The sequence below is a fragment of the Rhyacophila brunnea genome, unplaced genomic scaffold, assembly GCF_057557595.1.
Source record: "Rhyacophila brunnea isolate RB1 unplaced genomic scaffold, BYU_Rbru_1.0 scaffold_5, whole genome shotgun sequence".
Taxonomy (NCBI): Eukaryota; Metazoa; Arthropoda; class Insecta; order Trichoptera; family Rhyacophilidae; genus Rhyacophila; species Rhyacophila brunnea.
Window position 1 is genome coordinate 42,186,769 of NW_028233170.1, and position 227,702 is coordinate 42,414,470.

The 227,702-nt window shown below is 32.7% G+C and overlaps 2 protein-coding genes across 2 annotated transcripts; both read left to right on the forward strand.

The window, feature by feature from the left end:
• The first annotated feature begins 45,260 nt into the window (after positions 1-45,260).
• Positions 45,261-189,556, forward strand: Wnt10 (Wnt oncogene analog 10). The gene is made up of 6 exons (XM_085956200.1): positions 45,261-45,319; positions 46,102-46,325; positions 102,953-103,255; positions 167,903-167,915; positions 184,487-184,769; positions 189,236-189,556. The coding sequence occupies exons 1-6, from the start codon at positions 45,261-45,263 to the stop codon at positions 189,554-189,556; spliced, it is 1,203 nt and encodes a 400-aa protein (XP_085812326.1).
• Positions 153,176-160,054, forward strand: LOC147066434 (uncharacterized). The gene is given in 5 exon segments (XM_085955666.1): positions 153,176-153,361; positions 154,818-155,051; positions 155,054-156,068; positions 156,162-156,778; positions 159,998-160,054. Coding segments are annotated over 5 exon segments (2,109 nt in total).
• Positions 189,557-227,702: the final 38,146 nt, after the last annotated feature.

The window sequence follows — 227,702 nt, forward strand, 5'->3', positions numbered from 1 at the left end:
CCATTTAGAATACAAACTAAAAAGTAGATTGGATAGTGGTAGACGGAGAGAGTTGTTGAAGAAAGCCTGAACCCACACCGGGCAGTTGTACTCTTAATGATGATGATACTTGATATTATATTAAGCATACTTTACACAAACATTACAATACTATACATCGACCGCATAAATCTAAAGTCAACACAGATAATAATAAATTAGCTATCATTGAACAATTTGGTACGGTCCGACTAGTATTAGATATTCGTGTATTGTTATATTTCTTTATAAAGTAACCAGCTTGGCTGTCGAACAAACCGACTCTGAGGTGCTCTTTGGACAAAGGAAGACGTTGGTGCATTACCAGAGATGAGTCGACAAATTTCACCACTTACCAATTTGAACGTCAAGACCCACAAGTGAACATTTTATTGAGCCATATCAATAACAGTGTAATATTTTATCAATCCACCATTAAATGTATGATTATTAGCTTTTAACAATGCGGTAACACTTATTAGGTATTATTGATGTTGTATTTAACTTTCTATGAGAATTCTCATGGACTACCTGTAAACCTAATAATATAGAGAAGATAATAATTAGATAGGTAAATTGGAAGCAGTTTTTTTTTCAATATCTTTGGTTACCTACCTATATCTGATTCAAATAAGCAAATAGAGCAAAAATAAATAATAAAAAAAAACAGTAAAAATATAAAACTAAATTTATAGTGCTTCATATAGATTATAGAAGAAGATTAATTAGCATTATTTTTCAATGAAGTCATGATTTTGTATAATTGTAGGTAGGAATATTATAAAGGTAATATCAATCGAGTGTCGAGGGTCCCAGGTTCGAATCCTGAGTCTGGCAAGTACACATATTGTTTTTTAATTTGTGTATGAGTCAGAGTATGGACCTAATAGGTTGAGCAAGTGGCTGACATTCATTTCTCGTAAAAATAAAATCTGTTAATACAAACCTCTATTCTGTGGAGGCCCTTATGATGCTATTAGGATCGGACATGGTAAAAAAAATATATCAATTATTATAAGAGTTCTTTTCCATATAAAGCTTTTGGGATTTTTTTTCTCAGCCCGGAAAATATTTTTTTTTCAACTATGTGATTTTACCACATCAGACGATAGGTATCAAAAGGTAGAAAAAACATTTTGTTTCCGGTTTAGTACATGTTCAAACATGCGCGTTAACATGATATTACTCCTTACTTCAGTTATCGTTTGTCAACTTATGGCTACGGCCGTATGTTGTAGCTTAACCAATGGGAAATGGCGTATTTCAAAAAAATACTACCTTATTCTTAGGTCAATATATATTATGAAACAATCATTATTCCTAGGATGTTTTATCACATTTGAATGGTCAAATACATAGTTTATAATCAATATCTTTAGAATTATTATCTGCCCATTTTTTGAATAATAAAATGCCTAATTCTTGTCAAATTTGGGATCACAGAGATTATAAAATATAATTTTTTATCGTAAATATTTCACTATATAATGTTAACATTAATTTTACTAATGGTTTTATAAATGCGTATAAAAATTAATAAACCTAAAAAAATCTTAACACCACTGCACATGGATGTACTGAAATATGACTGTATTCTAAAACATTAGATCGAGAAGTTTAAAAGAATACTATTTTATTTATTAAAAATACTTTATGCAGTCATCAAATGTTCAAAATAAATATAAAGGATAAAAAGGCTTCAAAATTATATAAATAGATTATCTACAACGCTTAAAGAATGTCCAGGATTATGCTCTGAAAATACCATAAAGTCTCCATTTTCACCTACGTGGGGCATGTGGGTCCTTGAGTGAAAAGCTAACATTTACATCTCATGTATAAAATTCTGTTATAAAAACCTTTTCGTAAAACAGCAAAAATCAACATCGGTTTGTACTACCCATGTAAAATACTCCAACTTACTACACATTCACTCTCTGCGTCATCTTCTCTGTGGCCATTGCTTATTATATAATTATCAGGATCTTAGTTTAACTATTCGATAATACTTGAATAGATACAACAAATTTTCCCAGGCTGTGATGACTATTAAATATATTGTGAACATTTTCTGACGAGCATAATTTTAGGTTTCTTAAATTTAGAAGCCTCAAATTGAATCGAGAATATATTATTTGATACACTAAATAAAAAAAATATTATCATTCAGTTTGTGGCTTAATAATTCTCTGAATCAACTAGATTTAACACAAAATTAATTAATTTCAAATATTAGTCAAGTGTATTATGATTGATCATCATTTTTATTTTATTTTTGCATACATCAATCTATGAGTTATTTAATACTATGTACTACAATATTATTTTCAGTAAAATAACATCAGCGAAATATTATATGAAGTATTAATCATTAAAACTGTTTATATGGGCTACATGTAAATTGTAAGTAGAAAAAATTACCGTGGCACAGTTCGCCATGATCTTCCTATCGGAAAGAGATGACCGTATACTATACGGTCTCCAATTGTATTAGATTCAATATGAACATTAATTCATTTTTCATAGCTGATTTTGGCAAAATTCATGGAAAGAAGAATGAAAACCTAACCTAACCTAACATAATCTAACCTAACATATAATCCTGTATAGCTATCGGCTATTTTCAATTTTTTTTTGCTGTTGACTTCCTGTAAAGTGTAAACCGACAAAAACCGTGTTTTATTTAAACATGAATTTTATGTCATTACTAATACGACCCAAAGAGGTTGGACGGTCTTTAATATACGGCCATATATTTCCGATACATCATTTTACGGTGAAGTGTGATACGGCGAACTGCATACGTACAAGTTTCCGGACACGATTTATATGTAGGTGCATAATTCCGCGGATATTATGTATCGGAGTATGTAGGACCCATAGGACCAATTCGACTTAGTTGCCACAAAGCTAAATTGTATTCCTGTTATCTGTTCATATAGTTTTGTAGGCAGTTGTGTGTTAGTTTTTTTATAGTTTATTGTCTGTTTATTGGAAAGTCACTAAATATCGTCCACAGGCAGGCATGCCTTAGGAAAGCGCAGGATGATAAACAACCGACTGAGATTATTGGAAGTATCTGGCGGTGTCACTCCCAGGCTCTGTCAATTTGGCCTAAAATAGAATCCCCTACTTACTTATGTGATGAATTGCAGGATGCCGATCACATCCTCTGAGAGTGTCGGTTGAAAGAGAACGTTTTTCAAGTCGGTTCGACCCTATCTACGAGGAAAAAAATACAGAAGTAATATGGTCAATTCTCATCGAGGATTCATCGTAATATATTATTAGAATATGAATCGCACACACTCTTAGTAAAATCTAATCAAAGTCCTGTGGAAATTGCTCCTGGGACACTCTCAATACAAATATAAAGGGCATAACGGATGTGGCGCAGTGGCGCGTTTAGTGGCATATAGACCTGATGCACTGAATGATTTTGAGGCCCTCTACAATAAAAAATTACAATTTTTTTGATTAAAATATAAAATTACAAAATGGAAACCGACCATGAGAAATATATCGGTGAAGGTTTCAGATTAATAGCATCATTAACAACAAAGATAATCCATTTGTAGGAATATTGTATGAGGACTAGGAAATCCTGTCCTGAGTCAAAATCTTGATCCCGGGATTTCGGGTTTACAATTTGACGATGCCGGAACTGGTACCGGGATTGGCTTTTTTTTCAATAGTTAATATAAAATTTTTATATACACAAATAACGTTGATAAAATCGGTCAAAAATAAATCTAGTATAATTTATACTATTTAAGACATTTATTGTTAATATTGTGTAAGTTATTTGTACTTGCCAGACCTTGCCAGATCCACGACGTTATAGTCCAAGGGGCTGACATTCATTTCTCGTAAAAAACAAAATCTGTCAATACAAATCTCTACTCTGTGGAGGCCCATAATATGATCCTATTAGGATCGGACATGGTCGAAAGAAGAAAAAAAGTTCAATCTTGGAAATACGTAGGTTTAATGGAGTAAATAATATTGTTATATAAATAATAATGTGAAAATGTGAAAATAAAACAGTTTTATTTATTTATGAAAAGATAATATAATTAGATTATTTCTAATGTATTTATATGTAGTTTTTCTGTTATATTTTCGTTTTTATTTTATTTTCCATAAAAATTGATATTATATGATTGAAAGTTTCGGGATTATTTTTACCAATCCCGAGATTCATAGGTATTGAAAATAGTTCGGGATCCCGGGATTGGAATCCTTAATGAATACTCGTGTTTAGACCACTCTTCCAAATCGTTACCTACTAAAAATTTATTGTCAAGCTGTGGCAGTTTCAACAGTCATTATAGATAAATTTTATAAATCATCATTAAATTTATAAAATTATCACTTAGTAAGTACTGAATATATTGTTGGAAAGCACTGATCAAACAAATACAACAGGTTCTCACAGTTAACTGAATTTTTATTGTTTGTGGTCATTTTTATCTGAAATATTTGTTTTTAAGTATCTTAACTCCGGAAACCCGGTCAAATTAAATGCACATAAAATATAGACGAGTAGCTATAACTCTACAATCACAAATTGTACATAACGAGTGAGCTCATCCTGGTCATCCAAGTTAGAGTTCAAACAAGAATTAAAAAAAGGTTATTAGGTACTTAGTCACAACTTTCTATTATCAGTTATAATTAACAATTTTGTTGGCTGTTGAATTGGTAGATAATTATTAATTATTAATACATTAATAGAGATTAGTGGCGATTTTCTTCGACGTAAAAGAAGCAACAGATTCACAGTAAAATTTAAAATAGGACCTCCAAACACTTCAAATCAATCATAAAATTATTACACTAAGTATACCAAAATCAATAAAAAGATCCATATTTCTGACAAATTTATGATGTTATTTCTTTAATAATATCGATTTATATTTCACAGGACAAACGGTCGATTATCATTTAACAGTTTTCAAATCAGTGACGTCACATGTGGAAATATCATATGCCTATAACTTTTATAGTAGATTTTATGGACACCAAATTGTTAAATTTTTGTCGTATGGGAACTCAAAATCAATCGGTGCGTCCTGCATCTAGGTTACTGAATGCGCCACTGATAGAGACGACTCACAATCAGTTGCGGTCGCAAAAATTTAGAAGCTCCAATCCAAAAAAAATACTTATGCGATAAACCGCCATTATTACCAGTTTAGTTTTAGGCTTTAATGATGTTATGAACGCTCAAGGATAAATGCCATAGATGTATTAAATTAATAACCTAGAGGAGCAAGGAATCGGCTTTTTCATACAACTGAATGAAGTAGGCCAACAATTATAGCCGACAACTTACGAGAAATAGCAACGCGATAAAAAAAAATGCAGGAAATCACGGAGGATTTACTTTGGTCATTATAACGTACACATATAATATAATGTTAACGTGAAAATTTTGCCGCAAATTTATTACCAGCCTGCCTCACCATACTTGCCCACTTCACCATACTTTCATATAACCTGCCGCCCCTAGGTAAATGCGCATTTTTTTTTAAATTGTTGTACTGATGAAGCGTCTCCTGCTTCATATAAAACTGTCCACCGTAGTCACAAATAAAACGTATCAGTCATTCTTCAGCAGGATCATTCGGAAACGTGATCCAGGAGTGCGTCGAGCTGGGGAGTTAGTGGTGCAAAACACCCGGGCGGCAAGAGTTCGAAAAAACATTTATAATAATATTATAGAAAAGAAATATATGTTATTCATTTACATAACATGATATTTATGGTGAAAATAAACAAGCAATTTTCTACCGTATTATTAAATATTCTTTTATAAATTTTGCAGCTGTGCTTCATTCGATTTATATCCATCGATTTAAAATGCTCGACATTATAATTCAAAATGTCAGTGTGTAAAATATGACAACCTTTCGGCGCTACCTTACGGTTATCCTGGCTTATCAGTTCGTCTTAAAGCATAATCACTGATATTGTGATTAGCTCAGGTAGGTATTTCTTATTTTAACCCATATAGCTACACCTCAAAAGCCAGCTCACGCAGTCACATGTAGTGGCGTCCCCAAACGAGTGCAATCCCATCGCGAGTCGTCGGCCGCATCCGCGAAGGCCGCGAAGGACGCCGCGCTGGAATTCCACCAACAGTCGCCGCCGTCAAGGGTCCACTTTTGTTCCGATTGTTGCCTTGTCGTATGTCATCTGGCTCCTACAGCGGAATTCGCGCGGTCGCTTCATAGAGGTACGAATGTCTTTCGTCAGATTTTATCTATGGTAAGATTGGAATGTAATCATAAATATATTCCTTATAGTGTTTCAATGAAGGACCCGTAAGTTCCTTGGCAAACTACAGACAGGACAATGTGAGAGAGTAAAATATGATCATAAAAATCGAACAAACCATAACCAACGTAACAAAAAAAATGCTATTCTCTTTCAACGGAAATGGGAGAACTGGACGCCAGGACAATTGGGCGCCGCACTGTCAAATGAAATAAATTTTGTTCGTTACGTTTATACACTATGTGGACGAAGAATTTTAATCAGTTTCTATCTACTACTTAGTAGTTTTAATTAATTTTGCTCTTAACATAATGTTTTTTATTGCGGATTGAGAATTATCATGCCTGAGGCTTTATACAATAATAAAAGAACTCTCGTCTCGTTGGAACTTAAACATATGCACAATTAAATCATTATTTACTTGTGCATATTATTTAAATTCTCACCAGGTATTCAATAAGAATATAAATAATACGTGGCGCCCAGTTGTCCCGTCTTTCAACATAGCATTTTACCAATAATTCACTGGATAAATTAATATCAACCAGTATTTTGCGATATTCATCATCATCAGCCTGAATCCATCCGTTCCGTCGATCCAACGGCTTCTAAGTCTACTTTGCGGACTTTTGTCCCTCTTCGGTACCACTAGATGACTAAATGTGTCCAGTTCATTTCCATTTGAGGTTTTTAGCGAACTCTATTACATCGCAAACCCTTGTGTGTTTCCTTATCCAATCCTTTAGCGTTATGCCCAGCGTGCACCTCTACATACCACGCTGTTTTTCTAAGTTTCTGGATCTCGATTTTCGAAAATAATATTACCTATATTATATTGAAAATTTAGAAAAATCAACTTACAATTATTTAAATGAATAAGTATTTAATTGTAATAAATATGTATCATTTAAATGTCGTTTACTAAGTTTTCTCTAAAACATAGCTACAACAAAACTATTTTTGAAAAATAATTATAGTTTTTTTTTTTCGACCATGTCCGATCCTAATAGGATCATATGAGCCTCCACAGGGTAGTGGTTTGTATTAACAGATTTTGTTTTTTACGAGAAATGGATGTCAGCCACTTGCTCAACCTATTAGGTCCATATCCTGACTCATACACAAATTGAAAAATAATGTGTACTTGCCAGACCCAGGATTCGAACCTGAGACCCACGGCATGATAGTCCAACGCTTAAACCTTGCGGCCACCGTGGGTGGATTTTATAAAAAAATCGATATAAAAACTATATATATTTTCATATTGAAACAAATTTAGGAATTAAACATAAAAAGTATTGGAGCTCGGCTAGAAATTAAAAGTAGTATACAAATCGAATTCTACATATTGGACGTAAAAGCAGTAATAATTTGAATAATAATATAATTATGATATATTAATATTAATTTTATATTATGGTAACATCAACGAGCTTTATAGCTTGATATATAGTTTGATAATAAGTCCATATAAAAAATGTACCCAATACTTCACCGTAGTAGTAAACATATTATCAGGAGAGTGGGACATTACCTACTGGTTTTGCATTTAAAAGCTTCAATTACGTTAACACATTGGTACTTGATATCTTTCATAAATTGAATTAAAATATATTAAACCCAATATAAATACATCTGACATTCTTCCATGGGCTTTTTCATGCTGAAATGATTACATTTCAGGTATCGCATTGAATCGCGACGAATCGGAGTAAAAAATCCATTCTCGGCCTTGCCATTTGGCCGATATAATTAGGAGTCGGGCGCAGTACGCGGGAATGCGCCCCCGCGCCCCCTTTCGATGGGGCCCGTTGCAATTCCACTTGTCATTAAAAGTGGCAAATTTATGTTCGACCACTGAGACAAGAATCCACACGTCCGCGTCTCCGCAGCCCCGATTTCGCTATTCTTTGCAGTTATCAACGGATTTTTTTATCACCCTTAGACCGTTTAATGAGAATTCATTTCGAAATATTCAGAGCGCTTTTGAATGAGTTAAATGTCTGAGGTTTTTATGAGTGCGACCTGGAAAAATGAATGTTACGTTTAATTAGGTCTCATTTTTGTTTTTTAAAACAAGTTTTTTAAAGTTATCAAGGATTTTCAATGAGTATTAATTTTCTATGCTTAAATGCTTATTGTGATGCAAGGTTCCACCATAGTAAAAAAAAACCCATTTTCTGTTACAATATTGAACATAAAGACCTAAAGATATAGCGTACTTGTTACTAAATAATTATTAGATATTAATAATCGATTACATACTTACTTTGAAAAATACTTTTTAGTTACGATCAAAACAAGTGCAATCATCAGCACAAATTAATTATGTGGTATTCGGGTACTACCAATAATAAATCAATTTCGGTCGTAATTGAGATTTAAATGCCATTTAACAGCATTTTTCGAGGTTCGGTATGGTCACAATACCAATTATAGATTTGATAAACTACACATTTGTATTTTTTTAGAGATGGCAATTTTTTTAAATTAAATATAACAAAATTAAAAACAGTTCTTAATTGATTATTCATATATATTTTTATGGTCTCCGAAAAACTTATTAAACTATATTTTAATGAAAATAAAAATATATCAATAAATACGGAATGGATACCGCTAACTCGTTCTCTACCAAGGATGGGATATGTTTTATAATAATTATAGGATTATTTATAATACAAATAATAATATAAACATACATAATATTTAGTATCTACACATATTTTATCAATAATTTATTGTTTTTTTTTTCAAGATGGCATTGCTTAAACTTGTTTTTTCGTTAAGTCAAACAAAAGGACCAATCACACAAAAATACAATAAAACTAGTTAGTTAGTTAAGTATAAGTTATTAGATTGAAAATAAATGAAAAAATGATGGTCCCAATAATAGGCAGATACACAAATAATAGTTAAATCAAACAGTAAATATAGTTATGAAAAAATACAGTCGAACAGCTATTAAAAATTGATTAAAAGAGAAAAGCTGACTATGTGTAAAAATGGATATTGCGGAAATTATAATTGCAGTAAAATATTTACTGAGTTTGCCATAATTGGACACTACGGAAAAAGGATATTAAGGAATTTATAATTGCGGTCAGTTATTTAATATCACCGATCAATATGCTGACAAGAATTGAGTTGTTTATCCTCATAGATAGTAGCTGCTTGTAAATAAGTGATAAAATTTGGTTCGACATAATTTAAAAGAAGCAAGAGAACAAAACAGTTCCACTCGATCATTAAATAGAAATATATAAAATATACACTTATTGATTTGTATAATATATTGATTATAATGTATCGAAATTTTTACTTAGATAGCTGCCAATCAATGACATTATTAATGGACAACGCACTCAATACAGTAGCTAGCAAGTAAATTCACGCATAGCGATATTCGCACGTGTATAAGTAGACGTCACGCAATTTCCATTATGTGATATCACGCATCGGGAATTTATAGCAATATCACCTTTATTGTAATGGCGTTGGAACAGATTATGCCATTCGGCAGACCCGACAAAAAAAGTGAGTGTCATTATTTTTTCCAGATGCTTCGTCCATATTAATGCCATTGCTGCCAATAGAATAAACTTAAAAGGCAGGCAGACAAGAACTTACTATAATACCCGATATGATATTTAATATTAATTACAGTGAAATCAGTACTATAAATTAATAATAAATGGCAACATGCTGGACATATCGCTCGGTGATTTTATCACCGCTGGATAAATATTGTGATAGGTATCGAACAATATTATGGTGCCTTAAAATCCGCTGCATCGAAGAACTGACGAAACTCGGCGGATAGCCGTGATATAGGTATGTGATAGAAAAAAATATTAATTTAAGAAAGTGAAAAGAATCGAAGTAATATTTCATCAAACTATAACCGTAATTTTTAAGAATTCAAAACTGTACATCCTACTGTACTATATATTTTTTAGAATTACTATAATATTTTTTACAATTATATAATCGGCATTGAAAAAGATGTGCAGCATTGTTGTATTGACCCCCACAAGGGAGGGGCTGACAGGGTTCTAACCCAGGTTCCCAAGCTTAGGGGGGGCATCGTGGCGGATCGGTCAGATATGTGAGATTCAAACACACATCACAAATTTTCTCGTATAGTAAAAAAGTCGACTCCGGCGCTTTATACAAAGGAATATTAACATTTAAAAATTAGGTTGTAAATTTGAGTATTTTGTGTTAATACTCAACAACTCCATAATACATAAAATCGCTAAAAATAAACCGAAGGCCCTTACTTTTACCTCTAACACAATTTTAAAAACGCTTATGTTGTGCGTCACACATGCTAGTAAATTTAGCGATAGGTAGGGGGGCCGCTAAAGATTCTGGCCGGGAGACCCATTTTAGGATGTGGGGGCCATGATTGCAATAGCCACAACTTGATTAGAGCTCGTTTAGATTTTAGAAAGTCGTTTTTTATAAATTAATTGCTTATTTACAATGCATATCGTTCAACAAACAAACTTTATATTATTTTTAACAATTCATTTTTAAATTCTAACCGATGCATTTTCATATATTTTCACTGTATACCTACATATAAATAAGTATTGCGCTTATTCTATGTGAATTTATACGTATAATTATGACCTATACTCATGCACCTTTTATAAAGCGCAGCAGGGATTCTTAAGCCGTGAATCGGAACAATTAATTTAACAAAAAAATGAATCTAATATTGTCGGATTCTTTTATGTTTAATTCGAAGTTTTCTATAAAAAACCATATGATGTATCTATTAATAGCTAATGTTCTCTATTATATCTATATAATAATAAATACAAGATAAAAAGAACTTTTTATATACTTACAACGTTTTTAAAATTTCTGTTGAATCATATAAACTTGACTTGACTAGCAAAAAATTGTGTTTGATAGAAATAATACTGAAATGTCATTTTGACATATTGATTTCCATAGTAACGCACGTATATATTAATAATTTAGTTGTCAGGACCCTAGCAAATGGGGAACAGGGGACAGGCAAACAGGGAACTCAGAAATAATGATAACTGAAATAAATAACGGGTAAGAGCGGAATGCACAATCTGAGATTTCGTTCCTAAGGATAAGTCGCCGAAAAGCATGACTTAACTATAGACAATCCTGAGTATAGAGTTAAGGAATCCTTAACCATAGACTACTTTTGTTATGAACACGCCCCCTTCTGTATTACCATTTACCACTGACAGCTGCTGTCAAAATAAATTCGCATGTCTATAACACAGTCCATACACTCAAATTCATTTAACAATGTATCTCAATATGGATATTGATAGTGTTAATTCATTTGGCATGTACTTGCAGAATATTATTTTATTTTTATACGCCAGCCCGCAGAAATACAAAATACCAGATGAAGAATGACACTAGACGCTAGTGTTACCATGTTAAAAAAAAATCTTGTGGTGCCTGTGGAATCACGTATAATGACTTATAACGGAAACATAAGAGTATTATAATTAAATATTAATATGTATTTATAGTTATTGCATTTATAAAATGCAGTTGTCATATTTTTGTCATCGTTTAACAATTATAAAATAATTTACCTAATTTACCTAACGAGAATTTTTAAATATGGTATTATTTTCAATAGAAATGATCTTAACTAAGGACAGTGTTTCTGCATAGTGTTTTCTGCTAAGGAAATTTTAGTTATGACAAATGTTTCTGCATTCCGCTCTAAGGCGATAGCAGGTAACCGACGCGAGTAAGGAAGAATCCAGGTTAAACTTACACACGTGTCAAGAATACGTTTTACGTCTAATACTGAAAACTGCTCTCGGTTTATACATTTACGCTCATTTAATATTGGTGTATTACACACACTATTGTACATGCATAATGCGTGCTTCATTTTCGTAGGACACTCTCACATTCAAAACCCTGCATCAAAATGCAGCGTATTGAATATAGCCTATCGGTATTCTATTTATTATCTGTTCTGTGCTAGCAACCAATAATAGTGGATTGGATTACGGATTTCTTCCGAAATAACTTTTCACACAAAACAGAATTAACTGAAAATGAATTCAATTCTACTTAAAGATGGCTAAAAGTATTAAAAGAATGCATTGGCATCGTGTTTTGATCAATATTCTAAAAGTTTCAAATGTCTAGCTAGTCGGGAAGTTAGTTAAAAATCGATTGCAAGATTTTTACTGGATAAACAACCACCGGACAAACAAGAATACGGGCTAAGAAAAACGTGATAATAATATAACGTTCTTTTTATAAATCTATCACTCCATTCTATTCATATTTACAATTTAAACAGACCTTATGAAGAATTCAATTGTTTTTCGAGTAGGTATACTTGTAGGCTTGTAGGTAATATTACAACATGGCTTAAAGTGAACACGTTAGCAGAATACGTCGTAGATATGAACGCAAATATGTAGTATCATACTTAAATGCATAGGAAGAATTCATTTTTGTAAAACAAAAGCCTTGCATGTAACTAAAATCCGAACGAGTTAGAGCCAAGCTGAAAAGAAGGCTGTCAGATGGCCAAATAATTAGGTCATGATCCTCAGTCATGAGGCCCCGATGAAGAAGAAGAAGAATTTTCAAGATATTATGCGATGAGGTGCGGGTAAGGAAGGAAACGCTCGCCTAAAACTCGAACAATTCTTAATACGAATCAGAAGATAATAATATGTTTAATTTTATTGACTGTAACTGTCCACTTTGCATTTGCACATTTCGCTGGTGAATAATAAATCTAGCATTTTGATAAGTACCTGCATTATAATTACGTAAGAATAAATTTATATTGACGTTATTTTATGAATTCCCAGCATTAAGGTTAATCAGTAGATTTTTCAAGCCATAAGTTTGACTTTATGTTCTTTCTGTGTTTGTAGGTGTAATATACTTCTTAAATATATGAGTGAATATTGTTTTTATTATTGAGTACTGAATATAAATATATAAGGATTAAGAATAATAATAAAATACAATCAACACAAACAAGACACACCAATCCAATCCGCCTTGCACCACACTCGGCTTAATCGAGCGTATATAAGTCACCTAAGACTAAGGTCACCACGCTCTCAAGTATGCTTTGACTGAGTTTAAATTGACTTCTTTAATAAAAGTGCTCATGAGAGAGAGCAGCACGGAGACCTAACAAAAATTAAAAATATATAAGTCGATTCTATATACTATTGTAAAACTTCAGAAACATAAATATAAATTAGAAAACTAAGTTGGGTCGAATGGGACTCAAACTCGCGGCTTAACGCAGTTATGAGAAATGATTCACAGTAATCATAGAAGGATCGATAGAGGTGAAAAGAGTCACCTATAAAGTGAAAGACGTGAGTTCGAGTCAAACTCGGTCCAACTTTTTTTTCAACGGTCCAAGATTTTCTTCTAATACTTACGTATGTTTTTGAGGTTTTTCAAAATTATACTTTTTATATGGCTACGTATATAATATATATTTTTAGTAAATGCTGATTTTACTGACTAACGTTTAACTTGACACTGGAACAACTGGGCGCCAGGACAAGTGGGCGCCGTACTGCCGAATAAAGACGTTCCATACGATTTGATACAGAAAGTAGATTATGAAGTTTAATAAGTTTCTGTCTACTATTTAGTAGTTTTAATTTATTTTGCTCTTAACAGAATGTGTTTTATTGCTGATTGAGAATTACTATGCCTGACGCTGCATATAAAATTAAAATAACTCTCTTCTCGTTGGAACTTAAACATAATATGCACAATCAAATCATTATTTATGTGTGAATATATAAATTCTCACCAACTATTAAATAATATATTATTATATTACTATTAAATATATATTTTAAAAGTACCTACAATTATTCACGAACTTCTATTTATTATTCAATTTTATTCAATTGCGTAGCGCCCAATTGTCCCGGTGCCGAATCATTCTAGACCCCTTAACTTCATTTGAGTTGCCTAGAATCATAACTCACATATTCCAAAAATCGAGTCTTGGGATAATCGCAAAAAACTACCAGAGCACTGGTTTTGTAATTAGAAAAAGAAAGTATTGAACTCCCTTGAATATTAATGAGTGCGTGAGTCGATTTACATTTTTTAAATATATTATATATATATATATATATAATACTCCTAAGGCTGCAGACAGCACACTTTGAAAAATTGAGCTACCTGATTGGTTAGAAAGGCCTTGATGACAGAACTCACATTATTCTTTGAAAAATGTGAGTTATGACACCAACAATCTACTTTTTCAACAATTTTCACATGGTTTAAAGATTTTTGAAAGAATTTTTGATAGCCAACTATTTTTCTTGAAAAGATTAATGTCTTTAGAATCACTTGGTATATTTAACACAAAAATGACAAAATTGCAAAATGTGAGTTATGACTCTAGGCGACTCACTTAGGTACATTAATTATTAAAAACTTCATATATTTATATAGATATCGAAGAATGTTTTGCTTACATTTTACATCTTCATATAAATTGAAATACGATTGATTTTAGTATCTTCTGCAAACGAACAAATTGCCGCGATGAATCTGTTTCTCAGCGGAAAATGTCATTTATAATGAAACGCCACGCAAGCTGTACTTATTGTCGATGGTATTGCCAATTTATAAAGCATTATTTGATGTTGGCGAATAATGTGGCTTGCTGTGACGTGAATAGCGGTCGCTCGCTCCGACGATTCAATGCAAATGTCTTCTAAAGGGACATGGTGGCACGCGGCTGCTAAAGTCCATAGAGAATTGATGACGCGCGGCAATAAATCTGCCCGCCGGTACAGGAACCAACGGCCCGCAATGCAACGCGCAGTGCCGCGAGTCGCGACGACAGTCGACAGACGACACGCAAATGAGCACGTCACGCACCTGACTGCGTGCGGTCCTTGATTGACCAACACTGCTACCTTATCTATACGCTTATATCTTATTCTTTTCCATATCGAGAGGAACATTTATCCTCCGACGTACCTATACATCTTGGCTTTCAATTATTGCATACTGTAATTATTAGGGTTACCAACATTTTGTATTAATACTATCGACCGAAGGTACTTGATAGAATTTGAATTTAAATTCTAATGGATTTATGTTGGGTACTATTCCATTTGAGTGAATTTATTTGGCTTTTGGTGAGTGTACACAGTACCTGAGATGCCGAACAGTGAAACCCGGGTCACAAAGAACGACTCAAATGGAGTACAAAACTTAAATCCATTAGAATTCAAATCAATATTATCTTTATTTTATTGTGTCTGTGCGAGAGATATGACCACATTTTCTAGTCCCTAGCCGCGTATTGCCATGCCCTACTAATCAGAAAGCAAGGGAAAAGTAATTTTCGTGCTTACGTTGATGTAGCTTTTGGCGACTGCATTTTAACGTCGTTCACACAGACTACAGAACCAAAACCTATGTACTTTTCGGAAATCAGTATATCTCAGTAACCTTAAACCGCCCCTATATAATTGAATGCTTGCCAAGTCAATTGTCATTTTAACATATTTTTACATTACAAAATACAGTCGAACATGGTTATAACGAGGAAGATGGGACCGACTGAATTTGCTCGTTATAAGCATTACTCGGTAAATCGTTATATAAAAATATTCGCGCCACGCTCTATTTAAGCATAGAACATAAAACATCTGAAAACCATCGTAAAATCCCAGAAACAAGCATGGCATTCATAAACCACAAAAGAAGTTGTTTATTGTAATGAACGCTGGTAGGTACCTACTGACTTGACAAAGCTTGGATTTTTACATGCAATTTCAACCATAGCGTGGATACTTTTTCAATGTTGTCTGCGAAAACACCAATTTGGTACTTAGACACTTAACTAGTGTCATAAATGTAATCCGATCCCGGCGGCATTCTGCCCGGTCGGATTTTATTGCTTAGGGTCGAAAATGTTTTTAACGATCGACACATTAACAGTTTTAAGAAAAATTTTGACGATATTTTTGCTCGGTATATCCCATAAGTAGCTCGTTATAAAATAAAATAAATGTTTGGAGAAAATCATAAACTAAAATGTCAACGAATGTTTCCTCATTACATCCGAGATCTCGCTATTTCCGTAATCGTAATAACCGAGTTCGACTGTATATAAAAACGGTAAGTTATTTTTAATATATCTCCTGAACCCTTTTGAAGAAATATAAAAATTGTCAATTTTATCAATCCTTACACATGGGGCCGGACCATGATCTTCAGTTAGCATCTTCAATAAATGAAAAATAACCCAAAGTTCCACGGAGCACTTACTTTAAGACAGTGTTTCCCAGATTTTCATCATTATTGATTTATTTATTTATTTAAAACAAAACATCGTTTTGTGTACTTATATTCTCTAGGGTGAGAATGATTAATATATTCTATTTTTTTTACATATATTATCTGTTAAAATTTACCAATTAAAATTTTTTCTTTAAAATTTAATTTGATTGGTACCAACCTACGTTTTTAAATATTTTGTAATATATTAACGTATATAAATTTGAATCTAAGATATATGCGCTGTTTATAAACCAATCAAAAATTTAATTTAAAAAAAATCAACGTGGCAACCCTGTTGTAAGTCTATAATCAAACAACTTATGGAAGTTAGATGTAGTAGAACTGCGCATTATTTAATCTCCGGCCTGCGTATAATATGTGAGTAATCTGCAGATTAATTCACATGAGAATACTCGCCACTCCATAGTTGGGCACTAAAAGCAATTAGCACTCTTTGAGTACTGTTAGACAATACGCAGATGTTGAGTGACTGACATTGTAAATACGTGATTTCGAAATATTTAAATGATATCGGTACATAATGTATTCAATTAGGATTCATATTTACATACAATGCATCAAATGTGTACTTTTATCTAATGAGCTTATAAAATTATACGATCTCTCTACAATAACTCTCATAACACTCTCACAAATCTCTACTAACTACAATACCTCGACCACATTATGAGAGGACAAAAATACAGCATTCCCCAACTTTTTATTCAAGGAAAGATCAATGGGAAGCGTAGCAGAGGACGGCGCCGCATTTCGTGGCTTAAGAACCTCCGTGATTGGTACGAGTGCAGCTCCACCGAACTGTTCCGGGTAGCAGACGACAAAGACAAGATCGCCTTGTTGGTGGCCGACCTCCACTAGGGGATGGCACAATAAGAAGAAGATCTCTCTAAGACCTAAGTATTCCATCCCAATATATAAAAGTAGTGGGTCATCCATAAATGCATGTCCGGAAATTTGTACGTATGCAGTTCACCGTATCAACATCACCGTGAAATGTTGTATCGGAAATTTATATAGTCATATATTAAATACCGTCCTGCCTCTTTGGGTCGTATAGCACTGAGATAAAATTCATGTCTAAATAAAACACGGTTCTTGTCGATTTACAGGAAGCCAGCGGCAAATAAATTTTGAAAATAGCCGATATATTGGACTATTTGTTAGGTTAGGTTAGGTTTTCATTCTTGAAGGAACATTATAGTCTGCAATTATCCACGAACAACGCGTATTTTTTTCATGTCGGTGCTATAGAGATGACCGTATAGTAAGTATACGGTCATCTCTTTTCGATAAGAAAACTCACGGCGGACTGTGCTACGGTGAAATGTAATACGTACAATTTACATGTAGGTAACCCCATAAACGACGTCACATAATTTTCGGTATTTTGAACCCCTCCTTATTGTCACACAAAATTGTTCACACCCTGTCTGGATTACGATATCTATAAGGATATCTTCGATTAACGTGTGCCCCACATATGAATCGGATGCATGGACCTTGGCAACCAGCTTTGAGCAGAAATTACAACTAGCACAGCGAGTGATGGAATAATCAACGTTCTAAATTTAAGTTAGGTGCGCATGAAACCAGAAATAAAGATATCTGCCATCGAACAAAATCCATAGACATTTCCCTTCTTATCGCAAAGGTCTTACAGTGAGCCAGCTAAGTCTACCGGTGGGGAAGAAAGTTTCTAGAATGAAGACATTGCACGGGTTATCGAAATATCGATAGACCATAACTAGATGAACTGATGACATCAGAAAACCACGGGACTGTGTTGGAAACAGAATATACCGGAATCAACGCATTGGATGTCGAATTTCCAATTATTTCACAAATGTATGACTCCCTTATAGTACCTACTTTTACAATAATTCATAGGGCATCTTGGAGTATGTTGAGAGAATTGATATACTACTGGATGAATCATAGTATGCTTCTTAAAATGACGCCCGATTTTCAGCGACTCGGCCAGTGTTAAAACTTACTGTTTTAATATCAGCGGACTTAACTCGATATAAGTTCACTTAAGGGGCCGCTGAAGAGCTCGCCGTTCAAATATAATTCATTATGAAAAGGACCTCGGCGTCGTAACTACGTTAATTTAAATCGATCTTTTCGCAAAAATCACTAATCATCCGAGATTTTATTTCAAGAAATATTATTATTATTACTGAACACCTGCTAGATGTAAAGCCGATCAGAAAACAGGGCTGTCAAAATAATATTAAGCATTCATATTTTTTAAATGTTAATTTCATCATAGTTTTTAATCAAACCTGTGCAAGTACGTACTGATAACTTGTGGTGGATTTTGTAGCAAACATACTATTGATATATATATATATATATATATATATATATATATATAAGTATACGGGTATATTATTATTATAACCCAATTCAAATTGAACATAGGTTGATACTCAAATACTATTATAGTATGTTTATGATTTCGAGAAAATAATACGATGGTATAATTAATCCATATCAATTATTTGAAAACATTACATTCGCACTTTGCACAAAATTACAAACACATTCGAAGTTTGCCGCACACGTACAGACCACGTGATATTTGTTTACGCAAAATCGTCGCTTTTCAAAATGGCGAATTTGATTACCAGATTTTACTGCGATGAATCAGTATGTTCCTTTTTGTCTTTTTTTATTCGTAGGTTTGTTCACTATGTACACCGAGAAATTTCCATTTATAAACTCGGAAACGATTTTTACAGAAGAGTTTTGGAATAAAATGCAACCAAAACTGGAAAAAATTCTATCATGGGTGTTGACTTCCTGAATTAGCTAACCCCAGGTCCATGCCACTACGTGAACCACAGTGGATATTAAGCCATTTCCACACTGGCAACAAGTTGCTGGCAACCTCATTAAATTTTACGATACTTACCATAATTGCTTAAGAAATTTTACAATAATTATCGTAAAATCTAACGAGGTTGCCAGCAAATTAACTTGTTGCCAGTGTGGACCCGGAATTAGATGCACAAAACTTAAATAATATATATTATAAATAAAAATTAAAAATTATAAATTATTATGATTTATGTCTTCGACAGCCCTGATGAAATAAATGTGAAATATGAGTCGGATCAGTCATAGAGCAAATTTATTGACACAAACAACTTTCACACGACCTTTTTATATTAACTAGTAGACCAGATATTATGGACCACATGTTAAAAAATCATATTTTCAATTCTCAAGGCCAATTCTGTAGAACGTCCTCTTAATATTTGTCTCGAAAACAACCTGGCAATAATTATGAGTAAGCCCGATCTATCTTGCATCTTACTCAACTAATAGTCAGCGCATGACGACTTGCTCTGTCCGCTCAGACATTAATTTTTGGTAGCTTGCAAGCTTTGGGTTGCAGACACCCTTAGGGTCACTATTCCAAGAACGCAAATTTAGTTTTACAGCCAGGGCAATACAGGAAATCCATGTTAATGGTCTTAACGCATTATACCTACAAGGAAATATTATAAGACGATATTCGTAACATCTTCTTTTGTGGTACATTTTTAAAATGACACTTGTATGGGAACTCCTCATCTAGTAGTATATCAATGGTTGAGAGAGATTAGAACACTCTTATCTTGTTACATGAGTCATATTTTCGAATCTCGTAGCGTAGAAGAATTAATTTCATATGAATATTGTATGCTATCTTCAAAATGTGTATTTGTATCCGGTGTATGGAACCAGCTATTTAAATGAATGGCCAATAACCAGTAAACGATAATTATTATAAATCTTGATACTTCCTATGTCCATAAACTTCAGATACGAGGTATACGACCAATATAATTTATTAACTGTTGGTTGGACCAATTATGGTGGCCCTCCTTCCTTTTTTATTACACACCAAAAATCCCAGTTATTGTCGCAATACTAGGTGACCTGCAGTCATGGGTCATGGGTCAACCATGATTAAGTTACACTAAGACAGCAGACGCGCCTAGGCTTGTTAAAGCTAAGCCGTCGTTAACCACAGAGTGACTCATCTAAAATGCATCTGTTCAACCTTCGTTGCGCTAAACGTGATATGCTTTGAGTGAACGTCGCGTCTATCATCCATCTTAAACTTGTCATTATCATGTAACCCAAAACCTAAGTGAAACCGTGAGAGTGACATTCCGAACCGTCCGTTTACCAGTGCGTGAGTGCGTACAAGCTCCAGTATGCGCCAGCCCTCTCAAAATAAAAGGTCAGTGTCTGGCATCCTGTTTAATCCACCATTACCTTCAAATTACAGTCCACTGCAAAAATCTCAACCAACTTTACTGTACTTCAGTGTTTTTCTTCATAATTCAGATGATATAAATTTATATCCAGGATGGATTAGAGATAAAGGCAGATCGGGCATCACTAAACCTGTGGGTGCGTATTCGAATGATGTGCTTTCAATCTGTTTTGGATGTGTGAATGGTTAGGTGAACTACAATGAATCATTCCTAGCAAATAATATTATAATCGCTGTAGATACTTGCCTATGTATACTGCATAAAATTTAAAATGGTAATTTACACTGATATTACGTACCTTTATATGAAGAAGATTACATGATCGATTTTGTTTATAATAAAAAAAAACGTAGACATAATATTATCAAAATACCAAGGCTATGCGACGATTGCAAGTCATTCATTTAATAATAATTAATTACGAAGACTGTGAAATGATTTTATTTATTTATTTTATGAAATCAATGTAATTGTTTAAACACTATAGGTACCTAGGCACTGTCAAAATATTACGTAGGTACTACAAATCTTACAATAATAATGTAAACTTATTTGACATTAACATTAACCTTCGGAAACTCCTGACTTGAGGTCGCGGTAATATGTATAAATATTTATATTAGGGGAGACCAAGGTGGGTTGACACAATTTTACATTTTGTGGTTATAACTTGCTCCGTTTTACCACTAAGATACTTTTTGACAGCATATTTGCATTTAAAAGCAGTACAGTAGCAGTTAATTACTTATTAGTGAAAAATCCTTTTTAAGGGAAGCGTTCTTACTATTTCAACCCTCATAGTACCAGGGTCAGTTGAAACAGCAAGGAAGGTGGGTTGAAAATTAAGGGCCCACATGCCCAACGAAGGCCAACATGGAGATTTTATGGTATCTTCAAAGCATTAGCCTGAACATTCCTTAAACGTTGTAGATAATCTATTTATATAATTTTGAAGCCTTATAATCTTTTATATTTATTTTAAACATTTGATGATTGCATAAAGTATTTTTATTACATAAAATAGTATTCTTTTAAACCTCTCTATCTAATGTTTTAGAATATAGTCATATTTCAGTACATCCATGTGCAGTGGTGTTAGGATTTTTTAAATTTATTAATTTTTAAACGCATTTATAAAACCATTAGTAAAATTTATGTTGACATTGTTATAGTGAAATATTTACGATAAAAAAATATATTTATAATCTCTGTGATCCCAAATTTGACAAAAATTAGGCATTTTATTATTCAAAAAATGGGCAAGATTACCACATTTGAAGATAATTCTAAAGATACTGATTATAAGCTACGACCACTCAAATGTGATAAAACATCCTACGAATAATGATTGTTTTATAATAATTATTGACCGAAGAATAAGGTAGTATTTTTATGAAACACGCCATTTCTATTGGCATTTTCCAGTGGTTAAGCTACAACATACGGCCGTAGCCATAAGTTGACAAACGATAACTGAAGTAGGGAGTAAGATCTAGGTACATGTTTGAACATGTACCTAAATGAAAAAAACGATTTTTTTTTTCCGGTTCGGTAATATCTATCACAAAGAGTAGGTACCAACCTAAACTAGAAAATATTGCAAATTTAATTTTGTTGTCATGGTTTTTAGATTTTTGTATGCTACTCATTGTACTGTCCATATTTAATTTTAGCTCTGTTATATGTTCGATTAATCTTAAGAATAATATATACCTATTTATATCTGTGTATACAACGAATTGTGAAGTATAGAAAATGGACTAATCAATAGTTGCAGGAACGGTAAATTTACGTATTGATATGTTTATTTTTTTGTTTATATTTTTGCCAATGATTTTTTTTTATATATTACAATCTCAATAGTGAAGTCTTCAGTATCTTTGAATCGCTGAAAAAATACTGAGAAATTTTCAACTAAGTGAAAACTCTGAGTGAATATTGTATAGCGTTGTAAAATGCTGGATAATAAAATTAATACGAGCAAAGATAAATTATGCTTTTATCGAAGACTTAATATTTTAAAATTAAATAATATTTTTAAATAAATAAAATACGATTGCAAGATAATGCATGTATATATATATTTTAGATCGAAAATAAATTATTTTTGGTAAATTTGCTCCAATTCATACGTCTGTCTGCCTTTGATGATTTTTTTTCTTGTAAATTAAATAGAAAAAAAACACTAAAAAAGTTGAACCCAGTAATATTTGAACCCACCTCATTCAGCATCTCGTTAGGGAGGTGTTCTTATTAAATGAGCTATAACATGACTAATTATTTTGTTATATTATTGAATACGAGGTACCTACTTCTATAAGAAATAGTATTGTACTTTGCTTAAAACTCTCTCTTCTACGTCGTAACCCTCATGACTAAAGCTACTGGCCGACATAACCACAAGATTTTGCGTTTTCACCCTGTATCACGCAGTTCTCACCCACCGGCTGGCTTCCACACTTCGTACGGGGAAAATTTTCAGGGAGTCAAATGCAACAACTAGACGTTTTAGTGGGCGTAGTCAGAGACTCTAGATCACCCTTCTCCAACTTTTCTTAGCTAAATGTTTTTCAGTAAATTCCTTCACGGGCTCACTCCAGCTCATAGGTGTTCCCCGTCTGCCACTTTTAGCATGTGAGTAGTTTATATAAAACAACATTAATATTTCATACTTAAAAAACTTTTAATCAATAATAACTATCAAATAAATACAGATTTTTTGCAACAATCGATTCGAGTCGCGTATCTACTTGATTATAAAAGTTATTCCATAAATATAATTTATTACATACGGATGGTATTATTCAATATCAGTGGTGTAGATAATTTAAAATTATTTCCATACAAAACTGTTTCTATTTTTTGTAACTATTTTAAAGTGTTTTATTGGCGTATTCATATGACACACTTGCTATCGTCTAACAAAATTATAATTTACATTACAAATCGTATTACCTAATATATTCGTGCTGTTAGTTACCTTATATTTAAACGTTTTTTCTTAGGTCGTATTCTTATTTGTCGGGTATAAATCTTGCAATCGATTTTTAACTAACTTCCCGACTAGCGAGACATTTAAAATTTTTATAATATATCAGAACACGATACCAATGCATTTTTTTAATACTTTCCGCCATCTTTAAGTAGAATTGAATTAATTTTCAGTTAATTCTGTTTTGTATGAAAAGTTATTTTGGAAGAAATCCGTAAAAAGTAAAACTATTATTGGTTGCTAAATGGGTCCTAGCAACTAAATTATTAATATTAATATACACGTGCATTACTATGGAAATCAATATGACATTTCAGTATTATTTCTATGAAGTACAATTTTTTTTGATCGTTTAAGCTAGTCAATTCAAGTTTATATGATTCAACAGAAAATTTAAAAACGTTTTAAGTATATAAAAAGTTATTTTTATCTTGTAATTATTTTTAAATAATCTACTTTTCTCATAATATTGGAAGGCAACTTTGTCATGTTAGCATGCTATTATGTAATATTATATATTCCACTTTTATACATGTATGGGGTATATAATTAGTTAGTTCTACACATTATAGAAATTAGATGCATTTGTAGAAAGAAATTTAACAAAAAAATACTTATATCTGTAATAACAATAATTTCAGTGTAAAACAAAATGCATGCCGTGCAAAATAAAATTTTGTATTAAGACATGCTGCGACGGTGCTGAGGTTTACGGAGTTTCCTCTTCGAATTCCGGTACGGCACTGCGGAGGCGCTGGCCCCCGACCCCCCGACCCCGCGATATTCATCGCCCTCCGACATACTTAAACGCCCCCCGGGGAGCGGTACCGCCCACGATGCCTACCACTGGATTATATTAACTAATGATTGTAGTGTAATTTAATGAAGATTCGCACGATTCCGTTCAAATTGCTCTCTTAGGCCATGGGAACTACGTACAGATTGTATTACACGGATGACAGTTTTATCGTTATTCAAGAAAGTCCGTACGTATTTGCTTATTTATGCTCATACAAATATAAATGTTCGGTAAAATTTACCATATCGAGCTTTTGTGGGGTATAATACTAAAGCTCGATATAAATATAAAGGATTTCAAATTATACACATTTTCTAGAAAAATCTGTTTCTTAAATTTTAAAAAATAATTACAGAGATAAAAAGAACTTCTTATACCTATATAACGTTTATAAATTTTCTGTTCAATTATTATACTTAATATGCTCAAACATGTACTTGATATGAAGAAAATAAAAAACAAACAAATATAGAATACTGAAATGTCATTTTGATTTCCATAGTAACGCACGTATATATTAATAATTTAGTTGCTAGGACCACCCCCTAGCAACCAATAATAGTGGATTGGATTACGGATTTCTTCCGAAATAACTTTTCATGCAAAACAGAATTAACTGAAAATGAATTCAATACTACTTAAAGATGGCTAAAAGTATTAAAAGAATGCATTGGCATCGTGTTCTGATATATTCTAAAAGTTTCAAATGTCTAGCTAGTCGGGAAGTTAGTTAAAAATCGATTGCAAGATTTGTACTGGATAAACAACTACCGGACAAATAAAAATACGAGCTAATAAACGTTGTACTAAAAAATACAAAAAATGATAATATATACATATACTTAGATGATATAAAGATGAATTCATTAAAAGAACGTTAATTGTACCCTTGTGACACAGCGTCAAGGGTTCCGTGGCCGACCCTTCCTCACCCCGCAGCGGTGCTACAATAGCAATCTACGCACTGCAAGTCGCACGTGGCGGGAAGCGCGAGGCATGGCGATGGACTGAGAGAAGTGGCACAATTTTGTGTTTGCCTTATGACATAGCACAGGGTGTGACAGGGAAAAGTGTGATAGTAGGGGAAAAAATATAACAGTTTTTTTTTAATATAAATTTATTTGTTTTAGTGCACACGACATAGCTTGTCACCTCGCGTAATCGAATATCATTGTTTCTTTTTGTCTACGAATTGTGCGACATAATATTTCACGGACCGTAAAACTTTATGTCGCACATTTAGTAGACGGAAAGAAACGCTTATATTTGGTTTTGTGATGTGACAAGCTACGTTATGGATACTATTAATTACAGTATCTACTTATTAATAATATTCTGTCGTTAGAGGCATTCTTGATATGAAAATTTCAGAGGAAATTGCAATTCCATGCGTCGCGACCGAGGTGATTTCTACGAGGTCGTAACTTACTATTAAATTCTAATGAAAAGTAACATTTTCACACACTTTTCTTCAAACCAAATGCGCCCGCACCAGTGCTCGCCAATACCGCGCGGACACATTCGCCTAGACAAAACCGCCCGCAAAAAATACAAAAATATATAAAACAGTGTTTTTGGTTTTTCGAATTGCGTATCGATAGAAATTTACATACCAATATACGTATTTCCGATAATCAGTTTATTTGAGATTTAATTCCTTGCAGCTGTTAGTGGAGTACCTACTTAATACCTATCTTAAAATCATCAGTTATTTTGTAGTACTTATTCCACTTTTAATCAATAAATTAGGACCGGTTTCATCCGCCTCAGAGGGACATTTTCAACTGAATACAGTTTAGTTGAAATATATTCAGTTGAAAATGTCCCTCTGAGGCGAACGAAACCGGTCCTAATTTATTGATTAAAAGTGGAATAAGTACTACAAAAAAATTCGTTTTATTAAATTAAAACAACAATACAATGCAGTTCCACCATGAATTGACAGTTAACAAAATTAAATTAAATAAAATCATCAGCTTTTAACACTACTTTTAATACCTTTGTATGGTAGTATTTCTAATTTAGAATATTTAAGAAGGTTTAATTTTAAATAATTAATATGTTTCGTATATTTTTTATTTGTGTATCTAAAATAAAATATTATGTAAAATTTAAAAAAATGTCTCATTTCTAAATTGTTTTGGCGGTAATGTCAGAGCGGCAATGTCCGAGCGGTTTTGGTTCAGGCGGTTTTGTCGGGACCCCGCGAAATCTTTCTGGTTCATTGTGTTTTTTTGTGATGTCTATGCATTATACCCGCACTTCAACATACTGAAACATAGAGTTGAATATGTTCGCCGAAAATATGATACAGTTAAACATTAAGAACTTTGAGGGGTTAAGACCCGTATCAGACGGGACACCGGTGTCGCGCTCGATATAATATAAGAGGCCTTTACAAGTGCAATAAAAACAAGTGTATCGGCGGCTTGAGAATGTAGCGGCCGACGGAAAAGTTTACCGGACACGCGTTGCCTCATTAGCTCTGAGGCGTTAATAAACATAATAAAAAGGCCTCTTTATTCGAATACAGAGGCCTCCTATAATATATCGAGCGCGACACCGGTGTCCCGTCTGAAACGAGCCGAAGGGAACTAGTGGAGTCTTTTGGAACAGTAGATTGACCGATATTAAAAATATCTTTAATTTAATGTGACGAAAAGATTGAAAAATAGTGATTTAGGTAGACAAAGTCTGAGGAAACTCGTGAATAGAGACCAACCACGGTATTATTATTGTTCAATACCCATTAGAGAGTTATCAAAGCAATTAGCGAGTTGTGTGAAATGCCCATATTACCACCATCATTTAAAATGGGTCGTTAAAATCGTGGCCGACATGCATCGCACATGTTAACACGACATTAACGAATGCGAGAGTCGACCGGCGATTTACATCCCGATCTGCGAACTTCATTATTATCTTTGCTTACTTGCTCTTGGGTCTTGGTACTGCCAAGCACAAATCATTGATTATTTGGTTTCAAAATACTGTGTTTATTCATGCATACATTGTAAGAAGTGAATGGCCGCACCAAGCCACACCCACACCATACTACATTCAACCTTAATCAGGCATATCACGGGACCGAGGATGTTTCAGGAGCAGTTACTTAAGACTAGGATCACCACGCCACGCACTACAGTATACTCTGACTAAGTTTAAAAATATTTGAAATAAGAGGATAAACAACTAAATAAATTTTTAATTAACTATTCTTTTTATTCAACGAATAGTTCACAAGATTTAAGAATGTAACATTCTAATTATTTAACATACATAATTTTGAAAACACTTCTGAGAAAATATATTATAACCAATAGAAAAAAAATGAAAAAAGTAAGACACCCCACAGGCATCGAACCTGTATCTCTCGGGTATCGCGCCCACGTACATAGTCCACTATGTTAAATGAGTCATACTTAATTACGACAAATTTTAACTAGTGAGAGATGCAGTATGTTCAACAAAATAAATAGTAAAACAATAGCTAATAATATAAAACTACTCGATAATATAAGTGAAGAGATCATAAATATGGTTTATAGTATGATAGTGTAAATTTTCTTAATGCTACAAAATGTTCCTTTGTGGCGACCAAACTGGATAGACCTAACAGTTAGTTTGACTGACTTAGGGAGCTTTTCCATAGGTAATATAAATAAGGACAATCTATGAATACTCACTCAACTCATCGAGTTCGTCACGAGACGTGCTGCTATTGTCACGAGTTCTTTACTCGACATAGTACATCAATTAGTCCACTCGAATCAAGTCTCTCAGTGCGTTCTTATAATTAATCCCTTGTGCATATCGATCTCTCCAGTACATCATTACCTCGCGATTATAATTTCACGTCATCATCCTTATTATTGTATTCAGTGTATTATTGTATCAACCAATAAACTCTCATCTCAACAACCAAGCAACAACGACTCTTCATCTACCTCAACCCTCATCGAGGATAGTTTATCATAGTTGTGTATTAAAGTATTATAATTGTTACAATAAGCTAGCTGTCTAAATTATCAAAACTGTATGTCTTACACTAAAAGTTAATACAGCCAAGAGAGGTTCTGTTAAAACACTTTTATAAATATGACAAAATACCCTTGATAGTCACCGAAAGAGCTGATAGTAGCCTTGTATATATAAGATGCGCATGAATCTATTATAAATGGGCTGAAAATGTGAATTCGCTCTTCAAAATATGATTACTATGTACGTAGGAAAATACACCGCACTCTTTTCTAGGCATAGATTTTAGAGTGACTAATTCTGTACCTAATAATGTATATAATGAAAAGGGTATCCGACTACTGTTAATTATTTTAAGGAATGATATCCTTGTACAAAGTAGTAGAGTATGGGTTAAATAATCGTTTCAAAGAAAACCCGGCGGAAAAAACCATGGGTGTGAAACGAATCGCCAAAATGACTCATTTAGTGGAAAATGACCCACGTCTCCAACTACTTAGTCGTCGGCAGACAATCCGGATGAGAGTTCAGCAGTGAACATGGAATAACAAAGGAGATACAAGCGGACTGAGGGTTAGACATAACACGAAGATCGCGAAGCAATTAATAACAGGCAAATGTGTTTCCTGGGAGGTCCGCTATTATTTTGTTTTGCCTCCAGGTTGTATATTGGATCGCAAAAACAAAAAAAAAAATACTTCTCCGAGCTGCAAATATTTATAGTGGTGATATTAATGGAGGTCAATACAATATACCCACTCACCATGAATTGGTGGCATTTTTCGTGCCTTCGTTTTTATGATTTCGCAAATCGTAAAATTCGTTGTCTTAATTTCGTGAAAATGGGTTAAAATTTGACCGTTGCCCAAGACTTTTTTTGTTTATTTGTCATATTTTAATATTTATGCATCCTTTATTCAGTTTGTGGCTTAAGCTTTAAAGACCACCAATGATTCTTAATTATTGACATCGTCCGGTTAATTTGATTATTAGATATCCATTATGGTTTCAAAATCAACCGCAATATATGCAACTGATTGATGTTATAATAAATTCTTTTATACAGAACAAAACGTTCGTAGAAAACAAAAACTAACTCAAGGTCACTTGCATTGCAATTTCACGTCATTTCCTTTTTTTGCTTCGTAAGAATATCAACACATAAAACATTAGTAAATAATTAAAATAATATATTATATAAAGTCATTAGTGCCTTATCTAGTTTTTTAAGTTCAAGTGAATATACTTTTTTTTTAATTTTAAACATCTAAACTGCAGGGTTTAAAATGACCAGAGCGCACCGGAGCACCGTTCCGGTTCATAGCACACTTATTTCTATAATATACCCAAAATATTAGATAAATTTTCGTAAAATTATCGAACGCTTCGGTTCGTGTAATTTTTCATTTCGTGCCTTACCCAATAGAAAAAAGTCGCATTGCTATAACCTCAGAAAAATATTGTAACGAAACCGTACGGAAATACGTAATGTGCAGCAAGAAAGGAAATATTCGAATTTCTCCGTAGAGTGATCGTGTGAAACAGTGAAATTATGACAAACAGTACGCACGAGTAAAGGCGTCTTTTCAAACTGTCGCGTGCCGCTGTATAGCATGAAAACAGCGTCTTTAGTTCATTATTGTGGTATTTGATTGACTACATACGAGGTAATAAGCTATCTTTACAAGTAATGCAAAGATTTATTCTTAATAATTAACGGCATTTTTAACACGTTTTTATTAGTTCGTATTCTTGTTTCTCCGGTACAGATTTTTTCTTGTTTGTCCAATCTTGCAATCGATTTTAAACTAACTTCCCGATTAGCTAGACATTTGAAACTTTTAGAATATATGTACAAATATATGAACAATGCATTTTTTTAATACTTTTAGCCATATTTAAACAGAATTGAATTCATTTTCAGTTAATTCTGTTTTGTATGGAAAGTTATTTCGGAAAAAATGTGTTGCTAAGGGGGTCCTAGCAACTAAATTATTAATATATACGTGCGTTACTATGGAAACCAATATGAAATGTCAAAATGACATTTCAGTATTCTATATTTATTTATACATAGAATTGTCAAGTTTATATGATTCAATAGAAAATTTAAAAACGTGGTATATAAAAAGTTCTTTTTATCTTCGCAAAATAACTTATCATTATGTTAACTGTAGCTTATCATTAGAATACTAATTTCAATATGTTTTCATGATTTGTTTATCATTTTTTATTAAATACCTAATTATTTAATAGTCCCGTGGTTTTAGGAGGGACCAGCAAATCTTATCAAAATATCGTAAACGCTTCTATGGCAAACAATATTTTCTTTATTTGTCAAGCAATATAAGTATAGTTCTACCAATAATACTGATAATAAAACATATCGTTGACAGTCACACATTTCTAATGAACGATTAATGTGATGACGCTAGACCCATTCTTTATTTTAAGGTTTTTGACATTATATTCTAAATATATTTAAGGCTATATCTCAGCTGAGGCATGGTCTAAAAATATCGTGACTAGGCGATGTGCGGATTGTGCAAATGACGCGAGCCGAACGAAATATAATTTGTCATAAAAATTCAGCATGCGTCCTTTTTATGTTATGTTTATTATTATATTCGTAATATTAATAGTATATTCATTGACGTTTTCTTTTTCAAGTATATGCGGAACGTTTTTAGTCATCTTTACACGATTTAAGAATATATTCCTCCGTCGCCATCACAAAACAAATTGACGTGCAAACAGGTCGACTGCAATAGCAACGCGGCCGAAATTTCGTTCCACATACAACTGAAAATTATTTGCCGTTACACTTATGTTCGCCCTTAAGTATTCATCGATTGGCTGCGCTCGAAATGAACAATTTTACGAACCGGAACGCTCTCAAATTGGCAAAATTAAACACTTACAAAATATGTAATAAAACCCACCGGAATACAAAGTAAATGTAGAGGTGTTTGTAGGTAAATTATTATAAATACAGTTATATCGTATACTTTATTAAAAATGACGGTAGGTGTTCGTAAATATAATATCAAATATCTGACATTAATAACACCGTTATTATCAGATAGTTTGATACCAATCAATATCAAATTTATTAATTTGAATCTAACAAAATTGGAACATTACTGTCAGCAATGCTCCACGAACAACATGTATTTTTTTATGTCAATGCTATACAGCCATCTATTTTCGATAAGACAGCTCACGGCAAACTATGATATGGTAAATTTTTATAAAGAAACTGCTTTGGATATTGATATATTCCTCAAACAAGAATCCAACTTACGTCATTTGGTAAATTTTCACATAATATCCATTTTTTTCTAATTAACTCTTGTGCTTACGCTATTTTTTTTAAACATATATAGTGTTGATACTGTTGGCTATAGCAGTGTTATAAACATTTTCAATTTATACCATTACGTATATAAACTTCAACTCCACACCTGGAACAGTGACATCGAACGCCTTCTGCTCTTCCCTATTTTAAATTAAGGTCTTTCTTTAGTACAGGTGACATTATATTATAGTTAGCTATCAATTGCCATAATTCGATAGTATGCGAATATAGGGAATTTAATTGATAAGAATACCATGAATTGATTTATTATACAATCCATAAGTAATGAAATTAGAATGTGAGAAACCAGGGATTCATTTCAATAAGAAATTGTTGGGTCTGTATTGTAAGTAATAATATGTTTAATTGGTAGTTAAGTCAAATATGATTGATTTCTTTTATTTTGTTAACTGTCAATTCATGGTGGAACTGCATTGTATTGTTGTTTTAATTTAATAAAACGCATTTTTTTTTTGTAGTACTTATTCCACTTTTAATCAATAAATTAGGACCGGTTTCGTCCGCCTTTGAAAGCGAATCCGCGAGTTGAAAATGTCCCTCAGAGGCGGACGAAACCGGTCCAGATTTATTGATTAAAAATGGAATAAGTACTAAAAAAAATATGTTTTATTAAATTAAATCAATAATACAATACATTTCCACCATAAATTGACAGTTAACACAATAAAAGAAATTATGTAAACTTCAGTAGGTAGGCCTACATATATTATATAAAATAAATCAATTTGAATTGTAATTGTTAGTAACCGACGAAATGGTATCGCGACAGAGTTAATAACTACTACTTATATTATCTATATAATATATATTTATATATAAGCGGAAACATAGCTTTGAGATAATGCTTTTTAAATGTTTTAAAGTGTATTAAAAATCAAGGTTTATCATGTTTGTTTTCTAATAGGCCATGTTCACTAAATTGTCTGTTTAATGACCATGGCCCATTTAAAGTGTGAATTATCATTAAGACATTGGCTAAAGTGACTAATTAACAACTGACATTTTTGCTAATTAATAGTGATTTTTGTCTGACGATTTATCAATAATTAACAAGATTATTCTTCCGTGCCATACCGATATCATTGTGGGCTGTGGCCCCCTGACAATTAGGTGGCCATTGGCTATTGATTTGCCTCCATTATCTTTCTGATGAATTCAAGCCTGCTTACGTATAAAAATATGTATGGAATAAACACGCAGATGACGCAATCGGTTCGTCAGAATATTTCAAAGGAGGCCTCAAACAGTTCGAACCAATTATTAAATTATACCAAAACCTTAAATATATGGATATTTCTTATAAATTTAGTATAAAATAGGCATATGTTTTTAATTAACTATTTTTTTTATTCAATGAATAATTCACAAGATTTAAGAATGTAACATTATAACTATTGAACATACATAATTTTACAAGAAATGAAAATATAATTAATATTAAATTCTACAGGTTTTTAAAAGGTTTGTCGATAGCTATTTCGGTTGTAACACCATTATAAAGACTATTCAGATAGGCCGTTTGCCTTTGCTTAAATACTATATGTGTATAGATAGAGACAGAATACCTTTTCTGATTCGTTCCAACAATATTATGAATTTGTACACTTATTATTAATTGTAATATTATTAATACTTTGAAAACCCTAAGTGGGTTTTTTAAATGGATATCAAAATTTACAAAATTTATCAAAATTACAGTGTTTGAGTACTTTGGTTATTTATTGACGTTTTTAATCAATTAAAATCTTATTAGTATAATTGTCTTAATCGTAAACAAATAAGTTACATTCTTAAATCTTGTGAATTATTCGTTGAATAAAAAAATTGTTAATTATAAATTAATAGCAAGTTCAAGTAAGTTACAACAAAAACTCTTGGAGTGATCCGTGACGTCGGTTAGTAATTAACATAATACCCACACACACAAGGCTTCAAAATTATATAAATAAATTATCTACAACGTTTAAGAAATGTCCAGGATCATGCTTTGAAAATATAATAAAAGATCCATTTTGACCTACGATGAGCATGTCCCCCCTTAAAATACAAAAGCTCAGTCTAGAAAATACTTCAGAGAGTATTAAAACCTGTTACTTAAAAATTGTCGCAATTAAGTATGACGCCTTTAGCATAGTGGTATATGCGCATGAGCGCGATACCCGAGGGATGCAGGTTCGGTCCTGCGGGGTGGGGTGTCTTACTTTTTTTAAAAAGATTCTTTCTATCGGTTATTAAATATTATCTCAGAAGTAAACTATGTATATTCAATTACATGTGTACTTGTAATTATTTGTTTAATTTCAGTACATATATTATAATTCTAGGAAAAAGATACAGATATATATTCTAGGTACCTTCTTTGGTGGTTGGAATTTATAGTTTTTATTTTATTTTTTCATCGTGGGGGTTTCAAAATCAGTCAGTACCTCGGGAATCCACGTATTTAAACCCGCCACTGATTCTCTCCAACAACTAGTAGCTAACTTCACTACAGTAATCCGAGCCACCGTATTTGTGTTCATATGAGATGAGCGTCCCATGAAACAACGCCTCTGCGATACCTACCCCTCGAACAATAATTCGCAATCAGTAAAGGATCGTCAAAGCTCATACAAGAGGGATGTTGTGGGGTGGTGCGGCGCTATGCGATATCATGATGTGATGTGGCAATACCTCAATGGAAATTGGAGATCCATCCGATCCTCTTGAGTTCCATTGATTGAATAGCGAGCAATGGAGGGGCCACTCCAGCCGCCTCCAAAGGCGCCGCGCCGCTCTTCAGCCAGAGAGACTGAACCATGAATTCAATATATTACGAGTGTATATTTCTTGAACATTACATTTTTATTATTTTGATGCTATAAACAAAATAATCAAATAATATATTGTATACACGTAGACAATGTCAGTAAGAGAGAATCATAAAGATCAGTTTTCTCCAGGTCCCATTATTTTGGAGGCTTCAATTTTAAACTACGTTTAAAAAAAAAAGAACCATTAATACAAAGCATTAATTATTGTGTTTTGCGGTATTTTATTTAATGATTGGCTCCGATGGATAGTATGCCTAAAACATTTGCGTATTGTCTATGACTGCAGTTTTGTCCAAAAATAAATAATAATTAGATAATTTAAAAAAAAATCTACCGCATTCAATCACATATAAATAAATATAGACTGTTTTTAAAAATATAAATTATTTAATGTGTACCTATAAATGTTTTGTATAATATATAATTTAAACTCATCGCTCAATTTTATGTCGCCAGCAAGCTGTTAAGATTTAATCGATGTAGTGTGTCGTTGTCATTTCAGTGTATACCTATCTATCAGTAGTAATATCGTATTATCTTCTTATTTCCCGTAAGTATACTTGAGAAATGTGATCTTTTTCTCTGTTCTCCACAGCCTATCTCTTTCCAAAAGTCACCCTTCACAACTGAAATCGCACATATTTTGTGTCAATTTGTTTGTGTTTATTTTAATAACTGTAATGATCACGCGTTTTATTCATTATTTACTAATAGTGTATATTATTATGCTAATATTTGTTGTCAGTGAAGCTTGCAGAATAATAAAATCTGTTATCAACATTGGATATTATCTGTATATTGGTAATTCAATAATTTAATTACGATGTCCTTGGCATTGCCAGCTACTTTCAATGCATTCAGCATTCATTTTATATTAATCTATTTAGGAAATGAAATTGATATGTCAGATCAATACAATCAATTTACATAGGTATTCAAATGTTTACTGGAGACTAATTATTAATGAATCATTCTATTTTAAACGTTTACATTTGTATTCTTTTGTTTTAATTAATTGACATGACATTTGATTAAATATTTAACTTGATAAAATTCTCAATGATCTAAAACATCATTGGCAACATATCATATATTTAATTATGTTTGCATTTGCTCAAATTGGTAAATAATAAATTAAAATAAAATCTTTAAAGACTTGAACTATTTTGACGTAGGCGACTCTTGTGGTGCAGTGCGTAAGGCGCTTGCCTTCCACCCGAGAGATCCTGGGTTCGATTCCCGGTCAGGACACACAGTATGTATGTGTTTTTCTCAAAGCCTGGGTGTTTACCTTGTACGAAAAAGCAAGGATATGGTTATTAATAATCCTAAAAAAAAACTATTTTGACGTGCACATTATTATCAAATATATTTTTTAAATCCAAAAATATGTAGAACTAATTCAATTTTATTATGAAACTTCATATTGTATGACAAAATTTGATGATGGCGGAAAAATAGAGGGGATAAAAATACTGAAAATGATATATCGTCATATATGGACGACCCCTAATAGCAGAATTAAATCGGGTAAATAATGCTAATATTTCAAATTATTCCACTTAACAATGACAAATTATGTACTATATATATAACAAAACAGCTATCAAGATATTGTAAATCAAAATACTATCATTATGATATCTCACAATGAGTGTATAACCATAGTAAGTGCAAAATTTTCGATTACGAAATTTAAATTTAAAACATTATTATTTAAATTTGCAAAAATATGCAAATTAATTAAACGAATGTCTAAAACTCTACGAACTAGTGGCGTTTTTTTTTAGAAACTCTATTTTCCCTGACTAAATAAAATCTTTAAGCCACAATAGTATGGAACTATGCCATTTGCACTTAATATGATTTTAAACTCACGGTGCAAATTATGTTTACAGTTGGCGATCCCTTTCTGTGATAATAAAGAGTGATCGCAATATGCGTTGCGTACGAAGGGTGGGGGTAAGAGGTAAATCGCGATCGCAATAATTTCAAACATGCACAAAGATTATACCAGCCCCAATAGCGATGTCAATTTTGATCTGTTCGGGGATATTAGTATTTGTATCCGACTGGCAACACCCGCAGGCCAGACTCGACATAATATTAAACTCGCTAATTGCACGGTAAATACACGGATTTTAATAAGCTTGCTCGGATCGTGTATTTGCTCTCTAGTAAAGTTGTTTGTTTGGTACGCGTATTAAGTACCAAATTTGATAAAGTTTTCGTGTAAACAAGGACTTTGTGATGTTTCACGTTTATATTATGTATTTTTAGTTGTTCTTAATTCAAATAATTATATCTAATTAAACATATTATTATAGATACCTAGGCTATACAACTTTTTACTGTAATACTTTGGAATTTCTATTTTTTTAATAGGAGAGACCGAGGTGGGTTGTCACAATTTTTACATTGTTTGTCATAACTTTGCTCAGTTTAATTACTAAAACTATGAAAATGTACTTTTTGCAGAGCATATTTTATCATATGCTTACATTTAAAGCAGTACCGTATCAATTAATTACTTATTAGTGAAAAATCCATTTTAAGGGAAGCGTTCCAACTGTTTCAACCCACCTAGTACCGAGGTAAGTTGAAACAATAAATTTGATATAGATTTACACCATAATACAAGGCCTTTCAACGGAAAAAAAAACTGTTGTAGTGACAAAATAAAGTTTAATTATAAAACTGAAAAAAGTATGGTACAAAAATATTACTAAATACTTTACAGAAAAATAAACAAAGTTCATCAAAAAAGTGGCCGAATATTGGTCGAATTTGCAGCACATAAGTTATATTATCAAAACCACTTGTCACACAGCCTTGGCATGTACCAACAGGTCGGTGTACTTGTGAAAAGAGTTTAAACTGCAATATTGCTATATTCTTAACAGTTATAGATTTTGAGATATCGTCGTTGTATCAACTCACCTCTGTGTCAACCTACCTCGGTCTCCCCTACTAACATTTTTTTACTCTACAAAAAATGTAATACGTATTTATTATTTTTAATTTTTTTTAAGGGAAGTGTAATTCTATGTTATTAGTGGAATCCAGCGACAGGATGGGAAGCATACAATGTTATACGATTCTCTGATAATCTACATTGTAAAATGGTTTAAATAACCAATAATATGTAAAAATTGTACAGAAAGATTAGCTAAAATAGCCATTATAAAGTTTTCGTTCGTTGAAAATCCGATCATACAGTAGTGCCTACGTAGTATTTTAATCAGTAAAACGTAGTTTAATTAGGTAGTTTTTTGAAATATCACATTGATTTTTTTAAAAATGTGTATATATTATTTGAAATATTTTTTCTTTATTTTGAATTGTCTTTCACTATATACTTAGGTACTGAAGATAGAAAAAAATATTAAATTTCATTTTCGTATTTTGACGCTAGATGCCTACAGGTAATCAATAGACACTACCATGGTATCCCCCTTCAATAACTCTATTAAATGTCCACCATATGATAATTTAGTATAGATTTGTAAAGGATTGGGTGGTTAGGCTTTATAGATTTTTGTTACTCTAAAAATAAATACAAAGTTTTATTTTTGACAAAAAAAATATTTTAATATTTAAAATAAAATACTTTTTCCGGTTTTATTAAGATATTTTGATTTTTTCATCAAAAAATTAAGCTTAAAAATTTTACAAAAACATTACCAAATATTCATTCGCCGATTTTTATATGAGATTTTATTATTATTCAGATACCGAATATAATCTATCCCACAACCTGATACCCGAACGAATTTCAATTACTTAATAAATGAAATTGATGCTGCTTACAAATCCTCGACGGATAATTAGCATGGACCCTGGACAAGCCCTCCCTCCCTATTAGTCTTTGTCGGCGAAAAAAAATCCTTCCCTTTAAAAATCCTCACAATGCCACCCTTTATTTATTTGTATGGGGTGCCAGCCCTATTAATGTACCATCCAATAAACTGGCATAAATTGGATGCCATCGAATTAACAATAATTATTATTGGGTGATACCATCATAGTATAGGCATCAGGACTTAAAACATTATTCACTAACTGCAAAAATGAATATGTGGCCTGTCTTTGTTTTTATATCATTATATTTTAAATTAGTCTTCTCCAAAATACCTAGAACATTTCTATTTCTAAAAGTAAATTACCATGTCAATATTACTTCCACTTTGTGGACGCCCATATGTTTCGCTTAGTATTAAAAATGTTATTTTCGTTACAATATTTGTGTAGCCCAAAGTAATCGTTTCAATTTTACTTTATTATTTTATTTCTCAACTTGTTCACTTTCATCTTATTACATCCATGATTATTTTCGATTATCAGCTGTGTCACAATCTCTAAATGACCAAATTATAATGCGTAGTTTTTCGTTATGTTAATTTGGTATTTTTTTTTGATTAATGATAACCATGTCCTTGCTTTTACGTACAAGGTGGTTGTTAGTAATCTTGGTAAACAAGCACACAGGCTTTGAGGAAATCACATAAATATTGTATCCTTACTGGGAATCGAACCCAGAACTCTCGGGTGGAAGGCCTGCGCCTTATGCACTGCACCACGAGAGGTGCCTTTTTACAACGTTTTTCTTAGCTCGTATTCTTATTTGTCCGGTGGTTCTTTGTCCGTTACAAATCTTGCAATCGATTTTTAACTAACTTCCCGACTAGCTAGACATTTGATACTTTTAGAATATATCAGAGCACGATGCCAATGCATTTTTTTAATACTTTTAGCCATCTTTAAGTAGAATTGAATTAATTTTCAGTTAATTCTGTTTTGTATGAAAAGTTATTAGTTATTTCGACACCATTATTGGTTGCTAGGGGTCTGGGGTCCTAGCAACTAAATTATTAATATATACGTGCGTTACTATGGAAATCAAAATGACATTTCAGTATTATTTATATCAAGTACAATTTTTTTTGATCGTTTAAACTAGCAAGTCAAGTCTATATGATTCAACAGAAAATTTAAAAACGTGGTATATAAAAAGCTTTTTTTTATCTTGTAATTATTTTTATGCCTGTGCTTGACGCGGACTATCACTAGTAAATAATTACTCAATTTATAGAAAATAAAAATAATGGTAGGTATATTAAATGTAAAACGGTTCATAGACCATAATATTAAAAGTTAGTCTTACCTAACGAATTACATAATACAGTAAAAAGATACTGTGTAACACGATTTCAATATCGTGTAAAAAGTGCGTATAAAACAACAGTAATCCGTCGTTTTTACACCGACATAAATTGTATATAAAAAGTTCTTTTTATCTTGTAATTATTTTTGCTATTACATCCAACTACTAAGTATTGTTTTTATATATATGGATAAATAATTATTTAATAAACATAAAACTGTTTTATAGTTCTTTATTGTTTCAAAATTACACGATAGTATGGTTTTATTATTTTGACAGTTGTATGTATATTGCAGACAGACACATTATACGAGAAACGATTATTCAATTATTGAGATATTATTAATTGTGAACTGCTTGTTTGAAAGGTTTGATATCGACTGACGTCGTTAGTTCTATTATATGTCAATATATGTGACTATAAAATGTGTAGTATTAGTTTTATTGGTAATGTTTGATAGTTTGCAAATTTATTCCAGTTTACATTGCTGGGCCAATCGACTGCCAAATTATCAAGTCCTCAATATGAAGTAGGTAATATAAATATTTGTATACGTATATCTCAAATATCCTGTTTCATCATCGCATAAAATACATATAAATAGGTAAGTTCATGTTGTATAGCATGACTATTGAAAATAATAATTATCAAAAAGAGACATTCAATACCGTGTGTATTTATAACCAGTCTGCATAAATGACCGGTTATTATTGATTGCTGATATTTTTATAACTTTAAAAAAATTTATTAGGTGGCACGTGCTAGATAACACGCCATGTTTAATATTATGAATCGCTATAGAAAAAAATATAACCAGATCGAGAAAAGTTGAATTTAACATTTTAATAATATTAAAGCTCCAAACATATTTATGAGACAAAAAAATATTATAGCACTCTGATTCAAATTCATTAAATACCTGATAAAGTAGTAAGCATAATATGTTCAAAGTTAAAATCTATTTTTTAAACACATACAAATGAATATAATATTAAGTATTTAGAAACACCCACATTTTGCCGGTATCTGAATAATATAAAATATTCATTAAAAAATCCTTGCATCTATTCATTAAAAAAATTACCTTGGAATTATTATTAAAAATTAAAAAAAATACATTTAATTTTAAAATAAGTGAAATACTATTTTCGTTTCAAATCGAACACAAGCCTACATGGCCCAAAGGTTATTTTATATTAGAATTTATTATTTTGAGTCAATCTCCCAAACCATTCAAGCTTTACCTTGAATCAAATGCACATAAGGATAAAAATAAATTAATTATGTAGACGCGGTAATGGAACCCGCAACCCAAGGCTCCAAATGCGGGCACTCCACCAATAAGCCTCCGCCAGTTTCTGCGACCTGTTCATCATATTATTCTAGACACAGTTACAGCCCTAGATAGAAAGTGCTGCTCTTGGCAGACGTAGAATGCCAACCCCTTTCATTTTTCGTCTCAAATTGTACGCAAAATTGCTAGGTTACCTATTTGATTATCTTAATTTCATAAATATATGAATGCAATAAAAATCTCGAATCATCTGTTGTAGATTAGACCATTTATACGAAACTTACTCTCAAACAGTAGTGGTTTTAAGCACATGGATGCCTAAGGCACTACCATATTTGAAAGATCTCTTTTGATTTTACAACGTTTTTATTAGCTCGTATTCTTGTTTTTCCGGTGGTTGTTTGTCCAGTGCAAATCTTGCAATCGATTTTTAACTAATTTCCCGACTAACTAGACATTTGAAACTTTTAGAATATATCAGAACACGATGCCAATGCATTTTTTTAATACTTTTAGCCATCTTTAAGCTGAATTGAATTAATTTTCAGTTAATGCTGTTTTGTATAGAAAGTCATTTCAGAAAAATCCGTAAAAAGTAAAATACTATTGTTGGTTGCTAAGGAAGTGGTCCTAGCAACTAAATTATTAATATACACGTGCGTTACTATGGAAATCAAAATGAAATGACATTTCTGTATTTGTATATTTGTTTGTTTGTTTTTTATTTACTTCATATCAAGTACACGTTTGAGCATATTGAGCATAATAATTCAACAGAAAATTTAAAAACGCTGTATATAAAAAGTTATTTTTATCTTGTAATTATTTAAAGATGAAGATCTCGGTACTTTCTCACGAAACGACCGCATCGCCCGCTTTATGAAAAACTTTAAAAGCATTCAAAAGTTTTAATAATCATATTCGTCCCTTCATTTGCCGCCCCTAAACAACGCATATCTTTCCTTACCCCAAAAGACGTCACAGTTTATACTCATATATCATACAATAATGTCTCTATATTGCTGGGTAAAAATGTAGCTCTTTTACAGTTAATAATATTATATTGCATATTGTGTTTTTTTTTAACTTCTGACAAAATTTTATCTAATAATTTGTCAATGCTGTATACTAAAAAATCATCCTTTCCACGAAACCTATTCTCAAAAATTGAACCTACATAATACCATTACCAGTATTTATTATTAATTGCCTCCACTTAGAATATGCCATCATTGCTACCCATTTGCTGTACATGGCCTGTATTATACAGATTGCAGTTCACATGACAATTAATTGACAGATAATTAATATTTTTAAATATTTCAGATATTTTAAACACTTTATAATGCTTTTTTAACCATGCCCGATCCTAATAAGATCATAATATGGGCCTCTACATTGTGGAGGTTTGTATTAACAAATTATTTTTATGCTTAAATTAACATGCTTAGTTCCATTAAATTAGAACATAAACCTGCAAATATTATTTGAGATTGAATAAGCATTTTTTATTCAATATATTAACGAACCTGCGTTTGCTACTGATCTTTAATTATTAAACTATTGTTTATTCAATGAATATAACGCAAGATTCAAAAATACAGCATTCGTTATTATGTATGTTCACATACATAATTTTGAGCACCTTAAAAATATTTTATATACCTAATATATATATTTTTGAGCGAGACTTTTCTTATAACGAATGCTGCATTATTTAATCTTGAATTAAATTTCATTTAAAAAATCTAGTAAGTACGTTAAAACTTAAATTTTGATAGATTGCTATCCAGCCTATTTTCTGTTAATAATTCAATTCAAAATTTTAAAAAGTTTTCGCCAACATTAACGGAATTACAAATAACACCTCAGAAGCATTAACACATAGTAAATTTCGGCGTGATTCGTATTGCACCGATTGCCTAATTGGTAAGACTAAGACACATTGTCCGGAATGCGATGGATGTCCTACTCGTTAGTAGGTATAGGTATTATATGAGAATTAAGCGCGAACCAAATTGAGGTGCATGTCGACTTCTGTCACGCTGTCGCAGCGAAAATTTAGTCTATGATTTCGTCATTTTGCAGAATAATTTAAACGTGCACCATCTCCGTAAATTCACTGAAGAATGACACTGATGAAGAGTGCCTACCATAATGTATTAGTAATTTGAATTATTATTAATTATTCATGCTAATTTCAGTTAATTTTAACAGTTTCTAAGCATGCATACGTTAAAATCCTTGCGGCATGACATCAATAGATAATATTTTGAACAAAACCCAACCTGCAGGCCATAGATAATATACAACATTTATATAGAAAGTACAGTGCCAACCGCTAAAAACAAAAAAACGTGATTTTGACATGACATTCGAAAAGTATAGGCATGTGGAATATGATAAAAACGTTAAAAACGTCATGCAGGTGCCGATGCAGTGCAGTTCAACGTGAGGTGACCTCATTGTCGTTTTAGTGATTTTCAGATTTTGCCAACTGACAATGTTCGTTCAAAGGTTCAAAATGTGCTACGGGATGGTAGCATCAGTCTGATAACATTTTAAACACCAAGAATAACAACATTACAAACTTTTTTCCCGTATCGACAGCTTACTGTGACATCACGTGATAGTACGCGACATGCACATCAATTATTTGGATCGCGCTTCAGACACACTATTCGGAATGCGAAGGATGTCCCGCTCGTTAGTAGGTTTATTATATGAGAATTTATTGACGACAGAAGAATGAAAATAATAAATATGCTTCATCAATGAATGAATAATGTATGTATGCGTGGTACGCGTCGCTTTTGAGGCAGACGCCGCGACGCTGAAGAGATAGATGGCTGTTGCGCGGGGTAATAAAGAGCTGCGGGTCGAAGGGAGGGCGCGGACTGTCAAAGCTTAGTGACAAATCTCATTGCCGGAAGTGACAGTGCCACGGCACGCGCCGAATTTACATTTTATTCGCGATTTTTTAAAACACATCGGTAATTATTCGTAATAATACACACATCTCTTTATCGCGTAATTAGCGCCGAAAAGTAATTATCGCATTAATTTAATTTTCAATTAAAGCAATTATTAACTTTTTTTAATAATAATATTTTACAACTCACGGTTTATTAATGTAGGTGACAGAATTTTTTCTATTTATTTCACTAATTACTTATATCAAAATCAAATAACATACATACACATTAAGGACCTGCTAGTAAGTATAATGTGAAAATATTTTTCTTGTCGATTTTACAGTATTTATGTTAAAAATTGCGTCGTATTTCCATACTTTAAATTATCAAATTATAACGCGTATAGCTCAAATAAACCATCAAGACAAACAACTCAAGTTTTGTAGAATTAACAATTATGTATTACACATATGTTACTTAGTTAATAATTATCATGAATATATAACGCGAATTTAATCAAAAGATGGTTGCATATTTTTTTGTTTAAATTCTGTGAAATCTTTCTATTACCGATTATAATGTTTGCTACAACATAATAATGAAATAATGATTTTCAAAACCTGCATACTAATATTTAAGATCCGGGAAATGATTCTTTTTTTAAAATGAATTAATGGTGGTATTTTTCTGTTATTGGTGATTTAAATATATATATATATATACAATAATTCATTATGCAATTATATGGACAAGTTACGCCATGCAAAATTGTACGGTAATCATCTTTATATCTGAGAAAACTAATATACTTAGTAAAAAGTGTTCATGTGAATTTACCTGTCTGAAAATTAATGAAAGTAATCTACAAAGTTTAATAATATAGTGTTTATGTTGAATATTTTTCATATCAGTTACAATTCAAGAACTTTGTAAATAGAGTGAGTAATGATAATGTTAAGGAAGGGTATTGTGATTTTGGTTGAAATAAAAATGTTGCTTCGAAAATGTTCGGCCGGTTTGTAGTGGCAATAGTTTTCCTGTACGTCCTCACCGCACGGATATGGTAAGTAATATTTTCCTTGACTTTACAACGTATTAGGACAAAATTCAGTGCTACTGTACTGATAATATAGATATCTAGTAACAGAATCGCGAAAAACTGCATTTAAAAATTAAATCTAGTTTCTGTATTATGTCTATATGACTGATTAAATATAAATAAATAAAAAGAATTTCAAGGTAAACTCATTTTGATGTTTAGTAAAAAAATATATATATTTTTTTTAATTTAATGAAATATGCATTTAAACTATGAATTATTATTCAATAATCACTTCTACACATTATAAGTATAGCTCTTTCAAACTAGAATGACGAGTTTAGTAACGTAGAAGCCCGACGCACTGACTGATCACAATTAAATAACATGTTAGGATTTTGGTATAATTTAATAAGTATATGACTGGTTTGAACAGTTTCGAGGCCCCCTTTAAAATGTAATAGCGAATTTATTGCATCATCTGCGTTAAATAAAATTGCCGCAGTTAAACTTCATTAAATTAATAATAATATAATCATTATGAATCATCATCTGCTACCATATGTTGTTTTTTTATATAAACGATTTTTAAAATACTGGTCAACAATAGAGAAAGGCGTTAATGCAGGCCTTCATCCAGAAGTGAAAAATTCCATAGAAAAAAAATCTTTTCATAGAATTGTTCTCCGCACAGGAAACAAGTCTTGTGGCGTATATACATTTTAATTTCATTTAAGGGTTGATTGGTTACTAATCTCACTCGCGATACTTAAATGCTGACAAATTATATCTATATTATCTTACAGGGCATTCGGGATGCATCCAGAAGGCGTGTGCGTGGGGGTGAAAGGGCTGGTGCAAGCACAGCGGAAGCTTTGCACACTGGCTCCAGCTGCCACTTTAGCGGCCTTACAAGGCTTTCAGGATTCCATCCAGGAGTGCCATCATCAACTTCGTTGGCATCGCTGGAACTGTTCAACGCTCTTCCAAAAATCTTCTAATCCACATGTATCTGCGATGCTTCAAAGAGGTGAGGATAGACAAATAAAATGTTTGATCTTGTGATAAAAGTATGATTACATTTTAGTAGATGTCTACGATGAAACTGTCCTTAAATTAATTAGATAATATCAATATACAATTACAGATATCCTTAAGTCTGGCATAACAATACACCATGACGGATTATATGAATATCTATAATAATCTTAAAAGTATGCAATACACGACATATTATACAATTTGCTTAAGGGCGGACGTGCTCAGCGTGGGTCAAAATGGAGCTTTTTTATATTTCCAAAGCATGATCCTGGACATACCTTAAACGTTGTAGATAATCTATTTATCTAATTTTGAAGCCTTATTATCCTTTATATTTATTTTAAACATTTGATGACTGCATAAAGTATTTTTATTACATTAAATAGTATTCTTTTAAACCTCTCGCTCTAATGTTTTAGAATATAGTCATATTCCTGTACATAAATGTGCAGTGGTGTTAAGATTTTTTACATTTATTAATTTTTAAACGCATTTATAAAACAATTAGTTTAATTTATATTGCCATTATTATAGTGAAATATGTACAATAAAAAATTATATTGATAATCTCTGTGATCCCAAATTTGACAAGAATTAGGCATTTTATTATTCAAAAAATGAACAAGATTAACACATTTGAAGATAATTCTAAAGATACTTATTATAAGCTATGTCTTTATCCATTCAATTGTGATAAACATCTTACGAATAATGATGGCTTTATAATAATTATTGACCTAAGAATAGGGTAGTGTTTTTTTGAAATACGCCATTTCTTTTGGCATTCCCCAGTGGTTAAGCTACAACATACGCCGTAGCCATAAATTGGCAAACTATAATTGAAGTAGGGAGTAAAATGATGTTAACGCGCGTGTTTGAACATGTACCTAACCGATTTTTTTTAACGGTACATGTTCAAACACGCGCGTTTGCTATTTGCTTTGTTTTTAATATACCTATGCTCTTTATACATGCAAATTGACAATAATAAATTAAATATTATGGGGGCCGTTACCACAGAAATAAAAATATATTATTTATATAGGTAGTATTTTGTTTATTAGTAATTTTTTATGATATATTTTAACAAACATCACAGTCTGATTGCGAATACAAAAAATATATAAAATTAAAATTCTATTGCTAATTGAAATAATCAGAAACCGATCAAGTATATTATAATAAATTTTAGATTTTCTGGAATTTCGATAAAGCAATAAATATTTTATTTAAAACAGAATCGAAATTTTCTGCTTCATCTTTGTTAGAATAGTTGAAAATCGTGGCTTCAGTGTTGTTTCGGAGAGACGAAGTGCTGCTTGATATCCATTTGGTTTCTCTATTTCGTTATTAATGTTGACGTGGTCGAAAAAATCTTGTAACATGAATAGATACCTACTCAAAAATGCGGACAATAGTTTAATAAGTTTTTTTAAACTTAGAGATGGATGATTTTCATTATTTTAAATGGGCGACAACTACTTTTACCGGCAGAAAACTTTCTGCGGACCAGCGTTTGGAAAACATTGCTCTTGATGAAAATATGTACTGTATAAACAAAAAAATAATATATAACAGACGTGGATATTTTATCAGTTGCCGACCATGGGCGGTTGGACGGAACCACAGTGTCATGGCCCTGGTAGTCCAATGCGAAAGGCACTGGTTTACCATCCGAGGACTCCAGGCTTGATTCCCGATCAGGCCATAATAAACTTTGTGATTTTCTATGTTTCTATGATTATTTCTTGCTACTACTGCACTACTATTATAAACTGTCATTGAATCTCATGGCATATTATGGTGTCAAAATGAACAAACTAATTCTTTTCTTTCTACATTTTCCACATAGCTATTTCAAACTATGAAATAATTATATATTTCAAACTATGAAATAATTATATTCTAAATTCAAAAATATTGTTAAAAAATTGTAAACAAAAGTTTTTCTCGCTAACATTGATAAAATAGGTAATACTTAATACGTACAAGTTAGTTACTTTACCATTTTTGATCCTTTTATTTTTAATCCAGCAAGTCAATATACAAATGCCCAACAAAGGGATAAAAACTTTTGTTGTGTATATTCAAACTCTTAGCAAATTAACAATTTTATTGTAAATATTTTACTAAAACATGTTTTTTCCCAATCCCCTAATTTTTCGTAGAAGCGAACTAAGCCTACTTATTTTGGACGGTGGATTACTCACTCAAAGCTATTGATAATAGTATGCCACCCATTTTTGCAGATAGTATATTTAAGTATCTACATATTAACATTAAAATGTTAGGTGAAGTTACCTGCATGTTTCTCTATTTTATTTTATGGGGAATTATTCCTCACATGCTATGTTATACCTTTAAATATTTCCACTGAAATCATTCATCATATCCATATGTCATCGTTCTAATGATGTGACACTTGAGACTGATTTTTATTGTTGAAATGTGAATGTGATTGATTGATAAATAATTTTGATGACACTATAATAAATTATAATGAAATACATATATATGATAAATCCGTATTTGTACATTATGAACCGTGTCAGAAAAATACTATAATAAATCAGATAGGTTAACTTTACTTTAAGCCATGCCCTATATTTTATAATAATATATTTAGGGATTGCAATACCGGTATTTCAAAATCGGTATCTCAGTATTTTTCGATACTGAAATACCGGTTTTAAAAATCAGACAATATACTTTACATCTTATCGATAAAATAAACATTATACATAAAATGATTACTAAATTTGTAACCTGAATTAATTTTTAATTTTATGACTTCTTATATTCGTTGTAAAATACTGAAATACGAAATCCCTCTTTGATTTTTATTCTTGTAAAAAAGGTGTTAATAATTTTGACATATTTTTTTAAAATGTAAGTTTCAAGATACTTTCTGAATATTGTAAATAAATTCTAGTATTTTTTCAACTAGCTTGTTTTCTTACCCCCTAACTAGCATATTTTGTGAATGACAGTTAGCAACAATGAATGTATGTTTTATTACCATCCACCAATGTAATTATTAATTTAACAACGCGACTTTGACAATAATACACACTTTTGGCTATAAATTACACTTTAAATAAGTTTTCTTGTCTCTTCTTACTGCATTTAAATTTATTTTAAAGTTTTTTTTTAATCAATTTTCACTTTGTTATTATCGATGCTATACCAACCACGAAAACAAAACGTCATCGTATTTTTATAATTTTTAATGATATAATGTCGATGAATGACTATTGGTGCTTTCTTTATTTAACCAGTTGAAAAATAATACGGCAAAATGTTTGACAATCTCTGAGTTTTTATGTGGTTATCAGTTATATTTTTTTCATGTTCATATTAAAAATGGCAAAATACACTCGCATCTCGGTAAACATGGTCATTATGATACTGTCAATCACTGCAGTATTGTAAATGAACGGCAGATACAACCGGAAAACGCGATCGTGTATGTCATGGCTTATGTAACCAAATTAGTATAATATAAACCTAACATTATAAATAGTCAAAAACATTCTATAAAGCTGCTTCGATGTATGCCCAGATCCAAATGAAGTTGGTATACATTTAGCTTACACAAAACTCAAAGGTAATAAATAAGTAGATACTTCATCGCATCTATTAGTCTGTAATGCCATTGTTACAACTAGATGAAGGAAGATGTTTTTGAATTTATTTAACCAGCAAATGCTGTTATATTCAAAAATTCAAAAGAAGATAATAATTTAGTGCTTTCTTTGGACAGAGCTTTCATTGTGAAAAAGCACATTCCTTGATTTTTCATGGACCCAACGGTAGGTGGGTAGTATTGTACATAAGTAATAGGGTTACCCACAGGCATGAGTGCACAAACCCCACAGCGAATGGAGATAAACTTATAAGTATATGTATGTACATAACATACTTAATATAGAATTATTTTGAACATAATTAAAAAAATATATATTGTTATACAATGGAACCTAAAAACTAATTCCAACTAAAATAATAATTAAGTAGGTATGTACGTACTTCAAGCAAATATCATTTAATACTTTTGTATTTCATATTGTCAATTATATATACATATTACAATAATTTACACTACCATACCATTTCTACTTGTCAGTAAGTAGATACCAAAATAATCACTATAAATAGTCCCGTGTGCATAAGCAGGTCAAGCGTTGCATAGGACGGGATATTATAAAGGACGGTGAATGAAGGAACAAACACAAATATTACAACTATCGAGAGCAATGGCAGTTTTCCATGATACAAGTGATGCGTTCGTTTCTTTAGAAAGTATCGACAGTTTAGTTTAAAAAATAATCGAAGCATAATAAATCCTCACATAATAGGTAACTATTGTTTTATTGTAATGGCGATTTATTGCACAGAACGAAAAATTTGCACTGGGGTCTCCAAACATGCCAGCGCTACATACCTCCGACTAGTTGTTGCGCACATCGGACCGGCCGACATGCTCGCCTCAAAAGCCATTTTTTGCATTTAGAAAATTTGCGGCGTCATATTATTGTCAACGTGAAGATCTCTTCACTTAAATTATTGTTGTTTACTGTTCTTTGCTTCCTTTGTCTCACGTGCTCCTCTTTCCCATGGATTGGAGTAAATTTAATTCAGTCAAAGCATATTTCAGTACATTGCGACCTCAGTCTTATATAACTGCTACTGATACATTCCCAGCCATAAAAAAAAATGAAAAAATCCATATCCAAACGTAGTCACGTGATATACCCGATTAAGACCGGGTTTGATGCGGGGCGGTGTGGTTTGGTATGGCTATTAGCTTCAATGTCCATTTTATTATAGGTAAATAGGTAGGTACCTACCTAACAATTTTTCAGACAATTTGAAACATAACCTATATTACCTACATAAACTATATTATGTAATAACTGGGCATTCTTGGTGGAAACCAAATTTAATCATGGTCTAAAATTAAATTAAACAATACGTCGTTAATAAATTGTGTTTACACCTGACACCAACTGTAATCATCTGAGTAATATAATTATTTTAATTGAAATCGGTTTGCCTTTCCATTAGTAAAATTTGAAAACCTCAAATAACGTAGTTCTTGGAATTAATATGCATAACTCACAGATAGATCGATAGCTTACTGAGTAAGAGCACAACCGGAATGTGAATTCGATGTCCGCTTAATCAATTTTTTCCATGATTTTTACTAATAGGATGAATGATGTGTTTTTATACTTAATATTATTTTAATTCAATCATCGACACCAAGGCAACTGAAATACGTTGATCTTGGCTTCATCCAGGAAACGTCTCCACTCTTCTATGACTGCAGTAACTTCATCCACTGCCACCGCATCATAAATGCTTTGTCTCTTAAGGTTTATACACAGTCCAACCGGCAACCACCTTGTATAATTATGTTTTCTATATGAGTGTTTCATAAGCATAGTGAACCAAGTCCATTCTGGTTATTCTTGAGTAAGCTAAGTTCAAACATAATATTTGAGTATTTCTTATTCTGTAAGGGTATGATTTCCCTTGCAACTTAAATGTACTCAAAGTAACATACAATTACAATACAAGTTGCAATCATACCCTTACAGAATTAGAAATACTTAAGATGGTACTTCATTGAAACGGCAAATAATTTTCAACTACAGGTGCGACGAAATTTCGGAATGGCTGGCCATCGGAGAGCGAAAGTCAAGCTGTGAACACGTAATTTTTTTTTGTGATGGCGTTGGGGGAATTAATTCTTAAATCGTGTAAAGATGACTAAAAAACGTTACCCATTTACTTGAAAAAGAAAACATGTCAATGAATATATTATTATTATTAGTAATAGAATAATAAACATAACATTAAATGGACGCATGTTGACTTTTTATGACAAATTATGTTTTGTTCTGCACGCGTCATTTGCACAATCTTCGCGTCGCTTAGTAACGATCGTTTTAGATCGTACCCCAGCAGAAGTATAGCCTTAAATATTATGTTTGAACCCAGCTTACTTAAAAATGACCAGAATGAACTTGGTTCACTATTCTTGTGAAAAACTCATATATTGAAAAGAAGATTCGTAATTATTGGTTAGAGATGTTTTGACGAAGTACAGTAAGATAAATATATCCTTGAATTCTGTGCACGGTATGTACTTAATTATTTTTAAATCTGCCACTTTTCTCAAAATTGTCGCTAATATGTGGCGACGCTAGTTACTAACCGCCCGATTTCAACAACGTTAAGAGGCACGTGAGGCCACTAATTATTTACACATGTTCGAATATGTATTTGATCAAATTAGTTTTTGATCTTTTCATAAATATGTTATTATTGTATTTTTATGTAATTTAAAATTGTACCAAATAATTATCTCGCTTATTTTTATCGCGTTATTGAATAAACATATTAGAGGATAGTTTATTAATCATTTATTGCTTCACTATGAAATAAATAATTATTAATACTCTATCGAAGCGTGATAAATTTACCTTACTTCATGCTCTCTTGGTGGTCTGGTTCAAACACCAAATTAAATATGCCTTGGGTCAGGATCCCTTACAGGTCCGGATTGAGATATAGGCTTTGTGTGCTAGAGGTATGAATTATATTTGCCATTGCAAACCTATGGTACACGTGCCTTTTGTGGCACTCGCCAAAGTTCTGTTGACACGCGGAAGAATTGTATATTAAATAAATTTCATACTTAGTCATAGGTACTAAATAATATTAGTTTGCCTTCGTCACACTTTTAATGCTAGACTCCTTCATTGACGACCGAGCATATGCTATAAGTTTTCACTAGTAAAACTTTGATTTTGAGTTTTAATTCATTTTACTCTTAACATAATGTATTCTTCATTGCGAATTGAGAATTACCATGCCTAAGGCTTTATATAAAATAAAAAAACTCTTTTTTCGTTGGAACTTAAACATATGCACGATTAAATCATTGTTTACGTCTGCATATCTACATTCTCACCAACTATTAAATCATAATATAATCATTTAAATATAAATAATAATATTATTTTTTTTAAAGTACCTATAAGTACCTAACGTCTATTTATTTTCGAATTCCGTGGCGTCCAGTTGCCCCGGTGCCAAATCGTCCTAGACTCTCTTCTACGTCTTGTAAATACAATTAGGTATATCGCACTTTTGTAGTTTTTTCCCAGATTTTATGTTTGTAAACATTTTAAGCGAATAATCTACATGTATATGTACAGACATTACGTTTCAATATAAGTATTTTAACTGGTCAAATAGTCTGATTGCATAATATGTATTGCAAAAACATTTTACAATTGTATTAATTATTTTCATTATTATGTTCTATACTGTATCATCTATATCAGTGTTCCCCAACCTTTTTACACTTGCGGACCGGTCAAAAAAGGGAAAAAAATTCGCGGACCACTAATACTGAAATAAAAATGGTTTTTTACGTAATATTTTTTTAATCTTATATTGTGACAGATGGACATGACTATAACTAATAAATATACATATAACAGTCTGATACAATTAAAATTTAACAAAAACAATGGGTTTTTTTCAACAAACTAATGCGAAACCTGCTGTTGCATCTTTGCTAATAATATATTGGATATTCTTGGCTGCAGTGCTGTCTCTGCATTCACGTCCAGTCTATTCCTTTATTTCGATTTTATTGACGACATGGATGAAAATGTTTTTTCGCATGAATAGGTTGTTGAAAATGACATTAATAAATTTATAGCTTTAAAGCTTAAAGATGGATATTCATCTTCCACTGATATCCAAAACTATGGAAATAATTTAATGTTCCTTGGGCGGCCAGGTACCATTTGATCCACGGACCGGGGGTTAGGGAGCAATGATCTATATCACTTATAGGGGGGGGGGTTAGTAAAATATTGTACATTTGCAATGATCCATCAATATATTATTGTGTATATAATGCTGTTCTTAATTTTAAATTTTCTTTAATATACATTTACTCTTTGTAATACCACCCGTTATAAAAAAGTTTTTGGCACGTTCACGTAAAAAGGTTCGCCACCGTTGAACTAGGTCATATTTTTTTATAATCTTGCGCTGTAGCATAAATCACATTTGCGCATTATGTAGGTATTTAAAACGATGTTCTAGAGAACTAACAATATATTTATGTTTCAAATAAATTTGTGATGAAAAAATTAAACAACGTATTTTTTTAATTTTAGTTTTTGTTAGTATTAGTTTAAAATATATTTTTATTTTGCTGAAGTATGCTCACAGTAATATGTACTGTGGGCCAACAAAATTCTTAATGAGACCCTGATCCCTGGCTCGCGATATAGTTACATCTTATTTTAAAAGCATTGCGAATCGCGAAGAATCGTATCTTATTTAGATAGCTTTGTAATATATGCCCACTTATTATTTATCTAATCTAGTATTTTGAATACAAACAATATATTTTATTTTAGGTACCTTCTCACATCGTGACGAAGCATTTTTAAGTGCAGCATTAAACATAATTAACTATTAAGTATACGTCTTATAATATTCACATTAATATTGTTAACTGTCAATACTGATGAATTATTATCGTTCCCTCCACCGCCTTAGCTTTGACTTTTGAGGATGCTGTGTCTCTTTGTACCAGTAGCGAAAGGTACAGGTAGACTGTTAAGATTCGCCATAAATAGTGCACGTTAAACTTTGTTTGTCATACGTATTTGGTTTTATTGAACTAATAGTACAATTTATAGAAAGTTTTCAATTAAGCCCTGCCTACGCCAAACCATAATAGTTATGGTATACTTTCGGCGATATGACAAAATTGTGTACACTTTTTCATTCATACTCATTTGTTTTCGTAGAATTTAGAATACATTTATTACACCAACCTATATACCACCAAAATATTATTCTATTTATAAAATATCTAAAGTTATGTATCATTTAATTGCATAGTTTTTTGATATTTTATAGATAGACGAGTATTTTTTGACTATTACCTATTATGGCTTGATTTTCGCAGGGCTTAATTGAATTTTAAAAACTATCCAACACCTTCTCTAAATTGTGGTCTTATTTCAATGAAAATAAATGCGAATGACTGACAAAGTTTAGTCTGCACTATTTATGGCGGATCTTAACAGCCTACCTCCACCCTTCGCCACTGCTCTAATCTTTGTACATAGTTCAACAACCGCAGTCTAGGTTTCCCGACCCTTCTTTTTCATTCTGGCCTGTCGAAGAAGAGCCTATTTTGGTGGCTAGTAGTCTTCAATCCTTGACATATGAGCTCCCTAACGTAGTCACCCCAATTTCACAACGCACATACACACTCGTAGTTTGGTATAACGAATTAAATAAAACAACATTTAATAATAGTTTAGTTAGGTAGATACATAGGTATAGGTAAATCATTCTACAGTGGCACCGTGGATACGGAAAAAGCGACTTGCAGTTGTAGTGGTATTGTTTCTTAGCATTAAATCAGGCATTGCAGCAAACAATTCCAATACATACGCGAAACGCCTATGGTGCCACTGTAGAATGATTTACCTATACACTATATAACAACGATCAGTTTGGTACTCCTTTTAAGCTGTTATCCTGATATTTTATTTCATTTTACCTAGTGTAATATAATGCTTACGATAGCCGAGCGGTAACGTATCGGTTTATAATATTGTGGGTCCCGGATTCAAGATGTTTGGCAAATTCACATGTCATTTTTTCAGAGTTTGGCGGAACTCAATACGTTGAGAAAGTGGTTAACATCAATTTCTCATAAAAAAACAAGAAACTTTTAATTCAACTCTCATTCCATTGAGGCTCATAATATGATCCTCTCATGATCGAACTTGGTGATATATGTGGATGTCATGTTGATTCATTTAGATCATGGCAATAAATAGGCCATGGTTAAACAAAATGATGTGTACCCATAGTCGTCGTCCAAGGTTAGGAGCTGAAATTTGGCAGCAATGTAACCCTCAGAATCCCGAATTCAAAACATCCTATGCGACTACACGATTTGCTTTCAATAATGCATATTAATTTCTCAGCCGGCACTTTTTTCTTCTAAAATAGCAACGAGGAAAGTAATTTGACTTCTCAAAGAAATCTTGATATTGAACACAATAAAGAAATCCTCAGGTATCTCGGACCAAAAATTATCATCGATCTGTGGATTTTTATAGGGTAGTCCAGTTCCTTATTTCGATGGTTACGAAGTCTGGTTTAGTATATAAGTGTCTTATATTAACGTTATTTTAACATAAAGTGACAGTTTACAACGATTAATATCAACTTCCAGTACCTACATTAAAAACAGTAGCTGTCATTAATTCTACTCTTGCCCATTTAATTTAGGTAAAAAACAGCAGAAACATTATAAAATTATATATTTTTATAGTATAGTTAACCTTGTAAGCACGACAAGAAATACAGAAAATATATTTACCTAATAAATTATCTAGGTACTTACCCTTAGGTATAAATCAATTGCCACTGACCCTTAAAATGATTGTAACTTGTGAAAACCGTTATTTTTTCATTATCAGTTTATGTACTACTGTGGATTAAATTAACCCTCTTGCCATTGTATGTGCTATTTTAATAATAATAATTGTTTGGCCAATTCCAATTACAACCATTGATTACAGGTAGCACCTATTAATTTTTATTACCATTTTTTGTGGGGTTATTTAAGTATTGAGATTATTGCTTACTTAGAATTTGTGTGACCCGCGTATTTATGACAGTTAATTTAGAGATAATATTTATTGTCATTTTATTTATATTCTTATTTAAAAAAAAAAAAACTTTTAGTTCAATATTACTAGCCTATCAAATTTTGTACCTGAATAAATTAATCTTATTCTATATCATTAATATTAATTATTAAGCACTAAATTCTGATCAAACATACATAATACAAGGTACATTATGTACCTACTTACCTATGGAATTAATGTAGATACATAGGAGCTGGGTTAGATTTTTCTCTCTTGACAAAAATAATCCCTATCAAACTATGGACTCGGGGTAGAGCAATCATAAGGTGCCACCATTTTCCACCGCCAACATCAGATTCCGCACCTTTTTCCATCTCAACTATAAATGGCATCAATCGTTCTTGTAGCGTCGTTACAGAGCGAGGGATAGTCGGTGATTACAGCGAATTGAATATTTAAATTTTTCGTAAAAATATTTTTTATAAAAATTGTCAATAAATAAATATTATATAGGTATCACATAGGTACCTTATGATGTTTCTGAAACTTTCGTATATAATAATTATAATATCAACTTCACTAAGATGTATAATGATGTAAATGATACCTAATAATAAAATTGTCTCAAGAATATAATATTGTATTATGTATGTACCTATACAGTAACTCGTCATTTGGCCCAGTTGCAGAGTATGCTTCATTGCGACTATCATAATATAATTTGTACCTATTTAGGTATATTAAACTTTTTCGCACTATAGCCCTATTTTAGACCATATATTTTATAAGAATCCGGTTGTTATAATTATAGTACCTACTTAGTTACATACATAACGTAGTACCACTTAAAAGTAGGTATGTAAATCACACTTATGAGTAAACACTATTTAAAGAACATTAGTATGTATTCATATACCAATAAGCAGACATTTGATTACCTTCTTAAAAACCCATCAAATTACACATGATTGCTGAAAACCGTCTTATAAATGCACAAAACCATATGAGTTCAGAGCATTTAAAATTATTCACACCATACCCGTTCTTCATCAAACGTATCATGGACCCCTGTCTTTTGATGTGAAACATCAGTAATTTTTGTATAAAAAATATATAATTGGGTAGATCTCAGGAACAGTTACCCAAGCCACGTACTGTAGTATGTTCTAGCAGAATATAAAAAGACTTATAACTAAGTTTGCCCATGGGAGAGAGGACCACGAAGAATAAACTCAGTTCTTTTTTAATGGTTTAGAGTCTCCTTTCTGCCCTCATTGTCTTCCAACGTGCCTCTATCGTCTTATTTTCTTCCAGCGCCAACAAGTGACATGCATGTCACGACTCGAATTCATCATTGGCACTACAACCTAATGTGGGTCTTGGCCGCCTCCAGGAAACGTCTCCACTCCCTTCTTTCTGCCGCAAGCTTCCTCCACCACCTTAGTCTTAGGGATGCTGTGTCTCTTCCTATACAGTCCAGCCACCGCAGTCTAGATCCCCCAACCCTCCTTTTCTCTTCTGGTCTGTTGAAGAGAAGCCTCTTTGGTGGTTGGGTGTCTTCCATCCTTGAGACATGGCCTGCCCAACAAAGTCGCCCCACTTTCACGTGTGAGACTACAGTGAGATCTTCATACAACGCATATAATTCATGGTTGTACTTTCTTCGCCACGTGCCATCCTCCTCACATACAGCTCCGAAGACTCTTCTTAATATATTTATTTCAAAGATATCCAGCTTCCTCTCATCGGCTCGAATTATTTAATCAAAAATTCAAATACATTTACAGTTACAAATGAAATTTTTATTCCCAATACATCATTTTAATTCTGGATAAATGAATGTCTACCAGTAGCGAAGGGTGGAGGTAGGCTGTAAAGATCCACCATGAATAGTGCATACTAAACTTTTATCAGTCATACGTACATATTTATTTTATTGAACTAAGACTACAATTTACAGATGGTGTTGGCTAGTTTAATATAGTAAATCAATTAAATCCTGCCTAAAGCAAAACATATTACTTTTGGTATATTTTAGGCGATACGACAAAATTTTGCATACTTTTTCATTCATAGGTACGTATTTGTTTTCGTTGGATTAAGAAAACATAATATTACATATTATTATTGTTGGCTTATTTTTTTAAATTCATCAAGCCCTGCCTAAACCAAACTATAATAGATAAAAAACATTATTTTATCTATAAAATATATAAATTTGTGTATGATTTAATTGCTTAATTTTAGATATTTCATATATAGACAAGTATATTTTGACTACTGTCTATGATGAGTTGGTTTTCGCAGGGTTCAATTGAATTTTAAAAACTAACCAGCGCATCTGTAAATTGTAGTCTTATTTAAATGAAAACAAATACGTATGACTGACAGTTTAGTGTGCACTATTTATGGCGGATCCTAACAGTCTACCTCCACCCTTCGCCACTGATGTCTACTGAATATATTTGTATATCTACCGAATTTCTTGTGGCATAATTGATTAATATGACGTATACGTTCTTGATTGTTGCACTAGAGTGGTCAGAAAATTAATGAAAGCTCACACATGAAATAAATCTAATTTACAAGTCATCTATCCAAAAAAAGAACAAACCTGCCGAGTGTTGAATGGAAAAAACTCTCAAGCATTTTATTTTGGTTACTTTTAAAGCTAATGTTCCCAAGAGGTATACACATCGTAAAACTCGAATTTGAAAAGGGGTGTTAAGTGGGTGTGTTTCTAGGCTCAATATAGACATCGATACCTGGGTGTTTGTAAAAAATGAGTGTGGAAAAGGGCGGAAATTTAGCAAATGTTCAATTACACTAAAGTTGTTCGTCATATTATTATTGTGGGGCAATAAACATTACAGGTAATGAAATTGCCGCTGGGAACTCGAAACGTTGGTGGGCCGAACAATATTTAAGTGCAACGCGGCCAGTGGCGTCCCAACTCACCTGAATTATTTTCACAAAAAATACAAATTAAACTGTACCTACTATTGAAATGAACCGCCTATTGAAATTAGAGTAGCTACTTCTTAATACCTACTTTAAATATATATCTGTAGTTACATAACTTATTATTAATTGCCTATAATAATATTGTTTATTGAATCATTGGTAAGTATATGTAATACATTCATAAAATGTGACTCAAAGCATTATATTTTGTGCCTTACAATAATACATTTCCTTACTTTTACGACGTAACTAACATTGTCTCCAAGATTGCGTCTAAAGTGTCAAAGGAGTGACTTCCCCAAACCTTAGTTGTCAATTTTGTCGTGTACTAAAGTCTTCACGATTTTATCATAGGCAAGCTTCGGTAAGAAGGAGACGTTTTCGCTCGCTGTAAGACTACTAGCCTACTAAACTACTTTAAAACTAATAAATGTATAAAACAAGACATGCGAAACAAACTATTTTATACGGTATTTATATATTTTTAATAAATCGTATATTTTTTTTAAAACATAAGTAGGCATTTAAAATATATATTGTTTAATAGGTAGTCGTCAATAGTATATCTATCAATATAGTATAGTAATGTCAATAGTATATCTAAAGTAATCTAATCTATCTTACGAGCTCAGACGATAATGAAGTACTCGTCATTCGAACTTATACCTATTAATTAGTCGATATCAAACCTTTAAATTAAGCAGTTCAAAATATACCTCTCAATTAAATAGTCGTTCCACGCATAATGTGTGTATCCTTATATGACATATAACATATAACTATTAATATTATCTAATTAATATATACATACTCAAACAACCATTATAAATATTTCTGTCTATCAATCAATTATGTACAGGTACACCAGGGAAATGAATTACCTAACGGATGTGCAGTAACAAACAATAGATCTTGAGTGTGGAAGAATATGGGATAAACTTAAACACGTGTTAAGAATACGCTTGTTTTTCGTTTTGACAACTACTCTCAGTTTATGCACTGACGCTTATTGAATATTGGTGTATTTGAAAGTTGCAATACACACTATTGCACGTCTATAATGTGTGGTTCATTTTCGTAGGACACTCGCATATTCAAAACCCTGTATCAAAATATAGTGTATTATAACCATCGGAATTCTATTTATTCTGTGGTAATTCTTTAAATGGATAAACAACTGCGATAGCTATAAAATTATATTTCAATCATATTATTCGCGTAATTACGATATAACTATAAATAAACTAATTACATACCATTGTTCAATTTATAAACATTATCTAATAGTATTATATACAAAAATAAAAAAAAATCCTAATACATATATGTATTATACAAAAAATATAAAAGAATAATAATAATTCATAATATATAAACTAAAAAATAAGTAGATAATACAACCATAGATAGATATATATACATAATAGATATATTAATAGGTTGTATAATATATATATATATATTCATTAGATATAGTCATTTAACTGTCATTTACTTTTGTCTGTAAGAAATAAAAAGGCTTTTTATTTTATTTATTTATATAAAATAATTTGTACGATTCAAGCAAAAAAATTGATTTCATCTATAATAGTAACGCATGTAATTTTGCTGGCGCCTAAAAAATACTTTCACGCCTTGGCATGGCGCCAATTCTCAATACGCCACTGTCAAACAACCACTGTTTCTTTGTTTACTACAATCGTATTAAAATTTAGTTGGCAGGTAAATAAATAGTTTAAAAGCTGCGCCTAGATTAAAAGGCAAGGACAAAGCCGTTTATAGCAAGTGCAGTATAATTTTATTACACTAAATAGTCAATGGAGAGATTTGTTTTTACGGCTTAACTTTCAGAAGTGCTTAAAGCACGGTAATGGAGATTCTACCTGTAATAGTGATAGAATACTAATAGCTTTAGCAGGTTTAAAAAATATTAGTATTAAAATGACAAAATTACTTCCATCTTTCATAGTAAAATATTATTATTATCACAACTGATCACCTTGAAAATTTCAAAACCGTATCCTGTACCTACTGAAGAAAACTCATCATAATAATAAATGACGAAAATCTTTAACTACTTCTTCGTAAAAAGATACGTAAATAGAGTAAAAAATTAAAATTCTGAAAAATATATAGGAATTTGAAGAAGTAATAAATTGTTATGAATATTCGAATATTCTGAAAATTTTCATTACGTAATTTTTATTAGGTTAAAGTCCAATTTTGAAGAATGTTTCATTGGATTATTATAATATACCTACTACTTACTCATCGGCACGGTTCGAACTTTATACCAGCACTATTGAAGTAAAAATTTATGGATTCCTACATTTTATTTAAATATTTTTTTTTTAGCCTAAAGTGCATAAGGAAGATATTTTTTCAACGACTAAGCTGTCTTTTTGTAAAGGCAATATCAACCTAAATAAACTGAAATAAATGAAAATATAATTAATATTAAATTCTATTATATTTTCATTTATTTTAAAATGGAATTCTACCAAGTAAATGCTAACTCAATTAATAAAATATACTGTTTCAATCACACTGCCTATGCCCTATTCCGTCATTGTTCAGTGCTCACTTTTAATTAAAAATATAAATACCTCTTGTTCTTCCTAAGATTGTGTCCTAGGGAAAGATTTTTTAAACTTTCTCATAATTTATTTGTACCTAGTCGCAGAACGTATTCGACATTTTTTTTAAGTTAAGAGATATGTAAATTTAATACGTAACGCTTGTAAAGATTTAAATAATTTTATACACCTACCGCAGAATCTTAACACCTCAACACCTGGATAAGATCACATAATATATTTAATTAAGTTTAAACATTATTTCCAAATGTTGGGACAAATAACACTACTCTACCATTTTCATTTAGCAGTGTTTTCCAAAGCTTTTACAATGTATTTATTTTCAACAAAGAATAATTATATAAAATTATTATCTTAGACATTGGATATAATTGGCTATTGATGGCTAAGAATATTGGCTATTTTTTTTCAATTACAAGGATGTAATACAACATTTTTAATAATCCAAACCAGTCTATGATTTATTTTATTAATCTCATTTTTGTTCTTGTTCTTTTTGTTACAACCCTGTGTGATTCTTGGTCTCCTCCAGCATCTACCTCTATCCATATCTGTCCAAAGCCTAAGGTCTTTAAATAAAACTCAACACTATTCCTCCAACTTGTACGTCGATCAGTTCTTCGTTTGCCTTACGGCTTACCGAATGTCAGTTTTTTCATCATGTTTAATTTAAATTACAATGACGATAAAAATCATAGCTGTAATAATACCATATGTACAGTGTTAAAATCTTCTGCCAGCGAGTGAAAAACGTGTATTGGAGTCTTATTAGATCATAAAAAATTTAATGTATTTTTAATAAATATGTTTCAGATACTTACTTTTCAATCATATTATGTATTTTCAATCAAGAATTCTACGTTTATAAATCTTGTATTTATTTAGATTTGAATAGCAAATAACTAAATTGATAATTATTACATAAAGCAGTTCCTACAACTTTTTACAATTACTATTGAAGGTAATACACTGTATAAGTTTACCAAATCTAAAAATATATTAAAATATACAGATACACTATAGTATACCTCTAGCTAGATGTAATGAATATCTAGCTAACTATATTTTCATGAATAAGCTGTCTGATTAAAGGCTGACTGAGAAGTTTTGACGAGATCGTGAACACTCAGGATTGTGTGAATTGTTTCGCAAGGAAATTTAAAAAAGACATTATTATCTCGGAAGGATTTTCAGGACGAATCAAAAATAGAAGAAGGCGTTCTTATTTTTCAGTATGCCTACATAATATTTATAGATAGTATAACTACATTAAATTCGGTCCGATGCTGGTGTTCAGCAATCTTCAGTTTTGAAGGTTGGGCGGGCCTAGAAAAAACACTCTGTCCCTCCCACCCGCATTATAATGTATCTTAATACAATAATGACACTGATAGAATTGTTAATTGGTGGTTGAAAATTCATCTGTTTCCGAAATTACCCGAATACCATGATAAATGTGTGATTATAATATTGACGATTTTAAAAACGTATTTTATGACAATAATTTATAGATTCTTGTTGGTTTACAGGAAGCCAGCGACAAAAAAAATTTGAAAATAGACGATATATTAGATTATTTGTTAGGTTAGGTTAGGTTTTCATTCATAAATTCATGAATTTTGTCAAAATCGGCTATTAAAATTGGCGTGATTTCCGCCTAGCTTCCTGTAAACCGACTTGTACCAATTTATATTGTATAATCTTCATAATTTAAATGAATAATCGAATATTTATTTTAGTTAGGTACTGACTTTAGTGACTGAGTTTAGTGATTTTCGATATATTTAGCAACTCATGGAATGTGCCTTAAAAATTCAGCGCTTAGTAATTTGTCAATATGGCCTGTCAGCAAAATATCTGAATATAAAGAAAACCCAACGGAAGCTAGGAAAAATTGTTACAATAGTAATAATGACATCGCTTCTGTAATCATTAAGGTAATATTGAACAATATAAGTAATAAATAAAAGCAGTGGCCATTGTTAACATTGAAAGGTACCCACCACGACTGAATGGTGATGAAAAGTCGTAATATATCTATTTCCTTTTCCTGGCGCAGCAGACGAGAGCAGAAGGTGAGGAGTCTACAGCAGGCAGCAGCTGTTGACGTGTAAATTTACGACACCCAACAGTCCCAATAATTCCACGTCCAACTAATCTTTTATGTTTCAATTTCACGCTCTTCGCTGTGGGTCCCTCGCACCTCGAATAGATATTATGCTCGAGGATTCTTGTCTTGAGAATTTGTTTAGAAAAAAAAAAACACAACAATCGCCCCGATGCAGTGGGCATTGTGATCCTCGCTCGAACACTGGGCACATAACCCTCACAAAGAGCAAGTAGGTTGTCTTTCTTGTCGGCCCGTTGTCATGAATATCGTTCACCTATTGAGGGGATATTTGTGCTTTTGGATGAATGGAAATGAGAAATTGACAAAGGTATAAGCTGTCATTAAGCTATGTGTTATGCGTTAATGATCGTAATGAATACATTCGATTCGATAATCCTCATTTTTTTGCATTAACGCATGGATTGATACTGCTGATTACTGCAGAATTTTGAAGATTGAAAATCCAAGAATAATTTGTCTACCGTGAAATAGGTTTATCTTTAGCTCTTCAGGATCATTTAAACAAAAATAGTAGGTATCCTTACAAAATACTGATAATCTACTTGTACTGTACACAAAAACAATGTTAAACGTTAGTAATAATATCATTTTTAAAGTTCAGGATGACTAATAACGTAGAATTAATTGATTTTTAAAAATATTGTTTTAATGCGAATCATAAATTGAATGCTGTATTTTTCTATAATCTAAGGCTGTATTACAAGTGACTATTATGTTTTAGTCAAAATAGTGAAAAAATTTTATCTAAAATATATTATTTTATAGTAAGTCTTCAAAAAACTACAAAAAATTACCTTACATTTGTGTATTTTGGTAATATGAATATTTTTGTAACTTATGTCACTCTTTTTTTAAATATTACATATTTTAACGTTTTCGAAATACAGAATTCAATTAATTTCACTATTATTTGAATAGTCTGATGATCATAGTATTTTTTTCTTATTGGTGATTATAATTATTTACTACCACAACGACAATTATTTACATTTAAGTACAGTTTCTAATTATCGTATCATGCACCTTATCAATTAATAAGCTATTTTTCATTCAATAAAGAAAACATTAGATTTAGAATTTAAAATCATACTTGGTCGAAATCTGGTGGACGCAGGTTAGTAGATCGGTAGGTACATTTTTTTCTCATATGTATGTTCATGAGATGTTCCAAATTATTTTATTATTAATGAGTGGAATAATTAATTTTTAAAACAATAAATAAATACTTAGCTACCTACGGAATAACAGAAAATTAATATCATTCAATTATATTACATTTCTTGTAGCGTTGTGTGCATGAAAATATTGACTCGAAATTAATTATTTATCGTTTAAAAGTATAATGTAATCTTGAACATAATTGTATCTGACTTTTGTTCCTACATTTATTATTCTTTAAATCCACTTTTTATTAAATCGTGGTAAGCATAAATTTTCCTGGTAAAAAACATTACTTTGTATTATATTGATGTCATCCAAAGCACTCTTACGGGCAAACTCAAACCGGTCGCTGAATTTACCCTTCGCTGACAACTATACATTCGTCCTACTTATACTAATATAATCAATTTTAAACGTACCTACCTACTTTTCAATTTTCAGTACAACTGCAACAATGAAGAAATTCTGTTTTATATTTACTTATATAACAATTTATTTATCTCCTGTATTTTCAATCGAGGTCACATCAAAAAGTTTAAAGAAAAAACTTTTGTACAACCCGTAGATGAATATTCCTTAATTTGGGTATAAAATATTGTGCTTTATTTAACTTAATTATACTTAGGTGTATTCATTTAGTAAAGAAATGATAATAAACTCTAATCTTGACGGTTATATTATATTATTTACCATATATATATAGAAGAATAGCGATGGCGAAGACTCCATACTACGCAATTATTTAAAGCCTACCTTGTTAAGAAAAACTTGAACTTGAAAAAAGAATCACTTGATTATTTCATATTCTATTAAAATAATTTAATTTACCAACAACAGATTTCTTATATGTATAGGAATGTATTATACACATTGTAAACAATCTGAAAAGATTTAAAAATATATATTTACCACAGCGCGCTAACTTTCTTGGCGTAAATAAAGGTTGGATTATGTGTGAATCAATTGTGATTTTTTTTCGTATGAACTTTACGTCACGTAACCTCAGTCACTCTATCGAATTGTATGAAATATGGTAGGCTCCTATCGCAGAAAACCTTCGTGCAAAATATTGTTGTCATGACTGGATTTTGTCAAAAATAATTAATATTAATTTTAAAAAAATATTTCTATGCCGTTAAATCGCATATTAATATAGATTGTTTTTAAAACTAAAAATAAATTTTATCTAATGATTTTTGATGTAGGTATATAAATATTTTGAAAAATACGTAAGTACCTAATTTAAACTCATCCCCCAATGTTATGTCTTCAGTGAATTTTTGAAGTTTCATTGAATTAGTGTGTCGTTATTCGTATGTACCATTATGTACGTGATGAACATAATGTATGTTACTTAATTATATTACTACTAATGAACGTATGTTCATTAGTAGTAATATTGTATCATCTTCCTATGTCTCGTAACTATACCTGACAAGTGTCAGTATGTCTCCACAGCCTACCTCTTTTCAAAAGTCACCCTTCGCCACTGAGAGCCTCAAGATGTCGACTACTTCTACCCGATCTCTATAGAATAGTCAGAATAGTGCAAAAGTTCCTTAAAATAAAATAAAAATACAAACTCTTTCAAATAATCCCAGTCGATTGGAAAATCTGTTATATTTTCTCTGGGATTGCGGTAAGTAGATAAAGTCAACGTTTATTTTAATTGTCTATGTCCACTTTGGAAATAATACAGATCTGTCATTCTCTATAAGGCTGACCAACTTGAAGCGAATTAATACATTTTTAAGATTGCATAAGAAAATCATTTCATACGGTTGCTGTCAGAAAATCGAATTCCAATGTTTAAAAAAAGAAATCCATACATGTTATTCTTTTCTTCTGGGGCATTCAATAACTGAATTTATTCTTGCGATAAACTCTTCATTGGTATGAGAGTAAATGAGAAAAATATAGAGCGAAATATGGTAGCAATCAGAAGGCTGACAAATTTACAATTCATTCGTCTTTTGCAATTTATCGATTCTGACCAATTTGATCGATGGCCGTTCGATCGGAATACGTCTGGCGTAAAAAACGACCGCACCCGACCACCTCATATCGAATTCCCTGCCATGCGTTGCTTACAAATGTTTTGATTATCTCGCAAATAAGGCATCTTGGAATTAAAGTAGTCCGCGGTGGCTGGCGATGACGAAAACGAGAATCCATTCGGTCTTGGCTCCGCGTCGGGAATGCGGTATCGATGACAGCTCTTAAATTCCTATTTACACGCCATCTTTTTTGCGCGGGAAAGAGGGCGCCAGCGTGCAACCGATCGAATCGAATGCCATTTTTATCGAACAAATAAATGCAGACGTGAATGCACACGGCCAGTAACGCACTCAGAAGGATGGGCACACAAAGCGTTAAATTGCTTGCGTATCCCCTCCCTCATATATTTACGAATTACAATAAAAGAGGTGGAAGGTGAAAATGATTTTTCGACCATTGTTTATATAAATACACATATCTACATGTACCTATCCTTAGGTGAATGGTGACAACTAAAAGCCTTCATTGTAGGTGTTCCATTGGAGTTTTATATTTATTAATTATGAATGATAGTGGCCAAAATTGTATGGTACCATGCAAACTTAATTCAACAAATTAATAATAAATAGCTACAACAGCTACTTCTTGCCACCATTAATTAGGTCTACAATCCGGTGTGACTCTTGGTGGCACATGATAATATTATCTTGCCATGCTTGCCTGTGATGCATTTCTGCAGTTTTAAATGATCTTTAATTAATTGATTTTTTTTACTAAAAAGCTGAAATAAATTCGATTGAAGTATCACGTATGAATTTTCTAGACCCAGTATTCGATCCCGAGATCCACGACTTCATAAGCTAACATTTTACCGCACGACTATAATAGGCATCTCAATTTCGGAGGTCCACTATGCTTTCTTCCCTCCAAATTAAATCGTTGTTCATAACTTAGCCTCGGCATTTACTCCCAGCAACGTGTCCCATCCAGTGACGTTCCGTAGGGATAAGCAGTTTGAGCATCGCTTGGGGTCGGCAGTTACTCCAAGGGCGGCAAATCGAGGAAAATCATTTGGAATATATAGAAATAGCTACCTAAACTTAGTAATAACGAAAATATCTTTCCAATAAAAAATTAGCTCATTGGTTTTGTCGGGTTTGCGATATCTAGTTTACTTACGTTGCCCTTCGGCGTCCTTGGTAACCAGAAACGACACGTGCAGATTTGCGAATAATTAATCTGATATTTTGTCAGTAAAGTATACATACAACACATTTTTTAGATATTGGACTTGTATAAACAAATGAGGCGGCATTTTGGCGCTGCCTAGGGGCAGCATTTTATCTAGGGACGTCACTGGTCCCAAACATCACAAATCACAAGCGTACTACCTTATTAAAATGTGCTATTCTTAACTTTGCAACAGGTGGTAAAGCTCTAAAATTCAAAAAAAGAGATAAATTCTTAATCTTCATATATTGTCGTTAGACGTATCATCCTGAAAAATATCATCCGTAAAAGAGTTGGCAGTATATTCCAGTTGGTATCTCATTAAAAAATTAGTAAATTATTATTATTATTATTATTATTATTAGAAAATAAGTAAATTAGTAAATTAGTAAATCAGCAAATTAGTTGGTATCTCATTAACTTTTACACTCCAAAATTGGAGCATAATATATGTATAATACGGCTCGTATATCGATATATAATTAATCGTACGGGTTTCAGGGATGTAGAAGCCCGACAAACTGACTGATTTTGAGGCTTTCCAAGATCAAAACAATAAATCAAATCATTTAACTTAAAATAATTATTATTGAGAATGACAGTTATGATGACACATCATAATATTAGTGGGTTATGTATACAAGTACATACTTGTTTGTTTGAGTGGTTATGTTATGGATCCATTTGGTGTTATTTCATATGCTTTGATTAATATGTTATACTTAGTCAATTTGTGAGAAATATATAGATAGAAGATTTGAAGATTTTGGTGCTTCTAATTTAATATATATTTTATGACTGGCTTGAACTGTGTCTCGGACCTCTTTTAAATCTTTTGATAAATTGACTGCGTCATCTACGTCGACGAAAATAGCCGCATCAACCTAAATGCAGATTTATATAATTAAATACAATTTTAAATAACATTACGTTATGTATGTAAAAATATAATTACATATCACCCTCTTAAGCAGAGCATTTGGACCTACGAATCGCCAGTTTGAATTTTTAAGTCTCATGGTTGTTAGAGAAAACTATTTATGTCAACGGTGAAATTTGAAACAGCGACTCATGGTTTCAAAGGTAGACACAGCTATCTACTAAATAAGGTCTTCTTGTTTTGTAAACGTATATAATTTATTGCTATTTATATTAAAATTTCAGAAAATGTACTCACTGCCTCAATATAGCACCCCTTCTTCTCAAGTACTGACGAGCAGTGCACCGCGATACCCTTAATGCGACACTGCGCATACGTATCTACCATTTTTTTCCATTTACCAACGATTAAACGTCATATTTAACCGCCTCATTCTTGTTATGACAGCTTTTATGGTTTTATAGTAATCGACATGTTATGTTAAGCATGATGTATCGGCGTTACAGCAAAAAAATCGTCATGAAAATGATACCAAATTAAGAGATTACCTTGACGTGTGGTAAACAGAAATAACACGCCATTATTGAAGGCTTTTAGTCAGACACGTATGAAATTATTTTTGAAAATAGAATGAAAAGTATTATCGAAGAATGCCAACATAAGCGCGAATCAAATTGAGGTGCATGTCGCCTACTGTCGCTGTTGCGGCGACAAATTTAGTCTATGGTTTCGTCATTTGCAGAATATTTTGAACGATCACCATCTCTGTCAATTCACTGAAGAATGACACTGATGCAGAGTACCAAACCAACTATAATGTATTACATAGTAATTTGAATTATTATTAATTATTCATCCTTATTTCAATTCATTTGAACAATTTCTACGTGTGCGTACGTTAAAATTACTTGCTACATGTCATCCATAGATAATGTTTTAAGCAGAACCCAACCTGCAGACCATAGATAATAGACAACATTCTTATAGAAAATACATTGTGCCAACCGCCAAAAACCAAAAAAAAACGTGATTTTGACATGACAATCGAAAAGTGTAGGCATGTAGAAGATGATAAAAACAATCATTGAGTCATGCAGGTGTCGATGCAGTGCGGTTCGACGTGAGATGACCTCATTATTGTTCTGGTGATTTCGGCAGATTTTGCCAACTGACAAGGTTAGTTTAAATGTTCAAAATGTGCAGCGTAATGGGAGCATCAGTCTGATAACATTTTAAACATCAAGAAAAACAATTTTACAAACATTTTTCCCGTAGCGGCAGTTTACTGTGACGTCACGAGATGGTCAGCGACATGCACCATAATATAATTCGCGCTTCACTCGGATATGTACTGGATTTTTCTTCTTCTCTGGCACTACAGCACGGGATGGACCTCGTCCACCTCACACTAGTCAAAAAGCTCGCAAATCTTTCTGTAAGTCATTAAGTCATTAAAGGTACCAAAGTTGTAGTGTTCCCAGATTCCATTTCCCTTTTGGACCAGTAATCTTGAAGCGCTTTGTCAGTACTTGTCAATTACTAACCCATCGAGGAGGTTTTGGTAAATGTGATGATCTCAAGCTCATCAAAGAGCTTGCAGAGCTCATGCGTGTGGCTATTTCACCAGATGCCACTCCTATAAATGCGGACAAAGATTTTTCACAATTTTCTACGCTAAAACCGGTTCAGTTTCGGGAATCACTGATACTAGTTTATAGATAGATAGAACGTTTATATATAATACAGGTCTCAATAATGTTTGAAATAGATAAATTTTCGTTTTTTTTTTTTTGTTAATCTTCATGTTGTAAGGTGCATTTAGAGACCATTATAACATCTAAAATGAATTACTATTTACACTATAGTCATAAGTAAGTGGAAAAAATTACCAAAATCACATACAAAAAAGTTTTCACAGCCTAGTGCTCATGAATAAAATTATCTCACATTTAAGTAATCAATCAGACATGCAAGACACATTTTGATCATTGACCCTCAGCCTAAATCACTCCACAGCTGAATGAAAACCTCTCTAAAGCTCAAATTTTATTGGCAGATTCTCGGGTCAACCGTCTGGCCCGAGAGTCTGCCACGATCGCACCCGTTCGTAAAAAGCCACTTTTCAGTCGTTCTCTAGCGTCTCGACCGAATTGGAAAAATTCCTATTTTTCGGCACGATCGTATCGAAGATTACCGAGAACGTGCGAAAATATCCGAATTAACCTAGAGCTCCCAAGTATGGCCACACGATCGTGTTCTTTCTTGTGTTTGAGATAACGTACAATACTAAACATACACAAAACTTAAGAATGTGCGATTCTTTATTATACATAATTTTGAAAAACCTCAGAAACAGGCATATTAGAAAAAATCATAGAAAAACTGAAGAGATTACAGCACTCATCCGGAAAATGAAAGATGTGAGTTACAACACTACTCAGTCTTACTTAATTTTATATTTTTTTCTAATAGACATGATTCTGTGGTTTATGTTTGCTATTCCAATATACCTATTACCTATGTCCTAAGGATTACTTTACAATATTCAAAGTACTTTTTTTTTCAAATACATACATACATACTCATACTGAACTCAGACATATTTTTAGAAGGCAAGTTTGTTTTTACAATAAGTTAAATAACATACTACCAAGCTACAAATAATACATAAGTAGTGATGTCCATCAAAATAAATCTAATCTGAAATATGTGTTAATAAAAATACCCACTGTAACTATTGCATCACCAAGATGCAATTATTTAAAATAACAATTGAGAATAATTAATAGTAGATACAAATATAAGCTTACCTAAAATAGACGTAATTTAATTTAATGCATTCATAATGCACATATTATATATTTTTAATTAGACATGAATGTGTATAGTAACCAATTCATAAATATATTTTTTTTCAACCATATCCGATCCTAATAAGATCATAATATGGGCCTCCACAGAGTGGAGGTTTGAATTAACAGATTTTTGTCTTTTTACAAAAAATGGATGTCAGCCAATTGCTCAACCTATTAGGTCCACACTCTGACTCAAATTGAAAAACAATATGTATACTTGTCAGACCCAGGATCCGAACCTGGGACCCACGACGCTATAGGCCGACGCTTAAGCCGCGCGGCCATTGTGGTACTAGGAATACAAATATTATGATAATGAACCACATGTATACAATTAACATCTCAGGTTGGAGGATGATACCAGATAACCAGAATTCCTCACAGACTGTTGCACTACGAGTGACAACGATGATTTTATAAATGATGCCATTTCTATCAAAAATTGTAATATATGTTCAAGCTCATCTAGTTAACGTATTTTATTTATAAACCATGTATCCAGGGCTTGATGTGGACCAAAGAGCCGTTCCGGTTCATAAAATCCCCAAGATTATCGCTCCGTCTCGTGGAAAAAATAAATTGACCGTCTGAGATAGATAGACCATATAACGAAAAATCCAACACACTTATTTTTATAAAATACCTATAAAATTAGGTAACTATGTTGATATTTTTGTAAAATTATCAAGCACTCTAGTTCGTGAAATTTTCTATTTCGAGCACTCCATTGTCGCTCGGGCGGAATTCATTATGTGAAAATGATATTGTTATAACACAAAACTAATTCAATCAGTAACTTGTTACTTTCTCAAACCGTAGGTATGTCCAATTGTTTACGATAACATATTTTAAAATATAATATGACAAATCAAAGAAAGGTGAAACACTATTTTGCTGACCAACAGATATTTTGTTCTCCGTTTATATATTTTTAAACTAGTTACAACAGATCCAATTGGTATGTGCATTATTGCCGTGGCAGTCGGCGTGAATCTGCGACTCATCGAGACTGTCGTGTAATTAAGCCATTAGAATATGATATTAGTTTTATTACTAATCTACAGGACTAGATTAAATAGTTTTATTAAATAAATACTTGATCAAGTGGATCGTTCGATCCGGTAGATATAAGAACATCTCAGCTCGCAGGTATTTTATGAATGATGTCAGTTTTATGATGAATCACACACGTCGTAGCACGCCACCCACAAGACACCTGAGGCGATTTCCCTTTCGGCAAGGATCGAGATTAGTGGTTAACCCATAATTATGACGTTCTCGGCGAGAATTTACTCGAGAATAGGTCTTAATTCGGGACCATTCGACACACATATTACACGTTTTTTTGTGTCCGGCTGGGATGCGAGGCACACCTCTAATTACTAATATCACACCGTTAGCAGTCTACTGCAGTTTTTATTCCGATGGAATTTAAAGCGAATTAGTCACAAAAACGTTTTAATGCTATACTTAGTCGATTTATGACTGGTCGTTTTTTATTTATTCTGCTGTTTACAGAATTAAATATTATTTAGTTTTGTTGTTTATATTACATTGCTTATAGCTTATAAGTAATGTATTTTTTAATTAATTATTAACGGCACCAATAATTTATCAGGGATTATAATCCAGAACAGAATTTTTGGTAACCGGACAAAACAGAACATGACAAAACAGAACATCCAGGGGAAAAATGAAACATTAATTTTTGTGGAATCAATTTAGGTTAGGTTAGGTTAGGTCTATATTTCGTTGTACCTAGTCACCCAATCATTTTGAACATATTACATTGATCAAGATGGGATATCCTAAGCTTGCCGGCAACACCGAGTCAAGTCCCGCTTATTTGAGGCTTTCTAGCGATCAGGAATGCAGAAGTTAGGTATATAATTTGATTTCTTATGGCGTATTGAAAATCTGCTATTAAAAATCTATCAACGTAATAGAGATAGAGATAGGACAATTTCAATATTAAATTTATATTTTTCCTGAAAGTTCGTAGTTTTATTTATCGTTGTTCTGTTTTGTCACTGTTCTGTTTTGTCACTGTTCTGTTTTGTCATGATCTGTTTTGTCATGTTCTGTTTTGTCACTGTTCTGTTTTGTCATGCTCTGTTTTGTCATGTTCTGTTTTGTCACTGTTCTGTTTTGTCATGGAACCGAATTTTTAATCTTCAGATGTAGAGAAGTAGAGAAGTCTAGTATCCTTTCCAGTCGTTAATCGGACTAATATCAAAATACGAATTACGAGTCAAAGTATTGGACTTTCAACAAGGTCGGTGAGCATGCCCTCGATGTATTCAAAATACAGGGATTGCGTAAAATATAATTATGGTCGCATACTAGACGAAGGCGAATTGCATATATGACATAACCTGGAACTCTTCGGACGTCTTCCATGACGAATGTCTCTACATTCTTTAAACTTGGTGGATTCAGATGAGCGGGCCATGTAACAAGAATCGACTATGCCCAACCCAAGGATGCTAAAGCAACCAGTGCAGACATATGAAGGACACTGGCCCAAGACAGGATAATATGAAAGAAGTTCTTGGACCTGAATTATAAGTCCACTGATAATTTTAATGATATAAGATGTATGGACAAATTTTTCCAATCTCGGGATTGAAATATGTAAGAAATTTATTTGTAAAACTATATTTTTTGTACTCACGTACCGCTGGTGATAGTAGTTATGTACAGTACCGATAGGAATGGAATCATCTTTCACTTAGTAGTAGATTGATTCAATAAAGATAATTATAACCTTCTCTTAATCCGTGTTATGAAAAAATCAATATAATTATTACGAAAAGCGCAACGTGGCATAGAAAGGTGCACGTACCGTAAGCACTCTGCAGTGATGGCATAACACGCAAAAAAAACAATGAATGTGAAACCAGACAAGAGTAAGCGATGTGATATAGGTCGCTAAGCAGGTGAAATGGCTATAGGCTGGACATGTCGCTCGGCGAGTGGACAACCGCTGCAAGGGGTACTAAACGCTCACAGGGACGCCCTTAAACCCGCTGGATAGACGACCTCATAAAATTCGGTAAATGTACGTGGCAGAAAACAACAGAAAACAACAGTGGATCGACCGCGGCTGACGATGATTAGGTATATATTATATTATACTATGCATAATACTGTATGAGTAGGTATATTTGATTCTAAATTTACTAATTATTGGTGAATTATTTATTTTAGACAACCTCTTCTGATGCCTTTTCTATTGTGTTGAAATTGTACTATAGTTTTTAAAATTGTGAAAATATACACGTTAGCATAATCGTTTAAATAAATCAATCGAGTTAAATCACAACTTCTGTAATTATGTCTATATGTCTATGTCGTTTTATTTATGAATTTAGGTTGTTCATTTACAAACATACTTTATTTTAGATAACAATCATTAAAAATTCATCCCAAAATCAAACGAGATTTTAGAATATCAGTATAAAAATAGTAATCATAACAATTCAGGTCGATATATAGATTTGTTTTCTATTTATTTGTTTTCTTATTCTTATTGAAGCTTTATTTTCAGAAACTTAATTCGTCGCCTCAATACTACAACTAGATAACTTAAATTTGGTCATCATTTGGAAAAATGAAATTTAAACTTTACTTGATTAACATAAATTTAGGCTATAATTATTCTTTAAAATAAAAATGGAAAATTGTGCTTGTCTAATAATTGTGAAAAATTAATAATGTTCAATTGTATAAAACAATATTGTAGATAATATATTATTTTATTTATTTAATGCATTTATGATTTTAAAGTTAAGTATCTAATATTTTCAAACACAAAATTAATACAGTTCCCATTAACTGACTTACCTAGTTTATTCATTTTGTAGAGAAGGAAATGTAGAATCATATTCAATAGCTATCTCAAAAACAGTGAATATCAAGTTATCTAGTTGTAGTATTGAAGTGACGTTATGCAAATCTAGCACGATCACAGTATTATAATATCAGAACAACAAGAATTTATATTATGAATATTTTTTCACTGCAGAAATGTGCTTTTTGTCTTTGAATTTACGGTTGTCGTACGTTTTTGCCATTCACATAATCTGTCTTGCAGTTTCTGCGTTTGTGTATGTATACGTAGTTTGTTTTTGGTAGAGTGTGTTTGTTCGTATTTAAATGTATGTATATTGTTTTTGTGTGTGTATGAGTTGGTACACTTGACGTGATTCTGTGCATTTTATTGTAGAAATGCATTGAATGCAAGACGATGTGAGTAGGTAGGCTGACGCTGCCGCAGCAAATCGACTTTTATTACTGAATTTTAATGGACAGGTCGCGATGTCAGGGAAACCAAACTCGACATAGAAAACCTTGAACATTCCTTCGCTATGTATATAATCATCAAGCGCGAATTCCTTCTTCTCCTTATTATTAGTCTAAACTCTAGATTCTAAACTGATAGGTCTATTTTATTCAGATTTTGTGAAATTAAATCTCATTTATATTTCCATTTTTTGGAAGATCTTCCGAATAAATGACGACCAGTAGGCCTTCGGTGCAACACAATTTGTATAATTATAGTTTCAGTCATTCTTTCTACTTGTGTATTCTAGAATTTTCTTCGTTGTCTACCTTATTTGTATTTTTTTCGGGTTATATCTCGGGGTTTGGTTTGCGCTGCATCAGAGTGTCCTCATTTAAAGGCTCCACAACACACATTTGGTTTAACCTGTTAACTCTCACCTCGATCCTATATTTCATAATAAAATTTGTCTTACGCACATTTTATAAATTTAACTGTTTTCCTAAAAACTATTCCACAGTTTTTTTATTCTTCCAATATCTTCTCCAAATTTTCTTGTAAACAACCTGCAATTTTATTTAATTGCAATTTATTTCACTACTAGCAAATATTACCCCACATACCCACCCCACGGTGGCCGTGCGGCTTAAGCATTAGACAATCACGCCGTGGATCTCAGGTTCGAATCCTGGGTCTGGCAACTGGCAAGTACACATATTGTTTTTCAATTTGTGTGTGAGTCGGGGTATGGACCTAATAGGTTGAGCAAGTGGCTGACATCCATTTCTCGTAAAAAACAAAAAATCTGTTAATACAAACCTCTACTCTGTGGAGGCCCATATAATCCTATTAGGATCGGACATGGTTGGAGAAATATTACCAGGTAGCAGTACCACCTGTTTCCGTCTCTTATACGTTTACGTGTACTGTCTTACTGTTTTTGTTCCGGAACTTCTTCATTTGTCAAACGAAAATGCTTATCTGATGGTTCTTCTTCATCCATCGCTTTCTCTCCATACTGTTAGCGTCTGTCAAATTATTATAAGCGTCACTTGTTTTCTTTCACGACCCAATTAAAATAAACGATTCCTCGCATTTTTCAAAATCATCATTTGCGTTTATACATGTATTTTTAATACGTTTTCTCTTTCTCTCACACTCTCTTACATATTTTTATACTTATGTTTTCTCTCACGCATTCTAGATAATTTAAGACAAATATAATATAAAGTAATTGAGAAATTGGTAACTAACTAAGTGGTACAAATTCTTTAAAAATAACAAAGTTTTTGTCATTTAATATTTATATAATTACTAGCTGAAGTACCCGGCTTCGCACAGGGTTGCTTCGTGGTTATATTTATCTTAGATATTTGAAAAATAATAAGAGGTAATTATTTTTTAATATTAAAATATCTGTGTAATACAATATGGCAATATAAAAATAATTCTAATAGGAGTAAAGGTCAAACATAAGAACACTAAATTAAAATCGAATCCAAAATATGAAAACGTTATTAATGTTAGTAGTAGTTTGTAGTAAAAAAAAATCAAAATTGGATGAAACAAACAAACAACAAACTTTGTATTTTATATAATAATAATTTAAAAACCTTCGCAGGTGTGCGCACAACAACTGACAAAAGTTTCATCGCAATCGGATGAATGGTATAGGAACGCATACGAATAGTAGAAGAAGATGATTTTCTAATTCATAAATCTTCGTTGGCATGCGCATGACAACTCACCAAAGTTTCATTGCAATCGGATTAATGGTATAGGAACGCATACAAATAGAAGAAGAAGAAGATGGTTGTACTAATTCAAAAACCTTTGCGGGCGTGCGTACAACAACTGGTCAAAATTTCATCACAATCGGATGAATAGCATAAGAACGCATACAAATAGAAGAAGAAAAAGATGATTTTACTAATTCAGAAACCTTTGCGGGCAAGGGCACAACACTTGATCAAAATGTCATTGCAATCGGATGAATGGTATAGGAACGCATAAGAATAGAAGAAGAAGATGATTTTCTAATTCAGAAATCTTCGTGGGCATGCGCACGACAACTCACCAAAGTTTCATTGCAATCGGATGAATGGTGTAGGTACGCATTCGAATAGAAGAAGAAGATGATAGTTTTACTAATTCAGAAACCTTCGCAGGCGTGCGCACGACAACTCACCAAAGTTTCATTGCAATCGGATGAATGGTATAGGAACGCATACGAATAGAAGAAGATGGTTGTACTAATTCAGAAACCTTCGCGGGCTTGCGCACAACAACTGGTCAAATTTTCATCGCAATTGGATGAATGGTATAAGAACGCATACGAATAGAAGAAGATAGAATGAAGAAAAAGAAGAAAAAGATGATTTTACTAATTCAGAAACCTTTGCGGGCAAGGGCACAACACTTGATCAAAATGTCATTGCAATCGGATGAATGGTATAGGAACGCATAAGAATAGAAGAAGAAGATGATTTTCTAATTCAGAAATCTTCGTGGGCATGCGCACGACAACTCACCAAAGTTTCATTGCAATCGGATGAATGGTGTAGGTACGCATTCGAATAGAAGAAGAAGATGATAGTTTTACTAATTCAGAAACCTTCGCAGGCGTGCGCACGACAACTCACCAAAGTTTCATTGCAATCGGATGAATGGTATAGGAACGCATACGAATAGAAGAAGATGGTTGTACTAATTCAGAAACCTTCGCGGGCTTGCGCACAACAACTGGTCAAATTTTCATCGCAATTGGATGAATGGTATAAGAACGCATACGAATAGAAGAAGATAGAATGAAGAAAAAGAAGAAAATGATAATTTTTCTAATTCAGAAACCTTCATGGATCTGCATACAACCATTTACCAAAATTTCATTGCAATCGGATGAATGGTATAGGAACCAAGGAAGAAGAAGAAGATACTTGTACTAATTCAAAAACCATTGCGGGTGTTACCACAATAACTGACGAAGGTTTCATCGCAATCGGATGAATGGTATAGGGACCATACGAATAAAAGAAGATAGAATGAAGAAGAAGGAGAAGATGGTTGTACTAATTCAGAAACCTTCGCGGGTGTTGGCACAATTATTGACGAAAATTTTATTGCAATCGGATGAATGGAATAGGAACGCATACAAATAGAAGAATATATAATAGAAGAAAAAGAAGAAGAAGAAGATGGTTGTACTAATTCAAAAACCATTGCGGGTGTTACCACAACAACTGGCGAAGGTTTTATTGCAATCGGATGAATGGTATAGGGACCATACGAATAAAAGAAGATAAAATGAAGAAGAAGAAGAAGATGGTTGTACTATTTCAGAAACCTTTGCGGGTGTTAACACAACAACTGACGAAGGTTTCATCGCAATCGGATGAACGGTATAAGAACCATACGAATAAAAGAAAATAGAATGAAGAAGAAGATGATGATTTTTCTAATTCAGAAACCTTCATGGGCGTACATACAACCACTTACCAAAATTTCATTGCAATCGGATGAATGGTATAGGAACCATACGAATAAAAGAAAATAGAATGAAGAAGAAGAAGAAGATGATAATTTTTCTAATTCAGAAACCTTCATGAGTGTGCATACAACCACTTACCAAAATTTCATTGCAATCGGATGAATGGTATAGGAACGCATACGGGACAGACACACAGACAGACAGACATTCATTTTTATATATTAGTATAGCCTATACTCTTCCCGCAAGTGCAAGCAATAAGTTTACAAAGTTTTATCGCAATCGGATGAACGGTATGGCTGCGCATTAAATACGAACAAACAAACACACAAATATTAATTTTTATATATTAGATTAATGAAACATAATTTACATCAAGATTAGTGAACTGCTTTATTAACACCTCTCAAAGCTGATTCTATTAATCACATTCCTATGCGTTGGGTAATCGCATACTTCAACATGGCTATCCCATTATTACAGCCGCCTTTAGATCAGACGCTTTCTTCTTCTTGAGTACCTACTACTGTATGACTAAATTTTTCTAACAATTTTCTATTTCTTGTATTTTAATTTTAGGTTTTTATCGAAATCGGTTACATTACATATTGTCTACTTGTTTTCAAATGCTTCGATAATTACCATTCTTACTCATTATGTCCTCCATACGCCTTTCCGTACGATGCTGTGCTCCTATAAGTTTCTGGACCAATCTTTTATTAGGGAATCCATATTTCGCATGTATGTCATTTTAATGACTAGATCATGTTGGCTGAATATTTTTAATTTCAGGCACAGTGTGAGATCTCTTTGTAAGACATCATTTTGACGGACAAAGGCGCAACTTTCGAACAAGTTTATCAACCATAAATATATTAGTCTAATAAATGGGTATTTACAAAAATCTCAGTACTATGTTTAGGTATCACGTGAAATATACCTACATACATATGCAAAAAGCAATATAAACCAATAACAATTATTCTACAGTAGCTCTGCTTTATGAAAGCTTTTTAGCTGAACTAAAAATATAGAATATTTACTAAATATATAGGTACCTACCTCATTCAAATGTCTTCAATCAATATAAAAATGTAATCTTTTCAAGAGATTCCGCGTTGACTTAGTGGTAATTCATGATATTTTAAATGAGTTTATCACTTGGCTTTCGTCGTATATTGCTTCACGACATATGTTTTGTTCATATGGTGAGATTTGTGATTGAAACATGTGTCTTAAAACAATATGTGGTGAATATCAAGTGATAGACTTATTTTATTAATTTTATAATAAATATCATAGGTACACGTATTCCCTCGTGTCTTTTTCATTTCGGAAGCTTATTTTTTGGTAAACAATTATTGTACCCAGTTACATTATCACTCTTATTTTATTTAAGTGTTCGGGCATTTTTCTATAATCTAAGGATTGGGCAGAATATATTTAAAACATATCTTGTTCACTTGCTCTCACTAGGGCTGTTTTCCGATACTGATGTCCTAAAGAATTTTAACTTATATGCGCCCTTCATTTACCTACGTAGTCGCAACCATGACCATGTCTGGTTTAGAACTGTTTCCTCGTGCCAGGCTTATCAGGCACAATTAGCGAGGGGTGCAAGACTTATCAATGCGCTCCTTACAGAGATGTACTGTGTATTTCGTTTTTAAAATTTTATTTTATTGTTTAACATTGTTTATGTTTTTACTCCTTCTCTCCTCTCTTCTGAGGGTAATTTTTGCAATGTGTTTGTATTTAACTCGTTTGATTAGAACCAGTTCTTTTTTATTTTAAATCTCATATAGTAAACGTCCTGAATTCTGATTTGTCTTGGGTATGTACAATGTTTAGTTATTTAATAAATAAATTTATATATTACTTATATAAACTGAAGTAAATTATTAAAACAAACAAAAATAATAACAATATACACTAATACAGTGACCAATCTTTTATAATTTACAAGCAGTATGTAGGTATATAATATGGTAATGTCAAGTAATGCGTGGCTTGACTTAACTACCAGTTAAACATATTACTTACAATTACAGACCCAATAATTTCTTATTTAAAGGAATCCCTAGTTTCTCACGTTCTAATTTCATTACTTAAGGATTAATAATAAATCATTTCATGGTATTCTTATCAATTAAATTCCTTTTATTCGCTTACTATCGAAGTATGGCAATTGATAGCTAACTACAATATAATGTCACCTGTACTAAAGAAAGTTCTTAATTTAAAATAGGGATGAGCAGAAGGCGTTTGATGTCACTGTTCCAGGTGTGGAGTTGTAAAATATAATCACTGGCGAATTGTCAAGATTGATTACATAAATGTTAAAAAAGCAAGTAATTATGGGAAGTCGTATAGGAATTTGATGCGAATCGTAAGTCTGTGACCACTGTCGAACAAAGAGCTTGTCCGTTTACAGCGGTCGCGTTCGTAAATTAAGTAGACTCACGTACGAAATGTCCCCAGTCATATAAGGCATTCGAGCCAACTATAAACATTTCGTGGACATGCGCTCTTTATATGGGCCAGTGAGGACCGTGCTTTATTATGTATCAACCGAGAAACCATAAATCGCTTTGCTGTCTGGATGTGAAGCTTCGCCTGGATAACCATTCTCCAATGCGACTTGCGACTTTACTTGCAAATCCACTTGCACTCAATCGTAGTGCTTTCCTTATTCCAACTTTTCTTGGCTTGATTATAACTTTTCAATTTTCGCGATAACACGTATTATATCTCACGTATTCATTAGATACTTTCTTCCAATAGTCCAACATTATTCATACACGATGCAGTTGTTATTCAACAAATCAAATTCAACCTTATCAAATTCAAGAATACTAATCTGTTTCTTAGGATCACAGGGACCTAACTACAAAAATGCATGTTTTAAGTTAGCCTCAATTGTAATCATTATTTATTTGCGACACAAAGCTATATGTCGTACATATATCCGTTTACAAGATATAGTTGAGCAAAGTGTGCTTTATATTAGTAGCAAAATCTTTATTTAAGTGTATCTCAAAACTGTGTTACTGTAAATAAAACCCTATGATCCTAAACCCCCGACTTTTTATCTGCAATACATATTGCAAAGAGTTATCTAAATTCTGGTACGAATTTGTTTTTCGCATGTAATAAAGATTTTCCACTTTCATAGTATGATTGTATGATTTTTGTGCATTTTCCGGTGGAGAAATGATCCATTGTGTTAACAGGTAGACTTTCAACTGACGATAGGTATGTCAAAAAATAAATATTTGGCAAGTAACAAATGACGAATGACACCCACGGTGGCCGCGCGGCTTAAGCGTTGGACTATCAAGCCATGGGTCCCAGGTTCGAATCCTGGGTCTGGCAATTATACACATATTGTTTTTCAATTTGTGTGTGAGTCAGTGAGTAGAGGTTTGTATTAACAGGTTTTTTTTACGAGAAATGGATGTCAGCCACTTGCTCAACCTATTAGGTCCATACCCTGACTCACACACATATTGAAAAACAATATGTGTACTTGCCAGACCCAGGATTCGAACCTGGGACCCACGGCATGATAGTCCAACGCTTATGCCGCGCGGCCACCGTGGGCGTTTAAATGTGTTTAAATAATTCCCGTAGGTAATCCTGATTATAAATTACAACTAGTGTCAACAGGATTTTAAGATTAACTACCCATATTTGCTACTTCTGTCAACCGTAACTCAACGTGTAACATTGCAAATCTACTATATGCTTTTATCGCACTGTAACCAGATAAAATTCGAACCGTACAATAGAAAATGAGATTCGCTAATAATTATGATAAGAAAGAGACGCTAATATTCTGGAGTCAATTTTGAATGAGACCAAAGACAATGAAAAAATTAACGCTACTGTTTACAGTCAACAAATGGATGCTGAATCAGTCACTAAAGTGGTGTCATTACATAATATTCTACTCTTGTGCTCTCAGAAAGAGATACTCTTTTAGATTCATGCAGATTCCAATCGAGCGTTCAGATCGAAGAGTTAATATTTGTTGATTAAGATAAAGTTTGCTTGGTAAGACAGGTGTCTCATTCACATTTGAATTCGTATCTAGTTTATGTTTTTGTTTTTGCTTTAGTTAATTTTATAGCATTTTTTTAACTTTTCTTCATCTTCTCAATTGTAAATTTCAAAACCCAGTGTTTTGTTTGAATTATACGTCATTTATATATTTTAATGGCCAAATGCAGAGATTTCGACGTTAAATTAGTTTTAACTAAGATGTTGTAATAATAATAACGTCGCTCGTATTGTCAACTTCCACTAAGTTGCCGATGCCGGCTATATTAAGCGTAGCTTAACACGCAACCCACATTGAGGTGCATGTCGCCTACTGTCACGCTTTCGCGGCGAAAATTTAATATATGGTTTCGTTTGCAGAATATTTTTAACGTGCACCATCTCGTAAATTCACTGAAAAATGACACTAATGAAGAGTGCCCACTAGAATTCATTAGTAATTTGAGTAATTATTAATTATTCATACGAATTTCAATTAATTTTAATAGTTTCTACGTGTACGTGCGTTAAAATACATGCGGCATGACATCCATAGATAAAAAAAAAACCCAACCTGCAGACCATAGATTATAAAGAACATTCTTATCAAAAATACATAGTGCCAACCGCTAAAATTAAAATAACGTGATTTTGACATAACATTCAAAAAGTGCAGGCATGTGGAATATGATAAAAACGTTTAAAACGTCATGCAGGTGCCGATGCAGTGCAGTTCAACGTGAAGTGACCTCATTGTTGTTTTAGTAATTACGGAAGATTTTGCTAACTGACAATGTTCGTTTAAAGGTTCAAAATGTGCTACGGGATAGGAGCATCAGTCTGATAACATTTTAAACACCAAGAACAGTGACATTACACACTTTTTTCCCGTAACGGCAGCCCATGTTATGGGCTGCCGTTGTAGGAGACAAGCACCGTGGCATGCACCTCAATCTGGGTTGCGCTTTAAAGCCACCTAAGCATCTATGTATGACTATGAATTTGGCCATAATCATATCATTTAAAAGGTTACACTCGAAGGGCGAAAAAGAATAGAATTTTAAAAAGCCGCTACAGGTTTTCATGGGGAAATATAACAAACGTTTGAGAATCATTTTTCCTTACGGCAAGCCCACCGAGGAGACCCAGTCGCAAGAGATAAATACGAGTGCAATTTTCGAGCAAGACAAGAAGATGTCGCGGCTGGACCGGCTGTCACTGTCACTGTTGCTGTCGCCCCTTACAATATGTCAGCGCGGTGACGGACGCCGCGAGGTGTCACATACACCACCGCTGCTTCCACCGTGCACCAACCAGCCGCTCACTTCGCGGCGGATCAAGTCGCCCGGGGACAATACGCAGACACCACGCACTAAACAATGCAGATCGGAGATGACGCTGGGATTGTTTATGATGGAGAAAATTTGCATGCGGATACTTGTTCCATATTTAAATTTCTTCTTCGTATTTTTTCGTGTCTATTAAATACGTGCAACACTATCGATTGGTGTTTGAAAATAGAACGTATTGCAATAATGACAGTTTCATAATTTTAGCGAGTGTGAATATTTGGGCATAGCTATCAGATATTAATTGTGGATGTACTTGAACCACTGCCAATTATAAATTACCTCGTCGTAGTTAACCTACGGGTGGAATCACAATAAATGCTCCCATTTATCCATAGGATTAGAAATAATATTAAAATTTGTCTAATATTTGATTGTTATAAACCACGGAAACTAACATAGTAAATACGTAATAATCGTTACAATGTTATAATATATTAGTCTAGGTAAAATATTAATTGTTTACACAAACAAAAAGGAAAAAAAATCGGTGCGTGTACTTATGTACGCGCGTTAGAAGTTATAGTTCTTTGGCGTAACAAAACAAAAACAAAACTAGACTAGCTTTTAATTATCCTGTTAAATTACACACTCAAGAAAAGGGCCGCTTATTGGAGCGCCGTTGATTTTTTTATATGTTATATCAGTATTATACGACCCAAAGAGGTTGGACGGTCTTTAATACACGGTCATATATTTCCGATACAACATTATTTCACGGTGACGTGTGATACGGCGAACTGCATACGTACAAGTTTCCGGACACGTGCCAGGCCAAGCGACATTATCAATAAAGCGGATGAATTAACAGTAATTGAATCAAGAATGTTGGAATTCTAGATGGAAAAAGGTTGTTGGTAACGTCTATGATTTCAGTTGTCATCATTTTCAAGGCTTTATTACATTGCCAGACGCGCAGATCCAACGATCCACGCCGACCGTCGTGACCAACGTCTTTACACTATAAGCAATTACATGCAACGATTCGATCGCGTTAGTCATTGCATTTGACTTTTTTTAAATAAACATAGTGCTGCTATTATTAAAAATATAGGTGGACCGGAAACTATTTTTTCGTTAGATTGGTGGCTACACTGAACAGTTTTCCCGCGCAATTTTACGTCAAAACTCAGCTTTCAAACCTAGCGGGCGCGTGTTTGGATATTTTCGTACGTTCTCGACAATCTTCGCTTGCTAATGAATCTATCGTGACAGACGGAAATAGAATTTGTTCCAATTTGCTAACTATCGTTCACGATCCCGGAAAACCATAGATAATAGATTTTGGCAATCGTGGCAGACGATCGGGCCAAACGCAATCTGCCAATGTAATTTGAGCATCAGAAATGATAAAATTTGAGTCTTCGCCACTGGAGTGCATGCATTTCTATACAATACGTGTACCTGCATGTAACAGTACAAACATCTGCAAATATTGTTCATATTAGACAAGTAATATAAGGAACTGCTTTCGATATTCATACATAGGCGAATAAATAAAATAAACCTGTCCACCTGCAGAAAATATTATGGGAATTGAATCCATCGCTGGCCGGTGAGTGGCGCTGCAGTGCTACGGCAGAAAATAATATAATAATATTTTCTCTCGACGTTGAGGCAATAAATAAAATTATTTCCGTATACGCGTCTAGCGTGGCATCCATAAATACCTAGGACACAACATATTCACGATTTCAAATAATATTTTATCGGATACTAATATATTTTTGATTATAAATAAATTCAATGTAAACAAATACAAGCGTAATACTTCCAACGTAAAGTATATGCTTCATAACTTTGCACTCCGGCTCTAGGATAAAAATGATGTAATATAGGTATATATTCTAAAAATATTACAATTATATTTACAAATATTATCTATTTTTTTTATTTTTTTATTATTACATAATATATTAATACAAATGAATATCATTTGAACTAATTTTATGTGAGGTTATCAGGCAACGAGGCATATCACTTATACGAGGTATAAATGAGAACTCTGCCATTCTGGGCAATGTTGACCTGTGTGTACCTGATAACTATCTTAGAAATAGAGACCATCAGTTATTTATTCTCCCAAGGTGCAGAACCAACCTGCCACTGGTAATGCCAATTGGGAGGGCGATAACTATGTCCAACAAAATTGCTTCGGGTGTTGATATATTCCACCTACGTGAGATGAGTATAGGTGGACGTTGTTTTATAAACTCTTAAAATAGGGTCTGCTTAACTCATCCGGTGTACTTCCTTGTACCTATCTAATTTATATTTTTTGTATTTACACATTTCTATTGTTTAACAACATACTATCTATCTCTAATACTGATCTATCTCTTTTTTATGTAATACTGTTTTATATTTCTTTCGTGAACGTCTTAAACTTATAATTTGTAATGTCCACAATATGTTAAAAATAAATAAATTGAAATTGAAATTGAAAATCAGTGCAGCAAAAAGTGCAAAAAAGTGAAAAGTTATAAAACGTGTACTCTACTGAAGGATACAAACATTCATTCAATGTCCATTTTATTTGGATGGATAAATAAATAATTATTTATATTTCCCATACGTGTTCTTCTCGGTGTGCTGTCAATGCAACCCCTGTCCACCCGATGAACGATTTTTCTTTTGTTTTTTTTTATTATTTTTCTCGTTGAGTTTTAATTTTCTTATACCCACCGAAGGCATTTTTCACTCTAGTATTCATGATAATTATACTCCACTGCAGGCTGGATGTTATGTTTCATAATGCTGTCTATTGTGCGGTTAACCAATTTGCTAATACTATTAAGTTTGATCTGTATTTTCGATAGTTATTCTTTGTGTATATATAATATATTTGATATATTTTTCTTTCATAGTTAAGTACTTATATGCTTTTTCTGTTCTGAATTTATGTTGAATGATGGACATAGGTAAGTACATCACGCCACTCGCATATCTTTTTTATTTTGATCGATCTGAAATATTTGCCATTCGATTCCTTGTAGTCAGTTTCCAGATATAAATGTAAAAAAATCCATCAATTAAGTCCAAATAATTAAGACCAAATATTTCACTAGTAATTCTCCACAAAATTAACCTGTGTGGTAGCATCATCTTATCGTATGTAAGCCCCTCGGATATTTCACATCCCGTCACGCCGCCTTATGATTGTTTTCTGTCTAGATAGGACATTATTATCCAATAGGCGGCTAAAACCCATATCGGTTTCATAATTAATATTACATACCTGTATAGGTTTTCATATAAATATAATATTATTTACCTTTTTTTATTATATATTTCCTTACCTAGCCATACAAATTGTCTTATATGTACTCATTCTAAATTCAATGTTGATAATCTGTTTTCATTAATTGAGTCGCCTAGAGTCATAACTCACATTTTGTAATTTTGTCATTAAGTTAAATAAACCAAGTGATTCTAAAAACAATAATCTATAGGTATAAAGAAAAATAGTTGCCTATCAAAAGTCGCTTTATCCGTGTGAGAATTGTTGACAAAATTGACTGTTGGTGTCATAACTCACATTTTTCAATTAAGAATGTGAGTTCTGTCATCAAGGCCAATCAGGGAGCTCTATTTCCCATAGTGTGCTGTGTCTGCAGCCTTAGGAGTAATATATATATATATATATATTTTTAAAATACTTAATGTAAATCGACTCACTCACTCACTCATTAATATTCAAGGGAGTTCAATACTTTTTTTTAACTTAGGCAACTCAATTGCGAAATCAGACAATATCTATAAACGTTCATTAATTCAAATACTATTTTGATTGTCGATTTTACTTAGGTACTGAGAAATATTTTTTTTTAGTTCAAATTTACACAGACTCTGCGTTAAATTAATTACCATTATTGCAAGATTGATTTTCCTTACAGCTTGCATTAGAAAAATCTTAAAATCGTTCAACCGAAGACGGTAATTTCGGTAATTTCCTGTCTTTAGTGAAAAACTGTAGCCCATTAATTATTTTTGTAAATTCACAAATTGTTAAACCTCTTTTGAATACATTATATTGTGTGAACCGAAGAATTCATTTGCGTATAAAACGAACATAGTATAAATTAAGCAATCAATCACTATTTTAGCTATAAAATCGATGGAATATTTATTACCACTTGGGGAAATCTTCGTAATTTAACAAATGTTGTTCCTACAGAATTATACACATACTTGATTAAATTTTATCAAATAGCCGGATGCTTTAGGTACACAAATGTATTCTTATCAATTACTTATTTATATATCTACAAAACTATGAAATAATTAATAGATTTACTATACTATTGATCTTATCTTTCTATTTTACTACCAGAATATTTCCGTGTATTGCGTATTTTACTGCCAACTTTATAAGCATGGGTAGAGTATACGTTTATAACTTTGCACTTTTTACTACACTGATACGCCTATTTGCCTAATTACTACGCATAAAATTAGATCAAATTATATTCACTTGTATTAATATATGCAGGAATAAGAAAATAAATAGATAATATATCTAAAAACAATATTTTTAGAATATATTACATCATTTTCATCCTAGACCCGGAGTGCAAAGTTATGAAAAAGCAACTCTATATAAGGAATGGGACCAGTTTTAATAAATAAATACAATAATGGAGAATGGAGAATAAAAAGTGCATTTCTCAAAATACGGCACCTTGTTAAATTGAAACCTTAAGGTGAAGCCTTTATTGAGCCGTTTTTAAAGAGGCACCTAGCGGAAAAATACTAGGCTTGCAATTTGAGATTTTTTTTTTGATAATTTACAATTTCAACTGTATTAATTAATAAATATGTATCTGAAAACAATAACAAGGATTTCAAGTTATACACAGTCAAAAAATCTCTTAGGTGATACTTAGAAAACTTAATAAACTAAATTTTAACAATAAATATGACCATAAAATATAATATGTAATAATAGGGTGCGGTCCGATTTAACAAATTCACATTTTATTACTTAACCTTAATAATTGTTAATAGTTTATCTTTGACTTAAAATAAAAAATATTTTTCTTTTTAATGTTTTCAAATACATATTTATTAATTAATTAAATAAATTGTAAATTATCAAAAAAAAATCTCAAATTGCAAGCTTCGTATTTTTCCGCTAGGTGTCTCTTTAAAAAAGGCTCAGTAAAGGCTTCACCTTAATATAGACCTGAGACTGCGTATTGTTCGCTGTTATATTATCCCAATTATTTTCTATGACGTAAAGATATGGCCGCTAAACCAAGAAATGTCACAGATAATTGAAGGTTTCGAGATGATGCTGTATTCATGTATCTCCAACACTTCTTGGGCTAACAAATCGATAGAATGTACACATTCTCCAATAAATTTCTGCGTAGTACCAAATACAAAAAATTACAGTACCTCATTCAAATTATGAGACGATGAAAATATAGTATTTCCCTACTTGTAATCCAACGGGAAACATACTTTAAAACCTCTGTGATTCATCTGTGAAGATCACCGTGATGGTGGCCGATATAAGGAAGTGCTTAAGAAGAAGCTTAAAAATACGCGCTTAGATAGAAGATTTATTCTTCTTCTTTGTCTACCTACGATCAACGTTGACGTTTCCGATGAGGTAATTATTCAAAGGAATGTCTATCGTGTTTTATGTGAAACAGTTCCAAGATGCTTCTAATTCCTGCCCAGTACAGATGGCCCTCAACTAAATCTAAGATGTTTGTATTTTACAAATCATAAATATGTTCAGTATGCAGTGTTGAAGATTGTTAGTTAAATACCTAAATCAGAAAAATAGTTTACGCGTGGCGGAACTAACGATTGAAGAGGGTTGGGCTAATATATTATATTTGGGGTCGAAAAAAACTCACTTAAATATTATTTACAAACAAATAATATTTCCTATACGAAGTTTGCTTTTTTGTCACAAATGAATTGACTGATGCATACAATTTGGATATGTCTTGAGTCTCCTTACTTCTAACGCATGAAAATAGGAAAGTTTCTAATATATTCTGATATATTATTTCTTACGGTATCATCATATTTTTTCAATTGATTTCAATAACATTACCTATACATTCTAATCATAAATCATCCCCAGTACTATGTTGCACCATTTCACCTCAAAAATCAATTCTATTCCCTCACCTCTTTGAAAAACTGCTATGTTGGTGACCATATCATAATATTATCTTGTCCGTGTAAAACACCACTATCTCCGATGCTACGATACTATAAAAACTTTCAGATGAATTATTACATCATTCCTGTTGAGTCTTGATGGTCCTTGTTTTGAAGCAATAAATTAACAAATACCATAGATAGCACATTATCAGTTTTTGCCTCATTTCATTTTCAAAGAATCTTACAGCTTGCCAAATTTAATGTTAATGATAATGTTAATACTATCGACTGAAGGTACTTGATTGAATTTGTATTTAAATTCTAAGGGATTTAATGAAAAACGTTTAAATAAAAGATTTTTTTTATTTTTAATTTTTAAGTTGTCGTTGTTGACAGGTGTTTCAGATTCATCTTCAAAGCAATCAAATTTTATTTATAAAGTTAAAAGTATGATCTTTATATGGTTAACAATTAACTGATGAGGTTAAAGGTCGTTGTTGATGCAGAATAATTCTCTCCAGGTGGATGAACCAAATAAAGACAAATATTGATAAATGAAATGAGATGAAAGATAAATATATATTGTCAAAAAATATGGTGCCGAGAAGACTATTTGCTTTATTTAAATTACAGTTTTTACTATTTACTAAATAAAACTATTATTTTAATTGAACATACATAAGTTGAAAACACTTATATAAATACCAGAAAAATATTTTTGAAAAAAATATGACGTCCTGCAGAACTCAAACCCGCATCCACTGAATTCACGCCAATAGCAAGTGTAAGCGTGTTACAACTAAATTATGAAAAGATCCTGTCACCAGTTGGTAATTAAGATAATTGATACTTTGATTTAAAAACACAAAAACTGACTGCCATAAATTAACACAACGCAAAAACTACTCTTTATTTCATCGTAGTTAGATAGGACGCATGTGACTCAATCGGTATAGCACTTTGGCGGAAGTCCAGTGGGTGTGGGTCTGAGTTTCGAAGGGCATCTTATTTTTTTCAAAAAAAAAATTCTAGTGCGTAAGTAGGTATATTATATCTGAGAAATTTTTAGTTTTTTTGCATGACTTGAAATAATTAATTATTATTTTTTAGTCATCAATAAGTTGACAGTGACCTTTCAACCGAATGAAAACGGGCTAGATCATTATTATGTAGATATCATGTTTATTACTATAGTCACACGTACCTTGATTTAGTGTACGTACTGTCATACTATCAATACATTTTACAAACTGTAGATATAATTCGAATTAGATAATATATTAAATTTTACCTGTTTTAATCGATATTAGTTGACATAATTATCATTATAAATAAGTATATATAGGTAAATAAAATATATATATTGGTATTCTTGTTCAGAAATTTATTCAGAAGTATATATTTATTTAGTTCGTGTAATATAAACTCCACTTTCATGCACGATAATCAGTGTACATACATCTTGATGGTGAGTATATCAGAAAATTCTTCAAGTAGGTACACAAAGCAAGATTTTCTTCGTGACAGTAAGGCAGTCTTTCTGGTGAATACCATCTCCGCAGAAATCAGCTGATGAGGACGAGGATTGCAGGCTGCATGTGTTAAATGCGAAATCTGCAATTCACATACTGAGCCAGCGTGATGGCTGAGATAAGTACGTCCGAGGGCCACACGTCAGTGGTGATCGCCCAATAAACTGACAAGCGGTTCGTTTAATATACACGTAGACTTCGAATTTCAAATGTATATAATATGTTCCTATTTCGAAATATTTTTTTCAGTAGGTACATACGAGTATTATACATTTTATTATTGATTAAGGCCACGGAATAAAGCTTTACGCTTTACATTTATAATTGGTGAGAGATAACCGATACTTATATATAATTTATTCTGTCATATTCTGTCAATTCGTATTAATTACATTTGGGGTTCCAAGTTCAAAAAATCTCTAATCCCTAAATTTTTGAACGACAAAGATATTTCCATTTTAACATTTCATTTGGGTCTTGGACTATTGCATGAAGATCTTAAAATTCAAAAAAATATATAAAATATAGATAATTATATGTCGTATTTTTTTAAATATTAACATCTTCACGCAATATTTCAAGACCCAAATGAAATCTTAAAATGAGAATATCTCTGTTGTTCAAAAACAGACTTGGGGATTTTTTGAACTTGGACACCCATTTGAAACCTGGGCATATGAGCTTTTATGAGTTTAGATCAGACATATCGTAGGTTTCGATCGCGGGATAGATTTTAGACGATCGCATCATAGGCCCAGCCCATATGAATCTATTTTTGCAACGATAGAAAGCATGTACATTCCGGTGTAGTAGAAATAGTTTATTTGATTTTGTAAAAAACATTAACCATCCTATTTCTATTTCCTTGACCAGCTTAAGTGAATATTTATTTCAAATTAACTATAATGAAACCCAAGTGATTTCTTCATATCACTTGATTTGTATTCAATCACTTACAACCTGCCGCAGGAGTGAGAGAAAGAGAATATGTGAATCATTGCGCTTTAAACTAAGGCGTAGTTTCTCATTATCGTCATGCAGTAGGGGAATAGTTTGACGATGAGTGCAATGAGTACACAAAAGAAGACGAAAATATATAATATATTATATAAAAATATATTCACGACAAATGTGAAACTAAGTATTTCTTTATTATAATAAAAAAGGCAAGTGTTGATGTTTAAATTGTAACACTTCAGTGTTCTCAGTCAAATATAATACATGTTTTTAAGTTAAATAATTACAATGGTAGAGTGGGGTAGATCTTAGGTAGTTTAGCAAGCCTATTCTCACATACCACTTAGGTAACATCAAAAGAAAGCTAATTGCGATAAATATATCACATTTATCACTTTACGTATTCTGGCGGTTAATTATGTAAAAAAGTTAGCCGTCTAAACTGTCAAAAGTCAATATCTTTTAACAGTCCCTCTCTTGGCCGTGCGATTAACTTTGAGAATGAGACAGTAGCTACGTCAATTTTACATAATATTGAGAATTGAGACGCAAGATCTGACTGTTTTGCTGCAATCGCAATGACATGACTAATAAAATTGGAGGTTATATTGACATGTCTCAAATGGCGCTGGTTCGGCTTTATCCGCTTGTGTTCAGCCTTATCCATTTGGGTTCGGTCCCACAAATATATCTGAATTTGACCGACATGTCTACCAACCTAAATTTTTGCCGTATTACGAATTAGAGATAGCCGCCGATAACTGTTTTGTGTATAGAATACTTTCCGTGTTAATTTGGAACAATGAAAATAACGGAAACGTGCTAAAGTGATAACCGTTAAGAATAAACTTCTAGATGACCCGAAGCAGCCTGCAATAGAAGAGGTGAAAGGCATATGCTTCGTCTTAGCTATAGTTGGTTTCAAATAGAATTGGGTAGTTTTAAAAAAAAAATGCTGGCATGAATTATTAAAACTTTGACTTTGATATTTTCAGCAAACGGTTCAGAATGCGGTCATCAAATTTTAACGAGCGTCTCACGCGAACCGGTGCGAGCCCCCAGTAAAGAAACGTCCCTAGCCCAGACTTCATAGGCATCCGGCTAATTAGGCTGCTACATTTCTTACAAAGAAAAACAACATGCTTATCTTGCGGCCGCGGGACTTCACATTCAGAAGAGAGTCAGCCGATTACGGCGGCTCGACGGCCGGCCGGGCCGTGGGAACATTTCCAATGTGTCACTCTCGTCGATATTTATTTATACGGCAGTCAAATCGCAACGATTAAAAGCTCCGATCTTATAGGGATGTCGCAGTATTTCAATACTCGCGAATACTTTTCATGTATGTTCTAAAACTCTAAAGAAAAATTGAGACAGTACAGTTAAGCGCCCTCCGCCGAAATCCGCCTCGCACCACACTCGGTCTTAATCGAGCGTATCGCGGAACCCTACAATTGGCGATGTGAAGCATCTGAAACAATTGGACTGGGAGTGTCGTGGGAGAAGATGCCCAAGATATTTCTTATACGGCTCTGAATAACATTAACAAGGTGTCTTACTATTACCCCGATGGCCAAATTTTACAAAACATCATGCTGGTATCAACAGATATATTCTATTGATAATCGGAAAAGGAGAGGATAGCGCCAATTTTCATTGATGCAGATTACGCAATCAATTCATAATATTATTTAAAAGGGGCCTCGAAACAGTTCAAACTTGAAAAAAATACCGAAACCTTAAGAAAATTTGTAATTATTTTAGACAAATTGGATATAAAATTACTCAAAACATCCCTACAACTAATATGAAAAGGCTCCATAAGTCAATAAGATCCACTCAAAATGATAATAAAAAATATACCATCAATATTAGGTATTATGCGCCATCACTGTCATCGTTAATAATATGGCCTAAATCCGCCACTGGGAAAGGAATAGTACATATGTATTAACCAGTGTATATTATCTGCATAAGACTGGTTTTGAAAATCTAAGTGATGGATTATTTCATGTTTCCTGGTTTCCATAATAACATAAGCGACTCTCGTGGTGTAAGGCGCTGGCCTTCCGCCCGAGAGTTCCGGGTTCGATTCCTGGTGAGGATACAATATTTATGTGTTTTTCTCAAAGCCTGGGTGTTAGTGATTGTTCAAAATTACTAACAACTACCTTGTACGAAAAAGCAAAGACATGGTTATTAATAATTTAAAAAAAAACATTTATTATAATTTTTTTGCGATTTGTAGTCGAGTTTTTTCCCGTGGTTAAAGAAATGTCACATAGGACTGATATTCTGAGCTTATACTTATCCTATCTTATATGATTGCAGTCACTGGATCTGAAAGGCATGAATCATCATTAAATGTCACCATTTATTATTTTTATTCTTTTTATTACATCAATACAGAAATTAAAAAGTGCATCTCTTCCGGTCTCGTTTGCCATGGTCCCAAGTGACATAAATAATTTAAATAAAAATCAAAATATCGATTCTAATTATCTATAGGCCGACTAGCTGTCACATCTCTAGTAGCCTGAAATCTGACATGTATGAACAAATGAGTGAAAGCGCTGTTCACTTTTGGATGCACTGACGTCGAGCGACAGTGCGGAAGATGTAGGTACTGCGGATAATCGATCGCCCTACAGTCGATTACCGGTCGACGTAACACATCACTAATTTTATTAACGTCACAACTCTTCACAATAATTAGTAGGTACAGACAAAAAAAAATTGGTCTACACCTAAATGAAGTTTTTATTAGCAAAACCCTTGATGGTGATTCTGCAACCCTTTGGTTTCGTTGAATTGGTATCTAGTCATAGAAAAAAATAATATTATGAAGGTAAATCTGCGGCTTTAAACTTTTATATAATACGTATATATGTTACCATTGTTCCCATAATGGACGATTTTACACCGCTTGAGTACATATAGTATTTTTATTGTTTATAATTAATTACTAATGATCTATTATTATGTTTTGACGATTTATATGCTTATCAAGTGTATTATTAGTGATAAGGTAGGGGTTTTTTACAAACTCTTTAAATATATTCATAATTTGTTATTTTTATTCTGATCCTTGACTTAATAACATACATAAGTGAAACGGCAAATAATTTTCAACAATAGGTGGGACGAAATTTCGCATTTGTCGCCAATAGCCGAGCGGCATTCGAGGTCGTCCTAAGAATATATTTTTATATCGTGTAAAGATGACTAAAAAACGTTACACCTGTACTCGAAAAAGAAAACATGCAATGAATATACTATTATTACTAATATAACAATAAACATAACACTAAATGGACGCATGTTGAATTTTTATGACAAATTATGTTCCGTTCGGCACGCGTCATTAGCACAATTCGCGCGTCGCATAGTTACGATCTTTTTAGACCATGTCTCAGCTGAGGTATAGCCTTAATAGGTAGGTAATACAGTTTTTACCTATTATTGTATTAATTTGTTATATAAGTTAGAGTTAACTGTATTCGTTGTCAGCGTCAGTATCAGTGCCGAAAGGCGAAACCCGGGTCGCAAAAAACGACTCAAATGGAATAGTACAAAACTTAAATCCATTAGATTTTTATATAACCGCCAGATTTGGCAGTTATTTTGACAATTATTATGTATTATGTACGTATGACATTCGGACGGCAGAGCGAGTCAAGATTCTTTTTTATTTTCTAAAATTTTCCTTTAAGCACCAAGGTGTATGGTTGTTACATCAGTTCCATGCAGCTTCGTTTCGGGACAGTAAAATCTTTTCATTCTGATACATTTACAGCATCATGAAAGGCGGCCGTGCACAAATCGTGGTTGCATACATATGATGGGCGGAGATGGGGTAGCTAAAATCTCTAAAACCTCTGGTTCTTGATTATGTTAATAATTTACCTATATTCGAGGGCTTAGTGTCAAACAACACTATCTACAAAAGTGCAACTTTACAGGAGAGCCAAAAATCGTTATTTTAGATTCTTGTAACTCAACAAGGGAAATGTTTATTTAAAACCTAATGTTAATATTTTATAATTTATTGTGTATTGTACATTTATCTTGCTTACGATGATGTTAAAATTTATAGGGATAGTTTTAAAAAAATATGAAAATGAGGGTAACTTATGTAGTTAGCGTTATACTTTACTGACGATTTAATAAGAAATTAGAAAAGATTGACATAACGTTGTTTGACTATCATATAGCTGTGAATGTAAAATAACGTTATCTCAAAAAAAAAAAAAAAAAAACACTTTTTTGTAGATAACGTTGTCTGACTTTAAGCACTCGTATTGAGAATGTTAAGATAGATATTAAATAATATTAAAGTTTATGACACAAACTGCAATGGACACTTACATTAAAATTACAAGATAAAAAGAACTTTTTATATACAACGTTTTTAAATTTTCTGTTGAATTATTATGCTCAATATGCTCAAACTTGTACTTCATAGTATGAAGTAAATAAAAAACAAACAAACAAATATAGAATACTGAAATGTCATTTTGATTTCCAAAGTGACGCACGTATATATTAATAATTTAGTTGCTAGGACCACCCCCTTAGCAGCCAATAATAGTGGATTCGATTAAGGATTTCTTCCGAAATAACTTTTCATACAAAACAGAATTAACTGAAAATGAATTCAATTCTGCTTAAAGATGGCAAAATAATGCATTGGCATCGTTTTCTGATATATTCTAAAAGTTTCAAATGTCTAGCTAATCCTGAAGTTAGTTAAAAATCGATTTCAAGATTTGTACCGGACAAAGAACTACCGGACAAATAAGAATACGAGCTAATAAAAACGTTGTAAAATAATATTATTTATATAAAATTCAACATGTTTGTTTATAATTGACATACAATAATAAATAACGTTCCTCAAATTTTGTTAATATTTTCGACTAACTTTTGTGGTTTCAACCATGTACCAATAATAGGATTCCTTGATTACAAGCCAACGTCATTGCATTTGCTAATAATTTAATAAAAGACATTTTTATGAGAAACGCTTCAGTCGGATGACTAATAGTTAATTTCGTAATAATTAGGTAGTGTGCAGATAGCTGAATTGGTAAAACACATTGGCCATAATCCAATGGATATGAGTTATGTTTAATATTCGAATTATGTTTATTCAATAAATAATATTTTAGTACTTATAGCTTTTACACCCTTAAGTATTGACTAAAAATACCCTTTTGAAATCAGAAATGGACCTATTAGTATTTCAGTTGTTTTGCACAATTATTATTTATTTTAATCTCATTATTTACATACTGAACATAAAATTTTCGACTTGGTGAAAATAAAAAAAATGATAACCATTAAATCAGTAAATTTAATCAAGTAAGAAGCTCATTATATGCTCGGTCACTATGTTTATTACATTATAATTGCTCTGAAATGCAATCTTTCCATTAAAAAGTCAAGCGATAACTTACTGTCCCGCAGCTTTTTATCAGTCTTCCAAGAAACCGTGCTGAGTCTCAGTTAAGATCTTAAACTTTAAACTAAATCAATTAAAATTCTCATTATATTATATATTTTTTTAATTAATTATAAAACGTTGACTATCTACATTAAACTTGAGGTCACTAGATTACAATTTGCAGTCCGTGAAATTGATTTATCATAATAATAGAGTTTCATTACAAAAACAATTAAAAACTGTGTACAAGAGGAAAGTCCATTGCATTAGAAAATTTTACACAGAAACATAGAAATTCACAGAAAGTCTAAAACTCAATTTTATTTTATTATAGTTATTTTTATTTTGTTTTCGTAGCAGATGTGGGCTTAGAGACTTGCAGGCCCCGTGATAAAAAAAATAAAATAAAAACATCAATTCAAATTATAATTATAATAGAATTACACCTGTAACTAAAATTAAATTTTATTGAAAATTATAGTGACGACACATATTTATGTATTAGTGGTTTTTTTGTTTTTCAGGGATTTATATACTTACAATAATAGATACAGATAGATACAATAATAAGAGTAATATTTTATATACGATCAATGATAAATACGAATAAGTATTTTTAAGAATTTGGTTTCGTTTAATTATTGCATAATTGGTTTGAACTGTTTCGAGCCCCCTTTTACATATTCTAACGAATTCGTTTCGTCAACTGTGTCATAGAAAATCGCTGCTGTTTCGTACCAGGAAAATATTGAAATTATTTTGGAATAAATACTTTAATAGGTACTATGTCATTTTGTCAACAGAGCATGCGTGGCGTGACGTTATTTATTGCGTATTTTAGTCTAACGCTTTTAGCGCCTTTTGCCCTCTCATCTCTTAGCGCATAGATCCTTCTTGTAGTATTATTGCTAGATAGGAAGGTCACTCAAAACGACTAAATATGTATTCCATAATTAATTATTGATAATATACAATTCTCTCAGTATTTGTCAAAGTTTCAAAATTCATATTTTATTTGATACCGTAGTATGATAATACATAATATAAGTGAAACAATTACAATACTCAAATTTTGGTAAAATTATAAAAATGTAGTATTTTTTTTTAATTTATTTAGGTCAACCAACAGGATCAATCATAGAAGATGGATATGAATATAATATAGAAAAAATAATATGTGATGGTATCAATAACAGGCGGACACAAAAAGCAAAATTAATCAAATTAAATTAGATCAAATATTATGTACAGCTGTAATGAATATAATTTTAGTATTAAGAGAGAAAACAAAAAAACATAAAAAAGTATATAGGTACATAGATAAGACAGGCAATGCTAGAAAAGGAAAATACAATTTAAAAAATACAATAAAATAAATTATTTTTATGAAATGATTTTAAATAAGAGAAAAAGCAGTTTAAAACTTGAGTTCTCCTTTCACTAAAATCAAAAATACTGTCTTTTTACTTCGCAGGGCAGCATACGCATGAACAAATATCTGATGATGATTTCAAAATATTGAAATCATTCACGCGTAGTCACGTGATCGAAGCTGATCGAATCAGACATGTTTTCCAGAATTTTGTAGACACTAACTTAATTTGAAGTCGCATTGTGAATTGTCATCGCATGATCCACGAAACTGACTCGATTCGGTAAAAGACTAAGAGAGTCAGACTCACGACTCAATTTGAGGCGTGGGATTGATTCCGACAAAGGCTCTTTTTTACGATTGTTTACACTGTTTTGGCTTCCGTAGAAAATTCATTTTCGTCTATTCATATGCCCATTGGGAATGCTTCTATGTTTTACTCAAAGATTCAGTTAAAAGTTAATCGATTGAATTCAGCTATAATTAATTTTGAAAAGCGCATCCGAGTCTTTGTAATAATGTATCACTCAATCCGTCAAAATGCACTGTTAAGCTTTGCACAAGTTTTAATCTTATAGCGGATCCCACTTTGATGTAGAAATTGAAAAATGAAAAATTTATCCATAATATTAATGTTAATAAAAAGATTTTATCTCATAGGTATATATTAGTATCTAAGGTTTTTTGAAATTATGTGTATTCAATATAATATAGAATGTGACATATTCAAATATTGTCAATTAATTATTCGTTGAACAAAATAAATAGTTTATTAAATTATTATCAAGTGCAGGTACGCTATAACTGAAATTTGGAGTGATCCTGGCGTATTAAGGCACATTAACACAAAATCGTAATTCCATAAATATTTAATGTAAAAACTACTACATATTTAATTTCGTCGTAATTAGATAGAGTAGCCGTAGCTTAATTGGTAAACTCCAATGGCGCGAATCCAATGGTTACCGGTTCAAATCCCGTTGGGCTTCGTATCATTTTCATAAAGTTTTTTTATAGTATGTAGGTATATAGCTCATGTGTTTCCAAATTATATGTTCAATTAATTGTGAATTCGCAGACCTAGTCAGACAAGTGTATAAGTAAATAATTGTGAAATATTCCCACAACTGGTGTATTTATGAAATATTCATGCTCAAGATGTGAAATTATTCGCCGCCCTCACCATTTAATAATATAATATAATAATACAATAAAACAGCCGTCGTCCAGATACAATTAGTCGTGAACTTTGGAGCAACTTAATTTGAAAGAGGCAAGAGAACAAAACAGATCCACTCGATCATTGTGAAAATTCAAGGTTCTGCAGAGTCGAGCATTAATAGTGTAATAAAAACTCAACTCAACACGAAAACATAATATCTATCTGCTTCTTATTATTCAAATGAATATTTTTTTCATCTAATTGCCTTAACATTTTCATATTATATTATGTAGCTAACTAATACTGTTTTTTGGTTTTGTTTCAGGTTTTCCAGAAAGTGCATTCGCCATGTCGCTGATATCTGCAGGAGTAGCTTTATCAGTCTCCAGAGCCTGCTCCCGCGGAGAAGTGGAAGGCTGCACCTGTGAACCTTCGCCATCACCACTGCAACCATTTCCATCGAATACGTCGGGTCCCCGAAGAAGCAACCGTTGGAAGTGGAGCGGCTGCTCCAATAATATCGATTTCGGAATTCGTTTCTCCGAAATGTTTCTTGACTCGAGAGAATCTGCTGGAGATCTGAGATCGAAGATTAATCTTCATAATAATAGAGCCGGAAGATTGGTAAGTGTAATATTTATTTAAAGTAACATAATTAATTATTATTGATATTTCCATGTTCCAGATTCATTTCCATGTTGTATAGAGAATTCAATTTTATAATACCCAACATATATTATATATTATATTAAAATATTTAGCTTGGAAAATTTCTAAATGAATGTAATGATGGTGATTGGTGACCATATTTTTTCGCTACCCTTTGCAATTTTTACTCCTATATCAAAGGAAATATTTATGCGTATACTGTGACTAAATATGTGAATTATGCAGCAATTTATGATCACGTCACGCATTGTCACATGCTGGTACGGCCACAAATTTAGTCTCTGGTTTCGTCTCTGGTTTTCGCAGAATATTTTGAATGATTACTATCTCTATATTTTCAATGATAGAGAGCTTCAACACTAATGTATTAGTATTTTGAATTATTATTCATTATTAATGCTAATTTTGATTAGTTTTAACAGTTTCTACGTATTTGTGCGCTAAAATTACATACGATATTGCATCCATAGATAATAGTTTGAACAGAACCCAACTTGAAGACTACAGATAATAGATCAAAAAAATATATAGAAAAGCCATAGAGAAAACCACCAAAAACAAAGAACACGTGATGTTGACATGAGTCGAAAATGTGTAAACATGTAGAAAATGATAAAAAAATGTTCATTGAGTCAAGTGGGTGTCAATGCAGCACGGTACGCGTGAGGTAACCTCATTTTTGTTCTGGTGATTTCGGCAGATTTTGCTAATTGGCAATGTTCGTTTAAATTTTCACAATGTGCTACCGAATGGGAGCATCAGTTTGATAAAATTTTAAATAAGTACCAATACCCGTAGCGCCAGCTTAATGTGACAGAACGTGACAGCACATAACGTGATCATAATATATTTGAACCTTTAGTCTACAATAATTTTACGTAGTTACGATAACTTTAAAGAGGTGATTTTTGGTTGAGAAACGCTGTTCAGATTTAGACACTGTAGCCAAATAAAAACACATTTAAAATTATAGGCATTTCCATAAATTCTTTTAACAAAAAATATACGGAGAAAATTGTTAAAAATAACTACAAAAATTTCTTCGAGGAAACCAATAACATAGTTGTAGTGTGACAGGCCACCGATTTGAATAACATCAAAAACAAAAGAAGAACGAAAAATTTTGTCCGTGAGAAAAAAAATCAGCATTGTACAGTTATGGGGTTAAACCGGTTCCGAATCTCCGGCGAGCTTCTTTGTTCTTGATTATTTAAAATATTTAAATCAAATCCACGTCATTTCGATGCCTGCCCAATAACACTTCATTCGGACAATAAAATCGCTCTTTCGTACATCGCCCATCGCTTTGCAATTTGTTGTTGATTTTTTTTTGTCTTTCGTAATAATGAGAAAACTTATAAGTAGGGCCCGGATTTATATGCTAGTGTATGCACAGCTATGTGAGTTGCACAGAAATCTGTTTTGAAAGACACAGAATCCAAAAATATTTTTTTTTTGTGCATATAAATGCATATTTCAGACGTCAGAGCATATTTGAGATATTAGTACATATTTCATAAATAAATGCATATTTAGAGCTTTTAAAAAAAGCTTTTAATTATTTTATCGAAATTTAACTAAGTTAGGAAGGTAGATAGTTTAGTTGCACTTGCATTTTTAATGCCATCTCCGAGCTGTGTATTTATCAGAAAAAGTGAAGTCAACTCGGGAACTTTTATTTAAAGTTTGCCCAATCACCTCTGTGGACGTTAAGAGGTCGTTTTCAGCATATAAACAAAATACTGACAGATACATATGCGGAAAAATTTTATGCCAGAGCATAATATTGAAAAATTATGGTAATATTTGTTTCGAGCAAAACCCAGAAAATAGTATTTAGGAATAGTTAAGTGTGTCGTTTTTGTTTTTTAAGTTATGTTTGGTTTACATTGCATTTATTTTAACTTTATATTCATTGTTTGTGTTTTTTTGTTCTGCTATCGTATTATGTTGAAAAATTATTAACTAATTATTCGATTTTTTGTCAGTAATATTGGGTAAAGTGGGTATTAACAATTTTTTCCCACAAAAAAATTCAATTTTTAATTGCATATTTCTTCGGTTTTAGTGCATATTTTATTGATTTTAAGTGCATACGTGCATGTATATAATCATGTTTTTTGTTGCATATAAATCCGCTCCCTACTTATCAGACATAGGTATTGAAAGCTTTGATTTCACCAGTTTCTTGATAAAATAATAGATCAGTTGGTTCTGGTATCTTACAGATCATCAAATATAAATTATACCGATTTTTAAAATCTTAAAAATTGTTATCGTTGTTTTATTGTATTATATTTCAATGTACAATAACACGGTTGTTTATCAATATTTTCGAAAAGACAACTATTGTAACCTTCTTTGATTAAAATTAAGTCCAAACTCACTACTTTTCATGAGAGTCTAAAGAAGGTTAAGTTTTGGAAAACTTACTAATGGAACTTTATAATTCTCTATGAAATTGATTAATTCAAAAGCGATTCGCCCTTTTATGGTTAAGGGGGAGAAGCACACCAGCAGAGAACCTAGCGGAAAAATTCGAACCTTGCATTTTGAGATTTTTTTTTGATAATTTACAATTTCAACAGTATTAATTAAGTAATATGTATCTGAAAACATTAAAAAGATTTTTTATTTTTATTTTAATTTAAAGATAAATAATTTACAATTGTAAAAAAATGTAATAAAATGTGAATTCGTTGCAGGGTCACATCTTATTATTACATTATATGTTATGGTCATGTATATTTTTAAAATTTAGTTTACTAATTTTTCAAGTTTTCGTCGTTTATATTTTTGACTAATTCATCGTTTTAATATTTATTTTAAAAAACATCGACTTTTATAAAATATAAATGTGTATAACTTGAAATTTTAATAATAAATATGACCATAAAATATAATGTAATAATAAGATGTGACCCTGCAACGAATTCACATTTTATTACATTTTTTTACAATTGTAAGTTTAACTTTAAATTAAAAAAAAATCTTTTTAATGTTTTCAGATACATATTTATTAATTAATACAGTTGAAATTGTAAATTATCAAAAAAAATCTCAAATTGCAAGCTTCGTATTTTTCCTCTAGGTTCTCTGTTAGCATGCCTCTCCCCCTTAATTTGGCATTTTTAACAGTTTTTTTTTAATATTTCTTTCATCCCACAAAAATATATTTAATCTAACTTAGTGTGTTTTGACCTTTTTAGGTTAGCGGTGTAGTTTATTATATTAGGATTTTGCGATACACCAATACTGTTAAATTAAAAAAGTAGTATGTCACTGTTGGAAAATACTGATCTAACTTATTAAGACATTACCAGGGCTCTAAATGGACCGGAGCGCACCGGAGCGCCGTTCCGGCTCGTGAAATCGGTAAAGTTATCGCTCCGTCTCGTGGAAAAAATATGTTGACAGCCTGAGTTAGATAGGTTATATAATAGAAAATCTATGACACTTATTTTTATAAAATACACATACAATTTGATAACTACGTAAATATCTTCAGGAAATTGTCGAGCGCTCCGGTTCGTAAACTTTTCCATTTCGAGCGCTGGACATTACTATTGTTACGGAAGTTATTATCGACTGTACTTATATCAAGTCTACTGAATCACTTTCTACCACTTCCGACTATGTAGTATTGTTTCGTGTCAAAAATATTGAACCTCACAATAATGTGGGACTTATGTTTTATTATGATTGGGAGAGGTAGCAAATACAACAATATTTTGATGGCTGAGAGGTATTTATTTAAAAATTGGGACAATAATTACAATGTATTACAATAATTATTATAGAAATAAATTTATAAATGCAGCCAGTTTGCTAAGGGCAGGATCGGACTGACTTCTCATCTGCCCGACGCTAGGTGAGCGGCAAGTGACAATCAATGTTATCATCACCACCTCTCAACGTTGGCTTTCACTTTTCTTGAATGCCGTCGCTGGCTGACTTCCGTATGACCTTTCAAATATTTGCACAACACACGATGGTACCTACTTTTTGAGTGAATTTAGCGACTGGCCGATCGAAGGTGACAAACAAGGACTCCTACAGAAACGCCCAAATTGTCATACCAAACAATATCTCAATGGTGATGCCAACGGTACATGTAGCTTAGGGGCGTACAATATCGTAATCTGGTACTATGTAATTTGCAGGGTTGCTTTATAAATTTAATGGCAGTGGTATTTTTATCATCTTAATATTTACAACATCCACTGGGTAAATATAAAAAACCAAAATATTTATTTTGTACCTATATGATGCTGGAAAATACCACCTTTTTCGCAAGCATATTTTTATCGCATCAGGGTATAATCTGCTTGTAATGTACCTAATAATTAAAAATCCAAGCTCTTCAATGCAAGTAAAATGTAATCTTATTATAACGCTCAGTGATACGTTTTTATTATCAATAAAGATCAATAAAGATCAGAGTCCGTGCTCATAACTGAACTCAGATGTATAGTTTATGGTTTATAAAAGACCGTAAGAGCCCCCCCAAGAAGGAGCTTCATCGCCCCTATAGAGAAAGTTGTAAACAACAATTTAAAAGTGGTATGTGTGTGCAGTGATGGCATTTTCATTTTCTAACAACCAGTTCGCAATTTATGATAGCATAAATATTACTATTCCTTATCCCAAGTTCGAATCCTGGGTCTGGCAAGTATACATATTGTTTTTACAATTTGTGTATGAGTCATGCAAAGGACCTAATAGGTTGAGCAAGTGGCTGACATCCATTTCTAATAAAAACTAAATCTGTTAATACAAACCTCCGCTCTATGGAGGCCCATATGATCTTATATTAGGATCGGACATGTTCGGAAATATTACTATACATCATTGGGAAGGGGTGGAGGTAGGCTGTTAAGATTCGACATTAATCGTGCACACTAAACTTTGTTAGTCATACTTATTTGTTTTCATTGAATTTAGACTACAATTTAAATGTGGTGCTCGTTAGTTTTTAAAATTCAATTAAACCATGCCTAATCTAAATTCACATAATCTTATGTTCCAAACACTTTTTTTTAATCTAACAGATCTTACCTAGACTTAATCTAACCTAACTTAATTAAAAAATCATTTTCTTTTCCTAAACATTATAACAGTTTTCTGCAAATGCTATTAAAATTAAAGCTATAAATTAGCAAGGTAACTCAAATAATATGAAACGGTGCCGCAGGCAAAATATCGGTTGCTACGTAGGTCAGACAAAAGTAACGAGTTTACAGAAATCTTAGTCTTCTCTCAAAAGAGGTTACAAAATAATAACAAAAACTTGTAAAATAATAACAATAACTTGTGAACTGTGAACCGGGTTCGATCCCAGTGAGGTTTCAATTTATTTCTGTGATAAAAATTGTGTGATTATGTGCATCGGCTTATAATCGTGGATCCTAGGTTCGAATCCTAGGTATAATAAGTTGAGCAAAACGTAAAAACAAAAATCTGTTAATACAACCTCCACTCTATGGAGGCCCATGATTATGATCATTCGAATCCAACATGGTTAAAAGAAAAACAATAAGTTTAAATGATCGGTGCATCTCTATTACCACACTACTGCTTCATTGCACTACTATTTGGTTTCGGAGTAAAAGTGCTTAAGGCAGTCTGGTTATTTCTTTTACAATATTTATGTAAGTGTATTAATAAATTTTTTGAAAGTGTCTTATATTATATTTTGAATATGCAATTTTTCTAAAAGTTAAAAATTATTTTCTCAATTTAAGCTATTTCTACGAATTAAAATATGTATTTATTTTGCTTACATGTGACATAATATGTGATTAAAAAAGAGCACAATTCTTTAAACACATTGGCATTAATATCTTAATTTCGTAAAAATGTGACATAAAAACTTTTACCTTGCAACCACAGTCAGCATATCAGTCTGATATTGGGCTCATGGCTTATTATATAATAGTATTCTATAACATATGACAACCCGTTCGTATATTTAAAAAAACGGTACAAGTCGGTTATGGGGAATCCAGCGGCAAACACATTTTGAAAATAGCCGATATACTGGATTATTTGTTAGGTTGGGTTAGTTTAGGTAAGGTTAAGTTAGGTTAGGTTTTCATTCTTGAATTCATGAATTTTTCCAAAATCGGCTATGATAATTAGCGCGGTTCCCGCCTGGCTTCCCCATAACCGACTTATACCAAAAAAATATTTGCAATTTGGAACAATAGCTTAACAACCTGTTCGCTTGAACCGGCTAAATCCCACCACCGTAGTGAGTGTACCTTTTTCTGGACCAAGATTCATAAGGTTGTAATACGAGCGTATATTTCAAAACCAGCGACAGCTTTGATTAAAATGTATTCAATTCGTGAGAAAGATTTAGCTCTGATGAGTCTAATTAATTATTTCCAAACTGGTTTTTTATGCTGCCCCGTTTTTATGCTTTACCAGCTATGAGACGCTCTTAAAACAGGAAGTCGAAAGGAAATTATTTATATACAAATAGGTTTTCGTAATTTAATATTATGTATTATGATTTGTATAAATCAAAGTGTTGAGCGCGCAGCATGTGAGATTTTATCGTTTTCAGACTCTTGGATATAACTGTCAAATCAACGTCAGACATGTAATCAAAACATAAATTATTATTAGCTCCATAATTGCCAATATTATAAATATTATAATGTCATTCAAGAGAAGTAACGGTTGCTATTAAATTAATATTTTAATAGGAAAGTGATTATAAACTTTTTATAATTCTAGACGCAGATGGGAATTTATCATAAGTTATCAAAGGTTTTTTTTTTCATATTGTATATTAAAAAAAGTACTTTATCATTTTCGATCCAAAGCAAAAGATATGGGTTTACAACGAGTGGAGGTTAAATTGACAGTTTTTTTTACAGGGAATGATTATTTACCATTCCAACAACGCATTTCGACTGGTTAATCTGCAAACCGACTGGGAACCATTTAGGCAAATTGTTCAGGAAGAAGAAAAAACTTAATAAATTAACTATGGAGCGCAATTTAACAATTCCAAAAATACACTTGAAAATTATTTTTTTTACAAATGCACTCACTATGAATTAATATAGGTACTATTTTAGCTTCCCTTTTATATATAAAGAAAATTGTTATAAAGAGCAGAGATGTTTCATATACAATATTGGAAATTTGGCACCTGCAGTTGGCTGTTTTGTGTGAAGAACAATAACGCATTTATTTATAGGTTTAGGAGTTTGAAATTTTTTGTGAGCACAGAAAATATGCTTTATAACAAAATAACATCTCATTTTTGTCAAAAGTAAAGTTAGCTGGTTTGCAGATTAAGTGGTCGATTTGGTCCTTGCACTGAATCAAATACATTTTTTGCCCATACACATGGTTTAAACCCGTAATCCAACGGTTTCATTTGCGGCCACTCTACCAACTCGGATACCATGGGTGCTAATCATAACATTATATAGGTAATGTACTTTCAACAATATTTTTTTGCGGCTTAAAGAATGTAGAACAATTTTTAGTGTGCACTATTTATGTCGAATCTTAACTAGCCACTAGCATTCACCATTATTATTGTAATTTCATGGTTTTGTTACAAGTTTCCTTAACACTATGATTTTTTACGTGTTCGTAATTTTACACTATAAATTACGAATATGTATAATATTAATACTACTGACCGATGGTACGTGATGGAATTTGAATTTAAATTCTAATTGATTTAAGTTTTGTACCTACTACATATTCCATTTGAGTCGTATTTGGCGACCCAGGTTTCGCCTTTAACTAATACTTCGTGGTCAGTGTTTATTTGCCTTTTGGTAAGTGTACTCAGTGCCTGAAGATGCCGAAAGGCGAAATCCGGGTCGCCAAAAACGACTCAAATGGAATAGTATAAAACTTAATTCCATTAGAATATGTTTAAACTACAACGACTGCCAAATGTTTAATTGCATTGGAAAGATACTCACTAATTATTAAATTGAACGACATAAAATACGTATGTAGCGAGTCAGAAACGTCAGGTCGTACCAATATAAAGATTTTATTACCAGGCTAGGAAACTGTTTTGTTTCTATTCAAACTACACGACCGATAGACATATTAATACACGTGTAGGTAAGTGTTGTTAGTTGTTTATGGTCAATAGATAGAGGTGGGCATCCAATAAAGCTTATAAAAAACATCAACATGCACGGCTTAGTGTTAATGAAAAAAAAACTCGCCAATTAGACATTTCCTATTTTGTCTATGGCATGCCCATTTTCAGTTCCTCAATGGGGGCCTCAGTATAAAAATACAAGCATTTTATCTTCATATGTTTTGGATGTAATATGCAGTTGTGTCGATGTCAATTAATGGTAGGATAAATCTTTAACCAGTGTGGCAAGGTGACCTAATTGAAAAACACATTTTTTTCAGTCAAGGCAAAAAAAATATATTTTGACATTATTTAGTTCACAATTCGCTTACTTGACAATAAATATTGTTGAGTAATCTGTTTAAATATTCATACTGTTCAAACATCTAAAACTCAGCATTGCATTCTAAATCTTAAATTAGAGTGGACACGTTAGCAAAATAGGTCAAGGACAACAACTCAAATTTGTAATATTTATTTATTTATTTATTTAAGATAACAAAACATTGTGGATACAACAAATCTAACTTCAAGACGTACACAACATGAGATTAACATTATAACAAATATTACCCTCACAAGAGAGAAGAAGAGAATTATATAAAATAATAATCAAAATAATAAAATTAAAAAAAAACATAAGTACTTAAGTACAATTTTATACAGAAAAATTAAACTTTGATAACAAAAAACATACAATTGTTATACAGAAAAATATCAAGATTCCATCTACATACAATATTTTTTGTTCATACATTGAAGTTAATGGGCTACCAAGCCACACCCGGTCTTAATCGGGCATATCATGGAACTCTTCGTTTGGATGTGAAGCATCATTTTTTATGACTGGGAATGTATCAGGAGCAGTTACTCAAGACTAAGGTCACCATGCACTCAAATGTGCTTTGACTGAATTTACATAACTTTAAGTTAAGAGTACCTATGTGAGAGATGAGTACGTAGAGGTGATATTAAAAATTGTATTTAGTAACAAAAGCTAATACAAAACTATGTTTGTTCTTCACTTCGTTCATCACCAGTTATCTTTCTGATATCTGAAAATTGTGTGAAAATACCCAGATGTCTATGAGCAAGGTTGTTATGAAAAACTGAATCCAGTGTTTTAATAATTTAGATAATTTTGTTTGTTTTCTAAACAAGTAGATTTTTTTCTTATTTATGTCACTTTATCTCTCAGTTCAAGAATTTAATACTTAGGTTAGTTGTTATATTAGTGGGCAGTCCAATCAACATTACTTACTACTAAGACATTAATATATACCCACCTTTTGTATGATATTATGACACATTTCATCATCATCATCAGCCTGAATCTATCCACTGCTGGATGAAGGCCTCTTCAAGCTGCTTCCACTTCTCTCGGTCCTGTGCATTGCGTTGCCACGTACTTGTGCTTCTTGGATACCACTGGATGACTAGATTTGTCCAACGATTGTCTCTTCTTCGAGCTATGTGTCCAGCCCACCTCCATTTAAGGCTTTTAATACATTTACCTACTTAATATTGATACATACAGCGTTTTAACTCGAGTAGCGAAATGAAATAATATTTATTATTACAGTCGTAAGAAAATATGATACCATGAAAAATGATTATTCGGCTAACACACCGTAATGATATAATGTGCTGTGATATGATGTAATAATATACCGTATCTAATATTGCCAATCAACTTGCTGATCCTAGCTAAGAGTTGTTTGCTGGAAATTGATTCGCTGGGAATATATTACTGCAGAGTAATTTGATACATTAAACAATAGATATCTGATCGCTATTATTCTGCAGCTACACATATGTTTTTAAACTTTTCTTTTTTAAGTATCGTTGGTCACCATAATTAATAATTGTTAATTACTACTTTCCTCTAAAAACAAATACGCAATCAAAATACAGGCATATCTGAAAAATCTACACATGCTAAAATGTGACAATAGACATAATACTCCACTGTGGTTTCTTATGAAATATGTAGATAGGTATTACCTTTACATCGCGTAATAATATAATTTATTTAAAACGTGAATAATTATTCAAACATTAGATAGTTCACCAAGATTACGATAAGAAACCTCAACGATAAAAGTCTAATGGTTTTATCTTTACAATAAATATTTTTATATTTGAATTTGGAATTCATTTACTACCTTTATTTGTTTTTAAACGTCAAACCAATTAATGACATTCCAAACTCATGTACGAAATCAATTCGAAAAATTCTTTGTCTTCCTTCATTTGTTTCTTTTTTATTCAAATGATTTTTTCGACGACAAATTTGAATAAAATCTTCATAAAGATATGTTATACCTACGGATTATGCGGCTTATATTGGATGGTATTGGTAGCTAAATTACGTTTTATATGATCACTTAAATGGTGAGATGCGGTCCGCGAGATCACAATATATCAGAGAGTTTTGTTGGCTTCGGATGCCTTTTTTCTACCTCCGTCGACATTTACAACAATTTAATGCCTGTGGTTTTTTATTATTTTATTGCTATGCGCAGACATGTTATTACACTAATCGCCGAATTAGTGACAAAATGAAATATCTTATTTTGCCTCCATACAAAAACCATGAATGCGAGCGCAAATATTATAAATTCAATTGAAAACCTTTACAAATACTTATGTGCACGTTTCCAAGTACCTTATAATTGAATATTACTGTATTAATACAGTTATCATCATCATCAACGTGACTTATCGACTACTAGATGAAGGTCCCCCTAAGCTCTGTCCACTCTTCTCGTTTCGTCTATGAACTTGGTTTTTAAATGACCATGAAGCCGTATATAATATGTATGCGCCTTGGCAACAACTTTACTGTACGAATGCATTTGTATCCACCAGTCGTCCAGCCCAACGCTATTTCAATATTTTGGTATCACCTATCATATCGCATTGGCACTTTTTCTACATCTTCCCAGCTGTCGAAATGGAAAATTTTACTCACCGGAGCGCTCGATAAATTTACGAAAATATTAAGGTGCTTACATAGTTATCTAATTTTATGTGTTTTTTCCAAAAAAAGTGTGTTTTATTTTTTGTTATATGGCCTATCTAGCTCAAGCGGTCAAATTAATTTTTCCACGAGAATTTTTGAGAATTTTATGAACCGGAACGGTGCGTTCCGGTCCATTTTGAGCCCTGCATTTTCCATTGGTTTTTTGTGGTACGAGTATTTCTGAATTATATCCAAGCTATTCTTTCTTTCTAGATTTCTTTTTACATTAATTCCTTAGGATTATTATCACACATTAGTTGCCAGGCTCAACGGGTGGTCATTTTTGAAGGTACTATTCAGTCGCCCGAATCCAGTCGTTGCCAGTTTGATTCTGCAAACAATCTTATAATACGACATATCTTGTAATATAATTGTGATACATTATGAGTTCTCACAAATATACATAGTTGTTGACTCTATCGATTTAAATATCATTGCTGAGGATCATTTTTTGATCAGAAAACTAGCTTATGCTCACTTATGCATACATAATATTATCATCTCACGGTGTTTGCTACGACAATATGTAAATTCTTGTTCATTATTAGAAATTATCTTGTGTTGCCAACTTTATTGTCAATTCGGTTTAAAGGAACCACCACAATATATTAATATTATAATATGCACGTTTACATTAACAAATAACTATTTTTCAGTGCATATTGCGAACAACAACGACATCTTTGTTTTTTTCATCTGTCATGCACTTAAAAATAATGTTTTAAAAATTTGAAAAATGTAAAATGTATGTAATGTATCTAAATACTTAATACTTAAATTTTATATTCTATAATATACCATTGGTTAAAACTGTCAGCATATTACGTACGAGTTATTCGAAATTCTATTAATATAATATTATTATAACTCACAATGCTATTTTGTCTCACTGGTTATTACTTCCTTCCACTAATTTCTTCCACGAAACAGAATTTATTGTATTTTATATTCTCTCACTGACAAAAGTTATTGAGCTAATAAAAACTATACTTTTGAATATTTATATGCTATACAAACCAGTGGCAAAGGGTGGAGGTAGGTTATTAAGATCCGCCATAAATAGTGCACAACATTGTTAGTCATCCGTATTTGTTTTTATTGAACTAAGACTACAATTTACAGATGATATTGGTTAGTTTTTAAAAATCAATTAAACCCTGCCTAACCAAACCATAATAGTTTTGGTATACTTTGAGCGATACGACAAAATTTTGCACACTTTTTCATTCATATTTATTTGTTTTAGTTGGATTAAGAATACATATTACACATATTGTTGGTTATATTTCTTTAAATTCATTAAGCCCTGCCTAAACCAAACTATTATTTTTATCGAATATTTTTTGATTATTATCTATTGTGGCTTGGTTTTAGCAGGGTTTAATTGTATTTTAAAAACTAATGAACACCATCAGTAGATTGTAGTATTAGTTCAATAAAAACAAATACGGATGACTAACAAAGTTTAATGTGCACTATTTATGGCGGATCTTAACAGCCTACATCCACCCTTCGCCAATGATACAAAATGTAACTATGTATTGTGTGTAGCTTTTATGTACATATATGGATATATTTATGACCGAGAGTTTTAATATTGCCAAGAGTAAGTGCATATTCGGTTCTGACTTTCAACTTTTAAGAAATTCGACGGCCCAAGAGGTCAGCGTAAAACTTTTAAAAATGTAATTAAAAAATGTCGCATTGGCCCCGAGAAATCGGAGATAATTTACTTTCTCGAAAATTTGGTCGTCGAAAAAAGTTTATCTCCACGAGATCCTTTCGGAGTTGGAATAAAATAAACATTCCTGGGGCTGGCTCTCATCTGGCGCAATCGGAGAATTTTTCAATTAGTTCGAGATTCTTATGAAACATCCACACGAAAATAAGCTCAATAAGTCAGTTACTAATACCAACCCGACACAGGTGCAGACTAAGGAAACCAAATTTTAAATTTAAACACAATTAAATACTTGGTGGTAGTTATTAATACCCTAATGGACCTAATGTATCAGATTAATCTATGAATTGCGATACTCTTATTTGCGGTTGTCCTTATCATACGTACATCTTTCCATTACCAATGACGGATTAGGGCACGTGGAGGCCACAGTCGCAAACAGATTTTGAGACTACATAATAAATGATACACATCATTGTATACTTAATTAAGTAAATAATTGTATGTCTTTATCGTTTTATCAATTGATTTATTATAGCAATAAGACAACCTCAACTCAGAATTTAAATTGGTTTATATAAATATAAAACATTTATTTTGCTCTTGCTTTAGAAGATAAAAATAAACAGGGCCACCACGAGGGGTATAGCTGCCAGTATGAAGAAAAATGCCTGTCTCTCATTTATCAGCGACATGGCTCCCACAAAGGGGGGGCTGACAGGGCTCTAGCCTGGGGGCCCGGCATGTCGAGTAGACCAGATAAATGATATAAACACACATCACAAATCCTCTCTAATTGTAAATAAGTCGCCTGCGGCGCAATTTTCCTTCAATCATGTTCTAATTTAAAACTATCTGGTTGTACGATACAATTTTAAATTGTGTATCGATACCCCACAACTTCTTAATTCAAATGGATATATTAAAATACTTAAACAAAAAAACACTAAATATACACATTAATTTTATCGCGTACACCGTTTGGAAAACGCCACTATAGAGCATCACACTGCCTTTATCTTTAGCGATAGGTAGGGGGGGCGCCAAAGATCCTAGCCTTGGGGCCCACTTCATATGATGTGGGGGCCATGATCAACGATATATATGCGTATCCAATCCAGCTTTGCACACTACTATTACACATCTGCATATACTTACTAAATTTACAACGAAAATTATAGCTAATTATTATCTAATCGATATATTATTGAATATTCAATAGTTAATACAGAACTGATCTATACACAATATGGGTAAACCCACGTGTGACACCGGCGAAAAAAATATCATTTATTATTTGAGCCGATACATAAATAAAAATCATAAATTTAGTTACCAATCATCAACGTCGCGTTATATAAAAATTCAAATTTTGTTTATATTCAGACTAACAGTCAAATACGTCAAAATAACATCTCTGTATATTATGATAAATTACATAAAGGTGTATTAGTTAAACGTTAATTTGAATAAAGAATAAAAAGTAAGTACCAAATTATTGTCTAAAATTGACTTTGCATTCACTTTTGTTTGCATAATACCTAATTATCGTAGATAAGAGAAGACCTTATCTAAACTCAATAATTACGAATGTATCACTCGTTAAAACCGCCGTATCAAGGGGCGGCCAGTGCAGATACACACGTATTGTACATAAGGGTGCGGTGCCTGATAATAAAAATACAGTCAGTAATACCTACTACGATGCTTAACAAATGTTTTGTGATTGATTGTAGGTTACTACCGACATTTTTTTTTAAATTTTTTGCTTATAAAATAATATTATTTAAATAGGAACGGATTACCTAATAGCTGTGATTAGATAATTAAGAATTATTACTCGTTGATTGGCTTGTATAATAAAATTATGCTCTATTCATTTTCCACAGGAAACATCTAATTAATAAAACAAAATATGAATCTTTTGAACGATAGACATCATAATATTTCTGCGAACAAAAGCTAAATACGTTTTTTATTTTAATTTTATTTATCAAACGTTGAAAAGTTTTTTTTCAAATCCATGTCAACCGAAATATGCAAAATTTGCATCGAAATATTTAATAAATAAAACGGTAATCGTGTGTTTTACTTACACTCACTTTATCGTAATAATATTTGTATATTATTTATAATTGTTTTTTTTGTTTAGAAATTAAATCACTGAGACATTATTAATTGAAATACGACAGCAACATTTTATCTTTTGCGTAAATGCTGCCGTATTTTCAGAAACTATAATTATGCTTGCACTGAAAAATTAAACCATTTTAATCAATAATAATTATTCTAGCACAAAAGTGACAATGGAAAATTACGTTATGTATAGAAGTTACGATGTCACATAACGATTGTCTAAATTCTTAGATTCGCGCACTTTTGTCGACCATGTCTTAAGCCGCATTTAGACCAAGCAAATGAATGTTTGTTCTTCCCCCACTCCAGCAAAATTCTCTTGACTTAAACGCTTTTTGTTGAGCAAGCATAAAAATTTCGCTGGAGTGGGGGAAGAATAAACATTCGCTCGCTTTGTCTAAATGCAGCTTAACGGATCATTCGCGACTATTGGATAGCCTTAAGTAAGTAATATATATTATAGTATGTTATTATAGACTTCATATTGTCACGTTTTATTGTCACCGGCACGTATTTTACAGTGCGGCTGTTATTAGGAATACAACACCACTTCATAAAACTTTCTGTGTTCGTACAATATAAACAAACACGTTTCAACACGAGAGATACAGATTTACCTGTCCATTACCTTTGCTAATCTGTAAAAACGGGATACAAGAAGCTACCTTCAATGGCTTTTATAAAAAAAATCTATGCGCCACAAAAATATGTTACCTCCCAGGATTTAAGCGGCGTCTTCTTTATATGAAAATTTTATTGCCCCAATATAATGGTGAGCTTCGTGTTCTTTCGTTTTCATGAATGTAAGTGAGTACTTCTGTACTTTTGCCAAATATATCCGCTCTTTCACACAATGCTGCATTTTATGACACAAAAGTAAGCACGCATTACGCCTTAGTGCACTTTTACTTAAATGTATCTCTTCAAAACGAAGGTGGTATCTGTTTACCTGTGTCTGAATCTATTACCATTTCGGGTACAAAAGCCCATACCGACTTTCATGAATGATAATAATTTTCTTATCGGTTTGTTTACTTACAACAAAAAAAAACGCAACTAAACAGAATACCTACTAATTAAATGCTGCTTATTTCTTATTTAAATTACTTCTAACGAAAAGTGTTTATGATCCTTCATTCATGTTGGCTGCATTCATTTGAAATTTTAACAAAAACTATAAGAACCTACCTAGCGATTACAATAGTCTTCCAAGGAACTCGGAAACTCAAATTCAAATATATGTATATAGGTAAATGAATTTAACATTACAAATTATAAATTCAAGACGTTCACAATACGGCAAGAAAAAACAAAGGAAAATCCGATCATGAATTAGCTATTGGGAAGCAGATATATACGTACCTATGCATTTAGCTTAATAAAAGGGTGAATAAAATGTTGAGAAGTATTATGATTTCAAATTTTGTGTGAAAATACTATGAAAAATTAGTGTATTTGAGTGTCATAATAGATTCAAAATAGATAATAAAATATTACCTATACCAGATGACCCCAGAAACGGAAATCGAAAAACAACAATTATGAACATATTATTATGAGACTGTGAAGAATTTCTGATTACCGGAAAAACAGTTAAATAATACGGTAATAATTAACGTTGGGCTCCATGGCCCCCACAAAGAAGGGCTGACAGGGCTCTAGCCAAGGGGGCACGGGATTTGGGGGGCCCGGCGTGAGGGGTAGTCCTGATAAGTTAGATAAACATTCATCACAAATTTGCTCTAATGGGAAAAAGTCGCGGCGCTATTTTACTTGGCGAATATTAACATTTCAAAATATCTACTTCTGAGTTATAATTTTTGATTATTGTATATTGATAATTGACAACTTCATAATTAAAGTGACAAATACCCTAAATTCTAGCTGAAACACCATTAAGAAATCGCTTCTGTAGAGCGTTCCACTGCCTTTAAGCCTAGCGATGGGTAGGGGGGGCGCCAAATATCCTGACCTGGGGGCCGCTTCAAGATGTGGGGGCCATGGTCAGCTCACTGTGTGAGATTTTCTGTCCAAAAAATCGAATACGTACCCGATTAGATCATTTTGTATATTCATTTGGCATAGTTTCGTATAACATACATGCACAAGGTGTTTAATTTTAAAACCATTTACAGTTCCACGTGTATATTTTTTTATAAAGTTGCGTTTCTGGAAATAATTTATAACATAAAGATAAAAGGTAACTAACAGTTAATTAATTTTGTTTCACTTATTGAATTACCAATGCGCTCCTGTTGAGTGATTGATTTTTGCTGAAGCCAGTTATCAGATCAATTGGCCGCGGGCGTATCTTTAAATTAATACCGATGTTGCCTAAAAATGTTTAAATACATATCTCTTCTTTTACATCTACCTACTTATTTACTTTGATTACAAATTGCATTACTTATAATACCTTCATCTTTGGGCCCGTTCACAATTCCTCTTTTATCTTTGATAAATTAATCACAAATTGAGATCATTCTCACGTCAAACCTGTTTTCGTGCATGAGCTGCTGCAGCACTATGAGAAGTCTAATTTAGTTATTTGTTTCGAATAAACTATCCGAACTTATCCAAAAGGCAAGGTGACTGAAATGAAAAACCCCGCTTATTCAATCGAGCAAAATTAATAATGTTATTATAATCTCGTTCAATATCCAATCATTCATTTAAACAAACGATTAACATCACTATGGTAATTTTAATATCTTAAAGGAAACAAATATTGTTATTAAATGCTCACATGCGCCACGTAGGTCAAAATAGAGTTTTTATGGTATTTTCAGAGCATAATCCTGGACATTCCTTAAACGTTGTAGATAATTTATTTATATAATTTTGAAGCCGTATTATCCTTTATATTTATTTTAAACATTTAATACACATAAAAATACTTTATGCAGTCATCAAATGTTTAAAATAAATATACCTAAAGGATAATAAGGCTTTAAAATTATATAAATAGATTATCTACAATATTTAAGGAATGTCCAGGCTTATGCTCTGAAAATATCATAAAACCTCCATTTTGACCTACGTTGCGCATGGGGGCCGAAACAAGTGCATTTTAAATAGGAAAAATGAGGCAAAGTCTATTTTCTTTGACGCAGTTGATTCAATCGATTGGGAAAATATTATATTAAGTAGGTATATTTGATCAAAATCTATTATTTTTAATATTTAAAACCAGGGATCACAAATTAATCGGGACTGGCTTAACCTACTGCCCCTGGTGCGCATCTCGATTGTGAAAAAAATCAGTATTAAGTTATTAAACGAAAGGTGTAAATACAAAAATTATAAATTACAAAATTATAGTGCAGTATTGTGCAAATATAGTATATAGCGGCTTAAGCGTCGGTCTATAACGACGTGGGTCCCAGGTTCGAATCCTGGGTCTGGCCAGTACACATATTGTTTTTCAATTTGTGTAGAGTCAGAGTATGGACCTAATCAGTTGGATTATTTGTTAGGTTAGGTTAGGTTTTCATTCTTCAATTCATAAATTTTGCCAAAATTTAAATAAATTATCAATTAAAATTGGAGACCCTACAGTATACCGATAAGAAAGCTCACGACGAACTGTACCACGGTGAAATGTTTTACGTACAATTTACATGTAACCATGATGGTACGTATTATAATCTATACGTTTATAACCCATTTTCGTAAAAAAACGAATACCCGACCTTTCACTGGTGATGTACAAAACTATAAACTAATTTATACAGATATACTAGGTAGTTCCAATTAGGGATTCCAATCCTGAGATCCCGAGCTATTTTTGATACCTATGAATCCCGGGATTGATAAACATAATCCCAAAACTTTCGGGATTGATTTTTTTTATCATTTTTAAGGAAAATAAAATAAAAACGAAAATATTACAGAAAAAATACTTTTAATAACAAATAACTACATTAGAAATAAACTGAGTTTGAATGAAGTTTGATTTATAACAATGTGTAAGTTGCCGATTCATTTTATTTTTTCACATAAATTAATAAAATTGAGAAAGATTGAAAAAAAACAATGCTTAGCACTATTAACAAAGTAATTCCACCATGATCTCATACATTTTACGGCAGTTTCATATTTGGCTGACTAATTAGATTTATGAAGCGGAAAGGCCATAAGTACACCATGATATGCTTTACTATTTTAAATGTCGCTAACCCATTCATTAAGTCTTTACTATCAGAAACAGCAATCTCATATTATTATTATTATAATACTATTATTTATTATTATTATATTATTATTATATTAATAAATTCACATTATTATTTATATTAGAATATTATTTACTCCATTAAACGTATGTATTTCCAAGATTGAACGTATACAAAATTAACAATAAAATGTCTTACATAGTATAAATTTACTAGATTTATTTTTGACCGATTTTATCAATGTTATTTGTAAACATAAAAATTTTATATGAACAATGGAAAAAAGTGCCAATCCCAGGATTGTCAAATTGTAATCCCGAAATCCCGGGATCAGAATTTTGGCTCGGGATTGAATTACCTAGTCTCAATCAATAATATTTGTAAATATCTAATAAACATATCTGAAGGTGCCAAAATTTCACAGTATTACTTAAACATATAGATACTAGTTTATTATAATTATATAATCAACTAATTAGTAAATCGCATGCATAGACAACCAGTAAACATCAAGTAATTAATTCGATACATATTTAATTATGTAAACGGATTGGCCACGACATGATTGTACAAGAAATCAATTTTGATTATTTTATTTACACGAATCTTTGTTTATTCAAAAATCTAAATTATGCTTAAAACTCGATCTGATTATAATTCTATTCGTACGGATGGATCAGTACCTGCAATCCGTTCCAGTGGCAGCCACATAAAAAAATACTTATTAGCAATCATTTTTTTATTACTTATTTGCTATCAAATAACATAGTATAATCAATAAATAGTGTAGTTGTTCTTTATTTTAATTTGGTATTACGTCCAACTACTAAGCTTAGTTTTTTTAATGGATATTTACATATTTAACAAACATGATTTTGAAAATACTTCTGATAAAATTTATTAAGTATAATAAATAGAAAAATGTTTTCTTGAAAAAAATAAGATGCCCAGCAGGAATCAAACCTGCATCTCTCGGGTTTCGCGCATAGACTACTATCCTATTTTTGGCGTCATACTTAATTGAGACAAATTTTGACTAGTGGCTCTTAACACAATGCTTACGGGCCCTTTTAATTAATTTTGTAATTAACGTGTTAATTTGCATTTGAAAAGTAATTAGCAAAAACACAATTTTGTGCCGCCCATAAGCTATGGGTTAATACTCTCTGAAGCGCTTTCCAAATCGAGCTACTATTGGCGATCGGCTTTTAAATTTCAAATAAAAGTAGATAGATATTACTTTAATTACTAACCGATGTCACGGATCACTCAAAGATTTTGTGGTATAACTTACTTGAACTTGCTAATATTATTTTAAATAACTATTTCACATGAACATATTTGATTCATAAACACAGAACTGTTTTTATAGTTGTTTATTGTTTCATGTATATTTTAATATTACATGATAGTATGGCATTATTTTGGTAGTTTTATGTATATTGCTGACAAACACAGTATGCGAGGAATGATTATTCAATTGGGAGATTATTTATGAACTGCTTGATTGAAAGGTTTGATATCGACTACCCTTTATAATCTATATATTTTATGAAAGTTCGCTTATCAACTTTTTCTATGACGAGTACTTCATTATCGACTGAGATCGTTAGTTCTATTTTAGACTGAAATAGAGTCTTAAAAAAAATATATGTCGGAGTATAAGTACTACTAGCTCAAGGGTTTCTTGACATCAAGAATTAATTAATCATATTAATATAGGTATGGTAGAATATAACTCATGCATGCTCAAGACTCAAGCAGTGATTTCATAGTGCTAACGTACCTATTAGATTCTATTATATTCTTATTTTTAGGAGAAAGGCTAAAAAAGACACATAAACCTAAAAGATATAACAATATATTTTTAATTCCTGTTTGGAAAACATAAAACATCGTTAGTCTATTAAGAGCAGGGAACTCAGAAATAATGGTAACTGAAATACCTAACGGGTATTTCAGGGTAGGAAAAGCAGGATAGAATAAAAATAATAAATGGTGACATGTAATAATGATTCATGCCTTTCAGATCCTGTGACTGCAGTCATATAATATAAGATAAGTATATGCTCAGAATATCAGTCCTATGCGATATTTCTTTTACCACGGGAAAAACTCGGCTATAAATCGCAGTCAGTTCCCAATGAATACGACAAAATATTCATCAGAATCACCACCGCCTTGCGCCACAAAGAATTTTCCAGGGTTTTTGCAAGGCGGTTTCATAGACCCTGGCCGAATTCTAATTAGCAATACCCAATGCGGGTAGAAGAATAGTTTTCAATAAGGCATATTCTCTCAGCAGGCACAATTTTCATTTGACTAGCATCAAGTAGAGTAGTTTGCGTGCCAAAGTCCTTAAAGAAACCTCGATAGTAAATACGAGGTATCCATAAAGGCATCTAGATAAAAAAAGGAGTAGCAGGCAACCGATCTCGAGTAAGGAAGAATACGGGATAAATTTAAACACGCGTCAAGAATACGTCATACGTCGAATACTGACAACTGCTATCGGTTTATGCATTGAAGCTAATATAATATTGGTGTATTACACACACTATTGCACGTCTATAATGCGTGGTTCATTTTCGTAGGACACTCACACATTCAAACCCCTGAATCAAATTTTACTGTATTGGTATATATATTATATACCCTATAGAAATTCTGTTTATTATCTGTTCTGTGATTAATACCTATAGGTAACAGTTTGTTGTAGCTATGCCGGGAAGATATACGCAAGATACACGCTATCGCAAATACTTAGAATAACCAAGAGAAACCTCTGTAATAGATATCCTCCCTGTGATGTTAGATGCGCCACTGGGCAATATGATGATGGTGAATCTCTGTAAAACTCCATTGGCTCTAATGACTTGACAATAATAACTGAACGGCCGGAATGCCGCTAACGTCATTTGACGCGCTGAGAAAAAACTCACATTTAATGACGAGCGTTCCGGACATTTTCTAAAGTGTCTGTTACATTATTTAAAAGATAAAAAAGCGAACTGTAATTCACTGCCATTAGTAACTCTCGCGGAATTCTCGGAAACCTGGAGGTACACTCACAAATTTTGCCGAATTGTGTTTTGTAACATTTCCGACCGCGATACAAAAGTTTATGACAATTTGTTTCCTATGAAAAGCTTTGAGTAAAAGGATTTCACACCTCCGTGTAACAATACGGTGGTCTTTCAACAAAATCGTGATTGGCCAAATCTTTTCAAATAAAATGGTCGGTACACTTTTCCGATAGAGAGAGACAACATGGTTTCCGATAAAAAAAAAACGTAGCGCCATAGCTTTTCTTTGGCTTTTATGATTCAATATAAAAATACTTAGGTAACTAAATAACTGAATTTAGTCATTGTGTATTTTTAAAGCAATCGTGGGGCCACTGAGAAAAATCAAAACGTAGCTTTTTATTTATACAATTACAATACCTAATAGACTAAACATTGACAGTTACTTATCAGTTGAGTATCAGTAGTATTAGTATCATCATCAGCCTGCATCTATCCACTGCTGGATAAAGGCCTCTCCAAACTGATTCCACTTCTTTCGGTCTTGTGCGTTGCCTTGCCACGGACTTTCGCAGAACCATTTCATCAATCCAGCGGCCTCTAGATCTACCTTGCGGACGTTTTTTTCCTCTTGGATACCACTGGATGACTAGATTTGTCCCTTCTTCGAGGTATGTGTCAAGTCCATTTCCATTTGAGGTTTTTAGCGAACTCTATTACATCGCAAACCCTTGTCTGTTTTCTTATCCAATCATGACGCTTTTTGTCCTTTCGCGTTATGCCCAGCGTGCACCTCTCCATACCACGCAAGAATCTCTCTTTTACTTAAGGTCCATGTTTCACACGCATATATGATTACGGGAAACACACACTAGTTGAAGACTTTGCGCTTTAGGCACAGTGAGAGGTCACTTTTGAAGACATTATTCACCGGTCAAAAGCACTCCATCCCAGTTTTACTCTGTATTAGTATAACCTCATAACGTAATATCTGACAATTTTATTCCAAGGGGTGAAACTAAGAAAAAATAAATATCAATATTGTCGTCTAAAATATTTTTTTACTTTCACGCATCAGTGTTGTGGCATAGGGCAAGCACGAGGTCGCGCCACTACCTTCGTTCCATCGCCACGTCACACCCCTCCCGCCATGTGATACCTGCAGCACATATCCCAATCAAGTGAAGCGTCTCTTTGTGATTACTTCAATCATCAAGGACTCCTGTGTCTGCTCACGAACTCGAGTGTTTGTAATGATATTTAGTTAAAGCTATACCTCAGCTGAGGCATGGTCTAAAAAGATCGTGACTAGGCGATGCGTGGATTGTGCAAATAACGCGAGGCGAACGAAATATAATTTGTCATAAAAAATCAACATGCGTCCTTGTAATGTTATGTTTATTAATATATTCGTAATAATAATAGTATATTCATTGACATGTTTTCTTTTTCAAGTACATGCGGAACGTTTTTTAGTCATCTTTACACGATTTAAGAATATATTCCTCCGACGCCATTACAAAACAAATTGACGTGCTCACAGGTCAACTATCGGTCTCCGACTGGCAACGCGGCCGAAATTACGTCCCACATACTGTTGAAAATTATTTGCCGTTTCACTTATGTACGCTCTTAAATGTTAATATAAAGAAAGACTCGATACGTTACGATATGTTTCCAAAACAGTGTGAAAACACAAGCAGATGATGTAGGCCGTAGGTAAAAGATCTTGCATCTAAAGTTCTAAGCATACCAACATATGCGTATTTATTAAAAATTAAAAGTCAAGATTAAAGGCATCAATGTACATACGGTGACCCCAGTGAGAAAATTTCAATGTTAATGTTGTCAAGTGCTCTTCCTAATTGTATTTGTCATTCTATATTATGTTTATAAGTTTTCATACAATGCAGTTACGTCATAATCTTTTGATGGCTATATGGTGACATGAACTTTAATCGTTCATCTGTATTAATTTTCAAGAATTTATAATCAAATACATATATACTTAGTAAATCTCAAAATACCTGAAAATAAATATGAGTAACTTCAGAACGTACGCTTTTCACAATTGAGTACGTCCTCAAATAATTGATGAGTTAGTTATGTAGGTGTTTTGTGTAGTCATTAATTTATATTAATGAACAACAAATCTGGACAGACAAGCTTTTATATTTTACAGGTCTTGTTAGATATCCAAAGCCAAAGGTCTTCCATCGATGATCCCTTTTAACCTTTCTACAAATCAAATCAAATTCCAACTGACATTCTCGGTAATGGCATCCTAAAAAGACTTGGCACAATCAAACATGATCATTATACTCATAGGAATGTTCCAACTTTTGATTTTTTTACATGACGTTATTGTTTCTGATTGGTTCCATGTTACATACATATTATTTATCTGTGGTGATCGGGAAAATTACGCAAATCAATTATTTATTAAGGGGGGACATGCTCAGCGTAGGTCAAAATGTAGCTTTTATTCTATTTTCAAAGCATGATCCTGAATATTCCTTAAACGTTGTAGATAATATATTTATATAATTTTAAAGCCTTATTATCCTATATATTTATTTTAAACATTTTATGACCGAAAAAAACTCTTTTTTTTAAACGGTACATTTTCAAACACGCACGTTATCATGATCTTACTTCCTACATCAGTTTTAGTTTGTCAATTTATGACTACGGCCGTATGTTGTAGCTTAACTACCGGGGAATGCCAAAAAAACACTACCTTATTCTTAGGTCAATAATTATTATATGGCAATCATTATTCGTAGGATGTTTATCACACTTGAATGGCCAAAAACATAGATTATAATTAGTATCTTTAAAATTATCTTCATATGTGTTAATCTTGCCCATTTTTTTAATAATAAAATGACTAATTCTTGTCAAATTTGGGATCACAGAGATTATCAATATGATTTTTATCGTAAATATTTCACTATAATAATGTCGACATAAATTATACTGATGGTTTTATAAATGCGTTTAAAAATTAATAAATGTAAAAAATCTTAACACCACTGCACGTTTATGTACTGAAATATGACTATATTCTAAAACATTAGAGCGAGAGGTTTAAAAAAATACTATTTTATGTAATAAAAATACTTTATGCAGTCATCAAATGTTTAAAATAAATATAAAAGATAATAAAGCTTCAAAATTATATAAATAGATTATCTGCAACGTTTAAGGAATGTCCAGGACCATGCATTTAAAATAGAATAAAAGCTCCGTTTTGACCCACGCTGAGCACGTTCGCCCTTAAGTACATTTTTAAACAGAGCATTTTTTTAAATAACCAGCTTTTGAATATTATTATTAAATTAGATATAATTGTTTAAAACTAAAGTAAATTCAACCATACCTAAATTAAACGCAATTGGAAATTTTGTTTATATTAGTAAGTCAATTGTATCAGTTATATATTGTACTTTTGCAGTATTTCAAAACGTTTTTCAAAACCTAAAGATTTACTGATAACTTCCGTATTTTTACTCAAATGAGGTCTTCATGTTATTGAAACTAATTTGCAGCTTTATTGGAACATCACAGATAGTATTATATAATATTATAATAATATGATAATAATCGCCATTGATTCGAGGTGGAAATACTCGTAAATTATACAAATTTGGAAGAACAACATATTTTGAACTTTTATTGTGTAAATTATTTTACAACGTTTTTCTTAGCTCGTATTCTTATTTGTCCGGTGGTTCTTTGTCCGGCACAAATCTTGCAATCGATTTTAAACTAACTTCCCGACTAGCTAGACATTTGAAACTTTTGGAATATATCAGAACAAGATGCCAATGCATTTTTTAATACTTTTAGCCATCTTTAAGTAGAATTGAATTCATGCTCAGTTAATTCTGTTTTGTATGAAAAGTTATTTCGACACCATCATTGGTTGCTAGGGGTCTGGGTCCTAGAAACTAAATTATTAATATATACGTGCGTTAATATGGAAATCAATATATAACATTACAGTATTATTTCCATCAAGTACAATTTTTTTTAATCGTTTAAGCTAGTCAAGTCAAGTTTATATGATTCAACAGAAAATTTAAAAACGTTGTATATAAAAAGTTCTTTTTATCTTGTAATTATTATTGTTTAATTGTGTGAATATTTTATTTGATTTATTCTGATGAGTTCTTTTTTTATCTTTCTATAAATAGTTGTGAAATGTACCTACATAAATCTGTATCAATTCAAAATGTGATTTATCGCACGAAACATCATGTAGGTACGTATAAATACACTATATAGAATATATTGTGTTAAATAAACATATAATCAGAATTATTTTGAAGAAAAACAACCTTTAATGAGAGCATATTATAAATGTGACAAAATAAGAAGTTTTTTAGGCAATATAAAAATTTGCTCCATAGTCTATGGCTAAATGATTAACCATAATAAATACATGATCGTCATGTTTATTTTCTCTTTACATCGCGTTGCCTGATTTCCAGGTTGTTCTATGTCACTTTCAGTAAAATGTTCAGGAGAGCAATTTGAAAGTTCACATTGAAATAATAAATTGCATCACCAATATATATCGCTGTCTGATTCCCAGGTTGTTCTATGTCATTTTCTGTAAAATTCTCAAGAGAGCAATTTGATAGTTCATATTGAAATAATTGCCCAACCTATATAATATATATTAAACACTGTGTTCTGCATAAATTATTTTCGAGATTATCGACAAATGCGTTCATAATTTTTATATTCTAACTAATGGGTTAAACAGAGTTCTGGAAATAGAACAAAATGGCATTAAAAAGTAATTTTTCTTAAAAATGTGAAATAGAACAACCTGGAAATCAGGAAGCGTAATCATTCGGTGTGTCATCTTGTACATATACGAGATACCTAACTTTTTTATAAAATTCAAAATTTATCGAAAATTTATTCACTATCACTCGACCCAACAGATAGATTTCCGATTGGTAATCAATAAAATGATTGTTTTTATTTAGAAGTATATTCCGTAGAGTCTCAGAACCGGACCGCCCCCAAATTACAGTTTATAGTCATTGCATTAAAATCTTTGACCTGGAAAATTGGTGGCAACCTAACTGGAAAATTTTCTGTTAAGTATTAAGTGAAGATAAATTGATGAAGTTAACATTAAGTACTAATTTTTAGATATTAATTTTTATTTTATATACATATTTAGTCCACACTCCGCCCATGCCAATTGCTATATTTTTGTATCGATTGATACCTAATATCATTTTGTTTTCATAAAACACTCGATAAATCTACAGTATTATACATGTTAACTGTGCATTAAGCGTGGATTATCGTCCATGAATAGCGTTTGAGGCTATAACACGAGCAGACTACCTACTGAGTAAGTATCAATAACAGCAGAGGAAGGAAATCTTTGCAGCATTTATAATATTTAATAAAAAATATTCTATAATTATAATAGTACAAAGGTTCCATTATATATCGTCAAAATCATGAAGTCTCATATCGATATTGAGATGTTCGAGATTTTGAGAATTTCATGAAGAATCAATTCAAATAACAATTTTTTTATTCAACTAATAATTCACAAGATTTAAGAATGTAACAATCTTTATATTGAACATACATCATTTTGAAAACACTTGATAAAATGTATAAACAAAAGAAAAAATCTTTTAAAAAAGCCCAGCAGAATCGAACCTGCTTCTCTCGGGATTCGCGCCCATGCACATCGACCACTCAGCTATAGGTATCCTATCTTATTGCGACAAACTTTAGCTAATGGCTCTTACAATACTCTCTGAAGCGCTTTCTAAATTGAGTTACTATTGGCAACCGGCTTTTGTATTTTAAATCATAGTAGGTATTAACAACTATAATTACCAACCGACGACACGGATCACACCAAGATAGATGCGGTTTTTTTTTATTCGTTTTGGCTAGCCCCGTGTATGGTGTCACCTGTGCGCACGGAAGAGAATTGCAACATTTCGAGACGATCTTCCAACTTTATTTAATTTACAAAATAACTTTAAATCGCAATAAAGATGAAACAAAATCAAAATGCGTGGCAATCTATTTGGTTCTGTCTATGGGCTCTGTGTTTATGGCAAGTGATTCTCTAGGTAGAATAAAAACGGTAGAAAAAGAGAAAAAAGGTAGACGGGCTATGCATGATTATGGACGGCACGTTTTTTGAAGGAACTCCAAATAAAGGAAATATTGTATGAATCTTTTGATAGCGATTTTGTGGTAGGTAATGAGATTTTTAACCCGCGGCGCTAAAATATCGTAGGTACGTCCTGGAAACGTCAGTGAACTTAGATTCCAGAATATTTAGGATTGTTATTGAATTCTTCCGTTTAATACAGGTTGAAAAAAAACTAATATAATTATAGTCAGTATTGAATTTATAGGTACTGTCAGACAACAAGATATCGTCGATAACAGGACGTCACTGTAGTCGCATTTATAGAATACTTCTCAGTGATGTAGCTGTCATGGCGGCAACGCGTATTTAAATAATGTATCGGCTCTCTTTTTAGATGCGACTCCTTTTCTTCTTCGCAATAAACCAAAAGTTTTCTAATAATAATTCTAACATCACCCCTGATCGTTTTAGATTTTTATTCAAGAAAGTATCACAATGCGTAAATTGATAGATCCGTACACCACGGAAGCGTAAAATGAAATAATAAATTTCTGGGCGTTCTTCATTTGAAAACGGAAGTGCGATTAACTGCACAGGAGGGGCTTGTTAGTTCACAGTTTGAACACGTGGACAAGAAGTTCTTGTTTGACAATATACGATGGAAGAGGGCCGCATATATTTCACCGTCCACTAGGTACTTCAGGGCTCGAAATAGACCGGAACGCACCGGAGCGCCGTTCCCGTTCGTGAAATTCTAAAAGATACCGTTCCGGCTCGTGGCTTTTTTGAAAATTGCGTTCCGTTTCATATTATTGAGATAATATTGCATGTAGGTATGTAGTTTTTAAAGTTGTAAGAACTGATTCGTGGGAAAAAATTCGCCTGCGGCGCTGACAAAATGTGTGTATTATTTATTCATGATTAGTCCTATAATATAATATAAGCTGTTCGGACTTCAGATGTGTTTGCAAAAAGGGCTAAAGGGGCTACAGGTCCAGGACCTTAAATTAGTAGGTCTCCGGAACCTGAAAAATAATTTCAAATTACAAAAGAACCTTGCAGCGAAGGAATACACGAATGTACGAGCTTCTAGAATTTTGAAGATAAGAGCCCACTTCTAAGAAAATTTACGAAAAATAAGTGATTTTGTAAAAATGAGTAGGTAACCATTTAAAAAAACTACATTTTAATGTTGTATTGGGGGGGGGGGGTAATGTGTATTAGCGCAGAGCCCCTTCAAGTATAAATGAAACCCTGATTATTGGCATATCGCCCTTATGATATCCGAAAAATATTTAACATAAGTTGATATTTTTGAATGATTATTCAGCGCTCCGGTTCGTAAGATTTTCTATTTCGAGCACTGGTACTTGAAGGCCTTCCCTATGAACATTCTTTTGCTGCCGCGTAATATTATCAATTCGCCCTTTTATCACTTCAAGTGACTCACTTAAAAACTTAGGGTAAAGGATATTACCATCAAAATCAGAGTTGTACGATTATTTTATGTTATACGGAAAAACAGCGTTAAATTTGTTACCGTATATTTTATTATAAACATGGTGGTTTATCCAATATAGTTTTTTTGTTTAATAAACCGTGTTCTCAATTACTCAAACTATTTTTATTCATCAGAATTAAATATTTTTGATAACGGATATCTCCACAACAACCAATTACTGAAATGTTTAACTGCCAATATCTCAGAACGCCGTTTTCAGGATAACGCTCGTTTTCCGGATATGGGCTCAATTGTTATTATATCGACGGCACGCGTGCCATGTTTGTGCGTTGCTGAATTAACTACGTACTCGAATCGATTTCCATATTGCCGCAAGTGAAGAAACACAATTTGATAGAGCCCATTGCACGGTTCTACGTTTCTAAAGGCCTCTCTATCGCGGTAATAAATCTGTGAATAGTGAAAGGCAATAAAGCGAGGTGCCGCCCGCGTCTGAGACTCGGAATAGGCATATCGGATGAAATAATTAGCCGGTGTAAGAGCTCTTTAGGTATTCGACACGCTCTCATTGGCCTGCTCAACCGATTCAATGCCATCTCTTGACGGAGAAAACAGGCTTTGGCGCATTCACTGAAAACTACGCTACAAAGGTATAGCCATAGATGGTGCTTTCTTTTTCTCTCCCTTTTCTTTCAAAGTCTATCTCGATCCTAAAACAGATTCAACTAAGAATTCTACTCATTTCCACATTCACATTAATTTATAATCATTATAATTCCATTAAAAACAAATAAATATATGTTTTATCAATTTATATTTTATACATTACATTATTTATTATTTAAATTTAACAATAATATTTAAATGAGACAAATAATGCTATAATTTATGTAAAACTGGTAGAATCTTTCTGTGAAGTAGATGGCTACATTGTAGTTTGTATGGTACAATCGGTAGAATCAACAAACCTTTTCTCACCGAACTATCGATGTATCAACGCCCAAACGCACGAACCACGTACCTGTAAATAATCGATTAGGTACACAGGTTTTTTGCTGTTGTTTAATTTTCGATTGGGAACCGGTATTGTGTTGTCTATAAAGAATAATTATGACGTAGCATTAGCTTCAGTGTGCGCTGTTTTTTTTTTGTTTTGTTTGGGAAATACGTGGTGAATAGTATTTCAATGCAATTTACAAAAGCCATCAAAATACGACAGAAACTGAATGTTTTCAGTGAAATATGTTTACATACCTGGTACCTACACATTTTTTTAGAGATCATCTCGTAAATTCAATTTTGTATGAACAGGACTATAATTTGATTGTATTTTATAATAGTTACTTTATCATGTCATACTTCATCTCCTTTCATACAATTCGTTAGAAGATTTAAAGGGGCCTCGTAACAGTTCATACCAGTCATGCAATTATTAAATAATACAAAAATCGAAAAAAAATATAAATTTCTCACAGATTGAGTATAAAATAAATATGTACATAAGGTTTACATTAAAATGATAAACATTACCTTAATTCGACATATTCAGTGTCCATTATTTCGTCGACATTCTCAACGATATCCGCAATTCAGAGCTGTACTCTGTGTTGTTCATATTTAGGGCACTGTACCTACAGGTATAAGCACCGTGAGTGTAAAACCAAAGCATCTGCAAATTTTTCAATTTCGAGATTAAATGCAAAACAACTGCAAAAGTCGTGAACTTGATAATGTAAAAGTGAAGTAACTGAAACAAGATGCAATATAATGTAGATATAAACCAAATATTATGGTTTTTTTTAACTCTATTTCTCTTAACAAAACGAAAACTTCAAACCCTAATATATCCAAAATATGTCTTCTGCAGATGCCTTGGTTTTACACTCACGGTGCGATGTACAATGTCCTCCAAAACACCACATTCATCGAAGAGTTGCGAATTGCTTCTTCCCATGAGGACATCAAATCTTTTACCCATTGTGTGTCTCTTGTGTTCTTCGCCTCAGTATCAGCTTAAGCTCATTTCATGGTTTCTCTTAATTCAACATCTTCCTGTTTTTAGACGTTTCAGTGGTCGCTTTATAGTTTGTACGGTTGGTGTTACTAAAAAAAATTATTTTGCAATATTAACAAAGATACATTGGAGATATAAGACTTTTGATTTATAGCGATAGGGATGTATGTATTATTGTATTATAATATTCGATACAAAATTGAATCATATTATGTGCACGGTATATTATTAGGTCGAATAATATTTAAGAAATTCCGACCATTAAATCTATTAATCACAAAGACACTTAGTCATTCAATTCCCACAGCAGCATCAGTGGGTTAATGTGCAAAGAATTCGAAAACCATTCTTCACGGTCCGATTCAGTAATTTGTACTCTGGACTCCGGGAAGGGTCAACTTTATTTTGAAGAGATGCATTTAAAATTAGTAAAAATAAAATAAAATAACATCTCCGCATATATCTTTATTATCTCCCAACGCGCCTACAGTGGCGTTACGCTGTTACCTCTCCACAATTAGGAATGTATGATAAATCAATTTTAATATTTTTATCTTTATTTTTTTTAAATCATTTTCAATGATTTTATTATATTTTACAGATTATATGTACTGTCTCTTTCAGACTGTTTGTTTCGGACGTCTGAATAGTATCTTCATAGTGACCTACCGTTATGTCTTAAGCGTAGGGTGTTCAACCAATGTGTGCTACCTGTGCTCACGTATGGCTGACGTGGACCGTCAACAGAAAGATGTCCAAAGGCTAAGAGTCGCACAGCGAGGCATGGAGAGGTGTATGTTGGGCATCACGCGAAAGGACCGTAAGAGAAACGAATGGGTTAGGAAGCAGACAGGAGTGCGGGATGTAATAGACGTTGCCAAACAGCTGAAATAGAGATGGGCGGGGACATTGCTCACCGAAAGGACGGCCGCTGGACAAATGCCGTCATCCAGTGGTACCCAAGGGGCACGAAACGGCCACAGGGTCGCCCTAAAAGCCGCTGGATTGACGAACTGGTAAAGTTCGGAGGAAATACGTGGCAGCGAATGACACAGGACCGAGAGAGTTGGAAGAAGCTTGAGGAGGCATCCAGCAGTGGATTGACCCCGGCTGATGATGATGATATGTACTGTCTATCTATGTAGATACCTATCGCGAAAGTTAATGACGGTGTGACTTTCTACAGTAGTGTTCCCCAAGTGGTTTCCAAGGAACCCCGGGGTTAAGGGTATTCCGTGTATTTTTAGCGATTTTTAAATAAATCCAGTTGATTTATTGAATTGTCGGTACTTAGCATATTATGAAGCACAAATCACGACTTCCTTTTGTGGTAACCAAGTAACATGCAACCCTTCGCCATATTGAATAAGATGAGAGAAAATGTGTGGTTCTTCTTACCTAACTGGTTGACCCGCCACGCCGGACCTCCAGGCTAGAACTTTGTCAGCCCCCTCTTATGGGAGCCATGATAATAATGAATCCGTATACCTATCTTGATTGCAGAAAAGATGGTTATTACCATGTTTTTATTAGCTCGTATTCTTGTTTGTCCAAGATTTTTAACTAACTTCCCGACTAGCTAGACATTTTAAACTTTTAGAATATATCAGAACACGACGGGAATGCATTTTTTTAATACTCTTGGACATCTTTAAGCAGAATTGAATTCATTATCAGTTAATTCTGTTTTGTATGTCAGAAAAAATTCGTTAAAAGTAATATTTACTACTCATTATTATTGGTTGCTAAGTGGGTCCTAGCAACTAAATTATTAATATATACGTGCGTTACTATGGAAATCAATATGTAATGTCAAAATGACATTTCAGTATTCTATATTTATTAATACATAGAATAATTGTCAAGTTTATAATATGATTCAACAGAAAATTTAAAAACGTGGTGTATAAAAAGTTCCTTTTATCTTGTAATTATTTTTTCACAAGTCCCATTTCAATTCTGATCTCAAGCTCATGATCACTGCACTAGCTTGTGAAGACAGCAACCAAAGAACCTATTTTATAACAAACAGTATATTTTATACAATAGATTATTAAAATACCAAAAATATGATTCATATTAATTTATACATAAGTTTCTTTCTGTGTAGTATATACCATATTATCGTAGTGTTGTTTTTATAATTATTAACAATCTTCTCGGTTCAAGGCAACGACAAAACAATAATTATTATTAAATATGTTTCCGCTACATAACGCTTGAATGAACGAGTAAACCTTGCTAAAATAACTGTCTTTAAATTAACCTTGTCTAGTTTATATTTGACGTTTTATAATTTTCCAGTATTAAATTTATGAATGAGATGTAATCTTTTATTTAACTTTTTTAATATAATAAAATAACCATAACTGATTTGCGTGTTTATAAATTATTTTAATTCCACTCGTCTTCGCTTTTTTATATTAAAATTAATATAGTGTGTAGTATGAATGAATGAGATGTTATCTTTAATCACGTCATTATGATTTTTATAATATTTATACGGATTCGCCTAGTTTTGGTGCATCTTTTTTGTTTCAACCTGTTTAATTTTATGCTTTATTACACATGAGTTATAATCTGTTTTTCTAATAATTATTATACTAAGTATAATAGTACTAATAACAGAGTAAGTGGTTTTAATTCCGCATACGACCACCAAGAATCAGTCATTATAAAAATATTACATTGTATAGAATTATTATATTAACAAATGAGGTAGGTAGGAAGAGAACCCGTTCTTGGTGCCGATTGGCCCCGAAATGTCTGCCGTCAGCTCGTCGCGACCGGTTTCGGAACATAATATCCACTTCTTCGTCAGGATTATCTCAAGATAAACATCTCGACTTACAAAGCGACCACTTATTGAAACCTCTTCAATGAAATTCATACAAATATCACCTGATTGCACAAATATAAAACTTTTTTTAAACTGTATCCTGGCAAGGGAAAAACTAGCCAAGTCTGCTCACCTTTCAGTTGGGCCGATTGGCTTTTGCGACTTGATTTCCACTAGAGACAAGTAATAAGAATGTAGTACATTTATGACGTCATACTTGACATAACAAGAACAGGCCCACCCCGTTCATATGAGAGAAATGTGCATTGGACGAGGGTGGCCGAATTTAAAGGGCGGCCACAATTATTTTAATTTTATTGTTTATGTATGTCAGATATTAAAATACTATATATATATACATAGGTATACCATTCAATTCTTTTATGCTATCTCTCCGTGCTTTTCTCTCCCATTGTACTTTTTATTCAATTATGTCAATTAGTAAACTCAGTTCAAGCTCACTTAAGAGCGTGGCTACCTCAGTCTTGGGTATCTGTTCCTGAGACATTACCAGGTGTAAAAAACCCGCTGATGCTTCATATTCAAACGTAGGGAATTGTCGTATCCGGAAATTTGTACGTAAACAGTTCACCGTAAGACACTAATTCGTGCGCCGCAGTACGTGAAACATGAGTTCGTGTAACATTTAATCAAATGACGAGTTCTTCGTTGAACATTTCACCGTGGAGTATATTTGTACGTATGCTACAACATGTGGAGATGTCTTTTTAATAGGTTAGGTTAGGTTAGGTTACGTTAGGTTAGGGTTAATCTAATTGGAACAGTACTATTTGCAAACTTTCGCCGCATTTTGTAAGACACGTACAAATGTATTCCACGGTGAAATGTTCAACGAAGAACTCGTCATTTGATAAAATGTTATACGAACTCATGTTTCACATACTGCAGCGTACGAATAAGTGTCCCACGATGAACTGCATACGTACAACTTACATGTAACCGGAAATTGTGATACGCTCAATTAAGACCGAGTGTGGTTGCGGGGCGGTTGGTTTGGAGGGATCTATGTTTCTGTTGTCAGCTTTTACTACAGAACAGATTAATTATGAGTTCCCTGGCTTTTACAAAGATATTTTTTAGCCAAACAAAAATTAACAGAAACTACCATAAACTACCTACCTACTACTTATGCAAGTAAATGCACCAAACGTAAAATATATCCTTTAACGAAGTCATTTCGTACCTAATCAATATTACAATCAACAATCAAAAATAATTAAAAAAAATTAAATCTCCCTCGATTTTTTAATCCAAAAATATTTTATTGTATCTCTGATTATACTATATTATATTATAAGATTCTGAGAAGACTGAAATTTGAACACAAATAAAAAAAATACCTCACACGAAACCCAAAGTTAAATTTGAATTCTAGTTTTTTTAATCATTGATTTGTTTACCTACTTTATAATTGACAATGAATTCTCCAACTAGTTTTCTTCTGGGTATGCTATCAATGCAATTCCTGTCCACCCGAAGAGTGATGGCTCTTTTAAAGCATTTCTTTTAACTTCTTCGTGGGTTCATTTACAATCCGCATATACTGGAAAATATTAATTTTCATGTTCCCACCAATATCACTCGTAACTCTACGGTCTTCATGATACCTCGTCGCAAAACAGATGTTATGTTTCATGATGCTGATTAACTTATTTGATGGCACCATAACCCTTTATAGGTCATAAGCGAAAAACGGATAGTTTTTAGACCGGCAACATTAAGGTCTATATTTCTATAATTTTACAAGTTATAATCACCCTTATGGGTTTTAATCATTCTCAGATAACGCACAGAGGTCTTGAATCTGACCAATCGTCCTGAAGTTTGCACATATTGAGTAGATTACGAAAAATGTGTCCCGGTCAGTTATCTGACCGGTGTCCATTTAGCGACATGATAGCTTCAGTTTTTCAACAAAAGTGTTTTTAAGTTCTTGTTTTTCGAAAATTGTGACTTGTTTACTGAAAACAAAGTATGTACATTTATACTATAGGTACATAAAAATATATAATTTTTTGTATTTCACCTATAAATTGTATGTGTTATAGTAAAATCATATCAAATTATTGAGTGGCATGTCGAGAATCTAACCTCAAATTGTATAATTTGGACCCTTTTTGATTTACATAATATAGACACTAAAAATAATTTCTAAACCACAATACATCTAATTTCATATAACAATATAGTGAACTTTCACAATTACTAGTTATTTTTTGTGGATAATTAGTCGCTATCGAGTTATTTGATGATATGTGTCATTCTTTGAAAAAATGATTTCCATAAAAATCGCAGGTAAAAATAATTGTTTTTGTTTTCATTCAAACTGTAATAATTTTTTGAAATACATATCTCAGAATGAAATAAAATAGTTATGGAATGTTATATGTATAAGTAGAAGCCTATATTGCAGAACATTTTTTTTTTTATTGTCTGAGTATGGAAAATGGGAGAAGCGGAGGTTTTAGTGCGAAAGACCTTGAAGACATGGGTAAAGACGCATTCCTGAGATTATTTGAAGGAATTACAGAATACCAAGCTGTGTTGGATAATGAAAAAAAAAACTATTACACATCTTCACTTTAGAAACAAGTTGGCTGATCAGCTGATAGGATCTTTTACTTCACGAAAAAGGGTTGGTCGACCTCCATTTCCTGACGATATCAATTCAAATCATTATCCTGAAAAATGTTCACTTCGTAGATGTGGTTATTGCAGCACTACGCTGAAAGTGATACGAAGCTCAGCACAGAAAAGAATTATTTCTGAGTTCCCTGAAGCTCAGTAACGAATTGCAAAGTATCCTTTTGCATACCGTGTTTTATGCCGTACCAATTATCTGAACAAAAGAAAAAGCCAACAAGGCCTTAGAAATGTTTATTATTTTGAGAAACTTCTATAAAATTAATAAAGCAATTATTATTGTTACAGAAATAAATGAAATTATAATTTTTTCCTAAAAAACCTGTGTTTTTATTATTAAAAAAAAAATCCGAGAACAAATATTTTTTTACATAAATGGACACCGGTCAGAAAACTGACCGCTGGGAAATCGATAATTACGAAAAAACTATATATTTTTCAAAAAAAAAAATATTTTTTCTGTTCATCAAAATGAATATAGAATACATAAAAAAAATAATTCAGCACATATCTTTGAAAAAAAAAGTTGTCCTATAAAGGGATAAAGGATGATTTATTTTTTATTAAGTATATAATGTTTGTGGACATGTTAAATAGAACTCCTTACTTCAATTATAGTTTGTCAATTTATGGCTATGGCCGTATGTTGTAGCTTAACCACTGGGGGATGACAAAAGAAATGGCGTATTTCAAAAAAACACTACCTTATTCTTAGGTCAATAATTATTATAAAGCAATCATTATTCGTAAAATATTTATAACACTTGAATGGTCAAAAACATAGCTTATAATAAATATAATATTATCTTCAAATATGTAAATCTTGCCAATTTTTTGAATAATAAAATGCCTAATTCTTGTAAAATTTGGGATCACAGAGATTATCAATATAATTTTTTATCGTAAATATTTTACTAAAATTAACTCGTCATAAATTATACTAATGGTTTTATAAATGCGTTTAAAAATTAATAAACGTAAAAATCTTAACACCACTGCACATTCATGTACCGAAATATGACTATATTCTAAGACATTAGAGCGAGAGGTTTAAAAGAATACTATTTTTTCAAAATTATATAAATAGATTATCTACAACGTTTAAGGAATGTCCAGGATCATGATTTGAAAATACAAAAAAAAAACTCAATTTTGACCTACGACGAGCATGTCCCCCCTTAAGACGTTTTTATAATTTTGTATTTATTATGTATTATGGGGCATTGGCCAATCACTGTAATGCCGTAATACTCTTTTTCTAAATACATAAATAAAGTAATTAATAAATAAATAAATGATAAATGATAAAATGATAAAGGAAAAACAAAGGGTGTAATCGATTTCGATTCATTCGAATTATTCAAAAATATTAAATATGAAAAAAAGCCTTCTAATCCGTATTGCATTAAAACAAATTGATACATACAAAAATATTGTTTTTTTTAATATTGTATTGATCATTATTTATCTTCAATATCGTAGTAATAATTAAATAGTTTTTTTATTAAGCTTGCAAATCTAGCCGCGCGTGTCTGTAGAGTGTAGTGCATCAAACCAGTGGCCCGCCGAGATTGTTTCTAATGCCCCGACAACTTTATCCGGCCCTGACATCACGAATAAAATAAATTGAGCACATTAATTTTTGAGACAGGAAATTATATTAATTTGTAACGTGAATAAATGATTGACGCATATCGAGCATCTAACTTGACATGTCTTTACAATTTTACAGTTATGTACCTACCATTTTAATTTATGATAATTTTCATTCACCAATAAATAATACATAACATGTTTATGTTTCTGTAATATAATTTAACGGTACATACACATAAATATATATTTATTAAAATTAACTACAATAATGAAAACAATCGTCTTATAAAAATAGTGAATTAGTGTACTGTCTTCTAAGGGTCGTATCCACGAGATTCCCAAATACTTTATAGGCTAAATACTGCTCATTTGTACGCATGAGTGCAAATTTAATGTAACCCGTTGGTTGGCGACGTCACGATGTGATGTCATAATGTATCATGGCGTCCATATAATGGCAAACTTAAAAAATTTCATTCCCCGATCATTAATTTAAAATTTTGAAATTGTAAATGTGTCTGAAAGTGTGCGAACGGTACCATATAAATTTAATAATTATAAATGAATAATTATTATGAACTTTAAATAATTTATCAGTTATTTTATCACATTTATTTTATAATTCCACTGTACGAAATGATAAAGTATTCCCAGTAAACATTTCCATTTGGTGGAAATACATACAGTTATATTCTAACTAACTTCACATCAATCACTTCTATTATGAGATGTCAAAACGGAATAAGAATAAATGAATGAATGAAATGATTAAACAGCACGACTAGGAACTGTTTTTAAAGTTCGCAAATGTTTTACAGAGTCTATAAAATGAACGAGGGCCTCAAGCAAACGTTTACGTAGTAATGAATGCATTATTAAAATGACATTTGAAAGTGACATATAAAGCAGCCATTTTGAATGACGTGTGACGTCAGATTGATTACGTCACAAACAGTGCTATACGCTATATGGTGGAAAATCGGTTAAATAGCTTATAAAGAATTTCGGAATCTCATACATACGGCCCTAAGACACTAGAAATTTCTTTTGAGGTATTAGGAATTAATAGAAAAATATTCCAACAGTATTCTATAAGTTGTACAAGTTTCATCAATATTGCCCTATTATTTTTCTAACTATAAGTAAACCAATGGACAGCAGTGGCGAGTTTATAAAGTTAGATGCACTGTTTTTGAGTTACCTACTCTTCCCAATCCAATTATTATTAAAATATAGTGATGAGTCATGACACCTCAGAGTAATAATATAAAGAGAGTGGATATTGTTCTTCAAAATGAAACCGTGTTTCTTGCGTATAACGCACAGTAGAACCTCAATTTTTTACAACGTTGTTCTTAGCTCGTATACTTATTTGTCCGGTGGTTCTTTGTCTGGTACAATTCTTGCAATTGATTTTTAACTAACTTCCCGACTAGCTAAACATTTGAAACTTTTAGAATGCCAATGCATTCTTTTAATACTTTTAGCCATCTTTAAGTAGACTTGAATTTATTTTCAGTTAATTCTGTTTCATATGAAAAGTTATTTTGACACCATTATTGGTTGCTAGGGGTCTAAAGGGTAAACTAAATTATTAATATATACGTGCGTTACTATGGAAATCAATATGACATGCCAATTACAATTTTTTTTGATCGTTTAAGCTAGTCAAGTCAAGTTTATATGGTTCAACAGAAAATTTAAAAACGTTGTATATACAAAGTTCTATTTATCTTGTAATTATTATTATTATTAATTTAACTATGTAACGTTATATCTACCATCATATTGCTTTTCAGTACGGCTACAAAATTTAAACACAACATAGTTAACCATATTTTCTACTAAATTAACTAACAATAATTTCCACTAACTTTATATTAAATTTAACATAAAAACAATAAATTTCAGCATCGCGTGCTCGCAGTTTTTAAATGAATAGGTATAGTCATTCAAATCAATATTTACCGTCGACGATTACCAAAAATATCTAATTCAGCCGTAGGAATTCTACTCTAACGCATATTGCCGAGATATAATCGTGCCGAATGCTTTCTCACTCACACTTGTCTTGTGGTTCGTTTTTGATTTAGGCCTTGGATGGACAAGTACGTATCTTAGTTTGTTGGCGGGATTTGTGGGAAAAATCATATTAATAAGATTTTCTTATACAGTCTTCTCATACTTTTACTCATGTTTTGAGGCCCTTTTTATTTTTAACCACGAATCCATTGCATCATCTGCGTTACAAATAATCGTCGCTCAAGTTGTCTTATTAATATGATTTAATAATATTATTATATTAGTACACAATACTCGTAACAGTGACATAATGAAGTAACTTATTAACACATTCTACTGCACTTAAAAAATATACTTCTACGTCTTGTTGTAGGTACCATATCTGTTACTAGACGCTGATGACGATTTTGGCAATATTTACCTTGTAAGACGATCTTCAAGGCCGAACTCAACTGAACCCAGTCTCTCAGATTTCTGACCACATAAAGATTTCTTCTCACAAGGCATAGCGAAAATTTCAAACGCACGTCTATCGCGATCCGTGCGAGTGCTCTACTAATAAAAATATCAAAGAATACCAACTTGCTTAATATTCATTATTGTACCTATCTAAATGGAAATTTTCATTTTCGCGAAAATTCGCTCAAAAATCGGTTTTTCAATTTACTTTCTTTGTCGGTTTTTCGGCGCGTCTGTCGGCGTCACGGTTTGTCGGCATGTCACTGAGCGCACCGTGTGAAAGGTTCCCACCGCACCGTTCACACCTGAAACCGTTAACACGTTCCCGTCCGACGCTGTGGGAGATATTTTATTTTATCCCAGGGGTCGAACTATTATAATAATGTTTAAGGACGCGACCACATAATGGATCTACCCGTGTAAATTATTGATTTGCTGGAGTAAGGCTATATTACACAACACGACTGCGTTCTACTATCCGGGCGATCAAAAAATAAAATCTAGAATTCTCAGTAACAATAAAACAATATTGTTTTTGAAACTCGAAATAACAACATACTATTAAACTACAATCTATACCTTCTAAACAATTACTAATCATTAACATGCATTATATTAATTTAATTTGCGGCCGTCTATGAAATCAACTAGTTAAAAAAATGCACAATCGTGTTATCCCTTGCAAGGTTCCGTTACCCTAGTCCAGGGGTCAGCAAACCGTGGCTCGCGAGCCACATGCGGCTCTTTGGGTATTGACGTGCGGCTCATTGCCTAATTCCCAATTCAGATTTTTTACAAAAAAAAGGAATGATTGTTGTCGTTTTAAATCCGCCCATTGCAAAAGTCGACAAATTAAATTTTTCTCCATTTCATATTGACACGAGTACTTTTGAAATAGATTTTTTTTGGTGGATTTAACAAGCAAAGAGTTATTCAGCTCCAAATTTGTTGGTCTTGCCACTAAAATTGAGGATTCGGAGAGAGAAAATGCAATTTAATTTCACAACACAGCAAAGCGCTTTAATAGATCTACATAATAAGGTAGATACTACGATGAACAATATAAATAGCACTTAGAGAAGCCAAATAACCGATGAGAATTTGAAATCACGCCTAAAATTGAAAACTACAAGTTACATACCAAACATACACATTCTCCAAAGAAATGCAAGGAAGGTCATTGTTCATATTAGTTTTAAAGAATGCGTGAAAATTGTATGTAACTCATTTTCTGTAAAAATTATATTTATAATGTCAACAATAAAAAAACTTATATTTGCGTTAGTTTTATTCGTAAAATCTTCATCACTTGATAAGTAAACAATAACATTCACTGAAATAAATCATATTTATAAAAATATATGTATAGCTCTCGAAAAAAATTTTAACCGTTGTGATACTCATATTTGGCTCTTTTGGTCCAAGAGTTTGCCGACCCCTGCCCTAGTCGCACATTGAAAATCGTCTCGACTGGGATAATAATCATAAATCAAAACTGAGCGCAACATGCAACTTTCTTATCTGCGTATCTAGCCCGTTCGGGGACAGTGACGTCACTCGGTAAGTCAACATGAGTGACGAAGTGCGACATTTCGGAATTATACCTACCTGCGCTCCATGTCGGGTGAAAATAGTTGCATGTGCCTCCAGGTGCTTTTTTTAACTATTTTTTTATTCCAGCCTTCGATTATAGAAAAATATAGATAGAGCTATTGCAAGTATTTGTCCTTCAAAACATGACGAACTTTTTCACGCACTTGCCTCGCCCCCTTCACGCTTTCTCCGCGGCCCTTTCCTGGGTTATTCGAAAATATGTGTGACTGTGTGCGTGTCGTAGTGTTGCCAGATATCGAATATTTATTCCAATGTTATAATTTTACAAGCGATGTTTTTATAAATTATATTATGGCAACACTTGCGTGTTGGCTATGCACTTGGTAAAACATTACTCACTAAAATCGGCTCGTGCGGAAGGCTTGATTCCAGCAGTGTGCGAAGGTCCATTCCATAAGATAACGTGTGTTTGATAAAAAACTATGACGTCATAACGACGTATTCAATACGTTGCAGACGAGACGAATTTTGATGTGTGAACCGGCTTAGGGAAATGGCTGATTGCATAAAAATTTTAATATTTTAGCATCGTTTACTTTACAACCATCTTGTGTCATATTATTTAAACACCTCCATTGACTTTACTCAAAAGATGTTTCTTTATTTAGAGAACCTACCATAGATAAGATAGATAACTTTGTACTTTTTATATACGTCTCCCAAATTTCTTTAATTTCTGGTCTATAAAAAAATGGTGATAATACGAGTATCATCTATTTCTTTTGACAGCTTCTCAAACGAGTATTTCCGACTAACTTTCTTCAAGGCATGCTCGCCTTTCATTCTCTTGAAGCTCGTAGGTCACTTCTGCTCTTAATCATTTTCCCTGCTCGTGGTATAGTTTCCAATCCCGATATTCTAGAAAATTTGAATTTTTATGCACCCGTCAATTGAAAGCTGTTTCCTCATGTCAGGCTCACCAGGTACCAACAGCGAAGGCTGTGCGGCTGGTCAATGCACTCCCTAGAGATGTAGATATTTTTAGCGACGCATTATATATTCTGTTTTTTTAATTCTATTTTATTGTTTAATTTGTATTTTTTTTGAAATGTTGTTTTTTTATTTTATTTCTTTTGTATAAAACTATTTTTTGCTTTGTTTTATTTCTCTGCCTTGTTTTTTCTCTAACTGATTATTTGTACTTTTTATTCTAAATATCATATTGTGAACGTCTTTATTTAATAATTTGTTATGTACTCAACGTGTCTTTTTTTAATAAATAAATAAATCATGGACAAATGGCGTTGCCAATAAAATTATTGTAGTCCGGCTTTCAAATGTGTTTATTTATCATGGTTATACTATCGAAGACATATAGGTATATTAAATTTGTTCTCTACTTACGATGACAGTTTAATATTACTGAAAATACGTATATTATGATGTATTATATTATGTACGTGTCATAAAGAGTAAAACCTCGATTACACATATTTTCGATTACACATATTTTCGATTACCTAGGTTTCTATAGTAATATCTATAATTATAAAACGTACAATTTTACATATTATGATATAAATTGCTATGGACACAATCTATTCCTGAATATAAATAGATTGTTTATATTTTTTTTCAATTATCTGATTTTAGCATAATCCAGGTTATGTTGATTTCTTTTTAGTCCGAGTACCTAATCGAGATTCTACTGCATTATAAAATGCAATAAAATCACCATATGTTGCTACGTAATGTATATTAATTACTGACGATCATTTCTGCATCGATGGTCCTTTCACAAATAATTCAAAATCACACGTTTCTCGAGTCTGGTTATATTGATCTGGGTTTTTCAGTGTAATATGTCCATCAGAAGTATGAAAATTACTTTTGGGACAGGGGCAGCCCAGCTCGGAGTGTGGTATCTTAGTAGTTCGCATTTTCATTGAGCCCCCCACCGCAATCCCCCTGGCTGTCTCGCTGGCGGCACTGCCCTGTGAATACCACACGAGGATTTCGTGTGATGATCACTGATCAAGTGATCACACTGCACACGTCAGGGTTGTCACAACATATTATAATATAAATGAATATTTTAACAATTTCTTATCCAATTGAGTTGAGAAGGTAAGTAAGGTATGTATCGATCACTCCTTCATTCACCAAATATTTATATTTTATTTTATGGTGATTATCTGTTAAATATTTTTGAATATTAATATTTTTAGAATTATCGAATACAAAATATACCTATGTTATCATCATCATCACTAGATTATAAAGTCCACTAGCTGAGTATGAATTATACGTAGTATCATTTTTCTCCATTAAACTACTTCAGTTTAAATCTCTCGACCCTTTTTTCCCTACCAATCTTTCGAGGAGTACCTAGCCACTTATAGCTATAATTGGATTTCTTTTGTCTTTAACATAATATATCCTGCTCAACGGAGTCATCCCACTTTCCCATTATGAAATGTATAACACATACCGTAAAACAGCACATAGCCTATGGATACAGATATGGGTATTAAAACAAAACAAGGATTTAGTTTTACAAAGTTTATTCTCATATTACCTTACATCATTTAAAGTATTAAATAATAAATGAATTAATGAACGCGGGAGGTATTATCTGACAATTTTAAGCCAAGTTATATCAGACCACTAAGTAGTAAATCAAAGATGTACCTAAGTTGATATTGATTTTCAAGATACCTGTGTAGGATCCATTTCCACTAACATCACCAAAACCATAATTCAAGTATTCATTAAGTAGGTACCCACTGCTAACTAACTACCAATTAAACTATCCTAATTATTAAACTATATGTAATCACAATCGATTGCGACTTTATTAATTAGTGAGCCCCAATTGATAATATTGTAAAACGAAATCGTTCTTGAGTTAATATACGTATGTGAAAAAAAAATGTACCCTCCCAGTTCAAAAGTCAGTCCCTGGTTGGCCTCGGTACTGTCAATTGTACAATCACAAGTTGTCCCACATTACAGCGCGAAACTTCATAAATATCACTTTTAATATCGTCTTATTTGAGTTGATTAGGGAACTTGTCACTGTGTTGTTGATAGTGGCCAAGGCCTGCCAAAGACTGACTTACGCTGGGACGGACTACAGGACCCTAATAAAATATTTAACAAAATAATTGGTAATAAATGTATTATTATTTGTTTTCTCCTGTATTTCCAAATAAAATGAATACCTAAGCGTTAAAAGTTTTTGACACTTCCTCTATATGTATTGGTACCTACCTACATAATATTTGATTTTCTTTAAATGCCATTAGTCAGAGATACAAACACTTAGGTTGACAAATTAATTATTGGTAACTTGTTGTCGGGTGACCACGCTATCAGGCGATTGTCCGGTTTTAATGGGTTATTTTTGCCAACCCTCACAGTACCCTGAGGGTGTCGCGGTAAGGTGCGGTGCGGCGGTTGGGGTGTACGGACGGTGCGGGCGGCCACATTCCACCTCTTAATAGCTTAATAGTGATAGCCCGTCCAATATCATCCTCACCTCACAGCTACAACTCCATAACTCTAAAATTGATAACATTTTTTTTTCATTTTTGACAAAAAAATAGTCAGTTAAACAGTAAAATGTATAATTTTTATTGTAATTGTTATGTATTAAAATCTTAATAATAATCGTTCAGGATATAACATTCTTTATTGAAAATAATTAATGTTGAAAAATCTCAGAAACCTAATCACAACATCATAATGAGAAAAATCATATACCTACAAGTCTTTCGTAATCCGGTCTAGTGCTTTTGCCGATAAATATTACGTATAAACTAGGTATCTACACCATCTGGACGTTTTAAGTGTATTTAAAAAAATCCTTTTTTATTCTGATATAGAAGTAATAAAAGATGATTTTATTGTCCATTAGGTATAGTTACTCAGTGGCGTGTTGATTGACGTAGAGGCCCGACGCATTGACTGACCACATTAAAATAAAATTGAAGATTTAGGTACCTATACTTTAATAATTATATGACTCGTTTGAATTGTGTCGAGGCCTCTTTTTAAATTTTCTGACGAATCGATTGCATCACATACGTCAAAGAACGTAACTCGATTCAGCGATTTTAGCACGAAAATATCACCATCATGTAGGCATAATATGACTTTTAATATTTATTTTAAATAAAACTTAAAAATAAAAGAACAAAGAGACCTTGAAATAAGTTTGAAATAAAAAATAGTTAAGTATCTGTTAAATCTTTATAGTTAAAAAATCTGCTATAAAATGCTAGATACCTAGAAGATAAATAGACCTCACATTAATCAAAAGATGTTTCAATTTATTATGAACCATTCCCTTGTTTTTTTTTTTACACAGTGTGGTTCTATTATAATATGGAGATTTTATATGGAGGCTGTATTGAGTACTAAGCTCAGAGTAATAATATAAAGAGAGTGGGTATTGTTCCGCAAAATGAAACCGTGTTTCTTACGTATAACGCCCAGTAAAATCTCAATTTTAATTTTATTAATTTAACTATGAAAGGTTATACCATCATGCTTCTTCTCAGAACGGCTACACAAATTTAAACATAGTTAACCATATGTTCTACTTAATTAACTAAAAATAATTTCCACTAACTTTATATTCAACACAAAAACAATAAATTTCAGCAACACGTACTCACAGTTTTTAAATGACTGTAGTCATCAATATCAATATTTACCGGCAATGTGTACCTACAAAAATATTTAATTCAGCCGTAGAAATTATATCCAACTCTAACGCATATTGCGGAGATATATACTATAAGCGTACTGAATTCTTTCTCACTCGCACTTATGGTTCGTTTTTGTTCAGGCATTGATACCATGTCATTGTTATTTGTATTTTCTAATGGCCAGATATAGACATAATAACAAGAAGGTTGGTGATAGGTGTGAATTGTGGATATAATAAATAAAGGATGACTTTGGTATGTTTATGGTTCAATAGTTTACCTAAATGGGTACAATAGCTCCATGGAAGTTTACCCAGGTGATAAAAGCTGGAAACCTCTAAGTGCTGAATGACCTGTTTGTATTGCGATAAGAAGAATAAAAAGTGAGAATAGCTCCTGGTAGAAAAAATGTATACAAATATCTGATGTGCTTTTTCATCTGAGACCCAGTGTCATCGCCGAAGGAATTCAGAAGGGGGCATCAATAAAAAAGATAACACAAACCCCACCTTTAATTATAACACCATCGAAAAAATATAAATTTCATTTAATTCGGCCAATTTCGGAGGCGCCGTGTGCGGTAAGCCGTTGAATTTCACACACACACCGAGGCTTACCGAAAATAATTATAATATTAAGTATTACTAAGGTGTTTTTTTATTTATTTTTTTTAAACTACGCTCGATATATTTCTGTCATTTCCGGCAATCGTAAAGATAACTGGCAGAAAAGTTAACTGACGCACCGGAGGTCAGGCTTATTATAAAAAAAAATAATTAACGTTTTAATGATGTCATTGAAGCTTTTTGAAGTTTGTGTAGAACTTTACGTCAGTGAATTTAAAGCATAACATTATTACAATCCAGTAAGCTTTGAAACTGCAACTTTAAATAGCGGTGTTTTCGAAATTATTATTGTATCTCAAAGAAAAAAATTTTTTTAACTTAGTAATTGATATTTATCATTTTTTTCGTGTCTTGTACCTATATATTTTGCAGTATATAGGTATGTACCTAAAATTACAGTAAAGAATCACTAATCCAGTACCTACAATATAAAACCTTATGGTGTCTTATTACTGGAATGTATGGAAGAAAAAAAGAAAATAATTTAAAAAATCAGTAGATATAGTAAGTTTATGGGCAGCAGCTAAAGGTAATAAATGTATATTTTTTTGTTGTTTACCAAATAATTTCTTAACGAATATAATTTCCTGACATACAAATCTTATTTAATAACTCTCCCCAGTACTTTACGTAAAATCAAAATATCTTACCCCTGAAATTCCGAATCAGTGAGATTTTATTGTATTCATGCTCAGATATATAGTGTTTTAAATATTGTATCAAATTATCCAAATAAGTAGCAAAAATCCCTTGAATAACATTTGTACAACTCTCTCCTAGGTTGTAAAATGTATAGTTTGTTAATCAACTATAATTATGTGTACCTGGAACTTGACAAGTGCACGATGGTCGTATATTATTTATGTATTTTTATTACAACGTTTTTCTTAGCTCGTATTCTTATTTGTCCAGTAGTTCTTTGTCCGGTAAAAATCTTGCAATCGATTTTGAACTAACTTCCCGACTAGCTAGACATTTGAAACTTTTAGAATATATCAGAACACGATGCCAATGCATTTTTTAATATTTTTAGCCATCTTTATTAGAATTGAATTCATTTTCAGTTAATTCTGTTTTGTATGAAAAGTTATTTCGACACCATTATCGGTTGCTAGGGGGTCTGGGGTCCTCGCAACTAAATTATGAATATATACGTGCGTTACTATGGAAATCAATATGACATGTCAAGTACAATTTTTTTGATCATTTAAGCTAGTCAAGTCAAGTTTATATGGTTCAACAAAATTTAAAAACGTTGTATATAAAAAGTTCTTTTTATCTTGCAGTTATCGATGGTTAAGCCACTAAAATCCTTCATGAGATATCATCTTCGTATTCAAAATAAATCAATAATTATTATTCTATTTGATATTTGATGTAAGTATTCAATAAGTTTTTACGATTTAATTTATTATAAAATGGATTACCGCAAATTAAATGCTTGGTATGTTATAAATAGGCCAATTTCGAAGATTTTTTTGAAAAATATTATTAATATATTATGATTTTTTCATCGCGTAAATAGGGTAACCAGAGTGTGGCTGGACGCGGTAAACGTTCCCCGAATGGATGCATATTTCGCCTCTGAGGTTCCCCGAGATGTGAAATGGGCGGGTACGCAACGTGTGTCGGTGTGTGGCGGACCGTCCGCGGGCTCGGCCGGAGGAGCGCGGCGGGGCGGGGGGCCGCCGAGGTGTTTGCCTCGCGTGCTGTGGCGCTAATTAAGGGCTACCTGCCGGAGCCCGGGCCGACCACCCGCGAACAACAAAGGCCCGACTCTCGCCTCCCTTTCGTACCGTACGTCTCATTTTCGTACCATTACCTGCCAAATTTTACGATAATATTTTTTAATAGCCTCCTCCTCCGCCCGTATAAAATTTAATGATAGCAAATAACCGATTGTTACGCCGTGGCGAGTCTATTAAATGTTAGATGCGGCCGGCGACGAAAGCGGCCTCGAGGAAATTGGTGCGAATTAATAAATACAGAACACTGCCATCTCCGTAATCCATCTTATCTGACCCACCTGAGATACCCAACATGAACACATGTCATAATACAATAACTTTTATTCCAAATATAACAGATGTTATACCGAAGGGAATATGCAGCAATGTCATTCTAATTTTCCAAAACGGGTCTAGAACTATTCGGCGCCGCTGATTGGACGCTGCCGACTGGACATGAGAATAACTGGACGATAGATAACTGGGTGCCGTAAAGATTAATGAAATGCGAGAAAAAAGACACATTTGTAGGACAGCTTTAAACCAGAAAATAGACATGCAAGTCTATTGTAAAATTTCTTCGATACAAGTCGGTTATGGGGAAGCCAGGCGGGAACCGAGCTAATTGTCATTGCCGATTTTGACAATATTCATGAATTCAAGAATGAAAACCTAACATAACTTAATCTAACCTCAACTAACCCAACCTAACAAATAATCCAGTGTATCGGCTATTTTCAAAATGTGTTTGCCGCTGGCTTCCTCATAACCGACTTAGGTATACCATTTCTTCCTATAATAAAAGGAGGTTCGTACTTGTTGTAAACTGTAAAGACATTCATCCCAATCTTGCAGTCAACTGCAATCATATTTACAAAGGTAGGGTGACGCACCCAATTGTTGGCACTCCACCAATTATCAGCACCCTTCAAGTTAACGTAAAAATATAAGATATGTAAGCATAGTTAAGTTTGCCAAGTATAAAAAATGTGTTTAGCAATTAATATTGTTTACGACAAGCAACATTCATCACACCAGGATTAACAAAATAGCGAGAAAATAGTGCGTCAAAAGTGCTCCGTTGTGTTTTGTGATTTTTTCCGCCATTTTCTTTCTGCCACGCTAAGAAAATGTTTCAATAGCCTTGCTATTTTGTCTACATCTAAGTGTTTATCAATAAACTGACGATTTAAATGATTGCGGGATAGAGCCAGGCATTTGAATTTAAAATTTAATTTAAGGTTAATTGTTCGTTGTCTATGTTTAAAGGGTGCCAACATTTGGTATCGTGATTGAGTAGTTTTCCTATTATTGGCACATGTGCTAATAATTGGTTATTTTGATAAAGTATTATTTTTAACAGATTTTAATTTCTATAGCCTATATCATTAAGGCTCTAAGTAATTCCATTGATAAAAATATGTTACACTCGTTTTTTCCAAATGTTAGCCCCATGCTAATAATTGGTTTTGGCTTGTGCCAATAATAGGGTTAAATTATAGCTTGTGTCTTTATTTTCAGACTGAAGTATTCAAAATGGATCCAGTTAATGTGAAAAAGAGGAAAGAGAAGAAGAAGACTCTCGACAACACAATAATAAAAAGAAAAATATACAACCATGATAACTTGGTAAGAGCACTTGAGGCTGTAAAGTGCGGTATGAGTAAAAAACTGGCCGCAAAAACCTTTCATGTACCGAGAGGAACTATTCAGTTCAGGTTACGGAAAGTAGATCATCAAGACCTTCCAGGACCAAAAGTACAGTATTAACCAAAAACGAGGAAGAGACTTTGGTGAAATGGATTAAAGACTGTTGCCGCAAAGGATTCCCTAGAAGAAAACTAGATGTTCAATTGAGTGTTGCACATTTCATAAAGAAAGCAAATAGAAAGAATCCATTCAAAGATGGAATACCTGGTAATAAATGGTACCAACTCTTTTTGTATCGTCATCCCGGATTAAGTATACGTACACCTGAGGCAGTCACAGCATCAAGTGCGGCAGTGTCAGAGCAAGATATAAGAAACTGGTTCATTGGAATTGAAACCTACTTAAAAGACAACAGTTACTTTACCATTCTCTCGGATCCAAGTCGCGTGTTCAACGGTGACGAGTCAAACTTTCAGCTATGCCCAAAAAGTGGAAAGGTTATTGCAATGAGAGGTGAGAAGGATGTTTATGAAGTAGACCATGCATCTGCCAAATCTGCTCTAACAGTTCTATTCACGTTTTCTGCCAATGGAGATACCACGCCTCCAATGATCATATTTCCGAATAAAAGGTTGCCTAAGGATATAACATTAAATGTGCCAGGAGACTGGGGTATTGGTTTGAGCGATTCGGGATGGATGAAGGCAGAGGTATTTTATGATTATATAAAAAACGTTTTACATCCTTATCTATTGAAAACAAAAAGACAACTCCCCGTTTTACTTTTTGTTGACGGACACAAAACGCACCTCTCTCTGGAAGTGAGTGAACTGTGTAAAAGATTGGACATAGTTCTGGTAGCTTTATATCCAAACGCAACAAGATTGTTGCAGCCAGCCGATGTTTCAGCATTCAGGCCACTTAAGCAAGCTTGGAAAGAAAGTGTATTGAAGTGGAGGCGTGAAAACCCCTTAGCTGCACTCACAAAAACAGATTTTGTTCCTGTGCTCAAGGAAGCTGTCGTAAACGGCATTAAGCCTTCTACTGTTATAAATGGTTTTAGAACCACCGGTTTATGTCCATGGAATTGTGATGCAATCAATTTTAACAAATGCCTAGCACGTCAGAAAACTGTTGAAAATTAAAATACCGAAGAGAAGAACAATGACAATTTCAAAGAAAAGTCTCTATCAAAAGATACGTTTTATAACATAGTGGGAGAGAAAAAATTGAATGCCTTACAAACTCTTACCGAAGACTTTCTAATAGACAGTGACAAAATCCTGAAAAAGCTTTTGAACTATTTCCAACATGATGAAAAGCACCAAGAATCAGAAATATTACACGAGGACAACCTTACAGAAGAAATCACTATAGAAGAGATGCCAATTTTATTTATGGATATCCTTGATAACTCACAGTTTGATTTAGTTACTGTGCAGAAATCTATTGAAGAAATGGGAAAAAACAAATTTGAAAGAAAAGAACACAAAACTTTGCTTGAAAGTGACTTAGTTACTTTAGATAAAAACGAAATGGAGATTCCAGAAAGTGGTTTAATAGCAACGTGCAAAGAACATGTAGTTAAAGAATGCGAGATTATGGATATTATTAGTCAACAGAAAGAATATTTAACCCCTGTAAAATTAAGTGACGTTTTAGTAAAACCGAAAACACCTCAAAGAAAAGGCGTTAAACAAAGTGAAAGAGTTTCCTTTGTCTTAACTTCAGACGAATGGCAAAGCAAGGAAACCCAGAAACGGAGAGAAAAAAGTCTTAAAGAAGAACAAGTCAAGAAAAGAAAAGAGGAGAGAATCCAAAAACAAAAAGAAGTGAAAACTAAACAAGGAGAAAAGAAAAACCTTACAAAAAAAAACAGCAGCAACGTTAATAAATAAACAGAGTAAGAAAGTGCAGTTCGGACCTGTGCAAAATACAACTAAAAGAGAATGTCAAGTGGAAAGAGAACCTAATGTAAAAAAAAGAGAATATGATACCCGAAACGAAAAGAATCAAAGTACTGGCCGATATAAGATTGAACAAGCCTCTGGTGCCAATAGTTAACCAACAAGTCTCGAATCCCATAGTTGATGAAGACAAGAAAAATGATGGGATTAGAGATCCTTTTGATAAAATTTTAAGCAGTCGTAAGAAATCATACACGGTGGAAGAACTTGAAGCCATTTTAAATGATGATGATTAAATATTTAAACGGTTAACATCATAAGAACTTACGTAATTTATTTTAGACACCTAAATATTTTTTGAGAATTTTTGATCTCAATTAGTTCCTGAATTTATTTAAATATAATCATTATTTCTTTTGAGGTTTTTTAAAAATAATGTTACCTAATAATAAATGTATGAATACTAGTGTAAAACGTGTTTAATTTGCATGATTAATACACTTTTTTGGATCTCTATTAACTGTGCCAATAATTGGAAAAGGTTGTGTCAATAATAGGAAAAAGTATGCCAATAATTGGAGTAAGGGCCAAACTCAGGAAATATCACAATTGTGTGCATATGCACAATACAAAAGTGTTATTGGAAGTATTCAAATAAAAGTTAAGTAAACATATTATTTAAATCAGAAACATAGGAACTTAGAAAGATAATTGATAGAATACTGTGCGAACTTGAACTGCTCAGTTCCCTTAAAGTGCCAATAATTGGGTGCTTCACCCTATTAATATTTCACAATTTTGTGAAATTTAAGTGAAATTGTTTCGGCGCTCAGTTATCCGTCGACAAGTTGTTCTGTCGTCCAGTTCTCGTAGTGTCCAGTTAGCGTCGTTCAGTCGGCGGCGTCCAGTCCAGAATCGTCAAAATTCTTCTAAAACCAAAAATTGCAGTTTAACTTAACCCAAATAGGAAGCAATATGTGAGTAATTACTAAAGATTTCAACCCTAGCAGAAGTTTTAATGCGGGGATTAAGAAAATCATATTTTTTCAATCCCGGGGCTTTAAGAATTAACATGTTTGTACCTAGTAGCCAGAGGTGGATTGGCCTGGTCGAAGAGTCTCAAGTGCAATAAAAACAAATGGTGACCATTTTTATTGCAAATCGTGTAGATTGCAAATACTACCTACGAATAGTATTACATTTTAAACTGTTAAATAACAATTATTTCTGGCATCTTGCTGCTGTGTTGTGTTTATTACATTTTATTATTTTCCAAGCCGTTCAATATTTGGCAATAGAATTTTTGAACCCTTATTAAAAATTCCTCAATCCTCAAGTCGGTATTGCACCAAACTATCCTGCTGATACTGACACAATAAAAATAAATTATATTAACAAAAAATCTTTCCCAACATATTCAGTCCGCGATTTTTGGATATAAATCCCAGTAAGTACTTAAATATGCACACATTAGAATAACAACTGTAAATGCACACATTCACTTAATACTTATATAAGTATATATTTTAAAAAAAGTTTGCTAATAATTACACTTTATAATATGGATATATTAATAAATCAAATAATAGCGCCGTGCCTATTGCAATTACTTAGCCATAATAATTTCAAATACAAAATATTTTTACTACGCAAATCAATAAATTAAAATACTCATGATTATTATTAATTTCTTACTACCTCGATAGACGCCATCAACCGGTTCGTAAACAGGCGTGTATCATTAACAACGGGTTCGGCGAACGACTGGGATTCAAAAAATATAGAAATTAGAGAGCCAATAACATGCTAGTAAAAAAACAATTGAATTCACATAGGCACAGAACAGATATCAAATATTAACCAATACAATTATTAATATTGCGAATTAAATTGTATACATAATAGCTATTAAAATATTGAAATTAAATATCGTATCATACCATGTCATTATTTTAAATCCTGAGCTTGGCTAGACGTCTATTATTTTTTTTTTCAATATTATTTTAACAGGAAATTACATGATGTTTTTATTCTATACGGTCACAATAAAAAAAATGTTTTACATTTATTTATTTGGAAAATAATTTCGATGGTAGACACATATGGATGTCTATCACGTGTGAGCAGCCATCACTATCATAATGACGTCGATGTTTCGAGGATTGATTGTTAGTCTCAAGGCTTCGAACCAGAACTGAACTGAATACGGAAAACCGTTATTTTTGTCGGAACGAAAACCGGAAGCGAACCGAAATAATAAATATCGGGTTTTTCGGTTCGTTACATGTTCAAACACGCGCGTTAACATGAGCTTACTCCCCAGTCCCCACTTCATCTGTCGTTCTAAATGGTTCTTAATCATTTCCAAAGTATTAACCTATTAAGCGGCATTTAGAACAAGCGAGCAAATGTTTGTTCTTCCCCCACTCCAGCGAAATTCTTATGCTCGCTCAACAAAAATCGTTTACGTCAAGAGAAGAGAATTTCGCTGGAGTGGGGGAAGAACAAACATTCACTCGCTTGGTCTAAATGCGGCGTAAGGCAATGGATATAACAAAGTTGAGCAGCTCTTCTCTTTCAGTACACATATCGTACCATACAATGTAAGTACCGTACAAACAGTATATTAAATCCAGTCCGCAGTGTTTTATTACCACCGGTCGTTATGTATGGCCTATCTACATTGATATTTATACTAGGTATCTTAATAGACAATTTGTTGGACAATTGGAATTTATGGTTTTATTTTTTTAATCATGGGGAGCCTAAAAATCAGTCAGTGTCTCGGGCATCCAAGTCCCTAAGCCCGCCACTGGTTAGGTGACTTGTAAAACATCTTATCGATCCGCAAATCAAAGTGTCTCTTGATTATGATATTAGAGGGTATTAGTAACAAAATTCGATACTCATTAAATAGTGAGTGGGCACTAAACGATGTTGGCGCGAACGTTTTGCGGTCAGAACCTGAGGTGGGTTTTGTGATAGACGTCATGTTCTTTGGGTCGATTTTCTCGGAAATATAAACATTATTATAATGATTCAGGTGTATGTGTGGCATATTAATTTCATTCACAGTCCGCGAACGTAGGATATTATTACCTCACTCATTTGGCCAAATTATGATTGATAATGGTTATATTTAAGTCTGCCGAAGCCGTTTCTGCACCAGCCGCTGTCAATTCGGGCCTGATTGCTGTATGAAGACATTACAAAAAGTTTTTTTTTTTTTTAAATAAAAACCACTAACGACCTTCACCCATACTCTATTACATTAATAGCAGCTGATGATGATGATGCTACATTTTATTACAATGTATTGAGTGAAATCCTTCCTGCTACTGGGTATTCGTCATGCAACTCATCTTAAAAAATAATTGTAAACACAAATTTAAATATTTTTTTTAATATTTTAGCTAACATTAAAATTATGATTATAAGACGTTCACAAAATGACAGGAATAAGTACAAAGAAAAATGAATCTCATTATTAATTAAATAATCTTACTTATAAAAAAATAGTTTGATAACATTTTACACATAAGTGCAAGAAAGTACACCAAAGTACCCTAACCTAAAAATATATAAATAAGTTGAATATATCCAGAGGTAGGTACTTATAGTGCGCCAGGTTAGCGACCCGAAACATTTTTTTACTCTGAGAGTGCTCTCCGGTAATTATTCTCTAGACCAGTGGTTCTTAACCAGTGCACCGCGGAGCACTGGTGCACCGCTAGCTTGTTGCAAGTGCACCGCGAAAAGTATAAAAGCAGAAAAATCCGCGAAATTATGAAAATGTAGGTACCAAGAAGAAGAAGAACTGGTCACCTTAACAGATCGTACTCTAAAAATTAAATTGTCTGAAATAACTATGGAAAATTTTGGATTTCTGTCCAGCTAATGAAGGCACTTGAAAATCTTGATACAGTTTTCAACATCATAATATTTGTGTGAGCTCGGTTTCTCAACAATAACTAATATAAAAACTAAAAAACGAGAAAGACTTACGAATTTAGACGAAGAAATTGAGGGTAGCTAGGTATATCAAATATTTGACCTAATATTTCTGAAATCTGCAAAATCCGACAAGCTCAGGCACATTAATTGATTTTCATATCAAATAAACTCCATTTTGTGAAAAGTTATTTTAGTTACAGTTTTTCATTTATATACCTTTTCTTTAATATTTTTTTTCTTTGACTGTTATGTAATCTGTTTAATTTGTAATAAAAGTTATGTCCGCATTTTTTTCTTATGATCAAAAGTGCACTGTGACTTCGAAAAGGTTAAGAACCACTGCTTTAGACAGTTAATGTTAACATTATCCAGTTCAATTTCGAAGCGATTATATGAAAATGTATTGCCTATTTTACTTGATCCGGTTGCTTCGATTTTTCGACCACCCCAGGAACGAATAAAATTTAAATTGAAATTATTTAAGTGAATGTAATATTAATTCTGTTTCGTCAGGACCTCATGACTGAGGATCTCGAGCTGAATGATTAGGCTGATAACGTGAATGTGCCCGGAAACAGTGTTCGATGGGGGGTCCGTGGTTGAAGTGACGAGACGATTAAATAATACGGAAGTAAGTGGCACCTGCTGGTTTTTGTTAACCCCGCCCTCTCCCACCGCCTTAAAAATGAATAATATAATAGGCACTATCATAGGTATTTTTTCGAAATGGACCTTTCTCCCTCTATAACATTTTTTTTGTGCGCGCCTGAATACGGTCCTTCACCATCAGTGACCTCCCGTGGGGGTAGGCAGATTGAGCGTAGCTTGGGGGCAGCAGTTACTCGAAGGGCGGCAAATCGAGTAGAATCATTTGTTATATTATGCCTATAGAAATAGCCACCTAAACTTAGTACTTAATAACGAAAATATCTTTCCATTAAAAAATCGGCTCACTGGTTGTAAACAAAATGTATTAATTAACATAAAAGGTTTAACAGGCCTGTAATTTTTTGTCGTTTTTGCGATGTCTAGTTAACTTCCGTTGCCCTTCGACGTCCATGGTCACCAGAAACGACATGTATACAAAATACTGTATAAAAAAATGGGGCGACATTTTGGCTTTGCCCAGCACCGCGATTTCCTAACTATCGACTCGTGTGTCAGCCGACGACATGACGTAATTGTGACGTCAGCCAATACAGGCTCGAGGCATGCCGCCCAGCACACTGTACTCACCATAGATATTACTATAATGAAACACCTATATGTGTATGGTGACAATGAATAACGCCACTGTCTGACCAGCGTTATTTTCTCGAGTGCTATTATCACTCCGGTAGTACGTTACAATGATGTCATATGACGTCATGTCGACCGGGCGGCTTGCACTCGCAAGTTCTAACATAGGGCCCCAGGAGCGGCATTTTGTCTAGGGACGTCACTGTCCATTGTCGAGATGATAATAACTGCATAAAGGCTGATTTTTCTCGAACAACTTTGAAAATAACGTAATAATTATTATTGTCGGTCTTGTTGAATATTATAATATAAACGAACACGCGACATCAGAATACATAATACTGTATCCATTAAAAGGTGGCAAATCCCAATCCGTTAGAGGACGTCCCGTTGACATTGTATGTAAATAAAATAATTGTAAGTGCCGACTGACATTATTACATCAAGGCTCAAAGGCGAGACTTCAAGAGCGTTTGTCAGTGCCAGGGACTGCGGCTCGACCAACACTCAGTGTGGTCACATACCTAATTATGATGGATGAATTTTACGCCGCGCACAGGCTCCATCAATCAGCCGCGTCTGTTTTCGTTTATGAAATTTTATCCTAATATTTACCCATTATTCAAACAAATTAGATTCAGACACGGGAGTTACCGCATCGCATTTACATCTCATTTGTAAGGTTTTGAATATATCACTGTCGTCTCGTCGCTTCTCGATGCCCCCCTCCCTAGACCCCCCTGCTTCTTTCAAATGTGGTCCATTCCACGGGGTGATTCACACATGCGAATTAATTCTTATATTTACTTAGCAATATTAGATTTAATTCACACAGTCATAGTTAGACAGACAGCTCAAAGTATAAAGGCACTCATCGGGAAAGTGAAGTGTAAGATTCGAGAATCACATGGTCTCCTTTTTTATGTGTTTAAAAATTGCGAATTTTCAATAATATTATTAATCTGACAATATAAGGTTAGTAATAATAAAGCATGTGTATCACATAAATAAGATGATTTTTCATTTATACACTCCATTACAAAAAAACCAATAAACAACAGATGATACTTAAATTAACTATTTCTTTTATGCAACGAATAATTCACAAGATTTAAGAATGTACCATTATAATTATTGAACATACATAATTCTGAAAACACTCATTTAAAAATATAACTAATAGAAACCCAAGAGACTTAGGTTCGATTCCTGCCGGGGTGTCTTACTTTTTTCGAAAAAGATTTTTTCTATTGACTATATTTTCTCATGAGTGTTTCAGAATTATGTATGTTTAAAAGATAATACATCAGTGGCGAAGGGTGGAGGTAGGCTGTTAAGATCCAACATACATTGGGTATAATAAGTCAGTCACACGTATTTGTTTTCATTGAACTAAGACGACAATTTACAGCTGATGATGTTGGTTAGTTTTTAAAATTTAATTAAACTCTGCCTAAGCCAAACCGTAATAATGTTGGTATGCTATGGATGATCCGACAAAATAGTGCACGTTTTTTCATTCATACTTCTTATTTGTTTTCGTTTAGCGTGTGCTATTTATGTCGCATATTAACAGCCTACCTCCACCCTTCGCCACTGTGATACATGTAATATAGGTACAACTCAAAGATCATTTAATTCAATTTTCGTGCAATATAATATAATAATAATTATTAATTGATATATTTTTTGGTGGTGCATAAAGAATATTCTAGAACTAAGTCCACTAAATTATAATATATCATAATATATTATAAATTATATTTTTTTCTTTTATGGTCTTAACTGCCAATTCATGGTGGAAATGCACAGTATTATTAAATTAATAAAACGCAATTATATAATACTTACTCTACACTTTTATTAAATGGGGGTTTATTTAATTAATAACACAATTTATATTCCTACCTAAAATAACTGCGTATTTTTTTTAAATCCCATTTTATTTTCTTTGACAAATATGTAGGTACCTTAATCCATGAAAAAACTGTGTGAGTTGTAATTTCATTGTCATTGTGGGAGATCGGCGGATCACTTAGGCCACCATGGTTTGAGTTTTAGCGGTTAAAACAGTGGTGGAAATTGAGTGTCAGTCGGGTGAGTATCTGAGGCAACGGATTGCCAGATAGTGGACGTTGTCTTGAATATATTCTACTGTAAAAAGAAATTCTTTCAATTTTAATAGGAAAGCTACTAATTAAAACGCATGTAGATGTTTTGACAAATCAACACGGATATAAATGAATGGCCGGAATCCTTACGTGGACCACTCTCTATTTGGATGAAAGATTTTATGATTACCCCTGAGAGGATATTAAATTTACGAGTCGACTTTATATGCGGTAACGTTATTAATTGACTCGCCGTTTATTCTCTAGAGCTTCATTATAAACAAATAAGTACTCTTTTAATAATCATTTTTAACGTAGCAACTTTGCTACGGCGTAGAGAGGCTACGATAACGTAGCGATACTTTCAATGAACACGTAGATAATATTATTATCTGCAATTCTGTTTTTTATTTTTGTTTTACGAAAGTACACCCGATCCTTTTTTGCACGGGGTATACGTACCAAAGACTACCGTGCAAAACAAACCCGTGTAAAAAAAGATAAGGAGCCCATACAAAAATGGTAGATAGGTTCCATTACTTAAAATCAACTCAAAATACGAAATTCTTGAACTCAAAAATAAATCGAATTTATTTATTATTTATAAATAAAAACGTGTATGTACTTAGGTATACTTACATAGTTTTCGATTTAAATTAAATTTAGCATAGCGAAAAATATTCATTCAGTGTCGCTACTTGACAATAAACGTGCCCGTTTACTGCTGTTTTTCGCTGGCGAAAAATCACTCTCATCGCTGGAAATATTTAATGACGCTGACGCCGAAGCAAGCGACGCGTCTCTCGTGTCGAAGCCGAAGTGACTGACCAGTGGCGCCATGTATGTACGTATGTACCTACTTATATCTGGGCGGCATCCGTTGACAACATACGTATGCAAAAGTGGTGTGCAGTCCATTGCAACACATTTTTTGATAAATATATACATACATATAAACCTTGTTAAAGCAAAAAATCAGTCTAAATAAAAAATAATCGCTACTTGTTTAAACCGTGTTATTTCGAAACAGTGCAAATCGGGCGTATTTATAATACAGTATATTCTTCGCTTTATAGTACAATCAATTTTAGTCTATTCGACCTTATTGGAAGGATCGGCTATTGTTACTTGATTTCCAAAAGGACATTAATTGTTAAGCTTTTAGTAAATTTTCAGTAGGTAACTATCATAATATGATTAAATTTAATAGAATGTCTCTTTACCTTTACTAGGCTCAACACAATAAAGCAATCTTGTAAACGACCAGGATTTTCATAAATTCTACATGATACCTTTTCAGAAAAACTCGTTCGTTACAACATGTTAAGCATCTAGTATGACGTTCCGGAAGTCATAATATTATGTATGTGAGATTACTTACTTGCACACTTTATCACTAGGGATTCCAATCCAATCCCGAACTATTTTCGATACCTATGAATCCCGGGATTGGTAAACATGATCCCGAAACTTTCGGGATTGATTTTTTTCATCAATTTTTATGGAAAATCAAATAAAAACGCAAATATAACAGAAAAAATACTTTTAATAACATATAACTACATTAGAAATAAACTGAGTTCGAAGGAAGTTTAATTTATTAGCCATGTGTTGCCAATTCATTTTATTTTTTCACGTAAATTAATAAAAATGAGAAAGATTGGAAAAAACAATGCTTCGCACTTTTAACAAAGTGATTCCACCATGATCTCATACGTTTTACGACAGCTTCATATTTGGCTGACTAATTATATTTATGAAGCGGAAGCATTAAACCTATGTATTTCCAAGATTGAACGTACACAATACTAACAATAAATGTCTTAAATTATATAAATTATACTAGATTTTTGACGACTTTATCAACGTTATTTGTATATAAAAAAAATAATATTAACTATTGAAAAAATGCCAATCCCGGGATCGTCAAATTGTAATCCCGAAATCCCGGGATAAAGATTTTGACTCGGGATTGGATTCTCTACTTATCACTATAGCAATAAACGACCATAATAAATATGGTTCCACTAGCTCCTTCAATTTTGTGTAAATCGTCATTGTAGCAATGCTGCATGGTAAATACCGTTTGGTTATGACGCCGGTATCTATGTAACTGTGGCACAATGACAAATAGCACCTCTTCGTGATCACATCCATTACCAAGGACTGGCGTCCCGCGGGAGTGGGTAGCGTTTAGTCAAAGCACATTTTAGGGATTGGTAACGAATTATTTGTTATCAATTTTGAAATATGTTTCTATTAAAATGCGTGGTTTTTACACATATATACATTTTTTTGATTTTTGCACTTTTTCAACACTCGAAAGGAAATATGTACTTCGTTCTTGGTAGAATAAGTAATTTTACTTGCAATTTTATTTTCACAAAATCTAGCACTGTAAAGAATATGTAATTTTCAATAGTTACATCGGTAATTAACATTGAAGATGGTCATGTCAAAAAAACGCGCATTCAATATTGGTAATGAATATAACCGAGCAGCTACGGGTTGTATTTCTTGCTATTTATGACCTGAGTAATAATCCGAGCCCATTTACAAAACACTGGTCTATCTCTATACTATTTGCCGCTTATGGCGACTGAATACTTTTATCATTCTCTTCTCATTCTGCGATAACTACAATATTGTATAATTTATTTGGATATATTTTTCAAGCTTTTTATTAAAATATTTAACTACAAAATACCGTTATAGCTTTGTAATAGATAAATCTGTGATTCAATTCAATTCAATTCAATTTATTTATTTTTACATATTGTGGACATTACAAATTATAAGTTTAAGACGTTCACAACATGATATAAAAAAGAGATAGATAGTATGTTATTAAACAGTAGAAATATGTACATACAAAAATATTAATTATATAGGTACATGGAAATACACCGGATGAATTAAGCAGACCCTATTTTAAAAATTTATAAAATAACGTCCACCTATACTCATCCTCACGTAGGTAGAATATATCAACACCCGAAGCAATTTCGTTGAACATAGTTATCGCCCTCCCAATTGGCATTACCAGTGGCAGGTTGGTTCTGCACCTTGGGAGAATAAACAACTGATGTTCTCTATTTCTAAGATAGTTATCAGGGACACACAGGTCAACACTGCCCAGAATGGCAGAATTCTCATTTATACCTCGTATAAGTCGAAAAAAATACATAGCTAAATAAAGATTTCTTCTAAATTGCAAACTGCAGTATGTAAGCATGCCTAAGAGAAAGTCAGTTGGATAAAGCCACGGATAGTATCAGTACAACCTCAAATAAAGGAGTCTCAAGAATTTCTTCTGAACCCTCTCCACCATAAGGCCATACTTCAACTGATGCGGTGCCCAAACAATAGAGCCACTCTCAAGTCTGCTTCGAACTAAAGAATTAAATAAAAGTTTTAATACCGTAACATCCGAAAGGACCCGGGAAGCACGCATGACGAAGCCCAACATTTTAAGCGCCTTGTTACAAATGGTAACTATATGGCTAATAAATGTCAGTTTACTCTCAAACGTAATGCCAAGATCCCTTACAGATGATATTCGTGACAGAACTCTGCCATGCATCGAGTATTGGAAAAACAACACTTTTGAGGCTCTGGTAAACTACAAAAGATTGCATTTATCAATATTGAATTCTAGTTTGTTACGCCTGCCCCAATGTAATATATTATCTATATCAAGTTGGAGCTGACGACAATCGTCCAAGGTGACAACTTCCAAAAAGAGTTTCAAGTCATCAGCGAACAACAAAAACATAGCATTTTTTATTACCAATGCTATGTCATTTATAAAAATCGTGAACAGCAACGGCCCTAAGTTTGAGCCCTGAGGGACACCAGAAAATGTGTAAAAAGTCTGTGACTGATAAAGGCCGTACGATACGTATTGTTGACGGTTCCTAAAATAACTCCCGAATAGTTTCAAAAATCGATCAGACAATCCAATAAGTTGGAGTTTTTCCATCAGGACATCATGATCGACTTTGTCAAATGCTTTCGAGAAGTCATTGTAAGAACAGTCAACCTGGTGCCCTGTATATAATTCAATATTTCCGTTCGCCAAGAACGACTGCAAATAAATTGTAGTAGCATCGACTGCAACTTGACGACCTCGTGATTTGGCTATTTTTGACCGTGTCCGAACTAATTGTACGTATGCAATTCGCCGTATCATACTTTACCGTGAAATGTTGTATCGGATATATATGGCCATAAGTATATTAAAGACCGTCCAACCTCTTTGGGTCCTATAGTCTTCTTCTTCTTCTTCTTTCACCCTGTCACGTCTCAACATTGGGGCATAGGGCAAGCACAAGTTGGCGCCACTTCCCTCGGTCCATCGCCAACTCCTGTGCCTCCCGCCATGTCAGACCTGCAGCACGTAGGTCGCTTTTGTAGCATCGCTGCAGGGTGAGGGAGGGCCGGCCACGGCGACGGAACCCTTGAGGCTGTGCCACAAGGGTACGAAGTGCCGCACTCTTTGGCGGCATTCGGAATACATGTCCCAGCCACGTAATTCGTCTCTTTGTGATAACTTCAATCACCGAAGGCTTTTGTGTCTGCTCACGAACTCGGGTGTTTGTAACGCGGTCGTACCAATGTACCCCTAAGATTCTGCGGAGACATCGATTCTCAAAGCTCAAAAGCCGAGATTCTTGAAGCTTAGTAAGATGCCATGTCTCACAGCCATACAAGAGCACAGGTAGCACGCACGCGTTAAACAAACGACATTTGGTCCTCACAGAATACAGCCTTGACCTCCATGCGACTCCAAGTTGGTTGAACGCAGAGCCCGCCACACCCATGCAGATTCCAAGCTCACTAGAAATACCACCATCATCGGCAACCGTGGCACCCAAGTATTTGAATCTGGACACCAGCTCGACGGGCAGACCAGAAACCCGCAGAGGAGTGTCAGCATCGATGCACTGCACATGGATTTGGTCTTAGCGGCATTCAGATGAAGACCCACACGCATCAAGTTCGCGGCTAGCCTGTTCACGGTCACCTCCAACCTTTCGATCGTCGAGTCAAACACGACTGCGTCGTCTACATACTCCAAGTCGCACAGTCTTTCTTCGCATAGATCGCTTGTGTCATCATGATGTAGGCGTATCCCACTGTCGGGGCAAACCGTCTTACGTGGGTCCTATAGTACTGACATAAAATCCATGTCTAAATAAAATACGGTTCTTGTCGGTTTACACTTTACAGGAAGCCAGCAGCAAACAAATTTTGAAAATAATCGATATACTGGATTATTTGTTAGGTTAGCTTAGGTTCTCATTCTGGAATTCATGAATTTTTCCAAAATCAGCTATGATGAATCTTATAAAATTGGAGACCGTATAGTATACGGTCATCTCTCCGATAAGAAAGCTCACGGCGAACTGTGACACGGTGAAATGTTTTACGTACAATTTACATGTAACCATTTTTGACATTAATAATATAAATAAAATAAAAAGCCTTTTTATTTCTTACAAACAAAAGTAAATGACAGTTAAATGACTATATCTAATGAATAAATATATAACCTGTGAATATATTTATTATGTATATATATCTATCTATGGTTGTATTATCTACTTATTTTCTAGTCTGTATACTTATTAATTATTATTATTTTTTTATATATATTTTGTATAATACATATATATTTTATATTATATTATTATATTTATATTTTATATATATTTTGTATAATATTATTAAGATTTTTTATTTTTGTATATAATACTATTAGATAATGTTTATAAATTGAACAATGGTATATAATTAGTTTGTTTGGTTTGTAAGAACCCCTCTTCGGGTGAAAGCCTGCTCCAAAGTGTTAATCTCTGGCCTCTCTGGTTTCTTTCTCCATACCCGTTTGATTTCGTAGCTAAGTATTCGTCTTGTCTGGGTTGGCCTATTTTTACATTTAGGTCGCCCATTATTATAAAAGTTTTATGTGATTGGTTAATAGCTTTGTTTACATTTGTATAAAAAGTATCAATTTCTTCTTCTTTAGCTATTTCTGTGGGTGCGTATACTTGTATGAGAGATAATTCGTTTCCTTGTATTTTTAAATTCAATAGTGCTACTCTATCTGTTATACCTATGAAGTTTTCTATGTTGTTCTCTTGAGTTCTTATGTATTAAGAATCCGGCGCCATACTTTCCAGGTGTAAGTCCTATCTGTGTATTTTTGACATTATAACAAATAAATTCTCACGTAATGTTTTGCTGTTATAAAAGGCGTTTAGTGTGATTCATACGCAAATGGACTAAACATAATTTCAATGCTTGATCCAATTAGACACAAGGTGTGTGGATCAAATTTCTCGAATTCATTTGGTCCTCTTTAGGTCGAACCGGTCTGCTGGCATGTTTCGTGTTAATTCATTTTGAGCAATAAAAGCGGAGTTATAATAAATTTAAGTCGCGACCTTAATAAAAATTTGGGATGACACTCAAGGTGATTGTATTAAGGACCTGTTGGGTAGGTACTACACTCAAATATTGACAGATCACTGATATGGGTATAATGACTCGTAAAGCAGGATTGATTTCAATTTAAATTACATTGGCTACTACTTAGGTAGGACGTAGATAGAGGTACAAATTAAGAATTTAATAAAAGACGGCCCATTAAAAATCATCTATCGCAGAGTTCGGCAACCTTATTCCCGTATTGGGCATAATACACTATTTGAACATGTGCCTTCATACATTACTAATTATTATATTTATATTTATTTACACTCCTATTAGGTAATTAAAATCAAAATAAAAACCATCAATTAGCAAGTGCACGGACGAGAAACCCAAAATTTATTGTCAAACAAGAACTTCTTGTTAAAACTGTGAAATAACAATCCCCTCCAGTGCAGCTAATAGCACTTCCGTTTCAAAATTAGGAACGCCCCCAAATGTAATATTTCATTTTACTTTCCCGTGGTGTACGGATGTTACGTACAATGTACGTAATTTAAAGCTTTCTAAAATAAAAATATGTCTAAAACGATCTGGAGTGATGTTAGAATTATTATTTAGTTTATTGCTAAGAATAAAAAGAGTCACATCTAAAAGGATATGTGATATATTATTTAAATACCCCTCTAGCGTGCGTTACCGCAATGACAGGTACGTCACTGAGAAGTCTTCTATATATACGACTACAGCGACTTCCTGTTATCGCTGATTTTTTGTTGTCGGACAGTAGTTTTACATAATATTATGATACTTACAAGGTTACAAGTAACTAATTTCATTTTTAAACTGTGGTTCGCAAATTCGGTGCTGCAGCTGGGCAAATAAAATTGATGTTATATTTTTTCTTCAATTAGTGTTTTCGGTGGGTTGGGTAAATTTATAACAATCATTCCTCGTAAAAAATGTAAATATAGGCTCAAAGAGTTAGGAAGCAAAAATGTATGTTACTTTTTTTGTAGAACAGATTACATAATAATTAGTATTACGTCTTACGATATCTTAACACTAGATAAAAATATCGAGTGACAATTCCATCTGTCAACATTCTTGTCGATGTACTCAATGTGTTCAATGCGTATACAGAGAGAGGGGGTGTATGCTGTGCTGTGTTGCGCTTAAGGCCGTCATATCAAAAGAAAAAGTGTCAATACCAAACTATCAGCGCCTGTACAATATGTGCATGGATATACTTGCACCAATAGTGTGTATTTTAAACTATCGCAATAATAACTGTTTACGCGTAAAAGTGCTAGCTGTCTCACCAATCTCATTCGTCAAGAGTAAGCGAGGTGCGATGTTGTCATTGTATGGTACTCTTTGATAGGTCGTGAAAACCGGTTAACCTCATGATGAGTCTCTGCGCGGTGTAGTTAGTTTTTTTACTCCCAGGTTCGCCACTATTATTCTACTGCGCAGCGCAGATATCGCGTAGTCCAATAATTGTCACGTGAAAATTCAAAAGGCTCTGAACTTTTTTAATCCATGCATACAATCTTGCAATTTGCACGATAATACGCGTTTACACGTGTCAACAGTAAATCCATGTACGTGTAAACGGGGTATATTGATGTTTCAGTTGAAATGTATCAATACTCCCAAGCATGGCCCCCACATCCTGAAGCGGGCCCCCAGGCCAGGATCTTTGGCGGGCCTCCGTAACTATCTCTAAGGTTAAAGGCAGTCTGACACTCTATAGTGACTTTTCTAAATGGGGTTCGAGGTCAAAATACAAATTCACTGTATTTTTAGCGAAACACATCGAATTATGGAGTAGTCGAGTCTCAACACACAATAACCAAAAATAGCATCGCACAACCATATATTTTTATATGGTAATATTCTCAAAGTAAGCGACTTTTTTAACTATTAGAGCATATTAATTAAGATGTGTGTTTATCTCAATTATTTGGTTGACCCGCCACGCCGGGCCCTTGTACCCGGGAGCTCTGACACCCCCCCCCCCCCCTTGTGGAGGCCATGCTCCCAAGTAACGATATCAAATAATAAATGTAGTTGAGGGATTTATTTCTAAAAATGCTGGTATTCTGTTGGTATAAACATCCCCCTTAAGGGCGGACGTGCTCAGCGTAGGTCAAAATGGAACTTTTATTGTATTTTCCTTATTATCCTTTATATTTATTTTAAGCATTTGATGACTGCATAATCTGCAATAAATACATCCATGTGCAGTGGTGTTAAGATTTTTTACATTTATAAATTTTTAAACGCATTTATAAAACCATTAGTATAATTTATGTCGACATTATTATAGTGAAATATTTACGATAAAAAATTATATTGATAATCTCTGTGATCCCAAATTTGACAAGAATTATGCATTTTATTATTCAAAAAATGGGCAAGATTAACACATTCGAAGATAATTCTAAAGATATTAATTATAAGCTATGTCTTTGACCATTCAAGTGTAATAAACATCCTACGAATAATGATTGCTTTCTAATAGTTATTGACCTAAGAATAAGGTAGTGTTTTTTTGAAATACACCATTTTTTTGGCATTCCCCAGTGGTTAAGCTACAACATACGGCCGTAGCCATAAATTGACAAACTAAAATTGAAGTGGGGAGTAAGATCATGCTAACACGCGTGTTTGAACATGTACCGTTTAAAAAAAATCGGTTAGGTACATGTTCAAACACGCAAGTTAACATGATCTTACTTTGAAAATGCAATAAAAGCTCCATTTTGACCTACGCTGAGCATGTCCTCCCTTAAGTAACATTTTGAAATGTTTTTAATTTCGATTTGTTGCTTAAATATTTAAAGCTTCGCATTTCGATAAAATTGAGACCGAAAAATAATAATTAGTGTGAATTGAAATGGCATTCATATGTTACGTATTTTATTATTGAAATAAAAACGTAAACCAGTGGAGGCAAGTGGTTAGAGGTCCCATAAAAACCATAAAGGCAAGACAAAGCATTTAAGATAGCGTTGTTAATCGACACGACTGCACTGATGCTGACAAAAGAAAAACCTTAAATATTTCCAGTACCTGATGAAGATATTACTATAATCGACTGATCGATTAAAAAAACAGAGTCTTTTTATCGAGAAATTGTTAAAGCTTCCTATCTAAAAAAAAAACATAAGGCGGTGTGTAAAAACTAAAAACCGGTCGTACTAAAAAAAGGTTTGAGCATGGATAAACAGTTATTTTTAGTAATAAATTTCAAAATGCACTAACACAAAGCTTAACGCTTATTTAATTATTCATTTATGTCGATAACAGTTTGTTTAAAGCTTTAAATTAATAAAAAGAGGCATTATCCGTCATAAAAGTGATTAAAACTGTTCAAATAAGGCTACAAAGCTCCGGGCTATAAAGTGATAATGTAATACATATGATTAATGAAGGATGGGTACCTTGATTAGAAGTTATATGGCCTAAGATATAATTTATATCCATATCGACATATAGGTGCATACCTAAAAATAACCATTTATCTATTAATATTATTTTAATCCTACCGACACCGCGATAACTTATTTTTATGTATCTACCTATCCTTTGAATTTCTAAGTTAATCTCTAAGCTTCACGTTAAGGATGAGTATACAGTGTATCGATAATTTTTATTTTAAATTAAAATAATTAATTGCCCACCATAAAAATAACACAATTATTTTTTTTAATTCAAACAAATTCCTCCATCTTATTATATTTTTTGATCTATTATGAGTATATTCTTTTTTGATCATTTTTATCATTAAACTAGCTAAGACCGGTACTAGTCGGTCATCCCGGATACAGCGGCAAACACATTTTTAATATAGCTGATATACTGGATTATTTGTTAGTTTGGGTTAGTTTAGGTTAGGTTACGTAATGTTAGGTTAGGTTGGGTTAGGTTAGGTTAGGTTATCCTAACAAATAATCCAGTATAGTGGCTATTTTAGAATGTGTTTGCCGCTGTATCCGGGAAAACCGACTAGTACCCTATAACCATTGACTGAAACCAAATGTGGTTTTAAACCGTGTGCCATTCTAAACCTATGATTTTTGTTCATGAAAATACAGTTTCAATAGCTACCGTGTATAATATGTAGGTACTTCATGTAAACGGCTACGGTCAGGCTATTATATAGTTAGTGATATTTCCATGAACATAAATCATAACTTAATACCTTGGACGCTGAAGACGCACATGCGCGTAATGACCAGGCGGCCGATCGATGTAATTAACGTGCATTTTAAAGGTACTAATTAAAAAATCATTATATAGTCAGCAGAGAATGCTACAAAACCACATACAGATTCTGTCCCTGGATAGCCTCTAAGTCAGTGGCGGGTTCCGGGACGTGGAGGCTCGACGCACTGACGGGTTTTAAGACCCCCACGATAAAAATAGAATAAACACTATAAAATATATCCTTTGATCAAAATTAATTATTATTGAGGATGACAGCGATACATCATTAATCTCTAGTGGTTTACGCATTTATATACAAGTTAGGCATGTTATGGGCCCGTTTATTAGTTAAAATAATTTTGTTATACTTTGGATATAATATATCATATCATATTCAATTTGTGAGAAATACACATATTTTGAAGATTTTAGTTTAATTTAGTAGGCCCCCTTTTAAATCTTCTGATAAATCTATTCTGTTTTTTGCCTCGACCCTGAATTTAGTATATTTTAATAACCTCTCTCAAAAGTTGTAGAAATATTTTTAAATGGTAGATATTCATAGTTTTAATGTATTTTTTTTTCATTTATTGAAGTTATACTTCTTTTGGCACGTTTGGGAAATCAGATCAGAGTGTAATTTTGGAGTGTGACATGTAACACATAATTTATTTTTTCACACGAAAAAAAACGCACTCGATTGGATTCGAACCACCGATTGTTCGGTTATCAGCCGAACGCACTACCTTTACGCCACAGTATGATACTGCAATCGTGACGATTATACAGTATAATATTATAGTTTAGAATTGTTCCGTTGCCTAGGCAGCGAATTTATTATTGTCGGCCATATGCAATTCCTTATGTAAACAAACGATTAAACGTCAGAGTCAAACGACAGTTGGTACTTTAAAAATAGAAACAACGAGAAACCATTATATAATTTAGTAATATAAGTTAAAGTGTATAGAAATAAACCAACGGCGTTTTAAGGGGGGACGTGCTCGTCGAAGGTCAAAATTGAGTTTTTATTGTATTTTCAAACCATGATCCTGGACACTCCTTAAACGTTGTAGATAATCTATTTATATAATTTTGAAGCCTTATTATCCTTTATAGTTATTTTAAACATTTGATGACTGCATGAAGTATTTTTGTTACATAAAATAGTATTCTTTTAAACCTCTCGCTCTAATGTTTTAGAATATAGTCATATTTCAGTACATAACTGTGCAGTGGTGTTAAGATTTTTTACATTTGTTAATTTTTAAACGCATTTATAAAACCATTAGCATAATTTATTACGAGATAATTTTTGTAAAATATTCACGATAAAAAATTATATTGATAATCTCTGTGATCCCAAATTTGACAAGAATTAGACATTTTATTATTCAAAAAATCGGCAATATTAACACATTTGAAGATGATTCTAAAGATACTTATTATAAGCTATGTCTTTGACCATTCAAGTGTGATAAACATCTTATGAATAATGATTGCTTTATAATAATTATTGACCTAAGAATAAGGTAGTGTTTTTTTGAAATACGCCATTTCTTTTGTCATTCCCTAGTAGTTAAGCTACAACATACGGCCGTAGCCATAAATTGACAAACTTTAATTAAAGTAGGGAGTAAAATTATGTTAACGCGCGTGTTTGAACATGTACCTAACTGAATTTTTTTTATTTTTTTTTTAAACGGTACATGTTCAAACACGCGCGTCAATATCATTTGACTCCCTACTTCAATTATAGTTTGTCAATTTATGGCTACGGCCGTATGTTGTAGCTTAACCACTGGGGAATGACAAAAGAAATGGCGTATTTCAAAAAAACACTACCTTATTCTTAGGTCAATAATTATTATAAAGCAATCATTATTCATAAGATGTTTATCACACTTGAATAGTCAAAGACATAGCTTATAATAAATATCTTTAAAATCATCTTCAAATGTGTTAATCTTGCCGATTTTTTGAATAATAAAATGCCTAATTCTTGTCAAATTTGGGATCACAGAGATTATCAATATATTTTTTTATCGTGAATATTTTACAAAAATTATTTCGTAATAAATTATGCTAATGGTTTTATAAATGCGTTTAAAAATTAATAAATGTAAAAAATCTTAACAACATTGCACAGTTATGTACCGAAATATGACTATATTCTAAAACATTAGAGCGAGAGGTTTAAAAGAATACTATTTTATGTAACAAAAATACTTCATGCAGTCATCAAATGTTTAAAATAACTATAAAGGATAATAAGGCTTCAAAATTGTGTAAATAGATTATCTACAACGTTTAAGGAGTGTCCAGGATCATGGTTTGAAAATACAATAAAAACTCAATTTTGACCTTCGACGAGCATGTCCCCCCTTAATAAGCGGTCCTTTTTCTTGAATGTGTGATTTAACAAGATAATTAAAAGCTTGTCAAAGAATCTAGTTTATCACATTTTTTTTTGTTTTGTTATGCCAAAGAAGTATAACTTCCAACGCGTGTACATAAGTACAGTACACACACCGATTTTTTTAAAATACATCAATTCTCCCAAATAAAACTTGAAAGTCTTTTTATTTATATCGAATCCAGCTTTAGTGCGGTCATAGTACGTACGCTTATAAATAAAAAACCTCTATCTCTAAGACTTAGGTCCATGGCGAACACCACAACCTTCATCCATGGCCGCTCTCCCGAGCTTACTATCTTTAATAAGTCAGTCAGTCTCTCTGCATCCCTCTTGACATCGTCCATCTATTTTCACCGGGGGTTAACTAGGGACCGTGTCCCTACTGAGGTTCCTTCATAATCCCTAGATCCAATGCATCCAACGAGATAATAAATCTATAATACGAGTCTTTACGTCGGCGTCGTGAAGATTTATGATATAGGTATATTACACATTTTATTAATAATTATCCTCGCATTTTTCAGAAATAAAAATATTTTTTTTATTGCTTCAATACTTACACTAGGGATTGCAATACCGAATGAAAATATCAATACCGGTTTTTCGGTATTTCTTATTGTATACCGGTATTAAAATCGGTATTTTTTAAACAAAAAAAAAACAGAAGTAGGTGCTTATCAATAAATATAGCTATTAAAATCTTTTTAAAATAATATTTTATAGCAAAAACCTACAGTTATTTACATTTAAAAATATGTATTGATCATAATGGTAGAACTAATGATTTTTTACAAATAATTTGAATATATTGATAATTTTAACTAAAGCCCTCAAAAGTTCATCAAGTGCAAATAAGTCCGGCTGCAGGAAAATCTTCTTAAATTCAACGCTTATAGAATAATTGTCATTTACATTAAATAACATTTTTGTCACGTATGTTTTCTATTTCGAAATAATATTATGATAATTCATCGCGACAATTACTTATATAAATATATTTGATAAAATTTTTAATTGTTTTATTATTTTTTCATCTATGTTGGATTCACTCAATATATTTGCATTTTAGCAGCAGATACTTATAATTCATCTTCAAAAACATAAACGAGTGTGCTTTCTTAATACCAAAATTTCTGGTATTTTGAATTAAAAAAACCGGTATTTAGGTATTGATAAATACTGGAATACCGGTTTTTAAATACCGGTATTGCAATGCAATCTCTAACTTACACATCATCGCTCAAAAATATATTATATATAAAAATACCTAATTTAAAATATACTCTATTAATCCAAAAATCATTCTATGTGGTCCTTTCCGTGTCGAAACACTTTATCGCGATAAATTAAGTAGGTAAATTATTATTGACATTAATTGCAGTGAATTTTGTCTTACTATTAATAATTAACGTAGGGTTATTACTTAGGTACTTACACGTAGATGTAAAATAAGAGTGTAAGAACTTTCATCGGGTCCTTGGTCTCTTGGGTGTCATCTTGGGTGGGCAATGGCCACCTCAACCAAAAGTCTGCAGGGCTTTTGCCTTTTCCATCGCTTTTAACATCTCTCGCAGTGGCGTAGATAAATATAGAAATATTAGATGCATAAATAATACACAATTCACCCAAGTATCTGTATTGTATTACTTAGCATTTAAAGTCTCAAATCCGTATTTAATTATGTACTATTTACCGACCTTGAAGCTTTTATATTGCTAAAATAATGTCTACTACCATAAATTCGTGACTAAATTTACTACATGGCGAAAAAAGTACTAATTATCGAGTAGGAAAGTCAAATTTTAATGAATTAAAAATACCAGCGCCACATCTCAAGGTCAATCATGTTAACTTATTCTAATTTTAAGTCTGAAACATTATGTTTAATACATTTTGAAGGGATTTTCGAAACAATTCATTGAGTACCCTTGATTACCAGTTGATTCATTGGTTGCTTTCGTGGTCTTTCAGCAATGTGTCTAATATCTATTTATCTACGTTTCTGTTGGCATTAATTTTGACATACTGAGGGCAGTTAGTAGCAGAGGGCTGCCACCTGGATGCCTATCCAAAATATACTTATGAAAAAAGCCATGAAATTATCATTTGTTTTTATATACCCACATACGTATTAAAGGATATAATATCCTTCTGATTCAAAAACTTGTCTAATTATTATAAGGTAAATCGATTTGAAACTATCGATGTGTATCAATAGGGGGTCAATGGAGTTGGCCGGGTATCTTGGTACCTACATATGCACAATTAAAAAAAAAATAGTAACAAGAAACAAAATTGCGCCGCAGGCAACTTTTATTCATAAACCAATTCATGAGAAAAATTACATTTTCTTTGAATTTTATAGCTTCGCACAGTCTTTTTGTTGGCGCCCTTTGCTATACAAAGAATTTTATATTTGCAGAAACGTTTTATTTATTATGCAAAGACACTAGCCTCTACTATTACCTAATACTACGAGAGAATACTTTTTCAGAATTTTTGTGTACAACTACTGTGATGCATTAAGGGGGAGAGACATACCAGCAGAGGCACCTAGCGTAAAAATACGAAGCTTGCAATTTGAGACATTTTTTTGATAATTTACAATTTCAACTGTATTAATTAATAAATATGTATCTGAAAACATTAAAAAGAAAAAGAAAGAAAAAAACTTGTCAAAGATAAACTTACAATAATTGTAAAAAAATGTTATAAAGTGTGAATTTGTCACAGAACCACATCTTATTATTACATTATATTTTACATAAAATAATTAGATAACTATGTTAACATCCACGAAAAATTATCAAGCGCTCCGGTTCGTAAACTTTTCCATTTCGAGCGCTGAAATGCCAAATTAAATCTACAACATTCTCTAACTTGTCATCCAATAAAAATCAATAGTACACTAGACTTGTCACATTTCATGGCTTAAGAATCTTCGTAATTGGTAAGATAGCAGTTCCACTGAACTGTCCCGGGTAGCTGACGAAAAGCAAAGATCGCCCTGGTGGTGGTCGAACCCTATTAGGGGATGGCAAGATAAGAAGAAGAAGACCTATTGATTTATTTATTTTATTTAATTAGTAAAACACGATTTCAAAATGAAATATTCTTTGATGTTTTTAATTTAAGTAGGTATATATTATATGTTTCTGAGGTTATTCCATATTATGTATGTTCACAAATTACCTTATAAATTTGACACCGCACAGGACGTAGTGCCACTGCAACAGAGGTAAAACCTCCAGAAGATGCCCGATATAAATTAAAAATTCTTTTTCAAATAAAAGCGAAGGTGATTCTTCAAATATTTCCCTCCATTCAATTATTCCGGTGGTCGGACGAATTCGTCACGTAATGACGTGTACGAGTAAATACGGCCTAACCCATGTTCACAGTGACTGACTGCTTTTTCATAGTAATTGATAGATAAATCCTAATCTAATGTGGCCGTTTTCTTTGTCTGCTTTAATATCTGACTCACTGCATGTGATGTCATATCACGTTAAACGTTTTAGATTTTAATTAAAGATATCACTTGTTAAACTGGCTAAGATTTTTTGTGATTTTTATCACACATTCTTGATTTCTCTTAAAAACTAAACAATTTATTCTGATTTTTTTTATTAAAATCGATTTTAAATGTTGTTTATATTTACCATAATATCTATTATTCTATTGATTAGTTCAATATGATTTTAATACATGTCGGACTGTTAGAGTTTTCTTCCTCTAATATCATTTCATTTCACTTCAAACAATTTGTCGCTGATATTAAATATTAAGTCCTTATTGGAAAACCATAAATAAGTCAATGTTTATTGCTTGCGAATTTTTAGTACCTAATTTAGTACCCACGGTGGCCGCGCGGCTTAAGCGTTGGACTATCACGCCGTGGATCCCAGGTTCGAATCCTTTGTCTGGCAAGTACACATATGTATGGACCTAATAGGTTGAGCAAGTGGCTGACATCCATTTCTCGTAAAAATAAAAAAATTAAATCTGTTAATACAAACCTCTACTCTGTAGAGGCCCATACGATCATATTAGGATCGGACATGGTCGAAACAAAAAATTAATAGTATAATATCCATAAATGCTTTTAATATTTTAAAAAAAAGTTCATCTAACTTTATTGTAATGAAAACCTAACACAACTTAGAGTAGGTATATTGTATTCGTTTAAATATCAGAATCTCGGTTTTATCCAATTACCTACATATTATTGAATAAAAACAGATGGAGCATAAACATATGAAAACGAGATGTAGGGACTTATACTTTATGATATTATATATTACTTGTCATATTTACATATAGGTATACCTATACAATTTGGTAAAAAATAGTTGTTTATGGAAGATTAGATTGTCAAGATTATTTTTAAAAAATCAGCGATAATTTTTCCAGTAGCAGTAGAAAAAAATTTGACGACACCATTAATTTTTTTTATAAATTAGTCTCCTGTAAAGTTACAAATAATCATTAACGTCATTAAAACCGTAAAATTATATATAATATGTGAGAATCATTATTTAATACAATACGTATTTCATCAATATAAACGGTATACGTACTTACCTACCTACATATGAGTGATGGGGTAAATAAACTTTATAAAATATTACGAATTCCCTACTATCAAGTAAACGCTAAATTTATTTAAAAGATTAATTATGGTTAACAAGGTATAATAATATGTATTTACTAGTTACCTATTATATAGGTATAATCCCTATGAATTAAAACCTTCCTAACCGGATGTGTCATCTTGAATATTGTAAAATTAATCATGGATCGTGGCTTTTTAATGTATAGTATAATTGAAAACAATAATAATTACGTATTATTTATTACTCAATTGAAATCATACAACAAACTTATTTTTAATATTAATACTATCGACCGAAGGTACTTGATGGAATTTGAATTTAAATTCTAATGGATTCAAGCTCTGTACTATTCCATTTAAGTCGTTTTCAGGCGTCGTGTACACTCACCAAAGGTAAACACACACTGACAACGAACACTCTTAAGAGGGTTCGCACATCAGAACTCGCCGCATGCGTCTTACGACGAATTCGTTGATGTGACGTCATCGTAAACCAAGAAACAAACGTTATCAAATGGAGCTTTGCAGATTGGCCGATGCAACTGCAACGCTGCGACATGCGTCGAGTTGAGTTGGCCAGAACCTGCATGTCGAAATCAGCCAATGTCGACTCCGCGCATGCGCACAGCTGCACAATCGGCCATTTCTCTCCAGACTGTCGCCGCGTTCGGAGCAGCCACGATGCGGTGAATGTCGATATCGCTAGGCAGATGTGCGAGGTTGTATCAAGAAACACCGGCTGCCCGTTCTCAGAAGTTTTGATTTATGGCGGTCAGGCACACGAAGCGAGTTGTGATGTGCGAGCCGGCTAACTCTACCTTATATAGTAAATCAATACAATAAAGTAGGTAAAAACTCAATTCATAATTTGTTTATTGTATTTTTTTTAACCTCTGACTAGATAGGTAGGTAATTGAGTATTTACCTACTTTATTGTATTGATTTACTATATAAGGTAGAGTTAAGAGTGTTCGTTGTCAGTGTGTGTTTACCTTTGGTGAGTGTACACGACGCCTGAAGATGCCGAAAGGCGAAACCGGGTCGCAAAAAAACAACTTAAATGGAATAGTACAGAGCTTGAATCCATTAGAATCTTATTTTTATTATTATAATCACAGCAACTATGTCATGTATTCCACTAAGCTGCAGAAAAACGAGTCAGTTTTTTTATCTACTAATTAATCAATTAACTAAAAGTGTGACTCATTCATTTTCTTTGACTTATTCAATATTTAAAATACAACAGTCTGATTATGAAACCGAATTAATCACTTGACTGTATTCAAATTTTTACGCGGCGTGAGAACGTGGAAAGAGGTTGGTCTTTTCTGCTACGAAAATTAATGGCAATTACAGAAACGAAGTGGGTGTATAACATATTAACGTTAAATAATTAGCAGTGTTGAAATTCCTCGGAATAGATTGTTCGTAGGATATATTCGACATTTTTTTATCCGATTTAATCATCCACGATGACATTCATCAACCTGACTAATGAGTTTATCTTTTTGCGCGTCTAGCAATTAGTTTTTTTTTCAAACAAACTAATAGGACCTCGATTTGAATTATCACTTTGGATTTGATTTATTTGTATAATTATGGAGGTTTGGAATTTTAAAATGATGAAATGTTTTAATTGTTCAAATTAAAAATATTAATTTTGTAAATATATCGTACATATTTATAGATTTTTAAGTTTTCACTGCGTGTAGGTAGGTAGGTACTTCTTCCTTCTGTCCTCGGCGTTTCAGGCTCTTTACAGAGGTCAAGGAAACGTCAAGGAAAGAAGAAATAAGTAGGTTTACGCGGTGAAAACCTAAAAATCTCTAAATACGATAATAAACAACAAAAAGAAAATCTCAAAAATTATATCTGTAGAAATAAATTCTAGTAGGTAAAATCAGTGGATATATTAATATAATAATCGTAAAATGTGAGACAAAAACCTCTAATCACAAACACTAAGATAGATTTTCAATTTTCAGTCTAAATGATTTGATTCATCTTTAAATTTTCACTATATTATGCGATCTAATATAACTAAACGTACGGATTTTTTTAAACCAATTTTGACAAAATTGACACTTATTTTACAGATTTAACATAATATCAACGATGATAATAATACTTATAAAATAAATTGAATACCAGTGAAAATACATTTTATAAATATCACCAAATCTATTTAGGTACATTTTCTAAAAGGCTCGATGCTATCAAATAATCTGCCCTTGATGTCAATATCATTGGGTATTATGATTTCGATCTTAATTATCTTATATTTCAGACATATAGATATAATACGAAAAACATAGGTTCGAAATTACACTATTTGGTTGTTGAATTAATTATTTTCTGCAAAAATGTAAAGATATTTTTTAATGTAGATAATCCAATTCCATGAATGAAATATACCTATGTATTTTGTGCATAGCATCAAAAATTAGCTTCACATATACATAGGTACCTAGCCTTTCTTCCTAGTTCTTCATCTATAGTTATCAGAAAACCGCTAATTTAAAATGCTCCGATTATTTTCAACAAATTGTCTCATCCATGGTTTTTGAAACAGTTTATTTTATTGGCCCTATCTAAACGTGAATTCATGCTGTATTCGTCTTTTCCCAGGCAATGATCGCGCTGAGCAGGACGCAGTGCAAATGCCACGGCATGTCGGGCAGCTGCCAGGTGCGAACCTGCTGGCGCGCGGCCCCCGCCATGCGGCCGGTGGGGCGGCATCTCGGCAAGCGGCTCCGCTCCGCCGCCCCTGCGCTGCGGTCCAATCTGGTCACCCGCCCCCGCCTGCAGGCCAGCCCACTCCGCCCACCGCGGGCGCAGCGCTCTCGCCGCCCGCGACGCAGGCATCGTCCGACGCCGCGCACCAGGGACAACAACGCGTCGGACGAGGTACGGGTACCGTTCACCATGGTATAACGAAAGAGTTTTAAATTGACTGTGTCGCATTCGTCTGAAAGAGAACCAATATTAAAAGCACCCCGTGACCAACGTTCCCTCTTATTTTTCTATTGTTTGTGCGGATCATCAACGCATCTGAGTAGTGGCGTAACTAGGGTTGGTGTCACTCGTTGCGGTAAATTTACACCCCCCCCCCCATTTAAAGTAAATAAAAAAATAGGAAATAATGAAAAAAAGTATTCATTTATAAAATATAATATTAAATACTAAGCTTACAGAACGTTTTTTTTAATATTTATATTAAATCTATATATTTGTATTTTGGGTTGATTTTGTTCAATATAAACACTTCTATGAAAAATAAACATTTACAAAAAATGTTTCTTTTCACCCTGATGAATGGGATGATGCAACAAATATTTTTCTTCCGTGAAAGTCGAAGAATTGTGCATGTGATGGTTTCGCGCATTCGAGCAAAACTAAAATCTGGCAAAGGAAACTTTCTTTTACAATATTTTTGTGTGAGAACTGTGCGGGGGATGAAAACATGTGAGCGTACACATTGTCGTAGGTGTGCGCGCGCACACCTTACACTTTACAGGGAACATTGCCCGTGACTCGTTGGTATCTTGAAGATTATCAACGGCGCCAGATCAAAAGGGCATTAGGGAAACTTTGCAAAAATAATATTTCTAAATTGTTTAGAATCAGTGGCGGCTTTCGGTACGTGAAGGGCCGAGGCGTTGACAGGTTCAGAGACCCCATGTGCAAAAATGTTGCCTATACGATAAACAATTCAATGTTAAAAACACAACAATAGCATCTTTTTAATATTTGCTAGGTACTTTCTGACAAAGTTATTGTCTCATCTTCGTCATGAAAAACCCACACTGTTTGTATGTTAAGTACCTATCTTCAGTGTCACAAAAGTGTGTTGGCAAGAATTATTCCGTGACGACAACTATTTTCTGGTAGGATATCAAAAACAAATCTTATTTCACATCGATTTCGTTAAAATTTACATATTGTCACTCACGTGCTGTATGATGATTCCCCCATCGTCTCACATGTCAGGTGACTTCATTGGGCAGGCCATTTGTTAAGAATGAAAGACACCCACCGACCGAAGAAGCTTCTCTTTGACAGACCAGAAGGGAAAAGAAGGCTCAGAAGATCTAGACTGCGTTCGACGATATAGGAAGAGATATAAAAACTCTGAGTTTAAGGCGGTAAAAGTAGCTTGCAAGTAGGAATGGAGATGTTTTATAAGGCAACCAAAAATGACTTTAGTTAGTAGTCACAGTGATGATCATGACATTCTTAAATTGTATGCCTATACTTGCTCATGGCCCCCACATAGTGGGAGGCTGACAGGGCTCTTGCCTAGGGGCCCGGGGTCAGGGGGGGGGCGGCATGGTGATTCGGCCAGATAAGTGAGTTAATCACACATCACAACAATTGTGCTCTACTAGTAACGGAAAGTTGACTGTAGCGCTATTTTCTTCCAAAAGTAATAACATTTTAAAATATGCGATTGTATCATGAATTTTTTGATTATTGTATGTCGATACTTGATGACTCCATAATTCAAGTGGGTGTATTAAATATCTAATAAAAACGCTACAAATACACTGATTACCTACTCTTAATTTTACGTACATCATTTGGAAAATTATACTGTAGAGCGTCATATTGCCTTTAACATTAGCGATAGGTAGGGAGGCCCGCCAAAGATTCTGGCCTGGGGTCCCGCTTCAGGATGTGGGGGCCATGCCTATATTCAGTATTGAATAAACATGTAGGTATTTAATATGTAGAAACGTTTATAGGTACATTTATTTATATTATATACGATTTTAATGAAACATATAAAACGGCAGATTTCCAATACCTAAAGGTATTTTTATATTTTAATTGTTTAATAACATAGACGCAAGTAAGATTCAAAACCTATGTTTTGCAGATTTTAGCTTTTTATAAAAAAAATATTGGTATCGAACAATAATTGTTGATGTAAAAAACTACTGTGAAAAAATTAATAATAGCGTTGGCACCTATTCATTTTTCTTTTTCAAATAGGCGCACATCAAAGATTGTTATCTAGCTAGATCTAATATTTATTCTTAAGGGTGCTCAGTTTACGAAACGTAACGTGCGAAAAAATCTAACAGATCAACCCCCTAATTATATTTCCCTCACCTATGTATTCGCCAAGCGCCAATACAATAGTTCCATTATGTAGGTATTCTGTGTTTTTGCTTAAAAGCCTCTCAATTAAGCCGGCACCGAACCCGATGGCATGAGAACTGAAAATCAATCCAAGAGAACACACAGAAACACAGGACCACATTGTAATACTTGGACACCATAAATCATTTTACTCACTGACAGTAAGAAACATTAATTTTTATTGTATAAAGGAAAATGAATTAGTGTTGCTATTGAAGACAATAATAATGATTTTCGATACAATGCAACATAACTTACTACCTGAGTTTTAGTATAAAGCTTAGCAAATTGTATCACCATAGCCTACACTAGGTTATATTTTCATTAATAATGTCATAGAAAATACATCAACCATCTACCATTTATGTAAGTAGGTACCTACATGTAACGCTAAAAATGAATAAGTATTTGTTATGCCATCCTTTATCGGTGGTCGGCCACCATCAAAGTGAACAGATCCAAGGGGCTGACCATGCAGGTCTCCAAGGCCACCCCCTTGAACGAATTTCTTTTTAAATATATATGTACATGTTACGCCGAATGTGTAAAATTGCGTATTACATGAAATCGGCCAAATTTCATGTTACATCGAATGCGTGAAATTGCGTATTACATGAAATCGGCAAAGTTTTGCCTAATTCATGAAAAATGCAAGCTTGTTGCCTTATTCATGAGTAAGGCAAAATATCTGCCGACTGCGTGAATTCGGCAGTAATTTTTCTGCCTAGTTCATATTGTGCAAATTAGATAGTGGCGCTCCGGTGGTGTTTTTTGCAACTAATCAAACTAACCAAATGTGTCAAATGTCATTGATTATATAAAAATATATCAATCAATAACTACAATGACTTGCATTTCCATTTACTATGCCCAATAAAATCTAGAACTATAATATTATGATAACGGAAGAATTTTATTAAAAGGTGTTTCCGCGATTTGATTCGTGCTTGGGTATCAATCGAGCAATGGTTGATTGTTTGTTTGTGATAGTATGATTTGATAGTTTGTTGACTGTTGTTACCTAACCGTAAAATGGACATTTAGTTGAATTTAGAATTACAAAACCTAACCTAACCTAACCTTATATTATGTTATAATTATATTATGTCCAATAATTATAACTAATAAAACCATCCGTATTAAATTTACTTTTTCTACTGTCATGTTGAGAGTTTAAGAATTCCATACCCTGCCGAATTCACGCACTCATTAGATAATTTGCCTAATTCACGAATAAGGCAACAAGCTTGCATTTTTCATGAATTAGGCAAAACTTTGCCGATTTCATGTAATACGCAATTTCACGCATTCGATGTAACATATTATATATCAATATTTCACAATTGACTAATGTTATTCACATGAGATTATTATCTGTACAAGTGTACACATGTATTTTTAGATTCACTTAACCATCACCACGCAATATTAAATTGATCATTCACGCTATTTATCACGGGGAAGCTTAATATTATATTTTCCTATGCGTTAAAGTTAAACCTAGGTCAATATTAATAACATTAACACAAAACATAACACAAAAATTATAAAATGTCGCCTGTGGAACAATATAGTGTTCTCGCGCAGTGATAAATGTTTTCTATTAACTATTAGGTACCTAGATGCTTGTAATAAAGAGGGACTACTCGGATTTAAATTATCTAAATTAAAATTATCCTAAATGGTTGAATATCCTAACTTACCATTTTCTGAATCCATCAGTACTGAAACAGTTCGGTAGAGCTACACTCATATCAATCATGGTGGTTCTTAAGCAATGAAATGCGGCTTTTCCTGTACTAAGTATAGGTACCTACCGTTCATCTTTCTTTGGATAATGAGTTGAGTAGTGTTGTAATTCTGTTCTCTCACAATGAAGCTGAGTTTTCCAGTTCATTTAATTCTACGTAGACCTTCTCAGTTCTTTATTTGAGGACGTCAATATTATTTAGTTACCCCTGTCAAGTGTCTGACCCAGGATTTTTGAACATACGTCGTGTATAATATGATTTACCTAGATCCGGGTTCGAGAAAGTTTTTGGGTTGGTATCTATTACCTAAAATACATTTAATGATTAAAATATTATATTAATTTATATACTTACTTACATAGTTAGGTTAGGTGACCACCGTTTTTTGTAATGCAGTCTTATGTAACATAATGTGGCTTTCCAACGTGCAAATGTTCGTTACCTCTAGCAAGCTGTTTCTATTAATGTTTACCTAATTACAAACATTTAATTTTCCAGCCCACTAATTATCCTCAGGAGCCAGAATCTTCAGCAAGCAGACTTCTGTACTACGAGCGCAGTCCGAGCTTCTGCGAGAGAGACCCATCCTTGGAAACATGGGGCACATCAGGCCGACGATGCTCCGTCTCCCAGCCGAGGTCCATCAGAGAAAACTCGTCCAAGGATGACGAGGGCACGTGCGGGTCTTTGTGCTGCGGCAGAGGACACTCGCTGAGACGTGAGACCCGTGCCGCGCCATGTCGGTGTCGCTTTCGGTGGTGCTGTGCGGTTGATTGTGACACCTGCCGCTCTGACAGATGGATCGCCATCTGTAAATGAGGGCCCACTATTTTTATTGATCAATATAATATTCTACATTTTTATATACATACGTGTTATTTATGAATGCTTTATCCACATTGAATATTAAGCCAAGCAATAGTTTTTGAAGTTTCAAATAAATCAGGGAAAGATAACATTTTTCGTATAAACTGCAATAATTTATAATCCATAATATTTGGATACCCGGAAAAAGGAAAGGATACTTTGATAATATATTATCACTTTCAATTGCTGTTATTTTTAACTGATTTTCATTTTTTATCACTTATTTGTTATATTAAACCATTTTACCATACGTTTCTTAAATGGCCTCTAGAAATACTGTTAACATTATTATTTAAACGAAACACTACTGTCTTCTTCTCACACTTCGGGTCATCCATATATAACATCACGCCCTAATGAAGAAGGGGCATGTTAATACATAATGATGATTTATAATGTAAAAAATGTCACGCCATATTAATAACTGTAGGTGTATTTAATGACTGTTAACTGTAAGGTATAGCGTGACAAGACGCCTTTACGCATGACGGAGGTCATTCGGTAGTTTGTCTCTATTTCCACGCGATCACTCCACGGATAAATTCACCTTTCCTCTATAGCAAAGATTGCAAACCTGTGAAACGCACGTGACTAGAGTTGGGTTTCGGGAATTTCCCGACGGGAATTCTCGAGAAATTTTCAAGATTTTCTATCCCGAATCTCGAGATGAAATTTTTAACATTTCAGGAAACCCCGGATCTCGAGAATCTTTTCTCGGGATTTAGGATTTCTTTATTATTAAATATTCATTAAAAAACGATTTTCTATATGAAAAAAGTGGACAGAAACACAAAACGTTCAAAGACTGATCGGGGCATTTAATACAATTAAGCTAACGTCGACTCAAAATGAGCGCAATGTTTGCAACATCAGGGAATTTTGTGTCTCAAAAGCGTACGCGATTGTCAGACGAAACGATTGACAGTCTGTGTTTTTTTTTAATTCTATTTTAATAAATAATGGTTTGAATTATTTTTGTTTTCCTACTTCTATTTTGTTTGTCTTCTTACATAAATAAAAAAACATAGTTTTTTGGAATTTGTCTGATTTTACACAGGTTTTTTTTTTAAATTTCCTGATATCTCGAGAATTCTCGAGAATTCTTTTTTGGAAATCCCGAATCTCGAGATTGAGATTTTCTCGGGAAATACCCAACCCTACATGTGACTTAATGCTACGCAGACAATTTTGTGTTATTTGTGGATAAAGCTTGATGTATAGTTGAATAGTTTTTTTTATACCTAAGTAATAATTATTTATCTAAGATCACTGTATTTTTTAAATTTACTCTATCATTCGACACGCTTGTTTGATCATGTATTCAAAACACAGATTATGCGATAATTTTAATATAATTTTTATCAATATACTTTGAGCAATACGTAGGTAGGTACTTATGTGATTAATAAAAGAAATATTATTATAATTATATTACACATATGTTGATACATCCGAAATATACCACTATAGTTACCTATATGCAAATAAACTCGCACGAAGCTAAGGACGCCACTGACTAAACTAGTGAACTGAACATATCTTTTGTTTTTATCTACATAACAAAATGTTACAACCAATAAAGGTAACGTACCTTTGATGTTTCTATCAATGTCGAATCAATAATTTCCTAAATTATCCTTCCGATCGAAATAAAAATATTTCATAGCTATGCCACCATGCCACCCGCGGTATTCAGGGGCATTACTAATATCCAACCCCGACCCTGTTGCATTATTTTAATGTCCGCTACATAAAATATTTGACATTCCCTATCAGTGTGTCATGGTTTTTAATCGCTGGGCCCGTGAGATGTATAATAGAGACCGGTGCATATAAAGATTCTGGTCAATAACACTGACTACACCTACATAATGTGTGACCAAATAATATTATTAATACATATAGGGGAGAGCACTGATGGAGCGGACAATTTTTTCAAGTCTACCAATTAATTAATAGTAATCTGTTTTTAAGTAATTTAGAAATTAATTTAACTACCTAAGTTCAATCTGTTTAAATACAATACAAAAAAAGGTGGAAAATGTATATTTCATCGTAGGTACATATTTTATTATTTAAATGTATATAAGATATTACGTAACAGCTAAAACACAATTAAATAAAAACAAAAAGCACTATTGTCACAATTTAATTTAAGGGTAGGGTACCCAATGTTTACACTTATAGAATCATAAAAAACACGAGAATTAAAAAAAGGATAATTAGTGTCAACTAATATCTAACAAAAATACAACGTAATTGTAATCAATGATTATTTTATTAAAATAATAAATAATATCAGCAAATCCATAAAAAACAAAATAATTTTTAAAAAGGGGACCTTGAATTCTAATTCTTTCTTTTCTTTTCTGAATCAATATACTTAAATATAAGCCGCATGTGTCACCTTGCAAGTGGACTTGACTAGCATACCTATATTAATGGTAGTGACACTACAAAGCAAATGGGTTTCTCTCCATATTTTTTAAATACACAGCAATCACTCTCTGTAATATTCAAATTAAGCCAAATAAAAAGTTAATTGTCAATTTTAACAGTGGATTAAGTTTCTTAGTAAACTCTATTATAATGATACCCACAATAAAACCCCCTTCAAAAATTCATAAGTGTTGTTATCCGCATATTTCAATGTATGACGTATTGGTGATAGGGAGAAACCCTTTTCCTTTTCGAACTAGCGATTGTTTGTTTCTATATAATATACGCATGTCCATTTCATCATCACTCTCCCCTACCTTGTAATATTTAATTACCAAATATGAAATTGTGCTTATTCTCTTCAATTATAACATAAGTGAGATTAATAACACAACCGGAATTACAATGTGAAACAGTGCCTACGCCTCATTGGAAGCTGGTAAAACTGTGAGAGAACTCTAGTCTTAGCCATGTTAATAGCCAAGAGTCAATCCCTTAAAATGTTACCGTAAATATATCGACAATTTGTTGATTGTCTGTCTGTTCACATCAATACCAAAATGCTCGTATGTGTGCGAGTCGTCTCACTTTTTTTAACAAATTTTATTTCAACACCAAAAAGGAGTATTGTTAGATAGGTAGGAGCATCGACGATTTTTTTTATTGTAGTATTAAAAAAAAGGTATTCCAGATAATTATTGAAATCAATAATCTAAACTAGAAGAGAAGGTGACAGGTAGGTGAATACTAAACCCTCACCTATAAAATATTATTATGTATTTCAATATTTCGCAATTTAGCCAAAATATATTTGGGAAAATTTTCTTATATGTACATAGTTTACCTTTTTTTCACATCATCTTGTTCGATCCTAAGAAGATCATGTTATGGGCCTCCAAAAAGTGGATGTTCTATTCACATAATTTTGAAAAACTTCAGAAATATATATTTTAGAAAAAAATTCTAGAAAAAAATCGGACTTAGATATTTACGTTTCTGGGGTACCTATTTCATAATTATGTTTCTTTCTAAAATTGAACCTTATGTAAGTACTTATATTTAGTATTGGATACTAATAAAAACATATACCTACGATAAATACCATAGATACGCCACTTACTGTACATAAATTAAGTACATAGTCTGTATCCAAATAACCATTGAAAAACAGCATGTGAATATGCCAGACCTGTGGTTCAAACCTGGGACCCACGACGTTATAAATATACGTAGGTACCACTTAGTCAATAGCTATGTCAGGATTAACACCATTATCAATAGTGAAATAGGTAACTATTGAATAAAAAATATTATGTTTAATCTAATATGATTTATATTATAGTTTTGTAAATTGGAACTTATCAAGTAAATTCTGCTTATCTCAATGTTACATCATTATGTTGGTACTATTTTATTTACACGTATGGCGCTAGTATATACCTACCTAAATGAAAATGACAAGATGGAAAAAGTTTACAGAAACAAAACCAGTCACCAACACAAAATTACATCGTCAAAAAACAGTTTTCACCGGAGAACATAGTAGGTATATTGTACTGTGTAGGTACCATTATAAACTTATATGTATAACATGTAGGTATATTGGATTTTCGTCACAATAAGCCACTAATTTTATGATAATGCTTTTTATAGACAGTACCCATCAGGGAACTCTGTTCTGTGGTGCCCATATACAACAACATAAAAACTGTATGTAATTAAAAAAAAATATCATTTAATTGTCATAAACTAATAATAACAAAGAAAAATGATTTCAATAAAATAAACGTATCCAAATGAACAATGAAACACTTACTTACTTTTACTCGCATGTAAGTGTGATTTATTAGTTTTAAGTTGGGTAATCGAGCTTAATAATTTAATCGAAATACTATAATAATTAAGAATTGGTACATGTTGGTAGGTCTTACTGAAGAGATACCAAGACTACATGCATAAGATACGTACCTACTGATTTTCCAGGGCTACGACATTTATTTGAAATAGTATTTTTTAACTAACAAAATTTTAGGTAGTAATATAATTATGCCATTTAAAAAAATAACTAAGTATTGCATTTTTAACCTACTACTTCATTATTAAACTACACAGAAAGCCCGTTCAACAACGTATTAAAATATATCTAAATTCTTTGTAATTATTGGGAACTTTAAAAATTTAAAAACGTTAACTAAACTCCCCCTAAAAATGTAATAGTTACGTAATCCCAACTACAACAATTACTACTTCTAAGGAAAATGTCTTGCGTATGTGAAAGTATTATTTCCATAATTGTTAATAATCAATGAAATTATTAATAACCAAATGACTAAAATATCTTCCAAAAACTTCCAATACTTAAATCTTTTTCGTGCTTTACAAAAAGTTCCCAATTATTTTAAGGAACACCACAACATATTATAATATTGATGTAAGTATAGTTTAATATTACCTAACAACTATTTTTTCAATGCATGATAGCAATGATAATAATATTATGTTCATTCAATTTGTTTATTCGGTATGTAATGTGCATTTCAGGCTTATGAAAAATGTAAAATTATATAATATACCTACCTAGTTAAGATCTAAATGTCCATATATATATTTATAACCATATTATGCAAGATTTCATGTGGAAGATGTGTGTATTATTCAAGTATCCAAAGCATGATCACCGTGTGAGTTGGAAATCAATAAATTACACTGGCAACATTTGAGTACAATAATATTGATTGAAAGTTTTCCGTGGATCAATAAACAACGTATATGTCAGTGTGTGGGGCCTCTGGCAGGTTGATGAATAGGTCAAATAAAGATTTAGGTGTTATTTTATATGAAGAATGAATAATGTTGTTAAACATGTCGTAAAATGGCCGATTTGGTAGCCAGTGGGTAGCGGGCAGCGGGAGTTGGCGTGTTGTTTATTTAAGAGGCTGTAAAAGAGCTTTTGAGTAGCGATAAAAGCACAAAGCTCTCCAGTAGCAACTATTTACTAGCCGTCCCTTGTATATTGTATCTTTATACACTACCCTATCAACGATTGGATCAAAATCACTTGTATGAAAAATTTTCAACCTGAATTACGGTAGGTATTATTGCAATATTTAAATTTTGATGCAGATTGTTTAGCAGTAGACCGACGTATTTTACAAATATTCACTATAAATAGTGTATAACAGTGGTGTAGTGTGGAGAACTAACGTATTTATACGTTTTAATAACTCTTAAAATCCACATTTTAACTTTATAATAGATAATACTGAGAATTTTCAGAATTCTGATACCCGATGAAAATTTTAACAAAAATACAGTAATGCCGTGTTCTCACATGACGAATTTTGTCGATCAACAGTGTGTTGCCAGTTGAATGTCAAGTAAGAATCACAAGTTGAATTGAATACAATACAATAAAAGTTGAATTAACTGGTTGCCTGGGCAAGTAACCAAGGTATACCTATCGGCACGTACACTTGTCACAACTTATTCACATTGTTATAGTTTACGACGATTCTGAAATTTAAGAATAATCTCAGAACGCGCCAAGCACATTTAGGATTGCAAATAGACTTTGTTTTTTTGCAAACATATTATGTACCTATTAATATATAATTATCAAAATCGGATAGCTAAATAAAATTAATAAAAAATCAGGCTTAAGAAATATAAAAGGTTACGGTGGATGAACATATTGCGGCGAACACATTAGCATCACGTTACGTACTGTGACGTGTTGTCACATGATGTCACGATATCACAGTAAGCTCGCGCTACGGAAAAAAGTGTAAAATGTCGGTTTTCTTGGTATTTGTTATCAGACTGATGCTCTCAGGAAAATCTGCCAAAATGGCCAGAGCAACAATGAGGTCACCTCCCTCGTATAACACTACATCATCAACAGCACGCGTCAGTGAACTTTTTTTTTATTTTCTGCAGCTCTACATATTTTCGACTGAAATCCACGTAGGTACTCTTTGATTTTAGTGGGTTGGTATATGGATTTTCTGATATATTATTATCTATGATTGGTATTTGCATATATTATAATATGGTCTGCTGGTTGGGTTCTATTTATCTAGGCACGCAATATCGCAAGTAACTTTGATGTATACACACGTAGAATCTGTTAAAATTAATTGAAATTACCATGAATCATGAATAATAAACCAAACTATTAATAAATTAGAATTGGCACTTTCCATACTTGAATTTATACAGAATTATATTGCATAATGACGAAACCATAGACTAAATTTATCATTATGACAACACGTGACAGCAGGTGACGTGATGGTAATGTGTTCGCCCCATAACCACCATTATAATAAAATTCTGGTTTAATACTATTTCAGCAACAAATAGAATTGGATTTAATAGTATGATGTAAAAGTGCTTATAGAACATAATATAATATGTGCTAAATAATTTCTCGATGGGTACCGACAGTTTTTTTATAAAACTGTGAATACGATATCGAATACGAATACGAAAGAATGTAAAGTCACTATACGAAAAGAAAGACTGAAAAGTAAAAAGTTAAGATATGTGTAAAGGTCTGTGGTATAAATGCGATACGTGTACGGACAAACTCTACTTAATATATTCAGCCCCCCCTCCACTTCTTCCCGATATAAAACCTTCGTAGATAGACTGATCCCTTAATTAATCCATTGATTATAGCCTCAGACAGCCAATGTCTTCGACGGTACGCTGTTGGATGAGTTTACCCAATCAAACCACATTTTTATTACTCTTGACAGCAATAGATACTCCGAGTACGTACTTTACAGTGGCGTAGAAATGCCACTTTATATGAGAACAGAAACAATTAAATTCCATGTTTTAATAATAACAAGTTATTTACACACATTACATTATTGAATTGATACACTGGAAATTAATCTTAGAATAATAATTAGAAAGTGATTGAAGTTGTTCTAATTTATTGTAAGTTTTTCATTCTTAATTCAAAATTGGCAAATTATAATTATTGCTCAAAATTTTAAATTGATAATGCGAATTATAGGTGGGTAACCATTTTGCTTCAATAAAAATTAAGAAAGACATACGCGTCGCTAGATTTCAAAATCAGCCAAGTCCATAATAGATGATTAGGAGAAAGGGAGAAAGACAGCTTTTTGTTTTCTCAAGTACACAGTCACAAGCGTGAAATTTTATATTATTTCGAGTACAGATTATTTAAAATTAATAAGTTCCACATTCCGATAATGCAGAAATGTTAGAAAGTAGTAGTTCTTCAGCAATTCACAAAAAAGTCAAAAATACATAAAGGTGGACTTGGCTGATTTTGAAATCTAGCGACACAATTACGCCACTGGTGATAAATGTGTTTTATTTTCACAATAACTTTTTTTTAATTTACTAAAATTATGAACTCCGCGATTAGAAAAAGTTAACACCCACTCACCTGCGTCACTGAAAACATCTTAAAATAGAATAAGATAAATAAATCTATTTTTTCTAATTTAATAATAATATTCAATATGTACAAAAATTGTCAGTTATACTACTATTTCATGATTTAAAATTAATTGTAATATTATATTCGTATTATATAAGTACATACTCTTTATTATTATTTTATGTTTACAACTATTAATTATTCGCTAATAAACGACCGGAAGATGTCTAGTTGTTCACTTTGTGATAGAATTTTTAATTATATTTCTACTGTGCTAAATTGCCAAATTAACTGTGCATTTGAATGTTTCCATTAATTATAATTAAGATATTTGTATGCATGTTGTAATATTAGCATAATTTCTTATACTTATTGTAATTAAATTATTGATGAAGAACGTTTGTTTTATTTGGATATTTTTCCTAGTGGTTTTCCAGCCGTTCCAGGGTTTCCCAAACTATGTTCCGTGGAACACCAGTGTTCCGCCAAACCTGAATAGGTGTTCCGCGACCATTTGGAAAGGTTTTATACACTGGAACACATTTAAAGATCTTCTTCTACTAAGTAGAAGTAAAATAAGTAAAACTAAAACAATTAAAGAATCTACTTCATATTGAAAGGCGATTCTCCACTGATGTTTATGACATCAAGTATCTAGATAGGCCATGGCTCCCACAAGGGGGGGGGGGGCTGAAAGCCCTCTGGCCTGGGGGCCCGGCGTGAGAGATCGACCAGCCAAGTGAGATAAACACACATCACAAACATGCACTATTAGTAAAAAATGTCGCCTTCGGCGCTGTTACATTTCAAGCTTACTAAAATTTAATAGTATGTGGTTTTTCCATACTTACAATTTTTGATTATTGTCGATATTTGACATGTCCATAATTGTGCAATCAACAGAGTGGATGTATTAAAAATACAAAAAATCGCTAAAAATACCCTTAATTTTACCTCGAACATCGTTTGGAATATGCAACTGTAGATCTTCACATTGCCCTTAACCTTAGCGATAAGTAGGGGGCCCGCCAAAGATCCTAGCCTGGGGGCCCGCTTCGGGATGTGGGGGCCATAAACTCAGTACAGACGAAGGACCATCTTTTCTCACACCGTGCGCATGAAAAAGATGGGGTACTTATATTGTTTTTAACTGGCCGGCTGACAAGTCTTGTCAGTTTAACGCCAGTTGCCAAAATTGGCAGAACGGTTAGCTGCGCTAATAAATAACCTACAAAATAAACTAAGTGTTCCATTAAAATTTCCGGGTTTGCAAAGTGTTCCATTGCAGAAAAAGTTTGGGAAACCCTGCTGTAGTAGATAATAATGAACGATTGAACGCGCAGGTTTTATTTACAAAATGAATAAGATCATAATTGCCATATTGCTAATGATAGTAGGCTCCGCTCCACTATTATATTTAATATGTACGCAAGTGTGAGAGTAAACATTGTAATAGTCTCGCTAAGAATGTTTTCTGACTCCTGATGAAGCAAAAATGCCTATGCTGGATTTTTAAACTTGGTATTTCTACGGCAAAAAATATATGAACACAAAATATTCCATTTCATAACGTTTTAAACGGTCGCGCAGTAAAATAAATTTGTCGGATGCAAGACAGTTTCTCGCAATCTTATAGTGATTATAATAAATAATGAATTATTTTATTATACCAAGCAATTATATTATTTAACGCAGGATTCATAGAATACGGTTACAGTTATTATACATACCCCGCTAGATTTATTGTTTCTAAAATCACAGGTTTTAAATTGCTGCAAAACCAGGGTTTTAGGATTCATTTTTCTTGTTGTCGTGTTCCGTGAATAATAATAGTTTCAAAATATTTTATTTTAGTTTTATTATTAAAATATATCTACATTTTTGGGAGAATCGTGCAATATTTGTTCAATTTTAGTGACATTATGAGTTTGTATTATAATAATAGGACATGAAGCATAAAGATTGTTTTAAAACTTTCCAATCGAACTGTGCATCAACTTTACTAATTAAGCGATTTTTCTATTGGTAATTTTTTGTACATTACTTTACAACAAAACATTTTCCTTAATTACACAATTAGAATAATTGCCTAAATTGGTAACCACTGAAAAAATACGTTTTGGTAGATACGCCGGGCGAGACAAGATTGTACAACGGGCGCGATCATAACACCATTGATATATATATATATATAGATGGTTATCAATGCATAACACGGTCGGGCATAGCGACAATACACAATAATTATTAAAACATTAACATCGTCTAAGTTCTTCGCACGAGAAGAAGTTAACCATAATTATAAAGTGATAGGTACCAATATAAATAATAATTTATTGATATTAATAAAAAAAAAATCTTTTTTATGTTCTGGCTGTTAATTGATGTGTCAGGGATCCGAGAAAATTCAACAATAGAAGAACCACAATTCTTTTACGATGATTTTTTATATTCGGAGAAAATAAATGTATGTTTACCTAAGTTTTAAAATAAATATAAAAAAAATGATATGCATGTGTTAAACAAAAGGCATTAAAAAATTATCATATTAGAAATATGTTTATTTAAAAACTACAACATCCGGACAATTTTGAATAATATTAATTACAATACTGTAGTCTTAAACTGTTCATTAATTAGTAGATACACTCTAATAGATTCTTTTTATCTCGGCGCAGGAACCATTTTTTATCTTTATAGAATACCGGTTTTAGGCGTGGGAAATATTTGACCACCATAAAAAATAATAAAGCAACACAAGGTGGGTAAAAAATGCTGTTCGCGCACACTGAATTAATTTTACCATGTAAACGATTAAGAAATTTGTTTTTTTTTATATTTAGTGGGCATTCAGAACCATAAATACACTATGATGATGCCATAGTTGAAAAAATAATTGACTCGTCTTGTCATAGTATATTGTTTTTTAATACATGTTATAGAGAAAAAACCATAGAGTATCATGGCAAACTGCTTTACAACCTGATATATTCTATAAAATAAATTAGATTGCTTTACCATTATTGACGTGAAAACCACAGTGTAATAAACTACTTGCGATTGTCTTCGATATTTTTAGATGTTTCTTGCTTGCTTGCTAATTAAAATCATCGTTAAATATTCATTTTAATGTAAAAAACGATGAATAAAATATTAAACATACAATATATTATAAAATAAAACACTATAATTCTGATTTTCATACAAATTTATTAATCCTCTATTGCATAGTATTGTGTGTAAAAATTTTAAATCAATTAAATAATAAAACATTTAGTAAGCACCAACTTATTTAGAATGACCCATCCCTATGAATAATTTATTTTCAGGAAATATTAAAAATAGCTCATAAATTTTTATTGGCTGCTTTTGTAAGTATGTACATTTAAATTAATGATATTGACTACAATATAGTAGATAAAACCAAATACATACTCTAATAATACAAGGAATTCAAAGAACATTTATATTTGTGTTTACACTGGGTTTTAAATGCAGAAAATTTAAATAATTGTTCGACTTCATTATACAAAACAACAAATATGCACAGTATTCGTTAACTAATAATATAACCTTAGATTATAGACAAATATAGATAGAGCTATTGCAAGTGTTTGTCCCTCAAAACATGACGAACTTTTTCACGCACTTGCCTCGCCCCCTTCACGCTTCCTCCGTGACCCTTTCCTGGGTTATTCGAAAATATGTGTGACTGTGTGCGTGTCGTAGTGTAGCCAGATTTCGAATATTTATTCCAATGTTATAGTTTTACAAGCGATGTTTTTATAAATTATATTATGGCAACACTGGCATGTTGGCTATGCACTCGGTAAAACATTACTCACTAAAATCGGCTCATGCGGAGGGCTTGAACATAACTAACAAAAGAAGATAAAGGGCAAAATAAAATCAGGGGGAATGATTACGAAAATGCGTTTTTGTCACTTTTCAGAGACGTCACGTAGGTATAAGACAGAATAGAAAACAATGATATTACACAATCGAATGACAGCACATAATGAAGAAGAATGTTATATTTCTTTTTCTTTCTTTCGACCATTTCCGATCCTAATAGAATCATATGGGCCTCTACAGAGTGGAGGTTTTACGAGAAATGGATATCAGCCATTTGCTCAACCTATTAGGTCCATACTCTGACTCAAACACAAGTTGAAAAACAATATGTGTACTTGCCAGACCCAGGATTCTAACCTGGGACCCACGACGCTATAGACCGACGCTTAAGCCACGCGACCATCTTGGATGTGCAAAATTACTTAAAATAAAACAAATATATATTCAAATCCAGATACATCCACCCTGTAAAAACACATGAGCATGAGCTAAACAATTTTTGCAGATTTTTTGCCACTTTGAATGACAGATCATTGTGCCGGGCACTAAAGTGATATTGATTCGAATTAGTTTCACAAGTCTACGACTAATAGACTGTAATTTTGATACGTTTATTGATGCTCTATCGAACTGTTTATTAATTGGCCATTAGCTAGTAGGAAAATCATGTTGTAATAATATAACCATACGAATTAAAACACCATTATTAATTTTAACTTAATGTTAACGATAAAAATGAATCCATAATACCTTCACATTAAAGAATAACGTTTTGACGTATATATCTCATAAAAATTGTGTCATTGAAGTTTGAGATCGTTTTGTTTTGCCGTTGTACAGACAAATCCTGCATTATAATGTCATAGGAAGACATGAAAGAAAAACTAACTAAACAATATCGAAAAGCAAAAAATCTTGCACACTTCTTTTATGTCAACGCAAGTAATCCATAGGTAAAATCACGAGGGAGCGCAAGCCTGGTAGAAGAAGGATCTCACGACTAAACCCTTATCTGGACAACAGTACCTAAAATGAATATTACCGAAATTCAGAAAAGTTGCACTTGATGAAGAATAACAGATAGCGGAAAGTATGAATGTAAATATGTTCATAATTCTTCTTCTTCTGCGGCACTTCAGGCTGTGGTTGGGTCTTGGTTGCCTCAAGCATGCTCTTCTACTCTGTCCGGTCCTTTACTTTTCTTCCCTAGTCGATCATTAATAGCGCTTACAAGTTTCTTCGTAGTCCATCAAACCACCAAAATTTTAGTCTTCCCGTACTCCGTTTTTCTTTTGAACCATTAATCGTGAGACATATTTCAGTGCTTTTTAGCTCATATGTGTCACGTGGCTGTCCCAACGCAGATATTGGGTATTGATAAGTGTGATGACGTCAAAATTACCAAAAGGCTTGTAGAGAATATTAATTTGAGAATGAGGAAACGATTTTAGTGACTCGGGTTTCTTCTTTCGTTAAGACAGATTTATTACAGTATATTTTTTGAGATATTTCCATTGCTAGAAACTTTTCACTAGTTTGTTTTTTGTTTGTTTTGTAATGTATTTTTTTACGTATTTTCGTATCAAATATGTCGCAGTAGTTCATTAAAACAAATTTCCAGTTTGACGTTTACTATGCAGCGACTATTCCTCAAACACTACACGGTTTATATGAAAATTCGTAGACCAACACATCTATTCTATACACAAGACTGCTAACGACAGCTATCGAGGGTAGTTTGTATTATAATAAGTAAACCGTCTAAGCTGTTAAAACTGTCTAGTTAACACAGCCAAGAGATACACTGCTAAAACATAGCACTTTTTGATAGTTCAGACGGTTAAGTTATTGTAACAACTAACCGTCTCAATACATAAATATGATAAACTACATCATTTGCACGTTATGTTTCGGCTTCATTTCTTTAGTAAAAGATTTTTGTCAACATCTTTGGTTTGTATCTATAGTTAATTATTTAAAATGTAAATAGTAGGTAACATATTTTATTTTTTATCAGTTGTATTATTGATGGTAGGCAACATTGGGACCGATTCTTATGGAATAGAAAAAAACAATTACAACACTTCAATAATATTATATTTATCGAGTAGGTAACAAAAATAAAACTTTCAATTTTTAACGAATATAAAACTGGTTTTTTTACCATCTGAGATATTATGACTAAAATTTATTACTCGTGCGGAATAAAATAATTCAAATATATTCGATCAAACGTCGCAATGAAAGTGAATAATAAAACAAACTTATTATTAAATTACATTATTTTTTGGGACATTATTCCCGAAACGGAGCTTTTGAATAAATTGTAATAACATTGCTGCGACGTCGACCCCACCTGTAGGAGAAAAAAATCCCCAGAAATTCCGCTTGTCTGACCGGCTACCCCGAAAAGGTAAATCTATTATACCATATTCAAACTTATTGTTTTTGTTTCCAATTGGATGAATTGATAAATAAATGGCTATTAAAGGTCGAGTCCTCCAGATAAAAACCACATACATACGCAACCACGCACACTCTGACTCGCATTGTAGGTGACTCGCACCAGGGGTGGCGAACCAATGGCACGCAAGATGATTTTGCATGGCACGCGTTTGAAGAGAAAAATACCTAATATAATAATAAATGACAGATTTCATTGTATACAAAATAGCAGGCAAATACTCGACAAGAATAAACATTACGTTTAATGTAAATATATAATTCCATAGGTCGGTCCTTAGACTGTATGCGTCACATATAATATTATCACACTAACCTCATCAGGCGGCGGGGATGCCGCGCCGCGAACTTCTAATTTTGATCGATTTACAATGCTTGAGATCACTGTGGCGAGTGAATGCCACATCTGGTCGGAGCAATTCTCATATCAAATTATGCGATTAGAACCAAATTAATTACTTAATACATTAACAAACAATTTCATTTCTACACACAAAAAATAAGAAATAAAAACTTGGTGAAGCTAGGGCAGAGAGTTTCAAAATTGGTGGACCGAAATGTATTGCTTAATTGAAAATAAAGCTGTATGTGTGTTATGTTCTATGCGTGGCATCTAAAACTTAATTTTGAAAAACAATTGTTCCTCATGAAAAACTGCTCGGCACGTCAGACAGTTGAAAAATAATATTTGGGAAAATTTGGCACGCGTACATAAAAAGGTTCGTCAACTCTGGTATAGACATTAAAACAGGCTTCGCGATCAGTATGGAAGTTCTTTATAATACCATTATTAAGTGGTTAAGGACTAATAGAGCTTTTTTATATGGTGTATTAGGACATGTAATTCACGCGCTTCATCGCTCGGTCGATTAAGCTTTCTAGCGCTTTACCAATATATATTCACATAGGTAATAAGTTCAAATAAATATGAAAGCTTAAAAGTTATTTTAAAAAATTTATTATATCAATACAATTCGTAAAGCTTTTATTATGATTAAGAGATTCGGCGAATAATTTTTCACAGTAGGTAGGTACTCACTACACATAATTTTATTTTATTAAATACGACACGCGGCACGTTTACCTAGTAATTCAGTAGCGAAGGGTGGAGGTAGGCTGTTAAGATTTGACATAAATAGTGCTCACTATTTGTTTTCATTGGAATAATAATATAATTTGCGCATGGTGCTGGTTAGTTTTTATAATTCAATTAAACCGTGCCTAAACCAAACCATATTAGCCTAGGTATACTATGGTCGATCCGACAAAAATAGTGCACGCGTTTTCAGTCATACTTATTTGTTTTCGTTGAATTAAGAATACATATTACAGATGGTATTGATTAGTTTTTTTTAAATTCCTTAAGCCCTGTCTATCTACCAAACCATAATCGATAAAAAATATTCTTCTATCTATAAAATATCTAAAATGATGTATGGTCTAATGGCATAATTTATGATATTTTAAAGATAAATGAATATTTTTTGATTATTATCTACTATGGCTGTGTGACCCCTGGTCTTCTAATTATATTAGATACAACGAATTGCAATTAACGGCCCACGTGCTCGTCGTAGGTCAAAATTGAGTTTTTATTGTATTTTCAAACCATGATCCTGGACACTCCTTAAACGTTGTAGATAATCTATTTATATAATTTTGAAGCCTTATTATCCTTTATGGTTATTTTAAACATTTGATGACTGCATAAAGTATTTTTGTTACATAAAATAGTATTCTTTTAAACCTCTCGCTCTAATGTTTTAGAATATAGTCATATTTCGGTACATAACTGTGCAGTGGTGTTAAGATTTTTTACATTTATTAATTTTTAAACGCATTTATAAAACCATTAGTATAATTTATTATAAGATAATTTTTGTAAATTATTCACGATAAAAAATTATATTGATAATCTCTGTGGTCCCAAATTTGACAAGAATTAGGCATTTTATTATTCAAAAAATCGGCAAGATTAACACATTTGAAGATGATTCTAAAGATACTTATTATAAACTATGTCTTTGACCATTCAAGTGTGATAAACATCTTATGAATAATGATTGCTTTATAATAATTATTGACCTAATAATAAGGTAGTGTTTTTTTGAAATACGCCATTTCTTTTGTCATTCCCCACTGGTTAAGCTACAACATACGGCCGTAACCATAAATTGACAAACTATAATTGAAGTAGGGAGTAAAATGATATTGACGCGCGTGTTTGAACATGTACCGTTTAAAAAAAATAAAAAAAAATTCGGTTAGGAATTAGGTTTGAAAATACAATAAAAAGTCAATTTTGACCTTCGACGAGCATGTCCCCCCTTATTTGTCAATATACAAGGCGTAAAAACAATTCATCAGGGAAATAAATAAGCTGCCAATAACACACCATTTATGTTTTATACGTTCGGCATTATTATTATGTAAAATCGTTTAAGTATAACTTTACTGTACTCGAGCAAGTAAATAGCGTAAACACAATGAATGTCAAAAACAGGAAAAAGTAGCAGCCATTGTATTGAGTTAGGAAATCGAAATTGCCAACTTAGCGGTATTAATTTACCAACTTAACAATGCTCCATTCGTTCGTTAAATGCGTTCACATGTCATACCATAAAATTAAGTATATTAAGACATCTTATATACCGTTCAAATTATTTGGTTGAATTCGATATAGCTATCAGAATAACATCATATAACCCAAAGAATTCTAAATAAATAATAATTGTTATTTGTAATAGAACTACTCAATGTAGTATGACACAAAAACTTGAGTGAAATAGTTATTGTTATTCCGTAAGTAGCAGCCTCTTTTCACGTTATTGTGCTTAATGTCCGAACCATAAGCTTACAAATAACTATAGATAATTCAATACAGATCTCAGAGTGCAGTCGTCCATTGAAAGTACGGACCCCCCTAAGTCATCTAATCCGGTACTACTCAAACTTTTCAATATGAAGAACCGATTTTTAAAAAACGACAGAAAGGTAGGTACTATAAATTTTATTTAGAAACTTATTGGACATGTGTTTTTCTTTTCCTACCTACATCAGTAGAAAATCTATCGCACCCTTGACTCGTTATCATCGACATCCTACTCTACTTTCAAACGCTTCTAGACTATGCCTTTCTCTTGCTATCACCGTTCAATTGTCGTAATCATATCTTTACCCTAGTTCTAACTTAGTTTATGGGGGAAATTACTTTTTTTTCATTGCAACCATACCTATCGCAAATGTGTGTAGAATTAATTGGTTTCTTTTTAGTAATTGTTACCATATTTTATCAATCGATATGTCTTTGCTACTTCGCCGTATGTAAAATATTAGCATATTATATCTGAATTCAATTTTCAAATACGATTAACTCAAAACAAATTGTTAGCGCCAAAAACTCGCGAAAATGACACCAAAAATTATCGTAATTACCAATTAGTGTTCTACAAGCCGTCAACGCGAGGAGGATCCACTGTAACTAGGAACGCAAATCAACAGGATGATTCAATTAGTGTTAAATCCACCTTTGACGTGTATTGATGCCAACCCACATAGTAACAGAGAGACTAAATTTAGAACTGTAACATCAAGGTTAGTCCCGTCATCCCACACTCCCATCATTCCGATCTACCCATCCATACAGTCCATTTAATACTTTGAACGCTGAAGACGCACCTGGCGCGTAATAACCACGCGGCCAATCGATGTAATTAACGTGCATTTAAAAGGTGGTAATAAAAAAATCATTATCTAGTCAGCAGCGAATGGGTATCACATCCAATAATAAATCACATTTACATAATATCAAAGCTGTAATTCGTTGTATTTTACAAAGTTTTTATTAACTCATATTCTTATTTGTCCAGTGGTTGTTTGTCCGGTACAAATCTTGCAATCGATTTTTAACTAACTTCCTGACTAGCTAGTCATTTGAAACTTTTATAATATATCAGAACACGATGCCAATGCATTCTTTTAATACTTTTAGCCATCTTTAAGTAGAATTGAATTCATTTTCAGTTACATCTGTTTTGTATGAAAAGTTATTTCGGAAAAATTCCGTAATCCAATCCACTATTATTGGTTGCTAAGTGGGTGGTCCTAGCAACTAAATTATTAATGTATACATGCGTTACTATGGAAATCAAAATAACATTTCAGTATTCTATATTTGTTTGTTTTTTATTTACTTCATATCAAGTACAAGTTTGAGCATATTGAGCATAAAAATTCAACAGAAAATTTAAAAACGTTGTATATTAAAAGTTCTTTTTAATAAATACTAGCTGGAAAAAATATTACCTTGAGTGTTTTTATAAAATTATACCTACATGAGAATAATTATGCTCAAGCAGTATTGCCGTTGCTCCTGGACTCTACACTTTGAATAGCGCTGATCTAATCCATGATAATTGAATGCTTCATTTGTATATAAAAAAACTCCCCACAGATTTCGAAACGATAGCTCGGTATTAGGTTGATAGGTATTATGTTATACGTACTCAGCGAACATAATGATCAAGATACAATCTAAGCACAATAAATCAAACTTTGGCGATGATTTCATATAGCAAGCCAACTCAGAGTGGAATAATGAATACCTTTATCATAAATACAGTGTGCTCGGAAACTATCTGTCACAATTATTATATATTTTTTTATTCAAATTAAAAAATATATAAAGACGTAACTGTTATTTAGAATGAAGAATCAGCAGTCTTTGAATCGAAAATATTGCATACAATCATTGGAACCACTGTAAAAAATAAGGCTGATAAAATAAAAATAAACCATTGCTGGAGCACTTTCAACTCGATACGAAGTGTCTGGGATGATTTTACTCGGTCAAAACCAAATGCCGCCTATTCGACGCTTGAATTTTGACGGTGCTGCTTTACGGTAGCGAATCATGGCTTGACTTTAGGGGTAACGATGATATAGGAGAACGCACCAAGTAGCCTCTCATCACGCTGAGAGTAAAGAGGCGACGTTGGAGAACCTCAACATGACTTGCCTGTTCTTCAAGCCAACCGTATTTCGGCGTCCTATAAGGCCTCTAAAGACTGTATATAGAGTGTATACGGCGGAGCTACGGGATGCTGGTATAACTTTAAACGATGCAAGAAGACTGGGAATAGCGCGTGGGGCACATATTCTCCAACTAATGGGAGGATATGGTCGAAGAAGATGAAAGAAAGAAAAAGAACTGGGCAACCTTGTTAAAGATCATCATCATCAGAAGTGTGAGTTTTATCTCAGATAAAAAGGTAATAGTACCTACAACAGGAGTTAATTTCGTTTAATTAATTTTTATTATCTTTTGTTTACCTGTGCAATCATGAATGTATTTTTAATGTTATCTTTGTCTAGTGATTACATCAATACAACTTAATTTAAAATCGTGTCATAATAGAAAATTGGGAAAGGAGTAAAATGTAAATAGTTAGTATGAATGATAGTAAAAGAAGTTTAATAATTGTAATGCACAATTATTAAACATTGAGTGCCAACTAATTCAATCAATAAAACATAAAATATTTAATCTCACAGCTTATAAGATTCGGCTTTCTGCCAACTTAACCCTGTGTAAAGAATGCCTTATAATTCATTTATCTACCTCAAATAAAATGTCATTTGTAAACTCGTTGAAATATTAAATTATAATTTTTGGGCGCCTTGAAAGATGTGTAATTACAAATTAAATATAACAGTATAAAAATAAGAACACAGCTAATCGTGAAAAGTGTTATTTAATTACACAAACCATTGAAATTTAAAAACATACTAAAACAAATACAGATTTTTAATACAACTTTGAGAAGCGTTTACTTGGTATGGACATAGAGTATTTGTTGGAAGATGGTAATTATTACTTAACTTTATGTTTAAATTGTGATGGCTGGAACTTCATCTTGGCTGGAATTATGAACTGCGAATCCTTCTCCCTGTCCGAAAGGAAGTAACTACAAATGGCGTTGAAACTGTATCTAATTGTTAAACAAGCACGTCCGACCGGTACTGAATCTAATCTCGGAGTGAAGATCTTGCGGGCGGAAATAAGTTATTTGTAAACAAGACGCTTTCAAAAAAGCGGGAATGAATCCGATTGGCCTATTTTTAACCGTCATTGTCTTGGAAACAAGGGTTGACACACACTTTTTAACAAGGTTGTGCCAAATTTTGTTATTTAATTAACATTATTTATTTTTAATATCTGCGTTTGAAATGTAGCCATGTTACGTGAAATGTAACATGACAATCGCTCACTTAATTATTAAGCTATCATTTCTCATACCCTACAGAGTACAGACTCATTACATAACTATTTTACCATATTTTTCATAATAAGATATTTACTGTACAGAAAATAATATTTCATGCCAAAGTAGTAGTTGTAGTAGGTACTTTGTGGCTAATATATATTAAAGGAGGAATTGTAATTTAAATTATTTCTTTGTTAGTTTCATATACTTAGTGTGTACCGAAGAAATCTATTGGTATTTTTATTATATTATACAATTCTTTTATTCATTGGGATCTCATAATAATTGTGGATTCTAGCAGTGGTAATCAGATCGTCAGCTTTAGATATTGTTCGGATATATGAAGCAACTAATAAATAAAGCAGTGGACTGGGTATACAAACACTTCAAAGAAAGACATTTAGGAGAAATTCTGGGGGAGGTTCTGCAACAAAATGGACAGTAAAAATCAAATTAGGATTGTACAATGGAATGCCAGAAGTATGAAGCAAAAAAGAATGAAATTGGAAAGTTCTTTAACAGAATAAGAGTGAGGATCTGATCGGCGGATCCCCTTCTAGAAGAGAAGAGGCGATATGACGGCAAGTCGCAGTCAAAGCCTCGGTAAAATCACAAAAAAAAACTTTTTTCGTATAAAAATTACTAAGTATATATTTCAGTAACATCTTAGTCCTCCCTGTTTCGCCCTAAGACCATAATATTTACCGGCTTCACTTCTAGCTTCACCAAGTCGTTTATTCATAATATGTCTTCAATCTATCTCACATATTGTGGAGAGTATTCACGTGCCAAATGCTTTCTCATTCGCGCTTATGGTGAGTTTTTGTTGGTAACCGGACAAAACAGAATAGCTAGGGGAAAAATGAAACATTAATTTTTGTGGAATCTATTTAGGTTAGGTTTGGTTAGGTCATTATTTCGTTGTACCTAGTCACCCAATCATTTTGAACATATATTGATTAAGATGAAATATCCTAAGCTTGCCGGCAACACCGAGTTAAGTCCCATTTATTTGAGGCTTTCTAGCGATTAGGAATGCAGAAATTAGGTATATAATTTGATTTATTATGACGTATTGAAAATCTTTGCTATTAAAAATCTATCAACATAATAGAGATAGGACAATTTCAATAGTAAATTTATATTTTCCCTGAAAGGCCATAGTTATATTTATCGTTGTTCTGTTTTGTCATGATCTGTTCTGTCATTTTCTGTTTTGTCATGTTCTGTTTTGTCACTGTTCTGTTTTATCATGGAACTGTTTTTGTTCAGGCCTTGGGTCTACCCCTCTCAGTATTCAGTAGAAGAAAATCTATGATATCGTTGATTTAGTCCTTCGTGTGTCTTTTTTTTCGTCTTCTCCTACCTTAACTAAAGCCACTTTTTTTCATTCAATCGAATGGTGTAAATTGTGGTAATATAGCTATTCAAAAACCAATATTAATCACACCGGTAATACTTCCCATACGAAAACTAGGAGAAGTACACCTGCTAATTAATTATATACACCAGAACAAGCTACTTCCTTTGGGTCCTTCAACAAAAGCAGTCCTCTTATTATTTAATACTTTTATTTACGTACTAATTGCTTTTGCAGCTCGTTACGTATTTTCCCGGGTCCGGTTTATATATCAAATCTAATCAAATTATTAAGTTTGCATAATAAATTGTGTTAATAAAAAGCTGTATTCACTAAAAAAAGCTCACCTGCTATTATGACATATCCCATAGGCACTAGCAATTTTAATCCCCATGGCATTGTGGAATATCAAAGAAAGGTTACATGTAAATTGTACGTACTTATTGTATTTCACCGTAGCACAGTTCGCCGTGAGCTTTCTTATCGGAAAGAGATGACTGAATACTATACTATATCTCTGATTTTGGCAAAATTCATGAATTCAAGAATGAAAACCTAATCTAACAAATAATCCAGTATATCAGCTATATAAACCGACAAGAACCGTATTTTATTTAGACATGAATTTTATGTCAGTACTATACGACCAAAAGAGGTTGGACGGTCCATACGACCATATATTTCCGATACAATATTTCACGGTGATACGGCGAACTGCATACGTACAAATTTCCGGACACGGTAAAGAAAATACCCGCCAGTCGACAAATTAAATCCATATCACGTAATCTTAAATTTGTTTATTCTTTATTTAATACCTCTATGGTTTAATCCTTTCGCCGCGGACGGCACAGCTGTTGTGTCCTAATTAGGGGCCATTCGATATAATTAGCATCTTATTTAAATGTGGTAATTAAATAGCATTGTTTTAATGTTATTGTGGAATATGTATTTGGATATAAAGCATTTACATAGGTTGAGTGAATTACTCGTAATTTTTCCTTGTAAAATATCGAACTATTAATTTTTCACACTGGCAATAATTAAGCAATCATAGTTATTTTCTTTGATAAAATATTTTATAAGCAGTGGAAACTGGTTTCAGGAAAAGTTTGGTGCAATCAACATCAACGTGTGTAATTTTAAAAATGTTAATAAAAAATTGAAATCAAGCGGCTGCATATATTTTTCAAGTGCTGCATACTTTTCAACGCTGAAATGAATCGCAAACAAGTAGCAATTTCACAATTGTCCGATCTAAGCGCAAAGGATTAGTGCGTTGGACTGAAAAGCGAAAGATGCCGGTCTCAATTCAGACAATTGACTGGTCATAAAAAAAATACTTTAGCCAAGGATTACGATACGTAAGTGAAAAAAAGCGTGTTGTATACGTTAATACTAGACAAACAATTATGTGCACAATACAAATACCCCTCGATTAGGATCACGAGTACACTCTGTATGTACATAACCAACTTGAGATTTTAATCTCTTTGAATATTATGTTCCGCCTAGCACATTGAGCCGATAATATCAATAATGGATACTTAATAATACACGTAGCAAAGGTGCTTCGGTGAACAACTTTTTCACAGTACTTAAGTATGCCTAATCATAAATAAGATTTGCACAATTTAATCTGCACTAATCTCAGTTTATCTTCAAATACTGCATTTTATCTCCATCGAATCGTTCAGTTCCTATGTTATTTTATTGGTAAGCGATTCACAATAAATATTGTTATTAAAATCCAATAGAGTTTAAGCAGGAACATAGATACAGTGGATACCAGTGGCGAAGGGTGACTTCTGGAAAGAGGTAGGCTGTGGAGATCTGGTAAAAAGAACACACTTTTCAGGTATACCTACTTACGATAAATAAGAAGATAATACGATATTACTACTAATGAATAGGTACACACTAATAACAACGATACTCTAATTTAATGAAACCTCAAAAACTCACTGACGACATAAAATTAAGCGATCAGTTTAAATTACGTATTATTTCAAAACATTTATATGCATCAAAAATCATTATCACAGTCTATATTTATTAATATTCGATTAAACAACATAGAAATTATTTTTTTAAATTATCTAATTATTTAGTTTTAGGCTCTGCGATCGGAGCTTACCTTAGTTCATACAATTCGATAGACTGGGCGGGTCTACGTAACATAAAGTCCATATAAAAAAAAATGAGAATTATTTGAAACATAATCCGACCTTTATTTACGTCAATATTTTTAAAACCTTTGCAGACCTTTTTTGTAATTACCTATTTGTGTAATACATTCCTACATATACGACATCTCTTGTTGGCAAAATAAATTATTTTATAGAATATATAATCAAGTGATTATATAAATAAGTCAATATGCAATTTTAAAATATTTTTCTTAAGAAGGTAGGCTCCAAATAATCGCCTAGTATGGAGTCTTCGCCACTGGTGGATACCTACAAGAAAACCTAAGACACGATGACAAATTTAACATAGTTATTGTATTCTAGTATTATAATACCCATAATTTTAATATGACTTCTTATTGGTAATAATTATTATCCAGGCGCTCGCTACAACGTACAATCATTTGGCGCCATTAGATATTCAGGAAACCGTATCTAATAACTAAATAAGTAATATTAAATAAAATCAAAAATCTGTAGCGACAATAAAAAAAATGTAGAATTTAATTATTAATAAGTACTTAGGTACATTATTAAATAAATTAAGGTTTTAATCTAAATGCGGCTAAAAGACCAAATCCATGTGTAGTGCTGCATACATTCCTTATTTAGAATCCGGCTTGATAGTGGATCGATTGTTTGGGCCCCGCATCAGTTGAAATATGACCTTATGGTGGAGCGAGTTCAAGAGAAATTTCGAGACTCCTTTATTTGAGGTTATATGGATACTATATGTGGCTTTATCCAACTGGATTTCTCTTGGGTATGTTTACATACAGTAGTTTAAATGCTAAAAGATATCAATATTTGGCCACGTATTTTTTCGACTTATGCGTGGTGTAAATGAGAACAGCCATTCTTGGTAGTATTGACTTGTGTGTCCCTGGTTAACCATCTTAGAAATCGGGAGCAACAGTTGTTTGTTTTATCAAGGAGCAGAACTAACCTGCCATTGGTGATGCCAATTGGGAGGGCAATAACTCTATTCAACCAAATCACTTCGGATGTTGATATATTCCACCTACGTGAGGATTAGTAGGTATAGGTGGACGTTGTTTTATAAATTATTAAAATAGGGTCTGCTTAGCTCATTCGGTGTACTTTCTTGTATCTAATTTATATTTTTTTGTATTTACACTTTTCTACTCTTTAATAACTTAATACTGATCGATTTCTTTTTTTATATAATACTGTTTTAATAATATTTCTTTGTTTCTAAATATCATGTTGTGAACGTCTTAAATTAATAATTTCTAATGTTCACTATATGTAAAAATGAATAAAATTTGAAATTTGAAATCCGATGAAAGACGCCGGCACTCTTCTGCGGTTATCCGGTCTGCCTGACGAGCTGGTGACCAGATTCAAATACTTAGGTGACAATGTTGTAGATCAGTGCTCCGCAACCGGTGTGCCGTGAGACGATGCTAGGTGTGCCGCGGTACATTGCTCCCAAAAAAAACACAAATAATTTTAAGACAAGGATCTCTACAAATGTACCAAAGGACATACCAGACCGCCATTGAAAACAAACAATTAATTTTGGATCCGTTTCAAAAACATTTAACTTTGCTGCAAAAGAAATTTCATCATTACTTTCATACAATCAATACGACTGGATTCAAAACCCTTTTGCAAATAATGCCGAAAATTTTATAGAAGCGCTTTCCTTATAAATTCGAGAGGAATTGGTTGAATTGAGAAACGACGGGACGCTAAAACTGAACTTCGCCGATGTTCCATTGGCTATTTTCCGGATTTCGGTTAATAAAGAATATCCTCGGATTTCCGACAAGGCTATCGCAGTTCAGCTCCCATTTTATACGACATATCTAGGTGAGCAAAGTTTTTCAACTCAAGTTATAATTTAAAATAATAAGCAGTCTTGCTTGAAGGGTCTTGACCGAAGGCTTCGGGTTACTCTTCCAAATATCAAATCAAAATATATAAAACTTTTTCGTTCATTGAAAAAAGCTAAGTTATCACATTAATTAGTTATTGATAATACAAATACATGGCAATCTGTACATTTAGTTCTTCGTCGTGTGTTATGTTGTATGTATATTTAATTATTTATCAAATAAAAAAACATAAACTAATGTAATTATGGTGCATGGCCTCTACAAGGGGGAGCTGACAGGGCTCTCTGGGGGCCCAGGCTCAGGGGAGGCCGGCGTAGCAGGTCAACCAGATAAGTAAGATAAACACAAATTACAATTTAGCTCGAAAAGTAAAAAAAGTCGCCTGCGGCGCTATTGTACTGCGCTGGTATTAATATTTTAAAATATGCGATTGTAAGATACGATTTATTGTTATGGCAATACTCGACAAATAATAAAATTGTTCTCAACCCGACAGCTAACCATAATTCAAGTGGATGTATTAATAAATACAAAAAATCGCTTAACATACATATAACAAAAACGCTATTTTAGAATATCACACTGTCTTTAACCTTAGCGATAGGTAGGGGGCCCTCCAAAGATCCTGGCCTGGGGTCTCTCTTCAGGAAGTGGGGTCCATGTTTTGGTGTATAAATTGTTTTACGTGTGGTGTGCCGTGGAATTCTCGGAAGACCTTTGGTGTGCCGTGGGTGAGAAAAGGTTGCGGAACACTGTTGTAGATGATGGTAGCCTCTCTAAAAATTAAAATCCGCATAGATGCGGCGGGTCTGCATTCAGCCAACTTGGAGTCGCATGAAGGTCAAAGCTGTATTCGGTGAGGACCAAGTGTTGTTTGTGCAACGCGCAGGTGGTACTTGTGCTTCTGTATGGCTGTGTGATATGACATCTTACTAAGCTTCAAAGGTCTCAACTTTTGAATTTTGAGAATCGATGTTTCCACCGAATCTTAGGGGACATTAGTAAGACCGCATTACTAACACTCGAGTTCGTGAGCGGGTACGGCAGCCCTATATGCGCTGCAGGTCTCACATTGCGTGAGATGTAGCGATAGACCAAGGGATGTGCCACGACTTTGTGCTTGCTCTATACCCAAATTCTGGTTCGTGACAATGTATATTTTTTAATTTTTGGTTATTGCATTATTTAGGAATAGATTTTAAAAAAATACATAGTTGTAACTCATCGACTCGTTCACTGATAAACTTGAATTATTCATAATTCTAAAGAATAATAGAACTCTGATATGTATCATTAAATGTTGTTAATGGTCATGCAACGTGGTCAAAATATAGTAAACAAATAGTTTGTAATTCCAATATAATTTTAATAATTATTGTATGTACCTATTTAATATCACAGTAGGTGTATAGCTAATATACTTTTAATCTATCTACATGGCCAAATGTCGGAGTAGGTACCTATTTCATTATTTAGATGTATGCGGAGATAAACAACTCAATCCGTGTCAGCATATTGATCTGCGATATTAAATAACTGACGGCAATTACAAACTCTTTAATATCCATTTCCCGTAGTGTCCAATTATAGCAAACTCTGTAAATAGCTTACTGCAATTATGATTTCCGCAATATTCATTTTTCCACGTATTCAACCATATAAAATAACATAAACTCCATATAGAGTGGCTGACTCAATTATAATAATTATTTCCTAAATAATTATTATAATTGTCCTATTTTGATTGTGAGTAGCATCTAATAAGTAGTTAAATAGCGGATCATAATTCATTGGACATGTCACTCAAATATAAGTTCCCGGTCTGTTAGTATCTCAGTCTCTGTATCGTTCCGCACAACATCTCATTCTACCAAGATTTGGACCTCGGAACAGTATCATAAGTATTGTAACATAACTACTGTAACATACTCTTGTACCTACTGACTGTTTAACCTGCAAATAAAACTCGCTCCTCCATTCATCGGAGCAACCACCAAATCTCGACTTCTTCATCCATAACACAGATGAATAATAGTCTAAATATCGGTTCGTATGTCAAAAACAAGACGTCAACACCAGACAGCATTTTTTTATCATTTTTAAACCTTATGTACCTACATTCAATGCTTAATATAAAGAGATTATTAATATTAAAACTGTTATTCTAGAATTTAGATGCACCCTTCTCATATTAGTCAAACGATTTACATAATAATATTACGGCTATATATGTCAAGAAGTGATTGCTGGCAGACGTAAAACTTTATCGTCTGTCAGATTAAAATTATGACGTCGCTAACACGAAAAACAGCAAAAGCGCGAAAATGACCTATACTCATATCATTTTATAAGTAGATTCCTCCCTGTTAAAATGATTCATAATGTATAGGGGTGGTCAGATATCGGCCAATGAGAGTTCTATGTACTATTGTAAATACTTAACTTCAAAAATCAGTATTTAAGATGAGTACCTGCCATCTCGTTATATAATTATAGGTACTTAGATATTATATAATGCTCTATGTAAATAATCTATCGAATTGATAATATGTTTTTTGGATCTAGGACGATTCGGCGCCGGTTAACTGGGCGCCACGCAATCTAATGAAATTCGAAAATAAATAGACGTTCGTGAATTATTTATAGGAAATTTTAAATACATATTTTATATTATAATTTAGTGCTTTTGGCCGCCTGAATAATGTCTTTAAAAGTGACCTCCCACCGTGCCTAAAACGCAAACTGTTCAACCAGTGTGTGCTTCCCGTAATCACATATGCATATGAAACATGGACCCTAAGTAAAAAAGAGATCCAGAAACTTAGAGTAGCACAACGTGGTATGGAGAAGTGCATGCTGGGCATAACATAAGGACAAAAAGAGGAAAGAATGGATAAGGGAACATACAAGGGTTTGCGATCTTATAGAATTTGCTGAAAACCTAAAATGGAAATGGGCTGGACACATCTCAAAGAAGAGACAATCGTTGGACAAATTTAGTCATCTAGTGGTATCCATGAGGTACAAAACGTCCGCAAGGTAGACCTAGAGGCCGCTGGATTGATGAAATGATAAAGTTCTGCGGAAGTGCATGGCAACGCAACGCACAGGACCAAGAGAAGTGGAATCAGCTTGGAGAGGCCTTTACCCAGCAGTGGATAGATTCAGGCTGATGATGATGATATTTATTTAATACTTGGTGAGAATTTAAATATGCACACGTAATAATTGTGCATATGTTTAAGATTCAACAATAAGAGAGTTCTTTTATTTTTATATTAAGCCTCAGGGCATGATAATTTTCAATCCGCAATAAAAAACATTATGTTAAGAGCAAAACGAATTAAAAATACTAAGTAGTAGATTGAAACTGATTAAAATTCCTCGTCTACTTTCTGTATAAAATCGTAACGGACGTCTATTTATTTCATTCGACAGTTCGGTGCCCAATTGTCCTGGTGTCCAGTTGTCCCATTCCCGTTTTTTTAACTTGTGACCCCAGAGCACTCATGGACTCAGACTAAACTCTTTATAATTTACCCCATTGCATTCAAAGTACATATACCCAATTCCCAGTGATAGATACGATGTGAAATAACATTTTCGTATCACTGTCTAACTATATAGAGCTTTGATCTCAGATAGGATCTCGAATGCTTCAACTCCTTTAAAATATCGGGTTATAACATATTTTTTTCCTAACCAAGAGGTGGGTACTCAAAATTGTAATCTTTCCAGCCTTCATCAATATTTTCTTTCTGAGTATAATCTTTGTCTGCCCTCTCCGTGGGAGAGATATGTCTACTTTTTCCAGTATGGACTGGAAGCATGGGCTTTGATCACTGGTGTGGCCGTATCATTGGCTAAAATATCTCACTGATGATGTAGCTAGAAGTTGTAAATAGAGCATCCTCACCTCTTCATAGTTTAGCTCCATCGGTAACCCTACTTTCTTCTATTCATATTGGTTACAAACATAATGTTATTTAAGACATTTACTTGTTGCTAATGTGACTATTTCCGGGATTATTTAAGTGTGGAAAAGTTATATGAAATAAAAATATTAACAAATACACTTAATAGAATGTGTTGTTATTTTCTTTTACTTATCATGTCTTTCCACAAAAGCTGGAAATGGAACCGGAACCGAAACCCTTTTACAATGAAAGTGTACCTTAGGTTGTATTGTTATATTATTTTTGATCATCATAACTCATGTAGTAGTAATAAATATATTATCAAGTTATTATGTCAACGTAATAGTTTATAAAAGTTTTTTGCTATTGTGGTAGATTTTCTACAAATTGCTCAACAATTATTGCTACATACGCCCATATACCTACTCTACCTCACAAAGATATCCAAAATTGACTTACAACTTATGCAACTTAGCTACGTAAATTAGTAAATAAATAGTTTTTAAAAGCTGAAATCAAATCCTGATTTCTCTTATTATATAGAAGCGAACGTTATTCGATTTATTCACAGGAACTAAACCAGGAACCTTATTTATCAAAAATAATATGTATTCCAACAGTTCTTTTTTCTACCAAGGAATGGCATTAAATAAAATGTTTTATAGGTATATACATAATTTGAAAACATCCCATGCATATAAACACTAGAAAAGAAAAAAATACGACACCCGACGGGACTTAAACCTGTATCTGCTGGATTCGCGCCAGTATGTTTTTTCAATTAAACTAGTTACGAACATCTTAGTTAATTTCGACAATTTTTACTAGTAGTTGTTACATGAAATGCTTATCGAATCGCGTTATAATTCATGTAACAAATACTACTTAAAATTATCGTAATTAACTAAGATGCCCGTAGTTTAATTGAAAAAATATACTGGCGCGAATCCAGCAGATACAGGTTCAAGTCCAGTCGGGTGTCGTATTTTTTTCTACAAAATGGTTTTTTCTATCGTAGTAGATTTTTGGGTTTCCACCGTGTGTCCTTCTTCCTTCTTTACTCGACGTTTCGGGCTCGTTGCAGAGGCCATTATCAAGAGATATAAGATCTATATAAGAGATATAAGAGATAAGACCTGTTGGAAATGGCCTCTGCAACGAACCCGAAACGTCGAGTAAAGAAGGAAGAAGGACACACGGTGGAAACCCAAAAATCTACTACGATAAAAAACAACCGTGAAAGCCTCAAACATTATATGATTTTTTCTACTGCACATGCATTAATTAACACTTAATATATGCATGATTTTTTTTCGAATTATGTAGATATATTCAGTACATAGAATGTTACATTCTGAAATCTCGTGTCTTATTCGTTGTATAAAAGAAATAGTTTATCAATATGTATTATAGTTCAATTGATTATAAGTTTGTGTTATATCATTCAGCTATCAACCCCTGCTACGTGTTTATCGATGTGTCAAAGACTTCTGAAAATCGCGACTTAATAATAATAATAAAAAGAGCCCAGAAAGTAAAAATATATGTCAGTAGAATAATCGTTGTAAATCGTTAACCGCGGAGGCGAAGAAGCCCACATCGGCCGACCTGTATGGCTTCCGTATACAAGAGTTTCCATAATCGCATTTAGTGTCGTCGAAGCTGAAAGTATTCCCATCACTCGTCGGTGAAACGGGCCACTGTGAACACCTGCTGTATCCGAAGACCTGGGACCTGCCTCCGTCCATCATCATCTACTCTTGCGAGGATCTGATGTGCCTGCAGAGCGTCAGAAAATAGCCTGAAGTCAGTGATTTGGCTCTGCGACAGTGAAAAGGGTAGGTGCAGAATATTCACATTACTGAATTACCTACTAAGTTTCGATAGAAGGAAAATATTGAGATCTTTATTTCTAATTATCACTACCGATAGATAAACTAAAATAATTTAGGCAGGTATATATGGATTGGCTCACTATAATGTTAAAATATCTGCGATATAATACCTGTGAATCTATCAAATTGTTCGGATATAATTATTACGTTGTTATTTTGTCTGTTTCGACCAAAAAATAGAGGAAAACATTTTAATCTAATTTAGAAGCAAATAAATTGGTCAATTATTTTATTTAAAAACGTTGGACGCTGCTTGTTAAATTTGGGTGACGAAAAAATTTACCACCACTGAAGATTGTCCGTAGACGATAAACCGAATTACATTTTGATTTCAGTTTTTGGTTAATTCATGGTTGCTCATTCACTCGAATTATTCAATATTCTAACGGCGACAATCCAAACCGTATTTCTATATCGAAACAATATCAATATATAAATGAATTATTGTTTTGTAATGTCACAGTGATTATTATCAGCGACGCGTTTCTTTGACGCAAATAACGCAACCGATTCGTCAGACAATTTAAAAGGGTGCCTCCAAAAGTCTGAACAGTTAAAACCAGTCACAAAGTTATAAAAATATTTTGGAATTTTTAAAAAACTGCGTATTTTTCTCAAAATTATTAAAATGACATTTTTTATCCTAAATGTCCTCAAGAATAGTTAGTGCGTAGGGCCTCTATGTAACTAAACTCGCCGCTAATTATTATTTTTCCTCAATATTTGTGTTAGTACCTCCGTAATAGTTTTTAATACGCTATCAAATCTCTCCTTGAAAGTATTTTCCTGATACAATTTAATTTGTTAATCCAAAATCAGTTGTCATCAAATTAACAAAAACATTGTTTTTAAAACAATAATAATCGGGTTTAACCACGTACATCAATACTAATTCAGTCAACAGCATGCTGACAATTAATATTTTTTTGTATTCTTTCCATTGTATAGTGTCCAGTGTATAGTTTATTAAAATTAAGTCTTAACAGTGCAATCATTCGAGCTAATTAGGTGATTTTGTATGACTAATTACTTGTTAAATCAATACCGAATTCAATACTAGGCAGTTTCTTTTTAAAGGTGAAAAATATTTTAATGATATTTTCTTCCTGCAACGTAATTAGTGATTTTAAGCGTTGATGTTAATTAATTATTAGTATCGTCTGTAGCCATCGTTGAGTACCATTACGTAACTAAAATCCGATCAATAAAGCATACATCTTATATAATCATAATATGTATCTAATCATCTTTCTTATATAATAAGGAGACGTCCATATATGATTATATAACGTCACACTGGGGAAGAGGGTCTGATATAATGTGATGATTTGTGACGAAAGAAATAATGGGGTAATTAATAACAACAGGGACGTCACAAGATTTTTTTTTTTACGAATAGGGGTTTTAAAAATGTGACGTAATTAAAACAGAGTTGACACTGCAACTCAAATATGGATCTAGGCCGCCTCCAGGAAACGTCTCCAATCCCATCGGTCTCAAGTTCAATCCACCGTCTTAGCTTTAGGGATGATCTGTGTCTCTTTCTACACAGTCTAACTAAAGTAAACTAGGTTTTTCGACCCTGCTTTGCACTTCTTCTCTGTTACAGTGGAGTCTCTTTGGTGGTTCCTTGCATCCTTGAGACATAGGCAACGAGTCGCCCCACTTCGATATGCGAGACGATGTGAAGATTATCGTACACCACGTACAATTCGTAGTTGTACATACCTCGCCACACGTCATTTTTTTCGTATACGACTCCAAATACCCTTTTTTAATACAGTGGTTGGCTTAGTTGCATAATGACCCGACACACTCACTGATTTTAAAGACCCCTAAGATAAAAATAAATTTAAAACCATAAATTCCACCTTTTCCAGAAAAAATACTGGCTTGAACTGTTTAACTGAACAATGAAAATCTTCTTCACGACTTTTCTATGAACCTGATGACGATGATCGCCAGTCTATGGTATTTTTTTTTCAATTTTTAGTTAAATAGTCCAGTCCAAAGTCTTTAATTTTATTATTTTTTTCAAGTGAAATACGTAAAATATGATATCTATTTTAAGAGTCTAAAAAATGATAGATAGTATGTTCATTTGTGTAAAATTTATAATTAATTAAAAAGTGTGTCGTGGCGTGAAATATATTGGGGAAACGGTGTTATACTTAATCTTTTACATGCACCATTTTTAATAGTTACTTACATATTTTTACAATTTATTCTCATAAAAGTAAAAGTGCATACCTGCGTATTTAACTAAATAAATAGCCACCTACTAATGAAACAGCACGTTTGAAGTGGTGTTTTACAAAGTGAAATGACTGCTCTGCATTTATTTTCCTGCTTTATTATTCTGAAGGGCGTACTTCAAACGGTTAAATGTCAGTCGGGCGAACAGAATAAGCAGTAACGCTTCTTTTTATTATAAAAAAAGTAATAATGAAACTACTCCATTAGGGCTTGTGTATTTTTATCAGAGATCTAATCAAGTGGCACCCTTTTCCTACTGCATGTTGTAAGGGCGAGTCTTCAATGCAGAGTACTGCGATCCCTGTCACTTCTAAACGTGTGCAGATTTTGAGATAAAGAGTCCAAAAAAGAGGGTCCGTTCAGGCGTATTTACCTTTCATAACTCGATACAAGAAATCAAAGTATAATTGACACAGGTTGAGCGATCACAATACTAAATAAATAGTATATGTATAAAATATCTCCACGACACTTAGGCTACGTAGCATAATAGCATAATATAGACCGGTAATTCCTGGGTTCAAGACGGACCGGAATGCAAAATTTAAAATCGTATTCTGATTCGTGAATTATTGAAAATATACTTAAATTCACTAAACATAGTTTGCAACACATTTAAATAACATGCTAATTATATCTAATGGCCACCTAAGCGCTACAACATTACAAGCAATAATGAGTTTTGATATTATTTTGCTACAGTGGGTCATTTAAATTTAAGTACATTCAATTTCGGTCTTCAGCGAACAGCTGTTATTGCCTTTTAGGGATATTCCTATTAAACATGGCTTACGATTTAAGAAATAATACTGAATGGATAATGAAAATAATGGAGGTTTGGGTTGTCCTTTTTGCAAATTTGTTTTTTTTATATAGGAACAATTTGATATTTTGTTATCGTAAAATGAAATCAAGAAAAAAATGATATTTACATAAAAAATATACGCGTATACGATATAATGTTAAACTATATGGCCACTGGCCAGTACATCCCATAACAAAATCATTACTTACCTTTGTAACAATTACTAAACAATATTTTTTCCGACCATGTCCGTTCCCAATAGGATTATATGGGATAAGATTATGTTTTTACGAGAAATGGATGTCAACCACTTGCTCAACCTATTAGGTCCATACTCTGACTCATACACAAATTGAAAAAGAATATGTGTACTTGCCAGACCCAGGATACAAACCTGGGACCCACGACGCTATAGGCCGACGCTTAAGCTGCGCGGCCATCGTGGACGGAATAATATAGAATCTAATATACCAATATAAATTTTAACAGCAAATTAATGAATGCTTTGTATCATTCGGTAATATTTGGGATTTACATCTCGGATATGTTATTATTACTAAATTTACCAATTATATGATGATAAATGGTAAAAAAATACAAAACAGTGACATTATGTGAGGGTTGACTTAACATACACTGTTTACATACGGCAGACACAGGAACAAAGGAGAATATTATTGATAAACTATCTGCTCTACTACTATAATGCACGCCAAAAGTTAAATGATCGTTTTAGAGGTGGGTACATATCTATAAAAATTAACGAGCGATCCGGTCCTAAAATTTTCCATTTTGAGTACCGCAAGATCTCTATATTTGTTAGTGAACTTGTGTTTGGTGGAATTTAAAATTTACTGTGTGAACCAAACGGATACTAAAAACTACTTAAATATTCTCAACTTCATTGGACTGAAATAGATTAGATAGTTATTATATTTTCATCGTTCAAACCACAATTACTCTGTCAGCATAGAAACATTATTTTATTTATCAATATCATTTGAATCTGTTATAGGTAATATTAAATTTACTTACTTACATGATTTCAAAACACAACTTTTGCCAACAGTTTCATTTAAATTCAAATCCACCAATAAAAATACTGCGTTTAACAACAGTTGCTTGATCAATCTAGTAAAAGTAAACACGCATCCAAGCCGTCAATCTCGATACGGAGACAAGAAGATCTGATGGAAAAGTAATAAAAAAGGTTGCGTCCTTCAGTCTAGACTCGAGAAATGCTTTGGGAATCCTCGGCCGTCCATCAAAGTCGAAATGTGCCACCATCTTGCGTCTTTGCAGCCCATCCGAGATCGGAAGTTGCTCCAGTTGTGCTGATAAACAGGTCATAAATCGCAAATTAGTCGATAGGAGACCGTGTTTACTTTTTTCATCACTGATCTGATGATTTAATTGAGACTTTTTTATGGGTAGGTTAAATACCCATAAAATAATCACTAATCAAATTTATGTTGTCTTCATGTGAGGTTTTTATGTTGTTCCCCATAAAATACAGTGTTAAAAGAAGGCAAGATAAAGGTTTGAGGCCGATATCTGTCTGTACTTATGTTTTTTATAATCAACATAGGATTCCTTTTATGAACAGTTACGTACTCAGACAGTGTGAAGTGTTATAAATAACAAAGGCCTGAATAAAAACGAACCATAAGTGCGAGTGAGTAAAATAGAATTTCTACGGCTGAATTAAATATTTTTTGTGAACGTAGCCGGTAAATATGGATTCGGCTGATTACATTAATTTAAAAACTATGACCACGTGTTACTGAAATTTTGTGTTAAATATAACGTTCGTGGTAATTATTTTTAGTTATTTTAGTAGAACATATGAATATGGTTAACTATGTTGTGTTTAAATTTGGTAGCCCTACTGAGAAGCAAAACGATGGTATAACGTTTCATACTAAAGTTGACAATAATAAAATCGAAGTTCTACTGTGCGTTATACGCAAGAAACACGGCTTCATTTTGAAGAAAAATAGGCGCTCTCTATATATCAATACTCTGAAGTTATCGCTTATAACAACAATTGAAAAATCAAATCACGGAATTATAAGACTTGTAATTAAATACAATTCACCGAAAAGATACAATAAATAAAAAAAATATGTATTTATGTTATTAAAAAATAACAATATTATATATCAAATAAAAATGTTTTTAACTAAATATACATTTTTTATATCTAACAGAGCTTTGTAATAGATACCGTTACAATCAGTTGATCGCGACACTTGTATTAATACACGCCTTTAATTATACTAATATAATTATTGATATTTACAATTGAAGAGTTGGATCGAACAAAGACCTAAGTAAAATTGTGTCGTTTTGCTGTTCCAAAAATCATTTCTATCAATATATTAATAATTATACTACTAATAAGCCTTGTTTGTGCTAATTAAATTGTATAGACGAACGTTTCTCAAAATTATAATTTAGCACTTACACTCCTCTTCCACATACCTCATCTATTATTTTTAAAATATCGCACTAGCCGACTAATGCTGGTGATTTTAATAAAAGAATAATTACAGAATTTTCTAAAATTTCACAGAATCAGAACGTTTCCATAAAAATATAAAATATATTAATTATGTATTAAATTTGTTCTTTCCTTCTAATTTCCATCCTAGTAGCGTAGCAGAGATCATTCGTGACCAATGAACCGTGTTTTCCGACAAAAGTCGTAAAAGTAATTTTTCAATTTTCGTTCATAAGCGAAGCATCTAGATTATGTATAACCTTAGTGAAGGTTTGCATCTATTAACGGAAGTTCCGAATTATGTATAATAAAATGGGTACCTACAAGTCAGTTTACAGGAAGCCTGGCGGGAACAGCACTAATTTTCATAGCCGATTTTAGTAAAACTCATGAATTCCTAACCTAACATATGCTCAGAATATCAGTCCTGTGAGACATCTATTTTACCACGGGAAAAACTCGGCTATAAATCGCAGTTCTCAGAAACACCCCTGCCTTGCACTACAAAGAATTTTCCAGGTTTTTGCAAGGTGGTTTCATAGACCCTGACCGAATTCAAATTAGCAATCTTCGATGCGGGTAATGGTATTAAATAAAAATAAGGCATCTTTCTCAGCCGGCACAATTTTCATTTGACTAGCATCAAGTAGAGTAGTTTGCGTGCCAAACTCGTTACAGAAACCTTGATAGTAAATGCGAGATATCCATAAAGGCATCTAGAAAAAATGGAAAACCTAACCTCACCTAACCTAAGCTGACCTAGCTTAACTTAACCAAACCTAACCTAACCTAACCTAACAATTAATGCAGTATATCGGCTATTTTCAAATTTGTTTGCCACTGGCTTCCTGTAACCCGACAAGAAC

Coding starts and splice junctions, on each gene's coding strand:
- Wnt10 (XM_085956200.1), top strand. CDS start 45,261: ATGTTCGGCCGGTTTGTAGTGGCAATAGTTTTCCTGTACGTCCTCACC. Junction 45,320..46,101: donor GTCCTCACCGCACGGATATG/GTAAGTAATATT, acceptor ATTATCTTACAG/GGCATTCGGGATGCATCCAG. Junction 184,770..189,235: donor TACGGGTACCGTTCACCATG/GTATAACGAAAG, acceptor TTAATTTTCCAG/CCCACTAATTATCCTCAGGA.